General features: G+C 41.0%; 3 protein-coding genes across 8 annotated transcripts in view; 2 read left to right on the top strand and 1 right to left on the bottom strand.

The window, feature by feature from the left end:
* Positions 1-79,226, bottom strand: part of MAPK8 (mitogen-activated protein kinase 8) — a 116,073-nt gene extending 36,847 nt beyond the window's left edge. For 3 of the 4 annotated variants that reach the window (XM_055425272.2, XM_055425271.2, XM_055425274.2), the window contains exons 1-3: positions 79,060-79,226; positions 9,091-9,261; positions 2,686-2,815 (exon numbers count right to left, since the gene is read on the bottom strand). In XM_055425272.2, coding sequence (XP_055281247.1) covers positions 2,686-2,815; positions 9,091-9,212 — 252 coding nt within the window. In that variant the 5' untranslated portion in view covers positions 9,213-9,261; positions 79,060-79,226. Of the gene's footprint in view, positions 1-2,685; positions 2,816-9,090; positions 9,262-11,253; positions 11,359-79,059 lie in introns of all 4 variants that reach the window. The other variant, XM_055425273.2, reaches the window with a different exon arrangement.
* A 24,709-nt stretch (positions 79,227-103,935) lies between these two features.
* FRMPD2 (FERM and PDZ domain containing 2) lies at positions 103,936-210,157 on the top strand. 3 transcript variants are annotated; one of them, XM_055425962.2, is made up of 30 exons: positions 103,936-104,037; positions 136,574-136,699; positions 138,270-138,427; positions 139,721-139,786; positions 141,847-142,038; positions 143,693-143,825; positions 144,556-144,643; positions 145,080-145,206; positions 147,247-147,318; positions 149,367-149,541; positions 150,269-150,419; positions 151,088-151,226; positions 156,830-156,985; positions 161,792-161,977; positions 170,306-170,453; positions 175,781-175,991; positions 178,472-178,572; positions 180,111-180,203; positions 181,105-181,212; positions 181,305-181,421; positions 184,226-184,431; positions 186,626-186,730; positions 187,793-187,886; positions 188,719-188,804; positions 190,911-191,058; positions 192,953-193,167; positions 195,507-195,605; positions 198,864-199,195; positions 203,181-203,459; positions 206,125-210,157. In XM_055425962.2, exons 1-30 carry the CDS (start codon positions 104,013-104,015, stop codon positions 206,126-206,128), a joined length of 4,140 nt encoding a protein of 1,379 aa, XP_055281937.2. In that variant the 5' UTR covers positions 103,936-104,012; the 3' UTR covers positions 206,129-210,157. The 3 variants fall into 3 exon arrangements, with proteins under 3 accessions (XP_055281937.2, XP_088698209.1, XP_088698210.1); XM_088842084.1 differs by lacking the exons at positions 103,936-104,037; positions 206,125-210,157 and adding an exon at positions 205,929-206,090 and having other exon boundaries at positions 136,558-136,699; XM_088842083.1 differs by lacking the exons at positions 195,507-195,605; positions 198,864-199,195; positions 203,181-203,459; positions 206,125-210,157 and having other exon boundaries at positions 192,953-193,451.
* A 13,281-nt stretch (positions 210,158-223,438) lies between these two features.
* Positions 223,439-282,236, top strand: PTPN20 (protein tyrosine phosphatase non-receptor type 20). The gene is made up of 11 exons (XM_088842485.1): positions 223,439-223,447; positions 223,922-224,018; positions 238,295-238,491; positions 248,414-248,514; positions 251,958-252,070; positions 256,847-256,995; positions 258,901-258,991; positions 266,290-266,624; positions 270,926-271,141; positions 281,241-281,303; positions 282,171-282,236. The coding sequence occupies exons 1-11, from the start codon at positions 223,442-223,444 to the stop codon at positions 282,234-282,236; spliced, it is 1,434 nt and encodes a 477-aa protein (XP_088698611.1). The 5' UTR covers positions 223,439-223,441.
* Positions 282,237-288,358: the final 6,122 nt, after the last annotated feature.

Genomic DNA, 288,358 nt, shown 5'->3' with positions numbered 1-288,358 from the left:
CCACTCTGGTGGGGGATGTTAATAATGCAGGAGGCTATGCATGTATTCGGGCAGGGGATATATGGGATATCTCTGTACTTTTCTTTAGATTTTGCTGTGAACCTAAAACTGCTCTAAAAACACAGTCTTATACACACACACACAAACTATACCAACAGAAGAGCTCCAGAAAATCCATTCCATTTATGAACATTCAATTATTATGGACCTATATTATACAATCCTCTACATAATCTGTAAGGGAATCTTAAGTACTTTCTGCCAGCTTTTATCCATCTCAATACTTTTATATAACCTCAGCACTTTTGACCCCTGGTTTTTCATAAAACTGCACTTTCCCAGATTTCCTCATTTCCCATCTAGTTCACCACTTTATTCATAGGCATGCAATCTTTCTCACTATTATTTTTCAATCCTCTTCCCTTCTCTATTTGTACCCTTTTCCTGGGTGATACTATGTATGTTTTTTCCCTCCAAATCTATGTAGATAATTCCAAATATTCATTAAAGGTTCTTTAGTTTATGAGTCTCAGATTTTCACTGCTACTTCACATGAGGTCTCTCAAAATAATATAAAATTGAATTCATTATCCTTCCAACCCAAACCTCTTACTTTTCCAGAGAATCTTCTTTGTTACAACAGAAAGCACAGAGTGATTTTTTACTCTTTTTCTCAATATCTGAAAAGTGAACGTGTTAGAAGCTCAGTTGTGTCCAACTCTTTGTGACCCCATGGACTGTATCCATTTGCACCACAGTAAATAAAAGAATGCTATCCATTCACTATTGTCAGGGTGAATTTCAACTTCTTTTCACTCCCTGTGCTACTACATATGCTGAGGATTCTAACATCCCATCTAGACTGTTCATGCCATAATAACTTCTAGCACTTGGTTCCCTAACAATGGTTTTCTGCAAATCCAGCTACCATTTTACTGTCTATAAGATATGGTAATAAAAAGATAATATTACTCACTTTTTCAAAAATCTTAAGTCACACACAAAAAATTCTAAAACTCCCTTGCAGTACATTCAAAGCCCTCCATGACAGGACAGCAACCCACTTCATCTCTTGCTAAGCCCTTTATTAAACTTGATACTTGAGCAAGAAGGCTGTTTTTAAAAAACTGTCAAGGCCTTTAAACATACTATTCCCTATGTTTGTCACTTTCCTACTAAATGCTACTAAATCTTCAAGATAGGCCTCTTTTGACAGAGCAGAATATTCTACTTTGGCCTCACAACATCTATGTTATTAAGGCATTTAATACACTGTAGCATAGTCTTGCTTTCACAACAGCCTCTTACTCCTTTTTACAATTTGACATATAAGAAAACACCTGACACATATTTTTGAAATGTGTTGACAATTAGAATGTTTTTCTAGACATAAACTTCATGAGGGCAGAACCCATGTTAGTCATTTATGCATAAAGCTTTGCTTACAGAAGACATCCATATACATGTACAGTTCATGCTCAGTGTTAAAATTCTGAAAAATAATTTTCAGATCAGAGAGGGTACAACAAATTTGTTTAAGACAGAGGAATAAGTCTCAAATTGTTCTAAATGAATGCCTCCTAACATGTCTAACCAGATGAACTACACTCTTGGGAGACTTGGAGAAATAGTAAAACCATTCTCATTAGTATCTAGGTAATCCCAGAGTAGAAGTGTGGTATCAAAGATGAAAAGCATACAAAGGCAGAAAGGATATCAGTGGTTTCTCAGAACTGAGGAGGATGTGAGATGGGGGAATGAGATGAAGCTGATGAAGATGGTATAGGACCTACTGTGGTGATAGTCACCAGTGAATATACTAAAAATCAATGAATTAAATGGATAAGTTGTATGGTATGTGAACTGTATCATAATAAAGCTGTTATATAACAAAGATTAAAATGAATAGCTGTCTTCTTTTCCAAAAGAGAAATGAAGACAATTACATCAATTGTACACTGGACAAACAAAAGTCAAGGACTGATTAAATGGGTGGTATATGACCACTTTCAAAGAAGTAACAATTACTAGAAATATGTAAAAATTCACTGAGAAACTTTACTTCTATGACTTGAAACAATAGCAATAATAACAAAGAACAGCAACAGATTAGAGAAATGCAATCAGACATATAATATATGAAGATTTCAGAAAGGTATTTTTGAAAATGAAAAAATATAAGAGGGTAAAAGTCATATGTCTAAGTTTTTGTAACCACTAGAAAATAGAATTAGGAATGTTTTACTAATTTCATTTAAATATTTTTTAAAGTTTCTGCTAAACTGCTTTATCCAATAGTGTCAAATAAAGTTCCAATGTCAAAGAATAATGGGAACAAATTCATCTGTGTGCTAAGGTTCCAGTTTTCTAAAATGTCAGCTTAACAGAAAACAAAAAGCAGCAGATGAGATAAACCCTACATAAAGTTCTAAAACATCTACCTGTCTAAAATTCCTCTTGAAAAGTAGATGTCAGAAAATTACACAATCTTCATTTCATAAAGTATTTTTCATCTAATATTTAATAAAGCTGAGAAAAATTTCACAATGCAGATACACTTTTAAGCAATGTTTCAACCCAAAAGAACAATTTAAAGCACCTACAATTTTAAAAGATTTAGATATTCAGATATTCATGAAGAACTCTTGATTTTATACTTAAGAAATTTTTTGAATGTTCACTTACATTTTTGTGATTTACACATTTCATAAGAACTAGCTCTCTGTAAGCACGTTTAGCATGAGTTTGATTCTGAAATGGCCGACTTAGCTTCTTGATTGCAACATTTCTTTCAAGAATGGCATCATAAGCTGCACTGTAATAAGAAATTCCAAAACAACAAAAATTTAATCAAAAATCTGCAAACTTAATTATGAAACATTCATGTAGATTTCTCACTTTCTCCAAAGATAAATGCAACTGAATCAATTTCCAGCCCTTAGTACTCAACAAGTTTCTTAAAATATTAATGGATTAAAAGCAAAAATGAACTGTGAAGAAAGAGACTGCGTGTTCACTGGGGGTCATCCAAGATCCATCCAGCATACAATGGCCACATAATACACACATCATTAATGAGTATTCAAGTCCAATAGATATATCTTAGAGCTTAAATGAATCCCTCACCCCAAATTGACATTAAGGAAAGACAGGATAAAAAATACTTGTGGTCATAAATTCTACTCAAAACACTTGTTGAAGAATTCTACATAAGTACATCACCTCCTCCTCTTCAGACACAACAAAATGAACACAGAAAGAGGAAAATAAATATAAAGGCATCTATATGAAAGATTATTTTATAAAAGTAAACACAAAATTTGTTTCGGAGGTGAAATTAAAAATCAAGGTATTTATAAATGCTAGATTTCAGGACAACCAGAAGCCACTTCTTAACTATTAATGAAACACCTATAATTCTGGGAAATATAACACTATATTCATTAACTCTTCATCTCTCTACCATATGACACTGACCAAATGGTACATTTCACAAATGACAGGTCAAAGAAAGTAAAGCACAAGTAAGGTAAAGTGTCTAAAGATTAAAGAATAGTATGATTGAAAGAGATTTTAAAAATCATTTGGATTAATCACTGCCTGATATAGGGCCAGAGAGGTTAACTAATTGTCCAAAGTCAGCCAGAAGGTTGAAAGCAAAGCTAAGTCTAGAAGACTGAGAGATAAGGTCATGCTTTTCATCCTGGACCACTATAAAAGATGATTTCTCTTTATGTAATAATTGGAAAATCTGCATTTTTTGTTGTTGTTGTTTAGTTGCTAAGTTGCATCCACCTCTTTGCAACCCTATGGATGGTAGCCCGCCATGCTCCTCTGTCCATGGGATTTCCAAGACAAGAATACTGGAGTGTGTTGCCATTTTCTTCTGCAGGTGATCTTTCTGACTCAGGGATAGATCTTGCATCTCCTATACTGGCAGGGGGATTCTTTACACTGAGTCACCAGGGAAGCCCAAAATAATACTGATTAAAATTATTCTCTAACCTAATTGGAACCTAAATTATTCTCTAACCTATTCCTAATAGAGGAAAACAATAGAATGGAAAAGACTAGAGATCTCTTTAAGAAAATTAGAAATACCAAGGGAACATTTTATGCGAAGATGGGCTCGATAAAGGACAGAAATGGTATGGACCTAACAGAAGCAGAAGATATTAAGAAGAGGTGGCAAGAATACACAGAAGAACTGTACAAAAAAAGACCTTCACAACCCAGATAATCACAACGGTGTGATCACTCACCTAGAGCCAGACATCCTGGAATGTGAAGTTGAGTGGGCCTTAGAAAGCATCACTACAAACAAAGCTAGTGGAGGTGATGGAATTCCAGTTGAGCTATTTCAAATCCTGAAAGATGATGCTGTGAAAGTGCTGCACTCAATATGCCAGCAAATTTGGAAAACTCAGCAGTGGCCACAGGACTGGAAAAGGTCAGGTTTCATTCCAATCCATAAGAAAGGCAATGCCAAAGAATGCTCAAACTACCACAAAATTGCACTCATCTCACATGCTAATAAAGTAATGCTCACAATTCTCCAAGCCAGGCTTCAGCAATACATGAACTGTGAACTTCCAGATGTTCAAGCTGGTTTTAGAAAAGGCAGAGGAACGAGAGATCAAATTGCCAACATCTGCTGGATCATGGAAAAAGCAAGAGTTCCAGAAAAATTCTATTTCTGCTTTATTGACTATGCCAAAACTTTTGACTGTGTGAAAGTGAAAGTCGCTCAGTTGTGCCCTAATCTTTGCGACCCCATGGACTATACAGTCCATAAAATTCCCCAGTTCAGAATACTGGAGTGGGTAGCCTTTCCCTCCTCCAGGGGATCTTCCTGACCCAGGAATCAAACTGGGGTCTCCAGAATGGCAGGTGGATTCTTTACCAACTGAGCTATGAAGTAAGCCCTCACAGCTTGACTGTATGGATCACAATAAACTGTGGAAAATTCTGAAAGAGATGGGAATACCAGACCACCTGACCTGCCTCCTGAGAAATCTGCATGCAGGTCAAGGAAGCAACAGTTAGAACTGGACACGGAACAACAGACTGGTTCCAGACAGGAAAAAGAGTACATCAAGGCTGTATACTGTCACCCTGCTTATTTAACTTATATGCCGAGTACATCCTGAGGAACGCTGGGCTGGAAGAAGCACAAGCTGGAATCAAGACTGCCTGGAAAAGTATTAATAACCTCAGATATGCAGATGACACCACCCTTATGGCAGAAAGTGAAGAAGAACTAAAGAGTCTCTTGATGAAAGTAAAAGAGGAGAGTGAAAAAGTTAGCTTAAAGCTCAACATTCAGAAAACGGAGATCATGGCATCCAGTCCCATCACTTCATGGCAAATAGATGAGGAAACAGTGGAAACAGTGGCTGACTTTACTGTTTTTGGGCTCCAAAATCACTGCAGATGGTGACAGCAGCCATGAAATTAAAAAAGGCTTACTCCTTGGAAGGAAAGTTATGACCAACCTAGACAGCGTATTAAAAAGCAGAGACATTACTTTGTCAACAAAGGTCTGTCTAATCAAGGCTATGGTTTTACCAGTGGTCATGCATGGATGTGAGAGTTGGACTATAAAGAAAGCTGGGCACAGAAGAATTGATGCCTTTGAACTGTGGTGTTGGAGAAGACTCTTCAGAGTCCCTCGGACTGCAAGGAGATCCAACCAGTCCATCATAAAGGAGGTAAGTCCTAGGTGTTCAATGGAAGGACTGATATTGAAGCTTAAACTCCAATACTCTGGCCACCTCATGTGAAGAGCTGACTCATTTGAAAAGACCCTGATGCTGGGAAAGATTGAGGGCAGGAGGAGATGGGGATGACAGAGGATGATATGGCTGGATGGCATCACCGACTCAATGGACATGAATTTGAGTGAACTCCAGGAGTTGGTGATGGACAGGGAGGCCTGGTGTGCTGAGGTTCATGCATTTGCAAAGAGTCAGACATGACTGAGTGACTGAACTGACTAATTGGAAACTTGAGTTCTTTTGTGGCTATTTTACTATATTAAATACAGTGAAGAAATTGGCACTGCATAAAAGGATATATCTATACATTTTATATACCGTAACTACTGCCTATATACATGTATATACATACACATAACAAAACATATTATCTTTATTAGAAAGTGCCATTATTTTCAGATATGTTCTTCCCAAATTAAAAAAAAAGCAAAGCAAAAAAATTAGAGGTCATGCAAATGTTTAGAAGTTTTGATTGTTTCAGATAAAGCATGTTTTATTTTAACCATGAACTTCATTCCTATTTTTTATCTACTATATCAAAGAATATTTCAAACTCTAAAACTGAAAAATTCAACTATCTCATTGAACTATTTTGTACCCAAGGAAATTAATTTCTAATTATTGATTCTCAAATGTGCACAAGTTAGAAACACCTGGGTATTCAGAGGACCCAATCCAGACCCAATGAATCTTACAATCTAAAACTGGGGCCCAAAATGTCTTAAAAAAAAATTAAGTTCTTCAGTTGATTCTGACAGTAATACAACAGTGACTTAAAAAAATTATTATTGACTATTTCATAGTTTGTTTTGGAAGGAATAATCAAAACTCTGAAGGCCTTTATTCTTTAGGACAGGTGTTACCTTCCAAAGCAGTTTTAAAAAAATTCTGGTACACAAATTTCAAAAAGCACTTACCTGAGGATAAGTGAAAGTACCCGTTGAGGCAGTCCAAGTGCAGGTTGGAAAATAATTTCCAGACACAGAGCATTTCAGAAGGGAGTGAGTATATTAAGAACAAAGAGTAGGGATGATGTAGGCACTGCAGACTAGGGACAGTCACAGTTTTCATGAGCTAACAGCCAATTTTTATAGCCTCAAGATAAAGAAAATTCCTGTGGGAAGGTTGTTAGGTGATTGGTTGGGGTGCTATAGGTGTTTACTGGAGTGGGCATCTTTGGCCTAATTTGGAGTCAGGAAGCTTGTTAGTGATGATCAGGGGGCTTTTGGCAACAGTTATGAAGGGGCTCAATTAGATCTGGAGATGACCCTGGTTCCGGGTCCTGCTTCTGTGGCCTTGATGCAAGGCTTGCACCTGTGGCCTTGGGGCACAACTCAATAGTACAGAAACTACATTTTTCAAATACCATTAACCATTTTATAAGTAATATATTCCTCACAACAACCACACATATATTAGGTGGGAAAATAGGCTGCTGCTGCTGCTGCTAAGTCACTTCAGTCGTGTCCGACTCTGTGTGACCCCATAGACGGAAGCCTACCAGGCTCCCCCGTCCCTGGGATTCTCCAGGCAAGAACACTGGAGTGGGTTGCCATTTCCTTCTCCAATGTGTGAAAATGAAAAGTGAAAGTGAAGTCGCTCAGTCGTGTCTGACCCTTAGCGACCCCACGGACTGCAGCCTACCAGGCTCCTCCATCCATGGGATTTTCTAGGCAAAAGTACTGGAGTGGCTTGCCATTGCCTGCTCCAGGGAAAATAGGCTACAGAAGAATAAATTTGCCATGCGTCACAAAGTTAATAAATCAAACAGCTAGAATCTGAATCAAGAGTTTGCTTTCAAATTCTTACAATGTTGATAATTAACACATTACTTTCTTCAAATTTAACTTGTGGTTGGTTAAATGTGATTAGTTAAAATGATAACCAGTCAGCCAATAATGCTTTATAAAATGACCCAGCTTCTGTAATTTGTGACAGTATATATTACAGCCCATAAATTACTTTAAGAATACAGAAAAGAGAACAGATATTTTTGTTGTTGCTGTTCAGTCACTAGATCGTGTCTGACTCTTTGTGGACCCATGGACTGCAGTATACCAGGCTCCTCTATCCTCCATTATCTCCCGGAATTTGCTCAAATTCATGCCTGTTAAAAGTTGGTGGTGTTACTGTTTCCATTACACAAATTTATTGTCTCAAATATTTCACCATTATTCCACTGAAGTTTTTTAAAAGAAATATATTATTATAGGTAAAGTCCCTTCCTTCTCCCTTATTCTCAGAGGGAAGTACCACTCTGAGTTTGGTGTTTATGAATGTTTTCACATCTTCGCATTCATAAATTATACATGATATTGCTTTATATATTCTAAGCTACACATACATGTATATTCTACATCTTGCTTTTAAACTCAACATTACATTCCTGATTATCCTTGTTGATACATATAGATTCAGTTCATTTTACATGGTATACAGCATTTCACTGTATTTCTATTCTCTTACTGATAGATTTGATGCTATTACCAATTTTTGCTATTATAAATGGTATTGCAAAGAACAACGCAATATATGTCTCTTTCTAGACATATGCAAGCTGTATGCAAGAGTTTTTCTTGAACTGAGGGCAACTTCAGGACTGTAAACACTTAGGATCTTTAAATAAATTAAAAAACAAATCTGGTCCAAGAAGAGGTAATATAGATATAATTATGTTTGAGTGAGGCTTAGATTCCCCAACACTAGCTTATTATGCTAACTTAGTGACCTAAAATCATTAACAGAACTGTCCCAAAGACTGTTTTGATTTTAAGTTTATAAGGAATTATAATTATCTATAAAGCCTTGTTCTTTTGTAGAAATTAGCTTGTAAATCCATTTTAAAGATACATATAGTTTTGAAACACATCCAATGAGACGTTAACTGACTTTATTCCCCAGTATAAAATAAGATTTATGAAATTCCAGAATTTCATTACATTGTAAAAGTGATGATTAAGTGAAGCTTCTTACTGAACAGTTATGGGAACAGACATAGAATTAATAAGCATGCCACTTATTCTTTCCTGATATAGATATCTGTCCTTTCATTTCAGTTCTACGTGGCTTAAAACCAAGTATTTAATCATAATTTACACTTAGAGATGACAGAGCTGATTTATAAAGTTATGTTTTCTGAATAATAATAAAAAACCTTAATGTCAGAAGAAAACAACGTCTTCTTAAATTATTGCAGCTTTAATTTATAGTTTTAATTTTTTGAGGCAAGTGAAATATTTACCATGGAATTTATGAGAGAAGAAAAAAAAGCAGTTAATGATTTTTTGCCTAACTTTTGGAAGTAAAAACTTACCATACTATTCCTTGGGCTCCTGAACCGATAGGTTTTAAATTCTGATACCGTTTCAGGACTGTGAATGTAGAATCTCCAATCTCTACACTATAAAAATTGCTGTCACGCTTGCTTCTGCTCATGGTGGCAAGCAATTAATTTAATGGCTTCATCCAAAAATTCACCACGAAGCTGCAAAATGGAACAAAATGTGATGTTAACAAAATGAATTTGCTTAATCTTAAAATTCAAGTCATTACTCTGTTCACAGATTGCTAGATCATGTTAAAAGAGCTGCTTCATTAAAAATCACAGAAAAAATACTACAGAGCCTAGTTAGCATCTGTTACACTTAAGAAATAACTGATAGTTTAAAAAAGACAAAAACAAAAACAGCAAATATTATAACTAAACATGTTTTTAAGGTCACTTGCAGTTGAAAATTTTAAACTAGTCCTTTTCATGTGTTGATTATAGTGTTAAAATCTTGATTTTTGTAACTGATAAACTTTCATTAAAAAACAATCCACCATCTCACTAAGTGTATGTGGAAGGAACAACAAACTGACAGGCTAGTTATCACATATCCCTCCTACCAAACAAACTAACAAACACAGAGCAGCACTCTGCTGTCATTGTAACAGAGCTCCTGATGCCCAATAGCAATATCTGAGTGTACTGTATATGCTGAGGTTGTAATCGCCGACAAATGAAAATTAGGATAGAACATATAAGATTAAAAAAAGAGATAAGGTAAAGTTATTTTAAAAATAAGAAAATGTAAGTGAGAGAAACATTTAGTATACTGAGATATGAAACAAAACAGTACCGTTTTATTAAATTGTCTGGGTCACCTAAAGCATAACCTAAGTTATGACCACAGTCTTTTTTTTAACCATGTGTCTGATTAAAGCCAGAGCAGTCTTTTTTTACCCATTTGAGTACTGGTTACTGACAAACCTTATTATCTATCCTTACTAGACAAAACTAGCCTATTCTAAAATGCATGCAAGGGATGTCCCTGCATCCAACGGTTGAGACTCTGTGCTTTCAATGCAAGGGTGCAGGTTTGATCCCTGGCCAGGGAACTAGGATCCTACATGGCATGAACTGCAGCCAAAGGATAAAACAACATAAAATGAGCCTTAAAATGCACGCCATACAGTTCCAACCTACTTTCTGTATCCTGCGATAAACTGAGAAACCAATGAGATCTAAAGAACTTTTTACGTGTATGGTTTTAAGACAATGCTAACAACAACAGAAACAACAAACAACCAACCAAATTCTGATAAGACTTATAAGGCAAAGATTTACTTTGAAGTGTATTAAATGCTTACTATGTGTCAGGCAATATGATGTACCTTTGGGCCAGATCATGTAGGGGTTCAAAAACTGGATACTAATAGCTTAACTCTTAAGAGTAGGATAGAAACCACCAGAAAGTTAAAGTACAGAGTAAGAGAGTGCCTTGACCAGCTGCTACTTGGAGGTTATACTGTTAAGAAGAGAGGGAGCAAGAGCTGGAAGAAGAAAACTAGTGAGCTACTGAACTAATACAAATGAAAGAAATAAAATTAATAAGTTTTAGGTATGTGGAGTTAAAAATAAAAGTTAAACACAAAGTACAAACAGTATAGGCTTCAAAGGAGAAATAAATTAATTGAAAGCAACTGAGAAGGTAAAGAAACTAATTAGATAAAAGAAAAGCCCAGAGGAACATCTCCAAAATCAATAACTAAACTAGTCATGCAATACTCCAAAGAATACTGTCTGAAACCAAAAGTCTCATTAACTTTGCCTAAGTTGAAAGACCCTAGACTTGTCAATTTCTACAAAAAAGCCTGTGGATATACCGATTGGAACTGCACTAAGTAACAAACATCAATTTGGGGAGAAATTATAACAATTTTGAGTTTTCTGATATTCATTTCAGTTTTCTGATCCATAGTCATGATATTCATTCATTCATTTGGTTCTTCTTTAAGTTCCCTCAGCAACATTTTATAGTTTCCAGTATACAGATGTTGCAAAATTCTGTTCAACTTATCCATAGTATCAACAACTTTTATATGCTATTGTGAATGTTTTTATTTTTACTTAAATTTCAGTTGTTCATTGCTAGTACAAAGAAATATAATTTATTTGTATAATAACTTCACACTAAGCTCACTTGTTACTTACTTAGTAGACTTTTTTTGTTTTACATACACAAGCAGTTCCATTTCTTCATTTCCAATTGGGATGGCTTTGACTTCCTTTTCTTTCCTCACTACAATGACTATAATCCTGAAAAGAAGTGGTATGAGCAAACATCAGTCCCCCATTCCTTATCAGGGGAAAAGCATTCAGTCTTATACCACTGAGTGTAATGTAAAGTGTGATACAAATTATTGGATTTTACTAGATGCCCTTTAACAGGCTGAGAAAGTTCCCTTCCAAATCCTAGTGGACTGAGGGTTTATCACCAAAGAACATTCAATTTTATCAAATGATTTTCCTGAATCTATTCCAATAATCATAGCTTTTCTTTCTTACTTAGTAGGTTAATACAGTGAATTACACTAACTGATTTTCGAATGTTAAACCAAACTTATACTTCTGCAATGAATCTTACTTGGTCAAACTGTTATCCTTTTTTTTTTTTTTATAACTACTGATTTAGTACCATCACATCATGGCAAATAGATGGGGAAACAATGGAAACACTAACAGACTAATTTCTTGGGCTCCAAAATACTGCAAATGGTGGCTGCAGCCATGAAATTAAAAGACGCTTGCTAAACTCAGCAGCGGCCACAGGACTGGAAAAGGTCAGTTTTCATTCCAATCCATAAGAAAGGCAATGCCAAAGAATGCTCAAACTACCGCACAATTGCCCTCATCTCACACGCTAGCAAACTAATTCTCAAACTTCTCCAAGCCAGATTTCAGCAATACATGAACTGTGAACTTCCAGATGTTCAAGATGGTTTTTCAGAAAAGGCAGAGAAACGAGAGATTAAATTACCAACATCCGCTGGACCATTGAAAAAGCAAGAGAGTTCCAGAAAGACATCTATTTCTGCTTCATTGACTATGCCAAAGCCTTTGACTGTGTGGAGCACAATAAACTGTGGAACATTCTGAAAGAGATGGGAATACCAGACCACCTGATCTGCCTCTTGAGAAATCTCTATGCAGGTCAAGAAGCAATAGTTAGAACTGGACATGGAACAACAGACTGGTTCCAAATAGAAAAAGGAGTACGTCAAGGCTGTATATTGTCACCCTGCTTATTTAACTTATATACAGAGTACATCATGAGAAACACTGGGCTGGAAGAAGCACAAGCTGGAATCAAGATTGCCTGGAAAAATATCAATAACCTCAGATATGCAGATGACAGCACACTTAGGGCAGAAAGTGAAGAGGAACTAAAGAGCCTCTTGACGAAAGTGAAAGAGGAGAATGAAAAAGTTGGCTTAAAGCTCAACATTCAGAAAACTAAGATCATGGCATCTGGTCCCATCACTTCATGGGAAACAGATGGGGAAACAGTGGCTGACTTTATTTTTTTGGGCTCCAAAATCACTGCAAATGGTGACTGCAGTCATGAAATCAAAAGACGCTTACTCCATGGAAGGAAAGTTAAGCAGAAACATTACTTTGTCAACAAAGGTCCGTCTAGTCAAGGCTATGGTTTTTCCAGTAGTCATGTATGGATGTGAGAGTTGGACTATAAAGAAGGCTGAACACCGAAGAATTGATGCTTTTGAACTGTGATGTTGGAGAAGACTCTTGAAAGTCCCCTGGACTGCAAGGAGATCCAACCAGTCCTTCCCAAAGGAGATCAGTCCTGAGTGTTCATTGGAAGGACTGATGCTGAAACTCCAACACTTCTACCACCTGATGCAAAGAGCTGACTCATTTGAAAAGACCCTGATACTGGGAAAGATTGAAGGCAGGAGGCGAAGGGTATGACAGAGGATGAGATGGTTGGATGGCATTACTGACTCAATGGACATGAGTTTGTGTAAACCCCGGGAGTTGGTGATGAACAGGGACACCTGGCACGCTGCAATCCATGGGGTCACAAAGAGTCGGACACAACTGAGTTGACTGAACTGGCTAGAATTTTATCACTATTGTCGATCTTTTTAAAAAGCCAGATTTTAATTTCTGATTTTATTTTGTACTTTTCTATTTCTTTGGTTTCTGCTTTTGCCTTTACTCCTCTTTTTGTTTTGGCATTACTCTTATTCTTTAGTTTCTTTAAACAGAAGCTTAAGAGTAATGATTTGAGAACTACTTTTTATAATATACACACTTAATACTATTAATTTACCCTTAAATCAGCACTTTATAGCTTCATTCCACAATTTTTTAATCATCATATCTATATTTAATTATAAAAAAGCAAAATTTTATATAGAGTTTACTTTATGCTATGTCCCATTTCAAGTGTTTAATAAATACTCTTTTAAACCTCACAACAGTCCTATGAGGGTTTTCTATTAGTAACTGCTTATGGGTAGAGAGTAAATGCAGTCCCTGTTACTACATCTTATCTGGAAGTAGAAGTCCCACATACTCCTTTGGTCTGATGTTGCATTACATTAAGAAAGGACCTACTGTTTTTTTCATTTTACAGATGATGAAGCTGAGTCTTAAAAGGTTACAAGATGAGTAAGGAGTAAAGTGAGGGGCTTTTGTGTGTTGCTTGTTTGTTTTGAGTGAGGATTTGAGTCCTTCATCCATACACTATATATACTGAGTCCAAAATAAACAAGTCTTGGTGTTGAAGAAGATATAAAGGAAGAGAAGTTACAAAAATGTTGAATCTTCAGCATGTTGAGACTGAGATAGATCCCTGAGACATCCAAACGGAAATATCAATTTGTTAGCTAGATACAGAACTGAACCTCAAGTAGATGTCTAGGTGAAAGATACAAATTTAAGAGTTGGCACTGTTATTAAAGCAATGAGAAAGAATGGTATTACTCAAGAGGATGTTGCAGAAAGAAAGGCTTGAGTCAGATTTGTGGATACCCACAATTTAATGAGCAATTAGAGAAAGATAAGCCAATAAAGAAGTCAGTGAAGATGCAGCCAGAGACAGAGAGAGAAAATGAGGAGAATACACTGAAAAAGCCAAAGGAAGATTGTTTTAAAGAACAGAGTGGCCAAAAGTATTGAATGCTATAGAAATGTCAAATAAGCAGAGTAACGGGAGTGGAAGGGTACTAGAGTGATGGGAATAGAAGCCAGATTGGAATGAGCTTAGGTGTGAATTAAAAAATACAATTTTAGAAGTAAGTGGGTGTAACTATTTCTTTAGAGAACTTTAGCAAAGAACATGAGAGGAAATTGATGGAGAATGATATATGGTCAAGAAAGGATGATCAGATTAGATACAATATATAATAATCTACATCATAGCATGCATAACATATATAATACAAAGACAACCTGAACATATTTATCTGTTAATATTTATCTTTTGCAGAAAGGACTGCAAAAGATGAGACGAGGAGAGTGAAAAAGAAAACTAAGGTTTCAGTTAGAATAATCTCTCTGAAACACAGAAAGAAATGGGATCCAAGGCATATGTGTGGCCATACAGATAAAGACACGAAAGTAGCACTGCCACCAGAAAATACCTTCAGAAGACTAAGACAGAAGGAACAATTTCCAAGGCAAGGGTATTAAGGATACTGGTGAGATTTAGAGAGGATGCATTTGGCATACTGTTCTCTCCATGATAAAGCTGAAACAGGAAGAGTGTGAGGAGGCAATGATACGGAGTCTGATAACTCATTCCACTACTCAAAAAGGCCTCTTTGTGGATTAAAAACAACAAAAGTATAGACAGAGAATTTAGATGTGACTGGTTACGTGGCTCATAGGAAAAAGTGAAAAGACAGGCATTTATTATGCCATTTAATAGATGAGTAACTTAGGCTAAATGTGATTAACATGCAACAGAATGTTGTAGACATAATGAATTTCAGCTTTAGCTTTCAAAATATTCCTCAGCAAGAACACTACACTCATGTCAATGTGGCTAAATTATCACTCCCAAACTCTCATGCTCTGACTTACTAATTTCCCTTTCTTTTCTGGGGAAATATTTTTCACCTCTTTTTTTTTTTTTTGTATCTATGTAAATTATATCTACAGAGAGAGAGAGAGAGAGTCGCTCAGTCATGTCCAACTCTTTGTGACCCCATGGACTGCAGCCTACCAGGATCCTCCATCATGGGTTGCCATTTCCTTCTCCAGGGGATCTTCCCGACCCAGGGACTGAACCCAGGTCTCCTGCATTGCAGGCAGACATTTTACCATCTGAGCCACCAGGGAAGCCTTCTATCTACCAAAGACTAGCTTAAAAATAATATTCATGAGGCCTTTTCCAGCTTGAACCTAACTTCTCATCAAAACTACCTTGCTGTATACTCGGATACGCAGATTTTACAATCAGACTGTGTGGTCTTTCTGAGGGTAAGGACTGTGTCTCCTACACCTTCAGATTTACAAAACATGTCAGCTCTTCAAGAGGTAAAATTTAACAACTGCTAAAAATGTTAACCAAGGACATGAACCTTTTTAAAGTAACAAATTAAAGTGTTCTGTTTATCTTTACCACTGTTTTCCTTCGTAAGTACGGGGAAAAAAAAATACTGAATGTCTATACAATAAACAAGACTCAACTGCTCTCAGGCTGGTTCAACCATGAAATGGTTGGTCTGATGAGCCTGAATGTAGAAACAAACAAATTAAACTTAGTAGTTTTATAAAAAAGTACTTAGGAAAAAAAAAGTGAGTTCAATAGAGCCATAAAGCCAGGCCTCACAGATAAAGCGAAATAATTCAGGCAATGCAACGAAGTTCAGAATTCAAGACAGCTCTAATCATCACATAATAAAGTCTCTGGGGTTGAAGTGGAGCCTATCCATCTTTACTCATCTTGTTTTTATGACTACCAACAGATGCCAACAGTGATGGTTAACTCTGCATGTCAAACTGACTAGGCCACAAGGTACACAGATACTTGTGAAACATTACTCTAGGTGATTCTGTGAGGGTGTTTGGATGACTTTAACATTTAAGTCAAAAGACTGAGTAAAGCAAACTGCTCTCCTTAATGCTGGCAGGCCACATCCAGTCTGCTGAAGGCCTGAATACAAACAAAAAAGTTTATTATACTGCAAGTAGAAGGGAATTCCTCCTGCCTGACTGTCTTCAGGATGGGATATCGTTTTTTTCATGCTTTCAGCCCAGAACTGAAATATTGATTCTTTCTGAGTCTCGAGCCTCCTATCTTCAGGCTAGAACTTACATCATCAGCTCTTCTGGGTATTAGGCCTTTAGACTTGAAGTATTACATCAGCTTTCCTGGGTCTCCAGCATGCCAGCTTAGAGCTTGGAACTTGTCAGTGTCCATTCATATTCTCTCTCTCTCCCTCCCTTCCCATCCATCTATCCAGCCACTCACTCATCAATTAGGTTCTGTTTCCTGGAGAACCTTAACTAATATAACATCTCATTTTACTCTGAAGGTTTCTTCTGTGTAACTCTTGGCTTCTCGTGTGGCTGCAAGCTGCCTTTCCTCTCTCTATCTGACACTGCTCGAACATCAGCTTCTCAGAAATGCCTTACATGACTGTGTCTGTGTGCTCAGTCACTCAGTCACGTCTGACTCTCTGTGGTCCCATGGACTGTAGCCCACAAGGCTCCTCTGTCCATGGAATTTTCCAGACAAGAGTACTGAGTGGGTTGCCAATTTGTACTCCAGGGGATCTTCCCAACCAAGGGATTGAACCCACATCTCTCACATCTTCTGCACTGGCAGGCAGGCTCTTTACCACAAGCATCACCTGGGAAGCCCTGTCTTACATGATCAGCCTATCTAAAAACTAGCACCTTCTAATCACACCCTCTTCCTTAGCCTGTTTCATTTTTCTTCAAAGCACTTACCACTACTGAATCTATTAGATGCTAATTATCTGTCCCCTCAAACATGAGTTTCAAGAAAGCATCAACATTGGTCTGTTTATGATTAAATCATTAGAGCCTAGAATCAGTTCAGTTCAGTTCAGTTCAGTCGCTCAGTCGTGTCCGATTCTCCGCGACCCCATGAATCACAGCACGCCAGGCCTCCCTGTCCATCACCAACTCCCGGAGTACACTCAAACTCATGTCCACAGAGTCGGTGATGCCATCCAGCCATCTCATTCTCCGTCATCCCCTTCTCCTCCCGCCCCCAACCTTTCCCAGCATCAGAGTCTAGTGACTGGCAAATACTGGTTGTTCGAATAGGTGAAGGAACAAGAAATGAACAAACTGTAACTTTAAGTTCCCATTACAAATTGCCCATCATTCTCTTCCTCCCAAGGAGTAACTTAGGGAAAAAAAGAGGTATGTGATTGATTAGTTGAATCCCCATTATTGCTTTTTGTGCAGTTTTCATACCAGGCTATTTCACAGACCACTAGCCTTAGGTCAAAGGTCTGTTCTGGGCTTATCAGTTATGGCCAAGGTGGCAGAACCACAATCTACAGTATCCATCTATGCTAAGGAATTGCTTAGCACTGCTTTCTCAGCAAGTAGGTAATAGCCTTTCATACGACAGCCCTATGCATGTTAGTCTCTGGATATCAGGTCTAACTAATGAAGTCTGACTACTTTCAGAATATAATAAGAGATTTCCTGGCCTAACACCGAAGTCAATGTTTCAAAAATCCTATTAAATTTAATAAACTAACAGTTTATATCACTTTTTTAAATTTATTTTTTTATTGAAGGATAATAGCTTTACACAATTTTGTTGTTTTGTCAGACCTCAATATGAATCAGCCATAGGTATACATATATCTGGTCCCTTTTGAACCTCCCTCCCATCTCCCTCCCCATCCCACCTCTCTATGTTGATACAGAGCCACTGTTTGAGTTTCCTGAGCCATACAGCAAATTCCCATTGGCTGTCTATTTTACATATTCATGGGGTCGCAGAGAGTCGGACACGACTGAGAGACTGAACTGAATGTAAGCTTCCATGTTACTCTTTCCATACATCTCACCCTCTCCTCCCCTCTCCCCTTATACACAAGTCTATTCTCTCTGTTTCTCCACTGATGCCCTGTAAATAAATTCTTCAGTACCATTTTTCTGGATTCCATATATGTGTGTTAGAATACGGTATTTATCTTTCTCTTTCTGACTCACTTTACTCTGCAGAATAGGTTCCAGGTTCACCCACCTCACCAGAACTGATTAAAATGCCTTCCTTTTTATGGCTGAATAATATTCCATTGTGTATATGTACCACAACTTCTTTATCCATTCACCTATCGATGAACATCTAGGTTGCTTCCATATTCTAGCTACTGTAAATGGTGCTGCAAGGAACAATGGGATACACGCGTCTTTTTCAATTTTGGCTTCCTCAGGGTATATGCCTAGGAGTGGGATTGCTGGGTGTATGGTGGTTTTATTCCTAGCTTTTTAAGGAACCTCCATACTGTCTTCCATAGTGGCTATATCAATTTATATTCCCACCAACAGTGCAAGAGTGTTCCCTTTTCACCACACCCACTCCGGCATTAACTGTTTGTAGACTTTTTGATGATGACCATTCTGACTGCTGTGAAATGATAGCTCATTGTGGTTTTGATTTGAATTTCTCTAATAACGAGCCATGTTGAGCATCTTTTCATGTTTGTTAGCCATCTGTATGTCTTCTTTAGAGAAATGTCTGTTTAGGTCTATTTCCCACTTTTTGATTCGGTCGTTTTTCTAGCATTGAGATGTATGAGCTGCTTCTGGAAATTAATCTTTTGTCAGTTTCATTTGCTATTATTTTCTCCCATTCAAAGGGTTGTCTTTTCACCTGGCTTATAGTTTCCTTTGCTGTGCAAAAGTTTTTAAGTTTAATCAGGTCCCAATTGTTTACTTTTGTTTTTAATTCCATGACTCTAGGAGGTGGGTCATAGAGGATCTTGCTTTGATTTATGTCATTGAGTGTTCTGCCTATGGTTTCCTCTAGAGTTTTATAGTCTCTGGTCTTACATTTAGATCTTTAATCAATTTTGAGTTTATCTTTGCTCATGGTGTTAGGAAGTGTTCTAATTTCATTCCTTTCGATGTAGCTGTCCAGTTTTCCCAGCAACATTTATTGAAGAGGCTGTCTTTACCCCATTGCATATTTTTGCCTCCTTTGTCAAAAATAAGGTATCCATAGGTGCATGGGTTTATTTCTGCACTTTCTATCAGGTTCCGTTGGTCTATACTTCTGTCTTTGTGCCAGCACCATACTGTCTTAATGACTGTAGCTTTATAACATAATCTGAAGTCAGGAAGAGTGATTCCTCCAGCTCCATTCTTTTTCAAGACTGCTTTGGCTATTCAGGGTCTTTTCTATTTCCATATGAACTGTGAAATTTTTTGTTCTAGTTCTGTGAAAAATGCCATTGGTAATTTGATAGGGATTGCATTGAATCTGCAGATTGCATCTGGTAGTATAGTCATTTTAACAATATTGATTCTTCCTACCAAGGAAAGTGGAATATCTCTCCATGACTTAATGTTGTCTTTGGTTCTTCCAACAGTGTCTTATAATTTTCCGTGTACAGTTCTTTTGTCTCCTTAGGTAAGCTTATTCCTAGATATTTAATTCTTTTTGCTGCAATGGTAAATGGGATTGATTCTTTAATTTCTCTCTCTGATTTTCATTGTTCAGTTCAGTTGTGTCCGACTCTTTGTGACCCCATGAACCGCAGCACGCCAGGCCTCCCTGTTCATCACCAACTCCCAGAGTCCACCCAAACCCATGTCCATTGAGTCAGCAATGTCATCCAACCATCTCATCCTCTGTTGTCCCCTTCTCCTCCTGCCCTCAATCTTTCCCAGCATGAGGGTCTTCTCATATGAGTCAGCTCTTCGCATCAGGTGGCCAAAGTATTGGAGTTTCAGCTTCAACATCAGTCCCGCTAATGAACACCCAGGACTGATCTCCTTTAGGATGGACTGGTTGGATTTCCTTGCAGTCCAAGGGACTCTCAAGAGTCTTCTTCAACACCACAGTTCAAAAGCATCAATTCTTTGGCACTCAGCCTTCTTCATAGTTCAACTCTCACATCCATACATGACCACGGGAAAAACCATAGCCTTGACTAGATAGACCTTTGTTGGCAAAGTAATGTATCTGCTTTTTAATATGCTGTCTAGGTTGGTCATAACTTTCCTTCCAATGAGTAAGCATCTTTTAATTTCATGGCTGCAGTCACCATGTGCAGTGATTTTGGAGCCCCCCAAAAATAAAGTCAGACACTGTTTTCCCATTGATTTGCCATGAAGTGATGGGACCAGATGCCATGATCTTAGTTTTCTGAATGTTGAGCTTTAAGCCAACCTTTTCACTCTCCTCTTTCACTTTCGTCAAGAGGCTCTTTAGTTCCTCTTCACTTTCTGCCCTAAGGGTGGTGTCATCTGCATATCTGAGGTTATTGATATTTCTCTCGGCAATCTTGATTCCAGCTTGTGCTTCTTCCAGCCCAGCGTTTCTCATGATGTACTTTGCATATAAGTTAAATAAGCAGGGTGACAATATACAACCTTGACATACTCCTTTTCCTATTTGGAACCAGTCTGTTGTTCCATGTCCAGTTCTAACTGTTGCTTCCTGACCTGCATACAGGTTTCCCAAGAGGCAGGTCAGGTGGTCTGGTATTGCCATCTCTTTCAGAATTTTCCACAGTTTATTGTGATCCACACAGTCAAAGGCTTTGGCACAGTCAATAAAGCAGAAATAGATGTTTTTCTGAAACTCTCTTGCTTTTTTGATGATCCAGAGGATGCTAGCAATTTGATCTCTCGTTCCTCTGCCTTTTCCAAAACCAGCTTGAACATCTGGAAGTTCACGGTTCACGTATCGCTGAAGCCTGGCTTGGAGAATTTTAAGCATGACTTTACTAGCGTGTGAGATGAGGGCAATTGTGCGGTAGTTTCAGCATTCTTTGGCATTGCCTTTCTTATGGATTGGAATGAAACCTGACCTTTTCCAGTCCTGTGGCCACTGCTGAGTTTTCCAAATTTGCTGGCATATTGAGTGCAGCACTTTCACAGCATCATCTTTCAGGATTTGAAATAGCTCAACTGGAATTCCATCACCTCCACTAGCTTTGTTCGTTGTGATGCTTCCTAAGGCCCACTTGACTTCACATTCTAGGATGTCTGGCTCTAGGTGAGTGTGAGTGATCACACCATCGTGATTATCTGGGTCGTGAAGATCTTTTTTGTACAGTTCTTCTGTGTATTCCTGCCACCTCTTCTTAATATCTTTTGCTTCTGTTAGGTCTATACCATTTCTGTCCTTTATTGTGCCCATCTTTGCATGAAATATTCCCTTGGTATCACTAATTTTCTTGAAGAGATCTCTAGTCTTTCCCATTCTATTGTTTTCCTCTATTTCTTTGCATTGATCCCTGAGGAAGGCTTTCTTATCTCTCCGTGCTATTCTTTAGAACTCTGCATTCAAATGGGTTTATCTTTCCTTTTCTCCTTTGCTTTTCGCTTCCCTTCTTTTCACAGCTATTTGTAAGGCCTCCTCAGCAAGCCATTTTGCTTTTTTGTATTTCTTTTTCTTGGGGATGGTCTTGATTCCTGTCTCCTGTACAACGTCACGAATCTCCATCCATAGTTCATCAGGCACTCTGTCTGTCAGATCTAGTTCCTTAAATCTATTTCTCACTTCCGCCGTATAGTCATAAGGGATTTGATTTAGGTCACACCTGAACGGTCTAGTGGTTTTCTCCACTTTCTTCAATTTCAGTCTGAATTTGGCAATAAAGAGTTCATGATCTGAGCCACAGTCAGCTCCTGGTCTTGTTTTTGCTGACTGTATAGAGCTTCTCCATCTTTGGATGCAAAGTATATAATCACTCTGATTTTGGTGTCGACCATCTGGTGATGTCCACGTGTAGAGTCTTCTCTTGTGTTGTTGGAAGAGGATGTATGCTATGACCAGTGCATTGTCTTGGCAGAACATCTATTAGCCTTTGCCCTGCTTCATTCTGTACTCCGAGGCCAAATTTGCCTGTTACTCCAGGTGTTTCTTGACTTTCTACTTTTCCATTCCAGTCCCCTATGATGAAAAGGACATCTTTTTGGGGTGTTAGATGTAGAAGGTCTTGTAGGTCTTCACAGAACTCTTCAACTTCACCTTCTTCAGCGTTACTGGTCAGGGCATAGAGTTGGATTACCGTGATACTGAATGGTTTGTCTTGGAAACAAACAGAGATCATTCTGTCGTTTTGAGATTGCATCCAAGTACTGCATTTCAGACTCCTGTGTTGACTATGATGGCTACTCTGTTTCTTCTAAGGGATTCCTGCCCACAGTAGTAGATATTCATTCCAGTCCATCTTTGTATATAGAAATGCAAGTGATTTCTGTGTACTGATTTTGTATCCTGCAACTTTGCTAAATTCACTGATTAGTTCTAGTAATTTTCTCATACGATCTTTAGGGTTTTCTATGTACAGTGCATAGTTTTCTACGTCATGTGCAAACAGTGAGAGCTTTACTTTTTTCTGATCTGGATTCCTTTTATTTCTTTTCCTTCTCTGATTGCTGTAATTAGGACTTCCAGAACTATGTTGAATAACAGTGGTGAAAGTGGATGCCCTTGTTTTGTTACTGATATTAGGGGGAATGGTTTCAGTTTTTCACCACTGAGAATAATGTTTGCTGTAGGCTTATCACATATGGCCTTTACTATTTTGAAGGAGGTTCCGTCTATGCCCATTTTTTGAAGAGTTTTAGTCATAAATGGGTGCTGAATTTTGTCAAAGGTTTTTTCTGCATCTATTGAGATGATCATATGGTTTTTATCTTTCAATTTGTTAATATGGTGTATCACTTTGACTGATTTGCATATATTGAAGAATCCTTGCATTCCTGGAATAAACCCAACTTGATTATGGTGTATGAGCTATTTGATGTGTTGCTGAATTCTGTCTGCTAAAATTCTGTTGAGGATTTTTGCATTTATGTTCATCAGTGATACTGGCCTATAGTTTTCTTTTTCTGTGTTGTCTTTGTCTGTTTTTGGTATCAGGGTAATGGTGGCCTCGTAGAATAAGTTTGGAAGTGTTCTTTCCTCTGCAATTTTTTCAAAGGGTTTTAGAAGGATAGGCATTAGCTCTTCTCTAAATGTTTGACAGAACTGTCCTGTGAAGCCATCTGGTCCTGGGCTTTTGTTTTTTGGGAGATTTTTCATCACAGCTTCAATTTCAGTGCTTGTAATTGAGTCGTTCATAATTTCTATTTCTTCCTAGTTCACTCTTGGAAGATTGACCTTTTCTAAAAACCTGTCCGTTTCTTCCAGGTTAGCCACTTTATTGCCATATAGGTTTTCATAATAGTCTCTTATAATACTTTGTATTTCTGCAATCTGTTGTAACCTCTCCTTTTTCATTTCTAATTTTGTTGATTTGATTCTTCTCTCTTTTTTTCTTGATGAGTCTGGCTAAAGGTTTGTCAATTTTGTTTATCTTCTCAAAGAACCAGCTTTTAGTTTTATTAATCTTTACTATTATTTCTTTCATTTCTTTTTCATTTATTTCTGCTCAGATCTTTATGATTTACTTCCTTCTACTAATTTTGGTTTTTTTCTGTTCTTTTTCCAGTCGTTTAGGTGTAAAGTTTGGTTGTCTATTCGATGATTTTCTTGTTTCTTGAGGAAGGATTGTATTGTTATAAACTTCCCTCTTAGGACTGCTTTTGCTGCATCCCATAGGTTTTGAGTTGTCGTGTTTTCATTGACATTTGTTTCTAAAAATTTTCTGATTTCCCTTTTGATTTCTTCAGTAACCTGTTGGTTATTTAGAAATGTGTTGTTTAATCTCCATGTGTTTTTGTTTCTTACAGTTTTTTTCTTGTAATTGATAGTCTAGTCTCATAGACTATGAAATTGTAATCTAGTCTCATAGCACTGTGGTCAGAAAAGATGCTTGAACGATTTCAATTTTCTTAAAATTACTGAGGTTTGATTTGTGAACCAAGATGTTGTCTATCCTGGAGAATGTTCCATGTGCACTTGAGAAGAAGGTGTATTTTTTTACATTTGGATGGAATGTCCTGAAGATATCAATGAAATCCATCTCATCTAATATATCATTTAAGACTTGTATTTCCTTATTAATTTTCTGTTTTGATGATCGTCCACTGGCATGAGTGCGGTGTTAAAAGTCTCCTACTATTTTTGTTTTACTGTCTATTTCTCCTTTTATGTCTGTTAGTGTTTGTCTTATGTATTGAGGTGCTCCTATGTTCAGTTCAGTTCAGTTGCTCAGTCGTGTCCGACTCTCCGCGACCCCATGAATCACAGCACGCCAGGCCTCCCTGTCCATCACCAACTCCCGGAGTTCACTCAAACTCATGTCCACAGAGTCGGTGATGCCATCCAGCCATCTCATTCTCGGTCGTCCCCTTCTTCTCCCGCCCCCCAACCTTTCCCAGCATCAGAGTTGGGTGCATAGATATTTACAACTGTTATGTCTTCCTCTTGGATTGATCCCTTGATCATTATGTAGTGTTCTTCCTTATCTATTGTAATCATCTTTATTTAAAGTCTATTTTATCTGATATGAGGATTGCTACTCCAGCTTTCTTTTGCTTACCATTTGCACGGAATATATTTTTCTATCCTCTCACTTTCAATCTACATGTGTCTTTAGGTCTGAAGTGGGTTTCTTGTAGACAGCATATATATGAGTCTTGTTTTTGTATCCATTCAGCCAGTCTGTGTCTTTTGGTTGGGACATTTAGTCCATTTACATTTAGAGTAATTATTGATATATATGTTCCTATTGCCATTTTCTTAATTGTTTGGGGTTGATTTTGTACATCTTTTTTCTTCTCTTGTATTTCTTGACTAAGTAAGTCCCTTTAACATTTGTTGTAAAGCTGATATGGTGGTATTGAATTCACTTTTGCTTACCTGAAAAACTTTTGACGTCGCCATCAATTCTGAATGAGATCCTGGCCTGGTACAGTAATCTTGGTTGTAGATTTCCCCCTTTCAGTACTTTAAATATATCCTGCCATTCCCTTCTGGCCTGCAGAGTTTCCACCGAAAGATCAGCTGTTAAACGTATTGGGTTTCCCTTGTATGTTACTTGTTGCTTCTCCCTTGCTGCTTTCAATATGCTTTGTGTTTAGTCTTTGTTAGTCTGATTAGTTATGTGTCTTGGCATACTTGGGTTTCTCCTTGGATTTATCATGTATGGGACTCTTTGTGCCTTTTGGACTTGATTGACTGTTTCCTTTTTCATGTTGGGGAAATTTTCAACTATAATCTCTTCAAAAATTTTCTCATACTCTTTCTTTTTCTCTTTTTCTTCTGGGACCCCTATAATTTGAATTTTAGTGCATTTGATATTGTCCCAGAGGTTTCTGAGGCTATCCTCAGTTCTTTTCATTCTTTTTACTTTATTCTGCTCTTCAGAAGTTATTTCCACCATTTTATCTTCCAGCTCACAGATGCATTCTTCTGCTTCAGATAGTCTGCTCTTGATTCCTTCTGGAGTACTTTTAATTTCAGTAATTGTGTTGTTTGTCTCTGCATGTTTATTCTTTAATTCTTGTAGGTCTTTGTTAACGGATTCTTGAATTTTCTCCATTTTGCTTTCAAGCTTTTTGACCATCTTTACTATCATTATTCTGAATTCTTTTTCACTGCCTATTTCCTCTTCATTTATTTGTACTTCTGTGTTTCTAGTTTGTTCCTTCATTTGTGTAGTATTTATCCACCTTTTTTTTTTAACTTACTATGTTTGAGGTCTCATTTTCCCAGGCTTCCAGGTTGAATTTTCTCTTTCTTTTGGTTTCTGCCCTCTAAGGTTGGTCAAGTGGTTTGTGTACGTTTTTTATAGAGTGATATTGTGCTGAGTTTCTGTTTCTTTTTCCTCTGATGGGCAAGGCTGAATGAGGTGGTAATCCTCTCTGCTGATAACTGTGTATTTTTGTTTTGTTTGTTGTTTAGATGACTTGTCCTGCACAGGGTGCTATTGGTGGCTGGATGATGCTGGGTCTTGTATTCCAGTGGTTTCCTTTGTGTGAGTTCTCAGTATCTGATACTCCCTAGGGTTAGTTCTCTTATAGTCTAGGGTCTTGGAGTCAATGCTCCCACTCCAAAGGCTCAGGGCTTGATCTCTGGTTAGGAACAGAGATTCCACAAATGGTTTGTTATGGCATTAAGTGAGACTAAAACAAATATCCCCAAACAAGAAACCAAAGATGAACCCCAGACAAATGGCAGTTACAAAATCAGGCAAGTAATAATTAAAATAATGGAATATACACATATACATATAGACCTATGAGCAAAGTCAAAACAGTCCAACAAAAATAAAGTACAACCGATTGACCCAGCAAACAAAGGAAATCAAAAATTATATTTACTAGTGAAGAACAAAACTAACTAAAGCACAAACTAGAAAACAAAACTAAAGCAAGGTGCCAGGTGCGGAATAAAGCAATGAAAACAAAACTAACAAATATGCTGAGAGGAAAGGAAAGAAAGAAAAGAAAGAATAGATATGCAAAGTTAAATAGAGGTAGATGAAGATTTATATAAAGATTAACTGCAAGGGGAAAATATAGTAGAAAAGGCAAAAAAAGGAATCAATGTATAAAAAATATAACAGGTTTAAAAATTTTTTAAGTTCAAATTATAATAAAGAGAAAAAAAATGGAAGAAGAAAGAAAAAAGGAAAAAAAACGAAAACTCCACAGAAAACTCCACAGTTTCTTGCGTCACTGCAAAAGCCCAATGTAGATGCAGAGGTTTATAACAATAAAAAGTGTGGCTGAATATACACATATACACCCATAAGCAAAATCAAAACAAAGCAAAAGTCCAACAAAAATAAAGTACAATAGATTGACCCGTGAACAAAGGAAACCAAAACTTTTATCCACCAGAACAAAACTAGCTAAAGCACAAGCTGGAAAACGAAATTAAAGCAAGGTGCCAATTGGGTAATAAAGCAATGAAAATGAAACTAACAAATAAGTTGCGAGGAAAGGAAAGAAAGAAAAGAAAGATTGACCCGGCAAACAAAGAAAACCAAAAATTATGCCTACCAGAACAAAACTAACTAAAGCACAGACTGGAAAACAAAACTAAAGCAAGCTGTTAATTGGGGAATAAAGTAATGAAAATAAAACTAACAGATATGTTGAGACTAAAGGAAGAAAAGAAAAGAAAGAAAGAATAGATATTCAAAGTTAAATAGAAGCAGATAAAGATTTATATCTATTAAAGATTAATTATAAGGGGAAAAAAAACAGTAGGAAAAGCAAACAAAAGAACAAATGTAGAAAAAATAATAATAGGTTTAAAAAATTTTTTAAAGAGAAAAGAAAAAGCAAATCAAAACAAAACTGCCCAGAACTGCAAAAGCTCAACACAGAGGCAGAGGTTTATAGCAACAATAAAAAAAATGTAACTGAGGGGGAAAAAAAAAAGCTCAAAAGCTTAATTAGATTCCATAGTGACAATAAAATTGACAACTACAACGGGGAGGAGGGGCGGGAAGAAAAAAAATCCAAAAGAATCTACAGAACAAGTTAAAACATAAGAATAATAAATGTTTTTCTTGCATCACTGCTGTCAAGAGTCCTTTCCCTCACTGGGAGTGACAGTTCACTTCACCTCCCTAGGATGCCCTCCAACACTGTGCTAATCTCTGGACCTGCTGTGGGGGCAGCTCAGATTCTAATCTGGTCCTATGCCTCTGTGTTCTTGCCTCCAATGTCCACAGCTATCAGAACTAGTGCGTTATCTTTTATGGGAGCTCTCAATGATCTTTTATATATTCCATAGACACAGAGTCTGCCAGGTTGATTGTGTGGATTTAATCTGCAGCTTGTACAGCTGTGGGTTTTGAGTCTTCTTCCTTAGTCATACTGCCCCTGGGTTTCAACTGTGGTTTTATTTCCACCTCTGCATGTGGGTTGTCCACTGGGGTTTGCTCCTGAGGCTGCCCTGGAGGACCTGGGTTTGCCCCTGTGAGGGTCAGGTGTGGAGGTGGTACAGCTGCTTGGGTCACAGGGGTTCTGGCAGAACCAGGTATTCAAGGGAGTTGGCGGCTAGGATAGCTGGAAATACAGTGCTCCAGAAGGATATGGCAACCAGTATTGGCTAATATGCTCCAGTATTCTTGCCTGGAGAACCCCGCTCCCTGACAGAGAAGCCTGGCAAGCCACAGTCTACAGGGTCGCAAAGAGTCAGACACTACTGAAGCGACCCTGTATGCGTAGGCACAAAACTTTTTTTGCTTGTGGTAGCTCTGCCCCAGTAAGAAAGAACGACCTGGCAAACAAAGGAAACCAAAAATTATGTCTACCAGAACAACTCTCACTTACCCAGTGAGACTTGAGTGTGAAGGTGGCTCAGCTGCTTGGCTTGCAGGGACCCTGGCAGCCTCAAGTGTTCAGGGAAACGGACTGCCTCCACCGCAGGAGTTATGGCCCTATCGGAGTCTTTTTTCGAGCCTCCTGTAGCTGGCGATCAGAAGGCCGCTTTGGCCAGTTTTTCTTCACAGCTCTGCCCATTCAGGCACTTAGATGGCTTCCTTGCCTGGGGTCCTTCAATATCACAGTAATCCAAGTCTATGCCCCAACCACTAATGCTGAAGAAGCTGAAGTTGAATGGTTCTATGAAGACCTACAAGACCTTTTAGAATTAACATCAAAAATAGATGTCCTTTTTTTCATCACAGGGGACTGGAATGCAAAAGTAGGAAGTCAAGAGATACCTGGAGTAACAGGCAAGTTTGGCCTCGGAGTACAAAATGAAGCAGGGCAAAGGCTAACAAAGTTTTGCCAGAGAATGCACTGTTCATAGCAAACACCCTCTTCGAACAACACAAGAGACGACTCTACACATGGACATCACCAGATGATCAATACTGAAATCAGACTGATTATATTCTTTGCAGCCAAGGAGAAGTTCTCTACAGTCAGCAAAAACAAGACTGGGAACTGATTGTGACTCAGATCATGAACTCCTTACTGCAAAATTCAGACTTAAACTGAAGAAAGTAGGGAAAACCACTAGGCCATTCAGGTATGAGCTAAATCAAATCCACACAGTGGAAGTGACAAATAGCTTAGATAGGATTAGATCAGATAGACAGAGTGCCTGAAGCACTATCTGTTCCGTTCCGTCGCTCAGTCGTGTCCGACTCTTTGCGACCCCATGGACTGTAGCCTACCAGAATTCTCCGTCCATGGGATTCTCCAGGCAAGAATACTGGAGTGGGTTACCGTTTCCTTCTCCAGGGGATCTTCCCAACCCAGGGATCGAACCCAGGTCTCCTGCATTGGAGGCAGACGCTTTAACCTCTGAGCCACCAGGGAAGAACTGTGGACAGAGGTTAATATTGTATAGGAGGCAGTGATCAAAACCATACCCAAGAGAAAAAAATGCAAAAAGGTCAAATGGTTATCTGAGCAGGACTTAAAAACAGCTGTGAAAAGAAGAGAAGTGAAAGGCAAAGGAGAAAGCCAGAAAGAAAAACACCAATACAGTATACTAACGCATATATATGGAATTTAGAAAGATGCAAATGATAACCCTGTATACGAGACAGCAAAAGAGACACAGATGTATAGAACAGTCTTTGGGACTCTGTGGGAGAGGGTGAGGGTGGGATGATTTGGGAGAATGGCATTGAAACACGTATGTTGTCATATGTGAAACCAATCACTAGTTCAGGGTCGATGCATGTTATAGGATGCTCGGGGCTGGCGTGTGGGGATGACCCAGAGGGAAGATAAAGGGAGGAGGGAGGTGGGAGGGGGGTTCAGAAGGGGGAACTTATGTAAACCCGGGGCGAATTCATGTCAATGTATGGCAAAACCAACCAATATAATATTGTAAAATAATTTGCCTCCAATAAAAAATAAATTAATTACTTAAAAAAAAAACAGCTGTGAAAAGAAGAGAAGTGAAAGGCAAAGGAGAAAAGGAAAGATATACCACCTGAATGCAGAGTTTCAAAGAACAGCAAGAAGAGGTTAAAACACCATTCTAAAGGAGATCAATCCTGGGTGTTCATTGGAAGGACTGATGCTAAAGCTGAAACTCCAATACTTTGGCCACCTCATGCGACGAGTTGACTCACTGGAAAAGAGTCTGATGCTGGGAGGGATTGGGGGTGGGAGGAGAAGGGGACGACAGAGAATGAGATGGCTAGATGGCATCACCGACTCGATGGACATGAGTTTGAGTGAACTCCAGGAGTTGGTGATGGACAGGGAGGCCTGGCGTGCTGTGATTCATGGGGTCGCAAAGAGTCAGACACAACTGAGCGACTGAACTGAACTGAACAATGCAAAGAAACAAAGGAAAACAATACAATGGGAAAGATAAGATATCTCTTTCAGAAAATTCCTTAAATCTTAACATAATGATAACTTTAAGAACAATGACATTTAAGGCCACACTAAACACAAGATGCTAACCCTATGGGAGACATAAAGGAACTAATAAAATAGAACAATAGATACCTGCCTCCAAGAGCTTAATAAGTTCATTGAGATGGACAGCATTGTTTGTACAATTTAAATTGTCATCTATCTGCAAGATATGCATAGCTGGATATTCCAAAGTTAAAACTAAATTCATTTTATGATGAAATATCACTACCATAAGCATTAAAATAATTAAGCTTCCAGGAAGAAGTTAGAATCATAAAACTAATTCATCTGACTCAGACTTTATTAAAGTAAGAGCCTAAGTGAGCTGAAATAATACCCCTCTAAATTTGAGTCTCTTACTTCTCCTTCGTTCTCCGTAGCCACTGCTTTCTTACAAAGAAGAGGTCAGGATCTACTCTCAGAGATCCTTTGTAAAAAAGTAGAGAGTAAATCGTTTAATCATCAGTATACCCTTGATTGCAGAAATTATTCTAGCCAAGAGGTAACTTTTGTGAACAGGCCACTACCAATTCCTTCTATTATGAGAATCTGACCCCTATCCACAAAGAGGCCTGGTTTGTACTTTTAAATTTATTTTTAAATTGAGGATAATTGTTTTACAATGTTATGTTGGTTTCTGCTGTAGAGCCGTGTGAATCAGTCATAAGTATACATATATCCCCTCCCTCTTGAACCTCCCTTACACCCTCCATGGTTTGTACTTCTGCAATTGGATTTTCTAAGACCTATCCATAAAATAGATTTAATTCTTTCTTGTATGCGTAATTTTTAAAAATTGAAGTATAGTTGATTTACTATGTTGTGTAAGTTTCAGGTGTACAGCAAAGTGATTCAGATATATTCAGTGTATTTTTGTTTTGTAAATTAGTTTAATTTGTATCTTTTTTTTTAGATTGCATAATAAATGATACCATGTGATACTTGTCTTTCTCTGGCTCACTTCACTTAATATGATAATCTCTAGGTCCATCATGTTGCTGCAAATGGCATTATTTCATTCTTTTTTAATGGCTGAGTAATATTTCATTGTATATACACATCTCAGATGAGTTTACTTGAGTAGGTTTATTTTGTTCCAAATAATGCTAAGACAGGTGTCCCTTCACAATTTCTATATTTTGAGAATGACTAGCTAAAACAGAGGCAGCTACATGAAAACCTCATACTTAGTTTCCAAGACTTTACACCTTCAAGTAACTTATTACAGACCTCAAGACTTTACAGAATGTTGATAAATGACAGAAACCAACACAATATTGTAAAGCAATTATTCCCCAATTAAAAATAATTTTTTTAGAAAGACTTTATAGCACTGTCCTCATCAATAAAGTAATATGTGTCTGATTACTTTTTAAACAAATGATGGTAACTTTATGTAATGGAATCCAATATGGTTATGAAATGGTTATCAACATTTCAGTTAGATGGTATCCAAAATTTACAAATCACTTTGAAAAATGGCAAAAAACTTCAGAGTACTAGGAAACTGGTTTTGGAGTTCTCAACTGTATCTAGATTATTAATGTTAGTGGCTAAAATGCATCACCAGTATTCTCAATGACATTCAATTAAATAAAAATAGGTAACCTAACGTAAGAATATACTATTTCCCAAGGTTTTAAAAAGGTATTTTCATTTTAATGTTAAAAAATTCATACATGTAAATTCCTGTAACATTTTTATGAGTTCTTATACAAGAAAGAATACCCAGTTTTAAGGGCACCTATGTACAGTGGTTTTAGAGGAGGCAGAAGAACCAGAGATCAAATTGCCAACATCCGCTGGATCATCGAAAAAGCAATAGAGTTGCAGAAAAACATCTATTTCTGCTTTGTTGACTATGCCAAAGCCTCTGACTGTGTGGATCACAATAAACTGTGGAACATTCTGAAAGAGATGGGAATCCCAGACCACCTGACCTGCCTCTTGAGAAATTTGTATGCAGGTCAGGAAGCAACAGTTAGAACTGGATATGGAACAACAGACTGGTTCCAAATAGGAAAAGGAGTATGTCAAGGTTGTATATTGTCACCCTGCTTATTTAACTTATATGCAGAGTACATCATGAGAAACGCTGGGCTGGAAGAAGCACAAGCTGGAATTAAGATTGCCGAGAGAAATATCAATAACCTCAGATATGCAGATGACACCACCCTTATGGCAGAAAGTGAAGAGGAACTCAAAAGCCTCTTGATGAAAGTGAAAGAGGAGAGTGAAAAAGCTGGCTTAAAGCTCAACATTCTAAGATCATGGCATCCAGTCCCATCACTTCTTGGGAAATAAATGGGGAAACAGTGGAAACAGTGTCAGACTTTATTTTTTTGGGCTCCAAAATCACTGCAGATGCTGACTGCAGCCAGGAAATTAAAAGACGCTTACTCCTTGGAAGGAAAGTTATGACCAACCTAGACAGCATATTAAAAAGTAGAGACATTACTTTGCCAACAAAGGTCCATCTAGTCAAGGCTATGGTTTTTCCAGTGGTCATGTATGAATGTGAGAGTTGGACTGTGAAGAAAGCTGAGCACTGAAGAATTGATGCTTTTGAACTGTGGTGTTGGAGAAGACTCTGGAGAGTCCTTTGGACTGCAAGGAGATCCAACCAGTCCATCCTAAAGGAGATCAGTCCTGGGTGTTCATTGGAAGGACTGATGCTAAAGCGGAAACTCCAATACTTTGGCCACCTCATGCGAAGAGTTGACTCATCGGAAAAGAGTCTGATGCTGGGAGGGACTGGGGGCAGGAGGAGAAGGGGACAGAGAATGAGATGGCTGGATGGCATCACCGACTCGATGGACATGATTTTTAGTGAACTCCGGGAGTTGGTGATGGACAGGGAGGCCTGGCGTGCCTCCCAGAACAGCCAATGAGAAGTATCCCAGAAGCATCTTACAGGGAATTTTATTCATGTTAGTTAATTCCACATATAATTACCACAAGGTTTATCTTGCCAACAATGAAATTATAATCAGATTTTTTTTTAAGTGCTAGGTAGGTGTTAGAAGAAAATGATCCCATGACAAACAGCTTTCAGTAATTAAATATACATGTTCCCAGCAGGACAAAACAAAACCCTGAATTTCAGAGTAAATTACACCGTGTTTCAGATAGGGAGAAAAACAACACTTCCATTTGACTGTATTAACCAGATGACAAATCTAAGTTGAAGATCTGCAACATTAGTAAAAAGGTTTAATTGTTCAGCTGCTGCTGCTGCTGCTAAGTCACTTCAGTCGTGTCCGACTGTGTGCGACCCCATAGACAGAAGCCCACCAGGCTCCCCCGTCCCTGGGATTTTCCAAGCAAGAACACTGGAGTGGGTTGCCATTTCCTTCTCCAATTGTTCAGCTACAAAACTGTAATCGATCACTCAGAAACATTCAAGTTTTAAGTTCTATCTCATTTTCAAGTTGCCCTTCACTGGATAAGACCTATAGCTTAGGCCATAAAAATCTCCTTTTTTCATTAACAGTAACAGCAAGAAAAGCCAGAGACTAAAAACAAAATTTTTCCCCCACATAAATCTACAGCATATATTAAATGTTTCTCCTCTAATCTTCCCTCTCAGATTCCCTAAAGAGATACACTATTTTCTGGAGTAGTACAATAATCGACACACAGAAAATTCTCATTAAGTCACTTAGAAGACAATTTAAACATAACATGTGTTATCCAACATACCAAATGGCAGAAGTGATAAAATAATTTGCTTTTTGGGGTTTGGAATTTTCTGATTCATAAATGTTAACAGTGTTAACTACTTTAAGTATATTTATTTGTTACTAAACAGCTCTCTCTCTTAATAGTTTTAAACTATAACCCAGTGAAGTACTTTGAAAGAAGAAAGTCCTTGAGTAATTATGTAAAATGACCTAGGGGAGAAGGCCTCAAAAAACAAGGCACATTGCAAGTACTGAGTGTTAAGAACAAGTCCTAACAGTGCTCAAAAGGCCCAGGTACAGTAGTGATGTGTAACAATCACTATGACACTCTTGAGGCCTTAAAAAAGTAAATGATCAGCATAGTCCATTTCAGAAAGCCAGAACCCGGCTAAAAAAAAACTTTAAAGCAAAGTTATGTTTTTTAAATGTCATTATACTGGAGTGATTTTTAAAATCGCATATAATATGTATCATTCATTGGCAATAAGTCACAGTTGCCAAGGCTGCCAAAAAGTCACAGTTAACCCTCACATCTTTACAACCTCCTTTCATGTTCCACTATTTCTTGACCCCTCTGGAGAGCCACTCAAGAGTTCCCAAATCCACTGGCCCATTCATCAACTCCTTTTCAACCTAAGTTTCTCTGCAAATTGCTCAAATGTTGCAAGCACCTTTTCTCTGCTCCTAATTCCCACTCCTTAAACATACACAGTACCAAAGTCGACCATATCACCCTATATATTACCCTTCCTTGGTAAATTCATAGCTTCAGTGATGATTCCCAATTCTGTTTTTAGCCCTGACCTCCGTCCTATATTTTCAACTGCCTCTTAATCATATCAGTATGGATATTCAATGGGTATTCAAACTCTAGGAGTACGTCAAAGCTGTATATTGTCACCGTGCTTATTTAACCTATATGCAGAGTGCATAATGTGAAATGCCAGGCTGGAGGAAGGACAAGCCAGAATTAAGACTGCAGGAAAAACTATCAATAACTCAGATATGCAGATGACACCACCCTTATGGCAAAAAGCAAAAAGGAACTGAAGAGTCTCTTGATGAAAGTGAAAGAGGAGAGTGAAAAAGCTGGCTTGAAACTCAACATTCAAAACATGAAGACCACAGCATCCGGTCCCATTACTCCATGGCAAATAAATAGATGGGGAAACAACGGAAACAGTGACAGAATTTATTTTCTTGGGTTCCAAAATTACTGTAGGGGCTTCCCTGATAGCTCAGCTGGTAAAGAATCTGCCTGCAATGCAGGAGACCCCAGTTCAATTCCTGGGTTGGGAAGATTCTCAGGAGAAGGGATAGGCTATCCACTGCAGTATCCTTGGGCTTCCCTGGTGGCTCAGATGGTAAAGAATCCGCCTGCAATGCAGGAAACCTGGGTTCGATCCCTGGGTTAGGAAGATCCCCTGGAGAAGGGAACGGCAACCCACTCCAGTATTATGGCCTGGAGAATTCCATGGACTATATAGTCCATGGGGTCTCAAGGAGTCAGACACAACCAAGTGACTGTCACAAAATTACTGCAGATGGTGACTGCAGCCATGAAATTAAAAGACACTTGCTCCTTGGAAGAAAAACTATGACCAACCTAGACAGCATGTTAAAAAGCAGCGACATTACTTTGCCAACAAAGGTCTGTTTAGTCAAGGCTATGGTTTTTCCAGTAGTCATGTATGGATATGAGAGTTGGACCATAAAGAAAGTTCAGTGTCAAAGAATTGAAACTTTCGAACTGTGGTGCTAGAGAAGACTCTTCAGAGTCCTTTGGACTGCAAGATCAAACCAGTCAGTTCTAAAGGAAATCAGTGCTGAATTTTCATTGGAAGGACTGATGCTGAAGATTCAATACTTCGGCCACCTGATGCAAAGAACTGACTCATTGGAAAAAACCCTGATGCTGGGAAAGACTGAAAGCAGGAAGGGGACAACAGAGGACAGAGAATGAGATGGTTGGATGGCATCACCGACTTGATGGACATGAGTTTGAGCAAGCTCCGGGAGCTGGCAATGGACAGGGAAGCCTGGCAAGCTGCGCTCCATGGGGTCGCAAAGAGTAGACACAACTGAGAGACTGAACTGAACTGAATCAGAAAGCAGAAATCACAGGCAAAACACACAAATGTCTATGAGCTGCCAAAGTAGTGCACTTGAGCCATCTAGTGGATAAAAGATAAAGTAATTTAATTCTGTTAAGAAAATGCATTTTAAGGATATAGCTTTCCATCAATATACTAACTTTATCCCACAAGTTTTAATATCTTTTTTCATTAATTACACATATCACTTTTAGTAGTTTTGTTTATAATTACTGTTTCACGTAGGTATTTTAAATTTTGTCTTCTTGACTCCGGACTTAGCAATGAGGTTTTAGATATGACACCCAAAGCACAAGAAACAAAAGGGGAAAGAAGAATGAGTTGACTTCACCAAAATTAAAAACATCAAAGGATATTATCAAGACAGTTAAAAAGACAATTTATAAAATAGGAAAAAATATTTGCAACTCATATCTGACAAAGGTCCAGGATTCAGAATATATAAAGAACTCATACAATTCAACAACATAAAAATAAACAACCTAATCAAAAAATGGGCAAAAACATTCTCCAAATAAGACACTCAAATGGACAGTAAGCACTTGAAAAGATATTCAGCATCATTAACAATCACAAACATCATTCAGTTCAGTTCAGTCGCTCAGTTGTGTCCTACTCTTTGCGACCCCATGAATCACAGCATGCCAGGCCTCCCTGTCCATCACCAACTCCCGGAGTTCACTCAAACTCATGTCCATCGAGTCGGTGATGCCATCCAGCCATCTCATTCTCTGTCATCCCCGTCTCCTCCCACCCCCAATCCCTCCCAGCATCAGAGTCTTTTCCAGTGAGTCAACTCATCGCATGAAGTGGCCAAAGTATTGGAGTTTCAGCTTTAGCATCAGTCCTTCCAATGAACACCCAGGACTGAGCTCCTTTAGAATGGACTGGTTGGATCTCCTTGCAGTCCAAGAGACTCTCAAGAGTCTTCTCCAGCACCACAGTTCAAAAGCATCAATTCTTCGGCGATCAGCTTTCTTCACAGTCCAACTCTCACATCCATACATGACCATGGGAAAAACCATAGCCTTGACTAGACGGACCTTTGTTGGCAAAGTAATGTCTCTGCTCTTTAATATGCTATCTAGGTTGGCCATAACTTTCCTTCCAAGGAGTAAGCGTCTTTTAATTTCCTGGCTGCAATCAGCATCTGCAGTGATTTTGGAGCCCAAAAAAATAAAGTCTGACACTGTTTCCACTGTTTCCCCATCTATTTCCCATGAAGTGATGGGACCAGATGCCATGATCTTCGTTTTCTGAATGTTTAGCAGAAGATAAACATTAACAATCAAGCAAATTCAAACCAAAGCAATGAGATCCACTAGGATGGCTAGCTTTATCAACCAGACAGACAGTAACAAGGGTTCACTGCAAGGATATGGAGAAATTAGAACACCTGTATATTGCTGGTAGGAATATAAAATGGTGCAACTACTGTGAAAAAGTCTGGCTACTACCTCAATAAATTAAACACAGAATTTTCATATGACCTAGCAATTTCAGTCCTGGGCATATATCCAAAAGGACTGAAAATAGGCACTCAAACAAAATCTTGTACACCCACATTCATAGTAGCACTCCTCACAGTAGTCAAAAGCTGGAAACAATCCAATTGTCCATCAACTGATTAAAGAATAAACAAAAATGTTTATATAATATATATAATATATATATATTGTTCTGACATAAAGAGAACAACGTACTGATATTACGGATATCACAACATGAATGACCTGAACTGAAAACATACAGGTAAGTGAACAAAGCCAGTCATAAAAGGGCTTTTTTTATGTAAAGTAAAGTAAGTTACTGAATGGTTGCATTTATGTGAAATATCCACACTAGGCAAACCATACAGAGAAAAAGTAGATTAATGGGTGCCAGGAGCTGGAGTTGGGAGACTGAAAAGTGACTACTTAATGGGCATAGGGCCTCCTTTTGGAGAGATCAAATGTTCTGAACAATATACTGATGATGGTTACACATCACTGTGAATGTACTAAATATGATGAATAGTAAACTTCATGTTATATGCACTTTAAATTATTGAAAAATGACCAAAAAAAGACAAGTAAGTGTGATAAACCTCAGGTGAGACTAAGCAGAAGTATAAGAAAGAAGTACAAACCCTTCAATATCAGTGGTGAAAACATGGATGCAACAACAGATGCTACAGATATGGAACAGATAAAAAGGATACTACAAACAAGTTTTATGTCAGTGTTTTGTGTACTTGTTCTATCAGTTAATAAGAAAGCTGAAAACTCTCAAGCTATGTTTATGGATTTGTCTTTTTTCCTCTTTGTATTCCTTTTTGCCTTACATACTTTGGTTTAAGTAAACAAAAGCAGAAGATATTAAGAAGAGGTGGCAAGAATACACAGAAGAGCTGTACAAAAAAGATCTTCACGACCCAGATAATCACGAAGGCGTGATCACTCACCTAGAGCCAGACATCTTGGAATGTGAAGTCAAGTGGGCCTTAGAAAGCATCACTACGAACAAAGCTAGTGGAGGTGATGGAATTCCAGTTGAGCTATTTCAAATCCTGAAAGATGATGCTGTGAAAGTGCTGCACTCAATATGCCAGCAAATTTGGAAAACTCAGCAGTGGCCACAGGACTGGAAAAGGTCAGTCTTCATTCTAATCCCAAAGAAAGGCAATGCCAAAGAATGCTGAAACTACCGCACAATTGCACTCATCTCACACGCTAGTAAACTCACGCTCAAAATTCTCCAAGCCAGGCTTCAGCAATATGTGAACCGTGAATTCCCAGATGTTCAAGCTGGTTTTTGAAAAGGCACAGGAACCAGAGATCAAATTGCCAACATCTGCTGGATCATGGAGAAAGCAAGAGAGTTTCAGAAAAACATCTATTTCTGCTTTGTTGACTATGCCAAAGCCTCTGACTGTGTGGATCACAATAAACTGTGGAAAATTCTTAAAGAAATGGGAATACCAGACCACCTGACCTGCCTCTTGGGAAACCTGTATGCAGGTCAGGAAGCAACAGTTAGAACTGGACATGGAACAACAGACTGGTTCCAAATAGGAAAAGGAGTACGTCAAGGCTGTATATTGTCACCCTGATTATTTAACTTGTATGCAGAGGACATCATGAGGAATGCTGGGCTGGAAGAAGCACAAGCTGGAATCAAGATTGCCGGGAGAAATATCAATAACCTCAGATATGCAGATGACACCACCCTTATGGCAAAAAGTGAAGAGGAACTCAAAAACCAGCCTCTTGATGAAAGTGAAAGAGGAGAGTGAAAAACTTGGCTTGAAGTTCAACATTCAGAAAACAAAGATCATGGCACCTGGTCCCATCACTTCATGGGAAATAGATGGGGAAACAGTGGAAACAGTGTCAGACTTTATTTTTTGGGCTCCAAAATCACTGTGGATGCTGACTGCAGCCATGAAATTAAAAGACGCTTACTCCTTGAAAGGAAAGTTATGACCAACCTAGACAGCATATTGAAAAGCAGAGACATTACTTTGCCAACAAAGGTCCATCTAGTCAAGGCTATGGTTTTTCCGGTGGTCATGTATGGATGTGAGAGTTGGACTGTGAAGAAAGCTGATCGCCGAAGAATTGATGCTTTTGAACTGTGGTGCTGGAGAAGACTCTTGAGAGTCCCTTGGACTGAAAGGAGATCCAACCAGTCCATTCTAAAGGAGATCAGTCCTGGGTGTTCATTGGAAGGACTGATGCTAAGGCTGAAACTCCGATACTTTGGCCACCTCATGCAAAGAGTTGACTCACTGGAAAAGACTCTGATGCTGGGAATGGTTGGGGGCGGGAGGAGAAGGGGATGACAGAGAATGAGATGGCTGGATGGCATCACCGACTTGATGGACATGAGTTTGAGTGAACTCCGGGAGTTGGTGATGGACAGGGAGGCCTGGCGTGCTTTGATTCATGGGGTCGCAAAGAGTCGTACACCACTGAGCAACTGAACTGAACAGATAACTATTTTATTTCCCTATTAAATTGTGTCTCTTAGTGTGTAACAACTCAATTTATCTCTAGTTACCCCTTTTTGCTTAAAAATTTGTAACAGTATCAATGTTTGCATGATGCATCTTTTTCCAACTTTCAATTTTCTTATACTCTCTCCTTTCTGGAAGGTGGGGGGGTTGGTAAACTGTATAGTTGAATTTTTAAAATTTAGCCCAACATTCAAAATTAATGGCTTACTACATTTTATATTTAGTGTAGTTGCTGATATGTTTGGATTTATGTCTACCACTTTATATTTTCTACTTTCTGTGAACTATTTATGTTTTTGCTTGTTGCTTTTCTTCTTGATTTCACAGTTCTCCCTTATCCCATTTTCTATACTATTTGAGAAGTCATTCCTTTCGTTTTTTTCAGTTGCTAATCTTCATATAACACGCATGCTGATTAATTTAGACTCTGAAAAGTTGTATATCTTTACTCCTCTTACCAACAAGTACCTTTGAATATGTAAAGGTATTCACCCTTCTCTGACTTATATATTATTATTAGCATATATATTAATACCATTTTTAAAAGCCCATGAGACATGACTACTGTTTTATACAAATCATTATTTGTTTAGACTTATTAAACCACTTATTACTTCATGTGCTTTTCATTCCTTCTTACATTTCAGGAGTTTCATCTGTGAATCACGTTCCTCCTGCCTAGAGTACATTCTTCAAAATTTCCTTTAGTGAAGAATTCCCATCTATTAGATGTGTCTGAATTTCCCCTTTCCCACTGGTGTAGAATTCTAGATTTTTTCTTTTTATTTATGTCACTTCTGAGTGTAACACCATTGAAGGTAAACCTCTCTTCCCGCTCTAGATAATTTTAAGGTCTTTTGTCTTTGATCTTCTGCTGTTCCACTGAAACAAAGCTGAGAATTTCCTTTTATTTACCCAGTTTGGGTTCCTGTGGTTGTACAAAATTCTTAACCATTATCTTTTCAACTGTTGTCTGTTCCAGTCTCTCTTATAGGAGGCCATTCAAGTAATTATTTAGATATTCTTGGATGGCTCTCAACTTCTCTTTCACAGTTTTCATCTGTTTCTCCTGAAACATGCAGGATAATTCCTAATGTTTCTTTCAGTCCATTATTCTCTTCTTCAAATTTACATGTATGGTTATACCCAACTACTGAGGATTTTCTACAAGTTTCAATTAGTATAATTTTAAATTCTGTTAAATTCTAGCTGCTTAAAAAATATTTGGGGATAGTTTTATAGTTTCTTAAACTTGGAACATATTTTAACATGTCTATAAACTTACTAAGCAGCTATTTTATATTCTATGTCTGATTATATTCTTACTTCCTAGCTGGTCTCCTGCTGACTCCTGCTCCTGGTACTTAGTTTTCTTGCACTTGTACTTTCAACTGTCAGTTGCTCTACTAACTTGGAATTTTATATCTGGAAACTTTTTAGCCCTGGGATAGAGCTAAGTTTCTCTTATGAGAATCCATATTTGCTTCTATCAAGAGGCTACTGAGACTCAGTGCAAATGTATAATCACTACCATTAGGGGGGGTACCAAATTAAATCTCAGGGAAATTTTATTAGACCACCAAGGGGGTACTGATATCAAACTGCAAACCACATGAGCAACCATTGTTTGCTCAAAATTCTCAGCAATGATCTTGCCCCCACATATCTACACTAATAATTTTCATAGTGTGGTTTCCAAACAGCAAAATCATTGTGACCTGGGAACTTGTCAGAACTATAAATTCTCAGGCCTTATCCCATACCCATGAATTATAAGCCCTGTGGATGTCCACTACGAATCCATGTTTGAGCAACCCTCCAGGTGATTCTAATGCATATTAAAAACTGAGAGGCATAGAGAAAAATCAATTTTCTTTGCAGTACTGAAGGATGGTGGGGTTGGTGGGGGTTTCCAGTTCAATCCTCTGAGGCTGAGCTTTTAGGATAAGAGGACGGCTTATTAGATTTATCCCAGAAAGACCTTATTATTCCTCAAAGCTTCTCAATGCTTCCTGAGGCTGAGGAAAGGAAACTTTAGTTTACCAGGTTTCAAAATCACCCTCTGGATGAAAGCCAATTTGGGTCACACAATTAACTTCTCAGAGATTCTGTGCCTTCAGGTTTTTTATTTTCTCTGAGAATTTTTCACCTGATGTTTTAGCTAGGATTTCTTTTTAACTTTTTATTTTGAAATAATTTTGAATTCACAGGAAGTTGCAAAGGTAGTACAAAGAGGTCCCATATACTCTACATTTGGTTCTTCCAAAGATTACATCTTACTGAACTATAAATATAAAATTAAAACTAGGAAGCTGATTTTGGTATGATATGATACGTATATTTCTATACCATGTTACCACATGTGTGGATCTGTGTAACTATCACCACCATGATCAGCATACAGAATTACTCCATTATCACAAAGACTATCCTTTAGTCACTCTACCTCCCTTTCCACCCTCTACCTCTAATCTTAGGCAACAACTAACCGGTTATCTGTTCTGTCATTTCAAGAATGTTTATATAAATGGAACCATACAGCTATTTTTTGACACTTTTTTTTTTTTTAACTCAGGAGAGTAGACTTTAAGATCTATCCAAGTCATTGCATATATTACATTCCTTTTTCATAGATTAAGATTCCACAGTATGGACACACCACAGATAAGTTTAATCATTCATCTATTGTAGGACATTTTAGTTAACAGTTTCTGGTTGTAACAAATACTTGCTATGAAAAATCATGTACATGTTTTCACGTAGACAGTTTTTCCTTTTTCTGGGATGGACACCCAGGAGTGTCACTAGTGGGTCATATGGTGAGAGTATGTTTAGTTTTTAGAGACTGCCAAATTGCTTTCCAGAGTGGCTGTGCCATTTTACATTCTTACTCGCAATGTTTAAGAGATTCAGGTTATCTTCATCCATGCTAGTGTGTGGTACTGTCATTTTAAAAAACCTACCTATTTATTTATTTATTGGCTGTGCTGGATCTTTGCTGCTGCATGGGGTTTTCACTAGTTGCACCAAGTAGGGGCTACTCTAGTTGTGGTGCTCCAACTTCTCCTTGCAGAGGCTTATCTTGTCTCTGAGCATGAGCTCAAGGGTGTCCGGGACTCAGTAGTTGTGGCCCAAGGTCTCCAGAGCATAAGCTCAGTAGTTGTGATACATGGACCTACTTGCTCTGTAGCATATGGGATCTTCCCAAACCAGGAACTGAACCCATCTCCTGCATTGGCCAGCGGATTCTTTACCACTGAGCTACTAGGGAAGCCCAGTATTGTCATTTTTTTAATGTAATGGTCTCGAAAGGTGTGTAGAGATATATCTCATTATAATCTTAATCTGCATTTCCTAGTGTCAGTGAGCGCCTTCATTTTCACTTTCACACATTGGAGAAGAAAATGGCAACCCACTCCAGTGTTCTTGCCTGGAGAATCCCAGGGACGGGGAAGCCTGGTGGGCTTCCGTCTATGGGGTCACACAGAGTCGGACACGACTGAAGTGACTTAGCAGCAGCAGCAGTGTCAGTGATGCTGACATCTTTTTATGAGCTTACTGCCATCCATATATCCTGTGTGTATGTGTGCATATGTGTGTTAATTGCTCAGTCACACCCGACGCTTTGTGACTCTACAGACTGTAGCTTACCAGGCTCCTCTGTCTATGGAATTTTCCAGGCAAGAATACTGGAGTGAGTTGACATTCCCTTCTCCAGGGGATCTTCCCAACCCAGAAATCGAACGCAGGTCTCCTGCATTGCAGGAAGCTTCTTAACTGTCTGAGCCACCAGGGAAGCCCATCCTCTTTAGTAAGATGGGTCTCTAGGTCTCTAGCCCATTTTCTAACTGGACTGCTTTCTTCATGATGAGTTTTAAGAGTTCTTTACATATATTAGTTACAAGTCCTTTGTCAGATAGGTGGTTTGGTAATATTTTCTCCGTGTATGTAGCTTGTCTTTTCATCCCTTTGATAGGGTCCTTCACAGAGCAAATGTGTTTCATTTTGGTGAAGAACATTTTTTTTTTCTTATATTGTGCTTTGGGGATCATGTCCAAGAACTCTACATCAAGCCCTAGGTCCCAGAGATTTTCCTCTATATCTTCTTTTAAAAGTATTAAGGTTGCAACATTTACATTTAAATCTATGAATCCATTTTGAGTTAATTTTTGTATAAGGTGTGAGGTTTAGATTGAAGTTCAAATGGTTGTCTATGGATATCCAATTGTGGATATCCATCATTTGTTGTATAGACTATCATTTCTCCATTGTCTTTTGCATCTCTATCAAAATCAGCTGGCCTTATTTGTGTGGAGCTATTTCTAGTTTTCTATCTAGTCTGTTCCATTAACCTACAGGTGCCAATACCACACTGTCTTCATTATTCTAGCTGTTTAATAAGTCTCGACATTGAGTAGAGTGAACTGGCCCATTTATTCTTCTTTTCTTAAAATTGTTGTAGCCACTCTAGTTCTTTTGCCTTTCCATATAAATTTTAGAATAATTTTGCTAAACCTAAGAAAATCTTCCTCCCCATGCTACACAGTTGATGGGAATGTAAGTTGGTGCAGCTATTACAAAGAAAAGTATGGAGATTCCTTAAAAAAACTAAAAATAGAATTACCATATGATCAGCAATTCCATTACTGGACATATATCCTGAGAATACTCTAACTCAAAAAGACACATGTACCCCAACATTCACAGCAGCACTGTGTACAACAGTCAAGACATGGAAGCAGTCTAAATGTCCATCAACAGATAAATGGATAAAGAAGATGCGATACACACACACACAATAGGATATTACTGAGCCATAAAAAAGAATAAAATGATTCCATTTGCAGCAATCTGGATGGACCTAGACATTATGCTGTGAAACACTGTAAATCAAATATACTTACGATAAAAATTTTAAAGATCAAACACTTATAAACTTCTCAAAAGAAAAAAAATCTTCCTGAGATTCTGATAGTTTTTTAAACTTGTGTATCCATTTTGGGGAAACAGATTTCCATACTATGCTGAGTCTTCCAACCTATAAACAAAGTATATCTCTGCATTTATTTAGGTCTTAGATTTCTTTCAGCAGCATTTTATAATTTTCAGTATACAAGTTCTATAAATGTTTTATTAAATTCATATTTAAGTATTTCTTCTTTTGAGCAATTGTAAATGGTATTGAATTTTTATTTTGGTTTCCACATGTTCGTTGCTTTAGTACAGAAACAGATTTTTGTTTGTCAGTCTTATATCTGTGATATTGCTTAACTCACTTATTGCTTAACTACAGGTCTTTTTACAACTCTCTTGGGATTTTCTACACATATGACCATTGCATAGGCAAGCAGGAACAGTTAAATTTCTCTTTCCATTCTGTACCCTTTGTCTCCCCATCTTACTATGCTGACTGGAAATTCATCTTGAACAAGAGTTGTGAGAATGAACGTCTTTGCCACCTTATTCCTAATTACGGGGGGAAAATATTCATCTTTTCATCAGGTGTAACTTTAACTGTATCTTTTCTGCATATGTTCTTTATCAAATTGAGGAAATTCCCCTCTTTTTCTAGTTTTTCTGAGAGCTTTAGTCATGAATGGTGTTCAACTTTGTCAAAACCTTTTCTGCAAAAACTGATACAATCATGTGATTTTTTTCTTCACTATCCTATTACCACGGTTGACTATATTGACAAATTTTCAAATACAGCACCAACTTTGCATTCCTGGAATTAAGTCCACTTGGTCGTAGTGTATTTTCTTAAATATATCTCTGAATTATATTCTACTTATAATTTAAGAAATTTTTGCATCTATACTTATGAGGGATATTGGTCTGCAGTTTTTTATTTTTTTGATACTGTCTTTGTTGACTTTGGTAGCAAGGTTATTACTAGCTTCATAAAATGAAATTAGTAAGGGTTTCTTTGCATATACTGTGTAGAAATAGTGTGAATTCTTCAAGAATTTGGTAGAATGCTCTAATGAAAACATTCAGGTCTGGCTCTCATTTTGAAATTACAAATTTAACTTCCTTAATAGTTTAGGGCTATTTAAAATTACCTATACGTTACTTTGGCCACCTCATGCGACAAGTTGACTCACTGGAAAAGAGTCTGATGCTAGGAGGGATTGGCGGTGGGAGGAGACGGGGACGACAGAGAATGAGATGGCTGGATGGTATCACCGACTCGACGGACATGAGTTTGAGTGAACTCCGGGAATTGGTGATGGACAGGGAGGCCTGGCATGCTGTGATTCATGGGGTCGCAAAGAGTAGGACACGACTGAGCGACTGAACTGAACTGATACCATGACGTGTGAGTTGTGACAGCTTGTACTTTCCAAGTAATTGGTTCATTTTATCAAAGCTGTTGAGAATATATATTTTTTTCATTTGTTACAGGTGTGTTTATAATTGTATGTTGAAAATTTTTCTCGGTGGCTGCTTAAAATCCTTGTCAGATATTCTGACATCTGTGTTATCTTGCCATTGGTGTGTATTAACTCTCTTTCCTAACTTGAGTTGAAACATTCCTGGTTCTCGATACGATACTTTCAATTGAAACCTGCATATCTGGGGTACTGTTATGACACTATGGATCTTAGTTAAAAATTTTGTTATAGTAGGCTTCTTCTGCCTCTGCTCTGGTGGGGGAAGAAGGATACAGTCTCATTACTGCCTGGCAAGGGTGGAAGTGCAGGTTTTGCTAGATTTTGCCGACTGATGATGGGAGGGGAAGGGAAAAAGGAACTTGTTATACTGGGTGAAGCTGGGAATTCAGGACCATCAGTAATACTCCGGTGGCTGGGAAGAGCACACTATTATCTATCCTCACTGTCCCCTGACCCATATCATCCCTACTGACACCACAGGAGGGAGGGGCTGCCTGGCAATGACTGAGAAGAATGCAAGTCTAGGTCTCCTCACTTGGCTTCTGCTAATCAGGGTGATTCTTTTCTGTGTATCTGGCTGGAGTGTAATGGTTACTGTCTAAAAGTTTTCTGTCTCACTAGGCTATCCCATTCCTAATTCCTGTCTAAAGAGGACAGACTTTTCTTGAGGCCTTTGTGCCAAACCTTTCTGGGTTGCCAGCTTCTCCATACCCACACTACAACATATGAGGTAATAAGAAAACTCAGTACTTTCACAGTCAAATTATTATTTGGGTTCTGAGATCCTAAATCCATCTACCGTTTTGTTCATAATGTCCATGGTTTTTACCTGGACTTAGCAGGAGGAACAGAGAAATGTGTATTCTACCTTTCTGGAAGTCTACACTGCATCACTTTTAAGTTTACTTTTATATTTTCTTCAGGATTAGGGTTGGATAGGGAGACAGGTGTGTATATGTGAAAAATCAGATCTTAGACTCAAAATAAGTGTTTCTGTTTCATTTTATTCTCGAGAAATAATAGTTAACTTTACTAAATTCACAAAATATTTAGGATTGGCTTTCTACAGAAAATAACAAAGAACCCAAAGCTTGTATACTGGCTGACTCACAGCAGTTAGGAGAGAACAGATCGTAGAGAAATGAAGTGGGGAATTCACAAAAATACTGGATTAAGCCATGAAACCAGGAGTTCCTGACAAGTTTATGGAAATCTGTAACATTTCCTATGGTCTTATTTATTCTCTGCATACTTTACTCTCAGAGGTAAGTATGTTAAAGTCTCCCAACAGGATTTACCAATAAAAAAAGACCCTTTCTATTCTGTTTAATGTTTCATGCCTTGAATTCTACCATATCATATATTACCATTATACTTGGTTTCTTTTTTTTTTTTTAGGTAATTAATTTATTTTTTATTGGAGGCAAATTATTTTACAATATTATATTGGTTGGTTTTGCCATACACTGATATGAATTTGCCCCGGGTTTACATAAGTTCCCCCTCCTGAACCCCCCTCCCACCTCCCTCTTCCCTTTATCCTCCCTCTGGGTCATCCCAGCATGCCAGCCCTGAGCATCCTATAACATGCATTGACCCTGAACTAGTGATTCGTTTCACATATGACAACATACGTGTTTAAATGCCATTCTCCCAAATCATCCCACCCTCACCCTCTCCCATAGAGTCTCAAAGACTGTTCTATACATCTGTGTCTCTTTTGCTGTCTCGTATACAGGGTTATCATTTGCATCTTTCTAAATTCCATATATATGCGTTAGTATACTGTATTGGTGTTTTTCTTTCTGGCTTACTTCACTCTGTATAATAGGCTCCAGTTTCATCCACCTCATTAGAACTGATTCAAATGTATTCTTTTTAATGGCTGAATAATACTCCATTGTGTATATGTACCAAAGCTTTCTTATCCATTCGTCTGCAGATGGACATCTAGGTTGCTTCCATGTCCTGGCTATTATAAACAGTGCTGCAATGAACATTGGAGTACACGTGTCTCTTTCAATTCTGGTTTCCTCGGTGTGTATGCCCAGGAGTGCGATTGCTGGATCATATGGCAGTTCTATTTTCAGTTTTTTGAGGAATCTCCACACTGTTCTCCATAGTGGCTGTACTAGTTTGCATTCCCACCAACAGTGTAAGAGGGTTCCTTTCTCTCCACATCCTCTCCAGCATTTATTGCATGTAGACTTTTGGATAGCAACAATTCTGACTGGTGTGAAATGGTATCTCATTGTGGTTTTGATTTGCATCTCTCTGATTATGAGGGATGTTGAGCATTTTTTCATGTGTTTGTTAGCCATCTGTATGTCTTCTTTGGAGAAATGTCTGTTTAGTTCTTTGGCCCATTTTTTGATTGGGTCATTTATCTATAAAACACTACTGAAAGCAATCAAAGAGGACACTAATAGATGGAGAAATATACCATGTTCATGGATTGGAAGAATAAATATTGTAAAAATGAGTATACTACCCAAAGTAATTTATACATTCAATGCAATCCCTATCAAGCTACCAACGATATTTTTCATAGAACTAGAACAAATAATCTCACAATTTGTATGGAAATACAAAAAACCTCGAATAGCCAAAGCAATCTTGAGGAAGAAAAATGGAACTGGGGGAATTAACCTGCCGGACTTCAGGCTCTACTACAAAGCCACAGTCATCAAGACAGTATGGTACTGGCATAAAGACAGAAATATAGATCAATGGAACAAAATAGAAAGCCCAGAGATAAATCCACGCATCTATGGACACCTCATCTTTGACAAAGGAGGCAAGAATATAAAATGGAGAAAAGACAGTCTCTTTAACAAGTGGTGCTGGGAAAACTGGTCAGCCACTTGTAAAAGAATGAAACTAGAACACTTCCTAACACCATACACCAAAATAAACTCAAAATGGATTAGAGAGCTAAATGTAAGACCAGAAACTATAAAACTCCTAGAGGAGAACATAGGCAAAACACTCTCCGACATAAATCACAGCAGGATCCTCCATGACCCACCTCCCAGAATATTGGAAATAAAAGCAAAAATAAACAAATGGGACCTAATTAAAATCAAAAGCTTCTGCACAGCAAAGGAAACTATAAGTAAGGTGAATATACTTGGTTTCTTTTACAATTTCCTAATCTTTTTGGACTTCAAGGAGATCCAACCAGTCTGTCCTAAAGGAGATCAGTCCTGGGTTCACTGGAAGGACTGATGCTAAAGCTGAAACTCCAATACTTTGGCCACCTCATGCGACGAGTTGACTCACTGGAAGACTCTGATGCTGGGAGGGATTGGGGTTAGGAGGAGACGGGGACGACAGAGGATGAGATGGTTGGATGGCATCACCAACTCGATGCATATGAGTTTGGGTGAACTCCGGGAGTTGGTGATGGACAGGGAGGCCTGGCGTGCTGCGATTCACGGGGTCACGGAGAGTCGGACATGACTGAGAGACTGAACTGAATCTTTTTTTTTAAAGTTCATGAATTTGTTTTTTAACTTTTAATCTTTCTACATCACTTTGTTTTAGATGATTTTCTTTTAGAAAGTATTGACTTAGATTTTGTTTTCTGCCTCTATCTGGATTTCAGCAGGAAAAGAAGAATGAGAGACATGCATGATCATATCACAATCTTACCTAGAATTCCTAAACTCCTACAGCATTTTAACTTTGTCTTGGCAATTGTAACTGCATGATTTTGGCAAACATATATATATATATATATATTATCTGTCCATAAACTATAGGCACTTGGAGGATAGAAAAAATATTACTTTTTGAAAAGCTTCCCAAAGTACTTATACATTGCCCTATTTATAAAAGATAACCAACAAATATATTCTGAATTAAATTAATCAGGAAGATTAATCTCTGCACTAAGTATTGTGTGGCTAGAGAATATATCAACAATGAAATCCTAGTATGCAGTCTGCCAGTTTAGAAATGTATGCTCAGAATGACTACCAACAAGATATTCAATCAGTTTCTGTAGAGAGGCCTGATGTGAAACCTCCCAAAGCAGGAATGAGCAGAACTGCTTTGGTTAAGTCATGATGAAAAACTAATGACTAGTGGGAAACAACAGCAGATGGCCAATCTGGCAACAATCTTAAATAGGGGAAGCTCTTTAGGAATACAGACAACAGGGAGTTATAAATAGTACCAAAATCTGTAAACTCAAAAGTAGCTCACAAAATCTGTGCAGCTTTAAAAATATATACAGAGAAGCAAATCTGTTACCCTAAACTTACTAAGATTCACCTAGACCATATTTACTTACAATAATTTTAAGAGATGACCAGCTATAGCTGTTTCCAAATTATCTATGGTCACTGAGGAAAGTCATTTAATAGAGTCAAAATAGCATGTGATCTTTATTTATTCTGATATTGCTCTATTTTACCAAATATTGAATTTGCATTCCTTAAATGTATCCTAAATGGGGGAAAGACTGGGGATATACCAGAAATGTGCTATGTTCAAAGGGTAATCCATCGAGATAGGATTTAACTACTACAAATCCACATATCAAATAACTCGAGTTTTAATACATACATTTACAGCACAAATTTTCCACGTCTTTTTCTGTATGGCACTACCCTCTTTTCTCTGCCTCCTTCACTCTGGCTTTCTATCCTCAAATGCCTTCTCTTGAAGATAGTAGGACAAAAAATCATCCAAGTTTCAGAGTTTGCCTTAACTTTCAGGCAAGTTAAGACTACTGTCAACTGAACCTTTCACTTCAGGTCAAGTGGTTAATTATTTTGGCAACTGGGCCAAGTGCCCACCATCTCACAGAAAAGGGTAAGATAAAATTCATCACGGTTCTCATTCCTCATTAAAAAAAAATAATGCCCAACCAAATGTTCATCACCATCCCCACAGGGGTTCTATACTTCTCTAACCTTGACCAAGACCTCTACTTCTCCTCAATGCTCCCAAACCATTGTATGGAGCCACTATAACTGTAGCTCCAAATTCCCCTATAACCTTATTTATTTGATTCTTTGCTTTAAATTGGAGAAGGAAATGGCAACCCACTCCAGTATGCCTGCCTGGAGAATTCCATGGACAGAGGACCCTCGCGGGCTACTGTCCACGGAATCGTAAAAGGTCAGAGACGATTGAGCGACTAACACATTAACAATGAAATCTTGTCTTCCAAAGCACCACTTCTTACGCTATTCTCTCAGATGGTGGTATAGGTAGGTATCTTTCTTACTCCCCACTGCCACCTAAGCTTTCTACCCTTAGTGTCGGCCCTTCATATCTGCAAATACAGAACTCCTGGATACAGAGGGCTGACTGTTCGCCTTTTTATATAAGGGACTTGAGCATCAGACGTTGGTATCCACAGAGAGACCTGGAACTATTTTTATATTTTGTTACCAATGCTGCTATTACGTTTTAACTCAAATCCACAGATAGATTACCTAGAGAAAAAATATGTCAATTGTCCAATATTACCCTTTTATGGATATACTAAATAGAGTTGAGTTCCTTTAAAACAATAGTTTTTGAATCAACTCTAAAAATAAAAATTAATAAAGCTGACTTTTGCTTCCGGCATGGTGGAGTACTAGGATCAGATTCACCCTCTTTCAGTAAGGAGGAAGAGGAGAAAATATGATACTGTTATCAGACACAAGGTAACAGAGAAATCAGGCTTTCAACCCCTGGGGGCAAGAAAAGGGAAACTAATAAGCCGCCTTGTAATTTTCCTCCTCTTCTGCCTGGGGGCCCTTTCCAGACCACTGTGCAGAAACAGCCACAATGAACGGAGCACAGCAGCTTCACAGAGTTGAGAAGCCAGATAAGGAAAGTGAAAGTGACTGAAATCTTGAGGCCAGAGTAGAGAGAAGAGAGCCACTCAGAGGGAAAAAAGCTCCAGAAATCAGCATAGGAGTCCTCTCTTCTGTCTTTAGCCAAATACTAATTTACACATGCATAAGGCAAAACTCTGTAAGCTGGCAAAGGACAACTGCCAGAGAGCTATAGATGTACAGTTTCCAAAACTTTTTCAGAAACAAGGACAAAAATTACCAACTTTTCCTCTAAAACTGTGCAAGCCAGAAACTACAGAAGACTATAACTTTAAACTGCTGAAAGATAAAAACGTTAAATCCAGAAATGCATATTATTCGTCTTTTTCATTCTCATTCTCTCACAAATGTACAAGAGTTTTCCAGAGTCTAAGAAATCTGTGACTCCACAACAGATTATACTGTTTTTGCTTTTCTATAATAGTTTATTTTTTGTTAAAAAGTTAACTTACATTAACCTGCAACTGGTTTATTATTTTGTAAGTGAACTGATACAGTTCTTTAAGTTCTTTAAAGTTTTAAGTTTTTAATTTTAATTACTAATAGGTATATTTTGATTGCAATAGCCCACAAAAAGAAAACCTGTTTGACAGCCTCAGTATTTTCATGTAAAGATATTCCGAGAATAAAAAGTTTGAAAGTGACTGCTTTAACATGGGCTTCCCAGGTGGTATTAGTGACAAAAAACCCACTAGTCAATGCGGAACCAGAGATCAAATTGCCAACATCCGCTGGATCATCGAAAAAGCAAGAGTTCCAGAAAAACATCTATTGCTGCTTTATTGACTATGCCAAAGCCTTTGACTGTGTGTATCTCAATAAACTGTGGAAAATTCTGAAGGAGATGGGCATACCAGACCACCTGACCTGCCTCCTGAGAAATCCAAGCAACAGTTAGAACTGGACATGGAACAACAGACTGGTTCCAGACAGGAAAAAGAGTACATCAAGGCTGTATACTGTCACCCTGCTTATTTAACTTATATGCCGAGTACATCCTGAGGAACGCTGGGCTGGAAGAAGCACAAGCTGGAATCAAGACTGCCTGGAAAAATATTAATAACCTCAGATATGCAGATGACACCACCCTTATGGCAGAAAGTGAAGAAGAACTAAAGAGTCTCTTGATGAAAATAAAAGAGGAGAGTGAAAAAGTTGGCTTAAAGCTCAACATTCAGAAAACGAAGATCATGGCATCCAGTCCCATCACTTCATGGGAAATAGATGAGGAAACAATGACTGACTTTACTGTTTTTGGGCTCCAAAATCACTGCAGATGGTGACGGCAGCCATGAAATTAAAAAAGGCTTACTCCTTGGAAGGAAAGTTATGACCAACCTTGATGGCATATTAAAAAGCAGAGACATTACTTTGTCAACAAAGGTCCATCTAGTCAAGGCTATGGTTTTTCCAGTGGTCGTGTATGGATGTGAGAGTTGGATAATAAAGAAAGCTGAGTGCTGAAGAACTGATGCTTTTGAACTGTGGTGTTGGAGAAGACACTTGAGAGTCCCGTGGACTGCAACGAGATCCAACCAGTCCATCCTAAAGGAGATCAGTCCTGGGTGTTCATCGGAAGGACTGATGTTGAAGCTGAAACTCCAATACTTTGGCCACCTGATGCAAAGAGCTGACTCATGTGAGAAGACCCTGATGCTGGGAAAGATTGAGGAGGGGAGGAGAAGGGGATAACAGAGGATGAGATGGTTGGATGGCATCACCGACTCAATGGACACGGGTTTGGGTGGACTCCGGGAGTTGGTGATGGACTGGGAGGCCAGGTGTGCTGTGGTTCATGGGGTCACAAAGAGTCGGACACGACTGAGCAACTGAATTGAACTGAACTGTCATTGCAGAGACATAAGAGATGCTGGTTTGATCCCTGGGTCGGGAAGATCCCCTGGAAAAGGGCGTGGCAACCCGCTCCAGTATTTCTGCTTGGACAGTTTCATGAACAGAGGAGCCTGGAGGCTTATGGCCCACTGGCTCACAGAGGGTCAGACATGACTGAAGAAACTTAACACAAATGCACACTTTAAGCACAGTGGCTTCATCTAATTAGTGTTCTGTTGTGATGCCACCAAGCTCCTGGGAAAGATTTTCATTACAAATTCAATTTCTCTGATAACTACATGGCTTTGTTTTGTCAGTCTAGGTAATGCATTCTCTTTGAAAAGAATTTGTCCATTTCATCTACTTTAATTACTAGTAGAAAATTGTTTACAGTATTCCCTTAATCTAGGATATATTATGACATCCTTCTTTTACTTTAGATATTGATAATTTGTGGCTTCTCTCTTTTTATAATCATTAGTTTGATTAAAGGTAACAATTTTACTGATTTTCCCAAAAAAAATATAATTTGTATCAATTTCAGCTCTCCCAATACTTGAAACATTTGGGTTTTGGTGATGGCAATGGTGGTGTGATCAAATATATAAACGTTTAAAAGATTTGCAGATCTCACTCAACCAGTATTTTCCAAATTACCAATGCACAGGCAAACAATTTATTTAAATGCAAGACAGACCAATGGGTTTTAATAGAGCAAGAAAATTTTATTTTATGGTTCCAGATTTCACATTGCAATTAAATTATTAAATTTTGGCACAATAAAAGAGGAAGATCTAAATTATCTGTATGATGAAAGGAGAGATACACACAAGCTCTTCTTTTGTATACTGGAAGTAACTGTTGTCTGAAGAAAAAAAGCACCATGCAACTATTTGAGTTGTGAGCCATTTTTTCATAAAACACTTGAAAGAAATGGACAATCACTTGGACTAGAGTATCCAGAAGACATTTTCTCAAAAATGACAGTCAGCTCAGTACTTCAAGGAAAGCAAATGACAGTATTTGCTACCAATGATAAAATTCTAACTTTCAACTTAAAATTAAAATTGTGGAAAATTTATATCTGTCCCTGGGAGTCTTGGCAGCTTCCCAAGATTCTTCTGGTATGACAGATAGTGAGAGTAACGAATGATTTTTTCATTTTATAGAATGAAGCAGCTCAAGCTTTCTGCTTTCAGGATCCCTTAAGCCCTTTAAAATTATTGAAAATACCAAAGAATTTTTATTTATGTGGATTGTACCTATAAATATGTACTATATTAGACATTAAAGTTGAACATTTAAATTTTCAAAACTTATTTAACAATAAAAATAAACTTACTGCATGTTACTACAACTACCATTTGGGTAGAAAATAACCATTTTTTAAAAGCTAGTGAGACGAGGGCCACTGTATCACAGTTTTTCAAATCCTTTTCCTGTCTGGTTTAATTTCAGACAGCTGGATTCTCTTATGTGGATCTGTACTCTGTTGCCACATCACAGGTCAGGCCATATGGCCACGAAAAAACTCTTTTGAGAACAAACATATAAAAGGCAAATAGCATCTTAGTATTACTGTGAAAATTGCTGAACTTCATGGAGTTCTGGCAATTCCTATCTTTTCTACTGTTAAAGAGATGATAATAAACCTTAGCAAACTAGCAAACTAAGGTACAGAAGCCAATGTTGTAAATCTCTTCTTTTATAAAAATCCTTACTTTATTAAGGACACATTTCTTTAAAGCAAAATGTATTTTTTAGACTTCAATCCCTGGAGAAGGAAATGGCAGCCCACTCCAGTGTTCTTGCCTGGAGAATCCCAGAGACAGTGGAGCCTGGTAGGCTACCATCTATGGGGTCGCACAGAGTCGGACACGACTGAAGTGACTTAGCAGCAGCAGCAGACTTCAATCCCTAATCAAATCAAAGCAATTATCACTACTCTAGTCCCCAATTAATATAAACTAATATGACTTTTAGATCTCTCATAATAAAACACATACACGAGTCCATGTACATAAAGATATGTAATTTCTCACACATGCATGGAATATATGAAAATAAATACACCAAAACATTATTTGCAAGATTATGGATAGTTTTTCTTTTCCCCTCAATTTTTCTATATGTATTTGCATTTGATTTTTTAAAAAATGGGAAAACGCTTCTCACTACTCTCTTCCTCTCTTTAGCACTGGATAATTTTCTTTCAAAATGAGTGTGCCCTGACCTTAGGAAACCAGCAAGCCTTAATAACTATAAGGAGGGAAAGAATAAGAAGACAATTTCACCAGGAAATTGGATGCAGTGTACCCTACATCAACATATCAAAGAACTAGAATTTAGAATTCTGATCCAAAAACCTAGAATTTCCAGTAAAATAATGTTCTTCTCATAAAATAATACATCTTATACAGTGTCAGCAGGAACTATGTACACCAATAAACTTATTATAAATATTTAACTCTGTAGTTTATTAAGTATTCTCACTTACTCTCTACTCTCCTTTGATCTTATATCATCATAGAATACAGCACTTTAAAATTCATACTCTAAACAGATCTAATACACTTTTTAAAAAAGAGACCTCAGTCTTTCTGAAGATTACCACTATTCAATGTCTGTGTCTAGGCCAAAAGTAATTTCAGTAAAGGGCCAATAACTCAGAGCAATGAAATACAAGGCTCTAACTTCTTCTGGTTCGAAATCTCAAAACTATATTACTTATATAACTGGTTTGCAATGCCGCACCCACTATGCCATAATTAACATGAAGAGAAGGGAGAACATGATGCTGAATCACAAACAACTCTTTTACTTTACCAGCAGAGGAGAAGCAGCACAAAGCCATGATTAAAACTCAGACTCTAAGAAAGATTGTTTAGATTCAGATTCTGGCCCACCATCCTGGGGAATTAATTTTATCTGCCTCAGTTTCCCCATCTGTAAAATGAAGGAGTGCTGAGTCACTCAATTATGTCTGATTCTTTGCGACCCATGACTGTAGCCCGCCAGGCTCCTCTGTCTATGTGATTTTCACAGAATAATAAATAATCTCTACCTACAAGGTTGTTAAAAGGATTAAATGAGTGTTAATATTTGTAAAATGATGGCACAGTAAATATTTTTAAAAGAAAAAATAACAAAGCCCAGAAGTTAAAGTTCAAACACTTTTAAAAATAAATGATGAAATAGTAGAAATGCAGAAAAGCCAAATTAGATCATTTAGAATACTGTATACTCAACTTTGTAGCTTCTTAAAAGGGTATAGTAATGTGGTGTTCAATTATCTCTTAATATAGCAGGAGTTCAAACTGCTGAAGTACAAATCACTTTGAGGGACTTCACAAAAATGAGGCTTTATGTAACTTAAAATGCCTTTATGTCCACATAAACTGAACAGAAAAATGTTCTGTATTTGAAATAAGTAAGATTATACTGAATACTAGCATGGACAGGAGAGACCTCAATTGTTCTGCCGACTACCAAAGAAAGCAAAAAGGATGATCCTGTGTGGCAAATCTGTTCAAAATGTGAATGAAAGAAATGAACAATTACATAAAATTCAGGCTGAAACTAATTTTCTACAGAAATGAAGTGTTCCAGATTGAGGCAGAGGATGTACACATTGAAACAGACATCTTCCACTGGCAGGAAGCACTCAGTGACCAAGCAGGTTAGGTCAAAATGACAGAATAGTCACCGTAAGAAATTCCCACTGACCAAATCTGAGACAATTTGAACATCAATAATAATAATAATAATGACACCTAAAGAAAGCAGAAAAAAAAAAAAGAATTAAAGCAGACATCAATAAAACTGAAGAAAGGAAAATAGAGGGAAAAAAACACCAAAGCAGTTTTTTGAAAATATGAATAAAATTAATAAATGTAGAGCTAGGTTAAGAAAAAAGAGAGTGAAGACACAAATTACCAACAAAAAGAGGGATCATCACTGCTAACTGCAAGTACGTCAAAAGGAGAGATGATAAGGGAGATGAAACAGATCAAATCTGTGAAAGACATAATCTACCAAAATTCACACAAAGAGAAATAGATAATTTGAATAGGCCTATATCTGCTGAAGAAACTGAATCAATAGTTATTAACCTTCAGCTGAAAATGCCAAGTCCAAATGGTTTCACTGGTGAATTTCACCAAACATACAAGGAACAAAAAAAATAAAGATAAATTCTCTATACTCTCTACCAGAAAACAAAAGCAGAGGAAATATTACCAAACTCATTTTATGAGTGCTACGTTATCCTAATACCAAAATCAAACACATTACAAGAAAACTACAGAACAGTATCTCTTTTGAACACAGATGAAAAAATTCAAAACAAAATATCTGCGGTTAAATTCAACAATGTATAAAAAGAATTCTATACCACAATGAAGGGGTATATTCCAGGAAATCAAGGCTGGTTCTAAAATTTATAAATGTAAACCACCACATCAAAGGAATAAAGAAGAAAAATCCTATAATCATACCAACAGAAGAAAAAGCACTTGACAAAATCTAACACCTATTCATGATTAAAAAATTTTAAAAACTCAGAAAACTAGAAATAGAATTTGAGAATAGGAATTCCTCAATCTGATAAAGAACACCTTAAAAAAAAAAAGTCTACAGTTAACATTATACTTAAAGGTAAAAACCTGGATTTCTTTTTTTAATTGCTCATTCATGTTGGACTCTTTGTGACCCCATGGACCCCGTCAGGCTCCTCTGTCCATGGGGATTCTCCAGGCAAGAACACTGGATTGGGCTGCCATGCCCTCCTCCAGGGGATCTTCCCAACCCAGGGATCGAACCCAGGTCTCCCCCATGGCGGATTCTTTACTGTCTGAGTCACCAAGGAAGCCCATGAATACCGGAGCACTCCCTTCTCCAGGGGATCCCCCCACCTCAGGAATCAAATTGGGGTCTCCTGTATTGGAGGCAGATTCTTTACCAGCTAAGCTACAAGGGAAGCCCAAAAAACTGGATACTTTCCAAGTTCAGAGACAAGGTAATAAACATGTCTTCTTACCACTCCTATTCAATATCAAACGGGAAGTTCTAGTTATTGCAGTAAGACAACAAAAGAAATTATAGAGTACAGAAATTGTTAAAAGAAGAAAACTGCTTCTGTTTGCAAATGAGATGATTTATAAATTCCCACCAAATGGACAAAAAAAAAAATCCTCTTAGTTGATACAGTTGTTTCTATTTGGGTATAAATCAATAATTTTGATACTGCTATACACATATACATACTGGAATTGAACAGCCAAGTGAATGGATGGTATATGGCAGGAGGAAGGTTTCTCACTGTTGGAGGAAATTTATGACCAATAAGGAAGGGCAGGATGTCAGAATGATTTATGTGGTAATGGATTAAAATGGAAGACAGTAAGAACTCATATTAACTTTACTACTGACATAGATGGTTACACAAAGAAATATTTATAAACATGTATATAGACACATTTATATACATGTGTTAATATATACATAGTCGTTTTTTTTTTACTCTGTCTGCTGAGAATGCCTAAAAGAAACCATATCCCAGAAGCAACAAGCACATTTAGCACCAAGATTTTATTATCTTTATTGGAGCACATTTAGTACCCAGATCTTATCATCTTTACTGAAGAATTAGCACCATTCTCCAATAAACTGAAAGACAACTCCCTGAAGAAATGGCTGATTCTAAGTCTGGGACAGAAAATACACAAGAGGAGTTGGGAGCATCTTATAGTGCCAAAAAGTAAAGACAGCCTCAAAATCAAAATCACCCACTTTGACAGAGGTAAGTTGGAGGGGCACAGTAGCCAACTGAAAGATCTCTTAATAACCAAAGTTAGAAAAATCTAAACAAAATAAATACCTATAAATCTATACTGATATTAATGACTGAATAAATTAACAAATGGGAGAAGAGACAAATCTCTTGTGCAGAAGGCTTCTAAATAACTAATATACTCTCAAGGAAAAAGGGTGTAATTCCTCATTCTTCAAGGCTGCACATAGTGACTTCTTCCCAACAGTATACAAAACCAGGAAAGGGGTAAGTGGAAAGATCTGAGAAAGGGGTAAGTGGAAAGATCTGACAAACATTACCTCAACCAGGCAATCAAGGTCAACATCAACAGTCATAAATTATGCTTATGAAATATTCCCTTGATATTATGTGATGAAAATGGCACTTAACCTCTGTGATCTTCCTCTCTAAAACCCATGTGTGCTGGGCTTAGTCGCTCAGTCATGTCTGACTCTTTGCAACATGGACTGCAGCCTGCCAGGCTCCTCTGTCCATGGGGATTCTCCAGGCAAAAATACTGGAGTGGGTTGCAATTTCCTTCTCCAGGGGATCTTTCCAACCCAGGGATCAAATTCAGGTCTCCCGCATCGCAGGCGGATTCTTTATCGCCTGAGCAACTAGGGAAGCTAAAACCTATAACTCTTGTCTAAAAATAAGAAAAACACCAAATTCCAATAAAGGGCTATCCTACAAAACATCTCAAAACTATCAAGGTCATCAAAAAATTCAAGAAATGTCTGAGAAACTCAAAGCCAAGAAGATCCTAAGAAGACATGACAACTAAACGTAACATGGTATCCTAGATGGCTTACCTGGAACAGAAAAGGACATTAGATCAAAGGAAAATTGAATAATGGGCTTTAGCTAATAATAACATATCAATATTATTCACTAATTATAACAAATGTACCATCATAATGTAGGATGTAGGTAACAGGAGAAACTGGATGCAGGGTTTATGGGAACTTTCTGTAACATGCTCTTGTTTTTTTTTTTCTATAAATCTAAAATTCCTAAAAAGTAAAGCCTAGTAAAAAAAAGGGAACAGTAACTAAATGACTACAAACCCCATCCCTCCAAACCAAAAATTTCTGTGAACCAAAAGAGAGAGAAATAAAATTATTTGACATCTTTGGAGATGACTAGTCACCAATTTTCAGAGTTGAAATCTAGTTCAGTATTTCAGAGTTGAAAGAGTTGTCAGAGTTACAGTTGATACATCAAAGGAAAATAAGCATATCCATCATCTTTTTGGGTAGAATTGTAGTTCAATCTCAGTTGATGTACGAAGGGTCTTTTTAATGGAGGACAGCTGGCTAATAGATCCAGAAGGATCTTGCATCACTCTGCAAGCCCAAATGAAATAACTGGTTTAGATAAGGTTCATCAATACATGCTAGGAACATCAGGTAAAATGCTTCTGGGAAACAATATTTGTAGGATATCAAAATATCACCTCACTGGTCAACTGCTAATTGCAAAGGGGAAGGAGGAAAGTCAACTTTATAATGAACTGATTTAGTGAATATCATCTTAACCAAATGATCACATTTCAAGTAGACAATCTGATATGATCTGTCTTATGTTATGAATCAATATAATGTATACAGGAATATCTAAGTCAAAAAATCTAAATATAATGCAGCCTTTAGACCCAAAGGTTAGAGATAAAAATCAAACACCATAAGAAAACAATCAGACAAATCTAGAATGCCAAGAATATTCCATAAAATGATTGGTCTGATTTCTTCAAGAAGTCAGTATCATGGGAGAGAAAAATGGAGGTGGGAACAAGTTAAAAGTGACTAAAGAAACAAGTTCAGTTCAATTCAGTTCAGTCACTCAGTCGTGTCCGACTCTCTGCGACCCCATGAATCACAGCACGCCAGGCCTCCCTGTCCATCACCAACTCCCAGAGTTCACTCAAACTCATGTCCACAGAGTCGGTGATGCCATCCAGCCATCTCATTCTATGTCGTCCCCTTCTCCTCCCGCCCCCAACCTTTCCCAGCATCAGAGTCTTTTCCAGTGAGTCAACTCGTCGCATGAGGTGGCCAAAGTATTGCAATTTCAGCTTTAGCATCAGTCCTTCCAATGAACACCCAGGATTGATCTCCTTTAGAATGGACTGGTTGGATCTCCTTGCAGTACAAGGGACTCTCAAGAGTCTTCAACACCACAGTTCAAATGCATCAAAGTGACTAAATCAAATGTAATGCATGAACTTAAAATTCTGGCTCAAGAAAGCCCACTACATATGGACAACTTGAATACAGACTAAATATTAAGGTTGCCCTCTTCCAAATATGACATTTATAAAACAATGTGTTTAATTTTAGGAGATGCTTTAAGGGTCAAATGCAGCCAAAAAAAAAGAGAAAAGTCTCTATTAGGAGAGAAATAAACAAATATAACAAAATGTTAACAACTGTATCCAAGTGGCAGTATACAGGTGTTCACTATCCTATTCTTTAAATTCCTCTGTATGCTTGGACATTCTTAAAGAAACCAGGGGCAAGGGTAGGGGTGGAAGAAGAGTCATTCAAAAAAAAAAAAAGCTGATTAAATGACCATTTGTAAACCACCAGAAGACAGTAATAGTAGGTTCTACGGGCAGGTGCGAAAAAGAAACACAGATTTTAAGTCAGTCTCCTATGACATATACACTCCATGGATACTAGGAAAGTAAAAACACGAAAGAGACAGAATCACTTTAAGAAAGAATTGCTATCTTCTAAAGTTTAAAGGATCAACCAAAACTCTACTGATAAAATGACCTAAGGCTGAACACCTCCAATATCTCTCATTTTTTCAGAAAAAAAAGAGAGAGAGAGACTACAAAAGAGGTTATTTCCCTTTTCAACTGCAATGGTTGATGAGTGATAAAAACTTCTGTAATTCTGAAATTTCAGAAATATATGAATGAGCTGAAGGATTAGCAACATAAATGGATTCATGAAGATCATAAGTTAATTTACATACATAAATACACATGAAGATGGCACACCAAATCAAAACCAACAACATTTCATATAACTTGTATTAACAAGTTTCACAGAACTAAGTTCTCCCTGCAATCCCTTACTATATTAGTGGCTCAGTGGCGGTGCTAGTATATAATGCTGCTGCTAAGGCACTTCAGTCATGTCCGACTCTGTGTAACCTCATAGACAGAAGCCCACCAGGCTCCCGTCCCTGGGATTCTCCAGCAAGAACACTGGAGTGGGTTGCCATTTCCTTCTCCAATGCATGAAAGTGAAAAGTGAAAGTGAAGTTGCTCAGTCGTGTCCGACTCTTTGCGACCCCACGGACTGCAGCCTACCAGGCTCCTCCATCCATGGGATTTTCCAGGCAAGGGTACTGGAGTGGGTGCCATTGCCTTCTATATAATGCAATAAGGCACAATCATTAAGTACAGCCCAAAGGTCAATCCCTCCATTTAATGACTTAGACGGCTATCCTGGGGTTTCTCTGTAGAACAAATTTTAAAATTTTCTTCAACATAACTATGCAGATACTTCTCGTTGCCTCCTCCACACTACCTAGGACTCTACAGCCTTCTAACTGTATCATCCCAAAAGTATGTCAGTTGTTTCTGTATGTGACTGACCTTAGTAATTGCTGACAGACATGAAAATGTTACCTTATCTTCATCTCTCCCAAATCTTGCAAAAACATTATTTTCTGACAAGTATGTCTTCCCTTTTCTAATCTTAATCCTATTTTCCTTTCTCTAATAATTGCTATAATGTATATATGATGAATATATACCATATATATAAGAATACTGGTACTCAAACTCTCACCCTGAGACAAAACTAAAATCATATACAATAGAATTTCAATTAGGGAATTTCATGACATAAGCCCTCATTAAGCTAACAAATTGCTTTCCCTTATAATAGTGAACTACCAAGTAATACATGAGAGTTGGACCATAAATAAGGCTGAGCACCAAAGAATGGATGCTTTGGAACTGTGGTGCTGAAGACTCTGGAGAGTCCCTTGGATTGCAAGGAGATCAAACCAGTCAGTCCTAAGGGAAATCAACCCTGATATTCATTGGAAGGACTGATGCTAACACTGAAGCTCCAATAGTTTGGCCACCCTGATGTGAAGAGCTGACTCACTGGAAAAAGACCCTGATGATGGGAAGGATGGAAACCAGGAGGAGAAGAGGATAACAGAAGACGAAATGGTTGGATGGCATCTCCGACTCAATGGATATGAGTTTGAGTAAGCTCAGGGAGTCGGTGAAGGACAGGGCAGCGTGGCGTGCTGCAGTCCATGGGGGTCACAAAGAATTGGACACGACTGAGTGACTGAACTGAACTGCATCACTAGCCAGTTCCTAAATTCGTCACGCTATGATTTCATTAGTAAATGGGACTTTTATCTTTTTCTGCCATACCTTCACCCCAAATTTTCAAAAAAAAAAAAAAAAACCCTTCAGTAGTCTATCACCATTGTCTGGCATGAAAAGCCAATTCACTGGAAAAGACCCCGATGCTGGGAAAGACTGAAGGCAAAAGGAGAAGGGAGCAACAGAGGATGACATGGTTAGATAGCATCACTGACTCAATGGACATGAATTTGAGCAAACTCCAAGAGATAATGCAGGTCAGAGAAATCTGCTATGCCACGGTCCATGGGATCACAAAGAGTCAGAAACGACTTAGCAACTGAACAAATGTTAACACTGAAGTGGGTGATTCAGATTAACTCTCTTCCTGAGAGCAAAGAGAAAGCCTGGACATCTCACAGGCAAAAAGAAAAACAATTATAAATACTTCTTCAAAGGCGTCAGACTGCTAAAAAGGCAATAAAAAGGTATGGAGGCAAAGATCTGGGACAGCAAGAAAATCTTCAGAGGTGAGCCAGGCATGCGAGGGCCATTTTCTCAGGGGGCATCTGCCAATTCCATAAAGGTGGCTGGAAAGCTGAGCTGAACTTTTCAAATTTACAAGGTTGGCGTTAAATATTAGAGGTAAGGAACCAACAAAGTATGGGGTTAGAGAAATAGGGGGGTAATAAAACACTTGGTTTTATCTTGGGATCCCCTAGGGGTAATATCCTAGGATTAAAGAAAAAATAAAATAGACCAGCCATGGCAATGCCCAGCTTGGAAACATTTTTGTCTCTAAATGGATTAAAATGACCTTTGTTAAATTATGCCTGTAATTTTTCACAAATAATATCTTAATAAAAAGGAAGAGAGTAAGACAACATGATTAAAAAAAAAAAAAAGAAACTAACAATGGCCTATAGGAAAACACAGAGGATCAAGATAAGTCATCCAATACAAAAATGCTTCATATATCAAAAAAAATTTTTTTTACCTGTGAGCTGGCCCTGTACAAAAGCCCACTAACCTCAATCAAAATTTCAGATCATACATTTCCTAATCCTTAAATTTATCTAACTGATTCTTTAGAAATTCACAGTTGTTCTAAACCTTTGGTCCACATACATCCAAAAAGAACATGATACCTACTAAAATTAAAAGAAATAAAATCAGCCTTCCAATCTAAAATATATTCATGTGCCCAGTCAGGCCCTCTAACATGCCCAATTGGTACATTCCCCAAGTTGGGGCACACCCCAACTTGCCACCAGAGAGAGGGAGGTGCCATAGTTCAAATCAGATGTTTTCAAGTATTTTACATCACAACCAGTTACATGTATACCTCTGTGTGCATCTATATGTAAGAACACTCAATTGAAACACAAATTCATAAAACAGTTCTTAGCTACAGAAAATAAGCAAGACATGATAACTGACATAAGGACAGACATATAGATAAATGGAATAAAAGTGAGTTGAGAAAAAATATTTTAAAAGCAAGAACAGTAAGACATTTGAACAAGAAAGCACAGTGCAGTTGACCCTTGAACCCCCACCATGCAGTTGAAAATCTACATATAACTTTACTGTTGGCCCTTCTTATCCACATCCACATCCTTGGATTCATTCAATCCTGCATCTTGTATGCAGCAGTACAGTTACGTATCTATTGAAAAAAATCTGCATAAAAGTGAACCAGTGCAGTTCAAACCCATGTCGTTCAAGGATCAACTGTTTTTCAACAAACAGTGCTGGGATAACTATATATCCATATGCAAAAGAATGAAATCAGATCCCTTCCTCACATCACACACAAATTAACTCAAAAAGAATCACAATGCTAAATGTAAGAGTCAATAAAACTCTTTTGAAAGAGACCCAGGAGTGATCTTCATGGCCTTGAATTAGGCAGTGATCTCTAAGATAAACACCAAAAGCACAAGCAACAAAGAACAAACAGAAACCTGCTCATGACAGCATTACTTATTACAGCCAAATACCCATCAACTGAAGAGTGCGTAAAGAAAATGTGGTATATTTGTACAAACGAATATTATTAGACCACAGAAAATAATGACATACTACAAGATGAATGAACCTTGAAAACATTATGCTAAGTGAAATAAGCAGTCATCACAAAAGACTACACATGACATAATGTCCAGAATAGGCAAGTTATTATAGAGACAGAAGTAGAAGGTAAGTAGCTACTTGTGGCTAGGGCCGGGGCAGGAGGTGTGGTTGTGTATATGTGCACAGGCAGGAACAGGAAACGACTGCTAGCTAATAAGCACGGAGTTTCTCTCAGGAGTAACAGAGATGTTCTAAAATTAGTTGTGATGATTGCATTACTTCATGAATATATGAGAAAGACTCTGTACTGTATACTTCAAATAGGTGAACTGTAATGATATGTGAATGAAATCTCAATAAAGCTGCTAAAAAGTTCTTATCTTAGCCCCTTATTACTTGTAATACACCCTGACATTTTCTATTATATTTCTCTTAAAAATACAACACTAGTCATGATATCTCAAATTCCTTCTACAATCCACAAACAGGTCAAGGCTAGCAATCCTATGTGTTGCCAAAAACATTGCCATTCTATGTCTCAACAGTTGAACTGATGGCCACCTTCTCCTAGCTACTAGCAAGATTAATCTCACCACACCTTACATCCCTGAATCCCAATCTTCCTGATCCTCTATGATTCCCCAAACTGCCACTGCCACACTGCTTGTGTATCCTCCGTTTCACCCAATTTCTCATCCCTTACCCCTCAAATCCTTAACTAGACCTGAAATTTCTAACTTGCCACCAGCAAACAGCAAATTTATACTACCTTTACTATTTATTCCTTACCATTTACTACCTTCCCTCCAATTCTCCCTCACTGATTAAAGATGTCAGCAACTGATTCACAGTACGTACCCTTACTCCTCTCACCATTCATGCAGACTGACTGACCCCTTTAATACTTTGAAAGTGAAAACTGAAAGTGAAGCCGCTCAGTCGTGTCTGACTCTTTGCGACCCCGTGGACTGTAGCCCACCAGGCTCCTCTGTCCATGGGATTCTTCAGGCAAGAATACTGGAGTGGGCTGCCATTTCCTTCTCCAGGGGATTTTCCCAACCCAGGGATCGAACCCAGGTCTCCTGCATTGCAGACAGACGCTCCTCTGAGCCACTAGGGGAATCCTTAGCCCCTTTAATTCTTTGGCCCCCTCTTTTCCACCTGCTCCACCTCAGCAACCCATCCCAAGGCCACGCTGGACATTATCATTGCCAGAACCTATTATATCTGTCAAATCACTATTTCAAGCATCTCACTCTGACCGTCACAGTCAACTCTTAAGTTCTCTTACGTCATGTGACCACTATCAGCAACAATTCTAACCAAAATTTCCAATACATAGATACTACCACTTCCTTACTATTCATCCTGACGTTACCTCCTTTCTTGCCCATACTAGACTTCATGATTTCATCACCATTCCTCTAAACACTCCTTCTAAAATGCCCTCATTTCTCTCTTCCTTTCATTAAAAAAAAAAGGTTTTAATTAAAAATTTTTATAATTGTGTTGCTTTCAGGTGTACAGCATAGTGATTCAGTATTTTTACATATTATATTTCATTAAAGGTTATTATAAGATAATGGTTATAATCCCCTGTAATACATAATATATTCTTGTTGCTTATCTATTTAATACATAGCAGTTAGTCTCTTAAATTCCATACCCCTACCATGTCCTTCCTCCTTTTCCTCCTCCAACTGGTAACCACTAGTTTGTTTTCTATATCTACAAGCCTGTTTCTGTTTTGCTATAGACATTCCTTTATGTTTTAGGTTCCACATATAAGTGCAAATGGCAGAATTTCATTCTTTCATACTGACCTAGTTTTATGTGTCAACTTGGCTGGGCTACAGTTCTGTTATTTAAACAAACAGTAATTTAAGTGTTGTTGTGAAAGTTTGTAGATGTGTTTAACATCCACAATTGAGTAAAGATTATCCTCATTAAAGCTGGTGGGCCTCATTCAACCAGTTGACAGGCCTTAAGAACACAACTGAAATTTTCCTAAGGAAGACAAAATTCTGCTTCAAGACTGCAACATCAGCTTCTGTCCAAGAGACTTGCCAGTCTGTCCTACAGATTTCTAATTTGTCAGTCTCCATAACTGTGTAACCAAGTTCCTTGAAATTTCTTTATATACACATACATACAAATGTATTTCCTGCTGATTTGCTTCTCAGGAGACCTCTGACTGATACACCAGGCAAAACCTCACTCCAGAGGAACTGAACCAACTGCCTTATCTGTGCTTGTATCTAACCAGAAAAATAATGCTGGGGTAGCCAGCAGTAATCACAAAACCAGGTTGACTGATACCACTTTAAATTCAAGACTTCTAACCCTTAAATGAACAATCAATACTTCTTACCAAACTGCTTTAAACACTCCCATTCCCCTCTGGGCATACCAATCTCACTGATAAAACAGAAACCATGAGAGAAGATAAAAACCAAAAGGATAAGCCTTCATCTTGCAGCCTCCAAATTCCCTTAGAAGAACACACAGCTTTTCTACATTCTCTATCTGCTGGAGGAAATGTCTAACAAAGGCCAGTCTCTCTACTTGTGCTCTCTATCTCCTTCCCTGTATATTCTCCTCTTTACCCACCAAACCCCACATTCTTCTTACCTATCAACTCACTTCTCTGTTCCATTTCATAGACATACTAGAGAAACAGCATTTGCAAATTTTCATATAATCTGGAATTAGGGAAAGACTTGCTAACCACGGCATATAATTTAGAAGTCAGTAAAGACTAGTAAGCTTAAAGAGAAAAACAGTCAGCATGACAAAACCATTATAAGCAAATTTAAAAGACAAACAGTAAACTGGAAAAATATTTCCAAGAAATTGCATAGTTATTTCCCTATAAAAATAAATCCACAAATCTAAGAAAATGAGTAACAAAGCAATAGAAACTTAGGCAAGCTTATGGATAGTTCACAATAAAAATACCAATTGCTGTTCAGTCACTAAGTCGTGTCTGACTCTTTGCAACCCCATGGACTGCAGCATACCAGGATTCCCTGTCCTTCACTATCTCCCAGAGTTTGCTCAAACTTGTGTCCATTGATTTGGTAATGCCACTCAACCATCTTATCCTCTGTCGTCCCCTTCTCCTCCACCTCAGTCCTTCCCAACACCAGGGTCTTTTCTAATAAGTTGGCTCTTCATGCCAGCTAGCCAAAGTACTGGAGCTTCAGCATCAGCATCAATCCTTCCAATGAGTATTCAGGGTTGATTTCCTTTAGGATTGACCAGTTTGATCTCCTTGTCCAAGAGACTCTCAAGTCTTCTCCAACACAATTCGAAAGCATTGCTTCTTTGGAGCTCAGCCTTCTTTATGGTTCAACTCTCACCTCCAAACAATAATCCTTAAAGAATGAAGGATGTTTAATCTCACTCATACTGGCAATGAGGAAAGAAGCAGGCATCCTTACACAGTGCTGCTGAAATGTGTAGAGGTGAAACAGACTCCACAGATGGCATTTCAGCAGTTATCTATCAAAATTATAAATGCACATACACACTCTGACCTAGCAATTCCATTTCTGGAGGTGTATCCTACACAAGTCTATACAAGTGTGAAATTATGTATGAATAAAGTAACCACTGCACCATGGCTTCTGATAGCAAAGTGTTGAAAACAACCTAAATGTACCTCAAAAAGGGACTACTTAAATATATGTTACACCTGTATAACAGTGTTACTGGATTGTTTAATCTTCCCCAAATTCTTGTGTTGAAGCCCTAGCCAACCCCTGCATAATACCCTAGGGTAATCAGGTTTATAAGAGGTCATGAGAATGGGGCCCCCACGATGGCATTAGTGTCACAAAAAGAGGAAGAGAGCAGGGCACTCCTTCTCCAAATGAAGACACATCTGGAAGGTGACACCTGGAAGCCAGGAGGAGCTCTCACTAGGAGCCAAAGCTCTTAGCACCTTGACCTTCAACTTCCCAGCCTCTAGAAAGTTTTTTAAATCACCCAGTTTATGGTATTTTGTTACAGCAGTCAAAGCTAAACAAGTGCTATACCATGAAGGCACTAAAAAAAAAAAGAATAAGCTTTCTGTTTATGGGCTGATAAGACTAATATGAAATCATCTCTAAGCTAGACAGTTAAGCTAAACACAAAAGGTAAAGGGTATGTGCATGGTCTGCAACTTAAAAAAATAGGGGAGGCAAAGGACACACATATGTAAGATACACAATCTCCCACTGCCAATTGTGAAATCCATAAAGCTCCAAGAAATACAACCTTCTTAAGTTCAGCACAAATCTATTTGGTATCAAACCTATTTGACCAAAAATTCCACAAGACTACTTATATTTTTTATTTATCCTTACTATCTATTTATGCTTTCAATACAGAAATATTAATGTGCTTAATTATGGAATGGTACACTACCTCCTGTGAGTGATTCTAGATAATATAGCAGAAGCACTATATTATCTTTTTTACAAGTCCTTCCTTCCTCCCCACCCCTAAAGAATCAAACCTTAATTCTGAAATACATCCAGACCAAAGGTTTTGGAAAGGAATTACATATTATCTGCACACACATTAACAACCTTTGGAAGGATTCATGGGAATTCAACACTGTTTCCACAGGAAGGAATGGAGTGGTTGGGCTGCAAGGAGTGGAAAGGAAACTTTTTGCTGTATATCTATCTAAATCTGGAATTCTGAATCAGATGATTATACTGTTTCAGGAAAAGATAAAATGTAAATAAAATAAAATCACTAAGACCTAAATTCTCAACAGTAACAAAGCCAGACACTTTGGTTTTTTGACTGAAAAGTGACTCCTAGTCACAGGGAAATCTATACAGTGATAGCTTTCCTTTATCTCACTTTTGGTTGACCCAAATGGCATTTTAGAGAGAATCACCCTCTCAGAAGAAAGGTAGGGAATGGTGGGTTTCCACTCCCATTAATAGCTTTTAGGAAACAGCAATCTCCTGTTGTTTTTCACACTTCATGCCAAGCAAAGCAGGTGTGCCTGTTTTTCTTTTCTAATGTTCTCATCAATATGATGTGGCTTAGGCCACTCAGCAACAAGAAGGAGTAAAGCCACACTTATCAATAACAGAAAAAGGCTCAAGAAAGTGCTGCAAGCATAAATCTAACCCTCGGGACTCAGAGCTTCAATACAGCAGTTGGAGGATTCCAGGTAACATTTGACTTGCACCTTTTCTGCTATCTTCAAACTTTTCATATACTTATTTTGATGTCCTGTTATGTTCCAAAGTGGATTCAAGGTGACTATAAAGTATGCCTTTTCTTCTGATTTAGATTTTAACTGATCTGTACCACACTCTCAACTTTAACCAGAAATTAGGAGAGAAGTTTTGCTTTTTGTGGTTTATCTAGTCAGTATATTTTAAAAGGCAGGGCTAAAGATGTTTGGTTCAGAAGCTCCCAAATGCCCCAACATCCAGCCAACTCTGAAGCCTGATACCTAAAGAAATTCCCAATGAAATGCCTAACAATACTTGGTTTTGGTCCTAATTCTTGGTATTAGGACCTAAACGCACTTATGTTTGTTCTTATCTCCCATAAAGTTACACTCACTGAAAGCAGAGACCAAGTTCTACTTCATGTGGCCCCCACAAACACTTAATACTTGATTTGGTATAGAGTGCCTTCTCAATATATACTGCATGTGCAAAACGCATCACCTCATAGTCACTGTCCGCAAGAAGGAACAAGAAATTTGGTCTATCAAAATAACCACAGAAACATTAAACAGAAAACAGAGAAAAGAAAAACAGTATTTCCAGATGATACCTAACAACCTCTAGAAAATGGTTAATGAACTATTGTGGTTACCCAGACTCTAACAAATTTGCACTTTTCACACAGAGTCAGAGATCTCAGTAAGATTAAATTTAAAAGATGTGACAGTATTCCATTTTCTTCAAATTGGGTACATGATAAAGTTATTCACAGATTCTGGATTCCCATTCCTTCAGGTATCTGTCAAAAAAAACCTAGGAAAGCTTTGGTAATTCTCTACAGCGAGAAAGGTAAATGTGGCAAAACTTTGTGTTAGATAACGTGGCAAATTTTTCCTTTATTATTTGCTTTGGGAACATTTCCAACTTTTAAGGCAGAGAGGATTACTGATCCAAATGTTAAATCATTTCAGTCAATTCAGATTACGGTACACTTGGTACTGATGAATTTGCAGGGCAGCAATGGAGACAGAGAACAGACTTATGGACACAGTAGGGCAAAGAGAGGGAGGGACGAAATCAAAGAATAACATTCAAACATACATATTACCATATGTAAAGAGAAAGCCAGCAGGGATCTGCTGTAAGATGCAGGGAGCTCAAACTCAGTGCTCTCTGACAATCTAAGATGGGTGGGAGGGAGGTTCAAGAGGAAGGGGACATATGTATTCCTATGGTTGACTCAGGTTGACGTATGGCAGAAAGCAACACAATACTGTAATTAACCTTCAATAAAAAAACAAAACTTAAAAAAAAAAAACAGATTAGAGCACACAATAAAATTTTAAATAAAATCCCAGAGACTCAGAGGGGAAAAAAACTGGTGTATTCTAGAGAATCTGACTGGATACTGTACATCAAATTAGTTTTAAATTTACTTGGCATTTTGCATTTGCTCCAAGTTAAAAATAATTAGTGATAACAATAGCTAAAATGTCCTTAATACTTACATCTAGTCTTCCAGGTACTGTACATGCAGTACCTTATTTAAATCTCACAGACCTATGAGATTATGTACTATTATTCTCATCTGACAGATAATAATGCTACGTATCCAGAAATGTTAAATAAACTGAACTAGTCTATGCCATACCCACTCCAGTGTTCTTGCCTGGAGAATCCCAGGGACGGGGGAGCCTGGTGGGCTTCCGTCTATGGGGTCGCACAGAGTCGGACACGACTGAAGTGACTTAGCAGCAGCAGCAGATATGCGTTAAGTTCTATTCCTGATCATAAGTTTCTTGAGGATAATAAACTCTTCTTTTTCACATTTTCCACTAAGTATCTGAAAGTACAAAGTCTCATTAGTAAGCTTGATGCTACGGAATGAATAAAATATACCATCAAAAGAATTCCTGGGGCTTTCTAGGTGTGCAGTGGTAAAGAATCTGCCTGCCAAAGCAGACACCAGTTCGATCCCTGGGTAGGGAAGATTCCCTGGCGTAGGAAATGGCAACCCACTCCAGTATTCTTGCCTGGAAAATTCCATGGACAGAGGAGCCTGGTGGGCTACACTTCATGGGGTCGCAAAGAGTCAGACATGACTGAGTATGAGCTTCCAGTGAGGCTTTATATTTGATTTATAAGTATAGATATTACAGAAAATATTGCTTCAATAATTTTCTTGGCTTCTGTACGTTACAAAGTCTAAGTTTCATTGTTGTTCTTGACACAGGATTTTTGGTATCACCCAAGAAGGACTCTTTTGTCCCAGTAGGTTTTCTAAAGAACCAACTATCTGGGGAATAACCTTTCTATTTGGGGGGAAAAAAAAAGCTCCAACAGCCCCAGTTTACCATTCTAACCAAAAAGATAAGCCACTTGTCTACAGCGTTAGGGCTTGTTGATGACAAAGTTCAGATGATAAAACTGAGAAGTGAACCTAGATCTGATTCCTGGAAATGTCTATTTCTGCCTATTGCCCTGATTGACAGAAGTAAGGGCAGCTTACTTTAATAAGCTCCTGTCACCTTTTCAGCAGTTTGTTGACTCAGAACTCATTTGTGAAATCAAAGTTCAAGTTAATCTGTATTACAGCAAGAAGACAAAGCTACTAAATATTGATGTAAAGAACCCATGACTAAGACAATAAGCATCATAGCTCACAGAAAATAGGCAAATGACTTCTATCTAAAGCTATGCGCCTATAATGACTTCCTTGAACTACATGAATCAGTAAGACTACTATCCATACTACTGACTCAAGCAGCGATCTCTAGAGTGCTGGCATCTTAATATCAGACATTACTTTATACACGTGCAACAAGCATCTCAATTATCTGGATGACTCAAATATGTCAAAACTCAACTCACTGATAAAGTCAAGACATTAAGAATCAGGCTTCTATTCAACAAGCTTTTAATTGCAACTAGGATAATTTGTGACTAGTCACTTAATAAATTACTTCAAGTTGTTTCACTAGGCACTGAGTATCATCACAAGGTTATTTCCATAATATTAGGCACCGAGCAAACAGCTAAGATTCTAACTTCATTAATTTTGGTAGAATTTACTCTTAAACTAATTTCCTTCCAAGTGACCTTTCTCCTGGGATATAAAGGATATAGTTTTTTCCTCTTCCAGGACAATTAAAGGGAGCCCTTTTCAAATTCATTAACGGAATATACTTATTATCAGAATCAGTGCTACCTCTTCCTTTAAAGATAATGTAGAGTGGAATAAGGAGTAACTGCTATTGAGTATGTGGTGTCTTGAAAAAGTTATTTTTTAAAGCGAACAAAATTTAGAAAACCAAGCAAAAAAACTCTGATATGACACAAGCATAGCATGACTGTGAGGCTCTGTATCAGTAACCCTCACTGAAATCTGACATATTAACTAGGTAAAGCAATAATAGGAATAGGAAAAACAAGAGATCTCTTCAAGAAAATTAGAGATTCCAAGGGAACTTTTCATGCAAAGATGGGCTCAATAAAGGACAGAAATGGTATGGACCTAAGAGAAGCAGAAGATATTAAGAAAAGGTGGCACACAGAAGAACTGTACAAAAAAGATCTTCACGACCAAGATAATCACGATAACGTGATCACTGATCTAGAGCCAGACATCTTGGAATGTGAAGTCAAGTGGGCCTTAGAAAGCATCACTACGAACAAAGCTAGTGGAGGTGATGGAATTCCAATTGAGCTATTTCAAATCTTGAAAGATGATGTTGTGAAAGTGCTGCACTCAATATGCTAGCAAATTTGGAAAACTCAGCAATGGCCACAGGACTGGAAAAGGTCAGTCTTCATTCCAATCCCAAAGAAAGGCAATGCCAAAGAATGCTCAAACTACCGCACAATTGCACTCATCTCACACGGTAGTAAAATCATGCTCAAAATTCTCCAAGCCAGGCTTCAGCAATATGTGAACCATGAACTCCCAGATGTTCAAGCAGGTTTTAGAAAAGGCAGAGGCACCAGAGATCAAATTGCCAACATCCGCTGGATCATGGAGAAAATGAGAGAGTTCCAGAAAAACATCTATTTCTGCTTTACTGACTACGCCAAAGCCTTTGACTGTATGGATCACAATAAACTGTGGAAAATTCTGAAAGAAATGGGAATACCAGACCACCTGACCTGCCTCTTGAGAAACCTGTATGCAGGTCAGGAAGCAACAGTTAGAACTGGACATGGAACAACAGACTGGTTCCAAATAGGAAAAGGGGTACGTCAAGGTTGTATTTTGTCCCCCTGCTTATTTAACTTATATGCAGAGTACATCATGAGGAACGCTGGGCTGGAAGAAGCACAAGCTGGAATCAAGATTGCTGGGAGAAGTATCAATAACCTCAGATATGCAGATGACACCACCCTTATGGCAGAAAGTGAAAGTGAAAGAGGAGAGTGAAAAGGTTGGCTTGAAGCTCAACATGCAGAAAACAAAGATCATGGCATCTCGTCCCATCACTTCATGGGAAATAGATGGGGTAACAGTGGAAACAGTGTCAGACTTTATTTTTTGGGGCTCCAAAAATCACTGCAGATGCTGATTGCAGCCATGAAATTAAAAGACGCTTATTCCTTGGAAGGAAAGTTATGACCAACCTAGATAGCATATTAAAAAGCAGAGACATTACTTTGCCAACAAAGGTCTGTCTAGTCAAGGCTATGGTTTTTCCCGTGGTCATGTATGGATGTGAGAGTTGGACTGTGAAGAAAGCTGAACGCCGAAGAATTGATGCTTTTGAACTGTGGTGCTGAAGAAGACTCCTGAGAGTCCCTTGGACTGCAACGAGATCCAACCAGTCCATCCTAAAGGAGATCAAACCTGGGTGTTCATTGGAAGGACTGATGCTAAAGCTGAAATTCCAATACTTTGGCCACCTCATGCGATGAGTTGACTCACTGGAAAAGAGTCTAATGCTGGGGAGGACTGGGGGCAGGAGGAGAAGGGGACGACAGAGAATAAACCAACTTGATGGACATGAGTTTGCGTGAACTCCCGTATTTGGTGATGGACAGGGAGGCCTGGTGTGCTGTGATTCATGGGGTCGCAAAGAGTCGGACACGACTGAGCGACTGAACTGAACTGAAAGCAATAAAGCTTAGTATCTCAAGATTTTCATCCTTTATATTAATGAAATATCATTTTATTTCTTTATTTGTTCGCTAAATCAGAGAATAAGTTCACCTCAAATTCTTAGTATATCCAAAGCAAATGCTAAAATATACTAAGTGGAAAAGAGATGTAATGTGGATAAATTAATATTATTTTCAGTTTTAAGCCCATATGCCTCACCAATAGTATTAGTACAATGAAGAATGTAGAATTAAACATTTCTAACAAAAACTTTTATGCAATTTGTTTAACTTTTCTGCTTAAAAGAGTATTCAGAAACTTTTCAAGTAATATTCACAAAAGGTAATATTCACAATCATCATAGACCCTGTTGAAATATCACTGTGTGTCTGCCTATATGCACTTACCACACACAGAGACACACACATATTTTAAAAAGTATTTTAGACAAGGTTTAATTTTAAGATAGTCAATGGGTTAGAAGTGATAGGAAAAAAATTAATACCGAAGTGATTCAAAAGCCCCTATTTTTGTGACAGATGATATATATGAATTGATCATTTAGCCATCTGGAAGTGACAGTTTGCTTGAGGCTTCCAAAACTATACAGAGAACATTAAAATGTTTTTTGTTAAGGCTTGAGTTTAGATGTTATCAGCTCTAAAGAGCTTTTCATCAATCTTATTTTCATCGAACACTTAGTATATGCCAGGCTAGGTGTTAGAGACACAAATGCAAGACAGGCCTGTCCTCAACGAAGTCACATTTTGATTGCTTGTTACATCAGGTACACACTAAACATGTTCACTCACAGCATCTGACCTCCTAGGCTTAACCCACAGCAAGGGATTCTGAAGTAAATATTACAGATGACTGTAAGGAAATACATAAAACTGTTGCACGTTTAGACCAAATATAACCCTACTTCTTAATAAGCATAATGTTACACTAGAAATTCCAGATATACTACTAAAAAACAGTAAAATGACCCAAAGCATAACTATACCTTCTTTAACACACATCACTTATACAATTGTCTGATTTAAAGGTACATCTGTTATAGTTCAGTCAAAGTATTTTCTTCCATTAGAGGGTATTTCTCTTTGCCCTCAAACTCCATCTGGGTACAATACTGAACAGTTCCTGAATGAATGAATGAAATAAACAGATGTTCTAATTACCAGGGAGGTACTTGCTAGATGCTTTTCTCAAAACACAATGGACTGACAGACCAGAATTCTAATAGAAATATCAGCGAGTTTCAGGGGCAAAAATAGTAACCATTGGACATTGTCTGATACCTTGCAGTCAATATGTTATTAAGTTAGTTCACAGTAAACATATGATGGGACACTTTCAGAAATTAAAATGAAAAGTGTTCATCACAGTACTTTAAAGCAGACTTGGCTCCCATCGAAGGACAGGGAACACAAGTGCAAGACAAAGAGAAGGGAGGGTGGGGTGAAAAAGTCAAAAGGTCGCCACCGAGTGACCCTCAAGAGAAATGCGCGCTGACCACTGAACTCCGCGCTGAGCTTGACGGACACCTCCTGCCCAAGCCTCGAGCCCCAGCTCTTCCTCGAAGCCCAGAGCTGAAGGCCACTCCAGCCTCTTTCGGCACCGCCGCCTGCGTTCGCTCAGAACGTTAGCACAAAGAAACCACCGAGAAACAAAACACGGTCCCCGTGGACGCCGGGCAGGCGCCGCAACCCGGCCACAGGAGCGCTCGTTGCGGGTCCCCGCCGGCGGGAGAGATAGCCGGGGAGCAGCGGGCCGACTAGGCGCCTTCGTCCAGACCTTCGCCGAAGTGTTTTAGAACTTGCCACCCACCTCCCGCTCCATTTTCCTCTCCCGACGTGGGCGCTGCACCCGCGCGAGGAGGGCGCGCGAGAACCGACGGGTGGAGCTGGGGCCGAGGGGGCGGCCGGGACGCGCCCGGGTCCCGCGGCCCCACGCCCCCGGCCGGCCCCCGCCTCCTCGGCCGCTATTGTTCCCGCGCCGCCCCCGCCCGCCGCGCGCCCCCCGCCCGCCGCGCGCTCCCGTCCTCATTCCCGGGAGGGGGTCACGGCTGAGCAAAGGCGGTGGCGGCGGCACAATAACATAAACACGGCGCGGCCGCCGGCCGCCCTGGCCCCGAGGCACTTGCCGCACTCACCCGGCAGCGCAGCGAATGGCGACAGGAAAGCCCGGCGGCGGGAACCGGCGCCGTCTCGGCGGTCTCCGCAGCCGTTACCCAGCGCTGCTCGCGGCTCCGCGATCCGGGCCGCGTCGTCCGGCCTCCGCCGCTCCGCTGAGTAACAGGGACGCGGGCCGTCACCGCGCACGCCCGCTCACGTCATCGCGCAGGACCCCGCCTCCGCGATTCGCGAGAGGCCCGAGGGGCGGGGCAGCCCGGGGGCCCGGATTGCGGGGGCGGAGTCCGCAATCCGGGGGCGGGGCTACTGCAGGGGGATGGGCGGGCTTGCGGAGGTCGCCTGGAGGCGGGGCTACGAGAAGAGCGTGTGAGAGTCTCCAGTGAGGGATGTGGCGGAGTGCTGAACGGGGCGGGGATTTTGCTGCTGGCGCGTGGCGGCGTGTGGCCTGAGTGCCCCGCAGCTGTATGGGGGCGGTCCGCTAGTCCTAGCCAAGGCCTCTGGGGCTCCTTGCCCCAGAGTTTGAAGGTCAGGTGCGCTTAAGCCAGAGCCGCCCGGGAATCTGGCACTATGGCTAGGGCTCACACCTGAGAGACAAAAAGCTCTTTACCATGACTGACAATACGTTGCACTCTGAGGACACCTGCTTCAGGCTCAGCAACCTTCGAGCAAATATTCTCTTAAGCCACTTGGAAAAACCTGCCTCCTGTTTTCCCGAAAACCAGTTCCTACAGAAGTCACTGCATTATCCTGTTTGTCTCTGGGCCCCACAAAAGCATGTATATGTTAGTTAGAGAATTGACAAATTGGCAAGCCCTTAAATATCCGGCGAGTAGAAAGATGTCTAAATTACACACATGTTTGCAACAGAATACATTTTAGCAGTTTAAATACTATGTGTTAGAGGGATTCTTAAAGACACAGGAAAATGTTCATCATACTTCATTGAGAGAAAGAAGCAAATCTATTATACACAGAATGATCCCACTTATATACTACACATACATAGGAAAAAACTTAGAAACATGGCAAATTATTTTAACAACCTAGACAGCATATTGAAAAGCAGAGACATTACTTTGCTGACAAAAGTCTGTCTAGTCAAAGCTATGGTTTTTCCAGTAGTCGTGTATGGATGTGAGAGTTGGACCATAAAGAAAGCAGAGCGCCAAAGAATTGATGCTTTTGAACTGTGGTGTTGGAGAAGACTCTTGAGAGTCCCTTGGACTGCAAGGAGATCCAACCAGTCGTCAATCCTAAAGGAAATCAGTCCTGGATAGTCATTGGAAGGACTGATGCTGAAGCTGAAACTCCAATACTTCGGCCACCTGATGCGAAGAACTGGCTCATTTGAAAAGATCCTGATGCTGGGAAAGACTGAAGGCAGGAGGAGAAGGGGATGACAGAGGATGAGATGGTTGGATGGCATCACCAACTTGATGGACATGAGTTTGAGCTAGCTCCGGGAGTTGGTGATGGACAGGGAACCCTGGCATGCAGCAGTCCATGGGATCGCAGAGTCAGACGTGACTGAGTGACTGAACTGAATTGATTTTAACAGTAGTTCATCAATGGACTGTGAATTGGTTTCCTTTTATATTTTAAGTATTTCCCTGTGGTTTCCAAATTGTGTTCATAATCAGAAAAAAAAGTATATTACTTTAGTAATGAATAATACATATTTATTGAATAAAGGAGTGAATTCAGGTAGGCTGTCTTCCATGTCATGTCGGTCTGGCCTGTTTTCAGTGATTCTGAAATGAAACATAAATTCATTTGTTCATTCTCTCCCTAATTCCTCCCTCTCTCTCAGGCTTCTTTATTTCCTTCCTTCCTTTATTTCTCAAATAAATATTTATTACATGCCCATTCTGTGCCAAGTACTTTACTAACACTGCCAATAGGATGGAGCTTACAGACTTAACCATTATAATAAAGAAATAATAACAGTAAACAAAGGTCCATCTAGTCAAGGCTATGGTTTTTCCAGTGGTCACGTATGGATGTGAGAGTTGGACTGTGAAGAAAGCTGAGCCCCGAAGAATTGATGCTTTTGAATTGTGGTATTGGAGAAGACACTTGAGAGTCCCTTGGACTTAAAGGAGATCCAACCAGTCCATTCTAAGGAAGATCAGTCCTGGGTGTTCATTGGAAGGACTGATGCTAAAGCTGAAACTCCAATACTTTGGCCACCTCATGCGAAGAATTGACCCACTGGAAAAGACTCTGATGCTGGGAGGGATTGGGGGAAGGAGGAGAAGGGGACAACAGAGAATGAAATGGCTGGATGGCATCACCGACTCGATGGACATGAGTTTGAGTGAACTCTGGGAGTTAGTGATGGACAGGGAGACCTGGCATGCTGTGATTCGTGGGGTCGCAAAGAGTCGGACACGACTGAGCAACTGAACTGAAACAACTGCAAAATGATCACTGCATTATAATACAAAATGATATGGATATATATTATTGTGGAACCAGTTGATGAAATTAATAAAGCCAAGAAAGTCTTCCTTGAGGAACTGCCTCTTGAACTGAGAACAGATTCAACCAGGCAAAAAATACTTGTTTCAGACAGAGGTAATTTAGTGTGCAAGAATCATGTGATGACAGAGCAGGGTGAGTTTAATAAACTGAGGAAAAGACCAGTGCTGCTGGAAAAGCAAGAAAGAAGAAGCTATGAGACAATGCTTGAAAAATTATAAAAGAACCAAACCTAGTACAGCCATACTACTCATGCTGAAAGTCTTGTCTTTATCCTAAGTGCAATGGGAAACACCTGGCATGCTGCAGCAAAGTGTGTGGCATGGTCAGAATGGTATCTTGAAAAGATTACTTGTTGAAAAAAGGCCAGGTAGACACAGGAGTAGTCTAGACGGCAGATGGTGGGGGCTTGCTCTAGGGTGGTGGTCATGGAAACAGTAAAAGGACCCTCTGGGAGATCCAATACACAGAACTTGGTGATGGATTTAGGTGGGCAGTGAAAGAAATGGAGTTATTATGGAAAAGTCGTAAGTTTTTTGCATGTGGCCAAAGATAGGATGTGTGTGCTGGTTCACTGAGATGGGAATCTTGGAAGAGAACAGGGGTTGCATGGAAAGATTGTGAGAGCAAATAGTTTGAAGGTGTTGATCTGCCTGAAAGAGATGCCAAGTTGGAAGGTGGTATTCAGAGCTGGGATCAGGTGGATAAGAGAAGAATCATTGACAGATAGCGATGACTTGAAGCCTTGGATGTGAATCAGTTAGTCTAGGCCTGAGTGAGAAAAAGCACTGAACAAGAAGAAAACATGGCTTGGAGCCACGCTTGAGGAACTTCAGCACTGAATTAATACAAAAAAGACGCTGAGAAAGAGCTGCCAAGAGGAAGAAGGAAAACCAGGGGAGGAGGATTCAAGAAGGAGTGATCAATAATATCAAGTATAAAGGGAAGCTTAAAATCCTGGAGTACTTAGATCCAGAAGTAGTTCGAAGTGGGCTAAGGAATGAATGGGAGATTGAAAATGGAGATGGTGGGTAATGATGAGTCAGGAAGTGAAGGAAGACACAAGTATATTTACATCTGGTAGGGAGACTCTCGGAGAAGGCAACGGCAAGCCACTCCAGTACTCTTGCCTAGAAAATCCCATGGATGGAGGAGCCTGGTAGGCTGCAGTCCATGGGGTCGCTAAGGGTCGGACACGACTGAGCGACTTCACTTTCACTTTTCACTTTCACACATTGGAGAAGGAAATGGCAACCCACTCCAGTGTTCTTGCCTGGAGAATCCCAGGGACGGGAGAGCCTGGTGGGCTTCCGTCTATGGGGTCGCACAGAGTCGGACACGACTGAAGTGACTCAGCAGCAGCAGCAGCAGCAGGGAGACTCTTAAGAGGGAAAGGTGGAACAGAAGGGAAAAGCATGAGTGTAAGTTTCCTGGGAGAGTGGGCTGAAGGAAAGGGTGGAGGATATAAGATTGGACAGGCAGGTGGAAGTATTGACAGGTACCTCCTACTCCCCACCAGATAATATTGAACACCTAGAGGTAGCAAAAGACAAAATAATCAGAGCAGTTGTGAAGTGAGTATTGCAGAACAGAGCTCCCAATTTTCATACCTAGTTCTATATGCTATTAACAGCCTCTCTTTCCACGAGAAGAGCTTCTATTTAAGCCTCAGCCTTCCACTGTCAGCTTCCACTTATCTACATTTAGAAAAAGACATCCTGCATGTTTGTATATATATATGTGCATGTGTGTGATTTCAGAAGGCATTTCACTGTTTGTGATTGAATGTTATCATCTTTGATATTCTGCAAATTCAAAATCCTTTCTGTAACCCAGACTTGGCTCTGGGCCTCCTTCTTCCTTCCTATGGCATTCTTCCTTGTTAACTGGTTGTAGTTCCTTGTGAACCTATTGAGGGCTGACTCAGTAAAAGAAGAGCTGAGGAATTGTTTCATTATTGGCTCTTTAATAAAGTTCTACCCTTGCCTGCCACAGCTTAGATATACCTGCGTTAAATTGCCCTCTTGCCATCCACATCCACCTTTGAAGGTATTCAATACTTATCCCTTGGAGAGAAAAAAGAGGAATTGAATGGGAGGGAAAGAATATGTCATTGAAGTCCTGTAACAATAAATAAAATCCTTGCTGTTGTTTTAAATAAATATGTATTTAGGAAGAAGACTTTTCATCAGGTGTCTCAACAAGGATTCTGTGCCTCATTTACAAATCCTTTCACCTACATTTCCTCCAGCCCAGTGAAGTTTGCCATTTGTACTGCAGAAAATTCATCTAGGTCCCGTGGTAGAGAGAAGAGAGCCATTCACCACTGGCCCCTCTCCCTTGACAGTTTCGGGGAGGACACATTGCCCTGGCATCTCCATCTCTATTTCTGTCTTCATCCCCACCTCCATCTCCACCTCTGTCTCCACGTACATTTCTGCCTTCATCTCTATCACCACCTCCATGCCTCCCTCCCTTGCCCCTCAGATGTAAAACTGGAATTCATGTTAGATTGGCTTGCATTCAGAAAATGACCTTTTAGTAGGGAGTCCCCTATGAATTGCCAACCTCTGCCAAAAGTTCTACCCATTTCCAGCTAAATTTAGAAAGGCTTTTTGTAGTGTTATTGGCTAGCAAGAAGGAGATTCTGGCATCCCTGTAGAGTTAAGAGTCATTGTCTTCAGGTGGCAGGATTTTGAGCCCCCTGCAAAGCAGAAGCAGAGAAGGCAATGGCACCCCCACTCCAGTACTGTTGCCTGGAAAATCCCATGGACAGAGGAGCCTGGCAGGCTGCAGTCCTTGGGGTCACTGAGGGTCAGACACAACTGAGCGACTTCACTTTCACTTTTCACTTTCATGCATTGGAGAAGGAAATGGCAACCCACTCCAGTGTTCTTGTTCTTGCCTGGAGAATCCCAGGAACGGGGGAGCCTGGTGGGCTGCTATCTATCGGGTCGCACAGAGTCGGACACGACTGAAGTGACTTAGCAGCAGCAGCAGCAAAGCAGAAGTGTTGCTAAGAGGGGTGTTTACTGTGACCGCCTTGCCAGAGGCCTCTGGCAGGATTTGTCTCCTGTCCCTGACTCCAGGGGTTATCTGGAGTCCTCCAGTGGTCCAGAAATGATGTTCTTGTTTCTAGAAAGCAGAGGTTAAGAGACCATCTGGTAAAGGAATGTCAATAGCTCCTTTATCCTGTTCCTAAGCAGATTCACAAACAAAAACATTTCTGCTTCTCTGGGGTAGGTTTCATTGCCCCTCATCCCCAGACTAGCAAGATCAATTCTCAGCTGCATCAGCCTTCCAGCTTGAGGCTTATTGTGGATCTAAGAAGGCAGAGGAAAGGAGAGTTTCTGTGTGGGGAAAAGGCAGAGGGAAATGCCATAACCCTTCAAAGTATGAACCTTTTAAATGAAAGACAACTACACAGGGAAGAAAGTGAGCATTCCTTCCTGAATCTAAGACAGTTTATGCTCCAACTGATGCTTGACAGATAAACAATCCAGCATAAATAGGGGAGAAAATTATTTCTGAAGGTGCTAAACCACATGAAGACTGGATAAGGTCTCAAACCCAGCCCACTTTCCCTACCCCTCACAGTGTTCTATTTCCTTGTAAAGCCAAAGTGTGGTTGGTAAATGTCAGCCTATGCAGAGCTGAGAGCAGGACTCCCCTTCCCTTGGAATCAGCAGGAACAATAGGGATATCACAGGTAAATTTCTCAAAGGCAGGACCACGGCATGAGGTGCTATCACCAAGCAATCAAGCAAGGCTGTGCCCACAAAGAGATGAGGATCATCCTGTTTGGATCCTCTTGTGCACATTCTTGGAGAAGATGGGACCAAACTGATAGATTCAAATACAGGGCTCATTCTGCCCTCACAGAAGGGTGGGCATCAGGATCTTGGAGGTAGAATTCCCCATTGTGTCAGAGGTCAGCAGCCCTGAGAGGGAGACTGGACGGGGCTGGAAGAAGCAAGCCAAAGAGCAAACCAAATATTAGGAGCTAGCTTGTGGGGCAAAGATTTTAACCACAAAAGAAAAAAAAAACTACACAGAAACGAAATTCCCCTGAAGAGACTAGCCAAGGCACTAGACTTCCCTTCACCTCAAACAGTCCTATAAAGCTTATAGATCTGAGGGAATAAGTACAAGAGTGCCAAGTAAATAGCAAGTTCAAGGATTTTTGAGTGGTATTTAGTTGCAATCGAAAGTCAGGTTTCAAAATGGGGTGTGTGTGTGTGTGTGTGTGTGTGTGTGTGTGTGTGTGTGAGTGTGTGTGCATGGGCTCAGTTCTGTCCAACTCTTTGCAATCCCATGGATTGGAGCCCACCAGGCTCCTGTGTCCATGGAATTTTCCAGGAAAGAATACTAGAGTGGGTTGCCATTTCCTACTCCAGGGAATCTTCCTGACCCAGGGATTGAACCTGCATCTCTTGTGTCTCCTGCATTGGCAGGTGATTTTTTTTTTTTCTTCAAACCACTGAGTCACCTGGGAAATCCCGCAAAATTGCATAATGGTGGATATTTCTGTAGAATCTTTCTCAACTCAGAGAAATAAAGACAACCCTTGGAGGGAGTATCCAGGAGCTGGGGTTTTCCTGAGCATGTTGAATGAAAGGGTGGAGGGCAAGGAAATTGAAAGTATTCCTGGGAAGATCAGAATAAGGACTGTGGGGTCCAGGTTGGGCAAGAGGTACAGTGAGGCAAGAAGTATGGTGAGGCCGGTAGAGGATAGATAGACTGGGGCAAAATTCACACAAGGAGCAAGGGTTTTCAGTACTTTAGGACTGAGAATGGTTGTCAGTGTACATAAGGGCATGCCTGAGGGAGCTGGCCAGAGAGGAATTAGATGAGACAATGTAGTTTAATTTTCTGACATGGAGCAGCCCCTAGGCATGTTCACCACTGTGAATGGTTGATCTGAAGCAGAACTAAAAATCACTAATAAAGTGAGCAGTTTATGTTGGACAGATAGAACTAGATGTCCCAGATTACACATGTTGGGACCAGTTTACACCTGTTTCCAGCACTTCCCATACTTTCAAATATATTCTTTTAAGTTTAAATGATGACTGATTTCAATAGCAGTGGCAGTAGTAGAAGCAGCAGAAGTGGTGGCAGCAATGAACATGGCCCAGGAGTGAGGAGGGGATCTGCATGAGGGCAGGGCTGGGACCTCAGTGAGAGGCACCTTCCCATCAGTCTCCAGAGCACCTCCCTGGGGAATCTGCACAAATATGAATTCTTTGACTTGAACTCAAGGACAGAAGGGCTTCCCAGGTGGCTCAGTAGTAAAAAACCCACCTGCCAATGCAGGAGACACAAGAGACATGGGTTCGATCCCTGGGTCAGGAAAACACCCTGAAGGAAATGGCAACCCACTCCAGCATTCTTGCCTGGAGAATCCCCATGGACAGAGGAGTCTGGCTGGCTACGATCCATACAATCACAAACAGCAGGACACAGCTGAGTGCACGAGCACACGCATAGTGACGGACTCTGCTCCTACTCAGATAACTTTGTCAGCTACAAAACTGTACTTTTTTAGAAAATACAGATGCAACATAGACATTGCAGTAAATCGTGTGATTAGAGTTCTTCAAAAAGTTTAGAATACCTGGTTTTGAAAACTGCTGTGACATGGCAAAGCAAATATCTATAGGCTTGGAAATTAAAGTTAAGGATTGTTTCATTCAATGAAAATGAATACCATTTTCATATGAAGCTACAGATGAACCAATTATTAATGAGGAAGACAATTTTAAAATTGGTTTTTCCTTGTAATTGATGATACAGCAATAAAGCAATAATGCACAAATAGCTGTTTTAAATACACACAAATCATGAAGCAGCTTTTTGTTTCTTAACTTTTCACAAGTTACAGAAGGTATCAGAGAAAATATTAAAATGACATTTCATAAATTTACATTTAAAACTGTAAGACATAAAACTGAGTTAAATTTTCTTTTAGAAAAAATGTTCTTTAATAATCATCATTTTCAAATGTACTAAAATTTCTATTTTAAAATAATTTGTCAGAAGTTTATCCTGATGTTATCACAGCCTATAAAATACTCACCACAGCACCAATAGCTGTTGCATCCATAGAAAGATCCTTCTCAAAAAATTTATTTCTACTTTTGGCTACGTCATGTGGTTTGCAGGATCTTAGTTCCCCAACCAGTGATTGAACCATGGACTGCAGAAGTGAAAGTCCAGAATCCTAACCACTAGGTACCAGGAAACTTTCCTCAAATTTAAAATCATAAAAAATTATTTGTTATCTTCACTTGCCAAGAGCAACTGATGTTATTTTCAATTGTATCAATTGAAAGCTGATTTTTAAAAAGTTGTTAAAACTATAAATTTTGATTACCTGACAAATGAATTTGCAGAAATGTGAGTCAGAAATTATGATCAATCAAGAACAATAATAGCAGAGTATTATATTCATTATAAAAATTATGACACCAAAGGTAATTAATATGAAATAATATCAAATTACAACCACAAAAATGCAATCATTTTTGTAATTTGTAGGTTTATGCTGTTATTCATGAATTATTATTGTTGTTGTGGTCAGTCACTAAGTGGTGTCTAGCTCTTTGAGACCCCATGGACTGCAGCACGCCAGGCTCCTCTATCCTCCATTAACCCTTGGAGTTTGTTCAAATTCATGTCCATTGAGTTGGTGATGCTAAGTAATCTTATTCTCTGCCACACCCTTCTCCTTTCACCTTCAGTCTTTTCCAGCATCAGGGTCTTTTCCAATGAGTCAGCTCTTCCATCAGGTGGCCAAAGTATTGGAACTTCAACTTCAACAACAGTCCTCCCAGTGAATATTCAGGATTGATTTCCTTTAGGATCCACCTGCTTGATGTCCTTGAAGTCCAAGGGACTCTCAAGAGTCTTCTCCAGCACCACAATTTGGTAAATAGTAAAATACTTTAAAGGGAAAAACTTTGTATTTTAGTACCTTTAATGATGGGCTTCCCTGGTGGCTCAGTCGATAGAGATTCTGCCTGCAAGGCAGGAGACATGGCGGGCTACAGTCCATGGGGTCACAAGAGTTGGACACGACTTAGCAACTAAACTATCACCACCACCCTTAATGATGCATTTTTTCCTGCTTTTTGAAAAACGGGCCTCCTGTTCTCATTTTGTCCTGGCAATTATATAGTTGGCCCTGCCTTGGGCATTGAATTTACCCAGAGTGATTGTATGATATGGCATAGAAACATTTCCAAATACCTCATGAATGTCAGGAAATATGGAAAGGGCAGAAGGAAGGCTTGGCAAAGAAATAGTAGACCTCTCAAAACCGGAGGGTTTGGGCCATGAGGAATAAGAGCTTGCACTTGCCATGAGGACTGAAAAGGCAGCTGTGTCTTCAGGGAGGTCAGGGGCAGTCAAGATAAGGAGGTTAAAGAAATGTCTCTATGGAATCCCTTGGGGGGCAGGGGGAGTTGTTGATTGGTCTGTTTCCCTTCAGCAAGATTCAAGAGAAGGTAGAGTCAGGGGCAAGGAATTATTCTCAAGGATGAGGTTGTAAGCAGGGCTGTCTTACTCTTCAAGGAGGTTAACTTTTAATTTTATTAAGATTTGCACAAAGTATTTGCATTATTTGTTTGTGCCAGTCAATATCCCCATAAGAAATAGCTTCATTCAGTTCAGTTCAGTTCAGTTCAGTGGCTCAGTCGTGTCCGACTCTTTGCGACCCCATGAACCACAGCACGCCAGGCCTCCCTGTCCATCACCAACTCCCGGAGTTCACTCAAACTCATGTCCATCGAGTCGGTGATGCCATCCAGCCATCTCATTCTCTGTCGTCCCCGTCTCCTCCTACCCCCAATCCCTCCCAGCATCAGAGTCTTTTCCAGTGAGTCAACTCGTCGCATGAGGTGGCCAAAGTATTGGAGTTTCATTCAAATGGGGTAATAAAGGAGAGTTTAATAAGGGCTATCTCCAGAGGTGTGGGAAGGGTTAAAGGAAACCACCAGGTGGTGATGCAGTGTCTTGGGGCTACCAACAACCTAGGAGCCTTAAACACACCTGGTCTCGAGGGGCAAGAAGGAGTGGTTCAGCACCAAGCCAGGGCGGTGATAGGAAAGTGCCACTTGACAGGAGCTGTGGTCTGTGGTGGAAGGATACAGACAACCCTCAACACATAAGTAGAGAGGGAATGAATACCCTGACTTATCTTCTGTCTCCTGCCATTGAGCGTTGCCTCCCATTAGTCAAAGAGAGCCACAAGCAGAAGGCCAGGGAGCCCACTGAACAGTCTACACAGATGAGTCCCTCTCACCCCGCTCAAGGCATAAAGCAGGAGAGGGTGGAGAGTGGATCTGCAGGGACAAGATATTCTGCACTGCATATGTGTATATGGGATATGTATGTGTCATTGTTGTTTAGTCGCTAAGTCATGTCCAGCTCTTTTGCAACCCCATGGAGTCTGCCAGGCTCCTCTGTCCATGGGATCTCCCAGGCAAGAATACTGGAGTGTGTTGCCATTTCCTTCTCCAGGGGATCTTCCTGACCCAGGGATTCAACTCACATCTCCTGCATTGGCAGGTGGATTCTTTATCACTGAGCTACCATGGAAGCCCATCCGTTATACATATTCCATATGTATAATAATGATATCTATCATCTATATAATATCACATCATATTTTATATATTATAATCTTGACCAAGGATAGAGGGAACTATACACACACACACACAATATGTGTTAGTCACTCAGTTGTGTCTGACTTTTTGCAAGCCCATGGACTGTAGCCTGCCAGGCTCCTCTGTCCATGGAATTCTCCAGGCAAGAAGACTGAAATGGGTTGCCATGCCCTTCTCCAATATATATATATATATATATAATTCATTACATGTCAATGCATACATATTATAGAAGAAACAGCCAAATTAGAATTTTGAAAGTAAAGAAAAATTATAACAAAAATTTATCACTTACTAATAATTGCTCACATATTTCTGATTCTTTCAAAACTCTATGAATATAAAGCTAGCCAGAAAGGAGGGTGTTTTCTAGTTTTCTTGGCTACGCTTCCCATGGGGCAGGCAGGAGCAACCAAGGACCTGGGTTCCCATGGAGAAGAGGAGGCAGTTTCTGGTTGTGTGTGTAAGTGTGTGTGTGTGTGTGTGTGTGTGTGTGTTTAGGGTGGAGGTACAAGGCAGAGACCTGGGTCAGATTCCAGGGTTTTAGGGTGGAGGCTGATAGTGTAATTTCCTTCTTGTTCTGTTTAAATGTATCCATATTTGACCATGATCCTCACTGGCCTAGAGCCAGGTAAAAAAGGTGTGGACTAGTCCACCTGTCTCCTGCAAGTACTAAAGTAGGGTGGTGGTGCAGTGCAGATAGCAGCAAAGAAAACATCTAGAAACTGCCTAACATGTGGTTGAAATAGGACACTTCCGTTGTCCCAGGGACTTGGTGTCTTTGGTTGGATTCGTCAAGAAACCCATTCATTCTCCATCTCAGTTCCTCTATTAGAACTCACTGGATGTACCAGAAAAAAGTTCACATCAAGAAAATACTGAGGCCCAAGACCTTAGTATTTGGTCAAATTCCTCCAGTCTCTGGGGATCCCAGAATATCTCTTTGGCCTGCCTCTGTACTACATCATTTCCCCAACGTTTGCCAAGGATGGAGGGCCTTGGATATCACAGAGAACTTACCCTCACTGAACTTACTAGTTCTTCTACATTAGAGTTAGAAGGGTGGGAAAATGGAACCATCCAATCCAAATTAATGCGCACTAGAATCCAAGAGTGGAGAAGGAAATGGCAACCCACTCCAGTGTTCTTGCCTGGAGAATCCCAGGGACGGCGGAGCCTGGTGGGCTTCCGTCTATGGGGTCACACAGAGTCGGACACGACTGAAGTGACTGAGCAGTAGCAGCAGCAGTGAAAAGTTCATTGTAATGAGCATTTGTTGCCTATCTTCTAGAGAATGTGGGCTACTTAGAATTGCAAAAATAGGGCCTTTTAGAACACTGAGTGGAATAATAGAGGGAAAAATGGAGGGGTGATCTTCCAAAACCAGGACAAGTAAAACAATGGAATTCATGGCACACTTAAAGAAGAATTTCCCGTTGATGGTTGCACTGGATGACCAAGATAGGCTGAAAAAAGATAATAAAATGTCAAGTTGTTTTCTAGTTTTCAAAGCTCCAAGAAGAAGTGGAGGCTTGTGTAGTGGGCTACCCACTCCCCTCTGTTTGACCCTAAAAGCTTTATCAGCAAGTCCTATCTAAAATTCAAGGAACAGCTAATCCTCTTATTATATTACTCATTTTATGAAGCTAGCATAACAATTTACAATTTAGAAGGTCAATAAAAAAAGAAAATTATAAGCTAAAATCACACAAATACAAATGTAAAGTTTCTAGGCAAAATATTAACAATCTGAATCCAGTGATACACAAAAAGGATAACTATCATGACCAATTCAGCTTATTTCAGGAATACTGATTTAACCTTAGAAAATCAATTAAAATAATTGACTACAGTAGTAGAGGAAAGGGAAAATATCATACGATCATCCTAATAGATTCTCAAAAAGTGCTGGATTTTTCAAAACCCATTCATAGTAAAAATTTTAAGCAAACTAAGTAGAAAATAATTTCCTTAGTCATTATTGTGTGTTTACTCAAAACAACAAACATCATCCTTAACGGCAAAATGCTGAAAACTTCCCCTCTGAATTCAGAAATCAAATGATGAAGCCCTGTTCCATTTTTAATCAATATTATACCGTTCAGTTCAGTTCAGTTGCTCAGTCGTGTCTGACTCTGCGACCCCATGAAACACAGCATGCCAGGCCTCCCTGTCCATCACCAACTCCTGGAGTCCACCCAAACCCATATCCATTGAGTCGGTGATGCCATCCAACCATCTCTTCCTCTGTCGTCCCCTTCTCCTCCTGCCCTCAATCTTTCCCAGCATCAGGGTCTTTTCAAATTAGTCAGCTCTTTGCATCAGGTGGCCAAAGTACTGGAGTTTAAGCTTCAACATCAGTCCTTCCAATGACACCCAGGACTCTTCTCCTTTAGGATGGACTGGTTGGATCTCCTTGTAGTCCAAAGGACTCTCAAGAGTCTTCTCCAATGTCACAGTCCAAAAGCATCAATTCTTTGGCAATCAGCTTTCTTCACAGTTCAACTCTCACATTCATACATGACCACTGGAAAAACCATAGCCTTGACTAGACGGACCTTTGTTGACAAAGTAATGTCTCTGCTTTTTAATATGCTGTCTAGGTTGATCATAACTTTCCTTCCAAGGAGTAAGCGTCTTTTAATTTCATGGCAAAGAATATAATCAATCTGATTTCGGTGTTGACCATCTGGTGATGTCCATGTGTAGAGTCTTCTCTTGTGTTGTTGGAAGAGGGTGTTTGCTATGACCAGTGCATTCTCTTGACAAAACTCTATTAGCCTTTGCCCTGCTTCATTCCGTGCTCCAAGGCCAAATTTGCCAGTTACTCCAGGTGTTTCTTGACTTCCTACTTTTGCATTCCAGTCCCCTATAATGAAAAGGACATCTTTTTTGGGTGTTAGTTCTAAAAGGTCTTGTAGGTCTTCATAGAACCGATTAACTTCGGCTTCTTCAGCGTTACTGGTTGGGGCATAGGCCTGGATTACTGTAATATTGAATGGTTTGCCTTGGAAACGAACAGAAATCATCCTGTCATTTTTAAGATTGCATCCAAGTACTGCATTTCCGACTCTTTTGTTGACCATGATGGCTACTCCATTTCTTCTAAGGGATTCCTGCCCACAGTAGTAGATATAATGGTCATCCGAGTTAAATTCACCCATTCCAGTCCATTTTAATTCACTGATTCCTAGAATGTCGACGTTCACTCTTGCCATCTCCTGTTTGACCACTTCCAATTTGCCTTGATTCATGGACCTAACATTCCAGGTTCCTATGCAATACTGCTCTTTACAGCACCGGACCTTGCTTCTATCACTGGTCACATCCACAACTGGGTATTGGTTTTGCTTTTGCTCCATCCCTTTATTCCTTCTATAGTTATTTCTCCACTGAGCTCCAGTAGCATACTGGGCACCTACCGACCTGGGGAATTCCTCATTCAGTATCCTATCATTTTGCCCTTTGTTACTGTTCATGGGGTTCTCAAGGCAAGTATACTGAAGTGGTTTGCCATTCCCTTCTCCAGTGGACCACATTCAGCTGTGGTCCATGTGATCAGATCGGCTAGTTTCCTGTGATTATGATTTCAGTGTGTCTGCCCTCTGATGCCCCCTAGCAATACCTACCGTCTTATTTGGGTTTCTCTTACCTTCTGTTCTGTTCTGTTCAGTCGCTCAGTCATGTCTGACTCTTTGCGACCCCGTGGACTGTAGCCTACCAGGCTTCTCCATCCATGGGATTCTCCAGGCAAGAATACTGGAGTGGGTTACCATTTCCTTCTCCAGGGGATCTTCCCGACCCAGGGATCGAACCCGGGTCTCCCACATTGGAGGCAGACGCGTTAACCTCTGAGCCTCTTACCTTGGTCGTGGAAAATCTCTTCACAGCCGCTCCAGCAAAGTGCAGCCGCTGTACCTTACCTTGGACAAGGGGTATCTCCTCAAGGCCGCCCCTCCTGACCCTGAACGCGGAGTAGCTCCTCTCGGCCCTCCTGCGCCTGCGCAGCCACCGCCTGTTGGACATGGGGTAGCTCCTCTCGGCCGCCGGCCCTGTCCTCAGGCATGGGATAGCTCCTCACCGCCGCACCTCTTTGCGTGGTTCGTTGCGCCCGGGCCGGCGTCTCTCGAGTGGCGTCTCTCGCGTTGCGTCTGCGCCGCCGGGGCCGGCGTCTCTACACATGGACATCACCAGATGGTCAACACCGAAATCAGATTGATTATATTCTTTGCAACCAAAGATGGAGAAGCTGTATACAGTTAGCGAAAACAAGACCAGGAGCTGACTGTGGCTCAGATCATGAACTCCTGATTGCGAAATTCAGACTTAAATTGAAGAAAGTAGGGAAAACCACTAGACCATTCAGATATGACCTCAATCAAATCCCTTATGATTATACAGTGGAAGTGAGAAATAGATTTAAGGGACTAGATCTGATTGATAGAGTGCCTGATGAACTCTGGACGGAGGTTTGTGACATTGTACAGGAGACAGGGACCAAGACCATCCCCATGGAAAAGAAATGCAGAAGAGCGAAATGGCTGTCTGAGGAGGCCTTACAAATAGCTGTGAAAAGAAGAGAGGAGAAAAGCAAAGGAGAAAAGGAAAGATATAAGCATCTGAATGCAGAGTTCCAAAGAATAGCAAGGAGAGATAAGAAAGACTTCCTCAGAGATCAAAGCAAAGAAATAGAGGAAAACAACAGAATAGGAAAAACAAGAGACCTCTTCAAGAAAATTAGAGATTCCAAGGGAACATTTCATGCAAAGATGGGCTCGATAAAGGACAGAAATGGTATGGACCTAACAGAAGCAGAAGATATTAAGAAGAGGTGGCAGGAATACACAGAAGAACTGTACAAAAAAGATCTTCACGACCAAGATAGTCACGATAACGTGATCACTGACCTAGAGCCAGACATCTTGGAATGTGAAGTCAAGTGGGCCTTAGAAAGCATCACTACTAACAAAGCTAGTGGAGGTGATGGAATTCCAGTTGAGCTATTTCAAGTCTTGAAAGATGATGCTGTGAAAGTGCTGCACTCAATATGCCAGCAGATATGGAAAACTCAGCAGTGGCCACAGGACTGGAAGAGGTCAGTCTTCATTCCAATCCCAAAGAAAGGCAATGCAAAAGAATGCTCAAACTACCGGACAATTGCACTCATCTCAAACGCTAGTAAAGTCATGCTCAAAATTCTCCAAGCCAGGCTTCAGCAGTATGTAAACCGTGAACTCCCAGATGTTCAAGCAGGTTTTAGAAAAGGCAGAGGCACCAGAGATCAAATTGCCAACATCCGCTGGATCATGGAGAAAGCAAGAGAGTTTCAGAAGAACATCTATTTCTGCTTCATTGACTACGCCAAAGCCTTTGACTGTGTCGATCACAATAAACTGTGGAACATTCTGAAAGAGATGGGAATCCCAGACCACCTGACCTGCCTCTTGAGAAACCTGTATGCAGGTCAGGAAGCAACAGTTAGAACTGGACATGGAACAACAGACTGGTTCAAAATAGGAAAAGGTGTACGTCAAGGCTGTATATTGTCACCTTGCTTATTTAACTTATATGCAGAGTACATCATGAGAAATGCTGGGCTGGAAGAAGCACAAGCTGGAATCAAGATTGCCGGGAGAAATATCAATAACCTCAGATATGCAGATGACACCACCCTTATGGCAGAAAGTGAAGAGGAACTCAAAAGCCTCTTGATGAAAGTGAAAGAGGAGAGTGAAAAGGTTGGCTTGAAGCTCAACATTCAGAAAACAAAGATCATGGCATCTGGTCCCATCACTTCATGGGAAATAGATGGAAAAACAGTGGAAACTGTGTCAGACTTTGTTTTTTTGGGCTCCAAAATCACTGCAGATGCTGATTGCAGCCATGAAATTAAAAAACGCTTGCTCCTTGGAAGGAAAGTTATGACCAACCTTGATAGTATATTAAAAAGCAGAGACATTATTTTGCCAACCAAGGTCCGTCTAGTCAAAGCAATGGTTTTTCCCGTGGTCATGTATGGATGTGAGAGTTGGACTGTGAAGAAGGCTGACCGCCGAAGAATCGATGCTTTTGAACTGTGGTGTTGGAGAAGACTCTTGAGAGTCCCTTGGACTGCAAGGAGATCCAACCAGTCCATTCTAGAGGAGATCAATCCTGGATGTTCATTGGAGGGACTGATGCTAAAGCTGAAACTGCAATACTTTGGCCACCTCATGCAACGAGTTGACTCACTGGAAAAGACTCTGATGCTGGGAAAGGTTGGGGGCGGGAGGAGAAGGGGACGACCGAGAATGAGATGGCTGGATGGCATCACCGACTCTGTGGACATGAGTTTGAGTGAACTCCGGGAGTTGGTGATGGACAGGGAGGCCTGGCGTGCTGTGATTCATGGGGTCGCGGAGAGTCGGACACGACTGAGCGACTGAACTGAACTGAACTGAACTGAATTTCATGGCTTCAGTCAGCATCCGCAGTGATTTTGAAGCCAGAAAATTAAAGTCAGCCACTGTTTACACTGTTTCCCCATCTATTTGCCATGAAGTGATGGGACCGGATGCTATGGTCTTAGTTTTCTGAATGTTGAGCTTTAAGCCAACTTTTTCACTCTCCTCTTTCACTTTCATCAAGAGGCTCTTTAGTTCTTCTTCAATTTCTGCCATAAGGGTGGTGTCATCTGCATATCTGAGGGTATTCATGTTTCTCCTGGCAATCTTGATTCCAGCTTGTGCTTCTTCCAGCCCAGCATTTCCCATGATGTACTCTGCATATAGGTTAAATAAGTGGAGTGACAATATACAACCTTGACATACTCCTTTTCCTATTTGGAATGTATGTTCTAATATAATAAAGCAAGATAAGAAGTAAAAGGTAAAAGAACTGAAAATGAATAATTTAAACTGTTATTGTCAAGAAACTATAACATATATATAGATAATTCAAGAGACTCTACAGATTAATTATGATAATTAATAGACAAGTTTGGCAAAGTAATCAACGTTTAAAAATTAATTATATTTCTCCACATGCCAACAACAAGCATAATTAAATACTAAATGAGTGAAAACATACTTTATATTAGTATAAAAACTATGGAGGACACAGATACAAATCTAGCAAATTATGCAAGACCTCTATGAAAAAAATTATAAAACTTAACTAAAAGCGTTAAAAAAGACCTATAAAATGTGGAGAGATACCCCGTGTTTGTAAATTGGAAGACTCTGTTGCAAAGTTGCCAGTTCTCCCTAGATATACCTAAAGATTTAATGCAGTCATTATCAAATACTTAAATAGGACTGCTGCTGCTGCTGCTGCTAAGTCACTTCAGTCGTGTCCGACTCTGTGTGACCCCATAGACGGAAGCCCACCAGGCTCCCCGTCCCTGGGATTCTCCAGGCAGGAACACTGGAGTGGGTTGCCATTTCCTTCTCCAATGTGTGAAAGTAAAAAGTGAAAGTGAAGTCGCTCAGTCGTGTCCGAACCCTAGCGACCCCACGGACTGCAGCCTACCAGGCTCCTCCATCCATGGGATTTTCTAGGCAAGAGTACTGGAGTGGCTAGAGCCCCATATTTTGCCTTGGCCGTGGAAAGAATCCTTCCATTCTTCTCTTACTGTCTCTCCAACACTCTTTTCCAACAAAGCATCTTAAATACCTTTAAAGTACCACCTCCTTTTCACAAACGACATTCCTCTCCTCTCCAGCACCCCTCATATCTGCTACCTCATTGCCATCTCTCTGGCCACCGTGACCTTTCCAGGCCCTGGCCCTGTCAAATTGATTATCAGTCCTTGGCCAGATGGAGGGAGGTTCTCTAATTCTAAAATATAATTGCATTAATTAGGCTGTGTTACCTGACAAGCAGCCATTAAGGTCAGCTGACAAGAACTGGCATTTCCTGACTGAGAAAGTTGTAGTTCCAGTGATGACCAGTAGGTGTCATGGTCACAGGTGGGATACTGCATGCTGGCTCTGTCTTGTTGAACATGGGACTGCCTTGTCACTACTCTTGGAAAGCCTTTCATTTTACCAACTTGATAGGGGCAAAGAAAAACACCTCAGACAATGTCCCCTATTCTTTTTTTCATTATGGCCTCCTCCTCATATTTGGGTGGGCCATTTATGGATTACAGCTGTCTCAACTATCAAGGAAAATAATCAAGCAAGAAATGGTGGGAAGAGTGTGCCTGGCCCCTTTCTTAATGAACAAATTTAGAGGAACTTCTGCTCCTCACCTACTGAGTGCAGAGAAACTAGCAAAGAATGGGCTCATTTTCTGATTTGGTATTTCCTTTTTCACTTGTGCTCTCAAGGGGTTATTTGTCTCTTCCTGGCACTTTTTCAAGAACTGGAATACGTTGCCATGAGAAGAAAGAACATGGAAGCTGCTCTCTTGGAAGGACTGAGGCCATCCGACATGAGATTTTTCAAATTCTCCCCGTTGACCTCCACATTTCTATGCCCTTTCACTCATCCTTTCTCATCTCTTCTCTTCTTCCTCTCATCTCTCCACTCGTCTCATTGACTCATCTCTTCTTCCTTAAAGAAAGAACGACTTCTCCAAGGCTTCCCCTGTGTTGCTTCTTCCAGTGGGAGGTACACAGGTTTTGAAGTCTATTTTGGGTTCAAATTCTAATTCATTGTGTATAGTTGTGTGTCCTTGGGCAAATTATTTTAATTCTCAGAGCCTTAGTTTCCTAATCTGTGAAATGGAGATAACACTCCTCATGTCCTGGGGTGTGTGCATATGGAATCATATATGATGTATGTGATAAAAAGCCTTGACACACAGTTGACTTTCGTTAAGGCAAGTGGTTTCTGGTCCTGCGCCTCTGTAGGACCTCTCGTCATCAGTCATTCCCACGCTCTTGAATGCAGTTTCTGCCACTTTAGGAATTCTCCATGCATTTGATCACTTTATCCATTGCCCAGCTTGGTGACCTTACCCTATTCATTTAGCCTCTCTGAGATTTAATCATCTTTTGGAAAAACATCAAAAAAGCATCGACCTCACAGGGCTAGTGAAACTAAACCAAGGAGAGCGTATCTCTACTGTGTCATCGTGAGTACTGTCTGGGTCCTGTATCTTTCACTTTAGTCTTTAAGGGCACAAATGCTCCAAATATTCATCCAATCAGTATGTATTTAGTGAGCATCTGTTATGAGACATAGCCTTGATCTGGGTGCTGGAGGTGCAGCATTGTGGCAGAAATTCTTGGGTTTTCACCCAAGAGACACATACTCCTTTTTTTCCTTCATCTCAGGGGCTGATCCATATGAACTCTTGGCCCATGGACTTCTCACTTACTGCGGAGAGGTGCCTTCAGAGAAGGGTGGAGTGGGTCTTCTTGTCTAAGTCTGAGTGGGGGGCTTCTTGGGAGTGGATAGATGATAGCAGGAAGGGTGGCAGGGCATCTTTTCATGTATCTCAAAGACACTCAGGTTTTGGAAGGAGGAGCTAAGACAAGTGGTTGGAGAATCAAACAAGATGCCTCCTGGACCCTTTGGAGGCAGTCAGGTGAGTCAAGGCTACAGAGATAGATTCCAGCTAGCGGTTCAGGGATGGGCAGAGCTGCACATCCTTTGCAGAACCACCACCTTAAGCAAGATGCAGAACTATTCCATCACTCCAAAGATCTCCCTCATGCCATCCCTCTATAACCACTCACCCTACCCCTAACCTTTAGCCACCACTAACTTGACTTCCATCTCTATAATTTTGTCATTTCAAGAATGTCATATATGTAGAATCATACTATATGTGACTATTTGAAATTGGCTTTTCCCACTCAGCATAATGCCTTTGAGATTCATTTGCACATTGCTTGTACCAATGATTCATTCATTTTTACTGCTGAATAAGATTCCATGGCGCAGCCACTTCAGTATTCTTGCCTGGAAAAGTCCATGGACATAGGAGCCTGGCAGTCTACATACAGTCCATCGGGTTTCAGAGTCGGACATGACTGAACAAGCTCACAGGATTCCATGGACCACAATTTGTTGAACTGTTCAGGTACTGTAGGACATTTAGGTTGTTAACAGTTTCTGACTGTTGTAAATAAAGCTGACAAACAATCATTTGCAAGTTTCTGTGTGGATAGAAGTTTTAATTTCTCTAGGATAAATACCTAACAGTTTAGTTACTGGCAAAGATATGTTTAGTTTTTTTTAAAAAAGAAACTGCCAAGCTGTTTTTCTGGGTGGCGGTGCCATTTTTATATTCTCAGTAGCAATGTATGTGAGGTCCTGGATTCTGTTTAGAATAATACAACTTTAATATTTTGTACTTAGTTAATTTAAACTTTGGACATAGCCTTGATAAAAAGCATAAAAAGCATAACTGGGAATCAGTTTTAGTGTTGAATTCTACTTGATTATATACCTTGCTCTCAAAAACAGTAGATAAATATGGATTAACATGGCTCTTCAAAGTGAAACAATTGAATTTTTAAAGATATTCCAATTCAAAAGTTTCAATAGTGAATTAGGATTTTTTCTTGCTCTAATGTGAATGAGTGAAATCTTAACAGGGATAATTGTAGAAGGGGATTACTGCTGAGTGCTAACATTGGTAACAAAAAAGGTGAATGTGGTGGTGATTTGAAGCAGACCAGCCCATACCTGTGGAGAAGGCAATGGCAAGCCACTCCAGTACTCTTGCCTAGAAAATCCCATGGATGGAGGAGCCTGGTAGGCTGCAGTCCATGGGGTCGCTACAAGTCAGACATGACTGAGTGACCTCACTTTCACTTTTCACTTTCATGCATTGGAGAAGGAAATGGCAACCCACTCCAGTGTTCTTGCCTGGAGAATCCCAGGGACGGGGGAGCCTGGTGGGCTTCCGTCTATGGGGTCACACAGAGTCGGACACGTCTGAAGTGACTTAGCAGCAGCAGCATGGGCATCTGTGATTCAGTGCTGCTGTCTGCTCTACTGTGAGCCAGCCACATGACTGGAGCAGTTCACGTTCTCTTTCTGAGCCTCAGGTTCATCAACTGCACATTGTTGAGCCAAATAAATTACTAAATAAAAATTACCTCAGTTCAGTTCAGTCCAGTCGCTCAGTCGTGTCCGACTCTTTGCGACCCCATGAATCACAGCACGCCAGGCCTCCCTGTCCATCACCAACTCCGAGTGCACGCAAACTCATGTCCATTGAGTTGGTGATGCCATCCAGCCATCTCATTCTCCGTTGTCCCCTTCTCCTCCTGCCCCCAATCCCTCCCAGCATCAGAGTCTTTTCCAGTGGGTCAACTCGTCGCATGTGGTGGCCAAAGTATTGGAGTTTCAGCTTTAGCATCAGTCCTTCCAATGAACACCTAGGACTGTTCTCCTTTAGGTTGGACTGGTTGGATCTCCTTACAGTCCAAGGGACTCTCGAGAGTCTTCTCCAGCACCACAGTTCAAAAGCATCAATTCTTCGGCAATCAGCTTTCTTCACAGTCCAACTCTCACATCCATACATGACCACGGGAAAAACCATAGCCTTGACTAGACGGACCTTTGTTGACAAAGTAATGTCTCTGCTTTTTAATATGCTGTCTAGGTTGATCTTAACTTTCCTCCCAAGGAGTAAGAATCTTTTAATTTCCTGGCTGCAATCAGCATCCGCAGTGATTTTGGAGCCCAAAAAGTGAAGTCTGACACTGTTTCCACCTAGGGCTAGCTAAAATACAGATGCCCCTGGCTCTCCCCTAGAGATTAGGGTTCAGCAGGTCTGGGGAGGTGTTGGGAGATCTACATTTCATCAAGTTCTAATTTAAATCTGATGAGTTGACAAATTTGGGAGAAACAGCACAAGATGGTTGCAAATGATGAATTTGGGAGAAACAAATTTGGGAAGCAAACAAACTTGGGAGAAGCAGCACAAGATGGTTGTACCACGCTTTATTAGCTAGTGTGGAAAACAAGTAGCCTTGAGCAGGAAAAAGATAGATTTTGTAAAACATTATATAATATTCATTAGTTTTTTTAGAGCAATAGAACATAAGGGGGTACAAGGGGAAAAATCCAAGAAATGGACAATAATTTCCCTGAATAAGTAATAACTAATGACTAAATGATCCACTCAAAACACCCCAAAGCAACCACTGTTAAGTTTCTAGTGATTCCTTCTAAAGTATATATATATGTGTGCATATATATATATATATATATATATGAATACATAATATATATAACATGCATCAGTTCATCTCAGTCACTTGGTTGTGTCTGACTCTTTGAGACTCCATGGACTGCAGCATGCCAGGCTTCCCTGTCCATCACCAACTCCTGGAGCTTGCTCAAACTCATGTCTATTGAGTTGGTGATGCCACCCAGCCATCTCATCTCATAACATAAATAGTACTATATATAAATAATGTATTTTATATTTGTATATATTATGTACATATTTACACTGAGAGGAATCATACAGGCCTATTCCACACCTTTTGTTTTTTAAAAGATCTTGGCAAGTTTTGCATGCCAGTGCATATAGGTATACCTGCCTCCTTGACATTGCTGTGTAGTTGATTTTCCACTGTGTATGAACTGCAATTTATTTAGCTGTGCACTGCTGATTGACACTTTGGTGACTTTTAGTTTTTCACTATTACAAAAAACATTGTGATGAGCATCTTTTTTTATATGCTTGAGTGAATGTTTACAGAATGATTCATGAGGTTAGTTCCTTTTAGCTATGTTTATGAACGACATGTGCATTTCTAGTTTTAATAAATATCACTAAATGCCCCCACTGAGAGGTTGCACTAACCTACATTCCCACTCCTGGCATATGGGACTGCTCACCAGGCATGCCCTCATCTAGCCCTTGGTTTCATCTAATGTCATTTTTATATGCTTTGGTCTTTATATGAAGTAAAATGCATGGTTTCCTTTTTTTTTAGTCTCTCCATTTTGAAATTGCCTTTTATTTGAAAGGCTCTGACGATCTACTCTTTCACCTTTACCTTTACAGAGCTAATGTCACACTAATTCTTGCTGTTCTCCTCTGTCTACTGGCTCCTTTTTGAACCTAAGTACCACAGAGTGAGAATTCCTTTTCTCCAACTGTAGTCCTCCTTTAAAAAAAAAACAAACATTTTATTGAGGGCTGATTGACATACAAAGAGCAGTCTATAGTTAACATATACAACTGGAAGAGTATAGAGATCATTGTACACCCATGAAAACATCACCACAATCTGTGCCATAACTATATCCATCATCTCCAAAGTTCCTCCTGTCTTGTTGTTATTATTAGTATGTGTGTGTATCTGATGATCACAATCACATTTCTCTTGCCTTCTAACTGGCAGCTCCAGGTTAGTTCTCATTGTTCTTGCATGTTTCTCTGTTCTTTCGGTGCAGGTCCAAAGGGCATGGAAAATGGTGGAGTTAGTGAAATTAAGACTCGGTTCTTGGCCGGCCCCTGGTTCTTGGCAGGGCTCCATTTTTTGATTGGACCAGGAGATAAGGTGACATCATGGTCAAAGCTCCCGCTGAGCCGCAATCCCATTGCCTTCAGTGGCATCTAATCCAGTTGAGCTCTTAGAGGCTCTCTCGGATCACTGGCTTTGAGGACACAGACTGCTGGGGTGGCTCTGCCTGCTAACAGGCCAGAGGCTGCACGGGGCTCAGGGCAGAGACCAAGCCCCGGAAAGGGAAGGGCCCTTGTTGACTCACTTGCTGGGCCACCGAGTGCTTAGTAACAAACAGTAAACAAAGGCAGCAGCACAGGCAACAGAAGCAGCTCAGGCGAGAGAAAACATCCCTGCTCCTTGTTGGAGAGTCGTCCATGATGAAGGCCTAGACCAGGTCACGGAGACTTTCTGGATGCAGCTTTTGCCACAGGACACAGGTACTTCTTGACGTCATTTACTTTTCTCCTATCAGTCTGCATCAAGAGAAGGGTAAACCCATGGGGAATAAGGAGAGCTCAGCAGGGCTAGGCTTTGTGTTAAAGGCTCTTTGCAGTAAGTATTGTTTGAAGTATTATTTGTTTCAGGTTGCTGGTATGGACTCATTCAAAAACAAGTGAAGGTTTATTTGTTTCTAACAAATAAAGAGTGGGTTCAACGGAGAATTTAGTTTAGAGTCAAATCAACCCTTGTTTGAATCGCCACTTTTCTATTCAACATCTGTTCAAACTGAAACAAACGCCTTAACTTTGTTGAGACTCAGTTTCCTTACCTGTTAACTGGTACAATAGTACACGCTTTGTTGCAATGTTGAAGATGCCTGTGGTGATACATGAGAAGGCAGGTGCTTGGAGGATAAGAGTAACCCAATATATGATAACTGTCCCTATCTTCTAGGAAGGAGTGTTGCAGCTATTCCTTACAGGAGGTCAGTGGTTTACGGTAAAGAGTCTCAAGTCATGTCTATGTAACGTCCAGGAAACAATGAACAAAAGAAAAAAAAATGTCAGTAATTGAAAGAAAAACACTCAGTTTTGAGTTTTTTTTGACACTTTAAACAACCTTTGTTGTTAAAGCAACAGCTGAAATCAGAGATGAGTATCTCCTGGCTAAATCCCACAATTTGCTATAGGCTATTAGCTGAAACTAAGTTATGACCTTATCTATTTAAGAAACACTTACTCGGTGTCTCCTGGGTGCCATGCTGGGTTCTAGGGTGTTGGGAATACCTCTCTCTGCTCAGAAGATCTTCCAGGTGAGTGGAGGAGATAGCAAGGTTACCTGCACAATAGCTTGTGGTGGTAGCAAGTGCTGAAGAGGCAAGGGCTCCTGGAAGAGGTGCTGACTGAGCACTGTTTGAATTCCAGGTGAGAACTAGCAAGAGATGGGAGGGCAGGAGTTGGGGAAAGGCATCTTAGGCAAAGTAAAGCTCATGTAAAGGCCTGTGCTTGCATGCTAAGTAGCTTCAGTTGTGTCCAACTCCGTGTGACCCCATGGACTATATCTGCCAGGCTCCTCTGTCTACAGGATTCTCCAGGCAAGAATACTGCAGTGTATTGCCATGCCCTATTCCACATGATCTTCCCTACCCAGGGATCAAACCATCATCTCTTACATCTCCTGCATTGGCAGGCAAGTTCTTTATCACTAACGCCACCTGGGAAGCCCGAAGCTGATGTAAAAGTCTGGGAACAGCAAGCAGTTTGGAATAACTTGAGCAAAGTGTGAGTGTGGGCATCTGATAAGAGAGACGGCTGCGGAGGTGAACAGGGCAGACCAAGGAAGGCTTCTGTAGCTTGTCTTTCATTCAGAAGGTCCTACAGAGTCATTAGTGATTTTAATGAGGGGGATGTCATGACTGCATACAAATATTAGAAAGATCATTCTGGTAGTGATATAGGTATGGGAAGAGTGGCCCTGGAATAATGATGGCTTCCTTTGTGGTTCAGCTGGTAAATAATTCACCTGCAATGCTGGAGACCTGGGTTCGATCCCTGGGTTGGTAAGATCCCCTGGAGAAAGGAAGGAGTACCCATTCCAGTATTCTAGCCTGGAGAATTCCATGGACAGTATAGTCCGTGGGGTTGTAAAGAGTCAGACACGACTGAGAAACTTTAACTTTTACTTTCAGCCTAACCTAAGGAAACAAGAAAGGGGATGTCGAGAACCTCCAGGCAGGTGCTGCTAACACTGTGAAAAAAACAATCATGCATATATGTATATATGTACATATATATAAATAAATTCATTATAAACATCATTGATGTGAATGATGTATATTGCACAATTTACAAGTGATAAAATACACAATACTCTTTACTGCTAATTCAGTATAGCCAAGGAATTCACAAGGAATGTATTCATTGATTTTTGCTGAACTCTTATATCCTTTGCCAGCTTATGTTTGCAATTGACCAACATGTGTCAGTTCAGTTCAGTTCAGTCGTTCAGTCGTGTCCGACTCTTTAGATTCAACATTAACTGATATTTTTGTTTACATTGACAAGTAAAAAGAAAGTTAAGCAATGAAGGTGAATGTGTTGCTTCTACTCATTGTCAATGGCAAGAATGACTTTTGTGCTGAATTGGACAACAGTTTTGAATTCTGGAAGACTATTTCCCCAAATTTTGTTCTATTTTCAACATAAAAGCTACAGATATGACATACTTTTAGCTTTAATATGCATTGTTAATTTTTTTTATCATTTTCTTAAGTCTTGTTGACTGAAAAAAAAAAGCACAACCTAAAAGTTGAGACTTGTATTTTATCTGAGGGCATTATTTAGGATTGTCGCCTGGGAAGGTGGCCTCTCAGATAGCTCTAGGGGACTCCAAAGAGGTAAAGGAGAAGCCAGGATACATAGGAGTTTTTGCTGAAAAGAAAAAAAGAAACACCCACATAATTGAACATCGAAAGATCAGTCCTAAAGACAAAAATCAGACATCTCAAGTTAATGAATTTAGTGCCTTTCTATGCATGTGAAGATGCAAGATTCTGGGCTCCTTGAAATTATTCCTTTGATTTGCATCTTAACTATCTAAAGTCAGTAGTCTGTTTTTCTCTATCTTGAACTCCCCTCTGTGGGGCCCATTGTTGGGGTGGCTGCAGTGGTGGGCAACATTCATAGTTTACTGGAATTTTATTTTTGTCAACAGTGTAGGCAATCAACAAAACAACAAACCAAGTCCTGATTTGCAGCCTTTGTTAATTTCTTTGGTGTAAATGCCCCCACTGTGGCCAGTTCTAAGTTTCCAATGTTCTATCTCTGGACAGAAATTTGGAAGAGATATGTGCTAGTACACCATCGTGTGTAATTTCTATCATATATGTGGAGGTGATTTAAATAAGCTCAAGAGCAGAGACTGTAGTATAGTATATGGTAAAATAATTAGGAAATGGTGGGTTTGAGTATATTATTAATATAATTTATTTAACTGGAAGTTCCTATAACTTAATTTTTGTAATCGTTATGTTTAACAACCAGCTTGCAAAATTTCTGGAGATTTAATATCTGGCTCTCACTAGTCAGTAGGAACATTCATCAGCACTTTACAGGATCCAAGAAAGTTTTAAAGAGGAACTTGCCTGGTGGTCCAGTGGTTGAGAGTTTGTCTTTCAATGTAGAGGGTGCAGGTTTTCTTCCTGGTCTGGAAGCTAAAGGAAATCAGTCCTGAATATTCATTGGAAAGACTGATGCTAAAGCTGAAACTCCAATACTCTGGCCACCTGATGTGAAGAACCGACTCATTGGAAAAAACCCTGATGCTGGGAAAGATTGAAGGCGGGAGGCGATGGGGACGACAGAGGATGAGATGGTTGGTTGGACAGCATCACCAATATGATAGACATGAGTTTGAGCAGGCTCTGAGAGCTGGTGATGGACAGGGAAGCCTGGTGTGCTGCAGTCCATGGGATTGTAAAGAGACAGACATAACTGAGTGACTGAACTGAACTGAACATGCCTCCTGGACAAAAAACAAAACATAAAACAGAAGCAATATTTTAACACAAATTCAATGAAAACTTTTAAAATGATCTACATAAAAAAAATCTTAAAAGAGAATTTAAAAAATTTTTTTAAAGGAAGTTTTAAAGAGGCACAATCCATGGGGAGGGAAATATGATTAGTAGGGATAGAAGGAGAGACAAAGACGGGAATTAAGAAGAATACCTGCTTCTCTCTATGGGCAAATGCATCACACATCAAAATAGGAAATACAGAAATGGATTCAGGGGTGCAAGTCAAGGCTGAACTCTTTGGAAAGACCAATATGGAAAGAAGACTATAATTTAAATATAGAACAGAGAAGGATGGGGAATGTTTACAGCCTTCAAGAAATGTCACTGGACTTCTTCAGATGCCTAGAGACACGGTGCTCACTCCCCTGCTGCCTCTCTGTCAGTCTTGCTCATTGATGTTGAGGTTATGGAGGAAGGAGAGGGCTGGTTTAGAAGGACCCGCTGCCCTGAGAAAGTGATGCTGGTGGACCAGAGAAGTGTGGGCAGGGCACACAGCATGTATGGGGATATGAATGAAAACAGCCCTGTTGACCATTTTTCCCCTTCTCAACTCCCTTAGTCTCTGGCCCTGGTGGTCACTCACCCCAGCCCCCATTATCCTTTTTTGCAAGCCTCTTTTACCTACAGCTTTTGTGTTCAGAAGCCTACCTTTTATGTTCACAGAAGCCTCGGCTTATCCTCTGATAAGTCCTTCACCAAATTCCTTCTCTTTGATTTGAGAGAGTCCTTACCCAAGTCACCCAGAACATTGACAAGCCCTAGTTGGGGTTTCCTTGGTTACTTAACACAGCAATTATACCTCCACATTTTGGTTGACTGCAGCCATTGCCTGATTGTCACTGGTTCTTCCCAACAAGTTAATGGAACAAGCAGGGCCCCATAGCTTGTAATGTGCTGTGAACCACCCAGTGATCTTTGGTGGTTTTGTTAAAATGCAGATTCTGACTCAGGAGACTAGAGGAGGGCCTGAGTCTATTTATAACAAGCTCCCCATTGATGCCAATATTGTTAATCTGAGAGACTGTGCTTTGAGCCACAAGGAATGGGGTGTACAGCTTGGGCCAATGGCTCCTGTAACCCCATTGACAGAGCTACGTCTGTTCTCAAGTGTTAGTTTTGTGGGTTTGTCCCTACTTCATCCCTTGCCATCAGTGTTTACTCACCATTAATAATAGCTGCCATTTCTTGAGATGACACTGTGTGTCAGACACAATAGCCAATATCACACAGCTTCCCAGGTGGCATCAGTGGTGAAGAACCCACCTGCCAATGAAGGAAGTGTAAGAGATGTGAGTTCAGTCCCTGGGTCAGGAAGATCCCCTGGGGGAGAGCATGGCAACCTACTCCAGTATTATTGCCTAGAGAATCCCATGGACAGAAGAGCCTGGAGGTTATAGTCCACAGGGTCACAAAAAGTCAGACATGACTGAAGCGACTTAGCATGCATGCACGCACAGAGAAAATTAACTGCCCAAGCAATCCAACTCTGACTTTTGAACCTGCCCTCTCAGCCACTATGATTTGCTATTCCTGTTTTCCTTCTCAGTTTTTTGGCCCTGAAGTCAGTGTTTTTAGTTGCTCTCCTCCAAGAGCTTTTATTCCTGAGACTGGCTAACTCTCCGTCCCCAGACTTGGTTTTCATTTTATTCTTGGTCACAGGCAGCTATATAGCTAATTGCCCTTATTTTTCTTGCCATGGTTGTAGACCTTCTGCTTATATTTCCTTGAGTTTAAATGGTTGTAATAGCCTAACATTATCGGAAATAGAGTAGGTAGTGAAGAAAAGTGAATAGGTCGTGAAAGGAAAAAGAAAGGAGATTTATAGAATGTTGGAAAAGTACCAGTTCATGGTGGGTTGGTGTCATTCAAGGGGAAGATTTTGAGACTGAGCCATCAGAACTTACTCTTCCATAAATTGTTGTTGTTCAGTCGCTAAGTTTTGTCCGACTCTCGTGACTTCATAGATTGAAGCATCCCAGGCTTCCCTGTCCTTCACTATTTCCCTGAGGTTGCTCAAATTCATGTCCATCGAGTCAATGATGCTATCCAATCATCTCATCCTCTGTCACTCTGCTTCTCTTCCTGTCCTCAATCTTTCTTAGCATCAAGATCTATTCCAGTGAGTCAGCTCTTCACATGAGGTGGCCAAAGTATTGGAGCTTTAGCTTCAGCATCAGTCCTTCCAATGAATATCCAGGATTGATTTCCTTTAGGATTGACTGGTTTGATCTCCTTGCAGTCCAAGGGACTCTCAAGAATTAAGAACTGTTTCTTTTCCAACTGTTTTTTTTAGAAATCTTTGGCCATATTGCACGGCATGTAGGATCTTAGATCCCAAACCAGGGATTGAACCCATGCCCCCTGCACTGACAGCACAAAGCCTTAACCACTGGACCATCAGGGAAGTCCTTCTGGCTGTTATTTTTAATGGTATGTTCTGGATGGATAAATTTGGCTGAAGGTTGTATCTTTACCCCCAAAAGAATATTTAAAACAAAGTATTCATTTTGCAGAGTTTGTGACAGGGTGAGCCTCCTCTCAGCTTAAGTTGGGAGCCCACTAAAGTCCCTGTTCTGCCTGAGTTCGTCCATCAGAGGTTGATCTAGTTGTCACTTTGAGACAAGAGGGGACCAAGGTCTCTATGAAGAGGGACCGTTCTAGACTTGTCTGTCTCCTGGACCCCTCTGGAGGCAGCAGACTCTGTCTAGCTAGCTGGTATTCACAGATCATTGCCCCCAACACACTTAACCTCTCTCTCTGTTTCATATTTTTCCTCTCCCACGGAGTAATGCAATCAGCAAAAGGAATCACTCTGTGTCTTCGGTTGTCAGGCAGAAATGGTTGAGTTTAGATGTAAAGCCTTGTTCCTTTTTGCAGACCAAAGTGAACATCTGGAGAAGTAGGACCAGAAACCTGACTTGTTAATGCCCATTCCAAGAACTTTGTTGCAATATTTATTTTATTTTACATTTTAAGTTTAATTGAGTTTTATTTTACTATTTTATTGTTTCATTTTAATAGACTTTCCTTTTGGAGCACTCAGCATAATGCCCTTGAGGTCCATCCAAGTTGCTGCAGATATCAGCGATTGCTTTTCATTGCTGGACAGTATTATGTGGTTTAACAATTGGTTTAACCATTCACCAGATGAAAGACATTATGGTTGCTAATAGTTTTTATTTTTTCTCTGTATCTTCATTAGCATTTAGTATTATCACTTTTTTCTCTACTAACAGGTAGACACTGATATTTTGTTATAGTCTTAATTTTCCTTTCTCTTGTGGCTAATGATGTTGAACTAGTGATTTTTTCCATGTACTTATTCACTGTGTATATATCTACTTCTTAAAGTGTCTCTTCTTGTCTTTTGCCCATTAAACTGGTGGATTCATGTCAATGTATGGCAAAACCAATACAATATTGTAAAGTAAAATAAATAAATACAACTGAAAAAAAAAAGACTTTATTTTCTAGAGAAATTTTAGGTTCACATAAAACTGAGCAGAAGATACAGAGATTTTCCATACACGTTCTGCCCTCACTATGCAAGAAGTGAAAGTTGCTCTGCTGCTGCTGCTAAGTTGCTAAGTGGCACAAAGTGGCACTGGCTCAAAGTGGCACCCTTTGAGACCCTATGGACCATACAGTTGATGGAATTCTCCAGGCCAGAATACTGGAGTGGTTAGCCTTTCCCTTCTCCAGGGTATCTTCCCAACCCAGGGATCGAACCCAGGTCTCCTGCATTGCAGGTGGATTCTTTCCCAGCTGAGCCACCAGGGAAGCCACTCATGTATAGGCTTCCCCATTATCAACATTCCCCACCAGAGTGGTAGATTTGTAACAACCAATGAATATTCATTGACTTATCATCACCCAAAGTCCATAGTATACATTAGGAGTCACTTGGTGTTACACATTCCATAGACTTGAACAGATGTAAAATGACATGTATCCACCATTACAATATCATACAGAATAGTTTCACTACCCTAAACATCATCTTTGTTCCACCTATTCATCCCACCCTCCTCCCTATTCCTTGGCAACCACTGATACTTTTACTGTCTCCATAGTTTTGCCTTTTCCAGAATATCATATAATTGGAATGACACTGTATGTAACCTCTTCAGATTGTTTTCCACTTCGTTGAGCAATATGCATTTGTTTCTTCCATGTATTTTAATGGTTCGATAGCTCACTTCTCCTTAGCCCTGAATGATACTCCAGTGTCTGGAAGTACCATGGTTTACTTATCTACTCACCTACTGAAGGACATCTTGGCTGCTTCCAGGTTTTAGCAATAATAAATTAAAGCTATTATAAATATTCGTGTGCTAGTTTTTATATTGACGTAAGTTTTCAAATCCTTTGGATAAATACTTGCTGGGTCATATAGTAAGAGTATGTTTAGTTTTGTAAGAAATCTCCAAACTATCTTTCAAAGTGGCTGTACCATTTTGCATTCCCATCAGCAATGAATGAGAATTTCTGTTGCTCCACATCTTTGTCAGCATTTGGTGCTTTTAGTCTTCTGGATATTGGCCATTCTAATATCATTCTGAATGCTCCCTTGTGAAGTACGTACATATTAAGGATGGTCAGGTCTTCTTGGAATATTGACTCCTTTATTATAATACTATGTAATTCCTGGTATGGTAATTTCAAGAGCTCTGTCTTATCTGAGCCTGGTTCTATCACTTGCTTTATTTCTTTAGAGTGATTTTTTTCTTGCTTTTATATATGCCTTGCGATTTTTTGTTGAAACCCAGACATGATGTATTGAGTAATAGGAACTGAGATACATAGGCCATTAGTGTGAGCACTTACACTAATCTGGCCAGGATTTACATTGTTTTTACTATTTGGTGTAGCCATAGGTGTCTAAGGCTTCAGCTTCTAGTATTTTTGCTTTTGTTTCTCCAGTTGTTTCTGGGTTTCTCTAAAAGTGACTTCTTAGAAGCCTTCTGCTGTCATCTTCTGTTTTTATGCAGGAGTCCTGTTGATGTGATGAAGTGCAGCAGTGGTAGTGTTCTCAGTTGCTCAGTCATATCTGACTCTTGGTGACCCCATAAGCTGTAGCCTGCCAGGCTGCTCTGGCCATGGAATTATCCAAGCAAGAATACTGGAGTGGGTTGCCACTTCCTTGACCCAGGGATCGAACCCACATCTCCTGTGCCTCCTGCACTGGCAGGCAGACTCTTTACCACTAGTTCCAGCTGGGAAGCCCCGGTGGTGAAATGCAGAAGACAAGTTCTGTTCTATAGTCCTCTGATTAGGTCTCAGTCTCTTAGTAACTTTGTTGCTCCATTGGGCTGTGACCTTCACACATTCTTCTCAGCTTCCTTCTCCTCAGTGGTGAGACAGGCAGGCTGGAGGCACTGGATTTGGGTATTTCCCTTCCCTTATCTTGGTTAGACTCTGGTAAAGTAGTTTTCCTTAAGGAAGAGATCAGAATGCTTTTGGCTTCTTTTTAAATGGTTGTGTTTTTTCTTCTGCTGCTGGAAAGCATAAGAGGTTTTTCTTATATTCCCCATGAGGATCTGGTGGGACTCCTGGAGATAAAATTCACAAAATGTGGGGTTCCTCTAAGATGGGGCTCTGCAGAATTTTTAACTGTCAAGATAGCTAGTCTACCCTAAGCCTATGCAGCTTGTCAATTTTTCCTTGTCTGTTTTCCTTCCTGGTACTGATTCCAGCCACTTTTTTTTCTTATTGTGAGAATGGGAGTGATGACTTCCAAGCTCGTCACATGCTGGAGCAGAAACTGGAAGACTGCCTGTTGCATATTTTAAGACTTAATTCATGTAAATGCCATACCAAACCTTCATTTAAAAAAAAATGTAGTCCAATATATCACTCGTCTTTCATGGATTTTGAATTTTTTATCTTGTTTAAGAAAGAAGATTTTCACTGTTTCATTTATAAATTCAGTATTATTGTATCCTAAATCTCTCCCTTTCTTCGCCTCTTTTTTTTCTTTTTTCCTATATAGATATACAATATTTAGTACTTTAATTAATTTTAAATAATGTGAGTGATATGAAGCAGGAATCTGAATTTATTTTTGCCAAATGGACAACTATTGTCCTAATATTATTAATTAGTTGCTGAATAGTCAGTTCATTGGACTATAAAGAAAGCTGAGCACAGAAGAATTGATTCTTTTGAACTGTGGTGTTGGAGAAGACCCTTGAGAGTCCCTTGGACTGCAAGGAGCTCCAACCAGTCTATCCTAAAGGAAATCAGTCCTGGGTGTTCATTGGAAGGACTGAGGCTGAAGCTGAAACTCCAATATTTTGGCCACCTGATGTGAAGAGCTGACTCATTTGAAAAGACCCTGATGCTGGAAAAGATTGAGGGCAAGAGGAGAAGGGGACGACAGAGGATGAGTTGGTTGGATGGCATCACCGACTCAATGGCCATGAGTTTGTGTAAACTCCAGGAGTTGGTGATGAACAGGGAGGCCTGGTGTGCTGTGGTTCATTGGGTCGGAAAGAGTCAGACACGACTGAGCGACTGAACTGAGTCAGTTCATTAGTCAATGCATCTTTCCTCATTGATTTAAATGAGTAAGTTTTCTTATTCAACTTGGTTTATTTTATTTTATATTTTGTTAGTCTGTTCATATGTGAATACCACACTGTTTTATTCAAAGGGGTTTTATAATACAACTATTCTTTGTTTTAACACTGAGTAAAAAGTATATGCAGAGTACATCATGAGGAACGCTGGGCTGGAAGAAGCACAAGCTGGAATCAAGATTGCTGGGAGAAATATCAATAACCTCAGATATGCAGATGACACTACCCTTATGGCAGAAAGTGAAGAGGAACATAAAAGCCTCTTGATGAAAGTGAAAGAGGAGAGTGAAAAGGTTGGCTTGAAGCTCAACATTCAGAAAACAAAGATCATGGCATCTGGTCCCATCACTTCATGGGAAATAGATGGGAAAACAGTGGAAACAGTGTCAGACTTTATTTTGGGGGGCTCCAAAATCACTGCAGATGCTGATTGCAGCCATGAAATTAAAAGACGCTTACTCCTTGGAAGGAAAGTTATGACCAACCTTGATAGTATATTAAAAAGCAGAGATATTACTTTGCCAACAAAGGTCCGTCTAGTCAAGGCTATGGTTTTTCCCGTGGTCATGTATGGATGTGAGAGTTGGACTGTGAAGAAAGCTGATCGCCGAAGAATTGATGCTTTTGAACTGTCGTGTTGGAGAAGACTCTTGAGAGTCCCTTGGACTGCAAGGAGATCCAACCAGTCCATTCTAAAGGAGATCAGTCCTAGGTGTTCATTGGAAGGACTGATGCTAAAGCTGAAACTGCAATACTTTGGCCACCTCATGCGACGAGTTGACTCACTGGAAAAGAAAAGACTCTGATGCTGGGAAAGGTTGGGGGCGGGAGGAGAAGGGGACGACAGAGAATGAGATGGCTGGATGGCATCACCGACTCTGTGGACGTGAGTTTGAGTGAAGTCCGGGAGTTGGTGATAGACAGGGAGGCCTGGCGTGCTGTGATTCATGGGGTCGTGGAGAGTCGGACACTACTGAGCGACTGAATTGAACTGAAAAAGTCTCTGCAGCTTCTTCATTTGCACTTTCAGCTTCACCAGGGAGCCTAGCATTGTGGAGAACATACCAGGTTTGAAGCCACTAAATCAGCCACTGTGAACTTAAAGGATAATATACCTGCAATATTTTAGCTTTAATGAAAAGGTCTTTATATGTTGCCAAGGATTCTTCTTTAATTGTGGAGTTTTCCCCTGATGACATCTGCGTTTGATCTTTGGTCTTTCCATTGCCTTTATTATTCTTCTCAACTTCATTTAGATTTTTTGTTTGAACAAAAAACAATCAATTGTTTCAGCTAGATAACTTTATTTTTACACTGTCTCTAATTGTGTGCAACAATGTTAATGCCTTTGACTCAGTAGCCCAAGGGATATCCTATGTTCTTTAATTTTTAAAAATGTTTTAGAATTTCATGCTTTTCTTTTATTTTTAAAACTTGTCTTCTCTTACACTTGCCAGAATAAATATGTCACAGCATGGTTCTGTGACACTTTCAAACCGCTTTGCATGCTTAATGTTTGGCATTCAACATTTGGCTAATGTTGCACAAAGATCAGAGAAAATTTTGAGACAGAATACTTCCGAAGTAAAAGAGCACAGTGAGTGAAGATTACAGGAAATGAGTGGGGATAGGAGTTCAGTAGCCTATCAGCTTTCTGAATTCAGTTCTTTTACTTAATGTCGTTTGTTATTACTTGGTAGTGTGAAATATCTCTAGGAAAAAGACTAGTGAAGTGTTTTTCAATCTTATTTCCATATTATGTTGACTTTATTCCCCCAATTTACCAATCATGTTATTTTTAGAATAGAGACATGTTTGTTGATTGGAGTTTATTAGAAGAAATATGTTCATGTTATTGTTCATCTTCAATATTTTTGTTATTTTATCTTAACATATTTCTAAGAAAAATGTTATTATCTCTTCCTATGACTGTCAGTTTGTAAATTTCTCTGCACAATTCTGTCAATTTTTTCTTTTTAGATTTTCTGGTTGTATTTTTGGTACATTTAAGTTCATGATTGGTATTTTTTTAAGGATTTTCTCCGTCATAAGTTTCCCAAAAATTTGACTTCTGTCCTTTATTAATATTGCTATTCCCTGGTGGCTCAGAGGTTAAAGCTTCTGCCTCCAATGTGGGATACCCGGGTTCGATCCCTGGGTCGGGAAGATCCCCTGGAGAAGGAAACGGTTAACCCACTCCAGTGGAGAATCCCATGGATGGAGCAGCCTGGTAGGCTACAGTCCACAGGGTCACATAGAGTCGGACACGACTGAGCGACGGAACAGAACAGAACATGCTATTAATAGCTTTATTTTGGTTGGTGCTTCCGTAGAACTACTATACTTAATTCTATCTTTTCCACTTTTCTATTTTAGATAGCGTCCTTTAAACAATTTTAGCAGAGTTTTCTTTTTCCTCTTATCTGATAACTCAGTTTTTAGAAAAGCTTCTTTTTGATATTAAAGATATATAAAGTACAAAAATCATGAGTGCTCATCTTAACAAATTTTCACAAGCTGAGCATACTTGTGTAACCGACACCCAGATCAATAAATGGAGTGTTGCCAGAGCCCTTACTTGTGCCTCTTCGGACATTATCCCTATCCCAGGTAACCTCTATCTTGACCTTTCCCGGTTTTTTGTTATCCTGAATGAACTCTGACAGATGTATTCTTCATTAATTTAGCATTTTATTTGGAAAAACTCCAAATGCCTTTCAATGGCCTGAGCATTCCTCTAGTTCATGACCTCTGTTTATCTCCTCAACCTCATCTTGTTCCATTCTACCTCTCCTTCATTGTGCATTAGCCAAATTAGCCTTCTGTACACAAAAGACAACGAGCATGACTGATTGCTATTCTTTGAAATGCCTGCTTACAAGTTTAGCCCTTGGCTGGTTTCTGGGAATTTAGTTTTCAGGAAAGTCTCCACCGCTCTAACTGATAACTGACCTCCCCTTACCCCTCTTTTTAAATAACTATAGATTGACTCAGATAATGTACTCTTGTGCATGGCTTATTTTGTTCACCTTTCTATTCGTCAGGTACATTTAGTTGTAGTTTGTTAGTCTCTTTGCTGTTGAGTATTTTATTATGTGGTGTATACACTAAGATTTATCTATTCTATTGCTTACAGGCATTTGAGTAGTTTCCAATTTGGTGGTACTATGAATAGTGTTGCTATGTCCATTCACTGCATGCCTTTTCGACATGTATATATCAAGAGTAGAAATTTGACTTCATGGATATGTTTAGCTTTTGTGGACACTGCCAGATAGTTCTTTTAAATTGTTGTACTAATTTGTGGGGCTTCCCTGGTGGCTCAGCGGTAAAAAACCTGCCTGCCAATACAGGAGATGTGGGTTAAGTCCCCAAATTGGGAAGATCCCCTGGAGAAAGAAATGACAACCCACTAGAGTATTCTTGCCTGGGAAACCCCATGGACAGCGGAGCCTAGCCAGAGGGCTACAGTCCATGGGGTTGTAAAGAGTCAGACACAACTTAGCAACTGAGCACTCAGCACTAATTTGTATCTCTGCCAATGAAGTATGAGAGTCCTAATTCTTCTATATCTTCATCAACCCTTGGTACTTTATGTCTTTTTCATTTAGTTTTTCTGACACTTGTAGAGTGGTATCTCATTGTGATTCTAATTGTAATTCTCAGGTGATTTATAAAGTTGAGCATTTTTTAATATGCTTATTGGCCATTTTTGAATATCCTCTTTTGTGATCTGCTTGCTCAAGTTTTGTCCTTTTTTTTTCTATTTGGTCTGTTTTTTTTAGAAATTGATTTGTGGTAGTTTTAAAAATACATTCTGGATAAAATTCTTTTTTTGATAAATGTATTCTAGATATCATCTCCCCCTCTGAATTATTATTTTACTCTTTAATGGTGTTTTTTGCTAAACAGAGTAAATATACCAGCCTTTTAGTAGGTACATTTAATCTTTTTACATATACTGATTTCTGATATATTATTGATGTATTTGGTCCTATTTTGAGTTTTATTTATCATTATCCTGTTTTTTCCTTTTTCTGCTCTCTATTGGATTGATAAACTTTTTTGTATTTTTTTATAATCCTCTGCTATTTAGAAACTATTGATTGGATTTCTATTTTTGAGATGAGTACCCTAAAGTTTTTTTTTTTTAGCTTTATATGCTACTGTTAAGATAATTTCTAGGGCGAGTATAATTGCTTTATAAATGATCTATCTTTATATCTGATAACATAGAGACTTTGTCTTTGATGTTCCACAGTGTTGCTGCAATGTGTCTAGGTGTGATTTTATCTTGATTTATCCATTTGTGTCTAAGGACTCATATTTCTTAAACTCTGGACAACCTTCAGCAATTCATTTATTTCTTCAAATAGTCCTCCTCTCTTCTCCTTCCATTCTCTTCTGGAACTTACACTAGAAAAACGTTGGAGCCTTCCAACTGTACCACATACCCTGCAGCTACTGTGATCTCAAAAGTATGAATTCTATTATGTTGGTCATATTTGCAACTCTCTGTGCTGGATGTTTTCCTAACCATCCTCTGGACTTTCTAGCTCTTCAATTACTTATACAGTCAATTTTTTGTGTTAACTTTTTTCCTTTTGAAAAACCTAATTTTTGTCATCCTGGATGATCTCAGACAGATGTGCTCCTCATTAATTTACCATTTTATTTGGAAAAATTCCAAATGCCTTACCACAGCCTGAATACTCCTCTATGATGTCACCTCTGTTTACTCCCCAATCTCACCTTGTGTCATTCTACCTCTCCTTTATTGTACACGAGCCAGATTAGCCTCACGTACACAAAAGGCAACAAGCACGACTGATTGCTATTCTTTGAAAAGCCTGCTTATAAGTGTAGCCCTTGACTGATGTCTTGGAATTTCGTTTTCAGGAAAGTCTCCACCACCCTAACTGATCAGAGTGGTTATCTGTGCTTAGATGGTGCAAACAATATGTTTTGTGCTGAGTACATGCTTTCCTTCTGGGACTCTGGAAGTTTGGTACATACTAGGCAGAGGGTGCATATGGGATCATTCCTCGGTAAAAACCTTGGGTAATGAGCTTCTGTGGTTGACAGTATTTCACTTATGTCATTACAACTCATTGTTGGCGAGCACATCCTTTCTAACAACTGGAAAAGGACTCTGGAAATTTTGTGCCTTTTTCCCCCCAGGATTTGCCCTATGTACCTTTTGTTTTCACTGATTTTGCTTTGTATTCTTTCTCTGCATTAAATAATAACATGACAAGGACTATATGCAGAGTCTTTTGAATCCTCCTACTGAATCATGGAACCTAGGGGTGGTCTTGGAAATACCACCCACACACATCTTAGAGATCTGTGAAGGAATAAGATATTGCATAGTATTTTAAAGTCCATTTTAAAAATCTCTTGTATTATTTCCAAAATTTCACAAAGACATTTCAAGCACACTTAGTTTCAAGGTTAGAAGTCATAGAGATTATAGACTAACTATAAAAGCAAATAAATTCCTAAATTTCACAAAGACAAATGCTTTAATATACATTTTTACCTTTAAGAGCATCTTTGGCTATGTATTTTTAATAGATATACGGACAGCGTAAAGCAGTCTTAGTGAATTAGTTACTCACTATAGTAAATTAGTTATTACAGGACTGGACATACCTATATAGTTATGTGAATTAGTTATTCTAGGACTGGACATACCTAACTTCCTAATGCAAACACTGTCGTCATTTTTGGGTGAAACAAACATGCTTCTCTATGGCAAACCTTCAAACAACTGTGATTTGATTTCCAAGTATACATAGTTTCAAGGTTAGAAGTCTAGAGTTAGACTAACTATAAAGGCAAATAACCAAGTACTTAGAACCTCCCTTTTAATAAGCTATAGGATAAATATAAATGTAAGTTAAATTTTTCAATACCTCATAGGTAAATCACTAATCTCCTCCCTTATCTTTCTAACCTCGAGATTTCAAACACTGGGTCAACAATTTCTTTGTTTGAAGTCTTTCATTAAGCACCATTAGCATTATCATGATTTCAACAGAAATTTTTAGTAAGGTTGTATTAAGATGTAACCCCCTCCCCTTCCGATTCATTACTGCCATAGGGTTTTACGTCAGCCGTTCTCCTCTGCCATCTTTGCAAGGCTAGCTTCTTTATTGTTGTTCAGACCTCAGTTTGAACATTACCTCCTCAGAGAAATCTCTCTCTAAAAAAACTAGCTGTTTACTCTCTTTCATGTTTTTATATTTTCAGAACACTTACCAACCTCTGTTTTTATAGTTTGTTGTTTCTTTAGTCATTTATTTAATTTTTCTTCATCACTAGAACATAAACTTCATGAAGAAAGGAATTTGCTATATCCCCAGTGCCTTTCATATAACTGGTTGTAATCAGTGTTCATGGACTGAATGAATGAAACAATAATGCTAAATTTAAAAACTCTCTTGATATTTTAATAACTTTTAATCAAACCATTCAATATTACAGTAATCCAGGCCTATGCCCCAACGAGTAATGCTGAAGAAGCCGAAGTTAATCGGTTCTATGAAGACCTACAAGACCTTTTAGAACTAACACCCAAAAAAGATGTCCTTTTCATTATAGGGGACTGGAATGCAAAAGTAGGAAGTCAGGAAACACCTGGAGTAACTGGCAAATTTGGCCTTGGAGCACGGAATGAAGCAGGGCAAAGGCTAATAGAGTTTTGTCAAGAGAATGCACTGGTCATAGCAAACACCCTCTTCCAACAACACAAGAGAAGACTCTACACATGGACATCACCAGATGGTCAACACCGAAATCAGATTGATTATATTCTTTGCAACCAAAGATGGAGAAGCTGTATACAGTTAGCGAAAACAAGACCAGGAGCTGACTGTGGCTCAGATCATGAACTCCTTATTGCCAAGTTCAGACTTAAATTGAAGAAAGTAGGGAAAACCACTAGACCATTCAGATATGACCTCAATCAAATCCCTTATGATTATACAGTGGAAGTGAGAAATAGATTTAAGGGACTAGATCTGATTGATAGAGTGCCTGATGAACTCTGGACAGAGGTTCGTGACATTGTACAGGAGACAGGGACCAAGACCATCCCCATGGAAAAGAAATGCAAAAGAGCGAAATGGCTGTCTGAGGAGGCCTTACAAATAGCTGTGAAAAGAAGAGAGGCGAAAAGCAAAGGAGAAAAGGAAAGATATAAGCATCTGAATGCAGAGTTCCAAAGAATAGCAAGGAGAGATAAGAAAGCCTTCCTCAGTGATCAATGCAAAGAAATAGAGGAAAACAACAGAATAGGAAAAACAAGAGACCTCTTCAAGAAAATTAGAGATTCCAAGGGAACATTTCATGCAAAGATGGGCTCGATAAAGGACAGAAATGGTATGGACCTAACAGAAGCAGAAGATATTAAAAAGAGGTGGCAGGAATACACAGAAGAACTGTACAAAAAAGATCTTCACGACCAAGATAGTCACGATAACGTGATCACTGACCTAGAGCCAGACATCTTGGAATGTGAAGTCAAGTGGGCCTTAGAAAGCATCACTACGAACAAAGCTAGTGGAGGTGATGGAATTCCAGTTGAGCTATTTCAAGTCTTGAAAGATGATGCTGTGAAAGTGCTGCACTCAATATGCCAGCAGATTTGGAAAACTCAGCAGTGGCCACAGGACTGGAAGAGGTCAGTCTTCATTCCAATCCCAAAGAAAGGCAATGCCAAAGAATGCTCAAACTACCGCACAATTGCACTCATCTCACACGCTAGTAAAGTCATGCTCAAAATTCTCCAAGCCAGGCTTCAGCAGTATATAAACCGTGAACTCCCAGATGTTCAAGCAGGTTTTAGAAAAGGCAGAGGCACCAGAGATCAAATTGCCAACATCCGCTGGATCATGGAGAAAGCAAGAGAGTTCCAGAAAAACATCTATTTCTGCTTTATTGACTATGCCAAAGCCTTTGACTGTGTCGATCACAATAAACTGTGGAACATTCTGAAAGAGATGGGAATCCCAGACCACCTGACCTGCCTCTTGAGAAACCTGTATGCAGGTCAGGAAGCAACTGTTAGAACTGGACATGGAACAACAGACTGGTTCCAAATAGGAAAAGGTGTACGTCAAGGTTGTATATTGTCACCTTGCTTATTTAACTTATATGCAGAGTACATCATGAGGAACGCTGGGCTGGAAGAAGCACAAGCTGGAATCAAGATTGCCGGGAGAAATATCAATAACCTCAGATATGCAGATGACACCACCCTTATGGCAGAAAGTGAAGAGGAACTCAAAAGCCTCTTGATGAAAGTGAAAGAGGAGAGTGAAAAGGTTGGCTTGAAGCTCAACATTCAGAAAACAAAGATCATGGCATCTGGTCCCATCACTTCATGGGAAATAGATGGAAAAACAGTGGAAACAGTGTCAGACTTTGTTTTTTTGGGCTCCAAAATCACTGCAGATGCTGATTGCAGCCATGAAATTAAAAGACGCTTGCTCCTTGGAAGGAAAGTTATGACCAACCTTGATAGTATATTAAAAAGCAGAGACATTACTTTGCCAACCAAGGTCCGTCTCGTCAAGGCAATGGTTTTTCCCGTGGTCATGTATGGATGTGAGAGTTGGACTGTGAAGAAGGCTGACCGCCGAAGAATCGATGCTTTTGAACTGTGGTGTTGGAGAAGACTCTTGAGAGTCCCTTATACTGCAAGGAGATCCAACCAGTCCATTCTAGAGGAGATCAATCCTGGATGTTCATTGGAGGGACTGATGCTAAAGCTGAAACTGCAATACTTTGGCCACCTCATGCGACGAGTTGACTCACTGGAAAAGACTCTGATGCTGGGAAAGGTTGGGGGCGGGAGGAGAAGAGGACGACAGAGAATGAGATGGCTGGATGGCATCACCGACTCTGTGGACATGAGTTTGAGTGAACTCCGGGAGTTGGTTATGGACAGGGAGGCCTGGCGTGCTGTGGTTCATGGGGTCGCGGAGAGTCGGACACGACTGAGCGACTGAACTGAACTGAACTGAATTAAAACATAACATACTGTAAGCACACCCATGTAACCACCATCCTGATCAGCAGAGGACATTAACAGTACCTCAGGATTACCCCTTCTTTTGTTTTTCCTTCAAGTCAATATGTTCCTGTCCCTAAAAATAACCATAATTTTGACTTCTAATACTTAGATTACTTTGTGAACTTTATGTTAATAGAATCTTGTATTATTTTTCACTCAGATTATTTCCTTTATATATATCTATGATACTTATTCATGTTGCATGCTATGATGCTAAGTTGCTTCAACTGTGTCCGACTCTTTGCGACCCCACGGACTGTAGCCCACCAGCCTCCTCTGTCCATGGGATTCTCCAGGCAGGAACACTGGAGTGGGCTGCCATTTCCTTCTCCATGTTGTATGCTATAGAAATGGTTTATTTTCTTTTCTGCCTAGTACTTAATTGTTAGAGGTGACATTTGATCCACTGTATAGTTGATGGCTAACTGTATTGTTTCCATTTTGGGGTTGTTAAAATTGTGCTGCCATGGACATGCTTGTACACACAATTTGGTACACACATATATTTCAGATAAGTATCAGAAGGTCATAGCACATGTATTTATTTAGTAGATCATTAAAATAAATATTCTAATGTGATTGTACCAGTTACCAGTAAATCAACATTCTCATCAATTCTGGGAATTATCAGTCTTTTTAATTTTTGCCATTTTCAAGTCCTTATTGTACCATTAGCTCTTTGATGTCTTCAAATATATTTTAAAACTGTTACCCAGTATTTTCAGTTATTTTGGTGGGGGGTTGGTTTGATATTGGATAGTCCTTTAATCTTTCTTCTATAATCCATCAATTATTCTTATTTTTTGATGCATTTTGAAGAAACTTACAGACATTATACCTAAACACTTCAACATGCATATCGTTAACTAGACTTCAATGACCTGATCTAAATTTTTTTTTTTTTCATGTAACAACAGTGAGCATTTGAGCATGTTACTTCAGTTCTCTGAGCTTTGGATTCCTAATAGGAAAAAATGCTAGGGGGTTGCTAGGTGGGTTAAATGAAATTATAAATGCAAGACCATATATGTATAGGGCTTCCCAGGTGGTTCAGTGGTAAAGAATCTGCATGCCAATGCAAGAGATGCAGGAGACATGGGTTTGATCCCTGGGTCAGGAAGATCCCCTGGAGAAGGAAATGGCAACCCACTCCAGTATTTTTGCCTGGAAAATCTCATAGACAGGCTACAGTCCATGAGGTTGCAAAGAGTTAGACACAACTGACCACACACCCACATACATGTGTGTAGTTGCTTATTGATAAATGTTTATGTGTGCATGTCTATTTATAATTCTTGCTACAGGGTTCATATGTGTAGCCATTATTATTGTTAATCTGTGGCCTGGAGGACAAGAGTAAGTTATTGTCACTGACCCTCTTTCCTGCTCACCTAAATCAAGCTCTCAACCAGGAAGGCAATGCTTACAGGGAGCTGCTGAGGGCAGAGGAATGGTGTTAACACAACTATTTACTTATCATAGCATGATTTGTCCTCCTTTCTCTGGAGTATGTAACCATGAATAAAGGCACTGCATTTCTGTGGACAGAAATTCTAGTCTTGAGCTTTCTCCTTCTATTCAGTAAGCTGATTATGAGAGAGACTCTACCAAAGCCAAATTTTCCTTCATTTGCTGTGAAATTGTCATAGAATATAAACAATTTCCAAATAAATAGAAGAAGGCACTTTCCAAAAAATGTGCCAAAGTGCCACAAGGGCTGAGTTTAAACATGGCCTGACTATGGTCACATGGGGTCTTCTTATTCTCTTGGCTTTCACTTTGCATGGCAGTGAATGTGTCCTGAGAAGCATAGGACTGTTAGGACAAGGGTGGGCTGTTTGAGTATACTCAGCCACCTGTAGGAAATTAAAGAACTGTGGAGAAGTGGTTGATAAAATAGATACAGGAGATAGATAAGAAAGCTTTATAAAGATAGTATAGTGTTTTAATGGTGTAACTTGGATGATAAAGCACTTAATTAGAATCATAATGAGCCACTGAAGAATCCAACTGATGCAACTTAGGCAAACAAACATCATGAAAAACTCTTCACTTCCAGTTTTAAGAGGTTGTGTTGTAGAATAGAAAAGCCCCAAAGCTAAAAGTTCAGCCAGTTATTCTGTGAAACCTTTGACACATGGTCTGTCTGTCTATAACTCATACATAAATTAAATATTTAGACCTAGCAGCCTTCACTGGGGAAGTGAAAAAACGTTTGGAAAGACAAAGACAGAGAATTAATATTTGTAATGTTCTGTTAGGGATAAGCCTTGTAATCAGGAAGAAATATATTTATATATTTAAGATATTTGAAATATCTAAGAAAATATGGCTGGATGGCATCACCGACTCTGTGGACATGAGTTTGAGTGTACTCCGGGAGTTGGTGATGGACAGGGAGGCCTGGCGTGCTGTGATTCATGGGGTCGCGGAGAGTCGGACACGACTGAGCGACTGAACTGAACTGAACTGAAGAAAATATGATGTATAAGAGAACACTCAACAAACTTGATTTAATATGAAATTATACAAATGTAACTAGTTAAGTGTATATATGGTGTTTATGTGTGGAAATTTAAGGGAAACAATTCAAAAATAGTCAACTGTTCTTTGATGATTTTTGAAATTATAAACATAATATCAATTGAATCAGCAGCAAAAAATTATGAAATGTTTAAGAAAGCTTGTTTTATTTGATATTCTACCTATAGTCATTACATTTATAAGATATATATATATAAATATATATATATAAAGACTTGGACTGATAGGTTTTTAAATTTACTTTGGCCTAATTAAAAGCATTAAAGTTTAAAATGCAGTTCAAATGTTCAAAGGAATTTAATTAACTAATTTTGAAAACAGAGTTAATTTTTTAGGAGTATTTAACAGAAGCACAAGCTGGAATCAAGATTGCAGGGAGAAATATCAATAACCTCAGATATGCAGATGACACTACCCTTATGGCAGAAAGTGAAGAGGAACTCAAAAGCCTCTTGATGAAAGTGAAAGAGGAGAGTGAAAAGGTTGACTTGAAGCTCAACATTCAGAAAACAAAGATCATGGCATCTGGTCCCATCACTTCATGGGAAATAGATGGAAAAACAGTGGAAACAGTCTCAGACTTTATTTTTTTGGGCTCCAAACTCACTGCAGATGCTGATTGCAGCCATGAAATTAAAAGACGCTTGCTCCTTGGAAGGAAAGTTATTACCAACCTTGATAGTATTTTAAAAAGCAGAGACATTACTTTGCCAACTAAGGTCCGTCTAGTCAAGGCAATGGTTTTTCCCATGGTCATGTATGGATGTGAGAGTTGGACTGTGAAGAAAGCTGATCGCCAAAGAATCGATGCTTTTGAACTGTGGTGTTGGAGAAGACTCTTGAGAGTCCCTTATACTGCCAGGAGATCCAACCAGTCCATTCTAAAGGAGATCAATCCTGGATGTTCATTGGAGGGACTGATGCTAAAGCTGAAGCTTCAATACTTTGGCCACCTCATGCGACGAGTTGACTCACTGGAAAAGACTCTGATGCTGGGAAAGTTTGGGGGCGGGAGGAGAAGGGGATGACCGAGAATGAGATGGCTGGATGGCATCACCGACTCTGTGGACATGAGTTTGAGTGTGCTCCGGGAGTTGGTGATGGACAGGGAGGCCTGGCGTGCTGTGATTCATGGGGTCGCAGAGAGTCAGACACGACTGAGCGACTGAACTGAACTGAACTGAATATGTTAATCTGCCTTCCTTGGTAGCTCAGTTGGTTAAGAATCTGCCTGCAATGCAGGAGACCCAGTTCGATTCCTGGGTTGGAGAAGATCCCCTGGAGAAGTGAAAGGCTACCCACTCCAGTATTCTTGGGCTTCCCTGGTGGCTCTGATGCTAAAGAATCCGCCTGCAATGCGGGAGACTTGGGTATGATCCCTGAGTTGGGAAGATCCCCTGGAGGAGGGCATGGCAACCCACTCCAGTATTCTTGCTTGGAGAATCCCCATGGACAGAGGAGCCTGGCAGGCTACAGTCCATGGGGTCACAAAGAATCGGACCTGACTGAAGGACTAAGCACAGCACATAATATGTTAATCATAGGTATATGGTTACTTTATGATGTGTCAGCTTGGCTAGGTTATATTACCCAGTTACTCAATCTGGGTGTTGCTGTGAAAGTGTTTTGTAGATGTGGTACCGTAATCCATCCTGTGCTTGTTTACCCAGTTTTGAAATATGTAATTGGAATAGGTATACTCAGCAACTGGCAGAATAGCAACACTGAGAAGATTTAAGGATTGCCTTACAGTAAGTATTTAAAATTGGTATCTTCTGAGTACAGCTTGCATTATAACTGGTCCCGAGGCCATAGGAAAGGGTAACAGAGTGCTTTCCAAAGGACACACAGGACCAAGGTGGAACACAAGCTGTGTTAAGAATGTTGAATTATGTTTTTGACATTTCACTTTGATTCTTCAGATTCTGTCAAGAAGAGAGTCTGTTCAGGATGAAAGGCCTTTCACATTTCTTGAACAAACCGCTCCTTTTACAGTGAAAGATCAAGCCTTGGACTCAGAGAATTTGGAAGGCAATATTATCTAGCAAGCATTCAAAGATTTAAAAAATTAGTTATAAATACCTTCTATGTCCAATAATACTAATTTTTCTTATAAATATATTATACATTTTCTTTCTAAAATGGGGCTTCCATGATGGCTCAGACAGTACAAGAATCTGCCTGCAATGCAGGAAATAGGATTCGATTCCTGGATTGGAAAGATTCCCTGGAAAACAAAAGGTGTTAGTTGTTCAGTCATGTCCAACTCTTTGTGACCCAGTGGATTGTAGCCCACCAGGCTCCTCCGTCTGTGGAATTCTCCAGGCAGGAATACCCGAGTGGGTCGCTATGCCCTTCTCCAGGGTATCTTCCTAACCCAGGGATTGAACCTGGGTCTCCCGCATTGCAGGCAGATTCTTTACCGTCTGAGCCATCAGGGAAGGGAGTACAAAACAAATATTATGAAGTTAAAAAAAACAAAAACAAAACACTTGCCTCATTAGGACAGATAACATGGGAATGTGGTAAATACTGGGGAAATGGTATATAAAAGTAGAAGATGGGCATAATACTACTTTAAAATGCTCTGAAAGGTTTTCTGGACACTGATATCCATTCTCTTGTCTAGAAATGCAAGACTCTACCTCGGAGTACTGAAAAAGGTAGGCCATCTGCTAGTTCGCTTTTTCCATTAGTTCTGTTTCTCACAGCCATCTTGTAAGGTAGGAAGCATCATCCCCTTTTCATGGATAAGGGGAACAAGATATTGAGAATCAGCTTATTCATGGTCATACTGCATGGGTGCTGCAGCCAGTATTTAGATCAGGGAGGAGGCCAGGGTCTGTGTATAAAATGTTGCTTGAGGTCAGGTTAGCTCACTGTGGCAGACTTCTGAAAGGTAAGAACCCTGACCTTTACCTCTTTAAACAGAGCCCAGATGAAGCAGAATCTGTCTTTTCCTCCTGGAAGGGAAGATGGCATTTGCCTTCTGCAAAGTTTTGCTTAGATTTCAGCCTGAGTGCAGGTAGATAGTTTTTAATGAGCATTCAAAGGAAGAGGAATGTGGAACAAAGGAGAGAAACAAGGGTCATTCTGAAAGCTTTGATCCTTTGGGGGCCCCACATCCTCCTCTGGTCCCTCCCTGGGGTGTCTTTTTGGGGACACTGAGATATTTTAGGCTTTTTGCGGAGGTTGAAAATGGGAAGTTTATAGTGCCTCAATCCTGGCAGGCAGATGGAAACAATTAACACCAAGGCTTAAAAATCTCATAGTTGGAAGCTGCTCAGCAGCCCTGATGCTTAAAATTCCTCTCTGGGTGGTTGGAGCAGAGATGAAAAGAGAAGGGAAATAAGATGGGTTCAGCATTTTTTTGCATACAGAGCACTTTGGTATAATCTCCCCAACAGTTCCATGAGGGAGCTTCCATGATTAACCCTGGTACCCAGCTGACAAAACTGAGGCTCAGAGAAGTTACACATATGCTCTGTGCCCAAGCTCACATAGTACAATATCCTGGCTGGGGATTCCACCTCCCCAAACTCAAGTCTGTTTTTAGCCAACAGATAGAAAGTGTTGCATGAAAAAACCTATAGTACGCTGAATAATGCCTCCCTCCACCCACAGTCCCCCAAAGATATCCACACCCTGGTCTGTGGAACCTGTGGATATTACCTTACAAGGCAAAAAGACTCTGAAGATGTGATGAAGTTAAAGGGTGTTGAGATGGGGAGATTTTTCTGGATTATCCAAGTGGACCCTAATCCCATATGTCCTTTTAAGAGTCAAGCAAAGGGAAACTCAGAACAGACAGAAGAGGAGACGGTGAGGTGACTACAGAGAGAGAGACTGGGGTGATGTGGCCACAAGCCAAAGAATGCTGGCAGCCACAGACACTGGAAGAGACGAGGAACAGATTCTCCCTTAGAGCCTCTGGGGGAGTGTGGCCCTGCCCACACTGGTATTAGCCCCGTGAAACTGGTTTCTCTGAGGTAATCATTTCTACAGACCACCAAGTTTGTGGTAACTTATCGTTACAGCCACAGGAAACTATTAGAGGGTCTGAGATAGAATCATAAGGGGCAGCATTGCAGGGACAGTGAGAAAGAGAATGCTGAGAAAGTTAGGGGGAACCAGGAATCTGAAGTCACAAGGAAAGTTTCCTGGAGGGTGTATTCTCCCCCTGGCTTGTCCCCATGAGACCAGAGGCTGTGCTTTGTCCCCACTGGATAGGTCTCTTCTGCTGCCCTCACTTCCACATTTATGCCCTCTATTCCTAGGCTGTCGGAGAAGGCAATGGCAAGCCACTCCAGTACTCTTGCCTAGAAAATCCCATGGACGGAGGAGCTTGGTAGGCTGCAGTCCATGGGGTCGCTACGAGTCAGACATGACCGAGTGACTTCACTTTCACTTTTCACTTTCACACATTGGAGAAGGAAATGGCAACCCACTCCAGTGTTCTTGCCTGGAGAATCCCAGGGACGGGCGAGCCTGGTGGGCTGCTGTCTATGGGGTCACACAGAGTCGGACACGACTGAAGTGACTTAGCAGCAGCAGCAGCAGCATTCCTAGGCTGTAGTTTTTGAAACTCCAGAGACCTTGGTCCAAGTTCTGTCCCAATACAGGGGTGTCTTCTAGGGCATCTCAGAGGGTTAAGAATGATACTAACTACACATGGTTCAAGGCCAGAGATCATCATTGGTGCCTTGGCAGAGGGTGAGGGAGGGGAAGGAAATGAGGGCAGGATATTGGAACGTGATTAAAATCCCATAGCTCAAAAGCCATCACACAGTCAGTCAATAGATGGTTGAGATTAGTAGAGATCCTTAGTTCTTTAGAAGCCAGCACTTTATAAACACTGTAAAATATCATGGCAACAAATGAACGAGGCACACCCTCAGGTAGGTGCCTTGATCCGCCAGCTGGCACTCGATGACTGTTACCCAGCAGCTGTCTAGGCGACTCGGACATGATTCTTCCTGAGGGGGTGGTAGGTGGATGTGAGCCTTGCCCTTGAGAAAAGCCATACAGAACTGGTGAGGGCTTCAAGAAGATAAGGTGTTAGACTCTAGCCCCCAGGCACTGTCACTTCCTCGACTCTGGTCCATACTCAGCAGCTTGGGTTGCATTTCTGCTGCAAGCTATTAAGTAAATATTGATAATTTTGAACTGTGGTGTTGGAAAAGACTCTTGAGAGTCCCTTGGACAGCAAGGAGATCCAACCTGTCCATCCTAAAGGAAATCAGCCCTGAATATTCATTGGAAGGACTGATGCTAAAGTTGAAGCTCCAATACTTTGGCCACCTGATGCTAAGAGCTGACTCATTGGAAAAGACCCTGATGCCAGGAAAGATTGAAGGCAGGAGGAGAAGGGGACAAAAGAGGATGAGATGGTTGGATGGCATCATTGATTCGATGGACACGAGTTTGAGCAAGTTCAGAGAGATGGTGAAGGACAGGGAAGCCTGGAGTGCTGCAGTCTGTGGGGTCACAAATAACTGGACACGACTTAATGACTGAACAACAGGTGTCCCCACACCAAAGGCATGCTGTAGAGCATCCCTTGTCTATTTGTTCTGTCTAGTCTTCTCTCTGTGGAATAACTTTATCTGTTTACCTATTCATTGTCTGCTCCCCCCACCCCATCCTCCCTAGGATATAAGCCTCACGAGGGTAGGATGTTCTATCGGATCTACTATTCTATTTGTTGCCAGGGCTTACAATATATAAATATTTGTTAAGTAAAGGGATGGCTGAGGCAAGGGTGTGGGAACAACATCACAGATGAAGCTCAGGGCTGCCGGCACCCATGGCCCAAGTGAGAGGGCAGAAGAAGCACTTAAGAGCAAAGTCATGGATGGAGCTTCTATGACACGCTAGACCCAGTGTGAGGCTGCTGGAAGGTGGCAGAAGGGATGCACTACAGCATGGGAACTTATGGGAGGGAGCCCTAGGAAACTTCTGAAGAGGCAACGGGGTTTCAGGTGGAAAAAGAGACTTTCAGCTTATTATATGACCACAGAAGTCTTCAGAGAACGGAGTCGATACAGAGGACTCAGGCAGTGGAGGTGAGATTCAGCAAGCTGCTTGAGAGATGAGGGTGCAGCCATGGAACTCCCCTCTAAGAGCATGCCCATAGGCTAGACACTTTCTCCAAACATCCTCACTGACAGGGGGACTGGGCTTATCTGTATGGCTGGATCCCTCCATTCTTCTACAGGTAACAGTCCCCTTTTTAGTCCATGATACAGCAGTACCATGCACTCGCCCACCAGACCATTTAGAAAAACTTGGAGAGACGCCCAGAGGCATCACAGCATGCTGGCAAAAGGCTGACAATGACTGTTTCATAGCCCGTTTGCTGTTTAGTTTAGTTACTTTCCCAAATTAATTTTGTAAGTCTCTACTCTTTGTTCTGCGTGGCTGCTGAAGTCTCCACTCAATTAATTTAGAGGGTACCTAATGACTGTCGGACACGACTGAGCGACTGAACTGAACTGAACTGAATGACTGGACAAGGGTTTCTCTAAGGGCTCGTAACCATTAATTCTCCCAGTCTTCACTGAAGGGCTTTGTTTGATGTGAGAACGTGCCTTCAACACTCAGTCAGGCAGTAGACACTCTGCCTTGGCTGTCACTTTAGACTTGCTCAGAGTCTCATGGTCAGCCAGAGGTGAGTGTTTAGGACCTTTTCATGTCTTACAAACTTGGCCATGTACACAGCCCTATCTATACATGTGACTTTTAGCCTCTAAGGATATTTTGCAGCTTTTCAAAGATAAATAAAGGCACCGCATTTCCCAGTTTTAGAATTTTTTTTTTTTTTTTTTTGGTGGCACTGTATGGCATGCAGGATCTTAGTTCCCTGACCAGGGATGGAACCCACACCCCACATGGTGAAAGCATGGAATCTTAGCCATTGAAATGTCAGAGAAATCCTCCCAGTTTCTTCAAGATTTTTTAAAAAATTAGCTTGCTGTTTGCCCAACAGTTATTGCTACCTCCAGCAGGAACATTAAACAATTGTTGTTGATTGTTTTTGAGAAATGTCCCCTGGGAAAAGTCTGCTTGCGTGGGGCATACTCTGCATTAGGTCAAGTAAAAGAGCAAACCGGAGAAGGTGATAGCACCCCACTCCAGTACTCTTGCCTGGAAAATCCCATTGGCCAAGGAGCCTGGTAGGCTGCAGTCCATGGGGTCGCAAAGAGTCGGACACGAATGAGAAACTTCACTTTCACTTTTCACTTTCATGCATTGGAGAAGGAAATGGCAACCCACTCCAGTGTTCTTGCCTGGAGAAACCCAGGGACGGGGGAGCCTGGTGGGCTGCCGTCTATGGGGTCACACAGAGTCGGACACGACTGAAGTGACTTAGCAGCAGCAGCAGCAAAAGAACAAATATCGTGAGACGGGCTTTCCAAAGAACTGCCAGACCGGTCAGATAACGATAATTCTCTGATTATGGGGTTTTGAAAGAGCTTACAACTATGTTTTGACCTTCACGGTGTCTACAAGATTGTTTGTTTCTTCACTGTTTTTATGGAGGAGAGGGATTGTAGAGGTTTTTAACTTTGCCATTCCCATTACCTCATTTTCTCCTTTCCTTTCCTCCCTTCCTCTCTCCCTTCTTTTTTTCCTTCTTTTTTACATAATTTATTTAGTGAAGAATCTAGATAGTTTGACTGACAGAGTTCCCCAAGTATGGGATTTTGTGATGGCATACTCTCTGTGTAGCTCAATATATTCTTTACCCTCTAAAGGTCATAAGACGGCAGTCAGATACAGAGACCTGATCTGACTCAGGTTTAATCCCTTTGTAAGACTATAGCTGGTGCTGTGTTCCTTCTGTGGGAGACACAATACATGGAGTTTTAGGGAAAATCTACAATGTGAACAAATTTATTTTCAGACAGGATGGTAAATACATTTCCATCCATGGAATTCTCCAGGCCAGAATACTGGAGTGGGTAGCCTTTCCCTTCTCCAGGGGATCTTCCCAACCCAGGGAGTTAACCCAGGTCTCCTGCATTGCAGATAGATTCTTTACCAGCTGAGCCACCAGGGAAGTCCAAGAATACCGAAGTGGGTAGCCTATCCCTTCTCCAGTGGATCTTCCTGACCCAGGAATTGAACCAGAGTCTCCTGCATTGCAAGTGGATTCTTTACCAATTGAGCTATCAAGGAAGCTCCAAAATGAAAATAGGAGCAGAAATCTCATTCAACCATGCCTAAACCCTCTTAGCTGGCTATTGAGACAAGAAAACTTCAATGTGTTGATTTGTTTAATATAGAATTTTTAGGATCTAAGACTATCTACAACTATAATAACTTTTATAGTATTTCCATACAATGTATTAATTCCTTATGAATCTTGGGTTGGTGCTGCCCAGTAATAATCCTAAAGTTAATACTTATGCATATAGTGCCTATTTGTGCTCGGCCCTATCCTACCTCCATTTAATTTTTTAAAAAATGTATTTATTTTTATTTTGGCTGCACTGGGTCTTTGTTATGGCACACAGGCCTCTGTAGTTGCAGCATGAGCTTAGTTGCTCTGTGGCACATGGGATCATAGTTCCCTGGCCAGGGATTGAACCCACAGCCCCTACACTGGAAGGCAGATGTTCAACCATTGGACAACCAGGAAGGTCCCTATCCTACCCTCTTTAACATAGTGTGTGCACTTTTCATTTGTCTCTGCTTGGTTTTTAGTAAATTGAAAATGTGGATATACACAGCATATAGATTTAGCTCCTCCTATTCACATGTGTTGGAAAGTGTTGTCTGCAATATGTGCAATAATCACTAAGTCCCCACTTTCAGTCTCCTTATTTTAAAACCCTGAACAAAAACCTGTGATGGGCAAAACATTGTTCTTCTGCTCAATTGTAGCTATTCAAAAGGTGATATTAGAGTTTTGCCACAGGATATAGCTACTGAAGAAGCAGACATGGCAACGTTAACCACCTCACACGTATTTCAAATATTTCCACCCAGTCTTTAGCTTGTCTTTTCATTCTCTTTGCAGCACCATTCTGAGAGCAAAAGTTTTGAATTTTGATGAGGTCCAATGTATCAATTTTTTCTTTTATGGCTTGTGTTTTTGGTATCAAGTATAAGAACCCATTGCCTAGTCCTAGATCCAAATATTATCTGTATTTTTCCTAAAAACGTACAGTTTGATGTTCTACATTAATCTGTAATCCACTTGGAGTTAATTTTTGTATCATGTGTGAGTTTTTTTGTGATGGATCCAGTACCATTTGTTGAAAAGTCTGCCCTCCCTCCATTCAATTACTCTGTTGGAAAGACGGTGTTAACTAATTGCTGCAGCCTTTCTATACATTTAATGCAAACTTCTTCTAGTCATAAAGTAACCTAAAAAACCATATTTGGTATTTGTGCAGAGGTCTTGTTTTCTATTTGAGAATCAATATCTTGTCCCATTAGTTTTCCTTTACTCAGCAGCCTTTCATTGTGGTTATAAAGATTTAGAAAAACATGGCACAGTGAGAATGCCTAGTCCATGAGTCCTAAGAAAAGTGTGAAAGAAGTCAGAGGATGAAAAAAGAATAGGAAGACAAGAGAGGGCCTGCATTTCAGCTTTGATTCCATCATTTTTTTTTCTTGGGTTCCCTTGGATTGTTTTCCTGCCTGTAAATGGAATCAACAGTCCCTCTTCACAGATTCCTTGCGATAAATAACACCATGTACAGAAAGCGTCTAGGTCCTGCTGTAGTGCCCTTCTCGCCCCAGGGGACAGATAGATGGATGAGCCAGACTCTTTCTTCTGGGAAACCATCTCTCTTCCTGAGGCTGCAGGAGGCTGGTCTTAGAGGCATATGTAGAGAGCTGAGCAGCTGGCAAGTGGAGAGCTTGGATTAGCATGTTGGATAGAGGGATGGCGGGGCCATAATGTGCTCCCCACCCCACCCCCGACTCTGCACATCCGCCCTCTGAGCTCAGCTGTGGAAGAGATCAGTGACGTAAATGGATTAGGGAAAGCCTGCCTGGCCTCTTCCTGCTGCCACTGCACCTGGGGCTCTCCACGTTGGAGATTAGTGGGTGGCTTTGTCAGGGGGACAGACATTTAAATGTCAGCTTTAAAGGAGTATATTTAAGAAGAGAGGGAAGAGGAGACCCTCCTTCCTTACCTCCTCCTCCAGCAAATCAGTCCCGTGCTTTCTTGTGAGTCTGCACCTTTTCAAAACACAGGGCTTAGTATTCTTTCTAGTGATTCTCACCCTTCAGGCAGGTGCTAGTGATCGTTACAGACAGGGCTGCTACTGGAACAAAATCCAACTCTGCATGTGGCAGCCAGTGAGGAACAGACATGAATCACATATTGGAGGCAAAAAAGGTTGTTAACCCACTTTCCCAGAGAGAGAGGGGAGCAGGCGGGAAACATTCCCCAGCAGGAAGCTCTTTATGACAGCGCATGCCCCGCTCAGAGGGAGCCATTCTCATGGTTTGCTCTTTCATTCATTTATTGACTTAACCCTTAATTGGAAGTTTATTTATTTACTGATGTGCTCATTCACTGAGAACCAGCCAAACCCAGCCACTCTCCCAGTGAACATTTCTTTAGCTTCTCCCGTGTGCCTGGCCCTGCGCCCAGCCCTGGGGACATGTGGTAAAACATGGGGCTGTGCTGCAGAGGGGTTGGACTGTGCACAGGCTGGCATGGCCAGTGCTGGTCCACATATGCTCCTGGACTATGCAAGGGCTCTGCCACATGTGTGTCTTTGCAGGTATGAGCCCGGCCTCTGTGACTCTGGCCAGTGCCCTCCAAGTCCGGGGTGAAGCTCTGTCTGAGGTGGAAATCTGGTCCCTCCTGTCCCTGGCGGCTGAGCGGCTCCTGGAGGACCTTCGTGATGGTAAGAGAGTGTGTCTGGGGCAGTTGAGTCACAGGGAGTTGAATGTGAAGCTTCCCAAACAGCTTACTGATCTGTCATCAGTCCGAGGTGTTAGACTGAGCAGGTAGGGGACACCCCCACCCCACACCCATGGAGCTGCTCTGGGAGGGCAGCTCTGTCTCTTGGACCCACGGTATGCCACGGAGTTGGAAGGAAGTCTTTTTGCCTCGGTATGGCAGTCTTTAGGGAGAGAGAGGCTGGGAGCTCTGTGGGGCTCTCCCAATACCTGGGCAGCCGGGGCAGAACCAGAGACAGGAGGCAGGGGGCAGGCGTGGGGATGGCTGGCATTCCCACATCGTTCCCTGCCAGATGCTCCAGCCGTTAGTAGATAGAACCCACACACTCAGTGGTCTAAACAGGGGAGGTTAACATGAAGAACTGTCAAACTAAGATCGAGGAGTAACCGTCAGATATGAGAAAACTTGACATGGTCTCCTAGGACTGAGGGCACACCCAGTGAGGGGCAGACTTTGAAGGGAAGCCCCCTCTTCAGATCTGCTGGAGGAGCTGTGCTTGCAGACCACGATGACAGCGAAGTTCTCTGCTTTACCTGGCTATGGGTGTCTGCAGCCACGGGACATACACAGTATAGGCATCGCCTACAGGGCCAGGGTGACCCCCTGGATGTGGGCAGGCAGAGATGAGCCACAGCTCCAGGATCTAATACCTGCAGGAGGCCCGGAACCTGCTGTGTCTCTGTAGATAGGGTTGCGAAGCGATCACTTCACAAGGTCAGGCCGAGGGGTAGTCTAGGGACCCAGAGTGCAGGGCGTGTGCAGGAGCAGAGCGTCCCTCTTCACGCACACACCGCTAACCCCAAAGAAACAGCAGGAGAGCCCGCCTCCTGTAATGTCTCTCCAGCGCCCTCTACTGAGAAAGCTGTACATTACTCTCGCAGTGAAAGAGAATTCTTGCACTGAAAGGAGGGAGCAGGTATTGAAACATGGATTTGCAGTTTTCAGGCACTGAATTGATAACTGAGACAAACACTTGAGTGCTCACACTCAGGTGTCCTGCCAGCCCACGGTGGAGTTTCCCCATGTGGGAGATCACACATACGCAATCAGGGTGAGGACCCTGGCTGTGCTGTATGAAGGGAGGCTGTGCACCTGTACTTTCGGCTACATCTTCCTCCTGGTCTTCACTCTTCTTCCCTGTCCTGGAGGCTTTAATGAACAGCTAGAGTATGTTCAGAAGACCAGCTGCCTTGGTTTCTAAACTGACTCCAGAGAAATAAGACTTGTGCTAATTTCCAAGTCGATTTGATCGCTCTTTACCTTTTGCCTTGAGACTCTTGGGCCACCTGTGAACTTGGATGCGCTTACTAGTTTCCCAGCCATTGCTGCAGCCACCTTTTGTGACACATGCTCCTGTGTCTGCATGTGTCAGGGTTGAATTCCTTCCACTCCCTGGGTCTTGCTTACAGTTCGTCTCAGAGAGGGTTTTGGAAGACACTTGCTGGGCACACTCCCACAGATGGTGCTCCAGATGGTGGTCCTATCTCTACACCCCATCACTGCCTTGGTTTCAGATTCCTCGAACTATGTGGTCTGCCCCTGGTCAGTCTTGCTTTCTGCAGCCGGAAGTCTTTCCTTCCAAGACCATGTTTCCCACATAGAGGCAGCTCCTTTCAAGGCCCCTGAACTGCTACAGGGACAGAGCGATGATGAGCAGCATGATGCATCTCAGGTAAGGCACATGGTGTCTCTGCAGCATCTGTGGCCTGTCCTCTGGGAAAGGCCTGGTCCTAGGTCATCCCCAGCTCCCAGTTCAGCCCCAAGGAATACTGAAGCAGAATGGATTTGATGATTTTTTAATGAATTTTAGATGGTTTAAAAAAAATTCCCAGCCTGTCTTGCAGTAATTTATTAGCTTAGGTGAGAACAAGTCAACTTCTCTGAACCCCAGGTTCTATATCTGTAAAGTGGGGTTAATATGACCTAATCAATCAGCTTATTATACATACTCAAAAAGAAGTCCTGGAAGAACTATAGGTAAGTGGTCTTGCAGCAGGTAGCAAAACCCCTAAAAGGACCCAACAAATCCTCAAATAGAATGTATCCCAAGGCTTAAGTAAAGACTGATGTAGCTGTACAAATGTTTATCTGTATTGTTGACATTAGTGACAAACTGGAAACAAGCTAAATGTCCAGTGAGAGTGGAGATGAAACAAGACAGCATTACAATGAAACTATAGAAACTTAATGACTTGAAAAGTAATTAAATTTATATATAATTTATATTATATGTGTATATATTTACATGTATGTGATTTTAGTTGTGTATATATATATACACACACACACAAGCCCAAAATTCTAAAAATAAATGTCTGCATCGATTATTTCTGGATGTCAAATCAGTGATGATTTTTGTTTTTCCATGGAGATTTTATACCATGATGCTTTCTGACAACATATGATGCTTTTTAATCAGGCTGAGTCATAATATTTCATGTAGAGACAGTTTCAGCTACAAGAAACAAAAAGCCCAAAATATAGTGGCTGGAACCACAGATGAGTTATTTATGTAACAGGAATTCAAGAGATTGGTAACATTGATAACATTTACTAAAGCTGTATCTTTTCATTCTATCCTCCTTAGCTGTTGACTTTTTGGCTTTATGCTTTTTGCTTCATAGTCACATGATGGCTGCCATGATTCCATGTATCACATCAGTGTTCAAGACAGAAACAAGGGGGGAAAGAATGGGACCAGATGCATGTATTCCTGTTGACAGTAAAGAACAAACTTTTTCAGAATCCCCCTACTTCATGTCTTTCATAAAACAATGAGTGTCATGGTCACTGAGACTTTTAGCTTCTAGAGTAAGATGCAGTGATATTTGAAGGAGTTGCAGATGGTTGTTGGGCTAGGCAGCCAACAGTGTCTGCCACACATGAAGATAGATTATATTTCATTTACAGGACCGTGGAATAACAGAAATGACAAATCTAATCATGTGCTTTTTCTCTTGGATAGATGCATGTCTATTCTTTGGGAATGACTCTCTACTGGTCGGCAGGGTTTCACGTTCCACCAAATCAGGTCTGTACACAGGATACTCAAAGTCTTGCCAGGTGATGTCTTTGGATTTATTTAGTCTATTCTCCCAGGGCAGGGACCACATCTGTTGAGCTATGCACCGCCACTCTGTCCTCCTAGGTTCTAGGAAGGATTGCCAATTATTTAAAGACCTGCTTCTGCTGAGTCCAGAAAGAACCTCAGAATCCTACTCAACATGGCACTCCAGGAAGCCACAATTTGGGATTGGCAAGCAAGATAAGACTTATATGCCACTCTAGTCCAGAGGAAGTAAGAAGCTAGAGAATTTTATAGATGCTGAAGATACCAATTTATAGAAAAGGTCTTAAAGTAACCCTTACTGAAGTGAGATGCTTCCATGAAAAAGGGTTCTGTGCTTAATCCATCTGGGAAAATGTTCCCTACAATGTCTTCTTCTTGAAGATTTATCAGAGTAGTTTATTAAAGACTCTGAGAAGGCTTAAAGTGCAGAAACTTTTAAGCTTTATCATAGCATTTTATAAATTTTTTTTTGACTACAGAATGCATACGTGTCTGCTTGTATGTGTAAATATTCATCTGACACCATAACAATTTTGTGGAAACTAGTGTAATGAGAATACACACTGGAAACTCTATCCAGTCTGTTTGGCTTCTCTCTTCCCTCCCTACCCACCTTCCTCCCTTCCTTTTTTCCATCTCACCCTTGTCTTCTCCAATTCAACATTCTAGTGCTTCCGGTGCTCCTTCCGAAAAGAGACCTGACCACCTTCCTCTTCTGTGGAACTATTCACAGCTCTCCACTCCCTGGGGGTTTGCATTTCACTCCTCAGCACAGAGTGTGTGGCCTATGTAATAGCATACTCCACTTGCAAGGGCCCCACACTTGATTTAATACTCTGCTTTAAAGTTCTTAACCGTTTGAACAAGGGCATTGTCCTTTTGCCCTGGGCCTGGTTCTGCCCGTGGTCCCCTTCCTTCCAGACACGTGCCAGCCTTTGCCCCCACTGCTTCCTCCACCTGTGGTTCACCTCCTACCTTTCTCCCAGTGAACCCGAGTGTGCTTTTTGATGTTTAGTTCAAGTTCCTTCCCCATCTCCCTCCTCTCTCCTCAGGTTGGGCCAAGTGCCTTCCTCTGTGTTATGACCTTGTTTGTACTTCCCAAGACCAAAGCCCTTATCACCCTGTACTGTGCTGGTCTCTTTGAGTGACCATCTTCTCCATTAGACTTTGAACCTCTTGAAGACAGGGACTGTCTCCCACCTTATATATCAAGTAGCTGTGCAGTCTAGGCACATTAGAGGCCCTCTGATGTGCTGTATGAGTGTAGGATTCAGTAGTCTACATACATGTGAAGATAGAAATTCACAGCTGACGCTCCATGGCAGGAAATGGTAAAACAGCCTTCATCTGAAAAATGACTTGCAGTGTGGATGAGCATTAGAAAAACATCTAATTGTGAGTCTGAATGTGACACCCTTTCCATATAAATGGTGGCCACTTAGACGCATGAGGAAAGTGTTTAATAAAATATCCATTTTTCCTTTTGCCTGATGAGTTCATGTGACATGAAGTTCAGCCAATGATTATTGACCTTATGCTGACCACTGGTGATTCCAAAGTGAAAAAGCCACAGTGCTTATGGTCTTGGAGCTCACATTCTAGCGGAAAGCCCCAGTGAGAAACACCTAAATAATCTGAGAAAATGACAGGCTGCCTAGGCCAATGTGAGTTAAAGGCTGATCCTGGTTTGATCTGGGGCCTTGGCATAGGCAGAAATCCATTTTGTCAAGCACCTGTTTTTAGTAGGGATTTCAAGCATGTGTTTGGGCTCCCCAGGACCCAAAGGGCGTTCCAGATTAGAGAGCAGCAAACTGCACACAGCTGGTGCAGAGATAATTGCTCTGCATTTTGTGGTCTCGGTGAAGTAGCCTGTGTCCCTCCCTAAGCCACGCAGAAGGAGTGGGCATCTGTCTAGCTAATGAGAACATCCGTTCTTGCTGGTCCCTGGGCATGCCTGACAGGACATTGCCCTCAGTGGTTGCAGCTCTGTCAGCCTCTCACAGGGCTGCCCCGCTCTCCAGCCCCTGCAGCTTTGCCAACCCCTGCACTCCATCTTGCTGACCATGTGCGAAGACCAGCCTGGCAGGCGGCTGCCGCTGCAGTCTGTCCTGGAAGCTTGTCAGATTCATTGGGAAGAAGCGGCTGTCCACCCGACTTCTGCCAATCTCCATGTCAGACAGCTGGTCGGCTTGGTCCTGGGCACCATCTCTGAGGTCAGTGTGGATCTGTGCTTTTCAACCTTGTGACCTTTCCCTGGCCATGTGCAGCTGTCGAAATTCAAATGAGCTAAGTTATAGTTCATTAGAAGGAAATATAACATTCAATTCCTCAGTCACACCTACCACACTTAAGTGCTCAGTAGCCACTTGCAGCTGGCGAGGGCCATACTGGACAGGGAAGATCTAGAACTTTCCTGTTATTGCAGTTCTATTGGGCAGCGCTGGTGAAGACCTTTGGGGGAGCCTAGATTTCCAATGTGGCCAAGACCTTTGGGATCTTTAAAAGAGCCTCTTTGCATTAAAATGATTATGTTTATGACCCATGAGTTAGCTCTCTTATCAAAATTCAAATCTAGGCCAGAGAAACCTTCCCTGACTGTGCCTACATGGTCCCTGGTCCCTCCTACGTGGTCCCTGGTCCTTCCCTCTCCTCTGCTCTCTTATACCTGCAGAGGGTCCCCTTGCTGTGCTTGTCTCATTGTGCTGCTTGCCACATTGTGTGGTTGCACCCTTTTTGCGTTCTTCAGCACCTAACAAGCATTTGGCTTAGACTGGGTTACCTTGCAGCAAAGTCAGGGCGTTTTTGTGCAAGTCAGTTATTGGGGAGGTGCTCCGAGGAGAGGGAGTGATGGAAGGGTGTGTGGGTGGGTCAGGCTGAGTAAGGTGGTGGTCTCAGGTGGAGACAACCTCAGCCTGGTGTCACGGGTAGCTCCAGAGCAAGAATCGGACCAGCCTTGGATCTCCTTGAAGCCAGGACAGAGCTGGGACTCAGGTGGGGCAAGTGAGGTGCCAGCTGTGCAGCGCTGCCCTTTAGCAGGGGGTGTGCTGGAGAATTGAGACCAAGGCTAACAAGGAGCCATGTGGGTGGGGAGCACGGAGTAGCTGCGGAAGCTGCCCATAGTCAGTCAGAAACTGCCTCTCCCAAGCTGTCCCCCTGTTTTGAACTTCTTCTCTCTCGGCATGTAAACATGTTACTCCTGTCCACTGAGCCACAGGATTCAGTGGGGAATGAGGGGCTCTTTTCTTTAAAAAACACTACAGCCTGCCATCCCTCAGTGTGCCATTATTCCCTGATGGACACTGTGATGATGCTCAGCATTGTCATCGGAAAATTGTAAATTTTGATCACTTATTCAACTCTAACTGGGGCACTGAGCTAGGTGAGCTACAAGGGTGTGGAAAGCACACAGTGAGGTCGCAGGTGGCAGACAAGCAAGTGAATTTGTTGCAACATGGTGTCATAGAGGCAGATGTGAGTAAAGCGCTGAGGGGAGGTGATGAGAAGACATTCGTATCAGCAGTTACGGAGACGGCAGAGGCGGAGAGGGTTAGAAGTGGAGAGGATGTAGCTCTGAGTCTTGGAAGCACAGGGCTGATCATCAGGGAGACCTTGGCCTGGGGTGGGGGCACGTGAGCCAAGGCACAGGTGTGCGTGAGTAGGCAGGTTTTGGGGGGTGGGGGCGAGTGACCCACTTCTAGGCTGTGTGGTTGGTGGGCGAGCATGTGGGTGAGCTCACTCTGGTGGCTACTGCTCTCCTTATTGGACTCCCAATGTGAAGGACAGACTCTACCACATTGACTCAAACTGATGGCCATGCTGTATGTCTTTATGTATGTCTCTTGACCTTGGGATGCACTTGGCCATCAGGTGGAGAGGAGGACCGTGGAGGAGAGCTCCTCTGGGCAGCGAGACAGAAGCCACCTGCTCAGGAACAGGCTGTATCAAGCGAGCTGTGAGAGCCAGGCGGCGTGGGCTCCTGGGTGTCCGCATCGCTGCAGAGGTGGGCGCAGCACCCTGAGCATTCCCTGGGTAGGCTGATGATGTCCACTGTATTGTTTCCTGCTCCTTTTGTTGTTTCATGGCCTGATGTCCACGCTGTGGGCTCAGAGAAAGCCCGGGCAAGCCCCATTCTTCCAGGTTGCCCCTGAAGAGAAGGGACTGAGCTTAGGACTCCGCTTGTGTCCTGAGGAAAGCTTCACTTGGAGATATAATTTAGCTGTGTTATTTATAGCCAATGTAGACTCTTTTTATATTGAGTTTTACCTGTCCAAGTTGATAAAAACAAATTTAAGCAAACATCATGAAAGAAAATTTTTTTCCTTTAATTGATTTCTAGGCAGAATGAAAGGAGAAGCAATTTGTAAAGATTGTTTTTATTGTTGCTCTAAGTGTGTTGGAAGAATGGCTTTTAGAATAATCTTCAAATCTTCTACTATTCTCTACTTTTCAACTGAATGTGAGATTTGAAAAAGAAAATAATGTTGCTGTCTGTTGTCCCTAAACAAAGTACTCTTTCTTGTTAGGCTTTATCTCTCCCAAACTCCCCCAACCCTCTGTGACTGCTATTTCTGTTTATGTTTTATGCACGAGGAAACAGAAAGTTCAAGTAACTTTGTCAACATCACACAGCTATCAAGTCGTGATGCTGATATCCATACCCTAAGTTGCTTAAGGCAAGAAAACTGTGCTATATGCTTCTGCCCGTGCCTTTCGCTATGATGTTTGGTTAGTTTCAGAGAGAAGCACAGAGACCCAGAGCTCCCTGGAGCCCAGACTGAACACCTCAGCACACGGTCGCTATAGCATCTCTGTGAACAGGTAGGCAGCAAGGTGCACAGGGCTGTGAATGTGGTGTGGGGTACAGGAACGGCTGTACCCTGCTTCTTCTCTTTTTGATTATTAATGAGGAGTCTCTTGCTTTTCAAGAAAAACCTGACCCTATTCCACTGGCAGGTGAAGGAGCCACATTTAAGCAGATATGAATTCAAGGTGATGAGGGACCTGATGGCAGTTGTGCTGTCAGGGTGTTCTCTCTCTCCTCTAGGAACCAAGTTAGCCTCAGTTTGGAAACAGCATGCTGTTTGTAGAGACTGTCTATGTTACATGAGCTGCACGACGAACAACCACAAAACACAGTGTTAAACACAATGATTTATTTAGCTTTTGATTCTGTGTTAGGAATTTAGGCTGTGTTCAGCCTAGAGGGAAGCTGTTTCCACTGTTAATTGTTGCTTCTTCTCTGACTGCTGGCCAGCACCCTTCCAGTTCAAGTTCCCCCAGATCTTCAGGAAGGCCGACGGCTCAGCTCTGGTTCTGCTCTCCCGGAAAACTCACGTCCGGCAACTCCTTGCCAAAGGGGTTTTTTGCAAAGAAAGGGAAAGGTGAGCAAAGAGGATCAAAGGGCACTTCCACAGGCAGTGTGAGAGAGGAGTGGCTGACACAGCAAATGAAAATGGGCAGGATCCTTCTGAGGGCCAGCCTCCCTGGGCTGAGACTTACAGAGCTGGACTGAAATAATCTCCAACCTTGCAATTCAGGGCGATAGGTGTTCTGGAGTGGCCTTGCTATAAACTCTGTAGGATAGAAGGTTGAAGGTGCCAGGTCCCACCTTTCAGGAAGTTCACAGCTGTTGATGTGAGGTGGGGACAGAACAATGGAGGCGGTGAGAGAGGGGACAAGGCTGAACATGCTTGGAAGGGGCCTTCTGAACAGGTGACATGTGGAAGTAAAGGAATGGGTGGATAGTTCAGGAGAGAGATTCTCCAGGCTGGTTGGCACAGGAGCAGGGGAGTTTGGATGAGTATGGGGAGTTGGGGCTCAAGAGTGGCAGGCCGGCTTGCCCTGCTGGGAAGTCCAGGCTGACATGAGAGACCATGTCTGGCCCCTGCTCATGGCTCTGGGGACCCGAGACTCCTGGCAGGCAGTCTGGTCTCTGCTGAGGGGCCAGCTTGCTACAGCTGTGCTGGAGGGTGAGATTGAGCGTGGTCCCAGGTTGTACCTTCTGCCTGAAACAGCCCTGGCGCCAGCAGTCAGAGCCACTTTCAGTGTTTAGATAAAAAGCACTCCTTCCTCCATGTGTGATACTTACATTAGCTGAAAAACTAACCACACAAGGCCACAGTGGCTATGGGGATAGGCACCTCTGGATCTGTGACAAGCCCCTCCAGAGCAGGCTGTTCATGAATGAGGCTGCCTCTGCCTGGCCTTCTGTTTGAGCATCAGGAGCCCTTTGGGAATGTCAGACCCAGAAGCCCGCAGCAGGCTTTGTCTGCCTGTCTGTCTGTTGTGGAGAGATTTTTCTGATGTGCTCAACTAATTAGGGATGAGCGGAGCTGGCATAGCCTCAGGACGTCCTCTCCCATGTGGCGATGAGCACCACGTTCCACTCCAGCCCCTAGGGCCTCATGAGCTTGGGGGTATGGGGATCGAATGCTTATTGAATACTAGCAACTCTCTCAGGACATGCATCACCCCCTGGCTGCACTTTTGGCCTCTTGAGATGGAAGTCCTGATGGGTACCCCTGGGGGACACATTAGAAGGCCCACCTAGGGACTCTGGAGGTCCAGTGGTTAAGACTTCACCTTCCATTGCAGAGGATGTGGGTGTGATCCCTGGTTGGGGAGCTAAGATCCCACATGCCTTGTGGACAAAAAAATAAAATATAAAACAGAAACAACATTGTAACAAATTCAATAAAGACTTTAAAAATGATCCACATAAAAAAAAATCTTAAAGAAAAAGGCCCACCCAATCCTGTGACTCACTGGTGTTAGTTTGGGTGAATTTCTTAACTTTTTGGAACCTCCACTTCCTGCAAAAGGGGATGAGAATGTGCACCCCACAGGATGATGGCTAGGTATAAATAATGATGGCCATCAAGGCATTTCCTAGGTCACAGTGTGCTATGAACATGAAGTACTGTGACACTGAGAATAAATACTCACGCACATTACCAATTCAACATCCAGAACAAGGTAAAATGTTTACTTTGAATCTAAATCACAAAGTATTTTTGTTTTCAAAAGCTCTTGTTGCATATAATATATTTATACATACAGCATGTTGTATAATTTTGAGACATATAAAAGTTTATGTGATGATTCATGAATTATGATACTTAAAATGAAGTGGACACTCAAATGAAGAGCCAGAATATCACCAAAGCCACACCTATTTGTTTAAGACATCTGCTCTGAGATGCCGAACCTAGCTAGGGCCTCAGCCCAGTTGACCCCATCTCATTGAAACCTGCTTCCTGCTGGTTTGGGGGAAGGGAATGCTGATGGTGGGTAGGAGGAGGTGAAACCATGGGAGAAGCTCAGTTCTGAAGCTGGGGGTCCAGCCCAGCTGGACCTTGACTTTGTGGAACTTGACTTTGATTTCTCTTCTTTACTGAGAGTAACTCTGCCTGTTTCTTCAGTTCTCCAGGCCGGAGTTTGCCCTGATGGCTGGAGAGGCCCCGGTGACCTTGTATTTGCCTGGATCAATTGTGGTAACTGTTGGGTTAGACTGGGATGGGCTGAAGGGTGGTGAGCGGCCAGCTGAGCAGGACCTGAGGCTGATCGAGCTCTAAGGGGCTCCTCCTCTCCTCCAGGAGCCTGTCAGCCCTTGCCAAGTCACACCGCTACTTCACATCCACCCTTCAGCATCCTCTTCCCCTTTCGGAAGAAACCTGTCACTTCTCACCAAGTCCTGCTTGTCCTTCCAGACAAGCTCTGTCTTTACCTCCCCATTTAGTCAGGAAATATTGTTGAAGCATCTAGTAGGTGCCAGGCAATGCTCCACACCCCAGATCTCTTGATATGAAAAAAAACAGATACTCCTTTTCACTTGGAATTGTGTTCCAGCATTATGAATTTATTTTCTGGAGGGAAAAGTCAATCTCCTTTCCTTTGGTCTGCTGGCTTAACCCAGGCAGACCTGGATTGGGGGTGAGTGACAGGCTGTCCCTCCTGAGGCTCAAGGAAAGAGGTTTGGTGTTGTAGGTCCATTGTGGGTACAGCCACTGCCTGCCTTGCTCTGAGATGTTTGACTGGGACCCTTCCTAAACCAGCACTCCGGGGAGGAGGGGAGAGATGTTGGAATATATAAGCGGGCAGCTGCCCTGAATGAAGGTTGGCAGAGGTTGCAGGGTAGGGAGGGGGAGGAGGAAACTGGAAGGGGCTTGGGGCACCAGGAAACAGAGAAGCTGTTAGCCAAAACCTATTACCAGAGGTGGGCAGGCAGGACTACTGTGAACCCAAGCTCTTTGTGCGTGCTCTAATGGGATGTCATTTAGAAAATGCACATTCAAATATAGAATCATTACAAATATCAAGAGGGCAAGTGCAAAGCATTAAACTCAAGCACAGAGCACCTCAAAGCACCTTTCATACCCTCCCCCGCTCCTGGCATGGGCATGTGTGTTATACAAAAACCAGGTGACACAGGTGCAGATGAGCAGGAACCAGAGTGGCTTAGAGTGTGCCATATGGTCGTCCCTGCCTGGGATCATGGAGAATCCCACTCTCCATGCTGGGGAGTGGAGCTGCTGCTGGGTGTGGGAGGATCATAGTGTGGTGGCAAGCTTGGTCTCAATGGAACTAAAGCCATCTGAAGTGTACATCCATGGCTGTCTTTTAATGAAGACATTCTGAGGAGGTCTGGGCCAGGCCTCAGGCTAGGCTTGGGGCACAGGGAATGCTCAGCCCTCGTCGTTAAGGAGCAGGGCCCCTGAGCACAAGGAATCAGCAGAGCAGAGAAGGGAGTGGGTGGCTCAACCCTCCTGGTTGCAGACAAGAGGTCCTGAGCCCGACCTGGAAACCTGGTAGGAACTTGCATGAGAAGATGGAGGGGAAGGGCACTGGGGGCAGTGGGCAGCGTGAGCAGAGATGTGGCAGACCAGCTTTTGTGGAGCGGACCGATAGGCTGTTCTGGGTGGCTCGGAGGAGGTGACGGTGGTCGGGGTGGGACTACAGAGGCAGATGCATCTGGAATTAATCTGAGCAGGGTGAGGGACAGAAGGCAGACGCAGCTCCACATCTTGGGATGCGCCTCTGCTACTCAGTTTCTCGGTTCACAGTAATCCGCTAAGCTCTAGCCCTCCCTCCTCCTTGGACAGGTGCCCACCCGAGTCCTCTCTGTTGGGCTCTGTGATGACCTGGGGTCGGTATTGCACTGTTCACTACTCTGGGGGTATATGGTTCACCGTTGCGGCCCTGGGCAGTCCTCTTGGGAAGTGGAGCCCCAGGGATTTTTGCAGGGGAGAGACATCCACTACATGAAGCCCCCCAGCCTTCTTGGCCCTGCAGAGCCTACAAAGAGCAGAGATTTGAGTCCACTTCCACCTTTTACTAACTGTGCAACTCTGGGCTGGTCGCTTACAGTCTCTGAACCTTGCTTCTCATTTGCTGAACAGGAATCATAAACATACTCAGCTTTTAGGTTGTTTGTCAGTTAAATGAGAAAATATGCATAAAGTGGTTAGCACAGTAGCTAGTCCATGATAAAGACTCCATGTCTTTTAGTTATTGTTACAGTCTGTACTGTTCTTGTTTTCAGACCAAACGAGCGAAGTCCTACTTGGCTCTCAGGGGCCTCTGGGTGGTGTTGCTGAGCGGGCAGCGCCTGGAGGTGAAATGTGACATCACATCGACAGTGGGAGCCGTCTTTAGTGCCATCGCATCCTTTGCCAACCTTGGGGAGCTCATCTACTTTGGCTTGGCTTACATGAAAGGTAAGTGGCTCCCAGGTAGCCCACGGCTGGCCTGATGCCTCAGGGAACCCTGGTGTCTAGGCGTGTGTGTGGTGCGTGTGCTGAGTCACACATTTGTGTCCGACTCTTTGTGACTTCATGGACTGTAGCCCACCAGGCTCCTCTGTTCATGGAATTTTCCAGGCAAGAGTATTGGAGCAGGTTGCCATTTCCTTCTCCAGAGGGTCTTCCTGACCCAGGGATTGAACCCTAGTCTGTGTTGGCAGGTAGATTCTTTACCACTGTGCCACCTGGGAAGCCTAATGTCTAGGTCCCTGAGTTCTACTCCTTCTAACAAAACTTCTTGAGACTAGGACACTGCACCTTGCACACCTAGATGCAGAGCATCTGGCCCAGGACAGAAATGGACTAAATACTCAGTTCTGTGTTTTTTAATTTTATTTTTATAAGGTGGTCACTGGGAGGCAGATGATAAGTGATATCTCCTCTAAGATAAATATTCATATTTTCTCTTCTGGGTGCTAAGTTTCTTTTCACTGACACTCTCCTCTTTGTTCCCTCTTCTTGGCCCCTCATGGACCTGACAAAGGTCCCGTGGCAATAGGAATCCAGACAACTTGCTTCCTGCCCTCTCCTATACTCAGCTGGCTCTTGTCTCACCCTTTGGGCAGAGCTCAGGGCTGTGAGTCTGATGCGTGGTGCCTGCCCGACTGCTTTTCCCTCTAAACACTGTCTCCTTCTGTTTCAGGTAAAGAGTTCTTTTTCTTGGATGCTGAAACCAGGTTGTGCAAAATAGCCCCTGAAGGCTGGAGTGAGCAGCCCCAGAAGAAGAGCTCCCCAAATACCTTTGTGCTCTTTCTAAGGATAAAGTTCTTCGTGAGTCACTATGGGCTGCTCCAGTGAGTGCTGCAGACTTCTTGGTTTGTTCCTTAGGTCGTTTATGTCTGTCCAGGTTGACATTAGAGATAATGGGTAGGCAAGTGCTTGGCAAATTAATGTGTGTACACTTTACAACAGTTACTATGTCTGGTCTTCTTTTTACTGGATTCCAATATGACAGAAAAGGGGAAAAAGTCAGTGTTTGGGGACAAGTCCTGGCCAAAAGGAAAACTTTACCCTTTTGTTTCAACATATGCCAGCCAAGGTCAAGTTCTCTCTCCCCTGACCCCAACAAGCCCCACCTCCCGGCAGCTCATTGATGAGGATGGGAGGACAGGGTCACTGCTTTGGGACTGGATCACTCTCTATTCCTTTGCTTATTAGACATACCATCTGACTAAGTATTGGTTTTTTTACTTGAGCCACAAGAATAAACATCTCCACGGAGATTGTGGGCAGTGAGTAACCCTGTGTCATGGACACAGAATAGCCCTCAACAAGTGACAGGAGGCATGGTATGGATAAACAAGATCACGCTTGTGTTACTGGCATTGCCCTCTGGGTTCTACTGACTTGTATCCCATCTACTTTCCTTTTTCTGCTTCACAGACTGAGGAAACCCTCTGGCTTTAGTGTTCTCTTTGCCCTCAGCATTCCAGTAACCTTTATTCCTGCATCTCTTTGGCAGGCACAGCTGGACAAGGCATCAATTTTACCTGCAACTTCGGAAAGACATCCTGGAGGAGAAGCTGTATTGCAACGATGAGATGCTGTTGCAGCTGGGGGTCCTTGCTCTGCAGGCTGAATTTGGCAGTTACCCAGAGGAGGTAGGGGTGGAGATCAGGGGCCCTTGGGTGGGGTCACTGGAGAAACAATTATGGGACAGTGGGGAACTGCTGTAAATATGAAGACTGAGCCTGTGTTCTTAGCACCTACCACTGAGATTGGGGTTAACTGCATCCATCCATCCATCCATCCATTCACCTATCCATCCGACAAATATCCATCAAGTGTTCTTTGCTAGGCTCTGGGGGATACAGAAATGAACAGGTCAAGTTTATACATTGTAAGGTAGTTCTAATCTAAAGTCTTGCCTACAACCAGTAATGTTCTAATTTATTGAGCTCATCATCACAGGCTTTCGGATGTTTTGTGCCATGACCCCGATTTAAAAAAAAAGACAAACATAACTCAACCTGTACACATGTGTACATGTAACAGAAGTGAGGCAAAAGTTTAGGAAATAAGATGCACTTATGTGATATATACTGGTATTTCCTATTCTATTCTAGTTAATTTATAAGTGCTGGTTATGAACCACTCACAGGTCACCAATGGATTACAGGCAGCAGTTTGAAAAACATTTTTCAGGCTTCACCAATATCTTGCTCTCTTCCCAGCACATCTTTAGAAGTTGCCTCTATGTCTGGAGCCTTCTAAGTCCCTCTTTATCCCCTTGCATTTCTCACCGTCTGGTATGGAGTATTCATTTCCTTATCAGTCTTGCTGTCAGTCTCTCCATTAGAATGGAATCCACCAGATGGTAAAGATTTTGTTTGTTTTGTTCTGCCATTTCCCTCACGCCAAAGCAGAGCCTCAAACATGGGGAGTTTGCTCAAGAGCAACTGATCTAAAGAGTGGGTAGATGAACTGAGTACAGGCTCTTGGCTGGATAACACTGTGGATAAAAGTCATCCATCAGGAAAGTCAGCTACTTGCTCGTCAGGGAAATGTAGTTCAGTTCCCAACAACCTACTCTTCTCTGACCCTCACTTTCCTGCTCCCACTTCATCTACAGGGACTGGGACCTCACTTTCTTCTCACGGCACATCCCCACCCTACCCCCTGCCTGGGCAGGCAGTCTCCCAGGGCCAGCCTAGCCCACATAACCCCTCCCTGCCCCTTTGACAAAACTCCAGGGCTGTCACTGCTTGGAGCTCCTTCGTGTCTCCTCGCCTCCAGAGCTGGAGTCCTAACCGCGCCTGGGCCTGCTCACTCCTGCCCTTGTGCTGCTTCTTTGAGGGGGTCTTGGGAGGAGAACGGCCCAGGCACATGGAGGGTGCTGTAAGCCATGGGTGCCCTGGTGAATCAGTCACCATCCTTGTTGTAGCCTGTAGTCCAGCCCTGTGCTGGCTCCTACAGACACGGAAGTGTGGCCTCCCAGGGAAGTGTTGGGCCGACCTTAGCAGGCTCTATAGATTGAAGGAGTTTTTGAGTCAGACGGAATAAGGTCCAAACCCTGCCTCTTTCATTGAGTAGCCACGTGGCATTAGGCATTATTTCTCTGTCTCAGCTGTTTGTCTGCAAAATGGAAATAAGAGCTAAGAGTAGGTCAGAAATACTGTGAGGGTGGAAGGTGGTGGTGTGTCTGAGGCCCCGCACCCCGCACGTCGCAACTGCTGCTTGCAAATTCCTCCCCCTCGACCAGACTCAGGAGTGCTCTGCTGGAAAACAAGACTAACTTTCAGTCTATGGATTCAGGCATACAATTTTTAACCTGATACCCTACCTCTAACGCTGAGAGTTGACAGAAACAGTAGGCCAGGTCCCCTGAAGGCAGTTGGGAGTACCCAGGCCCAGACCCTTCTACACTCTCTGCAGTCCAGGCCCAGACCTCACTCTAGGCACCCCATTCTGGTGACCCCTGGTGCCCATCACGTGCCCAGTTTCTGACTGGCCTCACCTAGTTTCCGCCTCAGCCTGGATCTCATCCTTCACCTTCAGCTTCTACTTCAGATCCTGTCTCACCTCCACCTCTGCATCTGCTCTGGCCACCAGTGTGGTTCCAAGATATTCTCTGCTGCCCCCATGTGGCCCCTAAAGGCAGGCCTTTTCCCTTTCTTGCATGCGTGTGTGTGAAAGCGACAGATGACACGTACCTATTCATTTGAGCATCTACTCGCTCGACCCTAATTTATGGAGGGCTTGCTCCTTGATTGCATCATCTAAGCCTGTGTCAACCCTACAAAGTTGGTGTTATTTCCATTGCATTTTATTTAAAAAATTTTTAAAATAATTTAATTAATTTATTTATTTGTTTTTGGCTTTCCTGAGTCTTAGATGCTGTGCAGGCTTTTCTCTAGTTGTGGTGAGTAGGGGTTACTCTCTAGTTGAAGTGCAGAGGTTTCTCATTGTGGTGGCAAATCATGGGCTCTAGGGCGCAAGGGCTTCAGTAGTTGTGGCTCCCGGGGTCTAGAGCACAGGCTCAGTATTTGCAGTGCACGAGCTTAGTTGCTCCAAGGCATGTGGGATCTTCCTGGATCAGGGATCGAACTGTGTCTTGGGCATTGGCAGGCAGATTGAATAATTGTGCCTCTGTGAGGTTAGGTAAGCTAGTGAGAGCACAGTTGGGACTCATTTCTAGGGCCTTGCTATACTATGTGCCAGGCACTGTGGTGGGCACGTCAAAGGGCATAAGGAGGTCTCAGAGTGCAGGCCTCTCCTTATCTGGGTCACTGAGTGAGCAGGAGGAGGAGGCTGGCCTGTCCAGAGCTGCAAGGATTTCACAGCAGCCTTAGTTAATGGGCCTTGAGGCTGGGCAGCGCTGCCAGTCAGATCCAGGAAGGAACCTTGTGTGCCCTTCTAAGGGGTGGATATTTTGTCTGATAAATGGTTCTGGTGCGGGGAAAAAACATGATTTGGAAACCACTGCAGTGAAAGACTGGAGGCACTGATGAATTCTAAGCTGGGAAGTAAGTAACATGATTACATTTGCATTTTAAAATGGAAGACAAAGACAGTTTGGTACAAAAATAAATCTCCTTAATCACATCATTGCAGCAGAACAAATTTCCTCTGGGTGCATTCTCTTCCAGCCTTTGATCACACACGGGGATTTTATGCAGTTGTAAACGTTGCCACATTTGATTTGCATTCTGCTTTCTCACTCAATAGGATGCCTTCCCCTGGCCTTCCTAATGAGCTTTTGGGATAACCACGTGGTATGCCTCACTAGGGCCGGAACTTGGCTTTCTGATTTGTTTTCTCATTCGTGGGCATCACCTAGAGGCGCCATGGAAGTGCTCATAACTACTACTATTATTGTTCCGGTTGCTTCTAATTTTTCTTTTTAAGATAAATGACAAACAAAGAAGTACTTGTGCTGGAGCTTTTTTAGTTTCATGCTGACTTCTGTTGATCTGACTTCTATAGTTCTAGCAAAGGGATGCTGGATCAAAGGTCCTAAATTTTTAAAAAGTGTTCAATGTCCTAAACAATTTTTAAAAATGTTTAATAGACTTCTATTTTAGAACAGTTTGAGGTTCATAGCAAAATTTGGTGAAAGATGCAGAGATTTCCTATATGCACTTTTGCCCCCACATATGCTCCCCCCACTATCATTCATTGCCCCCACTATCATTGTCTCCTACTATCAATTGCAATTTATTGCAATTGATAAGCCTACACATTGATGTATCCTTATCTTCCAGAGTTCACAGTTAATATTAGAGTTCACTGTTAGTGTTGTACATTCTATACATTTGAACAAATTTATAATGACAGATATCTACTCTTACAGAATCATACGAAGCCATGGTTTGTTTTTTTTTTGGCCACACCACATGGCTTACAGTATCTTAGATCCCCTGCCAGGGACTGAACCTGAGCCCTGGCAGTGGCCTAACCACTGGACCACCAGGGAATTCCCTAGAGTAATTTCATTACTTTGAAACTCCTCTGTGCTCCACCCTCCTCCTCCCCTACCCCTGGCACTGCTGATCTTTTAACACTCTCTATAGTTCTGCCATTTCCAAAATGTCATATAGTTGGAATCATATAGTATATAGCCTTTTCAAACTGGCTTTTTCCACTTAGTAATATGCATGTAAGTTTCCTCCATGTCTTTTCAGCTTGATAACTATTTCTTTTTAGTGCTGAATAATATTCCATTGTCTGGATGTACCAGAGTTTATTTATTCATTCACCAACTGAAGGACCTCTTTTGCTTTAAAGTTTTGGCAACTATGGATGAAGCTGCTGTAAACATCCATGTGGAGGTTTCTGTGTGGACATACATTTCCAACTCCTTTGGGTAAATACCAAAGAGATGATTGCCAGATCATATGGTACAAATTTGTTTAGCTCCATAAAAAATTGAAGAACTGTCTTCCCAAAGAGGCTTAACCATCTTGCACTCCCACCAGTAATTGAATGAGTTCCTACTCTTCCACATTTTTGCCAGCATTTGGTGTCAGTTTCTTGATTGGGGCCATTCTAATAGCATTCTGAATGCTTTTTTGTGTACGGGGTTACCAAGCAATTTCTTCCCCTCAGTGTCTCTGAGCTGAGCTCAGAACTGGCATGGGCCAGCCCTAGGCTGGAGGATTCTGTCTCCAGTCACATGGGGACTCCTGTGCCAGACCAGGAACATGGGGATATAGTGGATGCTGTGCTGTTCCTGTCAGACCCCCTCATCAGACCAACATGCCCATTCCCAGCCCCGAGAAGGCCAGATGCTCCCAGTGGCCAGATGTTCCCAGTTTCCATGCCTCCCTCACGGACAGTTGCCCTCAGCTTGCATCTTGCCCAAGATTAGGCTGGTATTGGCTTCCTGGGACTAGGATGGGCTGATTGAGGAATACCAGGGAAGAGTCAGCTTCTCTATCTGCCAAGCTCTACCCTCCTCATTCCTTACTGTGAACCTTGAGACGACTCCTCCAAAATGTCTGTGTACCTCTCCATGCCCCAGGGTCCATGCCAAGGAACTCAGTATTGGGCTGTGAGTGATGAGGAACCATAATGATCTTCCTGCAGCAGTTAGTGGGGCTGTAGCCTCAGGTTTCCAAAAGAGTAGACGATGAAGGCTCAAGCCTGGGGCGGGCTATTGGTGTCAGATCTTCTCTTGTTCGGGGGACAACTTCTTGATCACCTTGTTATGAAGAGATGGTACCACAGACAAGGCCTCCCTTGTGAGAGGGGACAGTATACTGGTAGCACATGCAGATAGAAGTGCTGAATGAACACATAGAAACAAAGCTTTAGAGCCAGGATTTCACTGTGCCATTTGGGAAGTGGCATGACATTGTGGAATGGGTGAGGGCTTTGTTTCTGTCACTTCCAAATGGTGTGAACTTAGCCCTGTTAAATGACTTTCTTTCTTGTTCATTTGGCTCATCCTGGCAATGACAATAATAGTACTGTCCTCTTACGATTACCTTGAGGATAGAAAGAGCTAATAAGTTCTGAGGACCTCCTGGCATACAGAAGGGAGTCAAAAACAGGTGGCTTCTTTCCTCTTTCCCTTCTGTTTCTGTTCTGTGGTTTGGCTCAGTCTCTAATATGGTGGAATATGATATCCCAGTGGGCACTTCAAAAGAGCATCTTTTCCCTGGGGCCCTAACTGAGTTGTGACTGCAGACAGGCTTCTGTTCTGCTCAGAGTCTTATAGAAGGTGTCTGGGCTGCATCCCTTTTCTTCTGCATCTTTCCAGCAGGTAGAGAACAAAGCCTATTTTCGAGCTGAAGATTATATCCCCGCAAGTCTCATTGAGAGGATGACGGCTCTCCGGGTCCAAGTCGAAGTCTCAGAGATGCACCGTCTGAGTCCTGTGCTTTGGGGAGAGGATGCTGAGTTGGAGTTCTTGAGGGTGAGGCCTTTGGACTCTTGATCGGGCACATACTCAGCAATACCCTCCAGAGATTTCTCTGGGGCTGGATGTACTCAGACCCACAGGGAGGTACAAGCCCAGGACTTGAGACTTTTGGAAGTAGATGGCATTGGAAATGATCCCCCAAATGAGTAGGACTTATTGGGCCAGGGTGGATATGGCAGGCCCTTTCTTCAACCTTGGATCTCACACAGTCAATATTCTGTGAGTAGGGGTAGGCCACATTTCTCATAGAGACATTTTTGATATCTGAAGTACAAACTTGAGTGTGAGCCAAAAGCAAAGTCTCTCATGTTTGTGGTTGCACAGAGCCTCCAATGAATGGCTTTTGCTCAGTTCACAACTTAACACCCGCAGTGGACCAGGCACTACAGGAAACAGAGACAGGAAGGACGAGCTTTCTGCCTCTGGGGAGTTCAAGTTTTGTAGAGAGGACAGAAGGGGACCCAGAGACTTGCAGCACTGTGATAGCTGATAGCTGCCCAATGAGAACAGAAACAGTACCAGTTACTCTACTTCAGGATGGGAGGGGCTGGCCGCTCTGCCTGTGCAGATAGAGCTGGGGGTGGGGGAGAGATGTGTGGGAGGAGGCCCCCTAGCATCCTCAGGGTGCTGTACCTGGTGGGGCTTCTAGAGCTGAGGAGCAGTTTCAAAAGGGAACTCCAGGGTTTTTATATTTCTTTTTACAATGTCTCCTGAGACAAAAATATTCTGTGTTTTCTGGCCTTTGATAGAGATAGTCTTTTGAAAGCAGAACTGCTGAGGTGAGGGCTATCTTTTTTTCGGTCAGTCACTTGGAACTTTCTGCCGCACCTAGTACAGTATAAACACTTGAGTGTTTCATTTGAGCAGCTCTGGCAGAAAGGCGCTCAATGTGTTCCCTAATCCAGCCTTTGTTCCGGTTCCTTGCTAAGTGAATGCAGCATTCCCTTGACAATAAACAAGTGAGGACTTCAAAGCCATGAGCACACATCTGGTGGAGAGAGGGTTCAGGACCACAGAGCCAGCAGAGAAGCCAAGGATTTGGGTCTGCAGGCCTCTGCACAGGCCCTGGCTTATTGTGCCTGGCTCATTGTGTCTCTTCTTCCTCTCATTGAAGGATGACCAGTAGTTGTAAAGGAAGCCACCAACTCAAGGAAAAATGTGGAAACATTTTTGGGGGGATATCTTTTTCAAACTATAGTAGTTGATTTACAATGCTCCATTAGTTTCAGGTATATACAGCAAAGTGATATATACATATATATATATAAATGGCAACCCACTCCAGTATCCTTGCTGGGATAATCCCATGGACAGAGAAGCCTGGTGGGCTACAGTCCGTGGGGTCGCAGAGAGTCAGACATGTCTCAGCGACTAACACACACACACACACATGCAAATAGGCTTCCCTGGTGCCTCAGACAGTAAAGAATCCGTCTGCAATGCAGGAGACCTGGGTTGGATCCTGGGATTACAAAGATCCTCTGGAAAAGGGCATGGGTATCACCCCTGTATACTAGCCTGGAGAATCTCATGGACAGAGAAGCCTGTAGGCTACAGTCCATAGGGTTGCAGAGTCAGACTCAACTGAGTGAATAACACATCCTCTTTTCGCTTCATTCTTCCCCATTGAGACAGTACAACCCATTTGTACATATTCATCCTTCGCTCTTCCGTCTGTGCATTCACATGTGTACATGATTTATGTTTAAAATTGGATTTATATTATATAGTTAGTTTTGTGGGCTGTTTTTAAATCCCATCTCACTAAAATTTTGAAACCTTCTTTTGAATCAACACATGAGGTACCCCAAATTTTTTCTCAGTATCCTGTTGTTTGGCACATAAATTATTTTAAATATGGGGCTATTTTAAACAACACTGAGATTCATATTTTTTTCTGTGTACGTCTTTAGCTGCATTTCTGCTTAATTTCTTAAGGATAGACTCTCATGAGTAGAATCACAGGGTCAAAGGTTAGAAACATTTTATACATTGTTGGCATATATTGCTGACAGTCTACATCACAGACATTTCTGTTCATTTCTTGTCCTTTCTTCCAGGTTGTAAATGTCCAGAGGGCCTTGGATCCCCAGAACTCAGCACAGAGACCAGTTACTCCAATAAACATTAACTGGATTATTTAATTATTGCTCCTTGTGGCTCCCTTTTCCATTATCAGATGACACATATTAGCCTATGCTTCACTGATGACTAATTCTGCTAGTTCATCAGATTTGGCGCAAGTCCAGTTTGGGTACCGCTGATGGCAAGATTCATACCTATATTAGCATATTAATCTCAGAACAACTTGTTCAAGGTTAACTCGGTGTTTTCCAAACTTCTTCAACCATGGAGCCATTTTTCCACATAACTAGGGATTGCCATATGCTGTTAAAATATTTTCTTTTTGTTGTTGAAGTCATACTGATTGTACCTTGCATTTTTTTCCCACTTAGCATTATAACCTATGCATTCCCCAGACAAATACAAATGCTTTGTAAATATCCTTTGTAAAGCTTGCCCAGTAATCCCTTTTAAGGTAGTACCTTTGTGTTTAGTTGCTCAGTCATTTGCAACTCTTTGAGACTCTATGGACTGTAGCCCACCAGGTTCCTCCATCCAAGGGATTTTCCGAGCAAGAATACTGGAGTGGGTTGCCATTTCCTTCTCCAGGGGATCTTCCAGACCCAGGGATCAAACCGGCATCTCTTGCATCTCCTGCACTGCAGGCAGATTCTTTACCTCTGAGCCACTGGCTTCCCTTACCTTTAGGTGATACCTTTTTAGGTAGTACCTTATAGGGGGTGGTTTAGTCATTAAATCGTGTCCGACTCTTGTGACCCCACGGACTGTAACTAGCTAGCCAGGCTCCTCTGCCTGTGGGATTCTCCAGGCAAGAATACTGGAGTGGGTTGCCATTTCCTTCTCCAAGTACTCTTTAAGGTGGTGTCTTTAGGAACATTTATTGCAAGGAACTAGTTTTTTCAACCCAACTCTGGAAGTCTGCACCAAACATCACTCTGATCAAAGGGTTTTGATCTTGGTCATTCGGTATATTTTCTTAGGACAGATTCCCAGAAGTGCAATGATAGGGTCAAAGGAGGGAAGGCCTAGGAACCTAAAGGTTTTCTACAAACGAGAGGCCGGTGAAAGAGATTGGATAGGGAAGTCTGTCCCAGGAAAGCCCCGTAGGGTCCTGCTCTGTTACAGAATGACACTGAACCATTTTAAGAATTTTGTGGCTCCAAGTACTTCAATATCATATCCCTTTCTATATATTTAAAAAATTAAAAATTAAAATAAATAGTAAACAATTTAAAAAATAAAAGAAAGTCTAATAGAGGCTATTCTATTGATGAATAGAATCTTCTATTGATGATGAATATTCAGTAGAATTCTATTCTATTGAATATTCTATTCTATTGATTCATCATCTATTTTAATGATGACTATTTTAGTGCTTTAATTGTTTTTTTTTTTTAGAAATATCACATCAAATTCTTTAAAAGAATTTACCCAATTGTTTTGGGTTGGCCCTGCTTTGTCATACTTTAAGTACGTGCTTAGCCAGGCCATTGGATATTTCAGCACTGATATCCAATAAATACTGTTTCAGATGATGATGATGACAATGATGATGATGGTGACAGTGACAGGGTCTTCCCAAAGTTTAAAGAAACAGCGAGATTCAGGTCCAGAAATGTGATCAAGATCATGTAAACAGCTGTAGGTTTTGTAGGCATTGTGACCTGTCTGAACAGATTACTTATCAGTACAGGAAGGAAAGACAGAAAAGAGCCTGAGAAAGGAGCTCTCCAAAGCCATAATTTGTCCTCATTTTTGTGACCCAACCTGAGGATGAGAGAGATTGGGCAGGATTTTGTCCCCTCTGCTCTGGGGTAGAGATGAGCACCAGATCTCACCACTGAAACCCTTTTGAGAGAGTTTCAAATGTGTGGAGAACACATCCACACATTTTGAGCCCACCTGCTTTGAGCCTGGGCGCATCAATCTTCTAGTAAGAACTGGAGTCTATCAGGTGAAGATGAAGATGGCAGAGACCAGACAGAGATGTGATTACCATTCAGACATAAAAACAAAAATATTTGTATTAGGTTTACGCGCCAGTCTCTGAAGATTTTGGTTAGCCTGATGCAGTTCCCGGCTCTGACTGACCCTCAGGTCCCTGACAAAATTCTGTCTCCTAAACCAGTAAATTGAAGACAGATCTTGGGCTGTGGGGACCCCACCAAATCACTGCCACATGGTGAGAAATGCCAGTGATTGCTCATTTTTTCTTCAGGATGTTACCTTGTTTTAATAGTGCTGCTGATCATTTGGAAGGCTGCTTTCTGTGCCTGGGCCTCAGTTTTTCTATCTGTAAAATGAAAGGGTTGTATCAGATAGTACTGCAGTAGACTTTAGAAAAAGAAATCCCTGTGAGATGATTCAGAAGAGTCTGAATTCTACAGCCTTGTTCAGAATATTATTATTTTCTGGTATCACTTTCATAATTAATATCAGTGTTCCAAGTGTCTCAAGGTACTTCATTAGGGAAGGATTCCTTCATTCTATTAATAAAATATAACAACACTATCATATTAGAGCTGCAGACAAATGCTGTAGTAAGGAGATATGTTTAGTTCAGTGTTTCCGAAACTTATTTGGGAATCTTACTCTTTTTTTCAGAACATCTGATAAGGTTTGTTTTTTTTTTTTTCTCCTCATGGAATGGTTTGAAATCCATTATTTTAGACCAATGTGCCTGTCTCTTCTTAATTGGCCTTGTTCTCATTCTAGGTCACTCAGCAGCTCCCAGAATATGGTGTGCTGGTATACCAAGTTCTCCCAGAGAAGGCAAGGCCAGAAGGGGAAATGGCCTTGGGGATCTGTGCCAAGGGTGTCATAATATACGAAGTGAGAAACAACAGCAGAATTGCAACTTTACGCTTTCAGTGGAGAGAAATTGAAAAGATTTTGGCTTATGTGAGTGTCACTCAATTGAAATGACTCAGGCCTTGTTTTCCTTTGATCTGTTACCCTTTTAAAGGAACAATAGGTCAGGTGATCCTCTCCTAAGAAAATAAGCTCACAGCCTGTCGGCTAACCTGTACTTCATTGACTATGGCATATTTGGAAGAAGTCTATCAGGGGATCTGAGAGTCCCCTGGAGGCCATTTCTTCTGGCCATCTCTCACCCAATCCCCATGGGCAGCCATTGGCCTAAAGGACTACACTTTCCCTCTGGGTGAAGTTCTTTTAGTTTGGGGAATCTATTGATTTTGAGGGCAAGGATGGGAGTGGCAGATGGGAAAGGAGAGTTTGAAGTAGGTACAATGGAGTCTGAGTGCTTTTGAAACATTTTCCTTGTATTTTAATTTTCCCCTTGCACACATAGTGTGGAGGCATCTGGCCTGTCTCCCATGGACTACAGATGTGAAAACATTTGTCAGTCATTAAAAAAAAATTACAGTAACAACACACCTATTAAATGTACAGTTTTTGAAATAACATTTGAATATCATTTATTTGAATTTAGTTACAATTAATTTTCATACTGTTCATGGGGTTCTCAAGGCAAGAATACTGAAGTGGTTTGCCCTTCTCTTCTCCAGTGGACCATGTTTTGTCAGAATTCTCCTCCATGACCTGTCTGTCTTGGGTGGCCCTATGCAGCATGGCTAACAGTTTCATTGAGCTAGACAAGGCTGTGGTCCATGTGATAGTTGGGTTAGTTTTCTGTGATTGTGGTTTTCATTCTGTCCACCCTCTGATGGAGAAGGATAAGAGGCTTATGGAAACTTCCTGATGGGAAAGACTGATTGAGGGAGAAACTGGGTCTTGTTCTGATGGGCAGGGCCATAAGCTGGAATCAAGATTGCTGGGAGAAATATCAATAACCTCAGATATGCAGATGACACTACCCTTATGGCAGAAAGTGAAGAGGAATTCAAAAGCCTCTTGATGAAAGTGAAAGAGGAGAGTGAAAAGGTTGGCTTGAAGCTCAACATTCAGAAAACGAAGTTCATGACATCTGGTCCCATCACTTCATGGGAAATAGATGGGGAAATAGTGGAAACAGTGTCAGACTTTATTTTTTGGGGCTCCAAAATCACTGCAGATGCTGACTGCAGCCAGGAAATGAAAAGACGCTTACTCCTTGGAAGGAAAGTTATGGCCAACCTAGATAGCATATTAAAAAGCAGAGACATTACATTGCCAACCAAGGTCCGTCTAGTCAAGGCTATGGTTTTTCCAGTGGTCATGTATGGATGTGAGAGTTGGACTGTGAAGAAAGCTGATTGCCGCAGAATTGATGCTTTTGAACTGTGGTGCTGGAGAAGACTCTTGAGAGTCCCTTGGACTGCAAGGAGATCCAACCAGTCCATTCTAAAGGAGATCAATTCTGGGTGTTCATTGGAAGGACTGATGCTAAAGCTGAAATTCCAATACTTTGGCCACCTCATGTGATGAGTTGACTCACTGGAAAAGAGTCTGATGCTGGGAGGGATTGGGGGCGGGAGGAGAAGGGGATGACAGAGAATGAGATGGCTGGATGGCATCACTGACTCAATGGACATGAGTTTGAGTGAACTCCGGGAGTTGGTGATGGACAGGGAGGCCTGGCGTGCTGTGATTCATGGGGCCGCAAAGAGTCGGACACGACTGAGCGACTGAACTGAACTGAACTGAAATTCAGTAAATCTGTAATCCAATTTTCTTTGATGGGCAGGGCTGTGTTCCCTCCCTGTTGCTTGACCTGAGGCCAAACTATGGTGGAGGTGATGATGATAGTGGCGACCACCTTCAAAAGATCCTATGAATGCATTGCTGCGCTCAGTGCCTCCTCATGCAGCCTGAAGCAGGTGACCCCGAAGTGCAGCTTCTGGTGACCCTGAAGCAGGCCACTGCCGACCCACCCCTCCACCGGAGACTCTTGGACACTCATGGGCATGTCTGAGTTAGTTTCTTGTGGGGTCACTGCTCCTTTCTCCTGGGTCCTGGTGTATACAAGGTTTTGTTTGTGCCCTCCAAGAGTCTGTTTTCCCAGTCATGTGTAAGTTCTGGTGGTTCTATGGTGGGGTTAATGGTGACCTCCTCCAAGAGGGCTTACGCCATACCCAGATCTGCTGCACCCAGAGCCACTGCAGCAGGCCACTGCTGACCTGTACATCCACAGGTCAGTTTTCATTCCAATCCCAAAGAAAGGCAATGCCAAAGAATGTTTAAACTACTGCACAATTGCACTCATTTCACACACTTGTAAAGTAATGCTCAAAATTCTCCAAGCCAGGCTTCAACAGGACGTGAACCATGAACTTCCAGATGTTCAAGGTGGATTTAGAAAAGGCAGAGGAACCAGAGATCAAATTGCCAACCTGTGCTAGATCATCAAAAAATCAAGAGAGTACCAGAAAAACATCTACTTTTGCTTTATTGACTATGTCAAATTCTTTGTGTGGATCACAACGAACTGTGGAAAATTCTTAAAGAGATGGGAATACCAGACCACCTGACCTGCCTCTTGAGAAACCTGTATGCAGGTCAGGAAGCAACAGATAAAACTGGACATGGAACAACAGACTGGTTCCAAATAGGAAAAAGAGTACGTCAAGGCTGTATATTGTCACCCTGCTTATTTAACTTATATGCAGAATACATCATGAGGAACACTGGGCTGGAAGAAGCACAAGCTGGAATAAAGATTGCTGGGAGAAATATCAATAACCTCAGATATGCAGATGACACCACCTTTATGGCAGAAAGCAAAGAAGAACTAAAGAGCTTCTTGATGAAAGTGAAAGAGGAGAGTGAAAAAGTTGGCTTAAAACTCAACATTCAGAAAATGAAGATCATGGCATCTGGTCCCATCAGTTCATGGCAAATAGATAGGGAAACAGTGGAAACAGTGGCAGACTTTATTTCTTGGGCTCCAAAATAACTGAAGATGGTGACTGCAGCCATCAAATTAAAACACCCTTGCTCCTTGGAAGGAAAGTTAAGACCAACCTAGACAGGATATTTAAAAGCAGAGACATTACTTTGCCAACAAAGGTCCATCTAGTCAAAGCTATGGTTTTACCATTAGTCACATATGGATATGAGAATTGGACTATAAAGAAATCTGAGCACCGAAGAACTGATGATTTTGAACTGTGGTGTTGGAGAAGACTCTTGAGAGTCCCTTGGACTGCAAGGAGATCCAGCCAGTCCATCCTAAAGGAAATCAGTCCTGACTATTCATTGGAAGGACTGATGCTAAAGCTGAAACTCCACTACTTTGGCCACCTGATGTGAAGAACTGACTCATTTGAAAAGATCGTGATGTTGGGAAAGATTGAAGGTGGGAGGAAAAGGGAACGACAGAGGATGAGATGGTTGGATGGCATCGTCGACAGGATGGACATGAGTTTGAGTAGGCTCTGGTAGTTGGTGATGGACAGGGAAGCCTGATGTGCTACAGTCCATGGGGTCGTAAAGAGTTGGACATGACTAAGCAACTGAACTGAACTGAACAATAAATTTGGCATCAAAAACATTTTATGTGTCCCCATAGCAGAGAATGGTCCAGTAGCTAATAACCTCTCCTGTCCTCTGAGTCCATGTCCCATACCTTCACAATGATTTCATCATAAAACATGAAGTTCTTTGACATGTGGCTCATTGTCGGTTTTTTTTCTACTGAATTTTCTCTTGTGGTTTTCAAATTTTTCCTACTAACAAGATTTTTTTTTTTCATTTTCTGATTCTTTGATTCTCATTTTCATTATCATTATCTTATGTTAGAGTTTCCTAAGCTGAACACAATTGGTTTTGTTTTCTCAGTGTTTTTTGTTTTTCTCCTATCTCAGCTGTTGAAGTTGGCATTGTTAAAGTGTGATTCTCAATAGAATTTCATAATAAAGTATTATTTTTACTTAGGAAACAAGCTTACATTTAAAAATAAATAAGAATTGAGCATAATTTTATTAAAGTGGCTTTTATGATATCAGAAAACTGACTTTTTCCCAAATATTTTTGACTTTATCTAAAAAAAAGTAATTGATATGTATAGTTGTGGACTTTTCAGAAATTTAATGACTCAAATTACTTGATTTCAATTGAAAGATTATTTAGAGAAATTTAATTACTGAATAAGGGATTCCTTGGTGGCTCAGATGGTAAAGAATCTGCCTGCAATGCAGGAGACCAGGTTTTGATCCCTGGGTGGGGAAGATCCTCTGAAGAAGGAATGGTTACCCATTCCAGTATTCTTTCCTGGAGAATTCCATGGACAGAGGAGACTGGCAGGCCACATTGGGGTCATGATTATTGAATATTCAATACTGTTATTACTTCTTATTTTCTCTATCTCATATTTGATTGTTCAAAATTCTCAATTCTCAGTGTAATTTCTTTTAAAACATTTGTAGAAGTACAGACAATATATCAAGTAATTTTGGAAAAACAGAATTTTTGAAGCCATAAATGTAACAGCCCCCTTAAGTATTTTATATTTAAGTTGGTTTAACTTTTACAGATATTTATTTTCCCCATGACCACAAACAATTTCTTGTTTAAAGCTGGAAAGTTATCTGGTTCACAAAACAAACTTAGCTTAAAAACACAAAGTCACTAATTAGGATTTCCATATTTTGATGACCAGTCTCTTCCTCAACATAAATATCCTTTTTTATGGAAAAGTCATCATGGGAAGTAACATCACCAGCTGCTTGCCACAAACCCAGCATCTTACACAGAAAATGACTTGAACTCTTCATGCTACAACTTAGGAAGCCAGTTTCAAATTTGCTTAATTACTAGAGGAAGCCAGAATGCTTCAGACAATTGCTAACATTTGTTTTGTCAACCTGAAGAGAGATAGCCAAGGAAATAGAAAAAAATAATGCCATTTTTACAATGAATATGATTTGTAGGTACATTGGCAGCCCGCCTGTGACAGAGACTTCGATTCAGAAGATTATTCAATCACGAAAGCATTCATTGTGAAATGATGAACCTACCTGTGCTAATAACTGTTCTAGGATATTAACAGTAGTTAAAAATGTCTGGAGAGAAATGCATGAAGCCTGGGAGGATACAGCATTTGTAGGGCTCTCTTAAAATAAACAAGGTTTTAAAGTGACTGCTCATGTAGAATGAGAAAATAAATTACCACAACTCTTGAATTTTAAAAGATCAACTACTGCAAAATCCCAAAAGTAAAAGTGTTAATATTCTTATTAATGAATTTCCGGATAAACTCTGTAATTCTTTTTTTTTCCTCTTTCAACGTTTTGGTGGCATACACTCTGTACTTTTCCATAGGATGATACTTTTGTAATATCTTTTTTTTTTTTTTTTCCTAGAGAGAAGAGAAGTCTAGCATATCTGATTGAAAGTTGTTTTTATTGTTGATGAGATCCATAAAACATGCAACTTTGTGACAGAGACATTCTTGCTCTTTGAAGCACCACTGTAGGTTTCTAGGCTACCAACACAGGAAAATCAAATAAATTCCATATTGCGTGATTCCCATCAAAAACAGTAAAAGAAAAAAATGTGCACTGTATTGATAAGGCTGTATATGTACAATTACAAAATACATTCCTGATAGGGTAAAAATTCCACTTAATTAGATGTTTTTGAGAATTAAATTACAGGTTTTCATTTCTGATGATTGAAAATGTTTCCTACAGACTGGCCTCTGGCTCTGCATTTCAAATCTTATTCCCCTCTGGCACTGACACCACATACTTCTGAGGCTGGATATTGTAGGGCATAGTCAATTTTACATGACTACTGGGCCTATGTCTTTATGCTGAGATTTTGGGTGAGTTGGTACAAGAGAAGGAGTATTCTGGGATGGCTGGCAATAAACTGTTGCAGAAGAGACTGCAAATCACATAAATAAATCCCATTAACTCTACATTGAAAGCAACCCCATTCATTTCAGCTTCTCCTTAGTGGGGTCTGCTTCTCCATCATGCAGTGTTACTTCTGGTGAGAAAAATAAAACTGAGTGCCAGTGGAAAGAAGAGTCAGTGATTTTAATTGACTGTGGTGAAAGCATCTGTCTTTCTACATTTTATAAAAACACATGAAGCTGTTGCTGGGTCCCTTCCAGGAAATGGCCTTCCCAAGTAGGGGTCTGGAGTTTCAGCTTCCTTAGCTGGGCACATCTGCCTCTGTCTGAGAGAATCCTATCCTGCAAAGACGTATCAAGCCAAACAAATAAATGAGCCTGCAAAGGAACAGAAGCAACAATAAAATTACTAGGGAAGAAATATTCGAAATGATAAAACATGCTTGAAACAAACATGATGTTACAGAAACACCAAGTATTTTTGTTCTGTAGCAACACAGATGTAAATACACTTTTTGAGTTTGTGCTGAAAACCCTGAGATTCAAGTTACACATCATCTTATTCTTAGAGCAGTTTGCTTGTGTGAAAGTTGGCTTGAAGATATGGATTTCCCATTAAATGATGCTATCAAAGTGGAAAAAAATATCTAACCACTACAGTCAAGACTGTTTTCAGCTTCATGCCAAGAAATGAGATGAAATTCTACTCTCTGGGGTGTGTAATACCTTAGGGCACTGGGGTCCCCAAGTACGAGAGTTTGGCAAGAGTTTATGGTCTGCAAGAAAGATGTGGTATATATGTGCGCATATGTGTGCATGTGTGAACAATTCTCTCTCTCTTTTTTAGATTTGTTAAAGAAGAGTTATTCAATTTTAAAAAATGACTTATCTAAGATTTTTAATACCTGAGTGAACTTAATATAAAATTGTCATGACTGTATCCTGAGAAGGCAATGGCAACCCACTCCAGTACTCTTGCCTGGAGAATCCCAGGGACAGAGGTGCCTGTTGGGCTGCCGTCTATGGGGTCGTACAGAGTCAGACACGACTGATGCGATTTAGCAGCAGCAGCAGCAGCATGACTGTATATAAGCATATCAATGCATACTGACAAAGTAAATGGAATCTAAGCAAATATTCAACTTTGGAAAAGTATGGATAAAATAATCAGCCAGTGGAGTTTAGACATCATAATTTGAATATTGAGGAAAAATTAGGAAAGATAGTTGGATAGCATCTATGAATGTTTGAGAAAACGCATTAAATAAAAAATACTAGATATAATTCAGTTGAATTCAAAATCCATTCACATTAGTATAGATTCAACATTAATTTGTTAAATAAAAGTAAAGGATATTTAGAGAATGCTTAAATTATCTGAAATTAGGTTAATGATAAAAAAAAGTTTTTTAAAGGGGAAGTAATGAACAGTTGTCGCCCTATGTTAATGTTTGATTGTGTGAATGGAGTTTTTTGGGAATGGCAACTATCACAAATTAAAAGAGATTAGCCTTAAAGAAGTTCAGGAGTTTCAGAGTGCCCTTTCAAGCATAAAACCTGTTTTTATAAAGTTATCTTTACAGGAGCAAGCTCAAAGTTCTTATGAAATATCTAGAATAGAGATTTTATTTGGAAGTTATATATAAATTTGTATTTAATATACTTTCTATTACTGTATATTTCATTGTTCTTATTAGAGTTATATGTTGCAAACATTTAAGGATCTTTTCCTGGAAGCTCCATATAGATAGCCCCATATAGATACTCCTCTCCAGTTTATCTCAGTGAGCAGTACAAAAATTATCCCTTTGTGCATGAGCCTTGAAGGTATAAATGTTGAAGTGTTTCTTGGTGATATAACCTCAGTTCCTGCTGCATTCTGAGGGGTCTCCGTCTGCTTCCTTATCGGTAGAATAAGGATAATGATGGGACTGCTCTCATTCTGTAGCTTCTGGGATGAAGTGAATTAAGACACAGAGAGGATTTAGAACAGAACCTGGCACATAACAGCATGAAAATATGAGATTATTGATGTGATTTTATCTTTTCTATAAACCTTCTAGCTGAGATTTTGCCTTCCACGTCTGAGAGTTTGGACAATGCAAGCTATAAGTATATTTAATGGCCTTTCCCAATGCACATGGAAATTATATTCACTTCTTGCTAAGGGCAATGCCTACTGAACTCATTTCATATTCTTTTCACCTAGCACAGTCCTTGGCAGACAGCAATTGCTCAGTAAAGAAACATTTGATTTATGAATGAAGGGGGAAAAAAAAGAGGGATTGTATTTAAACTAAGAAAAAATATTGGGCCATAGTCAGACAACATCTGCCATACCCTTCTGGATGCCTACTACATTGGTATCAAACTGACAGCTCCTGCATTTGGTTATTTTCTGGATAGTTGTGCTTCGATGGATGGGTGAGAATGATCAATACATTAAAGTCAGCGTCTGTTCCCCACAGCGAAAGAAGTTCATCATCACAAGCAGCATCACTGGGAAAAAGCACACATTTGTCACTGATTCAGTCAAGACCTGTAAATATTTGCTGGGCCTGTGCTGCGCCCAGCATGGGTTTAATGCTCAGATGAGCTCTCCTGGAGTTACAAGTGGTGAGTAGACACGACGTTCTCAATCTAAAGCTATTTGGATTTGAAGGGTGGGTGTATCATATTTACTGTTGAGCTCTCACCATTATTTCCTGTTCAGGGAGCAATATAATATAGTGGTTTCACCATTCATATTCCCAGAGTGGTCTCTGTGTGTGCATCACCTGGGAGCCAGCTAGGAATGCAGAATCTCAGGTGCTTAAATCAGAATCTGCACTTGTAAAAGAACCCAGGTGATCTGGATGCGGATGAACCCAGGCTTGGAATGTGGACCCTGGAGTCCAACAGACTCAGAGCTATGCCTTTTACTAGTTGCATGACGTTGAACACTCATTTGCCCTTTCTGGGCCTCGGTGTCCTCAATTGAGCAATTGTCCATCCAGCAGGTTTGTGCTGTGCTCCAACAGGCTAGGCCGTGCTGTTTCTCACTCATCTAGAATGAATGTCTGATGTTCATGGCTCCATGTGACTAGTAATGGCAGCCCCTGCTTGTGGGGGTTTTGCTTGTTGTTGTTCAGGCGCTCAGTCGTGTCCGACTCTTTGCGATCCCATAGACTGCAGCATGCCAAGGGGTTTTGTTTGGCACCAGTCAGTTCACTGGGGAGCTGCATCATTGGGTCCTGGCATCCTGGGGTTGGGGATCAACTAGGAAACAAAATTGTTGAGCATTCAGATGCAGAACCAAATTCAGAAAATAAAAGTGGCCTATTATTTTCAGCAAAACCAAATAAATATGTCTTTGAAGTCACAGAGTAGCATTTCTATGATGTTTCCTAGAAATAATGAATGTAAATTATGTCTTACCTGCTATTGCTGAGATAAAGTGTGAGACATCATCAGTATCTATTTTATTGCCTGATATCAATGAACATAAAATATTTATAAAGACTCCATGGGCTTACTAGCAAAATTAGTCCTTTTAAACCTGTTTTGCTCATAATACACTGTTTTCTCAAATTACAAATTCTACCATAATAGGAATTTTGGAGAATCTAATATTTGCATGGCCTCCATTTGCCATGCTCTTCCAGGCTCAGACAACCAAAATAAGTCTAATTCTCCAAGAATAAATTCAAGGACAGTCCGCTCCTTGAAGTCCTTGCTAGTTAAGTGGCTCTTTACTCCCCAGATGGAGCTGACTGCTCCTTCTTTTGTGCAGGCTCCATCTTCTCACATGTGATGTTCCGCCCCTTTTATCTGTGGATGTGTCTGCCACCAGTTTTCAGTGAGCTGGGAGTTCCCAGAGGGTAGGGAGAGGGTCCCTGCCTTTACTGTTCCAGCATGAAACAGAGGTGTATCAAGTGGGAGATGGTTAATATTAACACACGTTTTTTGAATGAATGGATGGATAATTGGTGTGGAAATACAACCATTTAATTAATTGTGCCTCTATTTTGATTTTATGTTTGCTTTTCAGTTTCCAATATCATAAATAATATTGCAACAAACATCAGTGGAAGACAAATTTTTTTGTATCTTGTATTATTTCTTTAAGCTAGATTTCATTTAAATTTGGTATACAAAGGCAGGGGCATTTTTAGGGCTTTTGCTGTTTTTCTGAGTGCCATTCCCATGCCCAGTATCACTGTGCCTATTTTATTGCATCTTTGAGGGAATAGATATTATCATGTTTATCTTTGTTCATTTACAGGGAGAAATGATTTCTTAGTGTTGTTTCACTTGACATTTCTTTGACTGTTGGGAAGTTGGACATTTTCCAAATGTTTCATAGTCATTCTTCTGTGAATAGTCTCAACAAGCATATTACTTTATAGTTATATTTGATTCCCTGGGGAGAGAGAAAAATCACAGTGCTTCTACAAGTGCATAAATTCAGGATTAAATCAGAGAGAATCTGTCAGCGTTGCAGAGGGGGACCACAGGCCTTTTCTCGTCCTTTCAGACAGATGGCCAAAAGCTTCAGGGGTACTTGTGGCCCTTCCACAAGCTCGTGGTTGTAAGACTCCACAGATCTGCGGTGACCAGCCTCCATCCTGCCCTGGTTCCCTTTTCTGTGTCCTCGTGGCTTCCTCTCTGGCACACCAATGCTCTCCCTCTTCTGCTGGGGACAGAACTCTGCTGCGAATTTAGGCCCTTGGTGATCTTACTCCTCTGCTACCTTCTGGAGCCTTCCTTTCTTAGGGCACATCCTCTTCTTCCCGTACCGCCAACCTCTATACATAGGGTTCTTTGAAACCCACAAAACCTTTTTGAGCTGAGTCCCTGTCACCACTTTCTCTACAGTGTTTCCCTGTGAGCATTAAATATCCACCATAATTAAGGCTAAGGTCACTGTCCCTTTAGACCTTGGCAATCAGAGGGGGCTGGACATGCTTCAGATGAATCTCCTGTGCTGTTTTTATCTCCGTGTCCTTGGTATATCCATTTTCTGGTATGGGCTATAAAGTCAGCTGAGTGAGATTTCTCTACCACCTACAAGCCTTGGGGACCTTGAGCAAATTGTTAACTCTCTCTTAGCCTCACTTTTCCTCATCTATAAAGTGGGTATAATAATATCTAACCCACAGGGTTCTTGTGAGGATTAAGTGAGACAGTACAGATAACACGCTTACCACTGTGCCTGGCATGTAGTAAGCACACAGGCTGGGTAGGCTGCTAGTGTGGATATTGCTGTCATTGCTGCTATATCATATTCAAATTGCGTTTAGTCTTCTTTTCTTCCTTGCTTGTTGTTCAGTCGCTAAGTCGTGTCTGACTCTTTTGCAACCCCATCTGTCCATGGGACTTCCCAGTCAAGAATACTGGAGTGGGTTGCCATTTCCTTCTCCATCTCCCTTGCCTACTGTACGTGAATGATGGTACTGAATGCCTCCTAGACACAGAATGCTCCCCCAAAATATTTTTTAAAGGCTATGTTGGGACTTCTCTGGCAGTCCAGATTCCTGCAGGTGGTGCAAGTTTGATCACTGGTCTGGGAATTAAGAACCCACATGCCATGTTGTGAGGCCAAAAAAAAAAAAAAAGCTACCTTTTTCAGTGGGTGCAGTACTAACAGTGAACCAGGCACCATTGTAGGTAAGGGGGATTGTCTACTAGAGGAAATAAATGCTCATTGAAGGCACCTCACTGTGCTTTAGATATGAGTGCAGACACACACTCACACACACAACTGGAGCCACACAAATGCCATGTGCTGAGCATTCTTTTCTTCTTAGTCATAACAGGGTCATACCATCTGTTGATAGAACATAGGCATCATTTTCTTTTTTCAAATTACAAACTGGGCTTTGTAACAGTTCAGTTCAGTTCAGTCACTCAGTCGTGTCCGACTCTTTGCGACCCCATGAATCAAAGCATGCCAGACCTCCTGGTCCATCACCAACTCCCGGAGTTCACTCAACCTCATGTCCATCGAGTCAGTGATGCCATCCAGCCATTTCATCCTCTGTCATCCCCTTCTCCTCCTGCTCCCTATCCCTCCCAGCATCAGAGTCTTTTCCAATGAGTCAATTCTTTGCATGAGGTGGTCAAAGTATTGGAGTTTCAGCTTTAGCATCAGTCCTTCCAATGAACACCTAGGGCTGATTTCCTTTAGGGTGGACTGGTTGGATCTCCTTGCAGTCCAAGGGACTCTCAAGAGTCTTCTCCAACACCACAGTTCAAAAGCATCAATTCTTCGGCGATCAGCTTTCTTCACAGTCCAACTCTCACATCCATACATGACCACGGGAAAAACCATAGCCTTGACTAGATGGACCTTGGTTGGCAAAGTAATGTCTCTGCTTTTTAATATGCTATCTAGGTTGGCCATAACTTTCCTTCCAAGGAGTAAGCATCTTTTAATTCCATGGCTGCAATCACCATCTGCAGTGATTTTGGAGCCCCAAAAAATAAAGTCTGACACTGTTTCCCCATCTATTTGCCATGAAGTGATGGGACCAGATGCCATGATCTTAGTTTTCTGAATGTTGAGCTTTAAGCTTCTTTTTAAACTTTTTTTTGGTGACTTTTTCACTCTCCTCTTTCACTTTTATCAAGAGGCTCTTTAGTTCCTCTTCACTTTCTGCCATAAGGGTGGTGTCATCTGTATATCTGAGGTTATTGATGTTTCTCCCAGCAATCTTGATTCCAGCTTGTGCTTCTTCCAGTCCAGCGTTCCTCATGATGTATTCTGCATATAAATTAAATAAGCAGGTTGACAATATACAGCCTTGACGTACTCTTTTTCCTATTTGGAACCAGTCTGTTGTTCCATGTCCAGTTCTGACTGTTGCTTCCTGACCTGCATACATGTTTCTCAAGAGGCAGGTCAGGTGGTCTGCTATTCCCATCTCTTTCAGAATGTTCCACAGTTTATTGTGATCCACACAGTCAAAGGCTTTGGCATAGTCAATGAAGCAGAAATAGATGTTTTTCTGGAACTCTCTTGCTTTTTTGATGATCCAGCGGATGCTGACAATTTGATCTCTGGTACCTCTGCCTTTTCCAAAACCACCTTGAACATCTGGAAGTTCACAGTTCACGTATTGCTAAAGCCTGGCTTGGAGAATTTTGAGCATGACTTTACCAGCATGTGAGATGAGTGCAATTGTGCAGTAGTTTGAGCATTCTTTGGCATTGCATTTCTTTGGGATTGGAATGAAAACTGACCTTTTCCAGGGCTTTGTATAAATCCTAGTTAATTTAAGGAATCTATCAAATCCAGTTTCTTATGAATGACATAAAGAGTGAAGTGGTGAGAGTCACTCACATTCCTGGGCTCATGTTAGGGATTTCATCAAAATCATTTGTTACCTCTTTCTGCAAGAAGGGAGGGAGGGCGTTGTTAAAACTGGAAGACAACACATCTGATCTATTTATATTTCAGAAAATCGGATATTAAATATTATTAGTAAGGAAACTAAGCTGTGTAGAGATGAAAGATTATGTTCCAAGGGCAGAGAGTAATCTTGGGAGCTCAGGTAATCTGCAGACCTATTTGTTAATGTTTGGAGGATGGTTTGTAAAGGCAGCGGGCAGAACGGGTGGCGGCAGTTAATTTTACACAAGGCTCTGCTGGCACTGTGACACTGCCGTGAACTGTGGCTCAAAATCCTGTCAGCTGCCGGGGGATGGAGGGTATCCCGTCTCTTCCTACCTGTGTGTCTGAGTTTTCTTTCCTTAGTGAGTGCTGACTAGGCAGACTTGGCATTCTCAGCGCTCATCACAGCAGCTCCACGAGCCAGCTTGAGGAAAAATAGGTCCTTCCGTGCAGATAAAGAAAAGCCGGGACAGCACCTGGGGCCTGTGATGTGTTGCTGCCATAAGAGTGATGGAAGCAGCATCATTCTTGTGGATATTTATGTTTATCTGTTTCTGCCACATTTCAGATTCTGATAAGTGTGTGCAAATGGCCAGTCTGAGTCTTGCACACCTGGCCCAGTCCAATCAGCTCACTTGGATTCAGAGACTGTCATGCTCAGAAAACGCGCTGTTCGTACCCGGCCTGGAGGATGCTGCAGGAGGCCTGCTGCACAGGTCACTGGATAACGTCACCATGGACCCCAGCAAGGGGACAAGGGCACAAGGACTCAGGGGCAGGTGGGTTTGACACATCTGTTCTCTGGGCCTGAACCACCATGTTCTTGGTGCTCTGGAGCAATCCCTATGTGAAGACATTGTTTAAAGGAGGTCAATGTCTCAGGGAAGTATGCATTCATTGGGTAATTATCAATTAAGTCCACAGAGATTTCCCGAAGGCTGTCTGTGGGCCAAATCTATGCTAAACACTCTAAGGCAGATATCCCGTGTTCCCCTGCTATGTTGCTCTGTCTTTTGGTGGAGAAAGAGCTGGTGATGATATGAAATTGATGAGGACAAAAATAAACAAGTTGTAGTAGCCTTTTTGGGTTTGTCATGAACCAGGTACTGTTCTAAACACTGTACCCATCAAAGACTTTAACCTTCACAACCCTACAAAGTAGTTTCAATTTTTTCCCATTTTGAGGCTTGAACACACACAACTGGCCCTGGAATCTGTACTCCTAACTGCTACACTCCTGCTTCTTTCTTTGTTGATGAATCACTTGTAATTTAATTTGCAAGGGAAAATAATGAGCTTATCAACATAACTCTACATTATAACACAATGATCCATAAATTTTAAAATAGCCTATAAGTTGGATTGCACTAACATGGTAAGTTCTATAAATAGCACAGATTCACAGGCAGCATGTGACCAATGAAGATGTTATAGGAGCTGTTCTTTGGAATGAGTTATACATCTGTTTCAGCAAGAGGAAATGGTGGTTGATTTGGATTGTGATGCATATATTATATCTTAAAGCAATTCACAGAAAATTATGGCTCCCAATTCTGTTGATGCATCACCATATACTGCAAACCCAATCAATAATGATGAAGCAAAACTATCTATTACTGTGTAACAAACAACCAAAGCACAGTGGCTTAAAATAACAAGCATTTTGTTATTCTATTTCACAATTTTCTGGGTTACAAATTTAGGGCAGGGCTTGGCTGGCTGATTCTTCTCCTCTTGATGGTACTCATCTGGACTGGTCTGAAGCCTCCAAGACTGTGTTATTTACGTGCCCAGCCCCCTGGTGGGGATGACTGGGATGGTGAGCTCAGCTCACTTGATGGATTAAAAGCTCAAAGAAGCCATGACTGACTCGAGGCCATCTTGAGAATGTTTTGACTGCAAAATACCCTTCCAGTGACCTGCTAGTGGACATGCCCATGAGGGGACTGGCAACATTGCATGGCAGCCAGTCTTCTCAATCGAAAGCTGAATCAGAGTCCTCAGTAATCTCCTCTACTTTTAGTTTATGAATGCCAGATTTTCAGAAGCCTTAATGACTCACATCAGTCAGTCAGTTCAGCCGCTCAGTTGTGTCCTACTCTTTGTGACCCCATGAAACGCAGCACGCCACGCCTCCCTGTCTATCACCAACTCCCGGAGTTTACCCAAACTCCTGTCCATTGAGTCGGTGATGCCATTCAATCATCTCATCCTCTGTTATCCCCTTCTCCTGCCTTCAATCTTTCCCAGCATCAGGGTCTTTTCAAATGAGTCAGCTCTTCGCATCAGGTGGCCAAAGTATTGGAGTTTCAACTTCAATATCAGTCCCTCCAATGAACACCCAGGACTAATCTCCTTTAGGATGGACACTGGTTGGATCTCCTTGCAGTCCAAGGGACTCTCAAGAGTCTTCTCCAACACCACAGTTCAAAAGCATCAATTTTTCGGCGATCAGCTTTCTTTATAGTCCAACTCTCATATCCATACATGACCACAGGGGAAACCATAGCCTTGACTAGATGGACCTTTGTTGACAAAGTAATGTCTCTGCTTTTTAATATGCTATCTAGGTTGGTCATAACTTTCCTTCCAAGGAGTAAGCGTCTTTTAATTTCATGGCTGCAGTCACCATTTTCAATGATTTTGGAGCCCCCCAAAATAAAGTCTGACACTGTTTCCACTGTATACCCATCTATTTCCCATGAAGTGATGGGACCAGATGCCATGATCTTCGTTTTCTGAATGTTGAGCTTTAAGCCTACTTTTCCACTCTCTTCTTTTACTTTCGTCAAGAGGCTCTTTAGTTTTTCTTCACTTTCTGCCATAAGGGTGGTGTCATCTGCATATCTGAGGTTACTGATACTTCTCCGGGGAATCTTATTCCAGCTTGTGCTTCTTCCAGTCCAGTGTTTCTCATGATGTACTCTGCATATAAGTTAAATAAGCAGGGTGATAATATGCAGCCTTGACATACTCCTTTCCCTATTTGGAACCAGTCTGTTGTTCCATGTCCAGTTCTAACTGTTGCTTCCTGACCTACATACAGGTTTCTCAAGAGGCAGGTCAGGTGGTCTGGTATTCCCATCTCTTTCATCAGAGGTTATGGAAAACTTTCCATGAAAAGAGAATAACCAGATCAGCCTTTGACGGCATCTGTGGATCTGCTGACCGATAGAGCATTTGACCACCACACATACTCTGAATGGTGGGAAGTTGCCTCCCAGGGACCTCTTATCTAAACTTGTGTCTTTCTCCACAGCCCCTGCCTTGGCCGAGAGCAGCTGGAGCGCCTCTGTTTGATTCAGAAGCCAACAACTTGTGACACTCTCTCTAGGCAGCCTGCTCAGAGCATGCGCACAGGTACAGGCCAACCATCGGCCAAGTAGGGGTAAAGGAAACCTTACACATTATGCTTGCTTTCAGTCTTTTGCCATCACTTCATTTTGCTTCTCCAGTAATGTTCACAGTCTTTTTGTTTTTCCATTAATCTCAAAACTACTTATGGTTGAGAAGAGCCTTGTTGTCCACTTTTGGCTTGGGCTGGGCACATCGATCGGAAATATGTGAGCACTGGCCAAGATTCTGAGCACTCTGGTCCAGTGTGAGGAATACCTGCCATGGAGAGGCATGGTTAGAAAAATGCTTCATTCATTTTTGCTACAACTCTTCATCTTCAGTCCGAGAATATCATCTCCCACTACTTACCTGAAAGGGGATTCCCTGGTGGCTCAGATGGTAAAGAATTTGCCCACAGTATGGGCGACCTGGGTTCAATCCCTGGAAAATTCCCTGGAGAAGGAAATGGCAACCCACTCCAGTATTCTTGACTGGAAAAGTCCATGGACAGAGGAGTCTGGCGGGCTACAATCCATGGGGTTGCAAAGAGTCAAACACGACTGAGCAACTAACACTTGCACTTTCTCTTACCAGAAAGCATATACAGGGCAGGCAGCCTCCCCCTTTGTCATATACCCTCTAGGAAGGTCCCCAGTGGGACATAAAGATTCCTGAATTAGAGAAGATATTTATATGGGATGAGCATTAAGTCTGGGACTGGATCTGGAATACCACCAGGTGGCTCTATACATGACCTGTGTGCCAGTCCCATTATGGTGCCCTGTGGGAGGGAGTGATGTGGAAATCCTTGAGGTGTGGGTTACTGTTTGGGGATTTTTCCATGTGCTCTGTGATCAGCATTGGAATGCCCCTTAGGGCTCTGTCTTGAGTCCCCTGCAAGACCCAAGCTGGGGGAAAACTTGCAGGGTGCCTCCCCTGGACTTTGAGGCCACATCACCCTTGGTGGTGAGAGGCCAACAAGAGGAAGGCTTTGCTGTCTCATCTCTATGCTCCAACTTTAGTTTTAGCTTTCATTGTCAGCAAGGTTGTACATGCTCAGGTGCTCAGCCGTTTCCGACTCTTTGTGACCCCATGGACTGTAGTCCTCCAGGCTCCACTGTTCATGGGATTATCCAGACAAAAATCCTGGAGTGGGTCACCATTTTTTCCTGCAGAGGATCTTCTCAACCCAGGGATTAAACCTATGTCTCCTGCATCTCCTGCATCAGCAGGCAGATTCTTTACCATTGTACTCCCTGGGAAGCCCTGTCAGCAAAGTCATCTCTGCTCAAATTCTGTCTTATCCTAAGACCAGTGGAGGAAAAAAAAATACCTGTAATAAGTGGTGCAGAACAAGCACATGGCCCACCTTGCCTTGCCTCTGCTTTTGATGAGCCACCACTGACCCAGTGCGCTCATCTGGTATGCGTCCGGTGATCCATGCCCAGTATTATGCGTGTACACATGCATATGTGTGTGTGAAATGCTGTTCACCCCTTTTGCATTACATCTCAGATAATTTTGGGAAAAAGCACAATGTGTGGCTTTGTTTCCATATCTAGGATCACGGAATAACAGGAGAAGGAGCTTTATAGCTGAACCAGATGGAGAAATTGTGCATGTGACTCTGACCCGGGACCCACACCGTGGTTTTGGTAAGAGGGCCCCTGGTAGAGGAGTTCCAGTCTCTCTCTCTCTGGGCAGAAAGGAGGTGTGTGCCATCTTCCCATTAGACTTTCCTACTCCCTTTTCCTGCCTGTCCTTTTCCAATCTGCCTTTATTCAGTGATCACTTCTTTTCCTTCCCTTTAAATATCCCTAATGAGTAATGCGACTTTGGGGACAAAAGTTTCCTTTTGGATCCTATAAGATTTTGGGGTGCATATCTTGCAAATTTAAGAACAAGGTAGAACAACAATTTTTCACCTAACACCATTTCTTAGTATATTGAAATTCTTAGTGATGGAGAAGAATAGACAATATTTTCACCTCTTACAATTTACCACATTTGAAGACCCCTAAGAAATCCCATGGATGGAGGAGCCTGGTAGGCTGCAGTCTGTGGGGTTGCTAAGGGTCGGACACGACTGAGCGACTTCATTTAACTTTTCACTTTCACACATTGGAGAAGGAAATGGCAACCCACTCCAGTGTTCTTGCCTGGAGAATCCCAGGGATGGGGGAGCCTGGTGGACTTCTGTCTATGGGGTCACACAGAGTCGGACATGACTGAAGTGACTTAGCAGCAGCAGCAGCAAGAACCTTATTATAACCTTACAGGAAATAAGGCACTGAGAGAAATTACTTGAATAAAAATCATCTTTTTCTTATCTCTGATTATGTACTGGAGCAAAATCCATGTACATTGCTGGGCTTTAGCTGTGCTTCTGAAAGGGAGACGATCTACTTTTCTCCATGTGTCATGGCAGAGTAGAAAGAGCTGTTTGAAGATCAGAGGGCCTAGGTACAAATATCAGCTGCATAATCTCAAGTAAATAACCTAACCTCTCTGAGCTGCAAAATCATTATCATCTTCTTTAATATAATTGGACTACAGGCTTTGTGATTAATGAGGGGGAAGATGTAGGCAAAGTCGATCCTGGCATCTTTATATCTTCTATTATACCTGGGGGACCAGCTGAAAAAGCCAAAAAGATCAAACCAGGTATGTCTTTTTAAATTGCCAGAGATGCTGCTTTAAGGAATTGCTCTTTTTCATTTTCTTGATGGGATGATTGAGATGTCTTATTCTTCCAGGAGGGCAGATACTAGCCCTGAATCACATCAGTCTGGAGGGCTTCACATTCGATATGGCTGTTAGAATGATTCAGAATTCTCCTGACAACATAGAATTAATCATTTCTCAGTCAAAAGGTATGTCTTCATCTGCTTTCAGAAGCTGGAGAATCTTTATTCTCAGGAGTGCATCTTTACCTTCTGGGACTGAGATTTTAAGTCGTGGAGGTCTGGTTTATTACTTTCCCCGTGGTAATGGGTTTGGCACAAATCAATAAACTCCACAATTTCAGGGCCAGCACAGGCTCTACCATTGCTTGTCCTGCTGAATGGGAGAAGCCTACCTTAGTTCTTTATCAGATGCAGCCGTTTTGTATTTTGCTGCCACTCTTCTTGCATGACAGGGAGGATCTGCTTTCTGTCACCCAAGTCCTTATTGAAAGTGGTTGCTGGGGGATTTCTGCATAGTTGGGGGCATAGGTGTGGCAATCAAAAGGGAAGGAGATGGGGGTGGGGGGCTACTCACATAACAAGCATTCTGTTCTTATTTCATCAAGGCTCAGCATGTTACAGGTCAATCAAGAGAGGTTTGTGTTTTTTTAAAGATGTTTTTATTCATCCTTTAGATAACTATGTGACAATTATCTATTATCAAAAAGCAATATTACTATGTTTATCTAGGGCAGATTTAGTGGGGGCTTGATGGAAGTAATGGGGAGATATTAACATGTCTTTCCCTCCCAGTTACCTAGGCCCTCCACTGCTTTTTGGTTGGATGATCCTGCAATTTGCCAGCAGACTGCTTACAAAGCAAGGCTCACACTCCAGAGCTTTGTATAATTCCCTCTCATGTACACCAATGCTTCAGGCCAGCATTTCTGGTTCCTAAATGTAGTTGCCCCCTTTGCCTTGCCCACGGAAAAATCTCTCTCATTCTTGCACGTGTGCACACCATCACCACTTGGCTTTCCCAGGTGCTGCAGCTCCCCCTGGTCCAGAAGCTATGGGGAGTGGGAGAGGTGGTAAAGCTGGGGCCTCAGACATGTGCCTTTCATCCTGTGTTTAGAGCTGACCCAGGAGCCTGCCCAGCCCTTCCAAAATACCAGCCACAGCTTCCTGCTTTATTGGCTTTTGTTTATTGTCACTGTCCTTCCCACATTATTTTAGCTGTCCTTGGTTTCCCTCTACATATTCCACAGGAAGGACAGAAAGGAGAAATCAAACCATCCTTAAATCAAGATACATAATGCGGTTGAGCTGGAGTCATTTGTGTCAAGGGTGCCTGCTGGATTGGGGGGTGAACTGAAAGTGGCACCCCAAATCTGTGAGGCTCAAAATTACAGTCTCGTATTAGAATTTTAGATGACAGAGTACCCACAGTGCCTCTGAATTACATGTACCCCCATCCTGGGAACCTACCACCTGTTAGTAACTCTGCCTGGTCACAGCTGGAGTTCCTCGACAAGCTGCTACCTTTGTTGGAGGAAGATGTTTTCACAGAGACTCCAGCTGGTCACTGTGGGCAGAGGCTTGATCGCCAGAAGTTTCTATCTGGTTGGGGTGCTATTGGGGGAGGTGCTCTAGATTGGAGGTCAAGAACAAGACAGATATTATTCCCTCAGGAGCAGTCATCACCGTTTACAATAAAATGAATTTTAATTACCCATAGAGGGTCTCCTAGCTTGTATTTCCATTAGGTAGGACATACGTTGCACAGCTTGACATTTTAATCCAATCTTAAGGCCTGTCCTCATCTCTTGTCGAGGGTATGAAAGAAATTGAACAGATGCTTCCAAGATTGCCAGAGGACAATGGCAGTAGAATCTGAATAAAATGGCCAGAAATAAGGCATTACTGAATGGTGGCTCCACCACTCTCTACTGAATATCTTTAGGATTGAACAACTTCTAATCTAATTCATTAAATTAAGTTCATTCATTGGATTTGGGCACTTTCTTGGGTGGTAATGAGTCTGTATCAAAAGTTGTAAACTTACTTGTGTGTCTATATATCCAGATTTAAAGAAAATCTGTGTTCCTTCCTTCTGTATACTGGGATCTCGTTGGATCACTAATACTAACATATAAATAGTAAATACATGTATCCAGGCTCTTAGTACCAAGTACTAAGCTGTAATCTCTCTCTCCCTCTCTCTCTCCATATATAAACATCTTTCTCTATATATAATCTCTAAGCCTCACCAACCCTGTGAAGTAGTTGATATTATTTCTATTTTAGATATAAGGAAATTGAGGTCCAGAAATGTGAATTACCTTGCCCAGGGTTTTACCTATTGATTCTTTTTCAGGTTCTTTCCTCTGCTTTGTGTCAGCTCAAGGGCAAGACATGGGGTAAAAGGGAATCAGTGGCCCAGTCTTCACCTGAAAGGAGTCCACCATCAGTTAGTACAAAGTTGCTCCCAGTGACTGGACACTTTGGTCTTTGGATCATAGGGTGATTACAGGTGTGATCAGCAGGGACCCTGGAAGAGGCCAGATTTAAGAGTGCTGCCACATGCTGGTTATGGGGTCTCGGGCAAGATTCAATCCTTTTCACTTTGCTTTCTTATGTTTGAACTGGGGTCACACCTTCCTGGTGGGTATGTAAAAAAGATGGAAAGATACATATGTATGTGTGTGTTTGGTGCCCCATCACATGACAAGAGCTTAGTAAGGGGGAACTGCCATTGTAACTGTCCGTTGCTCCTGTGTTTTCATAATTGGGTCACACCAGCTCTATTTAAGATTCTAGAATATATCCAGAATCCTCCCTTCCTCTACTTTAAATGCATCATCTTTCATGAGGTGCTAAACTCACAAGGCTCCCAGCTGCTATGAAAGATCTCTCCATCACTGGAGGAAAACACAGTGCCCCACATAGAAATGCCACCAAGACACCACCCTTTTCCAGGCTGTCAATTTCCTCTTGGCTTGTTTTTCTAGGTGTTTGTGGCAATACCTCAAGCGAGGAGAAGAACAGCACAGCCAATTCAGGGGTATTCTCTACAGACAGCCTGAGCAATGGGCACCAGGGAAGTTTTTCATCACACACACAAGACCAGGAGAGAAATATCGAAGAACTGGAAATGGCTCAGACTCAGAGTTTAATGCCCAGGTTGAGACCTCAGCTGTCTGCTCTGCCATTAAAGGTAATCATCCTCTTGCTTCACTCTCGAACCCAGAGTAAAGAGAACAGGCTGTGGAGCCCAACAGCTTTGGCTCAAAAGTTCTTTGTTCTCTATTTGCCACGTCAGGCGGACCCTCTGACCCTCAGTTTTCTCATCTTCAAAATGGAAATAAATGCTCACAGTGCATGGTTGTTGAGAAAAACATAAAAGGGAAAAGGTGAAACTTCTAGTGCAGTGCTGGGTCTCAGTGTTCGAGGTTTCAGTGACCCCAGTCACTAATTAAAACTGTGGCTGGTAATGATTGGCTGCTGCCAAGGCCAATGCAGGGACAATCAGACATCTCTCTTTGTTGGCCTCTAGTTGGCCCTCAAGCTGCAACTCACTGGCTTTGCTCTTGACCACACACCAAGGAGGAAGACGACAAAGGCTGGCTTTGGCGTTCAGAGAGCTGTCCGCTTTAGTTCCTGGGCCCCACACTCCAGCTGTGTTTCACTGACACTGGATGGAAAGGTCTCCTTGCCCCACTGGACCTCTTTCCCTTTTGCTCTGGGACCCATGGAACTGTGTCAGTTGTATGTCTTCTGGTTTACTCCGCCTCAAAGCCCTGTGTCTAGAATGAAACTCTGTTCTCCTTCATCTCACACACTGCAGCCCCAGTTGTGTGGCTTTTGCACATCAAGCAATTCTGACACTAACGGGCTGGAATTAGCACCAGATCCCACAGGTGAAGGACTAGTTCCTGGAAATGGCTCCACTTCAGACCACAATCAAGTCGTTGGTCCCCAGGTTACCCACACTCTTGTCCGACTTGGCTGAAAACTGGAGTTCTCTGTAACCGCCTCCTTGGGTTTGTTAATTTCCTAGAACAATTCACAGAACCCAGGAAAACAGTTTCATTCAGAAACGGTTCAGTTTCAAACAGAAATCAGCCATTGCTGATTTATTGTGAAGGACGTTTTTAATAGAAACAGGCACATGAAGAGACACACAGGGTGGTCTAGAAGGGTCCTGAGAGCACAATCTGCTGTCCCTCTGGAATGTGGGTGTGCCATATTTCCTGCATAGATGGGTTTATCAACACAATAACTATGAATTCCATACTTTTAAAATGTTTATGGAGGCTTCAGCACATAGACATGATGGATCATTAGCTCAATCTCCAGCTGCTCTTGCCTCCCCAGAGGATGGGGAGTTGGGTGGAGTGGAAAGTTCCAAGCTTCTGGTCACCAGTCCCCATCCTGAAACTGTACAGGAAGCCAGAGTCCACATTTTAGAACCAAAGACATTCTCCTCACCCAGAAAATTCCCAGATATTTGAGAGCTCAGTGTCAGGAACTAAAGTCAAAGACCAAATATTAGTATCAAAGATATTTTTTTAGCTTACTTCAGCCTGTTTATTTTCTATGTGCTAATTGTATTTTCTGACAAGGCAGACCAGGAAGTAGCTAAGTCAAGGAGGCAGATAGGACAAAAGACTGGGAGTATCTGTGGCCCCATCTTCTTGGCACAGTTCATTGAAAGATCTTCCCCATTAGAAGTAGTTTGATATGGGCAGGTATGTCTTATCACTGCCATCTCCCCAACTTTTACAGTACCTGGCTTATAGTGGGTGCTCAATTAACATTGCATGATTGGAAGGATGACTCAACACATCATGCATGTCACAGCACTGAGCGGAATGCCTGGGATGAGGTAGATAATTTTCTCTTCTGTCCTTCCCTCATGCATTCACTCACTGTACAGTAGAGATCCATGCAACTACTCTTGCTAGAGATGGCTGAAGATCCTCCTGAGGTTTTCTTCTGCTGGGAAAGCTGCTATGTATCTGGTATCCAGCATGCCCTCACTTGAATGGTGTCATGTCTGTAGGAAGTGTCTGAACGACTTCAGTTCTCATAACAATATTTGCATCTCAAGTAGAAACAGAAGGGAAACTATTGAGTCCTTGTTAGGTGTTGGGCATCATTCATACTCACTGTTAGAAGGAGATCTCTCATTCCAATTCTGTGGATTGGGAAACAAGGCTGGAGAGACCAGGAGACAGGTCCAAGTTTCATATAAGGAATCCTCTGTTGGCCCAACCCTAAAATTTATGATTTGTTTTAGTGTGCAATTTTTTCCTCTGTCTCTTGAGAGCGAGGGAGAGGTAAGAGATGCCGTCTGCTTAGCCAGGGCCAGCCTTCACACCTTCTCTCTTTCTGTTTGTTTGTGGCAGGGTGCTGGTTCTTCCTGTCCTCCGTCACCTTCAGAAACGAATGCCAGCGAAATTTACTTTGTGGAGCTGGTTAAAGAAGATGGGACACTTGGATTCAGTGTGACTGTAAGAATTTCTAAGAGAGTTTGAAAAGTAAATAGTTGAAAGATGTTCAACTGGAGCTTTGGTGGGCATTGCACTCATATGCCAATCTCTAATAACCCAGTGCCCATTGGGTACAAGAGCACACCAGAAGTGATGAACCAAGAAAATCTGTGGGAGCCTCAGTGAAGAGTAGGAGTTGAAAGTGAAACTGGGGGACTAACAACAAACTTGGGATGAGCAGACACTCCAAAGAGCATGGTTGGAATTAAGGTTACACTGGACAATAAGGAGAGGGTAGCAGGGTGGGGGTTCAGGGACACAAGCCAAAGATGAGTGGGATTGTCTCCAGTCATCCACAGCAGGGACACAGTGGGGCCTCATGCTCCCATGTCCAGGGCCAGGACAAAGTCAGGTTGGCAAGACTTCTATTCAGGATGGACACTGCATTTGATTCTTGAGCTCCGTCTGAAGGATCCTGGAGGAGTGAGGATAGAAACTGTACATAAATGATATAATCCCACTGAATCTTTGTATGCATGTACATACATGCATGGAAAAATTAGAAGAAAAAGGCTTAGATCTTTGTCTAGTGACGGTATGGACCTTAGTGATCTATTGTTAAGTTAAAAATATAACAAATAACTACTACAGAACACTGTGTAGTTGATTTCTACCTTTGCATACACAGATCAACACACAAGCATATGGGACAGTCCAGGCACCAGCCTTTTGGATCATAGCTGTATCCACCTTTGCTGGTCTCTGCTTATGGAGACACAAAGTGGTACATTGATATGATTCATTTCTGAGCATCTGCCGTGGGCCACTGCTGGGCTGGATACAGCACAACTCTCTCATCCAGCTCATATTGTTATACTTCTTATGAGCATCTAACCTTCCTGCTCAGTGGATAATATAGCCTAAACAAACAAGTGAATATATAAGATGGTGTCACATGGATAGGAGGTGATAGGTAGAGTCGCATGGCAGATGGGGGCTCTCTGAGTCAGGGAGGTTTTGGAAGCCCCTTTAGGAGGGGAGCAAATGGCTGGTGAGGTTTTTTTTTATTATTATATTTTCCAGGGAGGAATTAACACAAGTGTGTTCTGTGGAGGTATCTACGTGAAATCCATCGTTCCCGGAGGGCCAGCTGCCAAGGAAGGGCGGATCCTGCAGGGTGAGGGATGGGCTCTGCATTCTGGGGTGTGAGGAGCCCTGGCGTGGGGGTTGCAGCCTGCAAGCCTTGCCCAACTCTCACTCTGTCCCCTGTACAAATGATTGTCTCTCTAGCTTTCAGTCTTTTCACCTGGAAAAGATGATTTAGCCTGGCCCACCTACCTGCCGTAACATGGCACTCAAAATACTTGGGAAACACAGATGATTTTAAAATATGAGATTTTAAAATAAGCTTGTGGCCATTCGGCTTTCATGGGAATAGTGCTCCCCATGGAAGACGAAGTAGGCATCGGTGACCCCCCCACTTTAGTGTCTGGGGAGAACACCAGCAAGCCTCCTATCTGCCCTTCCTCAAGCCCACTGCTCTGAAGGAAGGGGGAGAGTTTTCACTGCTCTCCAAAATGGTCAGAATGGAGCTAAAAAATGCACTGAGATCTTACCTACATACATTTCCCCGAGAATTCCAGTGTCCCTGGCATCAACCAGGTCTTCCTGACCTTTTTTTGAAATAAAAAATATCCTGGAGATATGAATGTTACCCGAAAGGGACTTGCAAAAACTTTCAAAAATAGTCTCATGGGAAGTTAATAAAAAGGACAAGGCTGTGCTTGTTAGTTGGCTTAACTACTCTGTGAGCCAATGACAGAAGTTTCTAGGCCACTGAGTGTGGAGGTGTTCACAAGGGGCCAGTACTCAGGCCCAGTCGGGGCTCTTCCCAGCTTCGCTCCCTGTTCCTCCTTGAGGCTGCATGGAGAGGTGCTGGGCAGGGTCTCCCCAAAGAGTCCTTCCTGCAGCTTGAGGAGCTCGGGGACATGACATCTTCCCCCTCCCAGGTGACCGGCTCTTGCAGGTGGATGGAGTGAGTCTGTGCGGCCTCACCCACAAGCAGGCTGTGCAGTGCCTCAAAGGCTCTGGACAGGTGAGTGCAACATTACTGGTTACTAGGGAGCTTCCCCCACTCCAGTACTCTTGCCTAGAAAATCCCATGGATGGAGGAGCCTGGTAGGCTGCAGTCTGTGGGGTTGCTAAGGGTTGGACATGACTGAGCGACTTCACTTTCATTTTTCACTTTCACACATTGAAGAAGGAAATGGCAACCCACTCCAGTGTTCTTGCCTGGAGAATCCCAGGGACAGGGGAGCCTGGTGGGCTTCTGTCTATGGGGTCACACAGAGTCGGACATGACTGAATTGACTTAGCAGCAGCGGCAGGGAGCTTCCCATCCCTCCAGAGATTTCCTGGCAACAGCAGAAGCCTCAGTTGCCTCTGGGTGCAAGAGGAGTAGGCAGGAAACAAACGAGACTTTCTCTTCTGTCTGCTTTTTTTTCCTTTCACATCTACCTTTTAGCAACACTTTTCCCTGGAGGTGTCAAAGTCAGGAGGAAGCAGGCAGATGTTCCCAGGCAGGGAAGCTCACATCCCATAGAGAGCCCTGAAAATCTTACTGTCACTTGCCTAGAGTCTGGAATCAGACAGTTGGACTGAGCTGATGCTGCGAAGGGACTTCTCCTGCCTGGCTCCGGCCGTCCCCTCATACCCTCAGCTCTAGCCGTAGCTGACCAATGCCTCCATCTGCTCACAGGGTCTCTCAGCACTTGCCTTGGCACGCACTGACACCCCACCACACCCCAAGCTCGTGCAAGTCCCATCATCTTGTGTAATTATAGGACACACTGTCCTGGGGGTCCTCTCATGACAATGACGTAGAAATCAAGATGCCCAGAGCATTAACTTCTAAGTTCTCTTTCTGTGCAGTATCTAGGCAGCATCTGGATGTTATTGTTCTCTGTCCCATCCTCCATCTGAGAGTGGGAGCCTCTGCTTGCCACAGTGTCCTAAGCCAGAGAGCTGGGGTCTCCCTCTTGGCAACTGAGCAATTGGCAGAAATGCAGAGGACCCCTGGGACCCCCTCTGGCAAATAGAAGCAAGGAAGGGCCTCCTTTTGCTTCCTTGCCCAAAGCATTCTTCTAGTTTGTGGTGAGATTTACTTGTCTTGGTGACCATGGTTGACATATCTTGAAAACAGAGTCATCATGTATTAGTATTCTCTATTCTTTAGAATTTTGCTAATGGGCATGCTTAGAGAATGTATTTGGCCAACCTGCTAGTGGTGATGATAGATAGCAGCTGTCACTCTGGGGTCACAGGCTTGGTGCTGAATGACCATTGCTGCAGGAGGATGTTGGCAGGGTCGGGTTCCCTGAATGGAAGCTTAGAATTTCTCAAAAGCTTCCAGGTAATGTCTAGTCATGGGATCATGCTCTGGGTAATGGGAGCATACAGTGTGGGGAAGAAGGATGGGAAACTGAACCGGAAATAAAGAGGAAGGCCGGATTGACATAAACATGGGATACTGTCCGAGGGGTTGAATTTTAGGTGATGGAAAACACTGAAGACTTCTAATCAAAAGTGTTGCATGTTCAACTCATGTATTATTTTAATCCACCAATAACCTTGAGGGAAATGGATTGAAGGAGGAGGAGATAGGGTCCAGGACGTCAAGTGAGAGGGCACTTGCTCCAGTTCAGCTGGCCATTGGCAACAGGAGAGGGAATGGAGAAGGGAACATTGTGGGGGGATGTTTCTGGTGGAGAACATGCAAGCCTTGAAGCCAGATGTGTATTTGGAGGCTGGAAGGAAGAGAGTTGGGCTACTGCAAGTGTGGCCCCTGGGAGATTAGCTGAGGGACAGGTCTGGGTTCTGAGAGAGCAAAGGCAAGAATAGGAGTGTCTTAGGCAGAATGAGGAGGGGGCAGGAAGGGTGAGCGAGACAAAGAGGATGATTTGGCCTTGAATATACTGAAATGGAAGTACATGCATTACTTCCAGGATCATTTGTCCGATAGACAGTTGGAAATGTGGCTCTGGACCCCAACAAATAGGCTAGATTGGAGATTTTGATTTGAGATTCAAATGAGGCAGCTACTGGAAGTATCAAAAAAACTATGAAGCGTTTGCAGTGTGGAGGGAGAGGCTCCTGGTTGCCATATGAGGTGTAAATTGAGTTCATCCACCCACACTTCTAGGTTGCAAGACTGGTCTTAGAAAGAAGAGGCCCCAGGACTGCACAGCAGTGTCCTTCTGCTAATGACAGGACGGAAGATGAGTGCACGGCTGTTTCCTTGGCAACAGTCTTGCCTGGAAGGCCCGCAAGCAGTGTCTCAGCGACAGATGGTGAGAGGAGAGAGAACTGAGTGTTACTATTGTCATGTCATCCTGTGCTGCTTTTGAATTGTCATCTCCAAAGGGAAAGCAGGAAGGCTTCATCTGGGTTCTCAAAAGATAATGAGCAGTGGTGGTTATAATGGAGCCGACTTGCTGATGTGATGGAAGGCAATCTAATAAAATATTTCTGGAGAAAAATGCATTGTCCAAAATATGATGACCAGGTATAATTATGCCCCAAAGCCTTCTGAGGTTTTCTGATCAGCTGCTGGAATGCTTGTGTATAAGTGTTTGGGGTTGAAATTGAAATGAAAGGGTCATGCCTTTTCTGACCAAATGTCCATATCTCAGCCAAGATTTTTGTGGCAAAATCTGAGGAATGCTGAGGTGGGTGAGGAGAGGAAGGTGCTCAGAAACCTAGCCTAGTTATTAGCATTTAAAAAAGCAAACCCATGATCAGTTTACAGGGACACTATAGCACATCTTCTGATGGATTGCCTTTCTATACTTCCCTATGGTTTTGTTTCCTGCTAGGAAGACACTTATTCCCTCAAAATATCATGATTTGGAGCTTAACCGCTTTTCAACCCCTTTATAGAGATTTTTCTGAAGGCATAAGTCAGGTTGAATACACATGGTGGAGGGGGGAAGGTGTGTGCGTAAAATAAGCCTGTTTGCTCTTTCATTGTTGCTCAGCTCACTCCACTGAGGACCTTTGAGAAACTGTCTACAGAGTGAGCTACAGTGGTCAGATGATGATGATGGTGAAATTGGCCATGTGACATACCTGAACCTAATTGCTTCAGACACTTTCATTCTTGCCCCAAATCCTAGTTTATAAATTAGTGCTCTGTCCCTCTACTGGGGTGGCACAGGCAGACTAGGGGAGGCCTAGAGACCTCTTTGGCTGCCAGACTATAAAAATTCCTGAGTTTGTGTCCACCTTGTGTGCCTGGAAGCAGTTGATTTGTCTATGATCAGTCCATAGGGCTAAACAAAATGGCAGCAAAAACATTTTCATAGAGTTGGCCATAATTATTGTCATGGTCTAATTATTTCAAAAGTTTTTTCCAAGTACACTAAAATATGACTGGAGTTCCAAAAGTGTAACAGGAATATATGAGATACAAGTTTTATTAAATGATAAGGGTCTATTGTACATGGCTATACATTGTATCTTTACATATAACTTTGTTGGCTGTCTATAATCACTCTGTCTAATATGGTAACCACTTGCCCATGTGGCTATTGAATGCTTGAGGTGTGGCCAATCCAAACTGATAAAATACATACTCGAGTTTTAAATATTTAGTTCATAAGAAGAATGTAAAATACCTCATTAATAATTTTTTTCACATTGATTGCATGTTGAAAAGGTAATATTTTAGATATGTTGGGTTAAACTTTGAAACTACATATGTAGTTTGCATATGCAGCTCAGATATTTCTATTGGATGGTGCTGCTAAGTCGCTTCAGTCATGTCCGACTCTGTGCGACCCCATAGATGGCAGCCGACCAGGCTCCACCATCCCTCGGATTCTCCAGGCAAGAACACTGGAGCAGGTTGCCATTTCCTTCTCCAATGTGTGAAAGTGAAAAGTGAAAGTGAAGTCGCTCAGTTGTGTCTGACTAGTAGCGACCCCATGGACTGCAGCCCACCAGGCTCCTCTGTCCATGCGATTTTCTAGGCAAGAGTACTGGAGTGGCTTGCCATTGCTTTCTCCGTATTGGATGGTATTGACCTATAAAATGTATAATAGACTCTGTATAAAAGTGAACAAAATGAAATCTTTTAACATAAAACAGAAATAATTCATCTGTTTGACAATTTGCGTTTTGAGGCTGGCAAATTTCATCTGTAATTTACTGAAGGATGGATCTCATTCACATCCCATGATACAGGCCCCAAGTTTGAAGTCAAGCTAAAAAAGAATGCCAGTGGTTTGGGATTCAGTTTTGTGCAGATGGAGAGCGAGCACTGCGGCCACCTCAAGAATGATCTTGTGATGATTAAGCGGCTCTTCCCTGGGCAGCCGGCAGAGGAGAACGGGGCCATCGCAGTTGGTGACATTATCCTGGCTGTGAATGGAAGGTCCACGGAAGGCCTGGACTTCCAGGTGGGAGGATGTGAGGGTTGCAGTCCTGTTTGTGGACTAAGGTTTGTGAGCTGAGGACGTTCCTTTCAGGGCCACCCACCCTCAGTGAGGAATACTGTGGGCTCCTGGATATCACATCTGGAGTCTGAGCTTGAATCACATAAAGAGAGAAATTGGCAGAACATCCTCATATTAAAATTTTCATCTCAATTCTTAAGTATCTGACCTTGAATAAGCCTTGTTTCGAGTTAGGTTTGTAATGAAACTCAAGATAAAACTCTGACTTCTGAGCTAAAGGTCTCCTAATACTCACTTCCAGAGGTGGGCATGAAGTTTCAGTGGGCCACTGTAGGTCCTTTTCTACTCTCTTTCCCATTTTGCTATTAAATTTACAGCTTTGACATGCAGAGTTGTGTAAGTTGTTGTGTTTATGGTAAAAAAAAAAAAAAAACGTAATGAAAAAGAAAGTAAAAAGTGGGCACTAAAGGAGAAGAGGGCATCGGAGGATGAGACGGTCAGATGGCATCATCGATTCAATGGACGTGAATCTGAGCAAACTCCAGGACATAGTGCAGGACAGAGAAGCCTGACGTGCCGCAGTCCGTAGGGTCACAAACAGTTAGACATGACTTAGTGACTGAACAGCAACAACAATGTTATGGCATAACATCTCAATGAAATATTGTACATATCAGTCAAGGTCCTGGTAGAAACTGGACCATTTGAGAAAGCTTAATAAAGGTGAGGAGGTTGTTGGGAAACTCAAGGAAAAGTGTAGAGCCCTGGGGCTGAGAACAGTGGATGCAGTTATCTACCCTCTCCCCCAAGTCCAGAGGGAGTGGGTAGAAGCAGTTACCAAAGCGCAGAAGCTGAGTGAGCTGGGTGAAGTAGACTCGCTGACATGAGCTATGAAATCAGCTGAGAGATTATTCCATTATTCCACGATAACCCCATGGGCAGGAGAGCAAACCTGGACCTCCCTCTCTTCCTCAGATCTGACCCCTGCTCACCCAGCAGAAAGCTTCCCTGTAGCCCATGATGCGGGTTCACCTCCAGGGCACAGAGCAAGGTGCATGAAGGAGGGATGGGGAAGGGTGGAGAATCCTCAGAACAAGATTAAAGAGGGGATGTCTCCATCCATCCTGCATCCTTCTTCATCTGATCCAGGAACTGTCCTCTGAGAACTGCTGCCGGGCCAGCAACTGTATGAGGACCTGAAGACACACAGATGGACAGTTTGCAGGGTCTCAGAACTCACGGGGCTGGTGGGACAGACAAGAGAACAACACTCACTGTGGAAAATAAGTGTCATGAGAGAGAACAGCCCCTGCTCCACTGCCTGCACAAGGGAGCCGGGAAGGAGCCCCTTCTGTGGTAGTCCATTGTAGCTGGGGGTACTGAGTAGGATCCAGGTCAGTGGTTCCCAGGTAGGGGTGAAATTGCCTCTTGGGACATTTGGTGAACCCCAGAGACACTTGTGGTTGTCACAGCTAATGGTATCTAATGGGTAGAGACCAGAGATGTTGCTCAGCATTCTGCCATGCACAGGACAGCTCTGACAACAAAGTTATTCAGCCTAAAAGGCCAGTAGTGCTGAGACGTTGAGAAGTCCCTGTCTAGTTAGGTAATAAGAGCTCCTCAGGCAACCTCATGCCTGGGGCTTTGAGAGAATGGCTTGGAGCAAGAGGTTCACCGTGGTGGGAGCTACAGATGTGGGTGCAGAGAGGAGCAAGTGGGAGAGAGACAACAGCAGGTAAGAAGCTTATGTTGACAGTGAGCTGAGCCAGAGAGGGGGTTCAGCAGAAGAACCTGATGATATCTGCATTTTGGAATGATTGCACATTAGCAATGTGGAGGAAGGGAGGTGGGTGAGGGTGGAGGAGCCAGGGAGCAGAGAGGAGGTCACTGCAGTGTCACAGGTGAGAAGTTTCGAGGGTCTGAGCTGAGCCTGGGCAGAAGCTCGGGGCTGAGGGTCAGGCTTTAGAGACTGGAGTGGGGGTGTTTATGTGACAGATGGCTCCTGATATGAGCGGGGTAGAGAAGTAATGAACATTGAGATGGGAAGAGTCATTTGCTAGAATCACTCTTTCTCTCTGAAGAAGAGGCATCAGTATTGGCAGATGCTGCTGTGAAAAGGCCCTGAGCAGACCTTGGTCATTTAAAGCTCATCATTTTGTGGCCTTGGATCCATGCATTTGGAGAAGTCAGGCCCACAGCAGTGCTCTCCAAAGTTCTCTGCAGCCAAGAAACAGAACGAGGTAGGCAGAGGAGGGGCCAGAGAGATAGTGGGAAACACAGAAGAGGATACCCCCACAGCCAGGCCAGCGCTATAACTAACCATAGATTTTGGTTTCTGGTAGGAGGTGCTCCATTTACTTAGAGGAGCCTCACAGGAAGTCACGCTGCTGCTTTGCCGACCCCCTCCAGGTGTGCTGCCTGAGATGGACCAGGGCTGGCAGGTAAGGGGTGCTGCCCTCTGCTCTCTCCCCATGCATCATGTTCAGGCACCCCTTTCTTGTCTGGTGGGTCCTGAGAAGCCTAACTTTTGCCTTCAGTAGGGTTCAATGCCATCTTATTTCACTGAGGCTGGAACGTAGCTCACCACCCTAACCTCAATTAGTCTGTGACAAGCTCATAAGGCCCTGACTCTCTCTTCCTCTCCCTGCTTCTGCCTCTCCCAATATTTGGGTCTTCCCATAGTTGGTTACATATTTAAATCTTGACTGTGAAACTTCTAGAGCTGGGTTCTCTGGCATCAGAGGCAGCCAGGTGTCAGAGAGGGGAAACCAGGAGCAAGGAGAGTACATATAAAACCAGACAAAGGGGAGGTAAGAATTTCCATTCTGAAGAATGAAATGGAGGGGAGAAATAGGAAGGGTCTAAGTCCACTCTTCTAAAACATGAATTAGGCATGTATGGTCTGGTGCAGAGAAGAGAGACATTGGAATCTGGAAAATTCAGATTGTTAGGTTGATGCCTGTATTAGGTTCTTGGGAGAAATATAAAAAGCAGGATATGTGTGTGCATGTGTGGAGAGAGAGAGAGAGATTAGGGAATTGACTCAGGTAATCGTGGGGCTTCGGTTCAGTTCAGTCTCTCAGTTGTATCCGACTCTTTGTGACCCCATGGACTGCAGCACACCAGGCTTCCCTGTTGTGGGGCTTGACCAGTCTAAATTCTGTGCAATAGGCTGGCTGACTGGAAATCTAGCAGAGAGTTGATGTCACAGTGTGAATCTTAAGGCAGTCTGGAGGCAGGACTCGTTTTTTCTTGGCGATCTCAGTCATTTTTCTCCTAAGGCCTTCAACTGACAGAATGAAGCTCTCTCACATTATAGAAGGTTATTTGTGTCACTCAAAGTCTACTGATCTATAGACAACTCTCTCATTTAAAAAGTACCTTTAGAGTCACATCTAGATTTGTATTTGAACAAATATCTGGGTACTATGGCCAAGCTAGGTTGACACTTAGCGTTACCCATCACATTGCCACCTGTTGAGTCTCCAGGACACAGAGTCTGTGATAGAGACTGGAGTGCAGGAGGTGTATGGGGACAGCTCTTGGGAACACCCTTGCAAAGGTGAGAGAAGCAGGGCTGGGCAGAAGGGGAAGTGAATGAGCTTCAGCTGCAATAAGGGCTTCAGCTGACCCCCAAAGGGTACTCTAAAGCGGCGATGGCCCCTCAGAGCTGTCCTTAACTGCAACAAAAGAGCCTGTACCTTTGCTATCTGCACCAAACAGCACCGGGGTATGAGCTGCCCAAGGGAGGGGCCTACCTTTGGCTGAGGCAGTTCCCTTAAGCTGAACACAATTCCTGGGGATGGGCTTGCTGTGAGCCTCATTCGTGGAGGAGGTCTGCGTGGACACCTGGAATCATCTGTACCTGCTCTGTTTGCTGCAAGGACCTTGGACACTTGCCTAACTTCTCTGAGTCTCATGATTCCTCATCTGAGACGTGGATAAGCTGTGTATAAAATCAGTCACTTATCACTGAGGGTGACAGTTGGTGGAGACCTCACAGGGACTTGGTGACCCACGTATTCTTGATACTTGGACTCTAAAAGGTCATTTTATACCAACTTTGGTGAGACAAGAGCTATAGGGAGGAAATCAGACAGCTGCTAGTTTGGAAAGGAAGGTAGACGATAGCAATTATGTTAAGCAAGGGAATAGGGTGGGAGAGGGTCAGATTTCACACACTCAAAGACCATCAGGCCAAGGGGCTGGTACCCTGTGTTTTTGTTCAGATATCTGGTAAATGCCAAGGAAAGAGTTTTCCTGTCCTGGAGGAGAGCTTCTACCAGAGAACCCAGAAGTGTCCAATGGAGAGGGTTTGAGGCGAGGAATGGTGGGCATGCTTCTTCTCTCCTCATACCTGAGGGCCACATGGAAGAAGAATTTTCATTCATTCACTTGGCTCCAGAGGTCTGATTGAAGACCAAGGAAGGGAGACTTTAGTTTAGAACTAGAACAGTTACGAGAAGGAGGCAGCTATGCAAACATCTGAAGTTAGGTCATTTTAGGCAGAAGGAATACCAAGTGCAAACACTCTGAGATAGGAATGACCTAGATTTTTGAAGGACACAAAGATAAGGATTGTGCCTGGACAGTAGCTAATGAAGGGAACTGTGGAAGGGGAGGAGTTGTAGAGGGGGTTGGGAACCGCATCATGTAGGGCTTGTAGGTTTTGGTAATGTGCTGATTCCATCCTGGCTGCTGTGGGAAGCCACTGGACTGGGGAGGTGGAAGGAGGAAGGGTGAAGCAGAAATGTGGCCTCATCTGGTCCACACTTTGGAGAGGTCACTTAGGTTGCTGGAGAGATGGAGTGGAGCAGGTAATCTGGCAGTGAGTCAGGTAACATATTGTGTCTTAGACTCGGGCTGTAGCCAGATAGCTGTAAGAAGGAGTCAGATTTAGGATACTCTGGGAGGTAGAGCCCGTGGGATGATTTTTGGATCAGACATTGGTGTGAAGACTGGGAGTAGAGTTGGCTCAAGTAACTGAAAGAATGGTGGTGCCACTTACCAAGATAGGACGTGCTTGGAGGGAGCAGTTTAAGGTACGTGGAAAGAAGCAGTAGTTCTTGATGGCATGTACACAAATATTTATAGAGCATTCAATGGAGATATCTGCTAGGACTGGAAAATGTGAATTCGAAATTACCAGCAAATAATGCCACTGAAAGCTATAAATTTTATGAGATCATCTCAGGGAGGAATACAATAAAAGTCAAGAAGAGGGCTGAGAAGTGAGCAATGTGGCACCCCAACATTGAGTAGCCTGGTCCAAGGAAATGAGATAACGCATGGGACTGAGAAGGAGCCTGGAGGTGATTCAGATAAGGGTGGAGCTTGGGGTAAACTCAGTGTTTAAGTAGCGTAACTGAGTAAAGGACATTCCCAAGAAGGAGGAGGGTCCAATTATGCTGGACATTGCTGAGAGTTAGAGATGAAGACAGAGAATTATCTTTTGGCTTTGGAAAGATGTAGGTAACTAGAGATCCTAATTAGATATCTTTCAGTTGAGTGATGGAGACAGAAGCCTGGTTTGGGTGGGTGCAAGGAAGAAGAGTTGGACACAGAAATAGCAAGTCTAGGCACTCATTTGAAGAGCACAGAAAAGGGGTGGATTGGTACCAACTGTGGTACCAACTGGTACGGAAACAATATTTAGGTTTTGCTCAATGTGCAATAATCCATAGTATTTCTTTCAATAGACACCTGTGCTTGCAGCAGACAAAGAATTCACCAGGGAAACATGCACTGACTTGGAGCAGAGCCCCAACCTGGATCAAGAGGACAGTCGGAGGGACAGTGCCTCCCCAGACACTGGGGAAGGCTTGGGTCTCTGGCCAGAGTCTTTCCAACAGGCTACCCAAAAGGCACAATGGGACCAAGACATAGAGAGACCCTGGGCCACTTCCTTGACTGGTCCTCGGGATTCCTTCCCTCATTTATGCAGACTTCACCAAGAAATGGAGGCTACCTCTTTGGAGAAGGATTTGAGGCAAAACTGTGATTCAGTTTGTGATATCAGGAGACTTGGAAGGTAAGGCTCAGTCCATTTGCAGACACATTGTAAATTGTATGCATGTCATTACTAGAAATTACAAGCAAGCAATTAATAACTTGGCTCAGATGCTTGCTGGGCCAGGAGGGTTCTGAGGGGAGAATAAAACAAGAGAAACATGAAATCTGGAGCTGTGGTAATCACAACTTGTGAGATTTTGGGAAAGCAAACCCCACTCAGAGGTCCTCCAGTATCCTTGGAGACCACACATGGCAGTCCTTGGGATTTCTTCCTCACATACAAACCTTTGTTCTGCATCCCTTATGGCCTCTTGAAGCTTTGTGATAAGAAAGTTTCCCTTGTGTGCATCATCATTTCTATAGCTAATATGATGCTTTATATCAACAAAAGCTAAAAAAAAAATACTACATCTTCAAAACCAGACTGAAACCTTCATTTAAAAAAAAAAGATTTATTTATTCAATAGTATTTTTTTGGCTGTGGTGGATCTTTGTTGCTGTTCGCAGGCTTCCTCTATTTGCAGTGAGGCAGGGGCTACTCTTTCCTGCAGTGTGCAGAGCTTCTCATTGCAGTGGCTTCTCTTGATGCAGAGCACAGGCTCTGGACACTCGGGTTTCAGTAGTTGCAGTACATGGGTTTAGTAGTAGCAGCTCACAGGCTCTAGAGTGCTGGCTTGTAGTTGTGGTGCCTGAGTTTATTACTCTGAGGCATGTGGGATCTTCCTGTATTAGGGATCAAACAGGTGTCCCTTGCACGGCAAGACAGATTCTTAACCACTGGACCACGAGGGAAGCCCTGTAATGTTCATTTTAATAGCCGTTTGTTTTTAACTTAGTCTGCATTTTTGTGCTCATCCACCCCTGAATATTTCTACTTCTCAGTCCTGTTCTGATGGAAAACAAACTCATTCAGTTTGATGAGTATTGACTACACATACCCAAGGTGCTTGGAAACCTGTTAGGAGCCAAGAGAAGGGTACAGATATAGACAGAGGGTATGCTATCGCTCCGAGGCATGTTGTTAGTTAGATGCATGGGCACAAAGCAGCCAAACAACGGGGAACAGTGTTTCATGTTTGACGTCGTATAAACCCACTGACATCAAATGGCTGTTAATTGTTGGCATCCTAGAAAGCTGATAAGGGCAAATCTATAGGGACTAGTAGGTGACACAAACTAGAAAGCAGTTGGGGTAATGCAATCAGACAGGGTTTGATCTGAGACAGACAGAAGCCAGGCATGTTTCCTAGAAGCATCCAGATAGAATTTTTTTAAGTATATTGTATTGTGCCAGCCAAGCAAAATTCAACTATGTTAGCTTCTCCTCCAATAGAACCTTTGCTTGCACTTAAAGCACACATAGTTAGTGACTTCCCCCTACAGGAGGAAAAGCATGGCACATGACCAGCAATCTCTGGACACAGTTCCTCCAGCTCCTGGGTAGTGTCAGAATTAGGATTCCAAAGTGCGATTGTGGTTCTTTGTGGATCTCCCTTGAATGTCCGCAGTTTAGTTCTGAAGTGACTGCCCCGGGTAACTGCCTCTTTGTTTCTGGCATCTGTGAGTGAAGTTTTCTTTCAGTGGTTTAGATCAAAAAGATTACTGACTTCTTGATCATATAGCCTTGGTTTCAGCTCTACTACTTGCTGGCATGTCTGGAAAATTGATTTCTCTGAGCTCAAGGCTTCTCAAGTGTTAATGAAGACCTCGGTAACTCCAAAGTGTGTGTGGCCTTGAAAAGAAATAATACGTGCTAAGTGCTAGCCCAGAGCCTGGCACACAGCAAGAACTCAACACAAGTCAGTTTTCCTTCTCTTTCCTGAGACATTTCCAGCTAAAGACAGATCCCAATCAATTGAAATTCCCAGCAAACTGCCAGATCTTACTATCTACCAGGTGGTTACTTCCTACAGCCAAGTGGCTGCCAGCACCCTTGCAAACCCAGAGTGTTCATGGAGAAGATGAAATTCCACTTTTCTTGCCCTATTCTCTTCTTTTACCACACTGGACACATAGTACTGCCATATAGTAGTAGGTCTCTGTAAAACATGTAAGAAAGCAATACAATATTTGACTTCCTGTGCTTCTTCTTGCTTCACCTCTCTTTTCCCACATCCACAAGCAAACCCCAGGTCAGAGCTCCAAGAGCAGTTGGGAGCTTGGGTGGAAGGGTGGAATGAAAGGCAGTGATTCTTCCTGAGGTAAGAATGTCACCAGAATGGCCAGAATGTCACCCTGGAGATCACCAACCCTTCTCCAGACACCCAGCAGCTTTGCCTCTTACCTCTCAGGCTGATGGCCTCCCTGGATCTCTCTCCTGGTGGGGCCAGTAGCTAGAGCCCCAAATCCAATCTGGAGAGCGTGGAGATTATTAGAAAGATTGGAGGAGCGCAGTCATGGGAGGTGAAGTGTGGACAGCCAGGCATTGCCCTGTTGTCACCCGCTTCTTGGCAGGGAAGGTGGGACAGGTTGGCTGCTGAGGGGTTGGGGGAGGGGAACAGAGTGGGCCTGGGCACGAGGCTGGATTTCCTGTCCTTTGGTAGAGCTTCCTTGATGTTCCCTCCCTATATTTACAAAGAAACACATTTTTCTACACAATTTGGTCGAGCAGTTTAAGATTTTAAACCATTTTTTTCCTTAAAGTGCTTAGAGATTTTAAAATATTTTCTTAAAGTGAATGTCCTACAGAATATAGTCCCTTTTTAAGCACATGAGTGTGTGCATATTTACATGAAATGCACATTTACTTAAACCCTGCATCTCTCATGAGAAGAAAAGATGTCTCTTTGACAGCAAAACTCAGGTTGAGACAGCTACTCTGGCTCTACTGGAAGGAGGGCCACCTGTGTGGGTGTTTGGGAGCTCTTGGCTATAGGGAGTTGCCAGCGCTGATTTTAAGGGAAAGACATATTGCAGGAAAGGGAATGGGAGGGCAGGGGATACTGACAAAACAAACCTGTTGATATGGGGGTGGGTAAGGAGGCTGATAAACAAGGACTTGTGTATTTGGTACAAAGATCAACCTGTCTGCATTTCTTTTAGATTTTCCTACTCATCTTCTCTAACCAGACTCTCTACAGATATTTTCTGAGTACCTTCTTTGCATGTTGGAAGCCTTGTGCAAAATGCTCTGTCATCTTCATGAACTGCTCTTTCTAATCAAAAAGGAGTGTATGGTGACCTTTGGAAGCTCCTGGAAGCCTTATTCTTTCACCATTGCTTCTGCATCTTCGTCACCAGACAATGAGCTCGCCGTTCATCTGTTTCCTATGTCACACAGGGATAAATGTCACTCCAGCTAGCTGCCTCTCCAAATAAGCACTTTTGCAATGTTCAGAAAAGGACCTGGTATTTGCACAAAGTGCTTTGAAGGTCACCTGCTTGAGTTGTTTTGAGCCTTTTGATTTGGCCCTTTCCATTTAATTCCTCTTTTGAAAGAACTATAATCATAGTAGTAATCATGGCCTCCTCCATTCACTGATAACTTACCCTGTACCAGGAGCCATGGATGGCTGTATCAGAATTATTTAACTTAAGCATTCCAACACTCCTATGAGTTTCTTGACCTTCCCATTTTTTCAGATGAAAAAACTGAGGCTCTAGAGAAGTTAATAAACTTGCCTGAGGTCTGACTGTCTTCCCACATGAAGCATGGGTCAGAGCTCTGCTTTTGATCCATGTCCTCTGGTGAGTCCCCCCACCATCTCCTGGACTCAGTAAGGAGCTCGCCCACTCTTATAACAGTCTGTACAGCAGCATTAACTACCTGATTGTAACATCTGTTCATTGCTCACTCTTCCCATTAAATCACGGACTCCTCAAGGTCAAGGGCTTTGCCCTGTTCACTGTTCACCTCCTGGCCCCAGAGGAGTTTCTGGCAGGAACTGTTTGAAGCCTGGCTGGCTTGCCTGTGACATGTCATGACCAATATCCTGAAGGCAAGGGAAGGTGGGGAGTGGGATTTGTGATCAACCCTGGAAGACACATGGATTTCTGTTTTCTAGTCCTGAACTGTACAGTGATAATGAGGAACGGGACATGTACCATCCACCTGGAACCCCTTCTCCTACCTCGGAGGATGAAGCATATCTTACTGTCAACCTTTCATTCAACCAGCTACCCTGTGGAGAATGTTTGGAGGCAGATTCGGGGCCCATTCCCTTACCACAGTTCTCTTCCTGGGGTACTGTCTCACAGTCTTTGCCTCTGGAAGTGTCCCATGACAGTGAGAGTGAGTGGGAAGACCTTGAGGAGGCCAAGGACCCAGATGACGGCACCCTCAGGTGGGTAGCACTCTGGGTGGAATGAGACTGGGCTAAATTCTTCTAGAGGGAGTCAGTGTCTCTACTTTGGCTGGGTGATGGTCCGTGGGCATTACAGCATTCCCCTTGCATCCCCTCTGGGGTCACACCTCTTCATGATACTTATCATATTTCATGTTCCAAAGTGACAACCCTATGCCCTGACATATCACCCTATACTGATGACACATTCAGAAGTTTCCCAGGGTCGTTAGTAAGTAAGTGATGGAGTCAGAACTCAGCCCCAGGTCTCCCACTTCATGGACCCCCTGCTCAGTGCTCTCCTCTGCTGCTCTAGCATGTGGTTAGGCCCACTATCTCTCCTCAGCTCTCTCTCAGTGGGTTACTTCGTGTGCTTCTGCCTTCCCGTGGGCTAAATGTATTTCAGAGAAGAGTCTTGGTGACATGTGATGTGGCTCTTCTCAATAGCCCCTGTGGTTTTAACACAGTGAGCTCTTTCTTGACCATGAAAGCCAAACTGTCCACACAAGGTGCTACCAGAAGCTGGGATGACCAGGCTGGAGTCAGATCAGACCGATGAAGACACGGGAGGAGTAAGTGTCACAAAACTGTCAGACTGCAAGTAGAGAGGGTTAAACTCTTGAATTCTGTTCATGTGCCGACAACCCAGGTAGTTCCAGTATTTGAAAAATGCTGAATGTTCAAGAAGCTTTCGCATCAACACATTTTCATGACACACTGAAACTTACCAAGGCATTGGCTGTGAAGATTTAGGTATAATTGAAACACACTCTTTCACTTTCATTTATATTGTGTCCCAGCTACATTTTCATCACAAATGATTGAACTGGACTCTCAAAGGACAGTGGCAGGCAAGCTGATAAGGTGGGTGGATATTTGAAATTCAAATATGACAAATGGGCTGGTTCTTATCTGAAATAGGAAGCAATGCGTTAATAGAAAGGATGACATGGAGGCTTTGAAGACCCTGCATGCCATTTATAGGAAAGTTGGACACTCTGGCAACTTTAGGAGTGATGCATTACGGGTTCACAAAAGTGTATAGCAAGCAGAGAGCAGCTTATATGTGGAGGGCAATCTTCCCACAAGGGGCTCCTCAGGGCCAGGGAGCTAAAAGAAAGTAGGGTAAGCAATGGGATCCATGGAGTAACAGTTAAGGACCGAAAGTGTCAGTACTTATGAAATGTCCTAGGAGATCTGCAGCGCCCTGAAGGGAAGAGGCAGAGATCAGAGTCATGAGAGCATGGCTCCAAACTAGGCTCTGCCACTCACTGACTAAATGACCTGCAGCAAGTGACTTTTAAACCATCTAGTGAAGTGAAATGAAATGAAGTGAAAGTCACTCAGTCATGTCCAACTCTTTGCAACCGCGTGGACTGTATAGTCCATGGAATTCTCTAGGCCAGAATACTGGAGTGGGTAGTCTTTCCCTTCTCTAGGGGATCTTCCCAACCCAGGGATCGAACCCAGGTCTCCTGCATTGCAGGTGGATTCTTTACCAGCTAAGCCACAAGGGAAGCCCCTTTAAACCCTTTAAGATGGAGCTAACTGACTGCCACATGGAGATAATGAAATCCACCTCATGCTGTTCCTGGGAGAGTTAGATGACAATTTGAGTCACGTGTTTCACAGACTGTGTGGCATGTAGTAAGAACTCAAAAAGTGCTAGCTACTTTAAATCATAAATCATAAAGGAGGAAATTACAGCAGTGAGATGATGCAACCTTATTCATGCATTCAATACACTGTCTTTCTTTATTCCCTTGTAGACAAAGAACTTGTGCCCGAGCATGGGGTATGAGGTGGGGTGAGGAGAAGCACTGGTTTATGGCAGAGATGTCAAGATTCAGGGTGGACTGAATAGCCCTCAGATGGACGATAGCTTGGGATTTAGTTAAGCTGAGTTCTGTCATGGTCACTTACTCTCCCTGCTGACAGAAGGTGGGCCTATGGGTGGTGAGTGCTCAAAGTGTGAGTTCCCAGCCTGGGCTCCAAGGAGCTGCCCACAGATGTGCTTCGAGGCAGGTGGGGAGCTCTACAGTTAGAATGTTGACTTGCTGCATCTTTTGGAAAAAGTAACTTCTAATGTTCTCCAAGTTCTCCAGGAGAATAAATCTCCCAAAGGTTAAGGGCCTCTGTTGTACACATTTTCTCTCTCATCCTGGAAGTACAGAGAAATTTTGGAGGGTATAATGGGACTTTGCTTATGGATGGAGTCATGCATCCTTTAAAATTGTGTAACAAATTATTTTATTTGGTTCTATTAGATATTAAGACAGTAATAGTATATAGGTTCTTTCTATAAATGACTTAATTGAATCTTCAACTTTGAGTGGTATTCTTATTTCTCTTTTTTAAACGGAGCTTAGAAGGTTTATTTAATTTGTCTGAGATCATGCAGCTATGAGGGGCAGATTCACACCACTGCTGTCTGATTACCCTTTTGGTGCATTTTTACATTTCCCCTAGAATGTGCCTGTCCATGTGGACTTGTATAACACACACGCCTTTCCATCACATGTCAGGCGTCCTCCTGCTTCTCTCTTCTGAGACTAAAACAACCACTGCTGTCCAGTAAGATTAAAAAGACAATTGAACTGTTCTGTTTAGGGAAGGCTGCAGGCCAAATGGCAAAGCAACCCAATAAAAGCTGCTATTGTTTTAGGTGAACAGAAAAAGTGGGACAATCTCCAGATGTAGAACCCGAGGGTTTCTGCCTGGACATCCTTCTGACCCTGATCACATGGAAGAGCCTCAGATGTTGGTTTAAAGAATGTACCCACATACTACAATCAGGAAGGAGGTCAGCGGGTCTCTGAGAAGGTGACCTGGGATGGAAGATCTGGCCCACTTAAGAAGTAACTTCAAAAAAAAAACAAAACACCAAACCATGCATGTCACTTCTGAAACTCAATTTTTGAATAGTGATTGTGACCCTCTTTAGTTCTGGGGTTTATGTTGAATAAAGCTCTGTGTGTGTGTGTGTGTGTGTGTGTGTGTGCGCATGCAGGTGCATACACGTGCCCCTGCGAACTCAAAACGGGACTTCCTCTGGTGAAAGAATTTGAGGATCAACCTCTCACATCAAGATAAACCAGTAAAGGGTAAGTTCTCATTGTACCGTAAGTGTGCCCTGGTCACACTTTATGGGACGCATGCTTTGTTGCAGCTGGTACTTTTGGGTTCTCCATTAGCTGAAGGAATTTCCATGGTATTCAAAGTGCCCCCAGATCCCTTGAAGGAATCTGATGAGAGACTTGACTCAAAGGCCATGGGAGTAATATGTTTTGTTATCTATGTTTTTCCCCATGCAATTCCAAATGGTTATACATTCTTTTAAGAACAATTTCCTTTTGGGGCTCTGATTCTAAAAATTATAGGAAAGAAAAATAAGATGGGACCCTCTAAGGAAAAAGGAAGAGTGAAATGGCAGATCCACTATTACCAGATAGCCACTACCATAGCAAAAACTAAAATCCTAAAACTTGGAGCTGTCAGGTGCACAAAAGAAACAGACTTGGTGGACCACAGTGTGAGCCCGGGAACACTGAGTGCTATATAACAGGAGACTTACGGCTGTAGTGCCTCAATGTGGGGGAGAAGCAAGCTTCATGGGTAGAACTGAGATAGCTGGAAAAGATGACTTAGATTCCAGATTCACTTCATCTACTAAAATTACATACAGTGATTAAAAAAAAAGCATAGGAAAACTGGTGGAAAATAGACTCTGGTTTTATCACATCCACAGAGGCATAGTAGCTTTCTCTGGTAGCCCGCAATAGACAAAGCATATAACAAACAAGAATTACAAAGTTGACAATATTGGAAAAGTTAAAACTTCCATTTAGTAACAATGACAAAATTAATGTAAAAATAGGAGCAGTGGATAGGGAAAACATTTACATAATTGTGAATACAGATTAATATCTATACTACTTAGAAAGGTCATTATAATTTATAATAGAGTAATAAAGTATTTAAATAGACAATGTATATGATAAAAATACAAACAGTAGACACATTCTAATAAAAAATAATGAATGCCAATATATATATTTGCATCTACCACATTTGCAAAATTTAAAAAATACTATCCAATTTTGGCAAAATTTTGATGAATTTGGTATTCTCAGAAATATCAAAAGCCATAAAGATACTTATGCCCAATGACCTAACAATGATATTCCTGAGAATTTATCCCAAAGAAATAATTCAGAATAAGAAAATACCTGTTTAAGATGTTTGTCTCATTATTCTTGATTCAAACAGCAAACTACAAATGGTTGGAATGCCTTAGAATATATCAGTAATAATATTAAAAAGTTATTTTTGGTAAAAAAAGAATAGAATAGAAATGGTAATAGAATAAAATATGGCAATACTAAAGACAACATGGTGAAAAAGAGCAGTTCTAGTATATTAGCACTATTGAATATTATGCAGCCAAGAAAACAATTAAAATAAATACTGAAAAGTCACAATTTAGGAAAATGTTTGACATAATAACTCCAAATTGTATGCTAGTTGAATAAAAAGCAACAGAAAAGCGTGTATGCACACAGAGGAATACAATGAAGAGCAGGGAGGGTGAACAAATGGAATATTAGTAGAAATTGCCCAGTGTTTGGAAAAATTCCTTTACTTTTATATGTTTATCACTTAAATAATGAATTTTACACTGAAAATAAAAAAATTGAAACAGCAGAGAGAAAGAACAAACAAAAACAATGACAAAGGTTTAAAGAAGCCTGTGCTTGAAAATTTAATTTATGAGCTCTTCTCTATGTACTTTTATTTCTAATTTCCTATTTTCTTTCTAAGAGAAGGGATTCCCTGGTGACTCAGAAGGTAAACAGTCTGCCTGTAATGCAGGAGACCCGGGTTCAATCAGGAAGATCCCCTGGAGAAGGAAATAGCAACCCACTCCAGTATTCTTGCCTGGAAAATCCCATGGACGGAAGAGCCTGGCCAACTACAGTCCATGGGTCACAAAGAGTCGGACACGACTGAGTGACTTTGCTTTCACTTTCTTTTATAATAGAAAAGTCTGATAGGTTATTTGGAAAGAAGTTTACAGGCATCTGAGCAGTCTTGTTTCCAACGCTCTCGGGGCTGGAGTTAGCTCCCTTAGGGCTCTATTGCACAGTTTCAGGGCCTCAAGGTTAGGGGATTAATCAAGTAGGCAATGCAGTGAATAAATAACCGTATTTACAATTTTACAACTGCTTGCAGTCCTCTGAACTCTGGTTTCTTATTTTCTCTTTGGAAAAGAAATGGGTGGCTACAGTTTCAAAATGAATCTAATCTTTCTCCTTATAGGAAAGGACCTTCCCCCTCCCTCCAGGGCTGTTTACTCATTTTGGGCCATATTTCTTGAAGGATTTGTTCATTTGCTTTAAGTGAACTTGATTTCAGCTGCCACTTCCTTTGTTTCAAGGCAAATATCAAAAAGAACAGTGTGGTCCTAAGGGACTCAGCTCATTGCCTGCAAACTGCTTCCATGTCTACTTTCTGTATTTTATGTTCTCAAACCTGACTGGACCTGAGAAGCAATTATAGAGAGTGTTAAAAATAGAGGTCCACTGGCCTCAACCCTGGAGAATCTGAACCAGCAGGGTTGGCTGAGGTGAAACCCAGAAATCAATAGTTTTACTAATGTCAGCAGAGGATTGTATGTGTGGCCAAATTTGGGAACCACTGATGCAAGCTTTTCAAGATTTTGCCAGGCTCTCCCATCCTTCCTTTCTGCCAAAAATATTTATTAAGCCTCTAGTATCTGCCAGCACACTATTTGTATTAGGTTGCTCAAACATACACACATTCATCACTAAACTGCAGAGCAAAAAATGGCCTTCCCAACTCAACATAGATGTCAATTGACATCTTTACGATGTCAATTCTCCCCAAATTAATTTACAGGTCTAACATAATTCCTATCAGATTCCCAGGAAAGGATTTTGTAGACATAGATAGACTTATTCTAAAATCCATTTTATAAAGTTTATATTTTTATTTTTAAAAATGTTCTGAAAAGGTGCAAACCTTAGAACAGCTAAAATAATCTTGAAAAAGTAGACTGAAGTGAGAAGAATCACTGTACTAAATAATAAGGCTTACTTATAGCTACCATAATCAAAGTATAATCTATACTTTGTCAGTATAATCTATCAGAGGGATAAACATATAGATCAATGGGACAGAATAAAGAACCCAGAAATAACCCTGCACAAGTATTCCCAATTAATGTTTGACAAAGGTACAGAAGAAATTTAATGGGAAAAAAATGCCCTTTCAATAAATGAACATACCTAGACCAAAAAACAACAACAACAACAGACTCTTTGCGACCCCATGAATCACAGCATGCCAGGCCTCCCTGTCCATATCTTGACTGTGGTGGTGAATACACAAACTTACTCCTGTGATAAAATTATGCAGAACTTTTTCAGAACTTTTTTAAAAAATTGAAACACAGCTGATGTACAGTATTATGTATGTAAATTTTAGGTTGTATAGAACTTAAAATACACACATAAAAATGAGTACAAGTAAAACAAAAGAAGTCTGAACAAGAGGGATGGATCCCATCAATGTCAATATCCTGGTTGTGATGTTCTGCTAGTTTTGTAAGATGCTACCATTGGGGCAAACTGAGTGAAGAGTACAGGAGATCATCTGTATTGTTTCATATAACTGCATGTCAATCTACGATAATCTCAAAATAAAAAAGTTTAATTTTGAAAAGTGGTCTTCTTTACTCTGCTTCAACCATGCCATGACTGCTCATGTATTGGCAGGGCGTGTTCTATAGGAAGTTTCAGAATGACCTGAAGGTGGCCCTTCCTTCATTTGAAAAGAGGAAGGGCATTATAAACAACTGGCGAATGGCAACATCACCCAGGCCATGGAGCTGCCCTTGGAGGTATCTCAAAAAGGAATTCTTAGGGAAATTCTTAGGGAAAGCCCAGGATTTTCTCAGGACAAACAGTCAGCAGAGGGCCCTGTGTTGCATTCCAGTTGCAGAGGTGTCAGATGCTGGGTCTAGAGGGTAGAATGTGGGTGTGAATTTGGGTAAGAAAGGAAAAACTGAAGTGCCCACTTCCCATGCCTATTTCTAGCCCAAAGCAGTCCTGGCCTCAAGATAGAGAGAGCCCAAGAGTTAGATAAGAAGTCAGAGGGAGTCTTACACTGAAAAGGACTGTTCTGGGTGCTCAAAGTTATAGACCTGCCCAAGGTTTTATATGCAAGACTCCGGGGGGAAAAATGCATCTGAGCATGAGTTTGAAGGACATTAGAAAGGAACAAAGAAGTTGCCTTCTGCATGCACCCTCTTCTGTCCAGCTAATAAGATGCAGTAAGATGGTAACATCTGAATTTTTGCTGTAAAGCACAGGGCTTGGCACAGACCAAAAGGACCAAATACATGAGGCCTGAAAGGCATGCATCCAGCTCCTCTCTTAGAATTTGGCAGTGTTTGCAATTCACTTTCTGCCACATCATTATTTGACTCTTTAATAAGCAGAGCTGGAAGTAGAAGGCAGGGTATTGTGGCAGGCTCCCCTGCCAACTTAGTAACTCTCCCATCAAAGCCTAAGGACTCTCTCCTTAGTCTTGTGTGTGTGCAGGCAGAGCGGTAGACTGTTTGTTGCTCTGCAAATGGGTGAGCAACCAACTAATGGATCGATCAATCAATATTTATGGGGCATTGACCATGTGCCAGGCCCAGGAACTAGGCAGCTGGGAATCCAGAACGAGCTAAGTGCATGTCCTTCGGCTTTTTAAATAAACTAGTGTTCAGCTTCCACTGGGATTTTTATTGGCCTTGTACTTTCCACAATTTATTTTTATAGAGTCTTTTATGTGAAGTATCTCAAAGCTGAACAGAGAGAAAGAAACACACAGAAAAGGCCCCATAGCTTCTTCCAAGCTCACAGTCCCCATTGACTCACACTTGGTGGTGCTGGGTATGAAGAGCACCATCCAAAAATAAACCAGGCTGTAAAGCAGAGGTCTGTACCACGATGGAGCCTGTGGAAGGGTAGTGTGGCTGAAATGATTTTTTTTTGTTGTTGTCAGCGTTGCTTGTTCTTAATTATCTGCTCTTCCCTGGCCCCAATAAAGGTTTAGAAAACCCTGAACTTGAGCATGGGCCTTGGGGGCTGTGAAGACATGACTTTGGGTCCTGAGGTTCTGGGTGCAAGCTGTTTACTGGGATCTGGGAGGTCCTCAAGCGTTCTCTCTGATTGTGTCTGGAGACTCACAGCTTGAGATGAGTGGCCACTTGGGCAATAAATTCTTGCACTTGAAAGGAGCAGATGGGTCTCAGCTCAATGGAGAGCAGAAGTATGCCTGGCTCTCAGGGTCCATCCTGAGGGGATCTGGGTGCTCAGACCAGGAGTGCAGGAATGCAGACTGAGGTTCCAGAATCTGCATCAGCTCTGTACTGGTCACAGCTGCTACACTAGTTGAGCTTCCCCGGGGATCCACAGTGGACCTGGAACTGAGCCGAATATGAAAAGGTGGTATCTGGGGGCATCAGGGAGGGGACAACCAAGCTACTCCTCAGTCAGGCTAGAAAGGGGACCTTTCAGTAGCAAAGGAGGGACTTAAATCTTGGCCTGCAAGACTCCTTGTACTACTGGTGATAGCAAGACTGCCAAAGAATGGCAGAAATTTTGATGAAAAACTAACTTTATAATTCTTCAAAATTTTCACTGGTGAAAACAGAAGCAGCCTCTTGGATTTGTAACCACTGGGAATAGGATATGGTTTAAGAGAAAGTTGAGGGACAGGATGAGATCTGAGACCACTTCCACCAAGTGTTCATTCAGCCTCCATTCAGTGATTTCCCTATGCCATGGGTGACACTTCTCTCTGTGTTTCCCCATGATAGCCATATAATATGTAGGAACACATCAATAGAAGATTCTGGTTCATTGTGCTGCTCAGATTTGTGAAATAGTGACGGTGCCAGACTTTTGACATTAGATACTATGAGAAACAACATAAACATCAAGCAGGAGCCCATCTTTTAAGGAGGAATCCTATCCTGAGATTGGAGGTAGCCTTGGCTGCTGAGGGATGGCCAGGCCTCTGGTGGAGAGTAGGCAATTGTAGTGACTCACCAAGCAGGAAATTGACCCCTATGCCTGGACAGAGGGTGACTGCTTTTGCTCAGTCCCAGCTCAGTTCAGTGATATGGCTCTCCTGGACCAGGCTGTGGGCTAAGTGAGGCAGGTCTCATCATGCCTTAAGGGAACTAGGTTCACCAGAGTGGCTCTGGTCAGGAGCAAATGAAGAGAGATGCTCTTGTTAGGATAAAACGATTCTGGCTTGTAGTACTGATACAATGCCTGTACGTTGAATTCCCCTTACACTGACCACCCTAGCTGAAACTGTCTCACTCGATTTAGCAGCTAAATGAGCTCACATTCTGGCACAGGCTAGTGACTCCTTTTGCAATAGTCTGTCCGAAGTGCCTAAACACTACCTGCCTTATCCTGATACTGCAAACCAGCACCCTATCCTGACTCCTCTCCAATTCAGTAGTAAGTTTAGGGGCAGGTGTGAACCAGGCGATCACCCCCAGAGAACACAGTCCTCAGTGGTTCAATGGATGTGGGCATAGAGTTGCTGGCATTGGGAAGGCATATACACAGGGCAGTGGACCAGGGACCACAGGAAACCAGCCACCGCGTCCGCGGTGATCGCCGCAGTGCTTCGGAAGGCCAGCAGAGGGAAGCACTGCTAGCAGATGGCTCTGGAGCAGGGCGAGGCTCTGTGCGCAGGCCCACGGGAGCCTTCAGGATTGGATGGCACCGATCTCTCCCGGCCTGACAGCTCCCGCGTGAACCCAACTGGCAAGGGAGGGGGCTAGAGGCGGGCGGGGCAGTTGGGGCCAGGCTGGGCGGGGCAGATCCAGGTGAGGAAAGGTAGTGGGGGCCAGGTGGGACATGGGGGAGGGTAGAGGGTGCTGCTGCACAGGAGCTTGAGAGGGCAGACTTGGGACCAGCCAATGGTCTTGAGAGGAGGATGCCACTGAAGGAGTGGACTGTGGCCCCAGTCACCACAGGGAGGTCTTTTGGGCTGGATTCGGGCAGGCCCTGGGCAAAGTGAAGTCAGAGTCTGCTGAATCCTTGGGGGAAGATAGCCTGGGCAATGTGATGCCCAGCTGTGCTGTGACATGTGTCATGGGTCCTGTGTGTCACAGGTTTGGGACAGGAGTCACGTTGGTTCTGTGGTAAAGAAAGGTGTTGAACTCTCGCTGAGGAGCGTGGAACTGCTATGATTGGTAAGAAGCCATAATCGGGTCTTAGGACACAGTTTCTGCTCCCTGGGCTGGGGAAGTTTGGAGGCCAAGAGCTCCATTCTCTCCCAAGGACCAGTGAGGACTGTAAGACTTAGAAACAGAGCATTAATTCATGATTAATTCCACAGGTATTTTTGAACACCTCTTGTGTGCTAGGACTTTTCTAGATGAACAGCATCCTTGCCTTCATGGAATTATATTCCAGGTGGAAGAGAGCCACTCAAGGCTGAGTTTTGGGTTTTTGCCTTGCCTACTTTTGCCTTGCCATTTAATGAGATGGGAAATAACTGTGGGTGGATGGAATCAAAGATTGTTTTGAATATATTGAGACTCCTAATAGGTTTTTCCCCAACATACAACATATGAACAATATACTTGGAAAGAATTTTACAGTGAATATGCTTACTACCTAGACCCTACTATTAATATTTAGCTATGCTTGTTTTTCATCTCTCCATCACTCTGTCAATCAGCTGGTAGATTTTTTTTTATTGTGGTAAAACATGTGTAATATAAACCACCTGGTTGATTTTTAAGTTGGTATGTCAAATATGCCATTGGAAATTTGAGTCTAAAGACCTAGGGGATTTTAGGGCTAGAATTGGTCTTTGGAATCATTACCACGTAGGTAGTATTTAAATTAAAGGACTAGGTGAAACCACCTAGGTTGAGAGTGTACATAGAGAAGAGGAAGGGAAGTCAGAGAGAGATGGTGGCTATCCATGGTGAAATGAAAGAATAGTTTGGCAATTAAGAGGATTTTCATCATTTTAACAAGAAAAACTCTGATAGAGTAGAGGGGTCTTAAAGTCAAGTGGATGCTGATTGCAGCCGTGAAATTAAAAGACACTTACTCCTTGGAAGGAAAGTTATGACCAACCAAGATAGCATATTAAAAAGCAGAGACATTACTTTGCCAACAAAGGTCTGTCTAGTCGAGGCTATGGTTTTTCCAGTGGTCATGTATGGATGTGAGAGTTGGACTGTGAAGAAAGCTGAGCACTGAAGAATTGATGCTTTTGAACTGTGGTGTTGGAGAAGACTCTTGAGAGTCCCTTGGACTGCAGGGAGATCCAACCAGTCCATCATAAAGGAAGTTCATTGGAAGGACTGATGCTAAAGCTGAAACTCCAGTACTTTGGCCACCTCATGCGAAGAGTTGACTCACTGGAAAAGACTCTGATGCTGGGAGGGATTGGGGGCGGGAGGAGAAGGGGACGATAGAGGATGAGATGGCTGGATGGCATCACTCATCACTGACTCTGTGGACATGAGTTTGAGTGAACTCTGGGAGTTGGTGATGGACAGGGAGGCCAGGTGTGCTGTAATTCATGGGGTCACAAAGAGTTGGACGCGACTGAGCAACTGAACTGAACTGAAAGTCAAGTGGAATTTTCTTTTAAGATAGGGGAAACTAGAATATGTTTATGTGTAGTGGGATTGAATTCATAGAAAGGGAAAAATGATGCAGATGAGAAAGCAGAACATTTCAGGGGAAGTACTTGAATACCTCAGAGAGGAGACCCCAGTGCTGGTGAGCAGTTGGCTTTGAAATGAATAGGAACGTATATTCCATTGTATCTAGAGGGGAAGCTGAGGCAAGTGCAGATGCAGACAGGTGGTAGAGGCACCATCTGTCTGTGAAGGCAGCCGCTGGCTGAGAGTAAGGGCAGCAGGGGAGAGAAGAGGTGTTAGGAGATACATGTGACATAGTCCTTCTGGAGAGTGGGAAAGTGAACTAAGGGAAATGGAGTTGGATTGCTAGGCAGCACTGAGTGCCTGTTTGAGATGTGTAGTCATGAACTTAAAAGTGAGATTAAGCCCATGGGGTTGTTGGCTTCCTGTGGGTGGGAAAAGTGGTGTGAAGATTAGGTGAGGTAATACATGGAAAACGTTTAACACAGTGGCAAGCATATGGTGACTGTTAACCTGTTTGAATCCTTACTTTGTTTTTCTTTTGTTTATACAAATGTGACTGAGGAAAGTGATATTCACTACCTGAGGGGAATCTTCTCCTGTGACATATTCTCTAACCAAAGTCCGCCACAGTCTGCAGCTACAAAGTCTAGCTCCTGGTGTGGTTACATTTATACAACTTGATACTTGAGTATGTGTTTCTAAAAAGAGCCATCAGTTCAGTTCAGTTCAGTCGCTCAGTCGTGTCCGACTCTCCGCGACCCCATGAATCACAGCACGCCAGGCCTCCCTGTCCATCACCAACTCCCGGAGTACACTCAAACTCATGTCCACAGAGTCGGTGATGCCATCCAGCCATCTCATTCTCCGTCGTCCCCTTCTCCTCCCGCCCCCAACCCTTCCCAGCATCAGAGTCTTTTCCAGTGAGTCAATTCGTCGCATGAGGTGGCCAAAGTATTGCAGTTTCAGCTTTAGCATCAGTCCCTCCAATGAACATCCAGGATTGATCTCCTTTAGAATGGACTGGTTGGATCTCCTTGCAGTCCAAGGGACTCTCAAGAGTCTTCTCCAACACCACAGTTCAAATACTATAGCACATTGAGCTTTCCATTTCCAGACTAACTCATAATCTTGGACTGGAGGGGCTGGGGGTTTACCTCAGTGACAGTTTAGGATTTTGTGAATATCTTTTATTACTTGTTTTATTGGCTCTGCTGTAATGGGAATCTACAGATCTAAGATCAGCAGGAAAAATTTTCAGCTTCATAGGTTGTAATTTCTCCCTGACTGTTTGGGCTGTATTATGATACAGATAATAATAATGGCTGACACTGACAGCTCTTAAAAGTGCCGGGCACTGTTTAGAAGCACATTATATGCATAATCTTGTTGAATTGTCACCTCAACTCAACGAGGCAGGTACTATTATTATCTCTATTTTTCAGATGCAGAAGTACGCTCAGAGGGGTTAAGTAACTTGTCCTAGGTACACATGGTCTGATATCCAGTTTCTGCTGCAGACTTCAACTTTTTTTTTAAAGAACTTAGCTATCACTCATCTCTACCGTAGTAGTGGAGTAGACAAGATAATGGACTGAAGCAGGTTGACTGGATTCAGAAACTGCCACCTGCTAGCTATGTGACTTTGAGCAAAATATTTAACCTCTGTTCCTTTTTACTTTTTATCCATGAAATAAGAATAATAATAATACCTATATATAGGGTTCTTGTGAGGATCACATGAATTAATATACTTAATAAACCTAAATTAATGGCTGGTTATGTGAATACTGCACTCCTATCTGCCTGGTAGTGCAGCCATGGTGGTGGGCGTACTGACTGATTGACACCCCTAAAATAATTTTCTAAGGTTTCTCCTGCTGGATTTAGGTTGAGTTTGGAAATGCTCTTAACTCAGGGATCATCTTTGTTTTCCCTACTTTTATTACCTCTCTGAGGGAAGCAAGCATAACAGTTTTCTTCTCAGTGCAGAAAACAACTTGGATTTCATTCAGATTCATCTGACCAGTGATATTCATTTAATTTGTCCTGGCATTGCAATACCATTTAGAGGGAAATAAAGCTTGGGGAGTAATGTGATTCCATTTTGTCCTTACCAGATCAGCAGCCTCTTATAGGGATTTGGTTAGAAAGGACAATGGACTATATGACTAGTGCTGGGCACAGTGTATGGTAAATGATTGGGTCAAGGGGCATCACATGAACATGTTCTAAAAAGATCTGTAAAATCAAGACCTACTGTGATGTGTCACTTCATCTGCTGACTAAAAGCCACTGAGCAGGCATGGCACAGGAGGCCAGTGAAAGTTCTAAATGATGTTTTCTGGTGGACAACAGGGAGACTGAATGTGTGGCATAAAATAATGGTTCCCAGTGGGTCTACACCAGAATAGTTGGGGGAGTTTTATGAACTTTGCAAAATGATAGGCTTTATATTCACAAATTCTGAATCAGTAAGTCATGATGGGGTTCTGAACTCAATCTGTTTTTTAAGAGCTCCCTGAATGACTCATATGTGCAATTAGCATGGGATATCATTAATGCAAATCAGTGCTTTTCAGTCCTATGTTTTAAAATCACTGTTGAGTTAAACTTTTTAAAAAACACTGATGTTCTAGACTCACCCCAGAGATTATAAGTCAGTTGACTTGGGCCAAGTCTGGACATTTGGTATTGCTATTTAAAAAAAAAAAGTCTTCTTAGGTAATTAGCCTACAGCCAGGTTTGAGAATCACATAGCTTCAGGCATCATCTTATCAGGAGAGTAAAAAAGTTTGTATTTCTAAATTTACCTGATGCAGATGTTCAATTTAATAATCAAGTAAGAAAGAAAAATACAAATTGATGATTGCTGTTGTTCAGTTGCTACGTCGTGTCTGATTCTTTGCGGCCCAATGGACTGCGGCCCACTAAGTTTCCCTGTCCTTCACTATCTCTCGGAGTTTGCTAAAACTCACATCCGTTGAGTCGGAGATACCATCCCACCACCACATCCTCTGTCGCCCCTTTTCCTCCTGCCCTCAATCTTTCCCAGCATTAGGGTCTTTTCTAATGAGTTGACTCTTCACATCAGGTAGTCAAAGTATTGGAGCTTCAGCTTCAGCATCAATCCTTCCATAATTATTCAGGGTTGATTTCCTTTAGGATTGACAGGTTTGATCTCCTTGCAGTCCAAGGGACTCTCAAGAGTCTTCTCCAACACCACCGTTAAAAAGCATCAATTCTTCAGCGCTCAACCTTCTTTATGGTCTAACTTTCATATTGATATATGACTGCTGGAAAAACCATAGATTGACTATACAGACCTTTGTTGGCAAAGTGATTTTAACTGTTTTTTAATATGCTGCTTAGGTTTTTCATAGTTTTTCTTCCAAGGAGCAAGTGCCTTTAACTTCGTGGCTTCAACTTCGTGGCTTCAGTCACTGTCTGAAATAAGTTAATGATTGAATTAGCATTTATCACTGGGCAGTGAAGATTTCATCAAGTTTTCCCTGGAGAGGAGAATTAACATTTACTGAGAACTTTATCTGTCATCTTAATTTTAGACAGTAACTCCGGGAAGTGTTTATTATTTCCATTTTGTAGTTGAGAATTTTGGGGCAAAGGGAAATTAAGTGACTTGTACAAGATTTACACCCAGATACATGCAGCTCTGTAGTTTAGGTTCCATTTCCTCAATGGTTGTCAACTTGACTTGGTGTGGGGATCGGCATTTTGCAAAGCTCTCCAGATAATTCTGACATGCAGCTGAAATTAATGGTCTCTGCATGTAGCCTTCTGGTGATCTAAATTCATTTTCTTTTACGACAGTATGTTGTCCCTCTGTAGTGTATTGTGACTGGGTTCCTTGCCCCCACACATTCACTTATCTTAGTGTCCTTTCTTTCCTGCCTCTTAATAGATATGTTTTGAGTGCCCAGTTTGTGCCATTTTTCTTGGTGCTGAGATGACAAAAATGGTAACAAGACTGACCAAGTCACCAGCCTCATGGTCCTTATATTGATTGAGATACACAGTAAACATATAAGCAGATAAATTTTGACTTATTCCATACATACGTAAGCAAATTTTAAGGTAATGACAAGTGTTTCTAAGAAAAATAAACAGGGTAAGAAGTGATCCAAACAGCAATAATGAGCATTCCAGTTGCTTCACATTGTTGCCAAAACTACTTTGTATTGTTTTGTGTGTGTGTTTCATTTTAGCCATTCTAATAGGTATGTGGTGATATCTTAGTATTGTTTTCTTTTGCATTTTTCTGTTGGCCAATGGTGATGAACATCTTTTCATCTGTTTGTGTACCATTTGTATTTTTCCTTTGTAAAAAAAAAATTTTTTTTTTAAATTTTTACCCATTTGAAAAAGCATTGGGTTGATTTTCTTTTTGAGTTGTAAAACTTTTTATATGTTTGGGATAATGCTCCTTTTCTAAAATTGCCCTCTTTTCTTTCCAACCCCTTTACTAGAATTGCCTTTAACATCTGTATTTATATATTTAATTTTTTAAAATTAAATTCTTTTTTTTTTTTTTTGACCATGCCACACAACATGTATGACCTGGTTCCCTGACAAGGAATCAAACCCAGGTACCCTGCATTGGGAGCATGGAGTCCTAGCCGCTGGACCACCAGGGAAATCCCTAACATTTGTATTTGCATCAATAGTGTTTTTAAGGCAGTCTAAGTTCTTTCTGTACCTCAGAACTCTTCCATCTTCTACCCATTACCTAATTCCACAGTTTAAAGTAATTATTACATCAGTACAACATTCTGGTGCCAGAATATATATTAGTTTCCTAGGTTTTCCATAACAGAATACTACAAACTGGATGATTTAAAAAAAGAAAAATGCATTCTTTCACATTTGGAGGCAAAATTCTGAAATTAAGTTGTCAGTAAGCCTTGCTGGCTTTAAAGGCTCTATGAGAGAATCTTTCCTTATCTTCCTCTTTTCGTGATTGCCAGTAATCTTTGAGTTCCTTGGTTTGTAGACATATGACTCCAATTTTTGCCTCTATTATCGCATGGATTTCTTCCTCTGTATCTGTGTCCAAATTTCACTTGTCTTGTAAGAATATCAGTCATTGGGTTAGAAACTCATCCTCACTTGGTTATACCTGGAAATGCCCTATAAGTTCACATTCACGGATACTGGAGGTTAGGGCTTTAAAATAGCTCTTTAAAGGACACAGTCACATAGGAGAAATCTAGATGACCTTGGTTTTGGCAGTGAATTTTTAGACACAACACCAAAAGAAAGAAGAAAAAACTTACAAATTGGACTTTATTAAAATTAAAAACTTCTGTGAAAGATATTGTTAAGAAAATAAAGACAAGTTGTACACTAGGAGAAAATGTTTGCAAAACACATATCTGATAAAGACCTTATCACAGAGTTGGAATTATACAGCCAATCTGGAATCATACCTTTTCAGACTGACTTTTTTCCCAGAGCAACATTCACTTAAGATTCCTCCATATCTATTTCTGGCTAGATAGCTTATTTCTTTTTATCACTGAATAATATTTCATCGTGGATATACCATTGTTTATCAGTTCCACTGTTGAATTACATCTTGATTGCTTCCAGTTTTGGCTGATTATGAATAAACCAACTATAGTCATTTGAATGCATGTTTTTGTGTGGACATAGTTGCAGACCAATTGGGTAAATAACTAGAAGAACAATTGCTGGATCATATGGCAATACTATTTTAAGCTTTGTAAGGATCTGCTAAATAGTTTTCTAGAATGACTGTACCATTTTGTGTTCTCAGCAATGAATCCATATTTTTGCCAGCATTTAGTATTGTCATGTTTTTGAATTTTAACCATTCTGATAGTTAGCTCTGAACATCTTATTGTAGTTTTATTTTGCAATTCTCTAGTGACATATGCTGTTGAGCATCTTTTCATATGCTTGTTTGCCATTTATGCCTTTTTTTTTTTTTTGGCCATACCGAGTGTCATTTGGGGTCTTAGTTTCCTGACCGGGGATAGAACCCGTGCCCCCTGAAGTGGAAGCATGGAGTCTTAACCACTGGACTGCCAGGGAATTCCCTACCATCTGTACCTATTCTTGGGTGAAGTGTCAGTTTCGCTTTTTTTCCTATTTTAAAATTGGTTTGTTTTCTTATTGATTTTTGCAAAAATACTTGTTTATTTATCCCACACCTGGGCATATAACTGGAGAAAATTTTTAATTTGAAAAGATACATGCATATCAGTGTTCATAGCAGCATTATTTACAATAACCAAGACACAGAAGCACCTAAGTGTCCGTTGACAGATGAATGGATAAAGAAGATGTGGTATATATAAACAATGGAATGCTGTTCAGCCATAAGAAAGAATGAAATAATGCCATTTGCAGCAACATGGATGGACCTAAAGATTATCACATCAAGTCAGACAAAGACACATATATAATGTCACTTGTTAGTGAAAGCTAAAATATACGGATGAACTTCTTTATAAGACAGAAACAGACTCACAGACATAGACAGCAAATTTATGGTTACCAAAGGGGAAAGGGGGTGAGGCAGGGATAAATTAGGAGTTTAAGATTAACAGATACAAACTACTATATATAAAATGGGCTTTCCTGGTGGCTCAGATGGTAAAGAATCTGCCTGTAATGTGGGAGACCTGGGTTCATTCCCTGGGTTGGGAAGATCTCCTGGAGGAGGGCATGGCAACCTGCTCCAGTATTCTTGCCTGAAGACTCCCCATGGACAGAGGAGCTTGGTGGGCTACAGTCCATGAGGTTGCAAAGAGTTTGACATGACTGAGCAACTAAGCCCAGTGCACCATTTATAAAATAGATAAGCAACAAGCTTCTATGGTATAGCACAGAAAACTATACTCAAATCCTATAAGAAGCTGAAATGGAAAATACTGTGTGTGTGTGTGCGTGTGTGTGTGTGTCTGTGTGTGTATTTATATATAATTGAATCACTTTGGTGTATACCAGAAACTAACACAAAGTTGTAGATCAACTATACTTCAAAAAATTTTTAAAAGATTGTATCATTTAAAATATTTTCAGTCATATTTTTGGGAGGCAGAAGCTTGGGCATCATTCTTGGTGGGTTTTATTTAACAATAAGATGTTTGACTTTTCAGTGTTATTTCCAGAGGAGGCTGATCACTTATGTTCACCACCTCAGTATCAGTCACAAGGCCACTGCTGTCCTTTTATTATTTTTTGGCGTTATGGCATGTGAGATCTTAGTTCCCTGACCAGGAATCAAACCCACGTCCGCTGCTTTAGAAGTATAGAGTCCTAACCACTGAACTTCTAGGGAAGTCCTGATGTCCTTTTAAAAAGAAAAAGTCTACCCCCCCCTTCATAAAAGTAGAATTTTCAAAAAATTTAAAATGTAACTCATTAAAATTTGAAATGAAACTGTGTTAAGGATTTTATTCAATTTATTTATTAGTGAAGCAGCCGGGAAGGTGACAAAGGTGGTTCTGAGAACATTTTGAGGATCTAGGTTTTTATACGTATTTTGAACAAATGTTAGAGTAAGATTGCTAGGTCAGATTTTAAAAGCCTGGTTTATGTCCAACAGGGCAATAAATGATAATCTTTGGTATTATCTTTTTTATCCAGATGGAAATTATTTGTATCCCTACAGGATGAAAATTTATAGGTTAGCATGTATTCTTTCTAAGTCTAGGACTTTTAATCAACAGTAAATAATGAGTTGTATAATCTCTTTATATAATTAAATAATCCTTGGGAGGGCCTTTTAAACACCATTCTCATAAAACGTTGAAAGGATATGCCACCTATGATTTTGCCTTACTTCCATGTTTTACATAATCATTCTTAACATACTGTATCACAAAGTTTTAAAGGATATGTTTTAAAATAATAACTTTTAGGTTCAGTTATAGTAACCTTATTTCTGTGGTGGAATGGTAAAGAATATGCCTGCAGTGCAGAAGATAAGAGTTCAATCCCTGGGTCGGGGAGATTCCCTGGCATAGGAAATGCAACTCACTCTAGTATTCTACAGAGGAGCCTGGCAAGTTATGGTTCATGGGCTGGCAAAGAGTCAGACAAGACTTAACAACTAACACTTTCACTTTATTTCATTTGCAAGTAAGCTAATGATAAAAGTCTCCAGACCAAAACAAAACAAAACAAAAATCGCTCTAAATTTTAACTAATAGGAACAATATAACATCATCTTACAGGCCTACTATGGCAAAGATTAGAAGAGAAAAAAATGTTTATGCTATGTGAGGACTTTTTATAGGTTGAAAATGAACTCCTTGAAGACAGGCTCTGAACTTAATTTTTATCCTTCAATAATGAGTCCCCAGCACCTAATTCAGAATAAGTTTGGCATAAAAGAATTAATTCCCTGAATCAGTTCAGTTCAGTCATTCAGTTGTGTCCGACTCTTTGTAACCCCATGGAATGTAGCATGCCAGTCTTCCCTGTCCATCACCAACTCCTGGAGCTTACTCAAACTCATGTCCATTGATTGAGTCAGTGATGCCGTTTAACCATCTTGTCCTCTGTTGTCCCCTTCTTCTCCTCCTGGCCTTCAATTTGCTGAATAACAGTGACTAAATAAATGAGTAATAATGCCTTAAAACTGTGAGAACCTGAGTTGTCTAAAATTCCTTTACATTGTATCTTTGACCAGGTGAAAAACAATTGTGTGCCAGGCCCAGGATATTAATTAGACCATCTATCTAACTCTCAGAACACAAGGCTCAGTACCTGGAGAAACCTTTTACCCATCTCTTTTGGGAGTGACAACATGTCTTCACCGGAAAATGCTACAGCAGAGTCTGGTAGGTTCTTATGCACTGTACACTGTGGTGGGTGCGGGGAGCAGGAGAGTCAGAGCAGTGCTTCTCAGACTGTAAATATGTATGAACCATCTGTGAATTCGTTAACCTGCACATTCTGATTCACTGGGTCTGTGGTGGGGCCAAAGATTCTGCATCTCTTAACAAGCCACTGTGCTGAGAATAGCAAAGATTAGACTCCTGTGTTTTATTTTACTCTGATTAAATAATGTTTATTTCTGATTGCAGGTGTAATATGTATGCATTACAGAAATACCTATGTACTTTAGGAAGTATTTAAAAGCGCAAAAACACAAAGAAGAAGGATTTTGAATATAATACTAATGCAGTGTTTTAATTAGATGCTAACTGTCCCCAGCCGACCCATGTTGTCATTGTTGTGCGTGCTTCACACATGAGTAGCTTGCCATCAGTTTTCAACATTTCTTTTGTACCTTTTTTCATTTCTTCCTTGTTCAGCTTAGCCCTTGGTTGCTTGTCTACGCTGTCTCCCCGTTATCAGTGTGGGTGTTGCTCCCTCCAGCTAGAGGTTTAAACCAGAGCTCTACAAAGGGCGTTCCCTGCCAGGCTGCTGCTCTAGCCTTGCAGGTCTGACTCCAGAAGTGTTCTGGTCCTGTTTGCAATCTGAAAGGCCTGGAGGTCACTTTCTTTCTCATTGTGATATTACTTATCCATAACATGTATGTTGTTTCCAGTTTTTGTTCTCTTTGTTTATAAATACTATTATTGATTTATTAATAATATTTATATATTTTGTTCTTTCATTGAATTCTTTCTTTAGGATGTGTGCTAAGTCGCTTCAGTTGTGTCCAACTATTTGCAGTCCAATGGACTGTAGCCTATTAGGTTCCTTTGTTCATGGGATTCTCCAGGCAAAAATACTGGAATGGGTTGCCATGCCCTCCTGAAGGGGATCTTACTGACCCAGGGATCAGACCCGCATCTCTTATGTCTCCTGCATTGGCAGGTGGGTTCTTTACCACTGGTACCACCTGGGAAGCCCAATTTATTCTTTAGGATAAATTCTCCAGATGGGGCTCCTTGAGCTAATGGATCTGAATTTTGTATTACTTTTTAGTATTAGAAGAGTTTAAGTCACATTACCAGCAATATATTGGTTATACTGTAATCTCACCACATTTGGTATTATAATAGCGAAAAGAAGTGTGGTTAATTTACTTGTTTTGAAATGATGCCTTGAGCTTCCTTTAATTTACATTGCTGTGTTTACTGTCCAGGATTATTTATTTCCTTTTGTGTAACCTGATTTTTAAAAACAATCTGCTTGATACTTTTCCCATTTTAAGCTAACTGTGCACTAACCATTCTATCAATTACTTTCTGATTTTCTGTTCCAGAACCTGATGAAATTTAAATTTTAAAGGAATCTTTTAAACTATAATTTGACTCAGCTTCTTTCCTATTACATCCTACGCACTCCATGACTTTGTTTTAGTGTCTGGGCAAAGGACAAAAAACAGTATACAAAGAATATTTGTCATTAATTTTCTTAAGACACTTGCAAATTAATATGCAACTGACCCAACTGGGTGTGCTCTAAGAAATTAAAGTAAAATTAGCAGTTCTCATATTTTATTGGTGGAACTTTTCAGATTCTGAGTGTATTTTTATATATTCAAAAAGATCTACATTATGTTATAGTAATTTATAGTTTTATTCTTTATTGCCACTTAGTCAATTATCTCTTTTCTCAAGGAAAGAGAATGCTTTGTAAAATTGAAAAGTTAAACATATGGATGAATTTAAAATCCAAAATAAGAGAGAGACAAAGCAAGAGCAAACTACTTTATTATTTTTAAAAGTTTTATTGGAGTATAGTTGATTTACAACATTGTGTAGTTTCAGATGTACACCAAAGTGAATCAGTTATGCACATATCCACTCTTTTTTAGATTCTTTTCCCATGTAGGCCATTGCATAGTACTGAGTGGAGTTTCCCATGCATTAGAGTAGGTCTTTATTAGTGATCTATTTTATATATAGTAGTCTGTATGTGTCAGTCTCAATCTTCCAATTTACCTTTCCCCCCACTCATCTCCAGGTAACCATAAATTTGTTTTCTACATGCTCTATTTCCATTTTGTAGATAAGTTCACTTGTACCCTTTTTTCAGACTCCACATATAAGCAATATCATATGATATTTGTCTTTCTCTGTCTAACTTCACTCAATATGACAGTTTCTAGGTCCCTCCATGTTGCTACAAATGGCATTCTTTTGTCCTTTTTTATGGCTGGTAATAAATGGTAATAATATGTAATAGATATAATAAGATGTAATAAGTGGTAACAAAGATGGTAATACTCCATCTTATATATGTGCTACATCTTCTTTATCCGTTCCTCTTTTGATAGACATTTATTGTAGGTTGCTTCTATTGTGCTCCTTTTAAATCACAGAAATCTTTCATTCAGCTCCTTTCCTAGATTTTCATTTGTTTTGATTATGCTTTAAACATATTATTTTAAAAGACTTTGTTAATGCCAGCATCTAGAACTCCTGTATGTCTGTTTCTGTTATCTGTTATTTCTCTCATTTCAGTGTTGAGGATGAATTGAATGGATAGTAAGCGTGAAAATAGCAGGCTTGTTAAGAGGCAGTGGTAGTAATTAAGACAAATGGTGACAACTTGGACAATGGTAGTGGCATTAGAAGAGGAGAGCAATATTCAAGAGGTCAAAAGATAAGGCTGCTCCCATAGATGTTAAGGGAGCAAGAAGCTCTACCTCCTAGAGGAGGGAGTAGTATTAGTATATGTATATTATTTTGGATTACCTTATAAAGAAGATTTGTTTCTATTCCCCTACTTATTTATTTATTCATTTGCTTATACCAGTATGGACTCGTGCATATGTAATTTATAATTTATATTATAATCTAGTTATGTTATTTACTTTGTTCAAATTGTTCTAGTCTGGGCCTTTGGGAGCTCTTTCAGGTTGACTCCAGTGTCTCTATGACATAACCCATCCTTTTGTTTACTGAGCATTTAATGACTTGATTGCGTGATAAGATACTCCAGGCTTATCTTCAGTTCAGTTCAGTTCAGTTCAGTTCAGTCGCTCAGTCGTGTCCGACTCTTTGCGACCCCATGAATCACAACACGCCGGGCCTCCCTGTCCATCACCAACTCCCAGAGTTCACTCAAACTCATGTCCATCGAGTCGGTGATGCCATCCAGCCATCTCATTCTCTGTCGTCCCCGTTTCCACCCACCCCCAATCCCTCCTAGCATCAGACACTTTTCCATTGAGTCAACTCGTTGCATGAGGTGGCCAAAGTGTTGGAGCTTCAGCTTCATCATCAGTCCTTCCAATGAACACCCAGCATTGATCTCCTCCAGAATGGACTGGTTGGATCTCCTTGAAGTATAAGGGACTCTCAAGAGTCTTCTCCAGCACCACAGTTCAAAAGCATCAGTTCTTTGGTGATCAGCTTTCTTCACAGTCCAACTCTCACATCCATACATGACCACAGGAAAATCATAGCCTTGACTAGAAGGACCTTTGTTGGCAAATTAATGTCTCTGCTTTTTAATATGCTATCTAGGTTGGTCATAACTTTCCTTCCAAGGAGTAAGCGTCTTTTAACTTCATGGCTGCAATCAGCATCTGCAGTGATTTTGGAGCCCCCAAAAATAAAGTCTGACACTGTTTCCACTGTTTCCCCATCTATTTCCCATGAAGTGATGGGACCAGATGCCATGATCTTTGTTTTCTGAATGTTGAGCTTCAAGCCAACCTTTTCACTCTCCTCTTTCACTTTCATCAAGGGGCTCTTTAGTTCTTCTTCACTTTCTGCCATTAGGGTGGTGTCATGTGCATATCTGAAGTTATTGATATTTCTCCCGGCAATCTTGATTCCAGCTTGTGCTTCTTCCAGCCCAGCGTTCCTCATGATGTATTCTGCATACAAGTTAAATAAGCAGGGTGACAATATACAACCTTGACGTACTCCTTTTCCTATTTGGAACCAGTCTGTTGTTCCGTGTCCAGTTCTAACTGTTGCTTCCTGACCTGTATACAGGTTTCTCAAGAGGCCGGTCAGGTGGTCTGGTATTCCCATCTCTTTCAGAATGTTCCACAGTTTATTGTGATCCACACAGTCAAAGGCTTTGGCATAGTCAATGAAGCAGAAATAGATGTTTTTCTGGAACTCTCTTGCTTTCTCCATGATCCAGCGGATGTTGGCTATTTGATCTCTGGTGCCTCTGCCTTTTCTAAAACCTGCTTGAACATCTGGAAGTTCTTGGTTCACATATAGCTGAAGCCTAGCTTGGAGAATTTTGAGCATGACTTTACTAGTGTGTGAGATGAGTGCAATTGTGCGGTAGTTTGAGCATGCTTTGGCATTGCCTTTCCTTGGGATTGGAATGAAGACTGACCTTTTCCAGTCCTGTGGCCACTGCTGAGTTTTCCAAATTTACTGGCATATTGAGTGCAACACTTTCACAGCATCGTCTTTCAGGATTTGAAATAGCTCAATTGGAATTCCATCACCTCCACTAGCTTTGTTCGTAGTGATGCTCTCTAAGGCCCACTTGACTTCACATTCCAAGATGTCTGGCTCCAGGTGAGTGATCACGCCATCGTGATTATCTTCGTTGTGAAGATCTTTTTTGTACAGTTCTTCTGTGTATTCTTGCCACCTCTTCTTAATATCTTCTGCTTCTGTTAGGTCCATACCATTTCTGTCCTTTATCGAGCCCATCTTTGTATGAAATGTTCCCTTGATATCTCTAATTTTCTTGAAAAGATCTCTTGTTTTTCCTATTCTGTTGTTTTCCTCTATTTCTTTGCATTGATCGCTGAGGAAGGCTTTCTTATCTCTCCTTGCTATTCTTTGGAACTCTGCATTCAAATGCTTGTATCTTTCCTTTTCTCCTTTGCTTTTCATTTCTCTTCTTTTCACAGCTATTTGTAAGGCCTCCTCAGACAGCCATTTTGCTTTTTTGCATTTCCTTTCCATGGGGATGGTCTTGGTCCCTGTCTCCTGTACAATGTCACGAACCTCCGGCCAGAGTTCATCAGGCACTCTATTAGATCTAGTCCCTTAAATCTATTTCTTACTTCCATTGTATAATCATAAGGGATTTGATTTAGGTCATATCTAAATGGTCTGGTGGTTTTCCCTACTTTCTTCAATTTACGTCTGAATTTGGCAATAAGGAGTTCATGATCTGAGCCACAGTCAGCCCCTGGTCTTGTTTTTGCTGACTGTATAGAGCTTCTCCATCTTTGGCTGCAAAGCATATAATCAATCTGATTTCGGTGTTGACCATCTGGTGATGTCCATGTGTAGAATCTTCTCTCGTGTTGTTGGAAGAGGGTGTTTGCTATGCCAGTGCGTTCTCTTGGCAAAACTCTATTAGCCTTTGCCCTGCTTCATTCTGTGCTCCAAGGCCAAATCTGTCTGTTACTCCAGGTGTTTCTTGACTTCCTACTCTTGCATTCCAGTCCCCTATAATGAAATGGACATCATTTTTTGATGTTAGTTCTAAAAGGTCTTGTAGGTCTTCATAGAACCGTTCAACTTCGGCTTCTTCAGCATTACTGGTTGGGGCATAGACTTGGATTACTGTAATATTGAATGGTTTGCCTTGGAAACAAACAGAGATCATTCTGTCGTTTTTGAGATTGCATCCAAGTACTGCATTTCGGACTCTTTTGTTGACCATGATGGCTATTCCATTTCTTCTAAGGGATTCTTACAATATCTGAAAGTTGTTGTCACATGTATTTTGTCCTATTTTCTGGTTGTGAATAAGTTTTGCAGCACTAAATCCCTGAAGGGCAGAAGTAAAAGTCAGTGGTAGGTTATTGTAATTTTCATTTCTTTATTAACTGATGGTGAACAGTTTTTCATACATTTATTAGTCTTTAAGTATTCTTCTGTGAATTGCTTGTTAATAATTCTTCTAGACATTGTTTTCCATGTAACTGACCTCCGTAGCATTTGAAGCTCCTTCTTAGGTTTGAAGAGCTCACTGTTGTTTAAATCTTGATGTGAGGTAATAGTGACAGTGATATCCAATGTCAAGGGCTTTAGGAAGCTATGGTGCAATTTTGACATTCATTATCAGGAGTGTTAGACTTGTATCCCACAGCATTCAGAGGACCATATCTTATTTCTCAGTTGCCTTTTTTTTTTAAGTGGTTAAAGGAGTTTCCCAGAGGACATGAGGTAAATTTTCTCTATTCTCAAATCAGTAATAGTTGGTTGCTCTTCTTATTTAATTTTAAGAATTTTTTATATATCCTAGATAAATTCTGTCATCAGTTATATCATTTTCCCCTAGTAAATGGTTATTTTTTGATACTATCTTTTAAATGAATATTCAAATATCAGTTTTTTCTTATATAAACTGTGCTTTCTGATTGCAAAATCTGTCTCTACTCTGAAATAATAAAAATAGTCTCTTTTCTTTTGTATATTTTGATTTTTGATCTTATGCAGTGAGGAAGGTATATAATCTTTCTTCTATGGTAGGTAAACCAATTGTCCCAGCCCTTTTTATTTTATTTTTCTGGTTTGTGTATTGATATGTATTGTGCACCCTATACTTTATTTTTTTTTAATTTTAATTGGAGGTTAATTACTTTACAATATTATGGTGATTATGTCATACAGTCACATAAATCAGCCATGGGTGTACATGTGTTCCCCATCCTGACCCTCCCTCCTCCCTCCCGCCCCATCCCATCTCTCAGGATCATCCCAGTGCACCAGCCCTGAGCACCCTGCCGCATGCATGAATTTCTGTGTGTTAATTTTATATCCTGCAACTTTACTGTATTCATTAATTAGCTCTAGTAATTTTCTGGTGGAGTCTTTAGGGTTTTCTGTGTAGAGGATCATGTCATCTGCAAACAGTAAGAGTTTTACTTCTTCTTTTCCAATCTGGATTCCTTTTATTTCTTTTTCTGCTCTGATTGCTGTGGCCAAAACTTCCAAAACTATGTTAAATAGTAGTGGTGAGAGTGGGCATCCTTGTCTTGTTCCTGACTTTAGGGGAAATGCTTTCAATTTTTCACCATTGTGGTGAGAGTGGGCATCCTTGTCTTGTTCCTAACTTTAGGGGAAATGCTTTCAATTTTTCACTATTGAGGATAATTTTGCTGTGGGTTTATCATATGTGGCTTTTATTATGTTGAGGTATGTTACTTCTATGCCTGCTTTCTGGAGGGTTTTTATCATAAATGGATGTTGAATTTTGTCAAAGGCTTTCTCTGAATCAATTGAGATAATCATACGGTTTTTATCTTTTAATTTGTTAATGTGGTGTATCACATTGATTGATTTGCGAATATTGAAGAATTTTTGCATCCCTGAGATAAAGCCCACTTGGTCATGATGTATGATCTTTTTAATATGTTGTGGGATTCTGTTTGCTAGAATTTTGTTAAGGATTTTTGCATCTATGTTCATCAGTGATATTGGCCTGTAGTTCTCTATTTTTGTGGCATCTTTGTTTGGTTTTGGTATTAGGGTGATGGTGGCCTTATAGAATGAGTTAGGAAGTTTACCTTCCTCGGCAATTTTCTGGAAGAGTTTGAGTAGGATAGGTGTTAGTTCTTTAAATTTTTGGTAGAATTCAGCTGTGAAGCCATCTGGTCCTGGGCTTTTGTTTGTTGGAAGATTTCTGATTACGGTTTTGATTTCTGTGCTTGTGATGGGTCTGCTAAGATTTTCTATATCTTCCTGGTTCAGTTTTGGAAAGTTGTACTTTTCTAAGAATTTGTCCATTTCTTCCAAGTTGTCCATTTTATTAGCATAAGTTTCTGATAGTAGTCTCTTATGATCCTTTGTATTTCTGTGTTGTCCCCATTTATTTTAGTACTTTCTACACTCTAATCTGCACTGCCATTGTTATTAAATGGCAGATGCTCTTACATGCTTAAAACTGTTTTTGAATCTCAGTTCCTTTATATTGACCTGCTTTTCCATCCTTACACAAATTCACACTGTTTTGATGACTTTAGTTTATAGTAAATATTGCTATCTTATAGGGCAGATACACCCACTCTGTTCTCCTTTCCCAGAATTATTTTTCCTATTCTTAGATTTGTGTTTCCTAGTTTGTTTACACACACACACACACACACACATGCATACACGCAAATACCCCCACACATCCTACTTGAATGTTTATCAGATTTGTATTGAATCTGTGGTTTAATTTAGAGGATACTTAGCATTATTATGATAGGAGTTTTCATTTGTAGGAAATGTAGGTTATTTATTCTATTTTTGTAACTTTCAACAAAATTTTGCAATTTTCACTGTATATTTTTGGTTTGGTCTATTTCTAGTTCAGTTCAGTTCAGTTCAGTCGCTCAGTCGTGTCCGACTCTCCGCGACCCCATGAATCACAGCACGCCAGGCCTCCCTGTCCATCACCAACTCCCGGAGTACACTCAAACTCATGTCCACAGAGTCGGTGATGCCATCCAGCCATCTCATTCTCCGTCGTCCCCTTCTCCTCCCGCCCCCAACCTTTCCCAGCATCAGAGTCTTTTCCAGTGAGTCAGCTCGTCTCATGAGGTGGCCAAAGTATTGGAGTTTCAGCTTTAGCATCAGTCCCTCCAATGAACATCCAGGATTGATCTCCTTTAGAATGGACTGGTTGGATCTCCTTGCAGTATAAGGGACTCTCAAGAGTCTTCTCCAACACCACAGTTCAAAAGCATCAATTCTTCGGCGATCAGCTTTCTTCACAGTCCAACTCTCACATCCATACATGACCACGGGAAAAACCATTGCCTTGACTAGACGGACCTTGGTCGGCAAAGTAATGTCTCTGCTTTTTAATATACTATCAAGGTTGGTCATAACTTTCCTTCCAAGGAGCAAGCGTCTTTTAATTTCATGGCTGCAATCAGCATCTGCAGTGATTTTGGAGCCCAAAAAAACAAAGTCTGACACTGTTTCCACTGTTTTTCCATCTATTTCCCATGAAGTGATGGGACCAGATGCCATGATCTTTGTTTTCTGAATGTTGAGCTTCAAGCCAACCTTTTCACTCTCCTCTTTCACTTTCATCAAGAGGCTTTTGAGTTCCTCTTCACTTTCTGCCATAAGGGTAGTGTCATCTGCATATCTGAGGTTATTGATATTTCTCCCAGCAATCTTGATTCCAGCTTGTGCTTCTTCCAGCCCAGCGTTCCTCATGATGTACTCTGCATATAAGTTAAATAAGCAAGGTGACAATATACAACCTTGACGTACACCTTTTCCTATTTGGAACCAGTCTGTTGTTCCATGACTGGTTCTAACTGTTGCTTCCTGACCTGCATACAGGTTTCTCAAGAGGCAGGTCAGGTGGTCTGGGATTCCCATCTCTTTCAGAATGTTCCACAGTTTATTGTGATCCACACAGTCAAAGGCTTTGGCATAGTCAATGAAGCAGAAATAGATGTTTTTCTGAAACTCTCTTGCTTTCTCCATGATTACCTTGTATTTTTATTGCTATTGTGAATGACATATTTTCCTATGTTGTAGTATCTGGTTGTTGGCCTATGAATGGTCCTAATTTATTGATCTCATGTCAACTCTTCCATCAGACTTTCTTATTATTACTAATATTTGACCTTGGAGTCTCTTTAATTTTCTATGTAGACAATTACAATATTTGCAGATAACAATTTACTTGCTTTTTCCCCAGTCATTATGTCTTTAATGTTAAATAAGCAATAGGCTTAATCAGTTCTAATGAGGTGGATGAAATTGGAGCCTATTATACAGAGTGAAGTAAGCTAGAAAGAAAAAAACCAATACAGTATACTAATGCATATATATGGAATTTAGAAAGATGGTAACCTTAACCCATCTGGTCCCATCACTTCATGGGAAATAGATGGTGAAACAGTGGAAAGTGTCAGACTTTATTTTTTTGGGCCCCAAAATCACTGCAGATGTTGATTGCAGCCAGGAAATTAAAAGACGCTTACTCCTTGGAAGCAGAGAAGGCAATGGCAAGCCACTCCAGTACTCTTGCCTAGAAAATCCCATGGACGGAGGAGCCTGGTGGGCTGCAGTCCAAGGGGTTGCTAAGGGTCAGACACGACTGAGTGACTTCACTTTCACACATTGGAGAAGGAAATGGCAACCCACTCCAGTGTTCTTGCCTGGAGAATCCCAGGGACGGGGGAGCCTGGTGGGCTTATGTCTGTGGGGTCACACAGAGTCGGACACGACTGAAGTGACTTAGCAGCAGCACTCCTTGGAAGGAAAGTTATGACCAACCTAGATAGCATATTAAAAAGCAGAGACATTACTTTGCCAACAAAGGTCCGTCTAGTCAAGGCTATGGTTTTTCCAGTGGTCATGTATGGATGTGAGAGTTGGACTGTGAAGAAAGCTGATCGCCGAAGAATTGATGCTTTTGAACTGTGGTGCTGGAAAAGACTCTTGAGAGTCCCTTGGACTGCAAGGAGATGCAACCAGTCCATCCTAAAGGAGGTCAATCCTGGGTGTTCGTTGGAAGGACTGATGCTAAAGCTGAAACTCCAGTACTTTGGCCACCTCATGCGACGAGTTGACTCACTGGAAAAGAATCTGATGCTAGGAGGGATTGGGGGTGGGTGGAAACGGGGACGACAGAGAATGAGATGGCTGGATGGCATCACCGACTCGATGGACATGAGTTTGAGTGAACTCCGGGAGTTGGTGATGGACAGGGAGGCCTGGTGTGCTGTGATTCATGGGGTTGCAAAGAGTCGGACACGACTGAGCGACTGAACTGAACTGAACCTTAACCCTGTATATGAGACAGCAAAAGAGACACAGGTGTATAGAACAGTCTTTGGGACTCTGTGGGAGAGAGTGAGGGTGGGATGATTTGGGAGAATGGCATTGAAACATGTATATTATCATATGTGAAACGAATCACCAGTCCAGGTTCGATGCATGATACAGGATGCTTGGGGCTGGTGCACGGGGATGACCCGGAGGGAGGATATGGCGAGGAGGGAGGTGGGAGGGGTGTTCAAGAATGGGAACACATGTACACCCAGGGTGGATTCATGTCAATGTATGGCAAAACCAACCAATATAATATTGTAAAGTAATTAGCCTCCAATAAAAAAAAAAATAAAAAAATAAAACAATGAGAATGTGTCTAAAGATTTGCCATTAAGGATAATGTTGGTTCAGTATTTTGATTAGATAGACTTGTCTGTAAATTAAAGAAGCTTTCTTCTGCTTCTACCTTGAAATGCTACTGAATTTTTCACATGATATTTTTATGTTCAGATGATAATAGGATTTCTGTCCTTTCTTTTGTTAACATTTGTTAATATGCCAATTTGTATTGACAGATTTTTGTGAAACTGAGCACACTTTGAATTCTTGAGATAAATCTTCATCTATGCATTTTTTCCACTGCATCATTTAGTGATATTTTATTTAGGACTTTTGCACCTATGTTCATTTTTGAATTTGGCTTATAATTTTTCTTACTTGTATTTTACATGCACTGTTTTCATGTCAGGATTTGCTAACCTTTTAATATAAATGAAATATCACTACTTAAAATTTTTTGTTAAAAAAGTTTGCATAAGAAAGAGATTTTTGTTCATTGGAAATTTGATAAAATATCATCTGGGGATCTGTTTGGGTCCAGATTCCTTTTTCCTACAGGGTGTGAGACTTTTTATTATTGGTTTAACCTTCTAAATAGTTATACTATTCAGACTTTCTGTATGTTCTTGAGTAGATTTTGATAATTCATAATTTTATAAAAGTTTCCATTATTTCAAGTTTGTCTAATTGAATTTTCTTATTTGTTCTTAAAGTGATAGTTGGATTTGTGGTTGTGCCTTTTTTTTTTTTTTCATTTTTGCTATTATAAGGTGTGGTGAAACAAGTGTGTATATTTTTAAGTCTTTGATTTCTGAGAAATAACCTTTGATTTTGTTGATTATTCTGTTCAATTCAGTTCAGTTCAGCTCAGTCGTGTCGACTCTTTGTGACCCCATGAATCGCAGCACACCAGGCCTCCCTGTCCCACACCAACTCCAGGAGTTTACCCAAACTCTTGTCCATCAAGTCAGATGCCATCCAGCCCTCTCATTCTCTGTTGTCTCCTTCTTCTCCTGCCCCCAATCCTTCTCAGCATCAGGGTCTTTTCCAATGAGTCAACTCTTCGCATGAGGTGGCCAAAGTATTGGAGTTTCAGCTTTAGCATCAGTCCTTCCAATGAACACCCAGGATTGATCTCCTTTAGGATGGGCTGTTTGGATCTCCTTGCAGTCCACAGGACTCTCAAGAGTCTTCTCCAACACCACAGTTCGAAAGTATCAGTTCTTCAGCGCTCAGCTTTCTTCACAGTCCAACTCTCACATCCCATACATGACCACTGGAAAAACCATAGCCTTGACTAGATGGACCTTTGTTAGCAAAGTAATGTCTGCTTTTTAATATGCTATCTAGATTGGTCATAACTTTCCTTCCAAGCAGTAAGCATCTTTTAATTTCATGGCTGCAATCAGCATCTGCAGTGATTTTAGAGACCAAAAAAATAAAGTCTGACACTGTTTCCACTGTTTCCCCATCTATTTCCCATGAAGTGATGGGACCGGATGCCATGATCTTAGTTTTCTGAATGTTGAGCTTTAAGCCAACTTTTACTCTCCTCTTTCACTTTCATCAAGAGGCTTTTGAGTTCCTCTTCACTTTCTGCCAAAAGGGTGGTGTCATCTGCGTATCTGAGGTTATTGATATTTCTCCCGGCAATCTTGATTCCAGCTTGTGCTTCCTCCAGCCCAGCGTTTCTCATGATGTACTCTGCATATAAGTTAAATAAGCAGGTTGACAATATACAGCCTTGACATACTCCTTTTCCCATTTGGAACCAGTCTGTTGTTCCATGTCCAGTTCTAACTGTTGCTTCCTGACCTGCATATAGGTTTCTCAAGATTATTCTGTTATGTTAGCTTATTTTCTATTTGTTATTTTTCTTTATGATATCTTTCTCTTTTGTGAGATTTCCTCGGTTATTCTTGGCCTTTGTGATTGAATACAAAACACATTTTTGTCATTTCTTCTGTCTTTTAAAAACTGTTTTTTGAACTATACATTTCCCCTTTAAACAGTTCCTTAGCTACTTCACATTAGTTTTAATATGTTGTCTTTCATTGATATTTCTTAATATATACTTAGAAAATTAATTCATGTTATAGTTCATAATTTCTATTTGATTTCCTTTTTTGACACATTCAGAAATGCATTTTTTCATTTCTTTTTTTAAAATTTTTATTTAATAAATGGTACAAAACACAATGCCAAAAAAATTAACAGTTAAAACTTCATCAAATGAAAAAATACTATAGAATACACAGTTGTAAAAAGCTACATTAAGTTATTTTACAACTGCCTCAGGCTGCAAAAAGAAAAAAAAAACCCAGTGCCATACCTAAGTTATCCCTCTCTCAAAATAATGCCATTTATGTTATAAACCATGAGCACCCCATCAAAAGATGGGAACTGCTTTTGTTAATTCATATATATATATATATGACTGTACAGTACTTGTTTACTATGCTTTACTTTTGATTGTTGATTTTTTAATATGCCATGTTATAAATTTCTAAATCATAATGTTTAAAGTTACCATAATATAAGAAACAGTACTCTGAGTGCTCAGTTCTAAGATCAGAGAAAAATAATTCCCTTGGTTTCTATGAAAGATTCTGTGGAGTGAAATTAACAGAGTAATTACCAAAAATCTTAAAGCCAACAGTGAGTTTCCTAGGGATGATTCATATGACATTCCTCAATAAAGTCTAAAACAACTTTCTATGTACACTAACATATTTCTGATTTACTATTAACAATACAAAATGTAAAAATGAGACTTAAATAACACACTATTCTTTATCCAAGAAATAGTCTCTGAAACACAGAAGAATTGAATTCTGTAGATCCCAATGCATAGGTTCTGTAGGTGGTATATATTTAGAATTTTCTGGAAGAGTATTTTACTGAGTAATATGGAAGCAGGAACAAAGGGACTGCTCAAAAATCCACTTTCTGAGGAAAATCCTAGAGGTAGGATCATGTTTGCTAAGTTACTTTTTCAAAGCAAGGAGAAAAGTCATTAATATAGGAGATTAGGATGAGGTGACTAAAATGGAAATGTAGATGAAAATTCCCCTCATGTAACTTGACTTTTCTCATTGAGTTTCATCCTCTTTAACCCTTTACATTTAATCAGTTCTTTCCTCTTCTTTGTTCAGGAGAAGATCAGAAAGGAAAGGACTCTGATGTGAAAAAACTGAATGTATCTTTGCCTGTATCACCTGATGATGACCTTCCCTTATCAAGTCATGATGACCTGCATTCATCAAGTTATGAAGACCTGCATTATTCATCAGGTCATGACGACCTGCATTCATCAAGTCAGGAAACAACACCTAGACTAATGAATTATAAGGTAAACCTGGAAGAAGAGGGATCTCTGCTAATTGGCTATGTTGTTATTGTTCAGTTACCCAATCATGTCAGACTCTCATGGACTGCAGCACACCAGGCCTTCCTGTCCCTCGCCATCTCCTGAAGTTTGCCTAAGTTCATGTCATTGCATCAGTGATGCCATCCAGCCATCTCATCCTTTGATAACCTCCTCTCCTGAGCTAGATCTTTCCCAGCATCAGGGACTTTTCCAATGAGTCAGCTGTTCCCATGAGATGATCAAAATACTGGGGTTTCAGCCTTAGCATCAGTCCTTCCAATGAGTATTCAGGGTTGATTTGATCTCCTTGCTGTTCAAGGGACCCTCAGGAGTCTTCTCCAGCACCACAGTTTGAAGGCATCAGTTCTTCAGTGCTCCACCTTATTTACAGTCCAGCTCTCACAACCATACGTGACTACTGGAAAATCCATAGCTTTGACTAGACAGACCTTTGTTGGCAAAGTAATGTCTCTGTTTTTTAATATCCTGTCTAGGTTGGTCATAGTTTTTCTTCCAAGGAGCAAGTGTCTTTTAATTTCATGGCTGCAGTCATCATCTGCAGTGATTATGGAGCCCAAGAAAATAAAATCTATTACTGTATTCATTGCTTCCCCTGTTTGTCATGAAGTGATGGAACCAGATGCTATGATCTTAGTTTTTTGAATGTTGAGTTTTAAGCCAGCTTTTTCACTCTCCTCTTTCACTTTCGTCAAGAGGCTCTTTAGTAGTTCCTCTTTGCTTTCTGCCATAAGGGTAGGGTCATCTGCATATCTGAGGTTTTTTATATTTCTCCCAGAAATCCTGATTCCAGCTTGTGCTTTATCCAGCCCAGCATTTCTCATGATGTACTCTGCATTTAAGTTAAATAAGCAGGGTGACAGTATACAGCCTTGATGTACTCCTCTCCCAATTTGGAACCAGTCCATTGTTCCATGTCTGGTTCTAACTGTTGCTTCTTGACCTGCATACAGATTACTCAGGAAGCAAGTAAGGTGGTCTGGTATCCCCATATCTTTAAAAATTTTCCAGTTTGTCATGATACACACAGTCAAAGAATTTGGCATAGTCAATAAAACGGAAGTAGATGGTTTTCTAGAGTTCTCTTGCTTTTCTGTGATCCAATGGATGTTGGCAATTTGATCTCTGGTTCCTCTGCGTTTTCTAAATCCAGCTTAAACATTTGGAAGTTCTCAGTTCACGTAGTGTTGAAGCCTGCCTTGGAGAATTTTGACCATTACTCTGCTAGCGTGTGACATGAGTGCAATTGTATGGTAGTTTGAGCATTCTTTGGCATTGCCTTTCTTAGGGATTGGAATGAAAACTGACCTTTTCCAGTCCTGTGGCCACTGCTGAGTTTTCCAAATTTGCTGGCATATTGAGTGCAGTACTTTCACAGCATCATCTTTTAGGATTTTAAACAGTTCACATGGAATTCCGTCACCTCCATTAGCTTTGTTCACAGTCATGTTTCCTGAGGCCCACCTGACTTCGCACTCCAGGATGTCTGGCTCTAGGTGAGTGATTGCACCATCGTGATTATCTGGGTCCTGAAGATCTTTTTTGTACAGTTCTTCTGTGTATTCTTGCCACCTTTTCTTAATATCTTCTGCTTCTGTTAGGTCCATACCGTTTCTGTCCTTTATGAAAAGGGAAGTACATTTTCATCTTGTGGTTGCCTTGCATTTTTTTCTTATCTAATCTATTGGGGCTTTGGGACTGCAATCATTTACTGTCCTCATAGTCACTTCCAGTAGGTTCCAGAATTAATAGAGATAAAAATCAGTACCAGGAGCAGTAACTGTCTCCCCTACTTTCCCAATCTGATTGCCACTGCCCCCCAGGGCTGACAGCTGTGCTCCTGCTTTGAAAAAAATCATTATAGTTTGATGGTTCTCTCATGTAGAAGTCTATCTATCCCTCTGTGACATGTAAGATGGCCACATCAAAACAACCATCACATTTGTGGCTGGCAGTCTTTCTTAGTATAATTTGGGTTCTCAGTTCCGCTGTTGCTACTTTTCACTGATCTGAATGATTTTCTACTTGGAGAAATATTTGGAAGTGAGAAATTTCATAGAATGTCTTGAGTAGATCCTTTACATAACCATACTTGACTGCCTTCTAGAACTGAGTATATCTTATTTTTTAAATTTTTTAAAAATTATCTATTTAAAGAAAACATATATGATTTTTTTTTTTGAGGAACAGAGTATATTTTATGGTTTGGATTTTTCCTCTGTATTTTATGACCTGACTCTTCTAGGATGAGTTATGATACTCTTTAAAGTTTCCTTTTAGTGAAGAATATCTTAGAATATTTCTGGGTGTTTTTAGAATATGTTGTGAAAATCAGCTAGTTTTATTAGAATTTGCCTTGCTTACATTTCATGAATTAATTTGGTATTATAGTCACTTGATAGCCTTTCACTTATGATGCTGTCCATAGGAACTGTCTAGACTGCATAGAGTTGTGAGTTGATTATTAGATTTCAGTTCAGTTCAGTTCAGTTTAGTCGCTCGGTCGTGTCTGACTCTCCGCGACCCCATGAATCACAGCATGCCAGGCCTCCCTGTCCATCACCAACTCCCGGAGTTCACTCAAACTCATGTCCATCGAGTCGGTGATGCCATCCAGTCATCTCATTCTCTGTCGTCCCCTTCTCCTCCCGCCCCCAACCTTTCCCAGCATCAGAATCTTTTCCAGTGAGTCAACTCATCACATGAGGTGGCCAAAGTATTGCAGTTTCAGCCCCAGCATCAGTCCTTCCAATGAACACCCAGGATTGATCTCCTTTAGGATGGACTGGTTGGATCTCCCTGCAGTACAAGGGACTCGCAAGAGTCTTCTCCAACACCACAGTTCAAAAGCATCAATTCTTCGGCGATCAGCTTTCTTCACAGTCCAACTCTCACATCCATATATGACCATGGGAAAAACCATAGCCTTGACTAGACGGACCTTGGTTGGCAAAGTAGTGTCTCTGCTTTTTAATATACTATCAAGGTTGGTCATAACTTTCCTTCCAAGGAGTAAGCGTCTTTTAATTTCATGGCTGCAGTCAGCATCTGCAGTGATTTTGGAGCCCCAAAAAATAAAGTCTGACACTGTTTCCACTGTTTTTCCATCTATTTCCCATGAAGTGATGGGACCAGATGCCATGATCTTTGTTTTCTGAATGTTGAGCTTAAAGCCAACCTTTTCACTCTCCTCTTTCACTTTCATCAAGAGGCTTTTGAATTCCTCTTCACTTTCTGCCATAAGGGTGGTGTCATCTGCATATCTGAGGTTATTGATATTTCTTCCGGCAATCTTGATTCCAGCTTGTGCTTCTTCCAGCCCAGCGTTCCTCATGATGTACTCTGCATATAAGTTAAATAAGCAAGGTGACAATAGTAGATAGATAAATAAATTTTTATTCCAACACTCATTTTAAAGGTGAGAAAACTAAATCCCAGGGAGCTGAAATGATTTGTCTTGATCATACAGCTCTTCAAGTCACAGAAAAAAGACTAGAAACCAGGCTTCAATCTCTTAGCATGACTGTTTTCCAGTTTCACTCATAAATCTTTGGCATATGTAGTGCAGAACAGTTAACTTAGGCTCCTTGGGAAAATGTATCCAGTCTTTTGTTTGGTATTAATTTGACAAAAAGAGCACTGTCCAAAAAGACCTGGCATCTTGATAATTTAAAATATTTCTCTTTGTGCTTCTTGGCATTGTTAACTAAATCATATTTCATTTCATCAAAGACATGTTAGAGTCCTGAGTGAACCTTATTTGAATTACAGCTATCTGGAACAGTTTGCTTCTTTGATAAATATAATCTAGTTTATTCTGAAGCATGGCTTGAAGTATATCTCAGGTTTAAATTATGCTAGGACTTCTCACTAAGGTGATGTCACTTTTTCTTAGCAAATTAGTTATATACAAGTGGTTTTCTAGCATGTCTTTTTGGAGATAGGAGGGATCTTGTCAAAGTGTAAGCATGGCCCCATTTCTTTTTTGCGTTTCTTTTTCCTGGGGATGGTCTTGATCCCTGTCTTGTGTATAATGTCACATACCTGTGTTCATAGTTCATCATGCACTCTGTCTATCAGATCTAGTCCCTTAAATCTGTTTCTCACTTCTGCTGTATAATCATTAGGGATTTGATTTAGGTCATGCCTGAATGGTCTAGTGGTTTTCCCTACTTTCTTCAATTTAAGTCTGAATTTGGCAATAAGGAGTTCATGATCTGAGCCACAGTCAGCTCCAGGTCTTGTTTTTGCTAACTGTATACAGCTTCTCCATCTTTGGCTGCAAAGAATATAATCAGTCTGATTTCGGTGTTGACCATCTGGTGATGTCCACGTGTAGAGTCTTCTCTTATGTTGTTGGAAGAGGGTGTTTACTATGACCAGTGAGTTCTCTCAGCAAAACTCTATTAGCCTAAAGAATAGCAAGGAGAGATAAGAAAGCCTTCCTCAGTGATCATTGCAAAGAAATAGAGGAAAACAATAGAATGGGAAAGACTGGAGGTCTCTTCAGGAAATTTAGAGATACCAAGGGAACATTTCATGCAAAGATGGGCTCAATAAAGGATAGAAATGGTATGGACCTAACAGAAGCAGAAGATATTAAGAAGAGGTGGCAAGAATACACAGAAAACTGTACAAAAAAGATCTTCAAGGCCCAGATTATCACAATGGTTGATCACTCACCTAGAGCCAGACATCCTGGAATGTGAAGTCAAGTGGGCTGTAGGAAGCATCACTGTGAACAAAGCTAATGGATGTAATGGAATTCCAGTTGAGCTATTTCAAATCCTAAAAGATGATGCTGTGAAAGTGCTGAACTCAGTATGCCAGCACATTTGGAGCAGGTAGCAGTGGCCACAGGACTGGAAAAGGTCTGTTTTCATTCCAATCCCTAAGAAAGGCAATGCCAAAGAATGCTCACACTACCACACAATTGCACTCATCTCACATGCTAGCATGCTGCTGCTGCTGCTAAGTCGCTTCAGTTGAGTCCGACTCTGTGTGACCCCATAGACTGCAGCCAACCAGGCTCCCCTGTCCCTGGGATTCTCCAGGCAAGAACACTGCAGTGGGTTGCCATTTCCTTCTCCAATGCGTGAAAGTGAAAAATGAAAGTGAGGTCATTCAGTCGTGTCCAACTGAGTGACCCCATGGACTGCAGCCTACAGGCTCCTCCATCCATGGGATTTTCTAGGCAAGAGTACTGGAGTGGCTTGCATTGCCTTCTCCCACATGCTAGCATAGTTATGCTCAAAATTCTCCAAGCCAGGTTTCAACAATATGTGAACCGTGAACTTCCAGGTGTTCAAGATGGTTTTAGAAAAGGCAGAGGAACCAGTGATCAAATTGCCAACATCCGCTGGATCATCAGAAAAGCAAGAGAATTCTAGAAAACCATCTACTTCTGATTTATTGACTATTCAAAAGCCTTTGACTGTGTGGAACACAATAAACTGTGGAAAATTCTTAGAGATGGAAATAGCAGACCACCTGAACTTCCTCCTGAGAAATCTGTATGCAGGTCAGGAAACAACAGCATGGAACAGCAGACTGGTTCCAAATAGGAAAAGGAGTACTTCAAGGCTGTACATTGTCACCCTGCTTATTTAACTTATATGCAGAGTATATCATGAGAAACGCTGGGCTGGAAGAAGCACAAGCTGGAATCAAAATTGCTGGGAGAAATATCGATAACCTCAGATATGCAGATGACACCACCCTTATGCCAGATAGTGAAGAACTAAAGAGCCTCTTGATGAAAGTGAAAGAGGAGAGTGAAAAAGTTGGCTTAAAGCTCAACATTCAGAAAACAAAGGTCGTTGTGTCCAGTCCCATCAGTTCATGGCAAGTAGATGGAGAAACAGTGGAAACAGTGTCACACTCTATTTTTTAGGGCCCCAAAATCACTGCAGATGTTGACTGCATTCATGAAATAAAAAGACGCTTGCTCCTTGGAAGGAAAGTTATGAGCAACCTAGATAGCATATTAAAAAGCAGAGACATTACTTTGCCCACAAAGGTCTGTCTAATCAAGGCTATGGTTTTTCCAGTAGTCACGTACGGATGTGAGAGTTGGACTATAAAGAAAGCTGAGTGCAAAAGAATTGATGCTTTTGAACTGTGGTGTTGGAGAAGACTCTTGAGAGTCCCTTGGACTGCAAGGAGATCCAACCAGTCAATCATAAAGGAAATCAGTTCTGAATGTTCATTGGAAGGACTGATGCTGAAGCTGAAATTCCAGTACCTGGCCACCTGATGCGAAGAGCTGATTCATTTGAAAAGATCCTAATGCTGGGAAAGATCGAAGGCCGGAGGAGAAAGGGATGCCAGAGGATGAGATGGTTGGATGGCATCACCGACTCAACGGACATGAGTTTGAGTAAACTCTAGGAGTTGGTGATGGACAGGGAATCCTGGCATGCTGCAGTCCATAGGTTTGCACAGAGTCAGACATGACTGAGCAACTGAACTGAACTGAACTGATATCATATTAATGGATAATAAGACTTAATATAATGAAGATAACAGTTTTTCTTAATTTAAAATACAAAGTTAATTTAACCTAGGTTTATTTTATTTTATTTTTTCAGTATAAATTTGTTTTAATTGGAGGCTAATTACTTTACAATATTGTAGTAGTTTTGCATACATTGACATGAATCCACCACGGGTGTACACGTTAATACAGATTTCAAATTTTGTGTTTGTAGGTGAGGGAGAAAGATATTTAATCAGCTGAATCAAACTTACTTGGGGAAATGGAAGGCCAAAAATATGCAGTATTAGGAAAAGAAGGCAAAGTGTGTATGTTGTGGAATGAGAACTGGGATAACTGCAGATTATCAAGACTCATTATAAACCTTAAGAGTTGAGGAAATGTGGTAGTAATTTAGGAAGTGGAACATAAGACAGATAAAACTGCTTAGAGATTACAGAAGATGACCTGTGCATATATGGGAACTTTTTCTGTGACAGGTGACATTGTGGATAGAATGGTCTGTGCAATTTATGGTGTGGGTACAATTGGTTATACCAAGAGGAAAAATAGTGCTTTGAACTGCTAAGACTAAAAACTCATACACAACAGCCAGACAGTGGTGATAGGTTGTACTGAAAGGGTTTTTTTTTTTAACATTTGGGGTGAAGTGTGGCAGAAAAAGATAAAGTCCCATTTACTAATGAAATCACAGTGTGACGAATTCAGGGACTGGCTCGTGATGCAGCGCAGTTCAGTTCAGTCACTCAGTCATGTCCGATTCTTTGTGACCCCATGGACTGCAGAATACCAGACTTCCTTATCCATCACCAACCAAACCAGCTTGTGATTTATCCAGTCTGGCATTTTCCCATGAGGTATTCTGCATATAAGTTAAATAATCAGGATGACGATAAACAGCCTTGTACTCCTTTCCCAATTTTGAACCAGTCTGTTTTTCCATTCCAGTTCTTACTGTTGCTTCTAGACGTGCATACAGGTTTCTTAGGAGACAGGTAAGGTGATCTGGTATTCCCACCTCTAAGAATTTTCCACAGTTTGTTGTGATCCTCACAGTCAAAGGCTTTGTGTAGTCAATGAAGCAGAAGTAGGTCTTTTTTCTGGAATTCCCTTATTTTCTCCATGATGCAACAAATGTTGCCAATTTGATCTCTGGTTCCTTTGCCTTTTCTAAACCCGGTTTGTACATCCGGAAGTTCTCAGTTCATTTACTGCTGAAGCCTAGCTTGAAGGGTTTTGAGCATAACTTTACTCGTATGTGAAACGAATACAATTTAGGGTAGTTTGAATATTCTTTGACATTGCCCTTCTGACCTTTTCCAGTCCTGTGACCACTGCTGAGTTTTGCTGACATATTGAGCGCAGCACTTTAACAGCATCCTCTTTTAAGATTTTAAATAGCTCAGCTGGGATTCTATCACCTCCACTAGTGGTTATTTATGTGAAGTTAAAACAGAATAAATTATATGTTTTGACTTATCCTGCATAACGAATGTGCTTGATAAGAGTTCTAGGTAGTTATTCCATTAATATGCTTGCATTTAAAATTGATTGTGCTTGGTTTCATGTTCTAGAATGTCAGCTGTATATATTCCCACAAGCATATATATACCCACAAGAAGTATTTCAAGTCTAGGAAATTTCATGGAATTAAGCAAAACACATATATATGAATATGGACTAAGAAGAGGGGAAAGGATTAATGTTTCACAAAATAAGAATCATCAAAAGACACTTCAAAAAAGATGAGAAGACATAACACAGTGTATGGCTGGAGATGCTGCATAAGAAATAGGTGGGAGCTGAGGGTGGAAAATTAGGCAGAGGCCAGACCGTGGCAGGCCTTCTAGACTTTGGATCTGCTGTTCCTTTTCTTCAGGATGCTTTCCTGTCTCTTTGTCTAACTTTCCTTCTATCTTTTAGGTACCTGGTGGTTAAGTATCACCATACTTTGTTACTGCATTATTGTTTACCACAGGTGTAGCTTTTATATGTTTGCTTGTGTATTTTCTCTTTCCCCATGAGAATGTATACATTTCACAAGGGCAGAACACATTATGCCTCTTATTCAGTGTTTTATCTGTAGCACTTAGAACAGTATCTGCATGTATTTGGGCCCCAGAAAAGAACTGTCAGATGAGTGGGTTAATTGAAGCAGAATTGAGGGCAAAAATATTGATTACTGAATCTTTATTTTAAGGTGATTTTTTCCGTTTAATTATATTCAATTTATTTACCAGTGGTCTGGGTACTGTACAGGACTGTGCAAAGTCAACAATGTGGACTAAAGTCCATTTAGTAGTACCAAATCTCATGGCAGAGACATACCTAGAATTACTGGATTAAATTACACAAGCACTGAAATAAAGATAAATAATGTTTATTTATTAGTAATCTGATATTTATTTTTTGGGGCTCCAAAATCACTGCTGATGCTGATTGCAGCCATGAAATTAAGAGATGCTTACTCCTTGGAAGGAAAGTTATGACCAGCCTAGATAACATATTAAAAAGCAGAGACATTACTTTGCCAACCAAGATCCATCTAGTCAAGGCTATGGTTTTTCCAGTGGTCATGTATGGATGTGAGAGTTGGACTGTGAAGAAAGCTGATCACCGAAGAATTGATGCTTTTGAACTGTGGTGTTGAAGGAGACGCTTGAGAGTCCCTTGTACTGCAAGGAGATCCAACCAGTCCATTCTAAAGGAGATCGATCCTGGGTGTTCATTGGAAGGACTGATGCTAAAGCTGAAACTCCAATACTTTGGCCACCTCATGCGACGAGTTGACTCACTGGAAAAGTCTCTGATGCTGGGAGGGATTGGGGGCAGGAGGAGAAGGGGACAACAGAGAATGAGATGGCTGGATGGCATCACCGACTCGATGGACATGAGTTTGAGTGAACTCCGGGAGTTGGTGATGGACAGGGAGGCCTGGCGTGCTGTGATTCATGGGGTCACGGAGAGTCGGACACGACTGAGCAACTGAACTAAACTGAATCTGATGTTAACAATAAGCTAAATGAGATAAGCACTCCTTATAAGAATCTTCTCTGGGCTGCAATAATAATCTTTTTTTTATTTTTAAGAAAAATAAGCTTTCTTTTTTATGAACTTTTGGAAAATAACTGGGATGATTAAAACTTGGGTGATTCAATAAAAATAATTTATATGTGCATGGTACTCTACATGCTATTTTGATGGATTGGAAAATATTGAAAGGGAGATACACATTTCAAGTGATTTTCTTAGAGTAGGAATCACACCATGATTGTGATTTAATTCTATTATTGAAGACCTTATCGCTCTTCTTGAGAAGCTATAGAAATCTTTTTCTCTTAAACTATTGATTCCTAAAATATAGCTATAATTTTTTTCATATGCCTATAGGTTTTTCAAAATGAAGTTAAATCAAGGAAGCTGAAAGTCTTTTTTCGAGATTTCCAACATAGTGATGATTTTGAAGATCAGTTCAAAGATGAGGCTGAAAGGTATAACTCATATACTTGTTTAATAAGTCTTCTGCTTAATTCATATTCATAGCTAGACCTTTGAGTAGAGGCTGAATAATGGCCCTCAAATGTTTGATTAATTTTAAAAATATAGTACTTTGTAGTAAGTACAATCTAACTTATCTAGAAATAGGATGTATTTATGACCTTATAAATATGATATTAACACAAGAAAAAGATATTCCTAAAGGATTCAGTTTCTCTATCATCTCAGCAATTACCCAGTTCCAAAACCTTTGTTAAGTGTGTTTTGAGTTCTTGGATGGGGCAGTGTACTTGAAGTAAGGTAAAGCTTCAGTTCAGTTCAGTTCAGTCGCTCAGTCGTGTCCGACTCTCCGCGACCCCATGAATCACAGCACGCCAGGCCTCCCTGTCCATCACCAACTCCCGGAGTTCACTCAAACTCATGTCCACAGAGTCGGTGATGCCATCCAGCCATCTCATTCTCTGTCGTCCCCTTCTCCTCCCGCCCCCAACCTTTCCCAGCATCAGAGTCTTTTATAAGATATTACATGTTTTCAGAAAAAGAATAATGTATACTAGAAATGGAACTATTAGCATGGTGAATACTATGTATGAAAAAAAATTAAAAACTTGGAGAAAAAGTAAATTTCCATTAGAAATAAAAGAAACAGCAACTTTAATGCTTATAAAATATTTAAATTTAAGTGTTATGTACAAAGACATTAAATAAGAAAATATTGAGTCATATTTTCTTAGAGATTTGTAAGTAATATTAGCTACAGTCACTGGAAGAGCACTGCATAATAATGTGTATAGTATACAGTTGTAAAAACAACTTTCATAAGTGCATTAAATGAACAATAAATAACATTAATTCAAAAGTGTTTCGAGATAATACTATATGTTACTAATATATACTAATTATTAGATACTAATTAATACTAAGCTCTGTATACAAATACAAAATATTAATAGTTCTTGTTCTGTAGTTTACAGTTGGGGCCCAGACACATGAAAAACAAAGTTAAATACAGTAGTAAATATTGTTATAAAATCAGAGTCTAAGGATTGTGGGTACAGAAAACAGAAAAGTATGCAAGGGGGAGCTATCTCCACCAGCTGCTTTGAGGAGATGATATTTTGGTTGGATTTAAGATCTTACATAAACAGAGGTTCAGCAGGTGAAAAGCAAGGGAAGAAAATTTCAAGGTGTAGGAAGAAGTTTGAGCAAAAATAAGGAGCCGTGAAAATATCTTATTATTGGTGAGAAGTGTTAAGTGTCAAGAGTTATAGGGTATACGTTAATTGGAATGTCAGGAAGCTTGGGAAGATGAGAGACAGAATAGAAAATATAATGTGGGCCATAGTTTGAATGAACTGAATATATGTGAAACCAAGGAGTACACATTTTATTTAGTCTGTTAGAATGAAAATGAAGCACAGATGGAGGTTTTTTGCATCTTCCTGTCTGTCTATCCGTCATCTATCTGTTATCTATCAGGAAGGAGGCTTGATGGTGAAAGACAGCTGGTAGGAAATGGAGAACAAGTAGATGTTTACAGTAACTCAAGAAAAGGGGGAGGAACAAAGAGTTAGAAACCTGTTATTACCCACAGAAACAAAAGGAAAAGACATTTACTTTGTTAAGGCTGAGGCATAAAGCACATAAAGGAAATTAACAGAGATGAGGACAGAAAAGTGGGCAAGAGTGAGTCTGTTAGCCTCCTGAATTTACAAGTTCAGTGAGGAGCCTGAGTTTATCCTGAAGTTGGTGGGCGAGTATAACACTTAAATTTTCATTTAGGGGAGAATTTTCTCAGGAATTGGAGAGCAGACCCAGAAATCAAATTAGGAGCCTTTTGCTAAATGGGGTTGCAAATGAAAGTGCAAAAAGAGCCAAACTGATAGCATAAGTGAGTAAACTGAGTAGTGAGAAGTTGGAAAGGAAACAGAAAGGAAATGTGGGCTAGTATTTGAGAACCTGTTAGAGTATATAGAACAGTATTTCAATGGAGATAGAAAGATTAAAGGGTTTCCTATTTTTAAGGTGAGAGAGAATCACTTGATTCATCTCCATTCTTATGATATGGAAGAATTTGTAGGTAGGGAGAAATTAGTTATATTTAAGAAAATATTCAACATTCAAAAAACTAAGATTATGGCATCTGGTCCCATCACTTCATGGCAAATAGATGGGGAAACAATGGAAACAGTGACAGACTTTATTTTGGAGGGCTCCAAAAGCACTGCAGATGATGACTGCAGCCATGAAATTAAAACATGCTTGCTCCTTGGTAGAAAAGCTATGACCAACCTAGACAGTATTTTAAAAAGCAGAGACATTACTTTGCCAACAAAGGTCCATCTTGTCAAAACTGTGGTTTTTCCAGTAGTCACGTACGGATGTGAGAGTTGGACTATAAAGAAAGCTGAGTGCAAAAGAATTGATGCTTTTGAACTGTGGTGTTGGAGAAGACTCTTGAGAGTCCCTTGGACTGCAAGGAGATCCAACCAGTCCATCCTAAAGGAAATCAGTCCTGAATATTCATTGGAAGGGCTGATGCTGAAGATGAAACTCCAATACTTTGGCCACCTGATGCAAAGAACTAACTCATTTGAAAAGACGCTGATGCTGGGGAAGATTGAAGGGAGGAGGAGAAGGGGATGACAGAGGATGAGATGGTTGGATGGCATCACCAACTCAATGGACATAAGTTTGAGCAAGCTCGGGGAATTGGTGATGGACAGGGAATCCTGGCATGCTGCAGCCCTTGTGATCGCAAAGAGTCGGACATGACTGAGCAACTGAATTGAGGTGAACTGAACTGGAGAAAACATAATTTTAGAAAAATGTCTCAGAAGAGACAGCATAGAGTTGAAAACCTGAAAGGATTAATTCTGAACATGGAGAAAACAAGGAATAATGAAGAATGCTGATGCACTTAAGTGTAGATTTTTAAAGAGAGTAAATTGAAAAAGTTCTTACTTTCTGGCTTACATTTCATAGAAGGGGCTCCATTGTTACTAAAGCAGAGCATTGAGAAAGGTAGTACATGAGAATGGTAGTTCAGAAATTAGGAATGGTAGAGGAAACGGAATAGAAACATACCAGTGTTTTCCAAATGGTTCTCTGCTGATGCTAGAAAGCCCAGTGACCCCAGTACTTTTCTTCTACCACAGTCTGGATAAAGGACGAAAGAAATGAATAGGGGGATTGATCTACGGCGGCTGGTTTGCAAGCAAAGTGAAAGCTAAAGTTGGAGTTTGTGATCAGACGTTGGGACTTTGGAATTATCTTTTTGAAAGTGGGTCAGTTCCTGGGGTTGACAATGGAAGCGGGTGGTTGAACTGAAATGGAGGTGAATGTCAATTGAATAGTTAATATAGATTATCAAAGATTCTCTTTTAAATACACATACATTCTCTAAGCCATGGGCAAATATAAATTTCTTTTCTAGTGAGAATGACGGCACCTTGCGGAAAACCAGTAGCTTCTTTCTAAAGCAGAAGTCGAGCAGTGAGGATGAAGAGCTTGCAGGGCCTTCCCATCCTGAGATTCCTACACTTCAGGGTATGACCTCATCCCATTTTATTAGCAGATTCTTGATGAGGCTATATTTCAGGGGTATGCACAAAGAAATTTCTAATAGAGATGCAGGAAAAGAGCTAGGAAAAACTTTTTCAAAAGGGAAAAAGATTATTTTCTAGGATTTTCCTATAAAAATGAAGAAACTGTTCCATACCTCACATTAATAAAAGGTACATTTCTATTCTTTAAGTATTTTAGCATAGCAAACATGTCAATTTAATAAAATGAGCTGTGTATTTCTTAACTTTTATAGATTAAATATGACCTGCTTCTTCATTTTCTTAATCTGACTTTGTTGCACAATAGTTACTTTGTAAGTAAAATAATAAATTTTTTTTGGATTATGCATTATCATATGTGGGAAAAAAGAAAATATAGATATGAATAATAAAGTAAACCATAATGCTGTCTCTGCCTTCTCTCAGCATTTTTTTTCCCAGCAAGGCTAGAACACAGTGAAGCCAAACGGGTGTTTCTGTTGGGAATGGAAGATGATCAAATGGCTTCGAATGGGAATTTTGTCTTCTCCTTGGGCTTCCTTGTGGCTACTCCCTGGTGGCTCAGATGGTAAAACATCTGCCTACAATGCGGGAGACCCGGGTTCAGTCCCTGGGTTGGGAAGATCTCTTGGAGAAGGAAATGGCGACCCACTCCAGAATTCTTGCCTGGAAAATCCCATGGACAGAGGAGCCTGGTAGGCTACAGTCCATGGGGTCGCAAAGAGTCAGACACAACTGAGTGACTTCAGTTCACTTTTGGGCTTCCTAGAGATACCTGTGGGAAATTTTAGGATTTCTGTGACTGCCTCTCCCCACCAACAGTTCCTCATTTTCGCCTCTAGAAAGAGCTTTTGGATATAATAGGGTTCCAAGACAAGATGAGTTTCTCAGGGCAGTGCAGATTCTTAGGAACTTCTACCTCTTCTTTATGCCCGTTCTTTTGTTTAATTGCTTCTTGTGTATTTTTTGCTGGTATTTACTTGATTTTTGTTATATGATTTGGCTTTGGAAAGAGATTTCACTTACGCGTTTTACCTCAGAATTCTTCTTTTTTTAAAAAACGAGAGTCCTTTTATGTCAGGATTCTCTGTTTTTCTGACTGTGTTGGGTCTTAGTTGCAGCATGTGGGATCTTTGTTGCGGCACCAGGCTTCTCTCTGATTGTCATGCATGGGCTCCAGAGTGCATGGACTTTGTAGTTTGTGACTTGCAGCCTCTCTAGTTGAGGCGTGTGAATTTAGTTACCCTGAGGCATATGGGAACCAAGTTCCCCAACCAGGGATCAAACCCCCTGCACTGGAAAGCAGATTCTCAAACACCAGACCACTAGGGAAATCCCTCAAAATTCATATTTAAAAAAATTATTTTAATATTGACTTTCTAGATTTATGGCATTTTGGCCAGTGTACATGATCTTTAAAATTTTAGATATTTAGAATCTAGATTATTGACATGACCTAAAAGACCATAAGTTTTTCAGAAAATTTCCATATGTACTATTAAATAGAATGTATTCTCTTTTGTTATGATTGGTTACAAGTATATAGCTATATGATATAGATCTATATCTGTAGTATAATGTATCATTATTGTTTTTGTTGTTGTTCAGTAGTTCAGTCATGTCCAACTTTTTGGAACCACATGGACTGCAGCATGCCAGACTTCTCTGTCCTCCATCATCTCCCTGAGCTTGCCCAAACTCATGTCCATTGAGTTGGTGATGCCATCAAATTACTTACAATTGTATATAACATATAGAGATATACGCTATATATTTATTTTAGTGCTATCAATTATATCATAGAGATCCTCTTAATCCTTGTGATTTATGTGTGTATGCACATGTGCATGCTTGATCTGTTTTAGAATTCGAGTTAGAGGTGTGTTAGACTCTGCATATACTCTCATCTCAGATTCCAGGGTCCAGGGACTTCTAAACACTTGGTCCCAGGGAGGAAAAAAGTTCTTTATTTTTCCCATCCATGTCTTGTATGTGTTTTGTTTTTGTCCAGTCACTCAGTTGTATCTGATGCTTTGTGAGCCCGTAGACTGCAGCATGCCAGGCTTCCCTGTCCTTCTGTATCTCCCAGAGTTTGCTAAAACTCACATCCATCGAGTCAGTGATGCCATCCAACCATTTCATCCTCTGTTGCCCACTTCTCCTCCTGCCCTCAGTCTTTCCCAGCATCAGTGTCTTTTCCAATAAGTCAGCTCTTTGCGTCAGGTAGCCAAATTATTGGAGCTTCATCTTCAGTAAAGTCCTTCCAATGAATATTCAGGACTGATTTCCTTTAGGATGGACTGGTTTGATCTCCTTGTTGTCCAAGAGACTCTCAAGTCTTCTCCAACACCACAGTTCAAAAGCATCAATTCTTTGGCACTTAGCCTTCTTTATGGTCCAACTCTCTCTCACATCCATACGTGACCAATGGAAAAACCATAGCCTTGACTAGACAGACCTTTGTTGGCAAAGTAATGTCTCTGCTTTGTAATGTGCTGTCTATGTTGGTCATAGCTTTTCTTTCAAGGAGCAAGCATCTTTTAATTTCATGGCTGCCATCACTGTCTGCAGTGCTTTTAGAGCCCTCCAAAATAGTCTGTCACTGTTTCCATTGTTTCCCATTTATTTGCCATGAAGTGATGGGACCAGATGCCATGATCTTCTTTTTGAATGTTGAGTTTTAAGCCAGCTTTTCACCCTCTTTCACCTTAATCAAGCGGCTCTTTAGTTCCTCTTCACTTTCTGTCATTAGGTTGGTGTCATCTGCATATCCGAGGTTATTGATACTTCTCCCAGCAATCTTGATTCCAACTTGTGCTTCATCCAGCCCAGCATTTCGCCTGATGTACTCTGCATATAAGTTACATAAGCAAAGTGACAATATATAGCCTTGATGTACTCCTTTTCCAATTTGCAACCAGTACGTTGTTCCATGTCTGGTTCTAATTGTTGCTTCTTGATCTGCGTACAGGTTTCTCAGGAAGCAGGTAAGATGGTCTGATATCCCCATCTCTTTAAGAATCTTCTACAGTTTGTTGTGATCCACGCAAAGAATTTAGCATAGACAATGAAACAAAAATAGATGGTTTTCTGGAATTCCCTTGCTTTTTCTATGATCCAATGGATGTTGGCAATTTGATCTCTGGTTCTTTTGCCTTGCTTGCCTTGGTATAATTGTCAATATATACACTCAGTCACATTATAAAACAGATCACTTCTCAGTCTATCATATCTGTTATATTTTTAACACAATAGTTTTTTTCCAAGAATAATGGATTTTGTGTAATTTCAAGGTGTATAGTCATGATTTTTCCAAAATAAGGACACTTCCTTTAAAAGTAATAATAGAAACAATGTGGAGATTCCTCAAAAAACTGGAAATAGAACTGCCATATGATCCAGCAATCACACTCCTGGGCATACACACTGAGGAAACCAGAATTGAAAGAGACACATGTACTCCAATGTTCATTGCAGCACTGTTTATAATAGCCAGGACATGGAAGCAACCTAGATGTCCATCTGCAGACGAATGGATAAGAAAGCTTTGATACATATACACAATGGAGTATTACTCAGCCATTAAAAAGAATGCATTTGAACCAGTTCTAATCAGGTGGATAAAACTAGAGCCTATTTTACAGAGCGAAGTAAGCCAGAAGGAAAAACACAAATACAATATACTAACGCATATATTGTCACCTTGCTTATTTAACTTATATGCAGAGTACATCATGAGGAACGCTGGGCTGGAAGAAGCACAAGCTGGAATCAAGATTACTGGGAGAAATATCAATAATCTCAAATATGCAGATGACACTACCCTTATGGCAGAAAGTGAAGAGGAACTCAAAAGCCTCTTGATGAAAGTGAAAGAGGAGAGTGAAAAGGTTGGCTTGAAGCTCAACATTCAGAAAACTAAGATCATGGCATCTGGTCCCATCACTTTATGGGAAATAGATGGAAAAACAGTGGAAACAGTGTCAGACTTTATTTTTCTGGGCTCCAAAATCACTGCAGATGCTGACTGCAACCATGAAATTAAAAGACGCTTACTCCTTGGAAGGAAAGTTATGACCAACCTTGATAGCATATTGAAAAGCAGAGACATTACTTTGCCAACAAAGGTCTGTCTAGTCAAGGCTATGGTTTTTCCCATGGTCATGTATGTATGTGAGAGTTGGACTGTGAAGAAAGCTGATCGCCGAAGAATTGATGCTTTTGAACTGTGGTGTTGGAGAAGACTCTTGAGAGTCCCTTGGACTGCAAGGAGATCCAACCAGTCCATTCTAAGGGAGATTGATCCTGGGTGTTCATTGGAGGGACTGATGCTAAAGCTGAAACTGCAATACTTTGGCTACCTCATGCGACGAGTTGACTCACTGGAAAAGACTCTGATGCTGGGAAAGGTTGGGGGCGGGAGGAGAAGGGGACGACAGAGAATGAGATGGCTGGATGGCATCACCGACTTTGTGGACATGAGTTTGAGTGAACTCCAGGAGTTGGTGATGGACAGGGAGGCCTGGCGTGCTGTGATTCATGGGGTCGCGGAGAGTCGGACACGACTGAGCGACTGAACTGAACTGAACTGAAAAGTAAAAATTAAAAAAAAGTAATAATAGACTCTTCACCTCTGGAAAAATAAAATTCTGTTAATTCTTAAATGGCTGGATCTTCACTTAAAAGAAAACAATAAAAATAATCTCTCCCTTCACACATATATAAGTAACTTAGAGATGTGAATTTTTCTCTTTCTTAGGTGTGGAAATTGTTTCTGAAAAGGAGCTAGCTCAGTTAGCTCTGATTCAACCATTAATATTCAATACACAAGAGCAATTAACCATCAGGGATTATTTTAAAATACTTACAAAAAAAGTATCAGAAGATGAAATCACCCAGGAATTTATGGTAAATATTTTGGTTTTAACTAAGGTCTGTATGTGATTTGTTTTTCTACTTCTCAATCAGAGAATATCTGTTCTTTTTTTTCAGGTTGAACTTGTTTTTATTTTTAAATATTAAATTTGTTTCTAAAGTAATGGGTGTACATAGTAAAAGAATAAAATAGCTTAAAAGGTTATAAAACAGATAAAGTCTCTTTTTCTCTCTTGATTCCCTATACCACTGTTAAATCTGTCATATAAACTTTCAGAAAAATTGTTGGCATGTACTTTATTATTTTGCTCTTTCTTTCCTTTTATAAAGAATTCCAATAAGAAATAATTCCCAAATATATTATGAGCATATATAGGTCTATCTCATTCTTTTTAAGTATTGCATGGTAGTTATATTAATGAAGACTTTTTTTCTTTAAATAGTCCTCTATGATGAACATTTAGATTATTACAGATGTTGTTATTATGAAAAACATCGCCCCTCTTCATTCATGTTCCTATGCATAGTCTTTGGAACAAATTCCTGGAAAGACAACCAGTATTTTGTGCTGTTAGATTTTTGGGTCTTTACTCGTCTTTTAAGTGACAGATGATTTCTTGTTGATGTTCGAATTGGCATTTCTTAATTTGAGAACAGATAGCTTTCCATATGCTTTTAAGCCTTTCATATTTATTTTCAGTGAACTAATTCCAGTTGTTTGCCTAATTTTCTATTTATTCCTTTTCTTATCAATTATTAACTCTTTATATAATGAAGAAATTATCCTTTTTGTATGTGTTTTGTATATATGGTAAAATTTTCCACTTTGCTTTTTGTGTTACATGTGTGTGCATATACATTTACTGTGAAGAAATAGCTAATTTTTAATGGTTGAATGTCATTCTTTCTTTTGGGGGCTTCAGGGTTTTCTGCATCCTTTAGGGATTCCCCTTTCACTCTAGGAACATAGCAATTATTTCTTGCTTTTTTTCTAATATTTTATGATTTTTTTTTTCAATGCATAAATCTTTCATCCAGGTAGCATTTAATTTGTTATAAGATACTTGGTAGGGATCCAACACTCTATAACTAATCAGTTGTTCAACGATCCTCTTGTCCCAACTTCTCTTCAGTGGTGTGAAATGCTACTTTTTCATATACTGAAGCACCATATATATTTTATTTTTGTGGTTTTAAAAATTGATTCATTTATTCATGTACCAAACTTTTAAAATTAACATAGCTTTGTATTATATTTTACCATCAATTAAGACTTGTCTTCCCTCATTACTCTTCTTTAATAGAATTGTTCTGCTTCTTTTTACAGTTGCTTTTTTCTAGGCTACTTTTAGAATTGGTTTGCAGAAAGATTAAAATGTAAAAATATGTGTGGAAATTGTTTCTGAAAAGGAGCTAGTTCAGTTAGCTGTGGTTCGACCATTAATATTTAATACTCAGGAGCAATCAACCATCAGGGATTATTTTAAAATACTTACAAAAAAAGTATCAGAATATGAAATCACGCAGGAATTTGTGGTAAATATTTTGGTTTTAACCAAGATCTATATGTGACTCTGATATTATCTTATGGCTTAAAACCTGGATCCTCATTCTCCATTGCAGCAGTGGCCAACATTAACTTATGGTAGTGCCAAGTTGGCTACCCAAGAGTTACTGAAGAGTTTTTAAGAAGTATGGACTCTCAGGCTTTGTCTGCAATTGTTCAAATAGGGTAGGGCTGGATACACATCAGTGCCCTTTGAGTATGAAACAAGGCCTTCCTAGTTAGTTTCAGTTCCCCTTCGTGTTCTGTATTCATGTGTTCTGTGTTGTTGTTACCATACTGTTAACTACTCAAGACAGATATTTTTTCTTTCCTCCTTTTTTTTTTTTTTCTGTCATAGTAAATATATTACATATATTTCTTACCTTTTAAAGGATTTGAAAGTTCAGAATCTGCCTGCTGTTTTCCACTCTGGGAATGAACTACACAACAGAGACAAAAATAGATACCGAGATATTCTTCCATGTAAGCTAACAATGGTTTTAATTACTTTCCTATTTATACTTGATGAAAGGTAAGAAGTGGGTTGTATGGCTTTCAGTATTAGCCGTTTTGACCTGTGACCATGATGAAGAACTCTGGAAGCTAGCGCTGGGTGACTGGGCATATTCTTGGTTGTCCTAGATCATGAAGAATGTCAAGTCTCCTATCCCAGGTAATCTCCTCACTGTCACAGGATTCTTTTCACAAGTCCTTCAACCCTGTTCTTATGCATTGCTACTTCTAAAGCGTCTTGTGCATTGTTGCATCTAAAACAGAAAGTTTAATGCCCTGAGACATCTTTCACTTTTGCTACCCTAAGCCCTTACCACCTTCCCTGATCATTTTGTTTAGACACATAAATACAATGGTACTATTTTTATCCTTTGTCCTGAACAATAAAGCTGCCAATCTACCCTCCAACAGGAGGCTTCCCTTTGATTGTTGCCAAAGATTTACTCATTGCTTTCCAGGGCTAGTTTCTTCCCCACCCAGTTAGCAGATTCATCTGTCTCAGACCTTCCAAAGAGCAGAAACAAAGCAACACAATTTTACTCTTAGGATGGAAATCTCATTTTTCTGCTTCACATTCCTTTCAAAGTCAAAAAACTTTTCCAAATTAAATTACCATTTTTCTTCCTACAAAATGACCTTCTTCTTTATTCTGTATCTTGTTTAGTTTAACCACTCATTTGTTCAAGCCAGAGAACCCGAGTCACCTGCAGTATCCAGAGTGGTCACAAAGTCCTTTCAATTCTACCTTCTTAATACCCCAAGAGTCCTCCCAGATCTCCCGATTCCCATTGCTGCTGACTTAGATTGAGTCTGCTTTCTCTCTCAGCTAGGCTCTGTCTTCTTCATTGCCTCTACTCCCATCTACTCACAGTAGCTACTGAAATAATTTCCCGAAAAGCTCTGAAGGTACAAATAAGTTACATGAAGTGGCCCAAATCCCCCTCTTCTGCTGCATTACCTTCTCTTTCCCAGCCTGCACCTGTGGCTTCATGACAAGTTCCCTATGATCAGTTGACCAGGGACAGGGAAACTGGGCCCGGGTAACAGATGGTTCTGCATGATATGCAGGCACCGTCTAGAAGTAGATAGCAGCTGCTCTACAGTGCCCTTTATGGGACATGCCTGAAAGACAGTGGTGAAGGAATTCCTCTCAGTTGGTAGACCTTTAAGCAGTGTACTTGGTTGTTCATTTTGCTTGGAAGCAGAAATGGCCAGAAGTACGAATCTTTATTAATTCATGGGCTGTAGTCAGTTGTTTGACTGGATGGTCAGAGACTTAGCAGAAACATAACTGGGAAGTTGATCACAAGGAAATCTGGGAGAGATAAGTGTGTATAGATCTCTCTGAAAGGGCAAAAACATGAATATATTTGTGTCTTTTGTGAATGTTCATTGAAGGGTGATTTAAGAAGAGGTTTTAACAATCAAGTGGATAGGATGACCTATTCTGTGGATACTAGTCAACCTCTTTCCCAAATACTCCTGTCATTACCCAGTGGGTTAATGAATAAAGTAGTGATGGCAGGGATAGAAGCTATGCATGGACTCATCAACATGGACTTCTCCTCACCAGGCTGACCTTGCTATGGCCATTTCTGTGTGCCCAATCTGCCAGTAGCAGAGACCGACACTGAGGCCCTAATATGACACCGTTTTCATAATGTGATCAAATGTGATCAGCCCCCTAGCTACCTGATGACAGGTTTATTACATTGAATTGCTTCTGTCATGGAAGGAACAATGCTTTTTTGCACACTAAAATAGACATGATATGGATTTGCCTTCCCTGCATACAAACTTCTACCAAATCTACCAAATGGACCTGAAGAATGCCTTACCACCATCATGGTAGTCCACACAGCCTTGCTTCTGATCAAGGAACTCACTTAGAGGCAAATTATTTGTGGCAGTGGGCCCATGATCACGTAATTCAGTGGTCTTGACACACTCCTCATCATTCCGAGGCAGCTGGCTTTAGAGCAACGGAATGACCTTTTGTAGACACGGTAACAGTGCCAGCTAGGTGGCAGTACCTCACAGGGTTGGAGCAGTGTTCGCCAAGAGGTTATATTTGCTCCAAATTAGGGTCCAATACATGATGCTATTTCTGCCACAGCCAGGAGTCAGGAGTCAAGGGATGGAAATGAGAGTGGCCCCAGTCACTGTTACCTCTGAAGTGAAAGCTGAAAGTGAAAGTCGCTCAGTTATGTCTGACTCTTTGTGATTCCATGGACTGCAGCGTGGGTAACCATTCCCTTCTCCAGGGGATCTTCTCACCTCAAGGACTGAACCCCTGTCTCCTGCATTGCAGGCAGATTCTTTACCGTCTGGGCCACCGGGAAGCCTCACTGGTACCACTAGTGGTCGACTAACATAATTTGTGCTTCTTGTCACTGTAACCTTATGCTCTGCTGGTCTCAAGGTCTTAGTGGCTCTCTTCATTAATGGCATCTGGTATTTGGTAAGGACTTCCCACCTGAAAATGTGATTCCATGAAGGGCAGCAAATCATGGAATTACTTGTAGATTATGGAGTCTAGAAGAATTGCTGCATATATGGACAAATGACTTAGGTACTTTGAATAAGGATTCCTTATCTGAAAGGCATGAATAATAATATGACTCTTCAAAGGACTGTTTTGAAGTTCAGATGAGGTGATGCATGGCTTGCGTGTTTGCACTAAATTCTCTTTTTGAGGGGAACTGAGAAGACTCTGATGCTGAGAGGGGTTGGAGGCAGGAGGAGATGGGGACGACAGAGAATGAGATGGCTGGATGGCATCACCGACTCGATGGACATGAGTTTGAGTGAACTCCGGGAGTTGGTGATGGACAGGGAGGCCTGGCCTGCTGTGATTCATGGGGTCGCAAAGAGTCCGACACGACTGAACGACTGAACTGAACTGAACTGAACTGAGACTAAACTACCACCACCACCTTTCTCCTATGGCCACCAGAGCTATTTCTTTCCTGCCAAATACAAGCAGACCTGGTTTTATAGTGCTACACTTTATTGTACTTTTCAGATACTGTGTTTTTTTATAGATTGAAAGTTTGTGGCAACTCTGTGTTGAACACCATTTTTCCAACAGCATTTCCTCACTTCATGTCTCTGTGTCATGTTTTGGTAATTTCTACAATATATCAAACTTTTTATTATTATTGTATCTGTTACAGTGATCTACTATCAGTGATCTGTGATGTTACTACTGCAAAAAGATTACAACTTGCCACAGGCTCAGATGATGTTTAGCATTTTTTTAGCAGCAGGGTATTTTTAAATTAAAATGCGTACTTTGTTTTAGATAGACATAATGTTATTATTACACATTTACTAGACTACAGTATAGTGTAAACATAACTTTTATATGCTCTGGAGGACAAAAAAATTCATGTGGCTTACTTGTTGAGATAGTCCCTTTATTGTGGTGGTCCGGAACCAAACCTGTGTGGTCTCCGAGGTATGCCTGTGTTCTATAGTTTGTTTCTGAAATCCTTTCCCTTTATATATTCCCTTTGTATGTTCTGAATCCTTCAGTATTTTAATAATTATTGTCCTTTTTTTCCTTTTTTTTTGGTTCTGGGAAAATTCCTTAAGCTGTTTTCTAAATCACTAATTTGTTTTTCAGTTTGCTTCTCACTTTAGGGATTTTTAATTGATAAATTGTGGTTTTTATTTGAAAGCAAGCTTTTATTACTTTAGACTGTTTCAGTTCAGTTCAGTCACTCAGTCGTGTCCGACTCTTTGCGACCCCATGAATCACAGCACGCCAGGCCTCCCTGTCCATCACCAACTCCCGGAGTTCACTCAAATTCATGTCCATTGAGTCGGTGATGCCATCCAGCCATCTCATTCTCTGTCGTCCCCGTCTCCTCCCACCCCCAATCCTTCCTAGCATCAGACTCTTTTCCAGTGAGTCAATTCATCTCATGAGGTGGCCAAAGTATTGGAGTTTCAGCTTTAGCATCAGTCGTTCCAATGAACACCCAGGATTGATCTCCTTTAGAATGGACTGGTTGGACTGTTTAATTTTGACTTATTGAATTCCCCCTTTGAAAATAAAAAATTACTTCCTACTACAAAATGGTACATGTTCACTGTAAAAATTTAGATAATAAAGCAGTCCCTACTAGCATTTTGATAAATGCTGTGCTGTGTTGTGCTCAGTCGTGTCAGACTCTTGGTGACTCCATCAACTGCCAGTAGCCTGACAGGGTCCTCTGTCCATGGGATTTTTCAGGCAAGAATACTGGAGTGGGTTGTCATTTCCTTCTTCAGGGAATCTTCCCCACCTATAAATCGGACCCACATCTCCTGCACTGGCAGGCAGTTTCTTTACTTCTGAGCTACCAGAGAAGCTCAAAATGCTAGTAGGGACTGCTTTATTAGAAAAGGCAGAGGAATCAGAGATCAAATTGCCAACATCCACTGGATCATGGAAAAAGCAAGAGAGTTCCAGACAAACATCTATTTCTGCTTTATTGAATATGCCAAAGCCTTTGACTGTGTGGATCACAATAAACAGTGGAAAATTCTGAAAGAGATGGGAATACCAGACCACCTGATCTGCCTCTTGAGAAACCTATATGAAGGTCAGGAAGCAACAGTCAGAACTGTACATGGAACAACAGACTGGTTCCAAATAGGAAAAGGAGTACATCAAGGCTGTATATTGTCACCTTGCTTATTTAACTTATATGCAGAGTACATCATGAGGAACGCTGGGCTGGAAGAAGCACAAGCTGGAATCAAGATTGCCAGGAGAAATCAATAACCTCAGATATACAGATGAAACCACCCTTATGGCAGAAAGTGAAGAGGAACTAAAAAGCCTCTTGATGAAAGTGAAAGAGGAGAGTGAAAAAGTTGGCTTGAAGCTCAACATTCAGAAAACGAAGATCATGGCATCTGATCCCATCACTTCTTGAGAAACAGATGGGGAAACAGTGGAAACGGTGTCAGACTTCATTTTCTTGGGCTCCAAAATCACTTCAGATGCTGATTGCAGCCATGAAATTAAAAGACGCTTACTCCTTGGAAGGAAAGTTATGACCAACCTAGATAGCATATTAAAAAGCAGAGACATTACTTTGCCAACCAAGGTCCGTCTAGTCAAGGCTATGGTTTTTCCAGTGGTCATGTATGGATGTGAGAGTTGGACTGTGAAGAAAGCTGATCGCCGAAGAATTGATGCTTTTGAACTGTGGTGTTGGAGAAGACTCTTGAGAGTCCCTTAGATTGCAAGGAGATCCAACCAGTCCACCCTGATCAGTCCTGGGTGATCATTGGAAGGACTGATGTTGAAGCTGAAACTCCAATACTTTGGCCACCTCATGCGAAGAATTGACTCACTGGAAAAGACTCTGATGCTGGGAGGGATTGGGGGCAGGAGGAGACGGAGACGACAGAGAATGAGATGGCTGGATGGCATCACCGACTCTGTGGACATGAGTTTGAGTGAACTCCGGGAGTTGGTGATGGACAGGGAGGCCTGGTATGCTGTGATTCATGGGGTCGCAAAGAGTCGGAGACGACTGAGCGACTGAACTGAACTGAACTGAGGTATCTTTATATATCTAGTGATTGTTTTGTCTATTCTTATATACAAGGAGAGATTTATGTTTGCTATTTTTGTTTTTTTTTTCATGTATGATAATATACATGTTTCAGTGCCATTCTCCCAAATCATCCCACCCTTGCCCTCTCCCACAGAGTCCAAAAGACTGTTCTATACACCTGTGTCTCTTTTGCTGTCTTGTATACAGGCTTATCGTTATCATCTTTCTAAATTCCATATATATGCGTTAGTATACTGTATTAGTGTTTTTCTTTCTTGCTTACTTCACTCTGTATAATAGGCTCCAGTTTCATCCACCTCATTAGAACTGATTCCAATGTATTCTTTTTAATGGCTGAGTAATACTCCATTGTGTATATGTACCAAAGCTTTCTTATCCATTCGTCTGCAGATGGACATCTAGATTGCTTCCATGTCCTCGCTATTATAAACAGTGCTGCAATGAACATTGGAGTACATGTGTCTCTTTCAATTCTGGTTTCCTCGGTGTGTACGCCCAGGACTGCAATTGCTGGGTCGTATGGCAGTTCTATTTCCAGTTTTTTAAGGAATCTCCACACTGTTCTCCATAGTGGCTGTACTGTTTGCATTCCCACCAACAGTGTAAGAGGGTTCCCTTTTCTCCACACCCTCTCCAGCATTTATTGCATGTAGACTTTTGGATAGCAGCCATTCTGACTGGTGTGTAATGGTATCTCATTGTGGTTTTGATTTGCATTTCTCTGATTATGAGTGCTCGATTCCAGAAAGATAAATGACCCAATCAAAAAATGGGCCAAAGAACTAAACAGACATTTCTCCAAAGAAGACATACAGATGGCTAACAAACACATGAAAAAAATATGTTTGCTATTTTTGAATCTGAGAAAGGTTCTGTCAGAACTGGTGTAAGTCCTGTTCAGAAATCTTGGTCATAGTGTTTTTGGTAGATGAGTGGGCCTCCTGACTTGAGTACTAGGGAGGAGCTACTGGTGAGACCACTGCATGGCAGGGAAAGATCCTCTTTTTATTCTCTCTGTGGGAGCAATGGTGGAACCAGAGCTCCAGATGTCTATGTAAAGTGAAGAGAGAGTTCCTGGGCCAGTGAGCCATGTAATTGACTTTTCCCCTCTCATATTTGTTAATAATAGTCCATATTTTGAGCAAATCCCCTTTGTAGCATCCTTTTGCCACAATACTTTTGCTTTGATGAGCATGCTACTTTACCAGGTGAAAGCTGAGAATGGACGTAAAAGATAGCTACTTTGTGTATAGGGAATTGATAGAATTCTAATAATCCTAGAATTTGTATCATTTGTTCCCTTCTGGCCACTGCTGCTCTGAGCTTTCAGGTTCTCTGGATTTGTAGGAGAAGGCCATTCATTCACTTGCTCCTTCAGAGGGCTCCTCCTTTGCTGTGTTTAGTTATAGGCTAGGAGATACCTCCCTTGGCCTATTCCTACTTGTGCCATATGTAACAGAAATCTCTCAAGGTGTCTGGACACTTATGGCATTCTTCTCTTTTTAGTAGAAACTGATTTTTATTTTTAAACCTTACCCTAATTGTATATTTCTAGAAACTCCTATGCCATCTTTTCTATTAGTCGAAGAGATAAATAGATTTACTTTTGTGAAATGGTTTCATGAAATCTGCGTGTATTGCATATCCTGCTTTTCCTTTATCTACTATGTGTTTCTGTTATTGTAATAGATGATTCAACACGTGTTCCTCTTGGAGAGAACAAGGACTACATCAATGCCAGTTATATTAAAATAGTAAATTCTGGAGAAGAGTATTACTATATTGCTACCCAAGGACCACTGCCAACTACCACGAATGACTTTTGGCAAATGGTTTTGGAAAATAACTCTAATGTTATTGCCATGATAACCAAAGAGAAAGAAAGTGGAGTTACCAAATGCCACCATTACTGGCCTATTTCTACGAAGAAACCTTTGGAATTGAAAAGCTGTCGTATCTTCCTAGAGAACTACCAGATACTTCAGTATTTCATCATTCGAACGTTTCAAGTTGTCAAGAAGTCTGTAAGTTAAAAAATAAAATCAGCATTAGATATATATTTCCTTATATATGCACACATGTCAGGATAGGAAGTTAGGAGCAAGGTGGGCCATAGCTGGGGACACTTGTTTAAAGTAACTTCTTTTTACTTCTCCCTGGTACCAGAAACTAAGACAACGCCATTTCTTCTTCTGCCTAACCAAACTCTGACTGGAGAGAGAAAATAATTGAAAAGGGGCGTTGGGTCGGTTGAGAAAGAGTATTGGAAGTGACCTGATCCTGGGGTGTACTTTGGCTCCCTCTGCTGAGAGGGACAGATATGCTAATAATCACTGGGCTAGGCAGGGTGCTCCTTGCTGAGTAGCAAGTTGTTCGGCGCACTCACTGGTACTTGGAGTACTGTGCTCGATGGATGGTGATATTGAGGTCTGTTTGGGGTGCAGAAAGGAGGTTCTCTTTTGGTTTGGACAGACGATTTGCTGGAGGAGGTGACATCTGTATTGAGAATTTACCCAAGTGAGAGAAATGAAAACAGTAAGTAGATGATGAAGGTATAAAATAGCATGGGACATATGCACAGAGAGATGTAAGTAGTTAAGAGTTTCTGGAATGTAAATGTTCAAAAGCCAGGGAGAAATGAGAGATGAGATGAGGCTATAGAAAATAAGTAGAGAAAGCCGGAACATGAAATGTTTTGGATTTAAGCTAAGGAGCACAAACTTTATTATGAAGATAATTAGGAGACATTGAAGAATTTTAGTAAGAAGGGTATATGATCAACTTAGGGCAACTAGCAACTAGATAGAAAGCAGACTTTGATGCTTTTCCAATAAAACTGGCAGACTTTATATGACTTACGACTTGTGACTTATAAGGAGTGTTCAAAAATTATGCTGTCCAATGTGATAGCCACATTTGACTGTTTTAGATTTAAATTATTTAAACTTACATAAAATACCAAATCTAGTTGCTCACTTGCAATAGCCATACTTCTAGTGTTTAAGAACATATTACTAGTGAGTACCATATGGGCAGCACAGATACAGAGCATTTGCATCCTTGTGGAAAGTAATATTGGGAAGTAATGGTCTAGAATAATCCATAGAACAATTCATTTCTTGCTCTAACAGACTCGGAAAATAGCAAAGGAATGATTTATAGGAGAAAGTGATGTTACATCGCTCTAAGTAGATTTGATTAGCAAGTAGGTAATACATGTGTTCTATAGGAGTGAAGGGGGTGGGAGTTAAATTGGAAACTTGAAGAGTGAGGGGATTTGGAATCATCACCAAAGAAGTTGATTGGAGCACAGGCAATGATTGCTCTGCTGAAAAGTTTGCTGAAGGTGCTGAGGTTGGAACCCATAATTTGCAATAACAATAAAATATGCAACTATGTGATTTTTTTTTTCCTAATCATGGGATTCCTGAACAGAGATTATGGGACTGATTCAGGGAGGGATGTTGCTCAGGATATGTGGCAAGATTCAAAGGATGAATGGAGTTGACAGTTTGGTAAGAGAACGATTTAGATAATCAGTCATAAAGTCTAAACTTCGGGAGATAAATGGAATCAGCAGCTAGGAGGAAATAGAGGACGTCAAGGGCAGAAGAATTCCATCTAGTCACATTGTTGGAGGTGAAGCACAGATAAAGTGGTAGCATAAGAGTTTCTGCTCAGAAAATGATGTTGGAATCTAAGAACTGCAAGATTTTTGATACTGGCCATTATAGGTGATGGTGAGTCCAAGGAGTAATCACATTGTGAGCACTGGAAGACATGAATGGTCTCCTCTGTAAGAGAGAAATAACAATGTGAGGCTAGAGTGTCTGTTTGGCTGTTGAGATCCCAAATTACCCCGTCAGAATCTGTGGTAAGGTGATAGTGATGAGAAGATGAAGTGAAGAGGTATGAAACTTAAAAAGAAGTGGAGTTTTGTACAAGGAGAAGAAATAATGAATTGGAAATTGTGTTGGGCATTAAGGAGTATGCAACTAATCTCTAGACTCACTAGTACCTGGAGCACAGGAGAATAGATGGCCTGGATTAGAGAGAACTGCAGAGTGCAGTACCCATGGAGGCAAGGCAAAGAAGTAGAAGAAGCATTTAGGGAAGTGATGATGCCTTCCAAGAGTTTCCTGTAGCATGGGGGCCTGAGGAGATCAAACCAGTCCATCCCAAAGGAAATCAGTCCTGAACCTTCATTGGAAGGACTGATACTGAAGCTGAAACTCCAATACTTTGGCCACCTGATGGGAAGAACTGACTCATTGCAAAAGACCCTGATGCTGGGAAAGATTGAAGGTAGGAGGAGAAGGGGATGACACAGGATGAGATGGTTGGATGGCATCACTGACTCGATGGACATGAGTTTGAACAAGCTCACGGAGTTGGTGATGGGCAGGGAAGCCTGGCGTGCTGCAGTCCACGGGGTGGCAAAGAGTCGGACATGACTCAGCGACTGAACTGAACTGGGGGTCTGAGTGAGAAGGGAGATGTTGAAAAGATAAAGTCGGGAGAGAGACAGGATAGAATTGAGGAGTATGAGGGTCAGAGTACACAGTGGTGTGACCAGGGAGGCCAAGAATAATAGTAATGTTTGACATTGATGTCGGGCTTGCTAGCTGTGTGTGAGGCTCTGTGTTTGCTCTGTACACCCAAGGATTTGCCTGATGCCTCACTCTCCTAACACTTGATTCCCTGATAGAAACCAAGTACTGTGTCAGATGCTGGAGATAGAAAGCAGAAACAGTCTCAACTCTTAGTGTACTTACAGTCTAGTGGGGAAGGAAGACACCAGTTCTAAATGGCATGTGATATGTGCTATGGCAGGAGAAGGACAGCATGCTTGGAGAATGTAGGTCAGGTGGGAGGCCCAGAGGAATGATCTGTCTGAAAAGATTTGAATGTTCAGATCCACCTGTGGAGTTGGCAAAGGGATCTAGAATGGTGGCCTTTGTGCTGATGTTCCCAGACCTCAAAACCATGGGGCTGACATTTGAAGAATCTGCCTCATTGTACTGGGTCAGGAAAGCAGTGATGCCCACCTTTGTGCAGATTCTCAGTGGTCAACAGTGTAGGAAAGATTTAATTCCTGAAATGTGTGATGGAGTGAGACCTATCCTCAATTTGGTTCCTTCACATGATTTTTAAGCATCGTTTGCCTCATCCAATTTCGTGTACCAATGATTCAAACATGAGTCTTTCTATTTTCTAACACCATAGAAAATGGTATTTTTATTTGGAACTTAGGGAAAAAAGTGGTGCATTAAGGAGAAGTAGAGAAAGAGTGAGAAATCCTTCCTGAATTTTTTCACGAGTGCCCAGTGAAGCAAAATGAAGGTTCCACATTGAGGAAGGGGAGAACTCTCTGGAAGAATGATGGGTAAACTCAAAGCATTTTATCTGTCAACCCCAGGGAGAGTTCCATAACTCCACTTTCAGGGGGCTCAGTGAAAGAATAAGGACCAAAGTCTACTTACATGGTCATTAACCACCCTGTCCTGGTTGCCAGAGGAGGTTGCTTCCCATCAAACCCTGATTAAGCAACTTGACAGCACCTACCTGTTTTAATTAAATTTAGTATCAGATTTGGACTTCTCTGGTGGCTCAGACTATAAAGAATCCACCTGCAATGTGGGAGACCTTGGTTATATCCCTGGGTTGGGAGGACCTCCTGGAGGAGGGCATGACAATCCACTCTAGTATTCTTGCCTGGAGAATCCCCATGGACCAAGGAACCTGGCGGGTTACAGTCCATGGAGTCGCAAAGAGTTGGACACGACTGAGCGACTAAGCACAGCACATCATACTATTTAAACCAAGATATATTACTTTTCTATATTATTCCTAACATGTTAGCTCATTTTTCACTCTGTTTTGGATTCCTGGTTTGTTTGGTTTCTTCTGCATTCTCATGGTACAGAAGAAAGATGGTAGTGTTAGATTTGGAAGGACTACATTATTGTCCCAGCTTTAAACATATGAGCCTCCTGACCTAGCATACATCTCTCAATCACTCAAATTCTTACTTTTTCATCTGTAAAATGAGGATAACACAGTGTCTGCCACCCCAGGGCTGATGTGAGGATTAAATGAGATAATGTATGTGAAGTCTTTAGTACCGTTCCTACAGAGTAAGTCCTAAATTCATGTTACCTGTTAGTAGTCTTATTTTTATTATTGCATTACCATATAGTCATTATTATTACTATTTCTGGCATATTAGAAATTAAAAGAAGATCTCTAATACGAGAAGTTGATAAATCTCTCTTCTCTCTCTCCCCTTCCCTGTCTCTCTCCCTCCCCACCCCTGCCCTCACAGACAGGAGCTAGTCACTTTGTAAAACACTTGCAGTTCACCAGCTGGCCAGACCATGGCACTCCTGCTTCAGCAGAAGGTTTTATAAAGTATGTTCGTTATGTGAGGAAGAGCCACCTTACAGGACCCATCGTTGTTCACTGCAGTGCAGGCGTGGGTCGGACAGGGGTGTTCCTATGTGTGGATGTTGTATTCTGTGCCATTGAAAAGAACTTTTCAGTAAGTGTGTGAATTAAGCAGATAAATCGATGCTGTTAGTAAACACTGCACTTTTAACAGCCTTCTCATAGCTGGAGACTAATATCTGGACTTCAGGAGCAACTGAGTCCATAGAAAGCATGTCAGCTTTGGATACTTGCTTCTCACTTAACTGCTACAGGTTCTTGGAGGTGGTTCTGAGGATTAAACTAAATGCATAATGCAAATGAATGGCTTCAAACAATGTCTGGAGTACAGTAAGTGAGCAGTAAATATGAGTTCATTTTTCTTTTTTTCCTTCCACCCACATATACAGTTTTAGAGTCTTGTTAAAGAATGTCAGTGATGTGTGCCTATTTATTTTTTGGTTGCACTGCACCACATGCGGGATCTTACTTCCCTGACCAGGGGTCAAACCTATGCTTTTTGCAGTGAAAACATGGATTCTTAGTGGATCACTGGGGAAGGCCCCAAGTGTGTCTGTTTTTAATGAATAGAAATACATGCATGTGAGCACACTGGGGAAAAAAGTAGACCTCAGAATTAATGAGAGGTCTCTGGGTCTGATTGCTAGTTTGCCACATACTTTAGATTTTGGTGACTTTGTACAAATTGCTCATTTTCTCTGAAATCTAGTTTTCTCTTACATAAAATAAGGATAATATTATTGCTGGGTTTGAGTCAACCATTAACAATTCTTTACTTTCTTCCTAAATTTGGAACCAGCTAAGAGATGGACACAAGAATTAGACATGTAGTGATTTTACTGTTACCTTTATGATTGATAAATTAGGGAACATGAATTTATATTTGTGCCCCAGAAGGCCTGCTTTTACTGAACTGCTTTCCTGTGCTGCAGAAGTGAGTAGGGGAAGACATTTGTTTACTTAGCAGACACTTGGGTTGGGGAGGGTGGTGCCTCTTACCATGTCGCCAAGGAATAGGAAAGTCCACAGCTCAGTCATAAGGCAACAAGGGCTGGGAGGCATTTGCCCTGATAGGCAAATTATGCGGTTATCTTCTTATCAACATAAATGTTAAATCACTGCTCTCTCAGGCTATATATAGTTATACCCCAACAGTGACCAGGTCTCCCCATGACAACAAATTCGTTGCGTAAGTTCTACATGTTTACATCCTAAGGTCGCATTATGTCAGGGATAGAAAAATGGCCTCTACTAGGGACTTTCTAAAGGATAGAGGAAGTCTCTTCTCCGAAACTTGAGCCAGTATCTCCTAGCATTTCCCTGTTTCTGATTCAGTTATAACCCTTTCCTTAAACTAACCATGGTGGGAGATACTGGTCCATTAAAGTCAGTTAGGACTACTCTAGACTATAACGTTGAGAATAAAAAAGTAACGGTTTCCCAAAGCAAACTGAGAGTTTTATTACAAACAATGAATATAAACTGGGTGGTCAAAAAAATGACAAAAATACTAGAAAATGCTGAAAATTTCAGTAGTATGAATCTGATGTTACCTGTTCCTGTAATTAATGTTGTTTTATCCTTTTAACAGAAAATACATTAGCATAATTTTTATTTTATATATTCTTCATCATATTTTATATAACTTATAGAAATTGTAAAAACTATATTGTATTTTATGCTTCTACAGAGCACTTTTTCTCCCTGTCGTTATACCTTTTTTAAACTCAAAATAAGTCCTCTGTCAGCTTAAATAAGTGTTTTTCCTAGCAATATGTAAAATAGTGATGTATTTTACAATTAAGGGTGCTTAGATTTGATGGAAAATGGTTCCGAAATAGGAAATGCATCCATTGTTACCTTATTGGCTTTCCATAGAGGCTTGAGATGTCCAGTATCCTTAATGATGCCCATCTCTACTCTTTTCAGAAATTTTGTCCACCAGAGCTACTCAAAGTATGGTCTTAAACCAGCACCAATCTGTGAATGTTTGTTATTTGCAGAAAGATTTCTGAAATTGAGAGTAAGCATTTAGAAACTTTCAAAGCAGTTTGATATATTTCAGAGACATCCAAGAGCATGACAGTGGGTTGGTCTTGGTAAACAGGATGCAGACCAGTTTGTGTGTTGTGGAACTCACACAGGGAGTCTTACGTGCTGCAAGCTGCATATATCTGAGAAAATGTAATGATTTATTTCTTTTTACTGTTATTTTATAGTCAGGTTTATTTTTAAGTAAGCTTGCTTCAGTTCAGTTCAGTTCAGTTCAGTTCAGTTCAGTTCAGTTGCTCAGTCGTGTCCGACTCTCCGCGAAATCACTGGGAACAAGCTGGTTCTTGACGAAAAACTGAGATTGTTCTGTAGTTGACGCATTTTTGATAGAACATTCCCCTCTAACCATCTTACAGCATACAGTAACAGTTGTTAAATATCAGTTACTATTATGTAATGAAGTGAATAGTCCAAAATTTAACACATTAACTTTCACAAAATAAAAAATACTTACCATATCACTAAACACACTGTCTTGTTCATCTGGAAGGGTTTTTTTTTGGTTTTTGTTTTGCTTTTTTTTTTTTTGGTAGCAAGACTTTTTAAAAATTTGTTTTTAATTGGAGGATAATTGCTTTACAATGTTGTATTGGTTTCTGACATACAACAAGGTAAATCAGTCATAAGTATACATACGTACCCTCCTTCTTGAACCTCGCTCCCACCCACCACCCCGTCCTACCACTCTAGGTTGTCACAGAATACCAAGTTGAGCTCCCTGTGTTATATAGCAACTTCCCATTTAGCTGTCTGTTTCACATATGGTAATATATATGTTTCAGTGCTACTGTCTCAGTTTGTCCCAACCTCTCCCTTCACTGTGTCTACAAGTCTGTTCTCTATGTCTGTGTCTCTATTCCTGCTTTGCAAATAGGTTCATCAGTACCATTTTTCTGGATTCCATGTATATGCATTAACATATGATATTTGTTTTCCTCTTTCCGACTTACTTCACTCTGTGTAACAGTATCTAGGTTCATCCACCTCACTAAACTGACTCAAGTTTGGGGTAAATTCTTTAATCTGTGTAACTATCTCAGACTGTTTTCTTGTCATTGCAGTTCTACTATCAGAACATAATCCTACACAAAACTTAAGCTCCAAATTACATTTGATGATAATGTAGTACTTTGCAATTTCATGCCGTTTAAAATTAGTTCAGTTCAGTTCAGTCACTCAGTCATGTCCGACTCTTTACAACCCCATGGACTGCAGCACGCCAGGCTTCCCTATCCATCACCAACTCCCTGAGCTTTCTCAAACTCATGTCCATTGAGTCAGTGATGCCATTCGAGCACCTCATTCTGTCTTCTTCTCCTCCTGCCTTCAATCTTTCCCAGCATCAGGGTCTTTTGCAATGAGTCAGTTCTTTGCATCAGGTGGCCGAAGTATTGGAGTTTCAGCTTCAGCATCAGTCCTTCCAATGAATGTTCAGGACTGATTTTCTTTAGGATTGACTGGTTTGATCTCCTTGTAGTCCAAGGGACTCTCAAGAGTCTTCTTGAACATGACGGTTCAAAAGCATCAGTTCTTCGGTGCTCAGCTTTCTTTATGGTCCAACTTTCACATCCATACATGACTACTGGAAAAACCATATTTGTGAGCAATTTTGTGCCATTTAAAATTAGTTAGTTGTGATTGTCAGTAATAAAACAGAAAAGGAAAAATTCTTCTTATCAATTCATGTTCACATCACACATATACTGAGTCATTATGTTAGTCGTATCTTTTATTCAATAAGTTGTGATGGTAAATACTTTGCTACTTTTGTGAGTTGGTACTACTCTGCATCACTAGCCAGTCCCTGAATTGTCACACCGATTTCATTAGAAAAATGGGACTTTATCTTTTTCTGCCACACTTTCACTCCAAATTTTCAATAAAACACTTTCAGTATGAATTCTATTACCATTGTCTGGTTGTTGTGTATGTGTTTTTAATCTTAGCAGTTCAAAGCACTATTTTGTTAGTCTGCAAAGTATTTATGTTTCATGTGAAACATTGAACATGAGCTTTTTAATTTAGTATTCTTTAAAATAATTCTTTTGTCTTGGAGCATATTTCTTTTGTTCTGTAAGTGACAAGTAAATTTTAATTGTTTCTTTGCTATGTTAGCCAGTACATCTTTGCAATTAAAACATGTGTGGTTTTAGCAATTCACAATCAATAATGGCTCTAAAACTCAATATATGAGGAATCATAATTCTAGGTAAAATTAACATGAACTCTTTTGGTCTTCATTTCTTTGCAGTTACTTCCATTATTATTATTTGGTTAACCACTAAAGCTATATTCAGAAAAGCTGTGCTTTTCTTGAGAAGACAATCCAGTGACACTTCTTTTGCTATCAGTAAATTAAGGTCATAAATGAATAATACAAATTTATGTCCATTATTTGCCTAATCTTAAAATATAAATTATAAAACAGACTTTCAAGAAACAATGGTTTCTAAATTCAATGAAGTTGAATTTTTAGCATATTTCCTTTTATGGATCATTCTTTTGGTGTCAAGTTTAAAAACTCTTCACCTTGCTGGGTCCTAAAGAATTTTTCGTATGTCATTTCTTAAAGTTCTGTAGTTTTATGTTTTATATTTAAGTCTGTAGTCCATTTTGAGTTAATTTTTAAAATAAGGGGCGAGGTTTAAGTCAAGGTTCACTTTTTTTTGCCTAAAGATGTCCAGGTGTTGAGTTTCTTTTGTTGAAAAGGCTATTCTTCCTCCACTGAATTGCTTTTGCACCTTTGTCAGAAATGATCTCGAATATTTTCTTGGGGCCTATTTCTAGTTCCGTATTCCATTTATCTATCCTTTTGCCATTACCACACTTTGGATTCCTGTAGCTATATAGGAAATCTTAACACAGGGAGAGTGATTCTTTCTCTTTCAAAATTGTTTTAACTATTATAAGTCTGTGCCTTTCAATATAAATTTTATAATTAGCTTTTAAAAAAAGCTTGAAGAATTGTGATAGGATAAATTTTACTATGTTGGATCTTCCAATATGAATGTGGTATGCCAACTTATTTAGGTCTTCTTTGATTTCTTTCATCAGCATTTTGTTATTTTCATCATACAGCTTCTGTACATGTTTTGTTAGGTTTATCTTATTTCATTTTCTTTCAAGCTGTAAATGATATTGTGTTTTTACTATTATGTTCATTGTATGTACATGTATGTACAAATGCAGTTGATTTTTTCATGTTGATCTTGTGTCCTGTGATCTTGTTGAACTCACTTATTGGTTCTAAGAGGGTTTTTTGCCCTGTTTTGTGGGAGGAGAAGGGGACGACAGAGAATGAGATGGCTGGATGGCATCACCGACTCAACGGACGTGAGTCTGAGTGAACTCCGGGAGTTGGTGATGGACAGGGAGGCCTGGCGTGCTGTGATTCATGGGATCGCAAAGAGTCAGACACGACTGAGCGACTGAACTGAACTGAAGATTTTCTACATAGATGATCATTTCAGCTGCAAGTAGGGACACGCATCTCTTCCTTCCCAATGCATTTGTTTCTTATTTTTTTATCTGGTCTTATTGCACTACCTGGAACTTAAGTGTTGTATTGAAAACAGGTAGTAAGAGCATACATTCTTGCTGTCACTAATATTAGGGAGAAATCACTACGAACAAAGCTAGTGGTGGTGATGGAATTCCAGTTGAGCTATTTCAAGTCTTGAAAGATGATGCTGTGAAAGTGCGGCACTCAATATGCCAGCAGATTTGGAAAACTCAGCAGTGGCCACAGGACTGGAAGAGGTCAGTCTTCATTCCAATCCCAAAGAAAGGCAATGCCAAAGAATGCTCAAACTACCGCACAATTGCACTCATCTCACACGCTAGTAAAGTCATGCTCAAAATTCTCCAAGCCAGGCTTCAGAAGTATGTAAACCATGAACTCCCAGATGTTCAAGCAGGTTTTAGAAAAGGCAGAGGCACCAGAGATCAAATTGCCAACATCCGCTGGATCATGGAGAAAGCAAGAGAGTTCCAGAAAAACATCTATTTCTGCTTCATTGACTATGCCAAAGCCTTTGACTGTGTGGATCACAATAAACTGTGGAACATTCTGAAAGAGATGGGAATCCCAGACCACCTGACCTGCCTCTTGAGAAACCTGTATGCAGGTCAGGAAGCAACAGTTAGAACCGGTCATGGAACAACAGACTGGTTCCAAATAGGAAAAGGAGTGCGTCAAGGTTGTATATTGTCACCTTGCTTATTTAACTTATATGCAGAGTACATCATGAGGAACGCTGGGCTGGAAGAAGCACAAGCTGGAATCAAGATTGCTGGGAGAAATATCAATAACCTCAGATATGCAGATGACACTACCCTTATGGCAGAAAGTGAAGAGGAACTCAAAAGCCTCTTGATGAAAGTGAAAGAGGAGAGTGAAAAGGTTGGCTTGAAGCTCAACATTCAGAAAACAAAGATCATGGCATCTGGTCCCATCACTTCATGGGAAATAGATGGAAAAACAGTGGAAACAGTGTCAGACTTTGTTTTTTTGGGCTCCAAAATCACTGCAGATGCTGATTGCAGCCATGAAATTAAAAGACGCTTGCTCCTTGGAAGGAAAGTTATGACCAACCTTGATAGTATATTAAAAAGCAGAGACATTACTTTGCCGACCAAGGTCCGTCTAGTCAAGGCAATGGTTTTTCCCGTGGTCATGTATGGATGTGAGAGTTGGACTGTGAAGAAAGCTGATCGCCGAAGAATCGATGCTTTTGAACTGTGGTGTTGGAGAAGACTCTTGAGAGTCCCTTATACTGCAAGGAGATCCAACCAGTCCATTCTAAAGGAGATCAATCCTGGATGTTCATTGGAGGGACTGATGCTAAAGCTGAAACTCCAATACTTTGGCCACCTCATGAGACGAGTTGACTCACTGGAAAAGACTCTGATGCTGGGAAAGGTTGGGGGCGGGAGGAGAAGGGGACGACGGAGAATGAGATGGCTGGATGGCATCACCGACTCTGTGGACATGAGTTTGAGTGTACTCCGGGAGTTGGTGATGGACAGGGAGGCCTGGCGTGCTGTGATTCATGGGGTCGCGGAGAGTCGGACACGACTGAGCGACTGAACTGAACTGAACTGAACTGAAATTAAGATCATTTGTTCTGTGAAAGACCCTATGAAGTAGATGAAAAGAGAAGCTACAGACTTGGAGAAACTGTTTGCAACCACATGTCCAACAAAGGTCTCACACCTAGAATTTGTAAAGACCTCAAAACTTATGAGTAAGCAAGCAATTCAGTTAGAAAATAGGTAAAAGACATGAAATTTCAATGATAAGGATGTATCAATGACAATCACATGAAAAGAGGCTCAACTTCATTAGCCTTTAGGTAAATGAAATCAAAGGGATTTCAAACCAGTCAATGTTAAAGGAAATCAACCCTGAATACTCTTTGGAAGGACTGATGTTGAAGCTCAATGCTTTGGCCACCTGATGCAAACAGCTGACTCATTAGAAAAGACCCTGTTTTGGGGAAAGATTGTAGGCAGAAGGAGAAGAGGGCGACAGAGGATGAGATGAGATGGTTGGATGTCATCACTGACTCAATGAACATGAGTTTGAGCAAACTCCTGGAAATTCTGAGGGATAGGGAAGCCTGGCATGCTGCAATCCATGGGATTGAGAGTAGTCAGACACTACTTGGCGACTGAACAACAACAACAAAATCAGATTAAAACCATGATGAAATATCACTAGATACTGATTAGAAAGGCTAATATAAAAAATAATGACAACAACCAAATGCTGATGAAGATTTGAAAAAAACTGAATTAGTTACACATTGCTTCCCAGGTGGTTCAGTGGTAAAGAATCTGCCTACCAATGCAGAAGACATGGGTTTGGTCCTTGGGGCAGGGAGATCCCCTTGAGGAGCAATGGCAACCCACTCCAGTATTCCTGCCTGGCAAATCCCATGGACAGAGGAGCCTGGTGGGCTACAGTCCATAGGGTCTCAAAAAGTCAGACACAAGTGACCAGCAGCAGCATACATTGCTTATAGGAATGAATGTACAATGGTATACCCGCCTGGAAAATAGTTTTTAAATTTCTTAAAAAAAAAAAAAAAGCAGAACTAAACTAAACTTACCATATAATCCTAGCAATAACACTCTTGGGTATTTATTCCATGGAAATGAAAACTTCTGTTCACATAAAAACCTGTATGTATGTGTTCATAGCAGATCTATTTATCATCACCCCAAACTGGAAAACAATGTAAATGTCCTTCAACACATCCATACTGTGGAATACTATTTAGTAATAAAAAGGAACGAACTATTGATGTACTCAATTTGCATGAATCTCAAAGCAATTAGCAATGACAAAAAGTTGGATATTACATGATTCCATTATGTAATCTGCTTGAAATAACAAAACTGTAGAGATTCAGAACAGATTACTGGTCGCCAAGGGCTGAGGATTGGAGTGGGTGGGCAGTTCTAATAGATAACAGGAGGAAGGCTTATGGTGGTATAGTTACGCATCTTGATTGTGTCGCAGTTACATGAATCTTCACATGTGATAACTTGTATACAATAACACATGTATGCCTATGCTGACAAATGATTGCATGTAAAACTGGCAAAATCTGAAAAGGCTAGTAAATGACACCAATGTCAATCTCCTGGTTTTGATATTATACTCTAGTTGTATCAGTTCAGTTCAGTTCAATTCAGTCGCTCAGTTGTGTCCGACTCTTTGTGACCCCATGAACCACAGCACGCCAGGCCTCCCTGTCCATCACCAACTCCTGGAGTTCACTCAAACTCATGTCCACAGAGTCGGTGATGCCATCCAGCCATCTCATTCTCTGTCGTCCCCTTCTCCTCCCGCCCCCAATCCTTCCCAGCATCAGAGTCTTTTCCAGTGAGTCAACTCGTCGCATGAGGTGGCCAAAGTATTGGAGTTTCAGCTTTAGCATCAGTCCTTCCAATGAACACCCAGGATTGATCTTCTTTAGAATGGACTGGTTGGATCCCCTTGCAGTCCAAGGGATTCTCAAGAGTCTTCTCCAGCACCACAGTTCAAAAGCATCAATTCTTCGGCACTCAGCTTTCTTCACAGTCCAACTCTCACATCCATACATGACCACGGGAAAAACCATAGCCTTAATTAGACGGACCTTGGTTTGCAAAGTAATGTCTCTGCTTTTTAATATGCTATCTAGGCTGGTCATATAGGGTGATATAATACTAGGTGAAATGATGCACAGACTATCCCTGTACATGTTTTGCAACTTACTATGTATCTATAGTTATTTCAATATAAAAATATTGAAAGGATTAATTAAAATTTTAAGTTATAGTAACAAAAAGTTATAAAAATAAAGGAATACTTAAAATTTCTCTGATTTTTATGTACTTTTGGATGATAGTTGACAGTTGACAAACCTTAAATTTCATGTGGTCTTACTGCACATGTCTGGTTCTCAGCTTGCACCACATGTGACTTTTCAAGCAAGTTGAACAACACCTGAGCTGGTCTATATCCTGTTCCACTGATGAGGCTGCTTGGTGCTGCACCACTGTCAGATTGCCATTAAGATTTTCTAAACACTTATTACCAGTTTCTGGACTTATCTCACTTTGGTCTAGCAACAGCCTTTTGCAGATCTGCACCAGCTTAGTGACCACACTGGGTAGTGCTGTTCTCCATGCACAGGTGCAGAATCTGGTGTTGGGCCAACTGTTGCTCAGGGTCTCCATTTGAGTTGAGAGGGCTCTTTATATGAGAAACAGCTGTGTTACTGTTGTGGCCAGAAAAGGTTTTCTACGCTTCAGACTCTTGCAGAATCACAATGCTGCTTTAAGTTCTCCCTTTGGAGAACAGAAAAGTATACACAGGGGCAAATTTGTTGTTATTTCTTTTGGAGAACATTTCTTATTATAAATGATTGCTTCCTGCTTTTTCCTGGAAACCCATTTGAACAAGTCTTCCTTATCCACTAGACTAGGTTAAACATAGTACATGTTCTTATGACTGAAAATGAGAACTTGCTAATTAAATCTTGAGATATCTTTTACTGGAAAGAAGTAAGGCGTACTCCTTAGGCATCTGTGGGTTTTGTGTTTTCCCCCTCTCTGGATAATACAAAATTACTGTCATCCTGTTACAGTTCAACATCATGAATATAGTGGGCCAAATGAGAGAACAACGTCATGGAATGATCCAAACAAAGGTAAGTCACACCAAATAAATCTCATAAGAACAATAATGATATAAAGATGAATATTACATTGTAACGTACATTGTATAGCACATTACAATTTGTAAGGCTCTTTTACCTACACAATTTCATTGAATTCCACTGTTTGAGGTAAACATAAGTTATGCTCTGACATTACTGATGAAGTACCTCAAGTTCAGAGCAATGAAGTTTGTTTTATCAGAGAAAAAGTATAGGAGCCAGATCTGAAACTGAAGTCTCCTAATGCCCAAATACATGCTTAGTCCATAATGCCATGTTATTTAAGTAACATATCTAAAGTTATTTTCCATAAATTTATGAATGGCAATTTTAGGACATTTATTTGCAACTAAAGTATCAGTCATATAAAAAAGATAGCATAAATATCAGATATTAGTTATACTAATCATTGAAGGGCCAAGAGAATATGGATAATGAAAACAAAGAGGTACCCCTAAATCTTTTTTTATGATTTTTTAAGGCAATGTTCAGTGATATGAAGAATTTCCTTTGAACTAGGGTTGCCTAAGAGATCTGAGGCTACATTTTAAAAAAGTTTAAATTTGATTCATCCAATGAAGATATAAAGAGACTGATATTAGGTCAGATTCCCATCTGTTCAGTTAACTAATTCTAGACCAAAGATTATATTATTACCGTTTATCTTCCTGATGCTTTAAAAAATGTATTTATATAAGGAAGTTCTTGGTTAAATGTTAACCTTTTTTAGGCACTTCTTTTTAGGTTAAGGCACTCTTTTTAGGCACTTTGTGGTTAAAAAGTACAAATGTCTTTTCTGAAAGTGGATATTGGTATTACATTAACATTCCATTGTTTTTCATATATGTGTGTGTTTAGGAGCAGTATATGTTTTGTTATAAAATTGTGCTTGAAGTTCTTCAGAAGCTTTGGACTGTAAAGTAAGAAAGACTTCTATTGCCTCACACTTGAAATTATTAGCAAGTGGCTTGGAGCCTCCTCTTAAAGAACATGTTCAAGCTGTGCTTGAAGGGCTTTGCTTATACAAATGTGGTTTCTTGGTATATCATTTGACTTTCTGACAATTCCCTGAAGGCAGTATTTGGGGTAAACGGTGTTTACCCACTGATCTTACTTAGGTAATATCAAATACCTTCCCATATTTTCCCATGAAATGAAAGTTATATAAAACAATTTCCGTCTATTTGGTTGAAGAGATTACAGAACCCAGTAAAGGATTTAAACTGTATTATTTAAGATTTTATTTGGAAAGACAGCTGGAGGGAGCTGAGAATTTTCAGAATCACAAGATTGCGAGATTATATCATGATTTCTTATAAGCGTTTTCAAGACAGATACGTATCCATGTTTTTTAGCTACAGTCTGTACTTTTAGGTGGTATTTGAATAGCTTAGGTCACTAAAGAACCCAGTTAGAAAGGGTCAACTTTCTATGCAAATTGGATTCCCTTTCCCTGTACTTCTCTACTCCTGTGGATCCCCAGGGACCTTAAAGGACAAGCTGCCTTTTCTAGAGCAGCTGGACAAGGTCTGGGAAGCATTTTCATGGCTGGGCAGAGTTCCTCCTCTCCATCGCTTGAGCACACTGCTGAACAGTCCAAAACTAAAATAGATGTTTATGTAGAAAGTCCAAGAGGAAACTTTTGCCCGTTCTTGGGTTCTTTCCTATCCCACCCTAACACTTAACATATTGGTCTGCTTTGTTAAAAGCAAATATTACATTACACTTGCCTTTTAATCTCTGCCCTTTAGCTTTAGAGGGCAGTAAACTTTGATATAAGCTTTATTATGTACTTCTAGGTATCTGTTACGCCAGATATATTTTTCAAGCTAAAATCTGTGATTCTTATTTGTTTCTTCAGCGTTCCATTGAATCATTTATTTCCATTACTGCCCCACCTCTGCCGTAACATTTAGAAGTTGGCTTTGGGAACCAGACTTTGGAGAACCAAATTTATAGTTGTGAAAATGAAAACTTCCATATTCTGTTTTTGAAAAGATGTGGCCATTATTAAATTCATCTTATTATAGGACTTTGCCCCATGCAGTTACAGTGATATGTTTGTCAAGGAATTTTAGTGAGCAGTTGTACTTGATTATAAGCTTTAAAGCAGGTGATACATGTCTTTGTATGATGTAATTCAGTTGAGATCAGAGTAGTCTTTGCATTGTACTGAGAAAGTTTCTAATATTAATCCATAAGTCTTGAATTTTTAAGAGCTTATTTTGTTCCCTTAGCTGAATGAACACTTGAATAGGTTGAATTAAATTGATAGATAAGAAAGCTTTGGTACATATACACAATGGAGTATTTTTCAGCCATCAAGAAGAATGCATTTGAATCAGTTTTAATGAGGTGGATGAAATTGGAGCCAATTATACAGAGTGAAGTAAGCCAGAAAGAAAAACATCAATACAGTATACTGACACATATATATGGAATTTAGAAAGATGGAAACCTGAAACCTGTGTACGAGACTGCAAAAGAGACACAGGCATATAGAACAGTCTTTGGGACTCTGTGGGAGAGGGTGAAAGTGGGATGATTGGGTAGGACGGCATAAAAAAAAAAAAATAAAAAAAATAAATTGATACTTCTCATTTCAAAAATAATTAAATGCTGGAAATGTAATTTATATTAAATGAATTGATGATTTTACCTATTTACATTGTTTTTGTAAATAATAATCTGTGCTAAACATTAATTTTGATGATTGACTTTTAATATTTATATTACTAATTTTCTTTTCTCTCAGTAAAATAATAAATATAATGTACAATAATATTTCTAAAAAGGATTCTATGCTATTATTTAAATTGAAAGATTTACTATGTATTGCCTGAAGTATTTTTATTATTTGGACCTTGAAATGTTCTTATAAAGAAAATTTCCACAATTCTTCATGGTAAACATGTTTCTTCTTTAATGTGTGCTTCATATTTTTATGGAGAAGGAAATGGCAACCCACTCCAGTGTTCTTGCCTGGAGAATCCCAGGGACGGGGGAGCCTGGTGGGCTTCCGTCTATGGGGTCACACAGAGTCAGACACGACTGAAGTGACTTAGCAGCATATTTTTATAGCTGAACTAATTTTTAGTTTTTCTAGGGAAATAAGTAAATATGAAAATACTAATTGCATTTGTTTTTATTGCATTTGGGGGAAGTGAATCCCAAATAGAAAATTTTTGACTAATTGAAATACTAAGTTTATGCCAATAATAAATCAATTTTTGCCAAGGATATGAATATGAAACTCCCACTAACACCTATGCTGTTGCTGCTGCTGCTAAATCTCTTCAGTTGTGTCCAACTCTGTGCGACCCCATAGACGGCAGCCCACCACGCTCCCCTGTCCCTGGGATTCTCCAGGCAAGAGCACTGGAGTGGGTTGCCATTTCCTTCTCCAATGCATGAAAGTGAAAAGTGAAAGGGAAGTCGCTCAGTTGTGTCTGACTCTTTGCGACCTCATGGACTGCAGCCTACCAGGCTCCTCCATCCATGGGGTTTTCCAGGCAAGAGTACTGGAGTGGGTTGCCATTGCCTTCTCCGACTAATACCTATATGAGTATATAAATGCTTATTTAGAGGAACTTTTACAACATTTAAATATAAGCATATATGTACATATTAGATTTCAGCTTTAAATACATAGTTTAAATCATATGCTCTTGGTGAATTTATATATTGGACCCAAACTTTTCAGAAATAAATGTAGATTTTATGCTTATGTAAGTCTTACCAATTTATTCTTCTTTTGGACCTGTCACCCCCAATTTGTCTAAAGGACTATTGAATTTTCAATTATGTTTACAATTGTTACTCAAAGGTCATTTCAGTGATTTATTTATACTGAAAATTTTCAAGGAAAAACACCTTAAATAACTTTAAAACAAATAAGTTTCATTTTCTACTTATTTTTTCTTAATCTCCAGAAAAAATTAATTTTCTTCAATGTTGTCTTGAAGTTCAAGTAACTAAACCAGAAGATTGGAAAGTATTCATTAAGTAGGTCAATGATGGGATGATGAATCGTTCAGTGGAGCACTCAATTTGTCCATTGCCACAATCAAAAAATAATGACTAATGACCTCATAATGAAACAATTTGAATTAGAAGGAATCTTAAAAGATAATCTGATGCAACCATCATATCTGAAACTTCAACATTTTAAAAATACTACTAGCAAGTACTCTTGCTTGGAAAATCCCATGGGCGGCGGAGCCTGGGTAGGCTGCAGTCCATGGGGTCGCTAAGAGTCAGACATGACTGAGCGACTTCACTCTCACTTTTCCCTTTCATGCATGGGAGAAGGAAATGGCAACCCACTCCAATGTTCTTGCCTGGAGAATCCCAGGGATGGTGGAGCCTGGTGGGCTGCCGTCTATGGGGTTGCACAGAGTTGGACATGACAGAAGCAACTTAGCCGCAGCAGCAGCATATCAAGGGTCAGCAAACTAGCCTTCAGGCCAGATCTGACCTATTGCCTATTTTTGTAAATAGAGTTCTAGGACCATTTCTTTGTATATTGTCTGTAGCTGCTTTTGTGCTGCAATGGCAGTGGCAAGGTGGTAGAATATGGCCCATAAAGTCTGAAATATTTATCATCATGACCCTTTAAAGAAGTTAGCTAACCTCTGATATATATATATATCTCTGAAGAACTGATGCTTTTGAACTGTGGTGCTCGAGAAGACTCTTGAGAGTGCCTTGGACTGCAAGGAGATCCAACCAGTCCATTCTAAAGGAGATCAATCCTGGGTGTTCATTGGAGGGACTGATGCTAAAGCTGAAACTGCAATACTCTGGCCACCTCATGCGACGAGTTGACTCACTGAAAAAGAGTCTGATGCTGGGAGGGATTGGGGGTGGAAGGAGACAGGGACGACAGAGAATGAGATGGCTGGATGGCATCACCGACTCGATGGACATGAGTTTGCGTGAACTGCGGGAGTTGGTGATGGACAGGGAGGCCTGGCGTGCTGTGATTCATGGGGTCACAAAGAGTCGGACACGACTGAGCGACTGAACTGAACTGAATGGGAAAAGTATTTCTGAGCAATAGGGATATGTAATGTATATATTTTATAAAATGTATAAAATACTGAAGATTAAACTTACTGGGAACTTGATCAACCGATGCTGATATTCTGAATGAATAGTAAATGCATGAACCATGATATTTTGTAAAGAACAATTAATTGTGAGGAAGGGAGGGGGTTTGCCTTAGCAATAATCAAGGTATTGTCCAAAGTCACAGTAATTAAAACAATGTGATACTGGTATAGGGATACATAAATGGATCAGTGGAACAAAATAGTCAAAAAATAGACTTCATAGACATTTGTGAATATTTAATACATGCTTGTGCATGCTAAGTTGATTCAGTCATGTCTGACTCTTTACAACCCTATTGATTGTAGTCCCTGCCAGGCTCCTCTGTCCATGGGATTCTCCTGGCAAGAATACTGGAGTGGGTTGCTATGCCCTTCTCCAGAGGATCTTCCTGACCCAGTGATTGAACCTCCATCTCTTAAGTCTCCTGCATTGGTAAGCAGGTTCTTTACCACTAGCACCGCCTGAGAAACCCATTTAATTTAATCCATATTATATGTGAAAAATTGCATTTCAGATCCAGAGCTTCAAAATATATGAAGCTAAAAACAGATAGAACTGACAAAATTGGAAAGATAGAAAAAATTTCAACTATAGTTAAAGGTTTTGCCTCTTAATAGTTGATAAGAATCAGTTCAGTTCAGTTCAGTTCAGTTCAGTCGCTCAGTCGTGTCCGACTCTGCGACCCCATGAATCACAGCACACCAGGCCTCCCTGTCCATCACCAACTCCCGGAGTTCACTCAAACTCATGTCCATCGAGTTGGTGATGCCATGCAGTCATCTCATTCTCTGTCGTACCCTTCTCCTCCCGCCCCCAATCCCTCCCAGCATCAGAGTCTTTTCCAGTGAGTCAACTCGTCGCATGAGGTGGCCAAAGTATTGGAGTTTCAGCTTTAGCATCAGTCCCTCCAATGAACACCCAGGATTGATCTCCTTTAGAATGGACTGGTTGGATCTCCTTGCGGTACAAGGGACTCTCAAGAGTCTTTTCCAGCACCACAGTTCAAAAGCATCAATTCTTTGGCGATCAGCTTTCTTCACAGTCCAACTCTCACATCCATACATGACCACGGGGAAAACCATAGCCTTGACTAGACGGACCTTTGTTGGCAAAGTAATGTCTCTGCTTTTTAATATACTATCAAGGTTGGTCATAACTTTCCTTCCAAGGAGTAAGTGTCTTTTAATTTCATGGCTGCAATCAGCATCTGCAGTGATTTTGGAGCCCCCAAAAATAAAGTCTGACACTGTTTCCACTGTTTCCCCATCTATTTCCCATGAAGTGATGGGACCAGATGCCATGATCTTCATTTTCTGAATGTTGAGCTTCAAGCCAACCTTTTCACTCTCCTCTTTCACTTTCATCAAGAGGCTTTTTAGTTCCTCTTCACTTTCCGCCATAAGGGTAGTGTCATCTGCATATCTGAGGTTATTGATATTTCTTCCGGCAATCTTGATTCCAGCTTGTGCTTCTTCCAGCCCAGCGTTCCTCATGATGTACTCTGCATATAAATTAAATAAGCAAGGTGACAATATACAGCCTTGACGTACTCCTTTTCCTATTTGGAACCAGTCTCTTGTTCCATGTCCAGTTCTAACTGTTGCTTCCTGACCTGCATACAGGTCTCTCAAGAGGCAGGTCGGGTGGTCTGGTATTCCCATCTCTTTCAGAATGTTCCACAGTTTATTGTGATCCACCCAGTCAAAGGCCTTGGCATAGTCAATGAAGCAGAAATAGATGTTTTTCTGGAACTCTCTTGCTTTCTCCATGATCCAGCGGATGTTGGCAATTTGATCTATGGTGCCTCTGCCTTTTCTAAAACCTGCTTGAACACCTGGGAGTTCACGGCTCACATATTGCTGAAGCCTGGCTTGGAGAATTTTGAGCATGACTTTACTAGCGTGTGAGATGAGTGCAATTGTGCGGTAGTT

The sequence above is a fragment of the Moschus berezovskii genome, chromosome 12, assembly GCF_049115385.1.
Source record: "Moschus berezovskii isolate FMDL1 chromosome 12, NW_MosBer_1.0, whole genome shotgun sequence".
NCBI classification, from domain to species: domain Eukaryota; kingdom Metazoa; phylum Chordata; class Mammalia; order Artiodactyla; family Moschidae; genus Moschus; species Moschus berezovskii.
This window is presented reverse-complemented; position numbering and strand designations above follow the sequence as displayed.

Coding starts and splice junctions, on each gene's coding strand:
- FRMPD2 (XM_088842084.1), top strand. CDS start 136,558: ATGTGTGTCTTTGCAGGTATGAGCCCGGCCTCTGTGACTCTGGCCAGT. Junction 143,826..144,555: donor GTGTCCGCATCGCTGCAGAG/GTGGGCGCAGCA, acceptor ATGTTTGGTTAG/TTTCAGAGAGAAGCACAGAG. Junction 181,213..181,304: donor AGCCAAAAAGATCAAACCAG/GTATGTCTTTTT, acceptor TTATTCTTCCAG/GAGGGCAGATACTAGCCCTG.
- PTPN20 (XM_088842485.1), top strand. Junction 271,142..281,240: donor CCATTGAAAAGAACTTTTCA/GTAAGTGTGTGA, acceptor ATCCTGTTACAG/TTCAACATCATGAATATAGT. Junction 281,304..282,170: donor ATGGAATGATCCAAACAAAG/GTAAGTCACACC, acceptor GTGTGTGTTTAG/GAGCAGTATATGTTTTGTTA.